The 275319-nt window shown below is 46.6% G+C and overlaps 1 protein-coding gene and 1 non-coding gene across 6 annotated transcripts; one reads left to right on the top strand and one right to left on the bottom strand.

Annotated features, from left to right (window-relative positions):
• Positions 1–67786: 67786 nt before the first annotated feature.
• PRKACB (protein kinase cAMP-activated catalytic subunit beta) lies at positions 67787–230255 on the top strand. 5 transcript variants are annotated; one of them, XM_029064081.2, is made up of 10 exons: positions 67787–67905; positions 168217–168278; positions 174598–174726; positions 186279–186377; positions 187781–187863; positions 198508–198634; positions 199804–199899; positions 204388–204510; positions 221033–221197; positions 225853–230255. In XM_029064081.2, the coding sequence occupies exons 1-10, from the start codon at positions 67860–67862 to the stop codon at positions 225976–225978; spliced, it is 1056 nt and encodes a 351-aa protein (XP_028919914.1). In that variant the 5' UTR covers positions 67787–67859; the 3' UTR covers positions 225979–230255. The 5 variants fall into 5 exon arrangements, with proteins under 5 accessions (XP_028919914.1, XP_039767820.1, XP_028919912.1 ...); XM_029064079.1 differs by lacking the exon at positions 67787–67905 and adding an exon at positions 123931–124169; XM_029064082.2 differs by lacking the exon at positions 67787–67905 and adding an exon at positions 146266–146434.
• A 4269-nt stretch (positions 230256–234524) lies between these two features.
• LOC114811409 lies at positions 234525–234662 on the bottom strand. The gene has a single exon (XR_003759113.1). It is a non-coding gene; the product is annotated as a small nucleolar RNA SNORA7 (small nucleolar RNA).
• Positions 234663–275319: the final 40657 nt, after the last annotated feature.

Below are 275319 nucleotides of genomic sequence, written 5' to 3'. Positions count from 1 at the left end.
CTCTTATTACTATTGCAATATTTGGGGTAATTAGTTCTGTGTAATCCTGACTCAGTTTCTCTCTGCCAATCTGCCTCGGCTTAGACGGCAGAGTCGCCTCGCATGTTTTCATTAGCACGGCTCATCCGCTAAGTAATTCTTACTCTCCTCTTCTTGGGGCCTCGGACCCCGTTCTCTCCACAGAGCTGTCAAGTGCAACGCAGACACGGATGAGCATGCGTATTTAGAAAAAGGAGGAGATTGTAGTAGGAATACGCAAAAACTTCCTGGATCCACCTAGAAGGTCGGCCCAGGACTGCGTCAGAGATTTTCCATTTTCACGTCTGCGTCAGAGATTTTCCATCTGTTATGGTAGTACACTCGAGGGAGTGAGAATTTCAACAATAAATTGAGTGTTTGTCATAGACTTGCGGGAAACTGATACAGATTCAAAGCAGGAAGGCCTGGCAGGTTATTCACTCTGAAATCTGGTTTCCTTTAACTGTTTCTCTCAAATTCCTCACAAGCCGAGATGATATTTTAGGAATAATAGATAATCAAATAAACATTCTCTTTGCCGATAAGAACCTAAAAACGTGTATTAATGAACAAACCGGAGGCTTGCCCTGGGTTGTAATAGTGTTATTTGGTGACTAGCTTAAGCGAGAGGATTGTCAAGATGACCGATTCAAATATCCACAGAACAGATTCATTCAATCATATTTATGGAGCGCTTACTGTGTGCAGAGCACTGTACTAAGCGCTTGGGAGAGTACAATGCAGCAATAAAGAGAGACCATTCCTGCCACAACGAGCTCACCGCCTGAGGGGGAGGCGGACATCAATACTAGTAAACGGGCATCATTATAAATAGAGAAAATTACAGATATATTCAAGAAAAGACTTCTCCAGTAAATTGTCCAGAATGGTCATTTCCTGACCTGTTGATTTCTTTTCTGAACGTTCAGCTTGGCATGTTTTGGTTTTTGACTTAATCATCACTTGGCATTTAAGTTCCGAAAAGCACTCTGAAAGGATAACGTTTCTTCAAGAAATCCAAAGACCTTTATATACTTCACATCAGTTTTTCTCACATTTCTTTAAGGGACAATATCGTACCATCATTTTACAGGTAAACAAAAACAGATGGCAAACGAGCATTTTGGAGGTCATTAAAAGTACCAGATTGGATTGGGTGAGAATATAATAATAATAATGATAATAATAATAATAATGGCATTTGTGAAGTGCTTACTATGTGCAAATCACTGTTATAAGCACTGGAGAGGATACAAGGTGATCAGGTTGTCCCACATGGGGCTCACAGTATTAATCCCCATTTTATTCATTCAATAGTATTAATAGAGCGCTACTATGTGCGGAGCACTGTACTAAGTGCTTGGAATGGACAAATCGGGCTTGGAATGTACAGATCGGGCTTGGAATGTACAGATGAGGTCACTGAGGCCCAGAGAAGTGAAGTGACTTACCCAAAGTCACACAGCTGACCAGCGACCGAGCCAGAATTTGAACCCATTACCTCTGACTCCCAAGCCCGGGTTCTTTCCACTGAGCCGGAACTTATCCTACCCTACGAAATATTTCATCGAAAGTCTTGTTTCCTGAGGCTACATTCTTATTCTCTAAATCAAGCTTTTCAATAATAATAATAATAATGATTACAATATTTGTTAAGCCCTTACTATGTACCAAGCGCTGGAGATGAGGGAACTGAGGCCCAGAGAAGTTAAGTGACTTGCCAGGGTCACCTAGCAGACCAGTGACAGAGCCCGGATTAGAACCCATGACCTTCTGCTTCCCAGGCCGCTGCTCTACCACGCTGCTTCTCAAAATAAAACCATAGCAGGTACCGAGCCGGTACGTAGTGCAGAGTACTCGATTAAGCATTTGGGAGAGCACAGTAGGATTCGTGGAAACGACCCTTGCCCTCTAGGAGCTTATAATGTAGCAGGGCAGACGTGCCCTCAAATAAATCACAGGGAGAGGAAGCAACTGAAAATAAAGATATGTACAGAAGTGCTGTGAGAATTGGGGGTGGGGTACAGAAAGCGACACGACCAGAGAGGGAAATAGGCTGGGGAGATGAGAGATTAGTCGAGGAAGGCTTCCTGGAGGAGATATCATTCTCTCTCACGAGCTTCGTGTCGTGCACTGCACACAGGAAACACTCTAGACCCCATTGCATGACCGATGTGATTTTAGAAAGGCTTTGGATTGGAGAGAGGAGTGATCTGCTAGATATTAGGAGTGCTGGAGTGCCTCGAAAGTGACTGCAGATTCTCAAGCAGAAGCCTTAGGATGATTGGTTAATATTTCACGCCAGGATGATTCGGGTTCCCACCGAGGTCTTTCTTGGACCAAGCCTACACCGGGGAAGTAATGTGGGCAATTGAGGTAATTGAGAATTCAGATTCTGTCTTGGAATTAGTACTAGCTAAAGAATTCTAATTCTGGCTTCACTGCTTGTCTGCTGCGTGACCACGGGCAAGTCTCTTAACTTTTCTGGGCCTCGGTTACCTCATCTGTAAAATGGGGGTTAGGACCGTGAGCCCTTGTGGGACGTGGACTGTCTCCAACCTGATTAGCTCATATAATAATAATGTTGGTATTTGTTAAGCGCTTACTATTTGCAGAGCACTGTTCTAAGCGCTGGGGTAGAGACAGGTAATCAAGTTGTCTCACGTGAGGCTCACAGTTAATCCCCACTTTAAGATGAGGTAACTGAGACCCAGAGAAGTGAAGTGACTTGCCCACAGTCACACAGCTGACCAGTGGCGGAGCGGGAATTCGAACCTATGACCTCTGACTCCCAAACCCGGGCTCTTTCCACTGAGCCATGCTCTACCCCAGCGCTTAGTACAGTACCTGGCACATAATAAGTAACAGATACCATTTAAAAAATAAAACAAAGCGATTGAAGCGATAGGTTTTTTATATTCCCTAGATTGACTTTCTGTCATTTCCTCAATTCACCATTTTGCTTCGCTGGCATGAAGCTTGTCTTTTAGCACTCACTTTAGTTCCACAAAGACAGCAGTACAAAAGAGAGGGGGAAAAAAAATTTTTGATTAAAGCAAAATAGTATTATTGGAAAATAATGCACCAGCCCTCAAAGCACTTACGTACATAGCTTTAAATTATATACTACGGATAACTTATTTATTCATGTTAATGTCTTTCTTCCACTCTAAACTGTAAGCTCGTTATGGGCTGGGAACGTGTCTGTTAATCCTACCGTATCGTACTCTCCCAAGTGCTTAGGACAGTGCTCTGCACATAGTAAGGACTCAGTAAATAACACTGATTGATTGAGACTGTAAACCCGTGACTAGACTGTGAGCCGTGACTAGACTGTAAGCCCGTCGATGGGCAGGGATTGTCTCTATCTTTTGCCGAACTGTACATTCCAAGCGCTTAGTACAGTGCTCCGCAAATAGTAAGCGCTCAATAAATACTATTGAATGAATGATTTAGGTAATGTCACAGAAAAATAAATAACTTGTCCAAAGGCACAGAGCGAAATCTTCACAGATCCAAACTCGAGTCCGCTTAGCAATAATTACGGTATTTGTTAAGCGCTTACTATGTGCCAGGCACTGTACATCTGTCGACTCCTCATTATACTGTCTCAAGAAACATTTCAGGTGATTCATTTGACATTCAACTGGAAGAGAGACAGGATCTAGATTTGGTAAAAATGGAAGGGCAAATTTAGTCGGGATGATCTGCACGGGGAATATATTTCCGTCTACCTGATACAATCATCCTCTGCCACAGGAGGTAGCATGGCCTAGTAGAAAAAGCACAGAACGGAAAGCAGTGTGAATTAGTGGATAAAGCCAAGGGACTTGGGTTCTATTCATTCATTCAATAGTATTTATTGAGCACTTACTATGTGCAGAGCACTGTACTAAGCGCTTGAAATGTACAATTCGGCAACAGATAGAGACAATCCCTGCCCACTGATGGGCTTACAGTCTAATCGGGGGAGACAGACGGACAAAAACAATAGCAATAAAATCCCTACTCTGCCACTTGCCTGCCGTGTGACCTTGGGGAAGTCGTTTGACTTCTCTGCGCCTCAGCTTCCTCCACTGCAAAATGGGGATGCAATATCTGTTCTCCCTCCTACTTAGATAATAATAATTAATAATAATTACGGTATTTGTTAAGCGCTTACTATGTGCCAGGCACTGTACTAAGCACTGGACCCGTGTCACTAGGTGGTGCTTATATTGCCAAAGCGCCTTACATTTATTTAGTTATTTACTCGTCACAATACTCCTACGAGGAAGGGTTCCGGTATTATTACCCCAATTTACAGCTGGGGATACTGAGGCGTGGAGAGGTGAAGTGACTAAAGTCACACAGGGAATGGGTGTCAGAGCCGGGACTCGAACCTGGGACATCGGGCTTTCGGGCCCGCGGCTCTTCCGTCACGCCACGCTGCCTCCCCAACTGTGGGCCCCGTGTGGGACGGGGACTGTATCTAGCCTGATTAACTTGTATCTACTCCAGCATTTAGAACAGTGTTTGATGCATAGTAAGCATTTACCAAAAACATTTAAAAAGAAACAAACAAAACCCAACAAATCAAAATACTCAAGTTCTAATCCCAGCTCTGCCATTGACCTGTGTGACCTTGGGAAAGTCACTCAACCACTCTGGGCCTTGGTTTCTACCTCTTCAAAATGGGGATAAGACCTGCTCTCTGGCCCTAGATTGTGCGTCTATGTGAGATAAAAACACTGGGTGACCGACTAGTCTGAGTCTAACCAAGTGCATCGCAAGTGCCTAACAAATACCGTAATTATTATTATCTTGGTAATTTCCACCCACAATGCTGCACTGTTTATCTTGGGCTAAAATTAGAGAAGTAGCCCCCAAACTGGCAAGCCCAAAAGAATAAGGAGTGTGGAAATACCAAGAGAACCAGGATTTGAAGGTCAAGAAATCAGGGTGATGGAGCAGGTCGGCATCAGGTAACATCAGGCCAGTATCGGGCCAAATCGACCAATATTGGCCTGCATCGGGCCAACGTCAGCGCAGCATCGGGCCAGCACTGGCCTAGCATGACGCTAGCCTTGGACCGGCACTGGGCTAGCAACAGGCCAGCCTCGTATCAGCACTGGGCCAGGATCGGGCTAGCTTCAGAGCAGCATCAAGCCAGCTACGGATCACCTCAGGCCAGCATTAGGCCAGCATGGAGCCAGGTAGAGATCATCATCGGGCCGGTATCGGGCCGGCGTCGGGCTGTCATCGGGCCAGTATCATCAGACCAGCCTCGGGCCGCTCCCCCGGGGACATCATGCCCTCTGCCAAGTCGATATCGCCACACGGACATCCGTACCCTCTGCTCGGCAGCCCCCGTCGACCTATAAGGATGGCCGGTTCCCACAGCGGTACGCGGTTATGGATCCACCCAGCGTAAACAAGTCCGTTAAGTGAAATGTCTGCTCCCTCTGATCTTCCTCTCTTGCAGCGAGTGACTGCGAGGATTAATAAATACCACATCGCCAGGCTGAACAGAGTGGGAAATGATTGAAATTCAGCTAGCAAGGGGAGATAAACAGAAAATCTGAAAGAGTGGCAGAGCACTCAAGGGAACTCGACGTTTTAAGAGGCCTGAAATTATCCTAACCATCGCCCATAAATCCCTGAAATGTGAATCCTTACCAATGAGTCCTATAGGTTTGCTATTTTTACACATATAAAATGCAATGATTGTACAGTTCAGTTAGTTAAAAGAAAAATAAAGGAACGCTGCATATCCAGGTGTATAAGTACAGAGTTCCCGAACCCATCTCTTTTAAATTTTTAAGACTCTATGAAAGATGTTCCTTTCAATAACATATCAGCGAATTCTGAAACGATTCCCAAATTGCTTTCTTGATGAATCTGAGTCCTCGATAAGTTGAAAAACTAGTTCCTGTGGAAAGCTTTCTCTGTATCGGGCAGACTCCTTCCCTCCAAAGCCAAATCCCCAGAGCCAAAGAAAGCAAAGACTGAGACGATCACCCAGGTAATTAACTCGGCTCACCGCTCCATTTTGCTTTTAGCTTGGAGATCTTGCGAAAGCATAATCTTCCCTGTCTTCCCGTCACTCTGAAAACTCAACCGGGACTCCGCAAGCAGAAGCAGCTCACAGAGGAATCTGGGTGGCCCTTTTGAACCCATCTGAAATCGGCCCAGACCGGCCAGAGGAGAAAGTGGACAAGGAATTCAGTTGAAGAGTGAGCTAAAGGGGCGAAAGCTTTAGGAGAAACTAAGGGTCAAGCCCTCCGTGACCTGGCGGGGCAGATGAAACCCACTTCCGGAGAAGAAAGCATTAAGCCCGTGATTGCATCACGTCAGCGCTTTGTTTTGACAAGGATGGTGGCCTTAAGAAATGATGTTGCAACCTTGAAATCTTTTTAATCCAGCGAGGCCTTTTGGTGAAGGATGTGTGGAAGGTGATCCACAATCCAGAAATCCAGGCCTCCCACACCTGAGGGGGTTTTGAGCAGGGGTAATAATGTTGGTATTTGTTAAGCGCTTAGCAGCGTGGCTCAGTGGAAAGAGCACGGGCTTTGGAGTCAAGGCTCATGAGTTCGAATCCCAGCTCTGCCACTTGTCGGCTGTGTGACTGTGGGCAAGTCACTTAACTTCTCTGGGCCTCAGTTCCCTCATCTGTAAAATGGGGATTAAGACTGTGAGCCCCACGTGGGATAACCTGATTCCCCAATGTCTACCCCAGCGCTTAGCTCGGCACATAGTAAGCGCTTAACAAATACCAACATTATTATTATTATTACTATGTGCAGGGCACTGTTCTAAGCGCTGGGGTAGATACAGGGTCATCAGGTTGTCCCACGTGAGGTTCACAGTCTTCATCCCCATTTTACAGATGAAGGAACTGAGGCACAGAGAAGTGAAGTGACTTGCCCACCGTCACACAGCTAAGTGACAGAGTGGGGATTTGAACCCATGACCTCTGCTCCCAAGCCCGGGCTCTTTCCACGGAGCCACGCTGAGTCCAGGAACTCTGTAGGGAATCTCTCCTTCACCTCCCTCTCCCATGACTTGATCCTAAGCGCTCAGTACAGTGCTCTGCACAGAGTAAGCGCTCAATAAATACGATTGAATGAATGAATCTCTCTGAGAAGGAATCAGATGGGAGGCAGGGGTCGTGCGACCCCTAGTGGTGTCGACACTGTGACCTGACTCTCCTATATCAAGCGCTTCTATATAAGTAAATTAAATTAATTTAAATTAAAAATCTTTTATTATTATTATTATCATTATTAGTATTATACACACTAAACACTTCATTCATTCATTCAATAGTATTTATTGAGCGCTTACTATGTGCAGAGCGCTGTACCAAGCGCTTGGAATGTACAATTTGGCAACAGATAATAATAGTGTTGGTATTTGTTAAGCGCAAACTATGTGCAGAGCACTGTTCTAAGCGCTGGGGTAGACACAGGGGAATCAGGTTGTCCCACGTGGGGCTCACAGTCTTAATCCCCATTTTACAGATGAGGTCACTGAGGCACAGAGAAGTGAAGCGACTTGCCCACAGTCACACAGCTGACAAGTGGCAGAGTTGGGATTCGAACTCATGACCTCTGACTCCAAAGCCCGGGCTCTTTCCACTGAGCCAGGACAATCCCTGCCCATTGACGGGCTTGCAGTTTTTGTGTCAAGCACTGTTCTAAGTGCCATCATGTTGGACATAGACTGTAAACCCTACATGGGACGGGGACTAAGTAGACGGAGAAACAGGTATTTGATTTCCATTTTACAGTTAAGGAAACTGAGGCATAGAGAGGTTAAGTGACTTGACCAAGGACATCCAGCAAGTAATTCTTGATTCTATTGATTGCTATTGTTCTTGTCTGTCCGTCTCCCCCGATTAGACTATAAGCCCATCAGATAGCAGGGACTGTCTCTATCTGTTACCGATTTTGTCCATTCCAAGTGCTTAGTACAGTGCTCTGCACATAGTAACGCTCAATAAATACTATTGAATGAATGAATGAAAGTAATTGGCAGAGCCGGAATTAGAACCAGGTCTTCTGACTCCCAAGCCGTGCCCTTCCCTCTAGGCCGTGCTGCTTCTCCCCGTCTTTCCTCATGTCTTTGCCTTAAGCAAAATGGCCTTGGAAGACCAGGTTTTGTGGAGCGTCTGGTGGATGGCGTCAGCTTTGGAAGCGTTGGCCCAGACTAACGTGATCGTATCCTGCCTTCAGACTTCCTTATTCCACTCCCCCTGAGTGCCTTAGATGGCTGGTTATGGTATTTATTAATCGTTTACCACTTCCTAGGTTCCTAAGCCAGAACCACTTCTGACCGCTAAGCCTCTGGCACGGAAGTAATGCACAACTCCCAAAGCCCGACCGTAACATTTTCTAATTCTCATAAAGGACTTTATCTTTATGATCTTCTTTTATTGGTGAGATAGATTTTAGGAAGTGAAGTCAGGTGTATACAGATCGGTTCGTTCATTCTAGACCCCCTTTTTGCACCGTTCTGGATGAAAACTGGGAATCTATCACCTCCGACGAACGAGAATCTTGCGCTACGGGGCCCTTTTCCGACGGAAGCCTAATGAGCATCGAAAGATAGAGAGACAGAAGTGAAAATAATGGCAGGAGGCAAATCGCAGGCAGAGCAGCTCAGCCCAGGCCAGCCTCTGTGGGTGTATACACAGCAATTAAGACTGTGGATAGTTCGCATTGGGCTTTTCAGTCGTAGACACGCCTACCCGGTCTGCGGCACCTTCTTCGAGTATGAAATGCGGAACGGGGTTCTGTGTTCAGTATCCTAACAGGGACGAGAGATGAGCCTCAGGCATAACCTAACCGTGAGAACCTGCAGAGGGGAGTTGATTTATGCGTACTCCGGTTTTTGGTAAATGAGTGGGCAGGCGAAGGTGCCGGACGCTGTAAAGAATGTGTGCGGTCTTTGCCCACGTTAGCCAGTTGCGTGTAGAACTAGGCCTAGAAACAGGTGTCCTGATTCCCAGAGCGACAGCAATAGCAAGGTTCTATAATACATGTATATGTGCGTGTGTATTAATAGTCGTACGTATACATATGTATACAGGACAATGTGTTTGGTGTACACTATATAAGCACACACGTATGCAATATTTTTTGTATGTGTGTGTAAGCATGCATGTATGTGCATGTATGATGTATATGTGTGGTCTATATACTGTCGCACGTGTGTGTAATAATAATATCATTATGGTATTTTTTAAGCACTTTCTATGTGCCCAGGGACTGTACTAAGCTCTGGGTAGAGACAAGCAAACTGAGGCGAACACGGTCCTTATCCCATTGGCGCTCACAGTCTCAATCCTATTTTACAGATGAGGTTCACTGAGGGCACAGAGAAGTGAAGTGACTCGCCAAGGTCACTCAGCAGATTAGAACCCATGACCTTCTGACTCCAGGCCCGTGCTCTATCCATTACGCTATGCCATACTATATATGGATATCATATATATAATATATTATATATATACACACACACACACACACACAATAATATATATGTATATATCTATACACGCACACACATGTATGTATATATGCACACATACATAAATTTGACTGTATATATATGCATGTATACACACACATATGTGCATATGTACATACACAAACATGTGTGTAAATGTATATATATCCACACATATACATCCTGGGATTCAAGACACCTGGGTTCTAAGTCTCGGTATCTCTCTCTCTCTCTCTCTCTCTCTCTCTCTCTCTCTTTCTCTCTCTCCATATATATATATATGTATATATATACATGTACATATAAACACACACACTTTGAAAAAATATTTGACCAATGGATCTTGATCATGGAGAAAATATTTCTTCTGACACGTTTTTATTTAATCCCTATTAAAAATTCCTATCTCTAGCTTCCATGACACCTAATCATATTTTCCAACTTGATATTCAGGCATTTAGAAATTGTAGATATTGCCCAGATAGGAAAGAGTAGGAAGACTAAGGAAATCAGGATTATGTAGGAATATCTATATCTCAGGGTGATAGCCATCTTTTCTGAAAGGTTCTGTTTGGGTACAGCAGGGAAGCATAGGTGCTCCTGAACTGCTAGGATTAGAGTTCTAAACTGATTAAAGGAGTTCATTCATTTCAATCGTACTTATTGAGCACTTACTGTGTGCAGGGCACTGTACTAAGCGCTTGGGAAAGTACAATTTGGCAACAGATAGAGACAATCCCTACCCAACAACGGGCTCACAGTCCTTAACGGGGAAACCTTTAGTGTGAAAAACTTCAGTTTTAGTGTGACACACTTCCTTCTAATCTCCTTGGTATTTTGGTTGTTCAATATTCAACTACGTTTTGCAGCTTGAAACCCTGTCTAAAAAATCCCAGAAAACAGGATGAGGATCGAGGGGCCCTGCTTTGTCTTGGAATTAAACAAGAATCCCTCTGGAGTTGGAGCTGTGATTCAAATTCACCGCAATCTGCCTTGTGCAGAAGGACAAAACAACTGCATTCATAATGAATGTATTCCGTGGTTTTGTGACCTTGAAGAATAGAGACTCTCTTCAAATGCAGTGCTCTAAGGACACCTAGAATGATAGTGATAATTTAGTCATCAGGTCTTTGGCCTTCAAACAGAAATGTACAGAACCATTAACGACAAATGGTTAGGTATCCTATTCTGAAGGGCTTCCAGAGAGATTAGACCGCTCTCAAAATCCCCTTCCCGTGGTTATTGCTAACTCACAGGAAGTTTTTTTTGTTATCTGATTAAATTATAATAATAATGTTGGTATTTGTTAAGCCCTTACTATGTGCAGAGCACTGTTCTAAGCTGGGGGAGATACAGTGTGATCAGGTTGTCCCTCATGAGGCTCAGTCTTCAACCCCATTTTACAGATGAGGGAACTGAGGCACCGAGAAGTGAAGTGACTTGCCCACAGTCACACAGCTGCCAAGTGGCAGAGCCGGGATTCAAACCAATGACCTCTGACTCCCAAGCCCGGGCTCTTTCCCTGAGCCACGCTGCTTCCCTAGCATAGTCGGCAGTGTTTCGAACCTGACGCGGGGAAACCCCAGTGGATTTCTAGTCCATCGCCTTAACTACTCGGGCACACTTTAATTAAAGTTATTTTCTCATTCCCGCTCATTTGTTATCTCATTTATAAAGCCAAAAGCTCCATTCAAGAAAGACACATCCTATTTCAGTTCCCCTCAAAATTTCACAACAGCAATTCATAGAGTGAAAAACTTTGGAGGGCTGACTCACAATGTTTTATCTCAATCTGATGTTTTATTGACTACTCTACGATTTTTTTTTACCTGAAGAAACGTCATTACGGTTTAGAAGATATAGAGAGAACAAAGGAAATGATATTAAACTGTAGGCAAATAGTGAATGAGAAATGAGAAAAAGGGTTACAAATATCCCTAAACAATCAAAAGGTCAATTGACTAAAAAACACTGCCAAACAGAAAACAAAAAAGAAGTATTTTTTCCTGTTTCAGTATTATTTTATTTTTATTGATAAGCAACCCCAGCAACCTAGCTGTGAAAATATCTAGCTGAAAAAAACCGAAAGTAAACTTCACAAGATGCTTATAAAATCACCTTTCATTCAGTGGTAGAGGACCGAGGGACCATTTTCTAATGAAACTTTCATTCAATATTGATTATTCATAACTACATTATTTAAAAAGACGCATTGCCAGCTAAGACGGTTGATTTTTCAATCGGTTGAATTTTGGAAAGTATTATTTCATGGAATGCCAATCTCATAAATTACACTCTTACAAATTTTTTTGGACCTCTGGGGCCAAATGAAAATGAATATTTGGTCAAGGAAACAATTAAACTAGCGGTTACTCAATAAGTACAAGTCTAGGTTTTGTTTTTGATTCAAAAAGGCACCATTTTGAGTGGACATTTCAAAGTTTTCTTAATCTATATCTTATTTATGTGACAAATTTTTTCCTCAGTATAATAATATAATGGTAAAGGAGGAGGAGGAGGAAGAGGACTTACTAAGCATTTATGTTCCAAGCATTGTTCTAGGCACTTGAGTGGATGGAGAAGCAGCGTGGCTCAGTGGAAAGAGCACGGGCTTTGGAGTCAGAGGTCATGGGTTTGAATCCCAACTCTTCCACCTTGCCAGTTGGGTGACTGTAGGCAAGTCACTTCACTTCTCTGTGCCTCAGTTACCTCATCTGTAAATGGGGATTAACTGTAGCCCCACGTGGGACAACCTGATTCCCCTGTGTCTACCCCAGCGCTTAGAACAGTGCTCTGCACATAGTAAGCTGCTTAACAAATACCAACATTCTTCTTTATTTCTTCTTTATTAAAAAAATTATGCTATGCAGGCAGCCTGCAGTACAGAATGAGAGGGAGAGGCTGGAGGCTGGGAGATGAACAAGGAGGCCCAAAACTAAAGCCTAGCCTTGATATGACTAGAGCTCAAATCCAAAGGGATTTCTGTTTGGCTAGAGAGGAAAGTGTGCATACAGAGATGTTAATAATAACTGTGATATTTGTTATCGCTTACTATGTGCCAGGCACTGTTCTAAGCACTGGATGGATGCAAGCAAATTGGGTTGGACAACCGTCCCACGTGGGGCTCACAGTCTCAATCCCCGCGTTTCAGATGAGGTAACTGAGACACAGACAAGTGAAGTGACTTGGCCAAGACCACATAATGGATAAGTGGCAGAGCAGCATTAGAACCCATGACATTCTGGCTCCCAAGTCCATGCTCTATCCATAACTACGCCATGCAGAACGAAGAGGATTTTGCAGTGAATCGAATGTGAGAATTGAAAGACAGAAGGAGTCCAGGATAAACTCTGAGGTTGCAGACTTCCAGGACAGGAATGATGGACCTATTATTGACTGAGATAGGAGAGTTCGGAGGAGAAGAGGAGATTTAGGAGGGAGCATGTGTAAATTGTTCTTAGATATTTTAAACTTATGGTGCCAGTGAGATATCCAAGTGGAGATGTCCTGGAGGCAAGAGAAGATGAGGGATTGTAAATTTGATGAAAGTTTGGGGCTATAAAGATAGTCAGGGTACCCCGACATCAAGCTTGCACCACATCACCCATCCCTGAATTACCCCCACAGAACCACTTTCTCTACTCCCGAGCTCGAGCTACAGAGGCTGTTGGTGGAAATCCAGTCACCAGGCCAAATTCTACTTCAAATCCACCTTCTCTTTGCTACAGTTCGGCCCTTTTGCCCCTGGGCAATATCTATTCTCCTCCCTCTTCGACACCCATGCAACACTTTCTGTCCCAATTATTCCTGACCTTTAACTCTCCCCTGAAGCCTCCATTAATCCCCGCTCCTCATTCTCTTTGTCCATGATAATCACACCACTTACTCGGATGATAAATTGAAAGCATCAGGCATGAGCTACTGAAAGCATCCCCCCCCCCCTCTAATTTCTGCCTTCGGGGAGGCATGTGGTCTCCTGGAAAAATCACAGGACTGGGAGTCGAAAACCCCAGGTCTGGGCCTAGTTCTCCTACTAGCCTGCTGTAGACTTTGGAAAAGTCACTCACCTCTCCTAGCCTCTGTTTCTTCATCTGTAAAGTGAGCATAATAATAGCTGCCTCTCCCTAACTCACCGGTTGTTGTGAGGATAAAGGGACATAATTTATGTGAAAGCACTTACGTTTTTAAGGACTGTACAGAGAAGTTATTGTTACTATTACTACATTCTCTCTCCGTCTTCCCAACTTTCAAGAGGAAGTCTCTTGCCTGCTCTCAAATTCTACTCTCTTTACCTGTGCCTCTGAACTCCCCCTCTAACATTCCCAAAATACCTGTACTAACCTTCCTTCTCTTTCTAACTCACATCTTCAACTGCTCATTCTCTGCTGACTTCTACCCCCTTTGCCTTCAATCGCGTTAATTTCTCCATAGTATTAAAAAGGCCGTCTCTGGATTCCCTGAACCCTTTAGCTATCAGACCATTTCCCGGCTCCCACTCTTGCCCATTTTCCCACCCAAATCTTGTCCTCCCCCTCCCCCTTTATGGTTATGATTCCCTAATTTAACTCAATTTGCCTTCACCTCTTACCCCCTTTGCAATCTCATGTATCCTCTTTCCTCCAGAACTTGTCCACAGGGACACCGTGCCAACGTCTTAAGCCATAACTAATAATAATAATTGTGGTATTTGTTAGCGCTTACTACATGCCAGACACTGTGCTGCTGGGCAGATCCAAGCAAATCAGCCTGGACACAGTCCCTGTCCCACGTGGGGCTCGCAGTCTCAATCCCCATTTTACAGATGAGGTAACTGAGGCTCAGAGAAAATGAAGTGACTTGCCCAAGGCCACACAGCCGACAAGTGGAAGAGAGGGGATTAGAACCTATGGATCTTCTGCCTCCCAGGCCCATGCTCTATTCACTATACCATGCTCCTTCCCCTAAAACTAAAACTAAAACTGCCCTCCTCCCCTTCCCTACCAAATCCATTCCTCCACCTTATTTTCCTCATCACCACTGATAACCTTTTCCTTTTCCAAAGTCCACAACGTGGGTAGATCCTTGACTCCTCTCTTTTATTCGCGTCTTTCGATAAATCCTATTAGTTTTCCTCTATATCCTCCTTTACTGCATCCAGTTGATCACCCCTCTAGACCCAGAACTTAAAACCTGGCTAAACACCTGTATTGGCCACCTCATTAGTCAACAGCTAGTTCATTTTTTTAAAGCATCATTTTTCACAGGCCTCTCTACTCCAATAATAACAATAATAATAATAATTGCAGTATTTGTTAAGCACTTACAGTGTGCCAAGCTCTGTACTAAGCTCTGGGGTGGATACAAACAAACCAGGTTGGACACAATCCCTGTCCCATACAGGGGTCAAAGTCTCAATCCCCATTTTACTGATGAGCTAAGTGAGGCCAGAGAAGAGAAGTGACTTGCCCAAAGCCATACAGCAGACAAGTGGCGAATCAGGATTAGAACCTGCACCCTTCTGATTCCCAGGCCTTTGCCTCTATTCACTATACCATGCTGCTTCTCAATCAATCAATCAGTAGTGCTTGCTGAGCATTTCTGAATGCAGAGCACTGTATTAAGTACGAGAATACGATCAAATTTAGACACGTTAACCTTTACACTGATCCTCCTCCTCAACTCTTTCATTCAGTCATTCCGTTGCCACTTATTGAGAGCTTACTGGGTGCAGAGCTCTGTACTAAACACTTGGAAACTACAATTCAGCAATAGAGAGACAATCCCTGCCCACAACGGGCTTACGGTCTAGAGGGGCAGAGATAGACCATCAAAAACGAGTGAAGAGGCAGTTATGGTTATTTGTTATGCCACTTATTATGTTCCAGGCTGGGGTAAATACAAGGTAATCTGGTTATGCCACCTGGGGTTTCACAGTCTCAATCCCATTTTAGAGATGAGGGAATTGAGGCTCAGAGAAGAGAAGTGACTTACCCAAGGTCACGCAGCATACAAGTGGCAGAAGCCGGGATTAGAACCCATGACCTTCTGACTCCCAGGCCGGGGTTTATCTGCTACGTCATGCTGCTTCTCTTATCTGAACCTGCATTTATGCCCTTCTCCTGCCTGGAAATCTCTTCTTCAAATCCTCCAGATCACAACTCTCCCTATCTTCAGAGCCCTCCTAAAATCCGACCTTCTCCAAGAAACCTTCTTCGATTTATTTTTCTTCTCCCAAGGTTGGGCCCTCCCATCTACCCTCTCAGGACACATGCTTTCACAACTATCTCATGAGCTCGGTGATTTGAGCACTTATTTATTCACTTAGCCACTCTTCTATTCTATTTTTCTTTCTGTCTCAGTGGAAAGAGCATGGGGTTGGGGGTCAGAGGTCATGGGTTCGATTCCCAGCTCTGCCACTTGTCAGCTGTGTGACTGTGGGCAAGTCACTTCACTTCTCTGTGCCTCAGTTACCTCATCTGTAAAATGGGATTAAGGCTGTGAGCCTCACGTGGGACAACCTGATTACCCTGTACCTACCCCAGCGCTTAGAACAGTGCTCTGCACATAGTAAGCGCTTAACACATACCAACATTATTATTTCACGTCTGCCATCTTCTGTTAGATCGCAAGCTTCTTGAAGGAAGGGATCATGGTTTTTACCCTTATAATAATAATGATGTTGGTATTTGTTGAGCGCTGACTATGTGCAGAGCACTGTTCTAAGCGCTGGGTAGATACAGAGTAATCAGGTTGTCCCACGTGAGGCTCACAGTCTTAATCCCCATTTTACAGATGAGGGAACTGAGGCACAGAGAAGTTAAGTGACTTGCCCACAGTCACACACCTGACAAGCGGCGGAGCCGGGATTCGAACCCATGACCTCTGACTCCAAAGCCCGTGCTCTTTCCACTGAACCACCCTGCCTTATCGTACATGACCAAGAATTTAATATTGTGCTCTGAGCACAGTAGATGCTCAATTCATTCAACGTACCTACTGAGTGTTTCCTGTGTGCAGAAAACTGTTCTAAGCACTTGAGAGAGTGCAATCCAAAAATAAACGCACACATTCCCTGCCCACGTCAAGTTTACAGTCTGTGCGGGGCCCTGACGGGGCCAGACATAGAAAAAGTATCTAAGCACTATTCTCAAACAAACAAAAAATGATGGTATTTGTTAAGCACTTATTATGTGCCAGGCACTGTACTAAGCGCCGGGGTGGATAGAAGCAAATCGAGTCGGACAGAGTCCCTGTCCCATTTGGGGCTCGCAGTCTCAATCCTCATTTTACAGATGAAATAAGTGAGGCCCAGAGAAGTAAAGTGACTTCCCCATGATCACACAGGAGACAAGTGGCCAAGCCGGGATTAGAAACCGTGACCTCCTGACTCCCAAGCCCGTGCTCTATCCACTACGCGGTGCTGCTTCTCATGCTATGATTGATTGATAGATTGATAAGGCTAGATATTTTCGGCCCAAACAAATTGTCCCCAATTTGAGTTAGTCATTCATTTCCCGTGCAATCATATCACGAACACTTGCTCTTATATATACTCAACATAGCTGGTAATGCTTCTGATAATAAGAATCCTCCGACTGCAGATAGAGAGCGAAGCGTTCTGGAAGAGATCGTCCGTGGTCTCGCTATGGGCCCGAAATGACTCGACAGCATAAGGCAAGACTATAAACTAAAACAAGACAAGACAAGACTATAAACTCTCTGAGGGCTTGGGTCGTTTCTACTTACTCTCAAGCACTTAGTACAAGTGCTCTGTAAGCATTCCAGTACTACCAAAGTTGACGAGGATGATCTTATACACGCAAGTGCCTATATGAAGCTAAAAAAGAAGTCGAACCTCCGCCTGGGAATATCTCACTAACAGCCAAACAGAAGGCTTTGGCATGAAGTACACGGGGTCGAAATACTAGGCGAACCCGTTGTGAAAACGTACACACTCCGATAGAGACGAAACTGAGATCAGAGAACTGAGGCTAAGTAGGAAACTCTTTCCTGCGGCAGCTGCCGTCTGAGAGCTACATTTCCCAGAAGCCAGAGGCCTACATTTCCCAGAATCATTTAGGAATGAAAGTCCATCTGCAAGCCAGGAAAACCTTTGTAAGTTCAGGAGAGAGAATCTCGGCCGGCTCCCTCTCTTCCTGCCTGCCGGGATACATAACTAGTCGCCTTGCTAAATGCTTGTGAGTACACGCACTCAGGACTTTGTGGATCTCGAAAGTTTGTATGTGTTGTGTATCTATCTAAGTGTAACTACACACAGATAGTGTGTGTATATATATTACTTAGTCATTCAATTGTATTATATATATATATATACATATATATTCAATCGTGTGTATGTATATATATATATATATATATATCACCATTGTAAACTGCATGACTGCAATTATTCTCTATGTGATATTTAATGAGAGCGGGTCTTTCAGGTTAGTTGGAGAGAAACCTGATGAAAATTCATGGCATCGGCAGATGTTTCCCCAGCATTCAGAACTCAGATCAGAGCCTATTGCCCAGGAAGAGAAAATGGGGAAAACTAAATCAGCTTTAACTGTCTTCACACCACTGGACATACAGACTTTGATATGTATTCATACGTAGGTATATATTTATGGTATTTGTTAAGTGCTTACTCTGTACCGGGAACTGGACTGAGCTCGGGGGTAGATACAAGTTAATCAGATTGAACACAGTCCACAGTCTTTTAATCTCCACCAGGGAACTGAGGCGCAGAGAAGCGAAGCGACTTGCCTGAAGTTACACAGCAGAAAAATGGTGGAGCTGGAATTAGGACCCACGTCCTTCTGACTTTCGGGCATGTACTCTATCCAGTAGGCCACACTGTTTCTCATACACATATAACCTCTGATATTTCCATAAATTACTACGGATACACATGAATACGTATGTTCGGGGCGTGAAGACATTTAAAGCTACTTAGTTTTCCCCATTTTCTCTTCCTGAGCAATAGGCTCTGAGTCTAAGTTCTGAATGTTGGGGAAACGTCTGCTGATGCCATGAACTTTCATCAGAGAAGCAGCGTGGCTCAGTGGAAAGAGCACCGGCTTGGAGTCAGAGGTCATGAGTTCGAATCCCGACTCTGCCACTTGTCAGCTGTGTGACTGTGGGCAAGTCACTTAATTTCTCTGTGCCTCAGTTACCTCATCTGTAAAGTGGGGATTAACTGTGAGCCTCACGTGGGACAACCTGATTCCCCTGTATCTTCCCCAGCGCTTAGAACAGTGCTCGGCACATAGTAAGCGCTTAATAAATGCCAACATTATTATTATTATTATTATTATTATCATCAGCTGTCTCTCCAACTAAACTGAAAGACCCGCTCTCGTTAATTATCACACAGAGAATAATTGCAGTCATGCAGCTTACAATGGTGGTCTGAGACATCTTAAAGTAGTCTGAATCTAATCGGTAACTACCATTTTCATTCTAAAAAGACTTCCTTAGGGCAGATCCCATTCGTAGGAAAGAAGCCAAGTATTGTGCCCTTATGCATCACCGAATTTCCTTTCAAAATGTTTGTTTTCGTGACATACAGATACAGCCTTACTGTAAATCGAAAATTCATCTTTTGTGGTGGTAATAGAATGGAGTAAAGTGAGGAAGAAGAGCAAGGGAAGGGAGGACGGTTGGATTCTGAAGCACTACCGTGGCTCCAGTTCTATATTCTGACCAGCCCAGTACTCCCACAGTCCCGGGGAAGTTCTGGAACCAGGGAATTTGGGTCTGGCCTTCACCCGAGAGGAAGAGGGCTCGAGGAGGACAGAACCAGTCACAAGCTTCAACTCTGGATTGTGCTACTGCACCTCTACGGTGAATTCAGTCGAGTGCAGTTGTCTCAGTGGGCTGCCAGAGGGGCCTATGAAATGAATGCGTGTGTTCTAAAGGTCATGGATGACAAGGAGGGCAACCATCGCTCTATTCCTTCCAGCATCCCGTGCCCACCGTTAGAGACGGAACACCCTGCTGGATGGAACGCTGGTCAATCAATCGATCAATCAGTGATATTTACTGAGTGGTTGGAAGAGTAAAATACGACAGAGTTGGTAGGCACGTTCTCTTTCCAGAGCGAGTTTATAGCATAGAGGCGGGAGAGAGATGTTAATATAAATAATTTACAAATAGTTACACAGTAGTCTGCCCCACTAATGGCTCTGATACTCACCCCAGCCCCAGTGCACTTACGTACATATCATACTTATTTTTTAAATGGCACTTATTGAGCACTTACTCTGTGCCAGGCACTGTACTAAGCGCTGGGGTAGATATAAACTAATCAGATTAAACACAGTCCATAACCCATTTGGGGCTTACACTGTTAATCCCCATTTTACAAATGAGATAACTGAGACACAGAGAAGCCAAGTGACTTGTCCAAGGATGCCCAGCAGACAAGTGATGGAGCCGGGATTAGAACCTAGGACTTTCTCTTCTACTTTCCCTATCTGTAATTGATTATAATGCTCATTATGGGTGGGGAATGTCTCTGCTAATTCTGATGTATTGTATTCCCCCAAACCCTTAGTACAGTGCTCTGCACATAGAAAGCGTTCAATAAATACGATTAATTGATCGATTGATTATACGTTTCCCCCCAGACGATAAGCACTATAATAAATTGTAATAATAAACTGTGAGCCCGTTGTTGGGCAGGGATTGTCTCTGTTGCCAAATTGCACATCCCAAACACTTAGTACAGTGTTCTGCACATAGTAAGCGCTCAATAAATACGATTGAATGAATGAATAATAATAATTGTGGTATTTGTTAAGTGCTTACTATGGGCTAGGCACTGTACTTAGCAAGGGGAGGCGGGCAGTAGGGGAAGCAAGGAAAACAAGCACAATCCCTGTCCCACATGGGGCTCACAGTCTTGATCTCCATTTTACAGATGAGGTAACTGAAGCACGGAGAAGTGAAGTGATTAGCCCAACGTCACACAGCAGACAAGTGGCCGAGCCGGGATTAGAACACTGTACCCCCGAGCACTTAGCACAGTGCTTTGTATGCAGTAAATGCTCAATAAATACTCTAAATATCACGGATAGACTGATTATCCTTCCATGATAGGATACCAACCACAGCACCGTAGCCCATCCTCTCCCTAAGCTACCTTCCTCTCTCTCCCCCTTGATTAATGGCTTCAAAAGTTGGAGAGACTGTACGATTCCAGGTCTAGAGCTGGTCCATACCCCAACCAGGCTCAACTTTGTCCTTGCTTCCATGCAGGAATCCAGTATATACCCACTGAAGGTCATAAAGTTCATGACCTACTACACGAGCAAACACTAATATTTCATCCTCCAATCTAAGAATCTTTAAAGCCCTGAAAATAGAAACTGTATCTGGTAAGTGATGATTGCCTAACATACAATATAGAACTGCAAATAACTGTGCAAAGTTAATGAAACTCAATAGATTATCCCCCTCCTATGATCGCTCCACTATTTATATAACACCAGCAGTGACACATTTCTTAATCTGACAAGTTATATCAGACTTGGACGTTAAACAACTATGTTGCATGTGGAAAGTTAATCATTCCTCAGGATCATATAAACATGCTCTCTTTGGTAGCTTTACTTCCTCTTGCTTAACAATTTCACTTTTCAAGGAATTGTCTCAAAGAAGCGTTGAATTTGCCATTTGGTCTCACCGGTTTAAAAAAAAAAATCAGAGAACAGCATGTGGGCTTCGTTTTCCCTCCCAGCAGCAGTTTATGTTCCCATTATTCTTCTACCGGAGTGCACTAAAATTAGCTGGCCAATGTCAGGGGAATTCTAGAGTTACATTTCATCCATGCAAGCACTGCTGATGAGAAGACACTAGTGTCAGAATGCTTAGTCAGTGTGCGAGGCTAACAGGTGAGAAAACACATTTGAGTTCTCAATGGCATTTGCTGGCATACAGCTTGTCTATTTGCCGATATATAGCTCATTAATCGGGGCCCTCTTTTCCCCAGTTCCCTCTCCCTTCGGAGTCGGCTGGGTCCTCGGAGCTGTACTCTTTTAACTCTCGATATTCACCCCCTCCTCAACCCCGCAGCGTTTATGTACTTATCTATAATTTATTTATATTATTGACTGTCTCCCTGCCTGGACTGTAAGCACCTGGTAGGCAGGGAACATGTCTAACACCTCTGTTGCACTGTACTCTCCCAAACGCTTATCCAGTGTCCTGCACGCAGGAAGCAATTAATTGATTGACTGATTTAATTTGAGTTTAGAACGTAGACCCAACTTCAACTCTGCTGCCTTAATTTGAGATGATTTTCTCTTTCCGTTTTGGCCCAAAGTTCAGGAGAAGCCAAGCACAAAACATAAATCACGAAGATCGCAGAACTCCCCAAACACTACGCGGATATTTCTTCTTCGTGGCTAAAGGACGTCACTCCATGTATGACCCTGAAACTATTCCGTTGCAGTTCCTTTTTGGAGCATCAGCACAAAGTGCAAGAAAATATAACTCGGTCTCTGAAAAACACAACTCCAGAAATGGCTTTGCCAAAGAGCAAGGAAGAGATCTGGTTTACTACCAGATTGCCATTGTAAATAGTGTAAATTCTTATTGTATCATTAAGGAATCTACATGAATTCAAATTTAAACCTAGAATTCAGTGACGAACAGGTGTCTCAACAGTTGATCTACTAAGACTGAGCCTGCCTGAAGGAAGTCAGCATGCTATTTATTTGCCAACTCTGTGAAACCTGTTCTGTGGGGACTGTATATAAATAGATAAACTTGTTCCACACAGATACAGGAATACCAGGAGAGCTTCAGATCCGCAGCTTAAAAATTTATGAGCCCTTCATTTTAGGTTTTTATTTCGGCGCTTTTTCCCTGGGAACTGATCAGGGTTTAGTATTACCCTGATATCAGGGTAAGAGTCAGGGTGATTTTGTGATACGCCTTCTGTCAATTGGGGGGTTTAATACAAGTCAGGAAGGGGACGCCTTTCTGAACCAGGGGAAAAGGTCTAAGCGAACCTCTCTGAATTCCAGACTTGCCTCAGAAGCTCCTCTGCCTCCACATTCAAAATGTCCAAAATATTTAGGTTTCTGAGACAGATTTGATCCTGAACATTTCAGATAACCAAGCCTTTGCTGTGATTAACGACTACAAAATTTAGGTGAAAAGCAGAATCAAGGAAAACAAATTCAACTCTTTGTAAAAGTCAGGGGTTTTTTTTTAAATTTTGTTTGTTTGCTTTAAAAAGAATCGGTTTAAAAATAATGAAGGACCCTGATTATCAACACCAGATGACTGTCTAGGGTTTAAAGGGGAGAAAGTGGAAAGGAGTAAGGAGGAAAGCTAGGAGAAGCAGAGGAGCTGGTGCAACACCAAGACTGAGTCAGTGCTGGTAGGCAAAGTCAGCCTGATTCCTGTCATCGAGATTCCCTGAATGCAATAATAATAACAATAACGGCATTTTTCAAGTGCTTACTAGGTACCAGGCAGTGTAGTAAGTTCTGGGTTGGATACAAGCAAATCAGGTCAGACAGAGTCCGTGTCCTATAAAGGGCTCCCGGTCTAATTCCCCAATTTACCGATGAGGTAACTGAGGCACAGAGAAGTTAAGTGACTTTCCTAAGGTCACGCAGCAGACAACTGGCAAAGCCAGGATTAGAACCCATGACCTTCTTCTGACTCCCAGGCCTGGGCTCTTTCCACTAGGCCACGCTGCTTCTATATCCTCTCTCTCTCTCATTGCCCTCACTCTTTTCAGGGTCAGTTCCTAGGCTGAACTCTCTAGCCCTTCCCCTTCTTCCTTCTCTGGCTCCCTGGGCCTCTGCAGGCATTTGACATTCTTCTTGGCACTGGCATTCAGAGCCAGGCCTGTTCAGGGGTTAAGGCAGGGTCTAATTACAACCGGTCCTTAATATGAACTGAAAGAGGGACCTGAGGTCCTGCAGAAATGTCATTTTCCTTTTCAAATCCAAAACGAGGGTGACCAGGCCTCCTATTCAGCCATAACACGTTTATCTGACAGCCCATCCCCTCGTGATTGAGCGTTGTTCAGTGTTTAGAAATCCAAAATATCGATTTTATTTTCACTTTTATAATTGAACTGTCAAACTCAGAGGTGCCGGGGCTACGGACCGCCAATTCCAAAGTTACCAGAACTGTATCCTGACAAGTCTGAACGCAAGTTAAATCCGGATGAAGAATCAAGGGAGGTGACAAATGATCATTTCCCACAGTGTCAAACAATCACATTCTCCTGAAACCGGCTCAGTTATCAATGAACAAACGAACTCTCACAATTAACTCAACCAATTATCTTGCTGCAGCTAAGGGGCTTCTCTTCCTGCCCACATCATAAGCACTGCTCAAAAATATAGGGTCTGCCTGCGCTCACGGAGAGATAATATTAAGTTGCACCTCATAAATGATCTAAAAACAGCTGAACAGAGATTCTGACATCATAGAGGATTTACCTTAAAAATATAAACCAGATTCTCCATCCTTCCTCATTCAACCCGTCTCGGGCTGGATTCAGACTTCAGTCTCCTAGGATTCAATTTGGACCAGGTGAACCAGGACCAGAATCTGAGCTGGTTTAGGTTCAATTCCACTTGGAAAAAGGCACTATATAGAAAGTTTGAGCATAAAATAGATTTTCGAAACCACAACGATCCATCTGACCTTCTTAAAGTATCTTTCTATCAATGCTGTGACCCTTCGTTGTCTCGTACATACAGTTTGTCGTAACTCCATGTTATTGACAGTTTTTCTTGCTCTAGGCAAATCACCTAAAGGACTCACCTGTCACAGGTTGAGACAATAAAAATACACTTGACCTATATTTGCCAATTAATGGTTGTAGTGAAAGAAGCTAGCTGCCATAACCTGCTTCAGATGGTAAGAAAAGTAAGTGGCCGGCATAAGGTGTCTTATTATCATTATTATTGTTGTTGTTGCTGTTAATAATGATAATAATTGTGATGTTTGTTAAGCACTTACTATGTGCAAGGCACAGTACTAAATGCTGAGGTGGATGCAAGCAAATCGGGTTGGACACAGTCCATGTCCCACATGGACTCACAGTCTTAATCCACATTTTACAGTAGAGGTAACAGGCCAGGGGAGGGAAGTGACTTGCTCAAGGTCAAACAGCAGGCAAGTAGCGGAGCCAGAATTAGAACCCAGATCCTTCTGAGTTAGGAGTCAGGTCATGGGTTCTAATCCCAGCTCCACCACCTGTCAGCTGTGTGACTTTGGGCGAGTCACAACTTTTCGGTGCCCCAGTTACCTCATCTGTAAAATGGGGATGAAGACTGTGAGCCTCACGTGGGACAACCTGATTACCCTGTTTCTATCCCAGCGCTTGGAACAGTACTCAGCACATAGTAAGCTCTTAACAAATACCAATATTATTATTATTATAATACAAGTTAATCAGATTGGACACAGTCTCTTCCCCACAAGGGGCTCACACTCTTATCACCACTTTACAGATGAGGTAACTGAGGCACAGAGAAGTTAAGTGACTTGCCCAAGGCTACAGAGCAGACAAGTGGCAGAGCTGGGATTAGAACCCAGGACTTTCTGACTCCCAGGCCCTTGCTCTATCCACAACACCATGTGGCTTCACTGTTCTCACAGGCTCCTTAATCCAGTGAAGAAAATCTTCATTTTCAATTACTGAAGAACCAAGAAACACGTTTACCTCCACATTTGTCATAAAAATGTCAGAAGATGACGATTCTCAAAATACACATTACTTTTCTGATGCTGAATAATCTAACCAGTCAGATTCTAGAAAATATTTTTCTTTTCTGGCAGACCTAAAAATAATTTCAAAATACTGAATAAAAATAAATAACGTATTAACATTTGAGAAGCCATTTTCTTGGGTAAAGACCAAGTCAGCAGGACTACAGGAGTTGCCTTTGAGGAAATAGAGAGTGGAGAGATAGTTGTCTTTTGTATTCAAAAAATTTGCCACTGGCAGCGAAATTCATCTAAGGGTCCATGGGTAACTGGGCCAAGGAGAGGAGACCAGCAGTCTTGGCATATTAGCGATCAGTGATTAATAATCCCAGTTTGGCCACTTGTCTGCTGTGTGACCTTGAGCAAGTCACTTCACTTCTCTGGACCGCAGTTTCCTTATCTGAAAAATGGGGTTTGAGACTGTGAGGACAGGACAGGAACTGTGTCTAACCTGATTTGCTAGTATCCACCCTACTGCTTAGTACAGTGCCCCGCACATAGTAACCGCTTGACAAATACTGTAAATATTAATTATTATTAGTGCAGTCTTTTTCCTCCTTGTTTTAACTTTTGAGAAGCAGCGTGGCTCAGTGGAAAGAGCACGGGCTTTGGAGTCAGAGTTCATGGGTTCGAATCCCGGCTCGGCCACTTGTCTGCTGTGTGACTTTGGGCAAGTCACTTAACTTCTCTGTGCCTCAGTTCCCTCATCTGTAAAATGGGGATTAAGACTGTGAGCCCCACGTGGGACAACCTGATTCCCCTGTGTCTACCCCAGCGCTTAGAACAGTGCTCGGCACATAGTAAGCGCTTAACAAATACCAACATTATTAACTTTTGACTCCTTGTCTCTTGTTTCTTACTGCTTCTTTTTTGCTCAGAGAAACTTCTTTTCTGCTCAGAAAGAGCAATTTTCAGCTGGGATGCAACACTGGCTGAAACTTTGCTGGACTCTGTTCTTACTGGTTTCCTCTGTTCTCTTTGTTTTCAGTGCTCCAGTGTTACTGGAAATATGGAATGTGTTCATCCCTTCAAATGCATTAAGAAGCCACAGATTTACTCATGATGTTTCTTTCTGTAAATGAACTTTCCATTTATTATATTTTTTTGGTGGGAATTAAGCTCTCAGACTCCTATCCACGGCATTAAATTCCAAAACACACTGCATTGATAGAGTTTCTTTAGATAACACCAAGTATCCCAGAAGGAAAAGCAGTGCAATATCAGTGTCCATGTGGGATGTACTGTGTCCGACCTGATTAGCTGGTATGTTCCCTAGAGCTTAGAACAGTGTTTAACACTTAGTAAAGGATTAACAAATATAATATTAATAATATAATAGCCATAATATTAATGCAGTTATAATGCGGACCATACAGAGCAATTTCAGCATTCCTATGCTTCTTGCCCCATAGTCTTGCTCTCTTGCCAAGAGTTGCTAGTTGTGCTGAAGTGATTTTTTTTTTACTGATCTAATGAAGAAAACGGTAAAAAAAAATATTAACCTGAAATTCCAGGAAAGATCTATTAGCAAAACTCTCCAGAGAGGAAAAACTAGATTACCAACTTTAATACCTTAGCCTTTCCCACTGTTGGGTTAGTTGTAAATAAAGAACTTGTTGTCTTTAAATAGATTTATAGCAAACTCTCTGACAACTGACATGTTTGGGCTAAATTTGATTTGAAGTCAGCATATATTTCGGATCATGAGGAGTGGTCAAGGATGCCTGGATTGTTTCTGTAAGGAAGCAAGATCAGAGTGAGCCCAGGAGTCCCCTTCTCTCCTGCAGCTCCAAAGAAAGAGTGGAAAGAGGTTAAAAATAGCCCATCCCTCACTGTGCCAGGAGCTGCTGCAGAGAGAATGGATGTCTGTATTCCATTTCTGGCCAGGACTGGAGTGGAAGGAGGTGTCCTATACCCCAAACCAGCGTCGGAGACTGCAAATATCAATGATTCAAATTTTCTGTTACCCAAAATAAAAATTTTCAGCTACCCACCTGAAAATTTAGACCATTGAGATTCATGGATGTTACGTGGGAGTTTGCTGTATTTTGTTGTACTGATTGTTTCTGAATATATATATATACACATATATATATATGTATATTATGTAACTAGGCAATCAGAAAAGTTGCATCAAATTTAAATAATCAGTGATATTTATTGAATGTTATTTTGTGCAGAACACTGGATTAAGTAGTTGGGAGAGTAGTAATAATAATAATAATAGAATTTGTTATGCCCTTGCTATGTGCCAAACATTGTTCTAAGCACTGGGATAGGTACAAGGTGATCGGGTTGTCCCATGGGAGGCTCACAGTCTTAATCCCCATTTTATGGTTGAGGTAACTGAGGCCCAGAGAAATGAAGTGACTTGCCCAAAGTCACACAGCTGACAAGGGGCAGAGCAGGGATTAGAACCCACTACCTCTGACTCCCAAGCCTGTGTTCTTGCCGCTAAACCTCGCTGCTTCTCATACCCAGTACCATTCTTGCATTTACTATTGCATGACAAAGACACAGGAAAGTACACTGGGTAAAACCAAATTTTTCCCTTTTGGGTTATTAATGATACTTATGGTATTTGTTAAGCACTTCCTATGCGCCCAGCCCTTCACTAAGCACTGGGGAGGATACAAGGTAATCAAGTCAAACACGGCCCCTGTCCTTCACAGGACTAGGAGTCTAAGTATGAGGGAGATCAGGAATTGAATATAATAATAATGTTGGTATGTGTTAAGCGCTTACTATGTGCAGAGCACTGTTCTAAGCACTGGGGTAGATACAGGGTAATGAGGTTGTCCCACGTGAGGCTCACAGTCTTCATGCCCATTTTCCAGTTGAGGTCACTGAGACCCAGAGAAGCGAAGTGACTTGCCCACAATCCTACAGCTGACAAGTGGCAGAGCTGGAATTCAAACCCGTGACCTCTGACTCCCAAGCCCGGGCTCTTTCCTCTGAGCCACGCTGCTTCCCATATGTACATAAATGCTGTGAGGCTGAGGGGGGAACAACAAAGGGAGCAAGTCAGGGTGATGCAGAAGGGAGCGGGAGAAGAGGAAAGGAGGGGCTTAGTCTGGGAAGGCCTCCTGGAGGAGATGCGCCCTCAATAAGGCTTTGAACGGGGGGAGAGATATTGTCAGATTTGAGGAGGGAAGGCGTTCCAGGCCAGAGGCAGGATGCAGGTTACGGTCGGCAGTGAGATACGTGAGATTGAGGCACAGTGAGAAAGTTGTCATTAGAATAGCAAATAATAATAATTTTGTTAATAATGTCGGTATTTGTTAAGTGCTTACTATGTGCAGAGCGCTGTTCTAAGCGCTGGGGTATACAGGGTAATCAGCTTGTCCCACGTGAGGCTCACAGTCTTAATCCCCATTTTACAGATGAGGGAACTGAGGCACAGAGAAGTGAAGTGACTTGCCCACAGTCCCAAAGCTGCCAAGTGGCAGAAGTGGAATTAGAACCCATGACCTCTGCCTCCCAAGCCTGTGCTCTGAGCAAAGTGTGCGGGCTGGGTCGTAGAAGGAAAGTAGCCAGCTGAGGTAGGAGGGAGCAAAGTGGTGGAGTGCTTTAAAGTCAATGGTGAGAAATTTTGTGTGATGCAGAGGTGGATGGGCAAGCACTGGAGTTTTTTGAGGGGTGGGGTCACATATCCTGAAAGTTTTTGAAAAAAAATGATCGGGGCAGCAGAGTGAAGAATGGACTGGAGTGGGGAAAGGAGGCTAGGAAAGGAGGCTGGTAGATCAGCAAGGAGGCTGATGCGGTAATCCGGGAGGGATAGGATAAATGACTGTATTAATATTTACTTGTGCAGAGCTCTGTACTAAACACTTGGGAGAGTACAATATAACAGCGTTGGAAAACACGTTCCCTGCCCACAATGAGCTAATAGTCTAGAGGGGAAGAGATGAAAAAAAAAATGATGAATTGAAGCAGCATGTCCTAATGGAAAGAGCAGGAGCCTGGGAATCGGAGGACCTGGTTTCTAATTCCGCCTCTTGCCGTGTGACCTTGGGGAAGTCACTTACCTTCTCTGTGTCTCAGTTCTCCTGTTCTCCCTTCTACTCTTAGACTGTGAGACCCACACAGGACAGGGAGTATATCTAAACTCATTAACTTGCATCTACCCCAGGACTTAGAAAAGTCTTTAAAAGGGAGAAGCAGCATGGTTTAGTGGCAAGAGTCCGGGCTTGGGAGGCAGAGGTCATGGGTTCAAATCCCGGCTCTGCCACTTGTCAGCTGTGTGACTTTGGGCAAGTCACTTCACTTCTCTGTGCCTCAGTTACCTCATCAATAAGATGGGGATTAAGACTGTGAGCCCCATGTGGGGCAACCTGATTTCCTTGTATCTACCCCAGTGCTTAGAACGGTGCTTGGCACATAGTAACCACTTAACAAATACCACCGTCATCAGCATCATAGTAAGTGCTTAACAAATGCCATAAAAAAGGGATTACCATTATCACTGCTAGTGATCATCATCAACAATCTTTACTAAGCACTCATTTTCAATGGTGCAAAATATTGATACTGTGGAAAATTCCACAGGAAGACGAACACAAAACCATGAATCTACAGTTCCACAGACATATAGTTGTGTAAGAGCTAGTAGCATAAAACATAATGGCACACACCCAAGAACTATAAATCTACACCAAAGAGGGAGGGAAGGGTGGCCTAGTGTGAAGAACGTGTTATGGAGGGCAGGGCTGAAAGTCTACTTCCAGATCTGCCATATTTGCCTGCTGGGTGACCTTGTTTAACTCCCTTAACCTCCCAGACGCTCAGTTTTCTCATCTATAAAATGGGGATAAGATTGAGAGCCCCATGTGGGACAGGGACTGCATCTGATCTCCTATCCTGGGATGACCCTCAAGGCTTAGCACATGGTCAGTGGTTAATAAATGCCACAGTTAGCACTGGGACAATTAGACTGGATGATGTGACCAGGATTGGGAGCTTAATCTGGAAATGTTTCATTTGAAAGGTAGCGTTTTAGAGAGCTTCAGAGGAGAAGAGTGAAGTGTATCTATGAGGCAAATCGGGCAGAGAGGAGGGAGAACTGACTGCAGACCAGAGATTAAAGTCAATCCGGACTCACCGGATTAGGGTTCTGAGTAATAAAAAAAAATAGCTGGAATAAACAGTCTTTGGTGAGTCATTTGGAAGACCCAAACTTTTCTCTCGGCTATGGGCATGCCAGATTTCACACTCTAACCTGGTGTTGGTCTTCCTCTTCCTTTGATAGCCGCTTTTCGCTTCCCAACGGCATGAGAAAGAACATTCAGCTCCTTCAGTGAGCACTAAATAGCTCTGGGTCGAGGCTAGGAGGACGGGGGTGGGCCGCCATCCTTACGAGAGGCGACGTTGTCTCCGCCACCTTAGTGAGGGCCTGCTGTCCTTTCTGGTGCTGTGCTCAGAGGCAATGGTGTACCTTGTCTCCAATCTGAAACTTCCTCTGTGGGGATGATCCAGCCAGGTGGAATAGCTGGTGTAATGTCATGAGGCGAGAGAAGTAGATGTCAGGGAAAGTGAAGGAGACTGGATATCTGGAGGCAGAGATCAACAGTTACAGCAAACCAGTTTCAAGGCAATTAGAGTTTATACTAAGGGCTGGGGCTGTAGAGGAAGGGGTGGATCTGAGAAATATGGCACAGGGAGATAAAGCAGGGCTCGGTGATGGATTGCACGTGAGCCGGGAATGAGGAGTCGGACAATTTCAAGGCTGCAAGCACGGGGAGACAAGGTCGATGTTGATACTAATAACAATGATGGGAAAGTTCAGGCTTGAAGGATTTAGCGGGAAAAACAAAGGGTTCTGTTTGACATTTATAGGAGTTAATCGAAGAGGTGAGAGTTGAAACCACGTAAACAAACGAGTTACCAAGAGAACGGCTATAAAACAATTGACTGGAGCCTGGGTTTTAAAAGACATTGGCGGTTAAAGGGGCAGAACAGGAAGAGGCTCCGGCAAAGATGATGGAAAAGGCAAAGGCAGAGAGGTGGGCAAATTAGGATAGAATTGTATTCTTGAAACTCAGGCTAGGAACTTCGGTAATAATAATAATAATAATTGTGGTATTTGTTAAGTGCTTACTATGTGCCAAGCACTGTTCTAAGCACTGGGGTAGATACAGGGTAATCAGGTTGTCCCACGTGGGGCTCAGTCTTAATCCCCCTTTTACAGATGAGGTAACTCAGGCCCAGAGAAGTGACTTGCCCAAAGTCACACAGCTGACAACTGGCGGAGCCGAGATTAGAACCCACGACCTCTGACTCCCAAGCCCGCACCCTTGCCATTAAGCCACGCTGCTTCTCTGTAGGATGGTAGCATGGAACCCAACCAAGAAATTGTCTGAGCAAGTCTTATCAGTAAACTATATAGAATAGGTAAAAGGTACTTCCTCATTCAGAATGGCTTTTCTTTTTTTAATTTCATCTTTTGGTCTGATACGGGCCTAAGATTTAACCGACGTTTAAAAACATGATAGTATAGTATAGCGTAGTACTATAGTGAAGAATTATGTGTTTTTGGAACAGACCAGCATCTTATACGATTACGAATTTCAAAAAAATGCCCGGGATTGGCTCGATCCCTTTGAAAATTCATTTCTGTATAGGTGACGCGACACCCCGCCGTATCATTTTTATTTGAATGATCGGGATTTAGGAAATTATGGGAGTGAGCTGATAGGACTCCCCCAGGCAAAAGCAATGAAATTCATTTCCCCCAGTAGAGAAAATTGTTATTTTTGTTTACTAGCACTAGGTGGTAGCAGTTGAAAAACAAATGCTTCTACTGTGGCTTTTGTTTTATTTCTCAGAAACCCTTTATTAAAAGGTGATTTATAATGCCTTATAAATGGGAAAACCCACTGACAAACCCCAGGGCCTCAATATCTACTTGTCTTTCACCAGTTTGGCAGGAAGGACCCGGGGTCCACGTAATTTCGAACTCCGAGAGGGCCGGCGTGATTGCCATAGCTGCGGTAGTGACCGCAGCTGTGATTCTTCGACTCCGAGCCGCTAGGACGCTGAACGTCCGTTCTTCTAGTACGGTGTCCTATTGCTCTTTTCTATTAGATTTTGGGTACTTATCCTTGTCTACCATCGCTGTTGTACTGTACTCTCCCAAACTCTTAGTACAGTGTTCAGCCCACTGTAAACACTTGATTGATTGATTGATTAACCTCTCTTAACGAAGCTTCTCTTTCGTATTATTTTAATAATAATGTTGGTATTTATTAAGCGCTTACTATGTGCAGAGCACTGTTCTAAGCGCTGGGGTAGGCACAGGGGAATCAGGTTGTCCCATGTGGGGCTCACAGTCTTAATCCCCATTTTACAGATGAGGTAACTGAGGCCCAGAGAAGTTAAGTGACTTGCCCACAGTCACACAGCTGATAAGTGGCAGGGCTGGGATTCAAACTCATGACCTCTGACTCCAAAGCCCGTGCTCTTTCCACTGAGCCACGCTGCTTCTCTTTTTACTATTTCACCTTTCCTTACGTGTCTGTCACCAGTGGCCTCACCCAGCTAATTCTTCGACTGTGAACTCCTTTGAGGACCAGAACTGGCCCTAATTTTCCCCCGGTTATTCTTTCCTAACGGTAGTCCACCGGTCCGCCTACAGCAGGTGTGTAATAAGTGCCATTATTACTATTGCGAAGCTCTCTCGGTGGAAAGCATTGTACCCAGTGGATGGTCAACAGATCCTATCAATCCCACTGTTTGAAATTTTGGTTCCTCTCTGACTTTTTCCTACAGAAGCGGCATGGCTTAGTGGAAAGATCACAGGCTTACGAGTCAGAGGAGGTGGGTTCTGATCCTAAGGAAGCAGTGTGGCTCAGGGGAAAGAGCCCGGGCTGAGGATCATGGGTTCCAATTCCGGCTCTGCCGCTTGTCGGCTGTGTGACTTTGGGCAAGTCACTTAATTTCTCTGTACCTCAGTTACCTCATCTGTAAAATGGGCGTTAAGACTGTGAGCCCCACGTGGGATAACCTGATCACCTTGTATCCTCCCCAGCGCTTAAAACAGTGCTTTGCACATAGTAAGCGCTTAACAAATGCCATTATTATTATTATTGTTATCCCGGCTCCACCACTCATCTGTTGTGTGGCCTTGGGTAAGCCCCTTTACCTCATCTGTAAAATGTGGATTAGGACTGTAAACCCCATGTGGGACAACCTGATTGCTGTATCTAGTCCAGCGCTTAGCACAGTGCTTGACACATAGTAAGCATTTAATAAATACCATTATTATGGTTATTATCATTATTTTAGTTTTAATATTGAAGATGTCTGAAGGTGGTGACTTTTGCCCATATTAATTCGTTGATTCATTCATCTGTATTTATTGAGCACTTACTGTGTGCAGAGCACTCTACTAAGTGCTTGGAAAGTACAATTCAGCAACAGAGAGAAGCAGCGTGGCTAGAGAAGCAGCGTGGCTCAGTGGAAAGAGCACGGGCTTGGGAGTCAGAGGTCATAAGTTCGAATCCTGGCTCTGCCACTTGTCAGCTGTGTGACCGTGGGCAAGTCACTTAACTTATCTGTGCCTCAGTTATCTCATCTGTAAAATGGGGATTAACTGTGAGCCTCACGTGGGACAACCTGATTACCCTGTATCTACCCCAGCGCTTAGAAAAGTGCTCGGCACATAGTAAGCACTTAACAAATACCGACATTATTATTATTATTAAAGAGAGACAATCCCTACCCACAACGGGCTCACAGTCTAGAAGGGGGGAGACAGACATCAAAACAAGTATACAGGCATCAATAGCATTAATATAAATAGAATTATAGATATATATACACATCAGAACAAGTAAACGGGCATTAATATAAATAAATAGAATTATGGATATGTACATATATACACAAGTGCTGTGGGATGGGGAGGAGGAGTAGAGCAAAGGGGCAGGTTGCGGCGATGGGGAGGGAAGGGGGAGTTGAAGAAAAAGGGGGCTTAGTGGGGGAAGGCCTCCTGGAGGAGGTGAGCCTTCAGTAGGGCTCTGAAGGGGGAAAGAGTGATTGTTTGGCAGATGAGAGGAGGGAGGGCAAGGGCATTCCAGGCCACAGGTAGGATGTGGGCCAGGGGTCAGCGGCGAGACGGGCGAGAACGAGGCCCAGTGAGGAGCGGAGTGTGTGGGTTGGGATGTAGAAGGAGAGAAGGGAGGTGTGGTAGGAAGGGGCAAGGGGATGGAGAGCTTTGAAGCCAATAATGAGGAGTTTTTGCTCACTATTGCTCCCACAAGGGAGTTTCTGCTCCCACATGTGCAGATGTGACTAAAAAGACCGATCAGGAACAACAGTCTTTTCGTCTTGTTCCCACACAGACATTTCTTGTTCCCACACAGACATTTCTCTTGCTGCACTGACATATTTGCATTTTGAAGACCTGGATATGGGGGTGCCTCAGACTCACATTGCTTTTGGAACAAAAAGAGCTTCTAGTCTTTGACTGCAGCCCCAGAGGTTAATCAATCAATCAATCAAGTGCTTACAGTGGGCAGAACACTGTACTAAGAGTTTGGGAGAGTACAGTACAACAGCGATGGTAGACAATTTCTCTCCCCACAGTCTAGAGGGGGAGAAAGACATTAATATAAATCAATTATGGATATAAAAATAAGGTCTGAGGGGCCAAGGGAGGGGTGAATGGGAGCCAGACTGCCCTTGCGGGACTGGGGAACAGTCTCCATATAGTCTCCCTATCCAATATTTAGTCTCCCATCGGTCAACTGTCATGCCACCCTGCCTAAGAACAAATTTCAGAGAGTCCACTCTTAGTCCTTTCATTTTAGCTATTGTCATTTGTTATACAAGCAGGGCCCAGCCTTTGAAAGATGAAGTCTGGACAGTTTTGATTTTGGGGGACTAATTTCACTCCAAGATCTTTTTTATAATTTAATGGGGTCTCTCCCTTTTAACCCTTCTCAGGCTTCTAATTACTTTCTTCAAATATTCCCAAAGTTCTTCTAATTATCCATTATGGGCTGCTTCTCCAGCAATTTACCAGGCCCTTCTTGATTTGTACATTCCAAGTGCTTAGTACAGTGCTCTGCACATAGTAAGGGCTCAATAAATACTATTGAATGAATGAATTAATTAATTTAAAGGTATTTTATGACTGATTCCCTCAGGTTTTAGAGGTTTTTCCTTTAGCTTGTTTCTAATCAATCAACTCCCTTTAAGCTTCAGTATAGGTTGGAAATTCCTTGAGAGCAGTGATCATGTCTACCAGTTACTTTGCACTCTCCCTAATGATAATAATAATGATCATGGTATTTGTAAGGCTCTTACCATGTGCCAGCACTGTTCTAAGCGCTGGACTAGATACAAGGTAATCAGGTTGTCCCAAGTGGGGCTCAGTCTTCATCCCCATTTGACAGATGAGGTAACCGTGGCACAGAGAAGTGAAACGGCTTACCCGAGATCACACGCTAGGCAAGTGGAGGAGCCAGAATTAGGACGCATATCCTCTGACTCCCAGGCTCGTGCTCTTTCCAGTAAGCCTCACTGCTTCTCCTTAGCACTTAGCACAGTGCTTTACACACAGCAGGCTCTCAGGGCTTGGTCTTTAATACTAGTATGCCAGAATTTTGTGAACAACATTTCTAAGTTAATTTTTATTTTATTTCTTTAATCGTATTTGCTAAGTCCTATGTGGCAGGTTCTGTACTATAAACTCTGGGGTAGTTACAAGCTAATCAGTTTGGACACAGTCTATGTCCCACATACAGCTCAAAGTCTTAATCCCCATTTTACAGATGGGGTAACTGAGGCAGAGAGAAGTGAAGTGATTTGACCAAGATCACACAGGAGACAAGTGTCAGAACCGGGATTGGAACCCAGGTTCTTCTGACTCCCAGGTCCGTGCTTTATCCACTAGGCAGCACTCCTTCTCCCATCATCTCCTGGCTTCTTCCTGTCCACACTCTATGCTTTTCTATTTCTTCCATATAAACCTACTCACCCAGAACAAGATGAGAGGCCTACTGAGAGCTCACCTCCTCCAAGAGGCCTTCCCAGACTGAGCATCCTCTTTTCCCTCCGCTCCTTTTCTGCCCCCCCTGCACCTCCCCTCAGATAAGCTCCCTTTCCCCCCTTTCCCTCTGCTCCTCCCCCCTCCTTTCCCCTCCCCTCAACACTATGCTCATTTGTATAGATTTGTATATATTTTTATTATCCTATTTATTTTATTACCCCATTCATTTTGTTAATGAGGTTTACATCCCCTTGATTCTATTTATTGCAATTAGGTTGTCTTGTTTTTGTCCGTCTGTCTCCCCCGATTAGACTGTGAGCCTGTCAATTGGCAGGGATTGTCTCTATCTGTTGCCGAATTGTACATTCCAAGTGATTAGTACAGTGCTCTGCACATAGTAAGTGCTCAATAAATACTATTGAATGAATGAAGATGATTCTTCTCTCACCTCCCTTAATACTTATTTTTCTCAGAAGACCTTCCCAGAGACAGATTCACTATGCTAATGGACAAGGAGAAAAGAATTAAACAGTACATATTTCCCTTTGAAAAACAAAATTAAAATTTCCACTAATCAACAAGAAAAAAAAGAGAGAAAACTCTATGTATACGCCTGCCTTTTCAGGATGAAAACTGTGTGAGATTGAGGCGTGAATCTTCTAGGCTTTTGTGGGGAATAGTACACTGCAAGTATTGAGCAAATGCTAAGAAATAGAACACTTTAAAAAATTTGATGATTGAAGTGGTTACAGAGGCTCTATGGTCCTTAGAACTAGAATAAGAAAATAATATTGGAAAATAAAGCATCGCTGGTAATCAATTAGAAATATTCCCTTCCCTCTAACATATCAATATCTGTAATTTCCTTCGGATGAGACTTGCTCAGAGTAGGCTGAACATATAATAATGTTCCGGAATACATAGCTTCTGATTTTAAAGTGATGATTTAGTGTCCAGATGATTGAGAAGAAAACATGAAGTACACGTAGACCAGAGGGACTAGGGGATTTCCAGGCTTCACTTTCAAAAGTAAATAATTTCCCTATCTCATTTAGGAACACCAACGTTTTCCCCTGAACCAGAAGCTTGAAATCTCAGCAACATCCTTCAGCCCTCATATTCTAATGGCTAAATTCTGCCACTTCTTCCCATACAACATTTCCTGAAACTATTCCTTCCTCCCCACCCAAACAGCTATATCACTGCAAGACCATTTTGTTAGCTCTGTGCTGCTGCTGCTGCTGCTGCTGCTCCTGAGGTCATGAGTTTGAATCCCAGCTCTGCCACTTGTCAGCTGTGTGACTGTGGGCAAGTCACTTAACTTCTCTGTGCTTCAGTTACCTCATCTGTAAAATGGGGATTAACTGTGAGCCTCATGTGGGAAACCTGATTACCCTGTATCTACCCCAGCACTTAGAACAGTGCTCGGCACATAGTAAGCGCTTAAAAAAACCCAACATTATCATTATTATTATTATTTGTTAAGCGCTTACTATATGCCAAGCACTATTCTAAGCACTGGAGTAGACACAAGTTAATCAGGTTGTCCCATGTGGGGCTCACAGTCTTAATCCCCATTTTACAGAGAAGGTAACTGAGGAGTGGAGAAGTTAAGTGACTTTCCTAAAGTCACACAACTGTTACGTGGCGGAACTGGGATGAGAACCCTGTGCTGGTTTCCCAGTCTCCTGCCTCTCCACCCACAATCTATACTACACAATGCTGCACATTTGAAATATTTTTTAGCACACATCACTCCTCAAAAACCTCCACTGACTCCCAATTCCCCTCACATCGGGCAAAAAACTCCTCATAATCACATTTAAAGCACTCCCTCATCTTTCCCCATGTTGCAAATTTACTCCCTTCAACCTCTGTTCTCTACTTTGCTTTTGTTATTAGAAGTTTAACTTAGAACTGTAGCTTGCTCTCAACTCTCCTGCCTTCGTCCCCTCATTCACACTCTTCCTCGAGGCCTCGAACTCCCTTTCGACAAGCCGAATCTGATTAATTTCCTATATCTTAAGTCTTATCAACCCACTGTCATTTCCATTTAAATATATATTAAATATATTAATTATTACATTAATGCAATATATATTAAAATGGAAGTGGCACTGGGTTGATCATATATTATATATATATATATATATATATATATAATGTTGGTATTTGTTAAGCGCTTACTATGTGCAGAGCACTGTTCTAAGCACTGGGGTAGCTAAGGGTAATCAGGTTGTCTCACTTGAGGCTCACAATTAATCCCCATTTTACAGATGAGGGAACTGAGGCTCAGAGAAGTTAAGTGACTTGCCCACAGTCACACAGCTGATAAGGGGCAGAGCTGGGATTAGAACCCATGACCTCTGACTCCCAAGCCCAGACTCTTTCCACTGAGCCACTGAGCCACAAATACCATATATACACATATACATGTGTGTATATATAAATCAATATACCTGTGTTTGCATACATATATATATACACATATATATGGTATTTGTTAAGCATTAAAAAAATGAAATCTAAAAGATTCAAGATAATCTGGTTAGACATAGTCCTTGCCCCATGTGGGGCTCACAGGTATTTTATCCTCATACTGCAGATGAGGAAACTGAGGCACAGAGAAGTTATCCAAGGTCACACAACAGGTGAGCAGAGTCAGGTTTAGAACCCAGGTCCTCTGACTCATTCATTCATTCAATTGTATTTATTGGGCGCTGACTGGGTGCACAGCACTCTCCTAAGCGCTTGGAAAATACAGTATGACAATAGAGACAATCCCCGCCCAAAACGGGCTCACATTGTAGGGGACAATTATGGTATCTGTTAAGCGCTTACTATGTGCCAAGCCCTGTTCTAAGCACTGGAGAAGATACAAGGTAAGCAGGTTGTCCCCTGTGGGGCTCACACCCTCGATCCCCATTTTAGAGTGAGATAACCGAGGCACAGATTTAGAGAAGTGACTTGTCCAAGGTCACACAGCAGATATGTGGCAGAGTCAGGATTAGAACCCATGACCTCTAACTCCCAAGCCCGGGCTCTTGCCCCAAGGCCATGCCAGGCCCCTGTTCTTTCCATCAGACAACACTGTTACTATTACTATTCCTATCTTGAGCACTAATGTATAAATATAATTTAATTGTACATTCAATTATTTATTCTGATTACAGATCGGCAAATATTTTTGGGCCGTCTCCCTCATAAGCTCCTTTTGGGCAGGGATTGTGTTTCTCGTATGGTTGATCTTTGCTGCTTTAATTTTAAAGTACTATTGGTCTGTTATACTTTTTCAAGCGCTTAGTACAGTATATTGCACCCAGTGGGTGCTCAAAATATATCATTACTGCTAATACCACTGCAAAATAGCCTACGTGGCCCAGTGAGAGCATTAACATATTTTCTGGCTAAAGGTCAAGCCAAACGGCGATTTCAGACAGTGGAGAATAAATAGGAACCAATAATAATAATAGGAATAATAGGAACTGGTATGGCAGTACTAATGTTGGTATTTGTTAAGAACTTATTATGTGCAGAGCACTGTTCTAAGCACTGGGGGTAGATAGAGGGTAATGAGATTGTCTCATGTGAGGCTCACAGTCTTCATCCCCATTTTACAGATGAAGGAACTGAGGCCAGAGAAGTGAAGTGACTTGCCCACAGTCACCCAGCTGACAAGTGGCAGATCCAGAAATCAAACCCACGACCTCTGACTCCCAAGCGCGGTCTCTTGCCCGTGAGCCACGTGGGGGGGAATATAGAGTGTGGGAGATGAGAAATTAATTGGGAAAGTCCTCTTTGAGGGGATGTGATTTCAGAAGGCCTTTGAAGATGGGGTTAGTGGTGGTCTGTTGAAGGCGAAGGGGTAAAGAGTTCCTAGCGGGCTTATGACTTTGGCAGCCGGAGAGGCGAGAATCAGGCACAGTGAGATTCACAAGAGAGCGGTAAAGAGGGCAAGCTAAGGTGTAGCAGGAACACAGGCTAGGCCACAACATGTCACCTCCCCAAATCCTCGGGGAGAGCGGAGGCAGCTGCTACAGAGCTCACTGAGGTAGTGGTTGATGAGGGTGAACTCTAAACTGTGAGGAGCCTGATATTCTGCTCCTCTAGCCACAGAATCCTACCCATACTTGTTTTTGTCGTCATATAATCCTAGCGCTTCATCTCTTACTACTGATCTGTTGCCAGCCTTCTCTCCTCACTGGAGAAGCGGTATGGCTCAGTGGAAAGAGCCCGGGGTTGGGAGTCAGAGGTCATGGGTTCAAATCCCCACTCTGCCACTTGGAAGCTGGGTGACCGTGGGCAAGTCAATTAACTTCTCTGTCCCTCAGTTACCTCAGCTGGAAAAGGGGGATTAAGACTGTGAGCCTCATGTGGGACCACCTGATTACCCTGTAACTCCCCCAGCGCTTAGAACAGTACACTGTTCTTAACAAGCACTTAACAAATACCAACATTATTATTATTATTCTGCTCCTCTAGCCACAGAATCCTACTGATACTTGTTTTTGTCTTCATATAATCCTAGCATTTTTGTTTCATCTCTTGCTATCGATCTGTTGCCGGCCTTCTCTCTTCAATGGAGAAGCGGCGTGGCTCAGTGGAAAGAGCCCGGGCTTTGGAGGCAGAGGTCATGGGTTCGAATCCCAGCTCTGCCGCTTGGCAGCTGGGTGACTGTGGGCAAGTCACTTCACTTCTCTGTGCCTCAGTGACCTCAGCTGGAAAATGGGGGTGAAGACTGTGAGCCTCACATGGGACAACCTGATTACCCTGTGTCTACCTCAGCGCTTAGAACAGTGCTCTGCACATAATAAGTGCTTAACAAATACCAACATTATTATTATTTTAATTTTTAGCTTCTGAACCCCTCAGGAAACGGGCACCGTCTCCAATTCCCCCATCTGTGTATCCTTTCCCAGAACCTGGCGTAGTGTTCTGCACAGAGTAGGCACTTCTATTTCCACTACTACTAGACAGTGGATCGGTTAGAAGGGAGAGGGTGAGGGAATATGGAATGCCCTAAGGTCAATGGTAAAAACTTTTCACTTAAGGCAGAGAGGACTGGGAAAACCATTTGGAAGTTTTTGAGGAGTGGAAGCTTGTGCTGAATGACGTTTTAGGAAAGTGATCTCTGCAGCAGAGTAAGGGTAGACTGGAGAGGGGAGACACTGGAGACAGGGAGGTTAGCAAGGAAGCTGATGCAGAAGTCAGGCTAGGATATTAATAATAATAATAATAATGTTGGTACTTGTTAAGTGCTTACTATGAACAGAGCACTGTTCCAAGCGCTGGGGGAGATCCAGGGTCATCAGGTGGTCCCACGTGAGGCTCACAGTCTTCATCCCCATTTTACAGATAAGGTCACTGAGGCACAGAGAAGTGAAGTGACATGCCCACAGTCACCCAGCTGCCAAGCGGCAGAGCCGGGATTTGAACCCATGACCTTTGCCTCCCAAGACTGGGCTCTTTCCACTGAGCCAAGCTGCTTCTCAAGTTACAAGTGCCTGGATCTGCGTGGTAGCTGTTTGGATAGGAGGAAGGGATGGATCCTAGAAATGTTATGAAGAAAAAACAGATTAAATTTGGTAATTGACTGAGTCTGGGAAATGGGTCACACATGGTTAGAATTTTAAAGTTGTTGGGGATGGTAATTAGAAAGGACGTCGTAGCTACCTTTTTGTTAATGGTATTTAAGTGCTTACTATGCGATGGGCACTGTACTAAGCGCTAGGGTAGATACAACATAGGTTGAACACAGTCTGTGTCCCACGTGGGCTCACAGCATTAATCCTCACTTAAAGATGAGGTAACTGAGGCACAGAGAAATTAAGTGACTTGCCCACGGTCACACAGCAGACAAGTGGTGGAGTAGGATTAGAACCCAGGTCCTCTGAGCCCCAGGGCCGTGCTCTTTTCACTAGGCCATGCTGCTTCTCTGGTACTAAAGGGTAGATATGATCCCTGCCCTTAATAATAATGATGGCATTTGTTAAGTGCATACTATGTGCCAAGCGCTGTTCTAAGCACTGGAGGGGGGGATACAAGGTAATCAGGTTGTCCCCCATTGCCAAGCGCTGTTCTAAGCGCTGGGGGCTGGGGGATACAAGGTAATCAGGTTGTCCCCTATGGGGGTCACAGCCTTAATCTGCATTTTATAAATGAGGTAACTGAGGCCCAGAGAAGATAAGTGACTTGCCCACAGTCACACAGCTGACAAGCGGTGGAGCCGGAATTAGAACCCATGACCTCTGACTCCCAAGCCCGGGCTCTTTCCACTGAGCCATGCTGCTTCTCAAGGAACTTATACTCGAGAAGGGAAGACAGACAATAAAATTGATTATGGGGAGGGAAGCAAATGACTATAGGGACATGTATATAGGCATTGTGGATAGGGGGTGTTTAGTACATAAGGGTTTAGTTAGTACAGACTCAAATGCATAGATGATGCAAGAGGGAGGGAAAGTAGGGTGGGGAGATGAAAGATTAATCAGGGAAGCCTTCCTAGAAGATAGATGATTTTAGTAGGGATCTGATGATGTGGAGAATAGTGGTCTCAGATATGAAATGGGAAGGAGTTATAATAACAATAATAATAGCAATCACAGAATTTGTTAAGTGCTTATTATATGCCAGACCTTGTACTAAGCACTGGGGTGGTGTCACCCGTCACCAGAGACAGGTTCTTTCGGAATCGGCGTGGCGAGAGAGAGAGAGAGAGGTCGGGGATGGAAAAATCTGAGTTTTGTATAGAATTTATTCCGCGGGGAGGATTGAATTTAATTAATTATTTAGATGTGACAATCGGCCTTCCCTTTTGGGGGAAATATGGTGTTAAAACTTCCCCTTTGGGAGGAATATGGTGTTAGAGCTTCCCTAACGGGAGGAATACACTAATATGATACTCGCGTGTGGGCGGACACCCGAGCCCACTTATGATTTACTCACAACGTGGTGAGGCGGCTGGCTCCCACCATGTGCTCGCCCCACCCGGGAGGAATCCACCTTTGCGTTAAATACACTTATGCATTAAACACTAATGAGTTACATACACTTATGGTTACTGGCACTTGATGAGGCGGCTAGCTCCCACCCGGTTCACGTCCCCCTGGGGAGGCACCCACTTAGACATCAAATAATGTTGGTATTTGTTAAACTCTTACTAGGTGCCGAGCACTGTTCTAAGCGCTGGGGGAGACACAGGGTCATCAGATTGTCCCACGTGGGACTCATACACTTTTAATCCCCATTTTACAGATGAGGGAACTGAGGCACAGAGATGTTAAGTGACTTGCCCACAGTCACACAGCTGACAAGTTTTTAAACGTTACATACCCATGGTGAGGCATCTGGCTTCCAACCCCACGAGCTCTCAGCAGGAGAGGACACTCACCCATCCCACGGCTCCTCATTTGCTGCAGGCAGAGCGGACTTCTCACGCTCTGGACAGAGGTGACCCACAGCCGGCTGCTGCGAGTCCCATTCCTCTGCACAGAAGGTTAGAGGTGGCAGGCATTTATCACCTGTGCCCTTAGGCCATTCCAGCTTCCGGCCTCAGTTTATCCAATCTCTGCCCTCCCCCCTCCTCCATTCCTAATTTGATTGGCACGGGGGCGAGAGGCACCTTCTGTATTCCCAGCTTGGGCTGTCAATCTGGCAGTTTGGGTCGTGGGGGCCGTGATCCATCCTCACTTCCTGAGCCAACTCCTGCTGGCTCAGGAGGTCACGAGATAGCATTTGACCTTGAGATGGTCGGTGGCCCAGTGTCACCTGGGACAGGTGGATACAAGCAAACTGGGTCAAACACAGTCCTTGACCCACGTGGGGCTCACACTCTCAATCCCCATTTTATAGATGAGGCAACTATTCTAGACTGTGAACCCGTCGTCGGGCAGGGGTTATCTCTATCTGTTGCTAAATTGTACTTTCCAAGCGCTTAGTACATGCTCCACACACAGTAAGCGCTCAATAAATACGACTGAATGAATGCAGGCACGGAGAAGTGAAGTGACTTTCCCGAGGTCACACAGCAGACAAGTGGTGGAGCCGGGATTAGAAAACACGACCTTCTGACTCCCAGGCCCGTGCTCTGTCCACTGCGCCGTGATAATAATAATAATAATGTTGGTATTTGTTAAGCGCTTACTATGTGCCGAGCACTGTTCTAAGCGCTGGGGTAGACACAGGGGAATCAGGTTGTCCCACGTGGGGCTCACAGTCTTCATCCCCATTTTACAGATGAGGAAACTGAGGCACAGAGAAGTTAAGTGACTTGCCCACAGCCACACAGCTGACAAGTGGCGGAGCGGGATTCGAACCCATGATCTCTGACTCCAAAGCCCATGCTCTTTCCACTGAGCCACGCTGCTTCTCTAAGCCGTGCTTAGGCCGTGCTAAGCGCCTAGTGTGCTCAATAAATACGATTGAATGAATGAATTTTCTAGGCTAGAGGGAGGGTAAGAGCAAGAGATTGGCATTGAGAGAGACTAGCATGAGACACGGAAAGCAGATTAACATTAGAGGAATGAAGTGCCCTCTCTGTGTGGTTGGGGGAAAGGAGAGAGGATAGGTAGTGGGGAGAAAGTTTATTGAGTGTTTTAGAGCTGATGGTGGGGATTTTCTGCTTAATGTGGAGACGGATGGACAACTGTTAGAGGTTTTTGAGGACTATAAAACAGTTTTGCAAACTCTTATGGCAATGACGAATGCTTTTTGGCTACGGAAAACGGATCCTGAAAGTAAAAGAGTGAGACTGGTGTGTGACCAAGTTTTGGGGCTTGGGGAGGGTGAAAAACAAGGGACTTCCCCATCACTGTAGGCAGCACCACCATCCTTCCTGCCTCACAAGCCCGTAACCTTGGCTATATCCTTGACCCATCCCTCTTATTCAACCCACACCTTCCATCTGTCACCAAATCCTGTCATTTCAACCTCCACGACATCTCCCAAATCCGCCTTTTCCTCCTCTTAACAACAATAATAATAATGTTGGTATTTGTTAAGCACTTACTACATGCAGAGCACTGTTCTAAGCATCTGGCTTCCAACCCCACGAGCTCTCAGCAGGAGAGGACACTCACCCATCCCACGGCTTCTCCTCAGGTTGTCCCATGTGAGGCTCACGATCTTAATCCCCATTTTCCAGATGAGGTAACTGAGGCCCAGAGACGTGAAGTGACTTGCCCACAGTCACTCAGCTGACAAGTGGCAGAGACGGGATTTGAACCCATGACCTCTGACTCCCAAGCCCGGGCTCTTTCCACTGAGCCATGCTGCTTCTCTATCTAAGCACTTATCCTATTCCGCCTTGATTACTGCATCAGCCTCTTTGCTGACCTCTGGTCTCTCCCCACTCCAGTCCATATTTCACTCTGACAACCAAATGACTTTTCTACAAAAACGTTTGGTCCATGTTTCTCCATTCCTCAGGAACTTCCGGTGGTTGCCCTGCGACAAATAGAATCTCCTCACATTAAGCTTTAAAGAACTCAGTCACCTTGCTCCCGCTAACCTTACCTCATTGATTTCCTACCAGTCCGTACACTTGGCTCTCATAATGCCAACCTACTCCCGGTATCTCACTCTTGTCTCTCGCCACCAAACCCTCGCTCACGTCCTGTCTGTGGCCTGGAATGCCCTCTCTTTTCATAGCCGACAGACGATCACTCACCCCCGGCTACGAAGACTTATTAAAAGCACAACTCCTTCAAGAGGCCTTCCCCGACTAAATCCTCGTTTCCCCTTTTCCCTCTCTCTTCTGTATTATCTCTGCCCTTGGATTTACACCCTTTACTCGCCCCCCTCTCAGGCCCACAGAACTTGGGTTCATATTCATAATTTATTCATTCATATTGATGTCTGTATCCTCCTCTAGATCGTAAATTTTGCTGTGGGAAAGGAAAGTGCCTGCCGACTCTGTTATATGGTAGTCTCCCAAGCGCTTAGTACAGTGCTCTGCTCAAAGAAAGTGCTCCATAAATACAACTGATTGAATGATTGATTAAAAGTTCCTCAGTGACGCTGATTCTGCAGACTACTGGGGGTAGTTTTGAAAAGGAGAGGTAAGGAGACTCTTTAAAAACAAAATCATACGAAAAAAACTTCCTCCATCTATCTTTCCTTATTTGCTCCCTCGCAGTTGACAGTGCTCTGCACACAGTAAGTGATCAATAAATAGGATTGAATGAATGAATTTATTATTTCCCATGTGATTTTTTTACCTCTCCCTTAACAGAGGTACAGGAAACCTACTCCAATGTGTTCCTTCAACGGGAGGGAGGGGGTAAAAAAAAGCCCTAGTTGTAATACAAAGAAAAAATGAACTGAGAACTGTAAATTCTGCAAATAATGTCCTTTAAACCAGAATGTACAACTAGCCCCCATGTTGTTCCCCCATTGGAAAGAACCCAGGAAAACTGGGTTCTAGTCCTGCCCCTGCAATAGGCAGGATGCCTGCCGGCCCGGTCCGTTACAAGTCAATATTTCCCACGGAAGCGGCACCTAGGGCGTTTTACAAGGTGAAGAGACCCAGGAGGAATCCTGAAAAAGAGCTGGCTAAAATGGTCAGTGAAAATGGCCTCAGTAACCAAGGTAACCACCCACCATTTTAGTGAAGAAAAAAAAATCTATGTGACCTTAAAAGACCACCATATTTTTCCACAGAAAGGTTGTATGTGGAAAAATAGTAATAAGGGAGACATTTAAATATTTTAAATTTTCCATTCTAATTCGACCTCAAATAATATATGCAAGTTAATTATAAAAAGCAATTGCAAGCTGAGGCTATACAGGGTTCACTCGGACAGTGTCCCGACCCGTGGCAGAGAATGGGACCTTCATTTCCTCTATTTACTTAATCTGTAAAATTCTGCAGCACACTAGTGTGGTGTAATGGGTAGAGCACAGGCCTGGGAGTTAGAAGGTCGTGTGTTCTAATCCCTGCTCTACCAACCTGTCTGCTGAGTGACCGTGGGCAAGTCACTTCACTTCTCTGGGCCTCAGTTACCTCATCTGCAAAATGGGGATTGAGACTGTGAGCCCCACATGGGACAGGGACTATGTCCAACCCGATTTGCTTGTATTCACCCCAGCGCTTAGTACAGTGCTGGCACAAAGTAAGCGCTTAGCAAATACCACAGTTATTATTGTGGATTGTGTAATGAGTACACCTGTGCGGATAGAGATCAGGTGTGCCCAGAGGGTAGGCTGTGGTCATCAAATTGCAGTCAGCAAACTCCAAACCTCATCAACTGACTTAAAACAAAAAAGACACAAAGTGGAGTATTGTTTGATTGATTCAACTGTATTTATTGAATGCTTACTGTGTGCAAAGCACTGTACTAAACACTTGGAAAGTATAATTCAGCAAAAAAAAGAGAGACAATCCCTGCCCACACTGGGCTTAGACCTATCTTCTGGGGTGAAACTTTACAAATCGAGTTACTCCACCTGGAACATCACCAGGAAGGAGACTTGACTTGAAGCCCTAAAATGAATCAAACCATCAACTGTTCATTCATTCATTCAATAGTATTTATTGAGCGCTTACTATGTGCAGAGCACTGTACTAAGCGCTTGGGATGAACAAGTCGGCAACAGATAGAGACAGTCCCTGCCGTTTGACGGGCTTCCGGTCTAATCGGGGGAGACGGACAGACGAGAACGATGGCACTAAACAGAGTCGAGGGGAAGAACATCTCGTAAAAACAATGGCAACTAAATAGAATCGAGGCGATGTACAATTCATTAACAAAATAAATAGGGTAACGAAAATATATACAGTTGAGCGGACGAGTACGGTGCTGTGGGGATGGGAAGGGAGAGGTGGAGGAGCAGAGGGAAAAAGGGAAAATGAGGCTTTAGCTGCGGAGAGGTGAAGGGGGGATGGCAGAGGGAGTAGAGGGGGAAGAGGAGCTCAGTCTGGGAACGCCTCTTGGAGGAGGTGATTTTTAAGTAGGGTTTCGAAGAGGGAAAGAGAATCAGTTTGGTGGAGGTGAGGAGGGAGGGCGTTCCGGGACCGCAGGAGGACGTGACCCGGGGGTCGACGGTGGGATAGGCGAGACCGAGGGACGGCGAGGAGGTGGGCGGCGGAGGAGCAGAGCGTGCGGGGTGGGCGGTAGAAAGAGAGAAGGGAGGAGAGTTAGGAAGGGGCGAGGTGACGGAGAGCCTCGAAGCCTAGAGTGAGGAGTTTCTGTTTGGAGCGGAGGTCGATAGGCAACCACTGGAGTTGTTTAAGAAGGGGAGTGACAGGCCCAGATCGTTTCTGCGGGAAGATGAGCCGGGCAGCGGAGTGAAGAATAGACCGGAGCGGGGCGAGAGAGGAGGAAGGGAGGTCAGAGAGAAGGCCGACACGGTAGTCTAGCCGGGATATAACGAGAGCCCGTTAACAGTAAGGTAGCCGTTTGGGTGGAGAGGAAAGGGCGGATCTTGGCGATATTGTAGAGGTGAAACCGGCAGGTCTCGGTAACGGATAGGACGCGTGGGGTGAACGAGAGGGACGAGTCAAGGATGACACCGAGATCGCGGGCCCGAGAGACGGGAAGGATGGTCGTGCCATCCACGGTGATAGAGAAGTCGGGGAGAGGACCGGGTTTGGGAGGGAAGATGAGGAGCTCAGTCTTGCTCATGTCGAGTTTTAGGTGGCGGGCCGACATCCAGGTGGAGACGTCCCGGAGGCGGGAGGAGATGCGAGCCCGAAGGGAGGGGGAGAGGACAGGGGCGGAGATGTAGATCTGCGTGTCATCTGCGTAGAGATGGTAGTCAAAGCCGTGAGAGCGAATGAGTTCACCGAGGGAGTGAGTGTAAATGGAGAACAGAAGAGGGCCAAGAACTGACCCTTGAGCAACTCCAACAGTTAAAGGATGGGAGGGGGAGGAGGCTCCAGCGAAGGAGACCGAGAATGACCGGCCAGAGAGGTGAGAGGAGAACCGGGAGAGGACGGAGTCCGTGAAGCCAAGGTGAGTTAAGGTATGGAGGAGGAGGGGATGGTCGACAGTGTCAAAGGCAGCAGAGAGGTCGAGGAGGATCAGAATGGAGTGGGAGCCATTGGATTTGGCAAGAAGAAGGTCACGGGTGACCTTAGAGAGAGCGGACTCGGTAGAGCGGAGGGGACGGAAGCCAGATCGGAGGGGGTCCGGGAGAGAATGGGAGTTGAGGAATTCTAAGCATCGATTGTAGATGACTTGTTCTAGGATTTTGGAAAGGAAGGGTAGTAGGGAGATAGGACGATAACTGGAGGGGGAAGTGGGGTCGAGAGCGGGTTTTTTTAGGATGGGGGAGACGTGGGCATGTTTGAAGGCAGAGGGGAAGGAGCCCTTGGAGATCGAGTGGTTAAAAATAGAAGTTAAGGAAGGTAGGAGGGCAGGGGCGATGGTTTTAAGAAGGTGAGAGGGAATGGGGTCCGAACTGTTCCAACACCATGAGGGGACGTCCAAGTCTTCTGCTTCTTTCTAGCTGAGCTTCTGAAAGGCTGAAATCACTCTCACCCTTTTGAACTTTGATAAGAAATCTAAATAGCCATCACTTGTTTTGTTGTCTGTCTCCCCCTGCTAGACTGTAAGCCTGTTGTTGGGTAGGGATTGTCTCTACTTGTTGCCGAATTGTACTTTCCAAGCGCTTAGTACTGTGCTCTGCACACAGTAAGTGCTCAATAAATACAATTGAATGAATGAATGAATGAATTAATGAAAAGCAGGGTGGCCTAGGGGGTAGACCACTGCCCTGGGAGTCAGAAGGATCAGAGTCAGGATCCTGACTCTGCCACTTGTCTGCTGTGTGATCTTCGGCAAGTCATGTTGCTTCTCTGTGCCTCAGTTACCCCACCTGTAAAATCGGGATTAAGACTGTGAGCCCTCTGTGGGATATGGTCTGTGTTCAACCTGAGTCCCTTGTATTTACTCCAGTGCTTAATAGAATGCCTGGCACATAGTAAGCACTTCAGAAATACCTTAAAAAATGCAGATTGTGTCAGGTCGGATAAGTAGGCTCTCTGTGAAAGTATGGGCCAGACAGGGAAGGGGAGACTGCAGGTGCAGATTGGGAAGAGGTGCAAAATTCAGTGATCACAGGGGCCTCTACCTGAGTTCTCTTTGGTATGCTTCAGAAAACACTGATGAGCAGAAATCTTGAGCTATTCCTCCTACTCGGGACCCAAAAATTTGGTGAGTTTTTTCATCTGATGCATTGGTATTGAAAACAACAGTAGAAGGTGGCATTTCATGAATTCATTTTACATTCTTGGAATTAGGGGTTCATAACCAGGGGTTTTTAAAAAGTATGTTACAAAATACAGAGGCATTTGGGGGAATGAACCCTAACACTTAAAAAAAAAATCATGAACCGTTAAAAATGCGCATTAACACTTGAAATAAAACTTTCCAGGCTTTCCCAATACTCACTTGGATCAATTCTTTTGCAAACAAATTAACAATCGATTATGTAAAGTGCTGACATATCCAATCCATTTTCTACGTGACATCTTAAAACCAGATTAAAATTCAACAAAAAGAGGTTTTTTGAGCAGTGTTCTAGCATCTTGCGTTTTCCTACCATCTTAAATTCAGTAGCTATGCTGTGTCTTAGTCTACATCAGTCTGATTGTCACTGTGGAGAATCTGTGTGCATGGAGACCATGATATACAAATAGAATAATATGGGGCAATGATTTGAATTTTGAGTGGGACTATTTCGTAAAGAACTGAGCTGTGGGTAAACATGTATTGGAAAGAAATAATGTGCTACAGATAAATGAAATGAGTGAAAATAAACTGTCAGATGTAGAATCAGTTCCTACGCAGGGTGGCACCTGGAGAGTTTCCAGCACTCTACTAGTCTCGACTATAGGAGGGAGAGTCAAGCAGAGGCCTATCCATTCCATTCCCAGCTTGGCCAGTGGCTAGCGAGTGAAAGGCAATCTGCTAGAAGTCAAAACTCACCTGTGCTGGGCAGCAACGGCAAGGGAGAGAATCGAGGGCGGAGACTCGAGTTTACTGCACGGAAGAAGGCAAGGGTAAACCGCTTCTGTGTTTTTACCAAGAAAACTCTGTGGATCCACAACCAGAACGACGGCAGACGGAGGCGGGGCGTTCTGGGAGAGATGTGACCATGACGTCGCTATGGGTTGGACACGACTCGACGGCATAAGACATCAGTTCACTTTCTAGCAGAATTAAAATGTCTGTGCAAAGCTCCGTCCTATAAGATTGCATATTTAACCCATGAAAAGGTGTTGAAGCTTTTCTTCCTATAACTCTACTACTTAGAGAACGTGTCTACCAACTCTACCATATTGTCCTCTCCCAAGCACTTAGTACAGCGTTCTCCACACAGTAAGCACTCAAAGCAGGGTGGCTTAGAGGAAAGAGCCCGGGTTTGGGAGTCAGAGGACATGGGTTCTCATCCCGACTCTGCCACTTGTCTGCTCTGTGACCTTGGGCAAATCACTGACCCTCTCTGGGCCTCATTTACCTCATCTGCAAAATGGGGATTAAAATTGTGAGCCCCACGAGGGACAACCTGATTACCTTGAATCTACCCTGGCGCTTAGAACATAGTAAGCACTTAACAAATACCATAATAATAATTATTATTATTATAATAAATAGGACTGATTAACTGCTCCCATCCCTAGTCTATTTCAATGTTTTTCTTCCCCTGTAGACTGTAAGCTGATTGTGGGCAGGAATCGTGTCTACCATCTCTGTTGTAATGACACTTTCCCAAACGCTTAATACAGTGCTGTCTACACAGTAAGAGTTCGGTACAAACCGTTGATCGATCGACTGATTTCAACCTCTCAACTGTAATTCGGTGTGCTAGCGTGACTTTCAGCATCAGACTACCGAACACTGAGGATTGTGTGAATTTAGGATGGGGCCCTCAACACGTCAGCCCAACTTTTTAATGAAATAGTAGAAGTAGTAATAGTATTTATTGCTATTTCTATTACTATTACTATTATAATTACTACTGCTAAACTCACTGTGCCTCGATCTCGTCTGCCTCGCCGCCGACCCCTGGCCCGCGTCCTGCCTCTGGCCTGTAACGCCCTCCCTCCTCAAATCCGACAGACAATTACTCTCCCCCTCTTTTCAAAGCCTTATTGAAGGCACATCTCCTCCAAGAGGCCTTTCCAGCCTAAACCTCATTTTTCCTCATCTCCCTCTCCCTTCTGCTTCCCCCTGACTTGCTCCATTTCCTCTTCTCTCCCCGCCCCCGAGCCCCATAGCACTTATGCGTATATCTGTAATTTTATTTATTTATATTGATGTCTGTCTCCCCCCTCTAAACTGTGGGCGGGGAATTTCACTGTTTAATAATGATGGTATTTGTTAAATGCTTACTACGTTCTAAGCACTGTTCTAAGCGATGGGGTACATACAAGGTAATCAAGTTGTCCCACGTGGGCTCACAGGCTTCATTCCCCTTTTACAGATGAGGTACCTCGGGCCCAGAGAAGTGAAGTGACTTGCCCAAAGTCACATAGCTGACAAGTGGCAGAGGCGGGATTAGAACCCATGACCTCTGACTCCCAAGCCCGTCCCCGTTCCACTAAGCCACGCTGTTTATTGTTGCATTGTACTTTCCCAAGTGCTTAGGACAGTGCTCTGCACAGAGTGAGCACTTAATAAATACGATGGAATGAACGAATGTATATTTATTAAGTACTGGGAAGAGCACTGTTGCGAGCACACTGGGAAATAATCCACGTGTGGGAACTAGACGAGGGGCTCCCAGTCTAAAAATAAAAATGGAGAGGAGGCACCGATGAGAGATACACGAGGAGGGAAGAAAGCAAACACTACGACAGCTAAAACCAAAACAAAACTCCGTAGGGTGCTGTGTCAAGAGGAGGAGAATTTCAAGCTCCTCGTAGCTTAGAGTCCACGATGGCAAACAATCAATCGATCATTTGGATTTTTTGAGCGCTTAATGGGTGCAGAGCACTGTCCTAAGCCCTTGGGAGAGTACGATACAGCAGAGCCGGTAGACGTGTTCCCTGACCACAAGGGAGGTAGAGTCTAGAGGAATGATCCGGGCTTCTAGAATGTTCTTTGAGAGGGAAAGGCCCAGAAGGACTCACCAGGCCAGCGTGCGCAACCGCAGCCCCAGCGAACGTCCCGGCAGCGGCCTCCCCGGTCCTCCCGGGGATCGGTGGAGGCAGCTCCGTGCCCCTAGAGGGATTGGTGGCTGTCCTCAAGAACTGGGTCTTAATCCCAGAAAAAGTGTGAAAAGACAAGGTTTTCCTGTTGACAACTGCAACGGTACACTTAGTAGCTCGGTCTTGATGATAGAGCTGGCCGCTTGAGCCAGCTGGGGGATTAAAATGTCCATGGTAGACCAGCATTAGGCTGAACCCCCAAAGACTCCCGAGTTCCACTCCCCGAGTGACTGGCTCACGCGCCAGTGGTGGCCGGGAGGGACTTCCCCCCTTCAAAGCCCTACTGAGAGCTCACCTCCTCCAGGAGGCCTTCCCAGACCTAGCCCCCCTTTTCCTCTGCTCCTAGTCCCCTCCTCATCGCCCCAACTCCCTCCCTCCCCTCTACCCCCCTCCCCACCCCACAGCACTTGTGTTTCTATGTACATATTTATTATTCTATTTATCTTATTACTGCTATGTATAGAGAAGCAGCGTGGCCCAAGAGAAGCAGCGTGGCTCAGTGGAAAGAGCACAGGCTTGGGAGTCAGAGGTCATGAGTTCGAATCCCGGCTCTGCCACTTGTCAGCTGTGTGACTGTGGGCAAGTCACTTCACTTCTCTGTACCTCAGTTCCCTCATCTGTAAAATGGGGATTGACTGTGAGCCTCACGTGGCACAACCTGATGACCCTGTATCTACCCCAGCGCTTAGAACAGTGCTCTGCACATAGTAAGCGCTTAACAAATACCAACATTATTATTATTATATAGCTATAATTCTATTCATTTAGGTTGAGGCTATTGATGCTGTCTACTTCTTTTGTTTTGTTGTCTGTCTCCCCTCTTCTAGACTCTGAGCCCGTTGTTGGGTAGGGATTGTCTCTATTTGTTGCCCAGTTGTACTCTCCAAGCACTTAGTACAGTGCTCTGCACATAATCACCACCCAATAAATAGGATTGAATGAATGAGTGAATGGATCTGTCTGGTTAGGTGGTAGGAAAGAACTGACTCCATCAACCAGCTCCCCTCTGGCGATCACCCTCTGTTCCATGCATAATTTGTCCTCACACAGGAACATTGTGCAGCAGAGCCGATCCAGGATACACACACTCTCTCTCTCTCTCTCTTCACATATATATATGTATTTATATGTGTGTGTATATACGTATGTATATGTTCACAGCACTGAGGCAACCTTACTATGTTCCTGGAAAATGTGGCTTTCCCATGAACGACTGTATTGTGGTGTATGTTGTCCCATAGATTTACAGGCAGTTGGGCAGGATCCATTCCAGTGTCCTAAAGGTAAGTCAAAGCAACACTATAAATCCCTCCCTGCCACTCCGCTCCACTTCATTATTCACCACCCTCTCACCCCCATTCCTAGGGACTCCTCAGTGTCCGTCCGTTCCCCCACCCCCGAGCCCCCAACTTAATCCCTTTCTTCCCTGTCCACCGACCCCACAGTGAAATATTCTATTCATTTTGGGAATATAGTTCATAGCAACGGCCGCTACTGCCGGGAGAGCAGCTAAACTCCGTCGGCCGGAAAAGGGGGAGGGCAGGAGTGGCTGCTGCCATGGCAACAGCTATTGTCTCCATCCTTCCCTGTCCATCCCAGGCTCCTATTCCCAGGGCTGGGCCTGGCAATGGAGGATGGGATAAAAGTGGGAATTGGGAGTCAGTGCTGCACGGGATGCGATTAAGGCCAGAAAGGACGTGCTATGTATTTAGGAGCAGCATCACGGCCTAGTGGATAGAGCACGGACCTGGGAGTCAGAAGATCATGGGTTCTCGTCCCGCTCCGCCACGTGCCTGCTGTGTGACCTTGGACAAGTCCCTTCACTTCTCTTTGCCTCTGTTACCTCATCTGGAAAATGGGGGAATGGAGACTGTGAGCCCCACGTGGGACAGGGGACGTGTCCAACCCCATCTGCTTGTACCCACCCCAGCGCTTTGTACGGTGTCTGCACGCCGTCTGCCAACATAGGATGACCCAGCTACAGTCTAGTTCCCCCCCTTCTAGCCTGACACAGGCAATTTCCGTGCATGTCTGCGCGGGTTTATCAGATAGGGCAGGGCTAGGTGGCGGCTAGGAAGAAGTAGACATCTTGTTACATCCTCGAATACAGGAGCGCTGAATAGGAAGCTCTTCGAGGACACAGATCATGCCTTCCGATTCTACCGTACTCTCCCAAGTCACGGGTTCTAATCCCGGCTCTGCCACTCGTCCGCTGTGTGAGCTCGGGCAAGCCGCTTGATTTCTCGGGGCCTCAGTTACCTCATCTGGGGATTGAGAATGAGAGCCCCACGTGGGATATGGACTCTGTCCAACCCGATTTGCTTGGATCCACCCCCCAGTGCTTAGTACAATGCCTGGCACTTGGTAAGCGCTTAATAAATACCCTTATTAGTAGTAGTAGTACAGGGCTCTGCTTTCTTGTCTGTCCGTCTCCCCCGATTAGACCGTAAGCCCGTCAAAGGACAGGGACTGTCTCTATCTGTTGCCGATTTGTACATTCCAAGCGCTTAGTACAGTGCTCTGCACATAGTAAGCGCTCAATAAATACTATTGAATGAATGAATGAATGAATGAATGAATAAGTGCTCAATTAATATTATCGATTGATTGACTGATTGATTGATGAAAAGCAAGGACTTCCTTCACAGTCCTCCTTTACGAAGCAGCATGGCTCAGTGGAAAGAGGTCGGGCTTGGGAGTCAGAGGTCATGGGTTCAAATCCCAGCTCCGCCACTTGTCAGCTGTGTGACTGCGGGCAAGTCACTTCACTTCTCTGGGCCTCAGTGACCTCATCTGGAAAATGGGGATGAAGACTGTGAGCCCCATGTGGGACAACCTGATGACCCTGTATCTACCCCAGTGCTTAGAGCAGTGCTCTGCACATAGTAAGCGCTTAACAAGTACCAACATTATTATTATTATTATTATTATTATTGTGCCAGTGGTGATGGGAAAGAATACTAACAGAAAATAACAGACTTTTCTCATTGGTATATAACTAGTGAGATGTTTGTTCAAATATTTTTAGACTTCAATTAATCTTCCTTACGCTGAAAAAAGAAAGCGAGCCAGAACGGCAGTCTTAATGAGCCATTATAAAGAGAAGTCAGCATTAAGAAGAATTTAAGGAAAGCTGTTAAACTTGAATTAATTACTCTACTTTAAGTTTCTTTTCAACTGTCATGTGAATTCCATCTTTGGCTTGGGTCCACTGCTCCGGATAGAAAGTTGCAACTAAATTGAAAATAAAAATAGGAAAAGAACACATAGAGTAAGTTTGAAAAACCGATGACTTTTTCAGCCCCTGAAGAATTTCAAATGGAAAGTGGTAGGAGATATAATGCGCCTTCCATTCCAGGACCAGCGAGGAAACACAGACCTATATTCCAGAGGAAGGTACAATCCCGATTAATCCCGGCTCCGCCACTTATCAGCTGTGTGACCTTGGGCAAGTCACTTCATTTCTCTGGGCCTCAGTTCCATCGTCTGTAAAATGGGGATTAAGTCTGTGAACCCCACATGGGACAGCCTGATTACCCTGTATCTCCCCCAGTGCTTAGAACAGTGGTTGGCACATAGTAAGCGCTTAACAAATACCAACGTTATTATTATTATTACCTTGTATCTCCCCCAGTGCTTAGAACAGTGGTTGGCACATAGTAAGCGCTTAACAAATACCAACGTTATTATTATTATTACCTTGTATCTACCCCAGTGCTTAGAACAGTGGTTGGCACATAGTAAGCGCTTAACAAATACCAACATCATTATTATTATTATTACCTTGTATCTACCCCAGTGCATAGAACAGTGCTTGGCACATAGTAAGCGCTTAACAAATACCAACATTATTATTATTATTACCTTGTATCTACCCCAGTGCTTAGAACAGTGCTTGGCACATAGTGAGCGCTTAACAAATACCAACATTATTGTTATTATTATTATTACCTTATAGCTACCCAAGTGCTTAGAACAGTGCTTGGCACATAGTAAGTGCTTAACAAATACCGTTATTATTATTATTACAATATGAGAGACTGTTCTCTGCATTCTCCTCAGCTTCCACAACCCAGAGGAAACAGCCTCCAGGAATCCCATCCCAGGGAAGACTCAGCACTACGGAGAAAGGGGTGCCACAATAAATATAATATTAATAATAACTGTGGTATTTGTTAAGTGCTTACTATGTGCCAGACACTGTACTAAGCGCTGGGGTGGATAGAAGCAAATCGGGTTGGATACAGCCCCTGTCTCATGTGGGGCTCGCAGTCTCAATCCCCATTTTACAAATGAGGTAACTGAGGCACAGAGAAGTGGTGTGACTTGCCCGAGCTCACACAGCCGACACATGGCAGAGCCAGGATTAGAACCCACATCATCTGACTCTCAAGCCCGGGCTCTTTCCACTAAGCCACGCTGCGTCTCCAAGGGATCAGATCCAGGATCAGACCCGGCATCGTTTTAGTTAATGGAAGGAAAATCCCCTTCTCTCCTCCTTCCCTTAGCTGTCCACACTGGATTAGAACCCTTGACCTTCTGACTCCCAGGCGCGTGCTCTATCCGCTACCGTGGCTCGGCGGAAAGAGCCCGGGCTTGGGAGTCAGAGGTCATGGGTTCGAATCCTAGCTCTGCCACTTTAATAATAATGTTGGTATTTGTTAAGCGCTTACTCTGTGCCGAGCACTGTTCTAAGCGCTGGGGTAGATACAGGGTAATCAGGTCGTCCCTTGTGAGGCTCACAGTTAATCCCCATTTTACAGATGAGGTCACTGAGGCACAGAGAAGTTAAGTGACTTGCCCACAGTCACACAGCTGACAAGTGGCAGAGCTGGGATTCGAACCCTTGACCTCAGACTCCCAATCCCAGGCTCTTTCCACTGAGCCACGCTGCAGCTGTGTGACTGTGGGCGTCACGTCGCTTCTCTGTGCCTCAGTTACCTCATCTGCAAAACGAGGATGAAGACTGTGAGCCTCACGTGGGACAACTTGCTGACCTTGTATTTCCCCCAGCGCTTAGAACAGTACTCTGCACATAGTAAGCTCTTAACAAATACCAACAATATTATTATTATTACTACACCATGCTGCTTCTCTGCTTCACAAGATGGCCTGCTCCCATCTACCCAACTACCAAATATGATGATGGGGATGATATTTAAGTGCTTACTATGCATCAAGCACTGTTCTAAGTGCAGGGATAGGTACAAGCTAATCAGGTTGGACACAGTTCCTGTTCATTCATTCATTCAATAGTATTTAGTGAGCGCTTACTAGGGGCAGAGCACTGTACTAAGCGCTTGGAATGTACAAATCGGCAACAGATAGAGACAGTCCCTGCCCATTAATGGATTTACAGTCTAATTCTAAAGGGGAATCCCAGTCTTAATCCCCATTTTATAGATGAGGGACCTGAGACTCAGAGAAGTTAAGTGACTTGCCCAAGGACACAGAGTAGACAAGTGGCGGAGCCAGGATCAGAACCCAGGTCTTTCTGACTCGCAGGCCCGTGCTAGGCCGTGCTGTTTGTTGTGTGCCTCCCCCGTTTAGACTGTGAGCCCATCATTGGGCAGGGATTGTCTCTATCTGTTGCCGAATTGTCCATTCCAAGCGCTTAGTACACTGCTCTGCACATAGTAAGCGCTCAATAAATACAATTGAATGAATGAATGAATGAATGAATGAATGAATGAATGAATGAATGAATGAAAGCAGCCATGGAGCACTCACTCAGCTCTTTCTGAAAGTAGTGTGAGGACCGGTGACAGAAGGGGATGAAGACTTTTTCTCTCTCTTACTTAGACTGTGATCCCCATGTGGACCGGGGACTGTATCCGACCTGATTAACATAATAATGATAATAATAATAATGTTGGTATTTGTTAAGCGCTTACTATGTGCAGAACACTGTTCTAAGCGCTGGGGTAGATACAGGGTAATCAGGTTGTCCCACGTGAGGCTCACAGTCTTCATCCCCATTTTCCAGGTGAGGTAACTGAGGCACAGAGAAGCGAAATGACTTGCCCGAAGTCACACATCTGACAAGCGGCGGAGCCGGGATTAGAACCCGTGACTCTGACTCCCAAGCCCGTGCTCTTTCCGCTGAGCCACGCTGCTTCTCATGGATCCACCCCAGCACTTAGAACAGGACTAGACACGTCGTGGAGAAGCAGCGTGTGCGGCTCAGTGGAAAGAGCAGGGGTTTGGGAGTCAGAGGTCATGGGTTCTAATCCCGGCTCCTCCACGTAGCAGCTGTGTGACTTTGGGCAAACCACTCCACTTCTCTGTGCCTCGGTTGCCTCATCTGAAAAATGGGCATTAAGACTGTGAGCCCCATTTGGGACCTCCTGACTACCTTGTATCTACCCCAGCGTTTTGAACAGTGCTTGGCACACAGTAAGCGCTTCACGAATGCCATCGTTATTATTATTATAATAAGCACTTAACAAATACCATTAAAAAACCAACAGAAAAACAATGCAGGGATTCTGGTAGAAGAGGGTAATAACAACTGCTCTTTCTCTCACCCATTAAGGTGATTCTCAATCTATCAAATTTACTGAGCGTCTACTGTGTGCAGAGCGCTGTACTAAATGCTCCAGAGAGTACAATGTAACAGAGTTGGTAGACACATTCCCTGCCCAACACAGTCTAGAGGGGAAGAGAGAGACATTAATAGCAATAAATTACGGATATTTACATAAATGCCGTGGGGCTGAGGGAGGGGTGAATAAAGAGTGCGGAGCCAACAGCTTCTCTTGTTCAATTTACGTAACTATTTTAAGTAGCCACTTAAGTAAAATTTAAATAAAATTAAGTAACTATTTCCTCCATCTTTGACTCTCCTCTGGGACCAGAGAAAGAAACTGGAAGCAACGGGAGCAGCATCGAAGAGAGAAGCATCCTGAAGCTACCTAAACGTTGACTTTTACTTTCCCAAGCGCTTAGCAGAGTGCGCTGCCCGCAGCGAACGCTCAATAGATGCGACTGAACGAATGAATGTGGACCAAAGCGGTCCATCCCACGCGCGGTACCGACCTGAAAATCTGAAGCCTCTAATGTAGAATAAACATCGATATTCATTTTCAAGGATCACACAAAAACACTCTTCATTTATGTAAATGAGACTTTGATATATTTAAGAAGCTTTGCCTTAATTCAAACGGGCAGGAAATTGTAGCCAAAACCTGTTTACTGAACTTTTACACTGCCAAAGCAGATTTGTCTTATTTGCTCCTTACTTGTCATCAATCTGCAAAATTTACTTTATTAAAATGTGAATCTATAAGGCATATGCATCTCTACGGAAATATATCTCTATTTGCTCGACCTCTGAAACTTATGATTATCCCGACTCTGCCCCTTGTCAGCTGTGTGACTGTGGGCAGGTCACTTCACTTCTCTGTGCCTCAGTTCCCTCATCTGTAAAATGGGGGTGAAGACTGTGAGCCTCGCGTGGGACAACCTCATTCCCCTGTATCTCCCCCAGCGCTTAGAACAGTGCTCTGCACATAGTAAGCGCTTAACAAATACCAACATTATTATTTATGATTCGATGTATCCTGTAAGGAAACACGGAGTCGAATAAAAGCCAGGAGTCCTTAGTTCTTAAGCTACCTCTTCCGTCGTCTTGCACTGTGACCTTGAGATTTGGATGAATCCCAGTTCTTTCCCTGACTTTCTGGCCGACCAAATGCAGACTTTCTGCCAGGAACCGGGTCCGCTTGATGGGATCCAAAAGCTCAGTCAGGTAAGGGAATTCAGGGTAGATGTCTCCCCATCCCTGGAGTTTTCCCTGCAATCGACCATCGTTCGATTCTGCTTCCTAAAATCAAGTGTCACGGCCTCATCGTCGTCATGATATTTATTAAACACTTCCTACCTGCCAAGGGCTGACCGGATAATCAGATCAAACAGAGGACGCTCACTCCTGTCCCACGGTAGCCCGGCCTGCGCACTTCGCTCTTCTAATTCCAACCCGATCACGGTACCTTGCCCTGGTCTTTCGCGGTCCATCGTATTTTTTGGGCGCTTACTGTGAGCACAGCACAATACTGAGCGCTTTCTTGCAGTCGATCCCTTGCTCACTGCCTCCCCGCTTGAAACTCCCTCCCCCTTCCCATCTGACATCTGAGGGACCACCACCCTACTCATTTTCAAGAGAAGCAGTGTGGCTCAGTGGAAAGAGCCCGGACCTGGGAGTCAGAGGTCATGGGTTCGAATCCTGACAGCTGTGTGACTCTGGGCAAGTCACTTTGCTTCTCTGTGCCTCGGTTCCCTCATCTGTAAAATGGGGGTGAAGACTGTGGGACACGTGGGACAACCTCATTACCTTGTATCTCCCCCAGCGCTTAAAACAGTGCTCTGCACATAGTAAGCACTTAACAAATACCAATATTATTATTATTAACTAAAATCATACCTCTTCCAGGAAGCCTTCTCTAATGTCTGACCTTCACACCCTCTTGTCCCTTCCTTTTGCAGCACCGATGCACTCCGATATTCAGCCGACACCCTCTCCGACGGCGCGTAACGTAAATATCTTTATACTCGGTCGCTCTGCCCTACCTGCAATATATTTTAATGTTCATCTTCCCCACTGGATTATAAACTCCATGAGGTCAGAGGTCGAATCCACCTACTCTTTTCTACCGTTCCCAAGAACTTAGTATACAGTTCTAAGAGAAGCAGCGTGGCTCAGTGGAGAGCCCAGGCTTAGGAGTCAGAGGTCACGGGTTCTAATCCTGGCTCCACCACCTGTCAGCTGTGTGACTTTAGACAAGTCACTTCACTTCTCGGTGCCTCAGTTACCTCATCTGGATAATAGGGATGAAGACTGGGAGCCTCACGTGGGACAACCTGATGACCCTGTATCTACCCCAGCCTTTAGAATAGTGCTCGGCAAAAAGTACGAGCTTAACAAATACCGACATTATTATTAGTTCTCTGAAAAGTCAGAGCGAGCAGCATGGCTCAATGGAAATAGCCCGGGCTTGGGAGTCAGAGATCATGGGTTCGAATCCCCATTCCGCCACCTGTCATCTGACTGTGGGCAAGTCACTTCACTTCTCCGTGCCTCAGTTACCTCACCTGTAAAAGGGGGATGAAGACTATGAGCCTTATGTGGGACAACCTGATTACCCTGTATCTACCTCAGTGCTTAGAACATTGCTGTGCACATAGTAAGTGCTTAACAAATACCAACATTATTATTAGTATGGGCTCAAATATCACTGATCGAGTGATCGATTAGGAACTTCCTGGCTGTTCTGTCACCCACGGCCCAAATCTTCTTACCCTTCTATCTCCTCTTTTCTCTCTTCCCCCCACCTCCCTGCTTCTTCTCTTGGCCACTGTTTCCTAACTTTCCAACTGACTAACGGTGATACCATCTCACCAGCTACTGAGATAGCAAAGGGCTGATTGTCCCATCTTCTTGTCTCCATCGCCTTACCCCCTGTTACCTCACCTCCCTTCTCTCCTTCTGCATCCCAGCCCGCACACGCCGCTCCTCTGCCGCTAACCTTCTCGCCGTGCCTCGATCTCGCCCGTCGCGCCGCCGACCCCTGGCCCACATCCTACCCCTGGCCTGGATCGCCCTCCCTCCTCAAATCCGCCAAACAATGACTCTTCCCCCCTCAAAGCCCTACTGATGATGCACCTCCTCCAAGAGGCCTTCCCAGACTAAGCCCTGGTTTTTCTCACCTCCCCCTCCCTCCTCACCCTGACTCGCTCCCTCTGTTCTTCCACCCTCTCCCCGCCCCGCAGGACTTATGGTATATATCTATAAGTCTACTTATTTATATTGATGCCTCTTTACTTGTAGTGATGTCTGTCTCACCCTCCTCTAGACTGTGAGCCTGTTGTGGGCAGGGATTTTCTCTGTCTATTGCTGTATTGTACTTTCCAAGCGATTAGTACAGCGCTCTGCACACAGTGAGCACTCAGTAAATACAATTGAAGGAATGAATCTTCTTGCCTCCCAGATGCTTTCCCTCTCACAGATCAAGAACACAGTTCCGTCCCCCTCTGATGGAAAACCGGCATCTTGTAGACCCCTGGGTGGAAGAGTCCACTAGTTATCAGCCAATTTTTTCCTCCCCTCCTCCTGCCCCCTTTTTAATAATAATAATAATAATGTTGGTATTTGTTAAGCGCTTACTATGTGCAGAGCACTGTTCTAAAAGCTGGGGTAGATACAGGGTAATCAGGTTGTCCCACATGAGGCTCCCAGTCTTCATCCTCATTTTACAGATGAGGTAACTGAGGCACAGAGAAGTTAAGGGACTTGCCCAAAGTCACACAGCTGGTAAGCGGCGGAGCCGCGATTAGAACCCATGACCTCTGACTCCCAAGCCCGGGCTCTTTCCACTGAGCCACGCTGCTTCTCGCTGCTTTTTAATGGTATCTCTTAAGTGGTTACTATGTACCAAACATTGTTCTAAGCGCTGGGGTAGGTACAAGTTAATTAAGTCAGGCGCAGTCCCTGTCCTTCATGGGGCTCAGAGTTTGATTAGGCGCAAAAACAGTTATCTCCATTTTATAGTTGAGGAAACTGAGGCACAAAGAATTTAAGTGACTTGCACAAGGTCACTCACCAAGCTGATGGAGGAAACTGAAGCACAGAGAATTTAAGTGATCTGTCCAAGGTCACTTAGCAGATTAGAACCCGGTTCCTTCTGACCCCCCAGGCCCGTACTCATTCCCCTTGGCCACGCTGCTCTTGCCGACGGTAGTGAGGTCAAAATCCACACGCATTTCCTCAGCATTTTACTGAACCCCGGTTACGGAGCACCTCAAATTTCTTTGTAAAAAAACCAAAGCGGAAACGCTCAGAAATATTCAAACGTTCGCCATTTTAGACAAAAGTTCACCATTTCTTCAGCATTTTATTGAACCATGATTCATTCATTCATTCATTCAATAGTATTTATTCATTCAATAGTATTTATTAAGCGCCTACTATGTGCAGAGCACTGTACTAAACACTTGGAATGTACAATTCAGCAACAGATAGAGACAATCCCTGCCCAATGATGGGCTCACAATCTAATCGGGGGGAGACAGACAAAAACAAGACAACATAATCACGATAAATAGAATGAAGGGAATGGAAACCTCATTAAAAAAATAAATAGGGTATTAAAAACAACAACAGTGTAATGGTATTTGTTAAACACTTACTATGTGCAAAGCACTGTTCTAAGCGCTCGGGGGATACAGGTGATCAGGCTGTCCCACGTGGGGCTCCCCATTTTACAGATGAGGGGACTGAGGCACAGGGAAGTTAAGTGACTTGCCCAAGGTCACACAGCTGACAAGTGGCGGAGCATGGTTGTGGAGAACCTCATATTTCTTTGTGTAAAGCCAAAGAGGAAACGCTCAGAAATATTCAAAGGTTCACCATTTTAGACAAACATTCGCCATTTCCTCAGCATTTTATTGAACCACAGTTACGGAGCACCTCAGATTTCTTGGTAAAAAGCCAAAGCGGAAATGCTCAGGAATATTCAAACGTTTGCCATTTTAGACAAACCTGTCCCGTTTCCTCAGCCTGTTATCGAACCACGGTTATGGAGCACCTCAAATTTCTTGGTAAAAGCCAAAGCGAAAACGCTCAGTAATATTCAAAGCTTCGCCATTTTAGACAAACGTTTGCCATTTCCTCAGCATTTTATCGAACCACAGTTACGGAGCGCCGCAAATTTCAAATATTTCAAATATTCAAAGGTTTGCCATTTTAGACAAAAGGCATCTGTGCAATTTTCCGCAATGTGTTGTCGTAGTCCTGCTAACAAAAAGCACTGCGAAGGGACGGTTCCTGTGTTCTGAATCGCTTACTCGATTCAAAAGTACGGTGCTCTGCACATAGTAAGCGCTCAATAAATACTATTGAATGAATGAATGAAAAGTACGGCAGAGTAGCATCTCCGTTTCCAAGAGTGACGGGGCTCAGTGGAAAGAGCACGGGCTTTGCAGTCAGAGGTCATGAGTTCGAATCCCAGCTCGGCCACTTGTCAGCTGGGTGACTGTGGGCAAGTCACTTCACTTCTCTGTGCCTCAGTGACCTCATCTATAAAATGGGGATGAAGACTGTGAGCCCCACGTGGGACAACCTGATTCCCCTGTGTCTACCCCAGCGCTTAGAACGGTGCTCTGCACATAGTAAGCGCTTAACAAATACCAACATTATTATCTCTCCACATAGCGCGACGACTTCCTCCCGTCGGGCCGAGAAGCCAGGAGGAGAACCGGAGGTTCTCCGGGGAAGGGAATTGCCCTGTTTATTGTCTCACTGTGCTTTCCCCAGTGCTTAGGACAGTGGTCAGCGCACAGCAGGCGCTCAGTAACTACGACAGCCCGAGAGAACGGCTCGACGTGCCGGGACGCCAGCGGGGCCGGGCGTGCGGCCTAGCCGGGGCCGCTCCGTGCCAGACGACGCGTGGGTGGGGAACCGCTCCGCTCGGGAAGACTGAAGTGCGGGGGAAGACAGTGAGGTGCAGCGAAATAAAAATCCAAACACGGAAACTCGTTTATTTTCCTTTTTATTTGCCATCGACAGGATTATGCCCCCGCCGTCGTGGGGTGCGGGCCTGGTCCCGGAGCGCCCAGAAAGGGAGGCCTCTTGGCTAAACCCCTCGATTCTATTGATTGCTCTTGTTTTTGTCCGTCCGTCTCCCCTGATTAGACAGTGAGCCCGTCACTGGGCAGGGATGGTCTCTCTCTGTTGCCGAATAGTCCATTCCAAACGCTTAGTCCAGTGGAAGCAGCGTGGCTCAGTGGAAAGAGCCCGGGCTTGGGAGTCCGAGGTCATGGATTCGAATCCCAGCTCTGCCACTTGTCAGCTGCGTGACTGTGGGCAAGTCACTTCACTTCTCTGGGCTTCAGTGACCTCATCTGGAAAATGGAGATGAAGACTGTGAGTCCCACATGGGGCAACCTGATTACCCCGTGTCTATCCCAGCGCTTAGAACAGTGCTCTGCTCATAGTAAGCGCTTAACAAATACCAACATTATTAAGGGTTCGAATCCTGGCTCTGCCACTTGTCAGCTGCGTGACTGTGGGCAAGTCACTTCACTTCTCTGGGCCTCAGTTCCCTCATCTGGAAAATGGGGATTAACTGGGAGCCTCCCGTGGGACAACCCGATGACCCTGTATCTCCCCCAGCGCTTAGAACAGTGCTCTGCACATGGTAAGCGCTTAACAAAAACCAACATTATTATCATTAGTGAGCCCTCAATCAATACTAGTGAATGAACGAATAAACCCAAACGAATCTGTCTCGACAGTGAGCTCCTCACTCATCCAATCGTATTTATTGAGCGCCTACTACACACGGGGCAACGTACTAAGCACTTGGAATGGACAATTCGTGGCAGGCGGGGCACTTGTCTGCTCTTACACCGTCCTCTCATTCATTCAATAGTATTTATTGAGCGCTTACTATGTGCAGAGCATGGTGCTAAGCACTTGGAATGGACAAATGGATAACAGAGACAGTCCCTGCCCTTTGACGGGCTTACAGTCTAGGGACTGTCTATCTGTTGCCGATTTGTCCATTCCAAGCGCTTAGCACCGTGCTCTGCACATAGTAAGCGCTCAATAAATACTATTGAGTGAGAGAGAAGCAGCATGGTTCAGTGGCAAGAGCCCGGGCTTGGGAGTCAGAGGTCACGGGTTCGAATCCCGGCTCTGCCCCTTGGCGACTGTGTGACTGTGGGCAAGGCACTTCAATTCTCTAGGCCTCAGTTCCCTCATCTGTCAAATGGGGATGAAGCGTGGGGGCCTCACGTGGGGCCTCCTGATGACCCCGGATCTCCCCCAGCGCTTAGGACAGTGCTCGGCACATAGCGCTTAACAAAACAAACTATTCTTCTTCTTATTATGAATAATCGACGGGCTTAGGCCAGTGTGGGGTGTGTGGAGCCACTGCGGGGGCCGAGGAGGTGGGCGAGAGCGCCTCCATTTTGTCCGGCCCGTCCTGAGGGGCCGGAGGGGAGGGGGGGGGGAGGGGCGCGGTTCCCCCCGCCGCTCCAAGTAGCGGTTTCTAGCTCCCCCCCGGTCCGCCCGCGTCGCGCGCCCGCCCTCGCGCCCCCTCCCGCCCCCTCGGGGAGGGGTCCGCGCGCGGGGCCTCGCGCGCCCGGGCGCGCGCGCGCGTCACTTCCGGTGTGGGCGCCCAGCGAGAGGGGGCCGCGGGGGCCCCAGTGCGGCGCAGGAGGGCGGGGCCGGGAGCGGCCCGCGGGCGCACGGACGGACCGACCCCCGGACCCGGACGGAGGAAGGGCGGCCCTTCTGCCCCCGCCAGCAGGGAGTGAGGCGGACCGCTCCGCCGAGGTCCCCTTGCCCTCCCGCCCCCCTCCCCGGGGGCCCAGGACCCCGCCCCGCGCCCCTCCCCCCGCTCGGCCGGCGGCGGCAGCAGCAGCAGCAGCAGCAGCCGCGGCCCCCGGCCCGCCGCCAAGGCCTCGGGAGCCATGGGGAACGCCGCCACCGCCAAGAAAGGAAACGAGATCGAGAGCGGTGAGTGGCCGCGGGGGGCTGTGGATGTGTGTGTGTGTGCCTCGGGCCTCGCCGCCCCCCCCGCCCCCCCCCCAGGACCGGCCGCTCCTCCCTCCCTCGGTCGGTGGGATGTTGTCCCTCCGAGCGGCCCCGGGGCCCGGGAGGAGGCCGGTGCGCTGCAGGCAGGCCCCCCGGGACCGGCCGGCCTCTCCCTGTGGCCCAGCTGTGCGTTCCCAGGGCTTCGCGGGGCGCCGCGCACGGAGTCAGCGCTCAACCGGTACCATCGAATGAGGCTCAAGGCCCAGCGCCGGGCCCCTTGCTCGCCCCGGCCTCGGATGGGCTTCCCGGACTCTCCCCAACCCCCACCCTCCCCTCCCCCCCCCCGATCCTCTCCGTCCTCCCTAGCCTCCTCCTCCTCTCCAGCCTCGAATGGGCTTCCCGGACTCTCCCCCCAACCCCCACCCTCCCCTCCTCCTCCGACCCTCCCCGTCCTCCCTAGCCTCCTCCTCCTCCTCTCCTGCCTCCAGCCTCGAATGGGCTTCCCCGACTCTCCCCCCACCCCCCACCCCATCCCCCTCCTCCTCTCCAGCTCTCCGGCCTCGGATGGGCTTCCTGGACCTCCTCCTCCTCCTCTCCAGCCCTCCGACCTCGGACGGGCTGCCCAGACTCTCCCACCCACCCCAACCCCATCCTCCTCATCCTCCTCTCCAGCCTCGAATGGGCTTCCCAGACTCTTCCCACCAACCCCAACCCTACCCTCCGCATCCTCCTCTTCAGCCCTCCGGCCTCGAATGGGCATCCCGGACTCTCCCACCAACCCCATCCTCCTCCTCATTCTCCCCTCCAGCTCTCCAGCCTCAGATGGGCTTCCCGGACTCTCCCCCCAACCTCAACCTCATCTTCCTCTCCAGCCCTCCGGCCTCGGATGGGTTTCCCAGACTCTCCCACCAACCCCGACCCCATCCTCTTCATCCTCCTCATCCTCCTCTTCAGCCCTCCAGCCTCGATTGGGCTTCCCAGACCCTCCCACCAACCCCACCCTCCTCCTCCTCCTCTCCAGCCCTCCGGCCTTGGATGGGCTTCCCAGACTCTTCCCACCAACCCCAACCTCCTCCCCATCCTCCTCATCCTCTTCATCCTCCTCTCCACCACCCCCGGAGGGCACCCCCAAGGATCCTGGCTGGAGGACCCGTCCCCGCCCCAGCCCACAGGACCTGCATCCTAAACTGTAGGGCCCAACGGGATCAAATCGGGATCAAATGGGGCTCCTTGGGAAGGAGGGGGGTGGGCCCAAGGCGGGCTCACTTCTCCTTCCCTCTCCCTGCCGAGAGGGACAGACCCTCCCAAAGGAGCAGACCACGAGTATCGAAAGTTCACACTCGAACCTCCAGAGACTGAAGAACGCCAGTAGTTTCCACCCCAGCCGACTATAAATAGCCCCCCGCCAGATCTGTCGATCAAAATTCTTGTCATACTCTTCTCGCGTGTCCACCCTGAACGCTTGGCCCAGTGCTCGGCCCACAGCGAGCGTGGAAGACCGTTATTTTCATAGGCAGAATCCCAGCTAGATTGTAAACTCCTCGAGGGTGCGGAGTTCACCTCCTCACTCTATCGAACTGGGGCGCACCCGGGCACTCGGTAACCACCTCTAAAACCCTATGCCGTTTTAAAATTCCGACTTGATTCTTTAAGCCAGATGAGCGGTTTAAAATGAACCGACCTGGGTGCGTGACCCCCTCAGTGGATCCTGAGGCCCGTCGCGTCCCGTGCGGGTCTCGCCCGACGGAACGCAGAGCCGCGGCAAATTGTTAAATGGTATTTCCGTCGACGGGTCGTGTCCGCCTCTGGTCACTTTCTGTCGTAAGCTTCACGTTGCGTTTAGGCCTTGTCTTTGGTAGAGTCAGAAGGTCCGATCTCGGGGTTTCCGTAGATTATTAAATGGAGTAACTTGAAAATCTGACCGACTTCCTTGGATTTCACCTTATTTGGCTCGAATGACCAAGGGAGATTATTCGATTTGTTTTATATACTTTGTAGAGAGATTGTTTAAAGCACTGAAAAGATGTGATGCAGAAATGGAAGAAAGTCTGAAAGCTCCTTGTGGGCAGGGATCTTGTCTACCCAACTCTATTGGATTGTACTTCCAAATGTTCAGTAACGTGCTCTGGACACAGTAAGTCGTCGGTAGATGCCACTGATGGATCGATCCTCGAGTACAGGCCTACGTTACCTGCTCCTCTTTGCACAGAGTCGCCAGCTGCAGACAAAGTAGGAAGAATTTTCCACGGACCCTCCATACCATGAGCGCTAGTTTACACAGACTACTTTAAACCTCCGGTTAATGGAAGTGACAGAACTCGTTGTGTTAATCCCTTACTCACATCAGCGTAACCGGGAATTGAGTAACACCATAGTTTTGCTGCGGCTCTCTGCCCCCCCCCCTTTTTTTGAAGGATTTAATGCAGTGTTTAGACTTCAGTCTCTGTGGTAATGTCAAGCATGACTCTAATATATATATTAATAGAATGTCAAAGGGATTCTCCCCCGGCGAGCGCTTGCTTAAGTCGTATTCATTCGGTCTGTTTTGGAAAATGAGGGAAAACCTTGAGCGCAGAGCTGAGCGTGGCAGAAATGGCAATCGTTGCATTCTAAAATGGCCAGGGAAGCTAGGGGACAGAGCGGCGGGAGGGAGGGAGTCGGGGGAGGGAATGGGTTGGGAGAGGGAATTTAGAAACGCAGACCTGAAATGGGCTCAGGAAAACTCAGGCAAGTCTCTCTTTAAATAGATAACTAAACCGATCATCTTATGCCTGGAAACACTTTCATCGACAGTCCAATTAAACCGGTTTCTGTTTTAAGCTCCTCTCTGGCGTTGAGTCTGAATTATATACCCGAGGAGTAAAGCCGGTGCCCCGAGATCTCAAGTACTGATATAACAGAAAAAATAGCCTGTGGTCTCTCCTAGGGAAAACGAAGTGCAATGTCATGTCCTTGATCTGGGTAAGCAACTTCAGCTGGAAGAGTACAGATCAAGGACATTGTTTTTTGTCCAGCTGTAGAATGATCGCGATAATTGACCCCCCATTAATATGTCAACTGCATTAATCAGAGAACTTTCCTGCCCTAATATTGCAAATCTCTCTTAGCGGTAGTACTTCTTGGGACCTTCATCGAGGGAGTACCTTTGATTCATCTAGGTGTGGCTGCTGTTTCTGTTAGGTATTTTCTGTTGCTCTCTTTGATAAATTGTGCTTTCATTCGCTTTAAAGTGGAAATGACAGGTGGAGATGATTGAGGCCGAGGGAGGCAAAAGGTTGACTGCTCGTTTGTGATCGTTATTCCGAAGACGAGACGTCCATCTAAAGTTGAGGTTATTGTTTTGAAAATGGTATAACGTATCAAGTGACGTTGATTAAATCCCACGGAAGAGTACACGGTGACTCTACCCACCCGCTCAACCTGGGGAAGGCGGACTGTGTTAGTTAACCCCTTCTGTGCCCCGCTCCGGCCCCTCGTCTACTGAATCTGGTGCGCCGTCTCCTAAGGTATTTGTTTTTGTGGTGCTGTCTGAGCGTCTGCTGTGTGCCAGGCACTCGCCTGAGCACTGGGGTAGCTACGTAATAATCAGGGTGGGCACAGTCCCCGTACCGCAAGGGACTCGGGGTCTGAGGGGAAGAACGGGTATTTAATCCCCATTTTAGAGGCGAGGAAACTTATGGCACAGAGAAATTCAGCGACTTGCTTAAATTCACACAGCGGGCAAGTGGCAGAGCTGGGATTAGAACCCAGGTCTCCAGACTCCCAGACCCGGGCTCTTTCCTGTAGACGGTGCTGCCCTGCCCACAGGTGAGCTCAAGAATAATGTCGATTAATTGAGTGACTACAGGCTCGGTGACTTTTGGCTCGGCCCGGCCTTGGTGGCTGTTTTTAGCTTCAGTGAGCTCCAGAGAGGGCCGGGTTTTGAGGTCACGTTTATGGCCTCGATTTCCTCGTTCGGGTCCAAAGGCCCATGTCTGTTCCCAAGCCCGAAGGCGACAGTAACCGCGGCCAGTGCCCGAGGCATCAGATGTTTCGTACTGCGCGTTTCCTGGGGTGCACGACTGTACGGCTATTTAAGGTGCTGCATATAGAAGTTAAAAGGAGACACGATTCTTGACCTAGAAGAGCTTATATTCAAGGTCAGATGATCCAGATATAGACTCATCTAGAATAGATCGGTGGCCAAATGCAGGAAATTAATAATATATTTTTTTTCCAAAGAGTAATAATGCTTTTGCGATGTTCCTTCGTTAATCCTTACGGGTAACGGAGGTAAGCGAAAGGTGGAGAGATGCCCTTTTTATTTAACTATTTATGATCCTTACGTAGCTCCTGGTCTCCACTGGCTCTTGTAATGACTTTTGATGCACTGACAAGGCTAGGCTGTTGAGGCCACCACTCTGCAACCGAAATTGGGCTGCTGAGCCACTGCCTACCCCTCAGGTCCTCCTACTTACCCCTCAGGGGCTCAGTGTGATTCGGAGATCACTCGGGAGGGCCAGCCCGGGGCTTCAGTCTGGCCCGCATTAGACCGTGCCAGGTCTTTTTGCTTCAGGAGATGGAAAATGGGGCCATTTGGCTGTATATGAGAACCAAGATGAGTGACTTTGGGCAAGTCACTTAACTTCTCTATGCCTTAGTTCCCTCATCTGTAAAATGGGGATTAAGACTGTGAGCCTCACATGGGACAACCTGATTGCCCTGTATCTACCCCAGCGCTTAGAACAGTGCTGTGCACATAGCGCCACAAATACCAACATTATTATTATTAGGGCTTCTTAAGGAAGAAGATGTGGGAATGAGGGACTCCACTCAGAACCCAACTGTGAGATCGTGAGGGTCCCAGTCGTGGCTGAACCAGATTCCCACCTAGAGTCACAATCAAAATCAGGGGTCGATCTGTACCACAGCATGACAGAAAGATCACAACAGAAAATGCAAAAGTTGAGGCTCGCGAGTTAATGCTTAAATCCACTGAGGTTTGAAACCATCAGGGTCAAACGAAGGATTCGATGAACGGAATGGTGTAGTGGAAGGAGCTCGGACCTGGGAGTCAGAAGACTTCTAGACTGTTGAGCCCGTGGTTGAGGAGGGATTGTCTCTCTCCGTTGCTGAATTGTACTTTCCAAGCGCTTAGGACAGTGCTCTGCACACAGTAAGTGCTCGGTAGATACGATCGAATGAATGAAAAGACCTGGGTTCTAATGCCGACTCTGCCACTCTTCCGCTGCGTGATCTTGGACGAGTCACTTCACTTCTGGGCCTCAGTGAACTCATCCACAAAATGGGGATTAAGACTGAGACCCACGTGGGACCCGGACTGTGTCCAGCCTGTTTATTTTGTACCTACCCCAGTGCTTAGTTCATTGCTTGGCTCATAGTAGGCACTTAACAAATACCATTAAAAAAATAAATAAAGTGACTTGGATACCGGATGTTTCCAACATGCAGCTGTCCGAAAGCCTTACCTGGGGGAAGAGTCAGGGCAATGGGGCTTAGTCTAAAATAACCCTCATATTAGGAGTATGATAGCCAAAGCAACTTGCCTTTCCTGGCTTTTTTTTTTTTTAAGGCATTTGGTCTCAGGAGAGCAGGCAGTAGCACACATCCCAGCCGCCAGGAAGCTCCAACTTTTTGACTTCTTCCTTGATCTCTGCCCTCTGGAGAACTTGGTCCCATCCACAGGAGGGTGGAACTTCCCCATTCTTAGCAGAGGAACCTGCGTCCTCCCAGAATAGTCCAAAAGATTCAGGGAGTTGGGGGGCTGCGGTGGGGGCCGGGCCGCGTCCTCCTGCATTCACTCATTCGGTCGTATTTATTGAGCGCTCACTGCGTGCAAAGCAGTACAGTATCCTGCAGCTTGGGTCCTCTTCCCGGGAGTTCTGATGGAACCGGGAGTCCAGACGGAACAGAGCCCCTTCTCCGTTGGCTCAGAGATTCCCCCAAATAATCAGAATTCCTTGATGAGGGGAGTGGGGATCGTCTTGTCCCGAACGGAGAACCGTCACGCCCCTCAGGGAATGTCCCACAGTCCGCTTGGTTGGGAAATGTGGCTCCTGAGGTGCCCCCGGGGAAGATTTGAGGCTACTCCTGAGGTGCACGAGAAATAGTTTTGGGCCCTTTTGTGGCAATAAATTACCATCCTGGGCAACCATTTGAGTTGAACAGCAAATCAAAAAGATGCTAGCCGTCGGTTTGTCGACGTACACTTGCAATTTTATTGTGTAGTGCTCTCAGTGTTGGTCATTAAGACATACTTGCGGAATAGGTAGGGTAGCACAGTTTGACCGTAACCCGAAATATAGATTTAAAATGTGGAAATAGTTTGAATATCGCCTAGAGGAGTAGCGTGGTCTAGTGGAAAGAGAAGGGTCCTGGGAGTCGGAGGACCCGCTTGGGTTCAATCCTGGCCCGGCCACTTTTCTGCTGTGTGACCTCGGGCAAGTCACGTCTTTGTGCCTCAGAGTCCTCATCTGTAAAATGAAATATAAGATAGCCAGCCCCGATGCGGGGCAGGGACTCTATCCAACCTGATTAGTGGGTATCTACCCCAGTGCTTAGTACAGGGCTTGATATATTGTGTGTCCTTAATAAATACCAGTTAAAATTTTAAAAAAATCATAGAAATTTGCCCCCTTGAAGCCTACTGCCTATGTATGTGGCGAGGAGCCTGAAAATGGTCCTTCAGCTGCAGTGTTCTGATGTCTTTCCATGTTTGTTGTTCTTGTATTCTCCTTTTGTTTTGTCTCTGTTGATTCAGTGTTTCATCATGTACTCATGTCAACCTCTCCAGCCCCCTCCTACTTTTAGGTTGCGAGCCCTCCACGGGGCAGAGGCCAAGTCTTACTTATCCTCTACCCCTTTGTACACTGAGTACTTGGTGCTTAGTACAGCGCTTTTGCGTACAGCAGCCACTCAATAAATGTCGAGCGAATGGCGAATGAAGGAATAACAAACAGAGAGGGACAGTGCAAGGCAGTGGAAGAAACAGAAGACCAGGGAAGAAATCGTAGTCAGGAGTAGAGGATCAGTGAAAGAAGATGGGATGAGACGGAAGAAGCGATCGGATGAGTTACTAATGGAGAGAAGGGGATGCTCACAGAGGAACAGAAAGTAGGGGGATCTGAAAGGGGTGGGGGAATGATCAGAGAAAGGAGGCAGTGCGGGCCGGAGGTAATCACAAATGACACAGAGAGTCAGGAGACCCAGCTTTGAATCCCAGCCCCACCTCTGGCCTACTTACTGTTTGATCATGGGCAAGTAACTAAATCTCCACGGAGCCTCTTCATCTGAAAAACGGGGTAAGGTAGGTTGCGACCCCTGAGTGTATTTTTCCAAAACCTGATGGCATTCGGTCTCCGAGCTCTAACCTTTCCTGACCATCAAAGATATTTATCGAGCGCTTACTGTGTGCTGAGCACCGTGCTAAGTGCTTGGGAGAATATAAAATGCCATGGAATTGGTAGACACGCTCCCTGTCCACCCGGAGCTTACAGTCTACTTATCGACTGCTCCATCAGCCGAGTCTCGTCCCTCTGTAGGCTATATTTCACTCTGATGCCTGGATCATTTTTCCAATGCGTCATTCTGCCCAAGTCTCACCTCTCCCCAGAAACGTCCAATCGGGTTTTGTTTTTGTTTTTAATGGTATTTAAGCCCGGATTACGTGCCAGGCACTTACTAAGTGCTGGAGTAGATAAAAAAAAAAATGAGGTTGGATACAGTCTGCCACAGACGGGGCTCACAGCCTTAATCCCCATTTTACAGATGAGGTAACAGAAGCCCGGAGAAGTTAAGGGACTTGCTCAAGATCGCAGAGCGGACAAGTGGTGGGACCGGGATTAGAACCTACATCCTTTGACTCGCAGACTTCTCTCTCCACATGGAGCAGAAACTCCTAACCTGTCAGCTCTCTCCTTCCCTGTTATCCGCTCACTTTTCCCACTACAAACCGTCCCTTTTTATAGAGATAACCTACTCACTGTGCCCCGTCCTTATCTGTCCCACTGCTCACACTCTTCTTTCTTCCCCCCCCGAAATCCATCAGACCCCGGATTTCCCCATCCTACTGAGAGCTCACCTCCTCCAAGAGGCCTTCCCAGACTGAGCTTCCCCTTTTCCCTCTGCTCCCTCCTCCTTTCCCCCTTCACCTCCCCTCAGCTAATCCCCCTTTCCCCCCTTTCCTCTGCTCCTCCCCCTCTCCCTTCCCCTCGGCACTGTGCTCATTTGTATAGATTTTTATTCTTCTATTTATTTTGTTAATGAGGTGTACATCCCCTCGATTCTATTTATCGTGATTGTCGTCTTGTTTTTGTCCATCTATCTCCCCCGGTTAGAGTGTAAGCCCGTCAGTGGGCAGGGATGGTCACTATCTGTTGTCGAATTGTCCATTCCAAGCGCTTAGTCCAGTGCTGTGCACGTAGTAAGCGCTCAGTCAGTACTATTGAATGAACGAATCTGCAAAACCTTCCTGTAATGAGACCTTCCCTAATTGATTTCTACTCTCTCCGGACTATATCCGGCCCCTGCCACCTCAGCATGTCTGCACCACTGAGCATTGTGAATTCACAACCTCCACCGTGTGAGCGTTCCGCATATACCCTCTGTATACCCTCCCGTACCACTTCTCCAACGCTGGTATTTGTTGAGCACCGACTGTGCATAACACTGTTTTATGTGCTTGGGAGAGGACAGCCCAACAGAGTTGGTAGACACGTTCCCTGCCCACGACGAGTTTATGGTCTTGAGGATTTTCGTCGACCCCGGCCAGGAGGATGGAGCGCGGGCCTGGGAGTCGGAGGATCTGGGTTCCGATCCCGGCTCCGCCTCTTGTTCGCTGTGTGACCTGGGGCAAGTCAGTTGACTTAGTTGTCGTCTGTAAAATGGAGATTAAAGCTGTGAGCCCCCTGTGGACACGGACTGTGCGCGACCCGATGAGCAGGGATCCGCCCCGGCGCTTAGTACACAGTGCCAGGCCCATCTTGTCCTGTCCGTATGCCGTCGAATCAGTCAGAGCTCACCTGTGCTGGGCAGCAGCGGCATGGGAGGCAATGGAGGAGTCGAGGGCGGAAATTCAAGTTTACTCTGCAGAAGGAGGCCGTGGTAAACCACTTCTGGATTTTCACCAAAAAAGGTCAATGGATCCACTACCAGAACGATCGCAGATGGAGGTGGGGCTTTCTCGGAGAGGTGTGTCCATGGTAATTGCATAATAATAATAATAATAATAATGTTGGTATTTGTTAAGCACTTACTATGTGCCGAGCACTGTTCTAAGCGCTGGGGTAGATACAGGGTAATCAAGTGGTCCCACATGAGGCTCACAGTCTTAATCTCCATTTTACAGATGAGGGAACTGAGGCACGGAGAAGTGAAGTGATTTGCCCACAGTCACACAGCTGACAAGCGGCAGAGTCGGGATTCGAACCCATGACCTATCAAACACCATTAAAAAAAATAATAATTCTCCTTTCCCGACTGCAGCGTTCTGGGGCCTCGGTCTCACTGTCTTGCACCGATCTGGCAGGAAGGTCCCGAGCGGCGGCAGGTGGCTTCCGCAGGAGTTAGTGTCACCGTGCCCCAGCCCCCTCTATCTCGCCACCGACCCCTCTCCCACATCCTCCTCCTGGCCTGGAACTCCAGACCACCACGCTTCTCATCTTCAAAACATTATTCAGCTCACACCTCATTCATTCATTCATTCAATCATATTTATGGAGCGCTTACTAGGTGCAGAGCACCGGACTAAGCTCTTGGAATGTACAATTCGGCAGCAGAGACAGTCCCTGCCCAGCAACGGGCTCACAGTCTGAACGGGGGAGACAGACAACCAAACAGAACAAGTAGTCTGGCGTCAATATCATCAACGTAAATAGAATCATAGATATGTACACATCATTAACAAAATAAATAGAGCAATAAATAATATATACAAATATGCCCAAGGGCTGCGGGAGGGGAAGGGGGAAGAGCAGAGGGAGGGAGTAACGGGGAATGGGGAGGGGAGGAGGAGCAGAGGAAAGGGAGGGCTCAGTCTGGGAAGGCCTCCTGGAGGAGGGGAGCTCTCAGTAGGGCTTTGAAGAGGGGAAGAGAGTTAGTTTGGCGGAGGTGAAGAGGGAGGGCGGTCCAGGACAGCGGGAGGACGTGGGCCAGGGGTCGACGGCGGGACGGGCGTGAATGGGGGACTGTGAGGAGGTGAGCGGCAGAGGAGCGGAGTGTGTGGGCTGGGCTGAGGAAGGAGAGAAGGGAGGTGAGGTAGGAGGGGGCAAGGTGATGGACAGCTTTGAAGCCAAGAGTGAGGAGTTTTTGTTTCGTGCGAAAGTTGATAGGCAACCACTGGAGGTTTTTGAAGAGGGGAGTGACGTGCCCAGAGCGATGTCTGTAGAAACTGGCGATTGACACCAAGACAAAACAAGAGGCCTTCTCCCAGCGAGGCCTCTCTTCCCCGGCCCGCTCTCCCGTTTGCATCCTTTGCGCACTTGGATCTGTGACCTTTGGGCACTGGATGTTCGCCCCGCCCTCAACCCCACAGCACCTAGGTGCATAGCTTTAAATTATATATTATAAATTACTAGGTCAAGCTCGTCGTGGGCAGGGAACGTGTCTGCCGAATGTTGTATTGGGCTCTCCCAAGTGCTTAGTAGAGTGCTGTGCTCATAGTAAGCGCTCAATAAATCCCATTGAGGGATTGAAGTAGAAAGTTGGGAAGGCCGTAGCTGCGGTGGTCACCCTGGCTGGGGTTGGGACCTTTTTACTCTGAGCCATGAGAAGCCCCTGTCTCTGCTCCTCTGCCATTGCCTTTTTGATTTCATTTTCATATTTATCTCGGTCCTTGATATTTCATGTTGGTTTTTGTTGTTTTGTCTTGGTGTCACTCACCAGTGCCTTGCCTCCTCTTACGCAGCATGGCGTAGCAGGCGGCAGAGAAGCGGAGCGGCGTAGTGGATAGAGCCCGGGCCTGGGAGTCAGTAGGTCATGGGTTCTGATCCTGGCTCCGCCACTTGTCTGCTGCGTGACCTTGGGCAAGCTTAGAACAGTGCTCTGCACACAGTAAGCGCTCAATAAATACGATCGAATGAATGAATGAAAGTCACTTCACTTCTTGCAGTGTCTGTCAAATGGGGATTGAGAGAGTGAGCCCCAATGTGGGGCAGGGACGGTTTACAACCGGATTTGCTTGTACCCAGCCCAGCGCTTAATACAGGACCTGGCACATAGTAAGCGCTTAACAAATTCCATAATTATTATTATTTATGCTTAGATTGTGAGATCCTTGAAGACTACGGGCTTGGGAGTCAGAGGTTGTGAGTTCTACTCCCGGCTCCGCCACTTATCAGCTGTGTGACTTCGGGCAAGTCACTTAACTTCGCTCTGCCTCAGTTAACTCATCTGTAAAATGGTGATTATGATTGTGAGCCCCATGTGGGACAACCCGATCATCTTGCATCTACCCCAGAGTTTAGAACAGTGCTTGGCACATAAAAAGTGCTCAACAATTGCCATCATTATTATTATTGTTCTGTCTAATTCATCCCCTTATAGACTTTTCCAGTGCTTAGAATAGGGATTTGCAAACAGTGCTTAATAAATATTATTACTACTCCACGTGCAGTTACTTAAGCACTCATTCATGTGCGTATCACCGTTTTCTTTTTCTTCTCTTCTGTAAAGTATTTCAGTGTCTGTCTTCCTCATTCTAAGTTCCTTGAGGGCAGGGATCATGTCTGCTGACTCTCTTGAGCAGTGCACCCAGTTGGTGCTTGAGTGCTGCTGATTGATCCACGTCAAAGCACATAGATGTTCCCTGGCACGGGTTCTAATGCCGACTCCGCCTGCTCTGTGACCTTGGGCAAGGCACTTCACTTCTCTGGGCCTCAGTGACCTCATCTGTGAAATGGGGATTAAGACTGTGAGCCCCACGTGGGACAACCTGATAACCTTGTATCCACCCCAGCGCTTAAAACAGTACTTGGCACATAGCAATTAACACATACCGTTGTTGTTATTGTTGTTATTATTTCCCACCCGTGTTCTATCCAAAATGATGAGTAAAGATACAAGTTCTAGGAAAACAATGTATAAACTTTTCTTCGGGGAAATACTTCCGTGGTGTGAGTATTCTTATATTTGTGATAGCAATGTGGGGAGACAAATGCGTAGGTGAACGTGAAGATGAATTGATAATAGTAGTGACAGTAATGGTATTTATGTGCTTACTATATGCCAGACACTGAGCTAAGTACTGGAGTAGTTACTCGGTGATCGGGTCAGACACAGTTCCCATCCCATGAGGGGCTCACAACATAAATAGGAAGGAGAGCAGATATTTAATCCCCATTTTACAGGCGAGGAGACTGTGCTACGGAGACGTGAAGTGATTTTTGCTTAACCCAGAACCCAGACGCTTTGACTCCTCGGCCTCCACTCCCTCTACTAGACCTCCCTGCTTTTAGAATGTGATCTTGAGATTTCAGCACGGCCAGGTGGAGAGAACATGGACCTGGGAATCAGAAGACCTCGGTTCTCATCCCGGCTCCACCACTTGTCTGCTGTGCCGTGTGACTTTGGACAAGTTCACTTAAACCCTCTGAGCCTCAGTTCCCTCATCTGTAAAATGGGGATTAAGACTGTGAACCCTGGGAGGGACAGGGACTGTGTCCAACCTGATTAGCTCATATCTACCTCACCACTCACCACCGTGCCTGGCACATAGTGCTTAACAAATACCTTGTTAAACAAAAAAGCACAAAATTTCCATTTTATTCATGTCTCCCAGAGCAAACACAAAATTAAAATGATGTAACGTTACCGTTCTTAGAGAAAACGATCATTTTAAGGTCAGGCCTGCATTTGAATAAATGCCATCCAGCTGTAAATTTCTAGATGACAAAGGTCAGCTTGTTCAACTCAAGGCCCAGCAGAGACGAAACTACTGTATTAACTCCCCAGGGGGATGATCCAAAAATCCTCTTGACTTTCTGACCTACATCTGTTTCCCCTTACCCTTCCATAAGAGAGTGACACGGACAGTAGACAGAGAGAACTGGACCGAGGGAAAAGAAGTTCGGGGGGAGAGGTCAGCGGGATAGGAGATGAGCCTCCAAAGGCCAAGGTCTCCACAGTTGTCCTTCTTACAGTCCTCAGTTTCTCCTTTCCCCAGGTCTTTCGCTCCCACCCTCGCTCACCACCATCACCACTGCCCCGGCCGGCCTCTCACCCCATAACACCTCTGTTCATTTCTACACGTGGTTGATTAATAAGTTATTTTCTGAATATCCGTCATCCCCTCTAGACCGTAAACTTGCTACGGACAGGGAACGTGTCCACCGACTCGGTTGTATGATACTCTCCCGAGTGCTTACTACGGTTCTCTCTGCACACAGTAAAACACTCAATAAATTCCAGTGATGGCGGTGATGATGATTTGATTGGGGGCAACTACTAGCAGAAAAAGGATCCCCAAATACATGATGTCAAAAATTTGGGTGGCCAGGGGGGAAAAACAGTTGAGCTGTAGCAGTTGAAAACTTGTGAACCTTATGTACTCTGAACCATAAGCTGAATGAGCAATCTCCTTTGAGCTATTAGTATTTATTTTTTTCCTGTCCTTGGTAAACATGTGAAAGGGTCCAGAAGTAGCAGCATTTTAACGGCTTAATTTTCAACTGGGTAATGTAAGCTCTCGGAACCGTTAACTGAGCTTCTCCGATAGGTGATGATGTAAATCCAAGCAAGTTTTTTATTCTTCTAACTAAAAATGTTGTTGATAAACTGCTTCCCTTTAGGCTTTTGTAACCACGATCATTATTTGGTTAAATTGGGGTTTGTTCTTTCTCCTGTAGCAACGCAGTCTAACCTCAAAGGGAATTGTGGCCCTAAACTTAGAGGAAATGAGACTGTTGCTTTCATAAATATTGTTCAAAATCCCCAAATATGTTCTAAGTCATTAGGAGCTCCTTGTGGGCAGGGAACGTGACTTCTAACTCTGGTGTATTCTCCCAGTGTTTAGTACTGTGTTCTGGACACGATAAGCACTCGATAAATACCATTGATTTAAAAATATAATCTATTTCCTGGATTTATTTAAAGTCTTCAAACTCTGGTGTAATTGTAGTCTTGAGTAGACTTTTATCTTGAACGGAGTTACTATTTTGTGCCCCAATGGGTAAATCCTTTCTGTCTTGCAAATAATGACGGTTCTTCTTGGTTTTGGTACTAAATGGACAGTTTTTAAAAGCTTTTACCAATGTGGGGGTTTGAGAAGTAAAATTATTTGTTTCTGTATCTTTCAGAATTGTTAGTCGTTAGGGTACAGTTGGTGTGCTTGAATGTGGTAAGGCGGAAAATAATTTTTAATATAATCTTTGCTATCAACCAGTCAAGGAGTGCTTGTGGTGGGCAGAACAGTCAACCAACCAGTGGTATTTATTGAGCTCCTACTAAATGCAGAGCACTGTACTAAGCGCTTGGGAGAGTATAACAGAGTTGGTAGACATGTTCCTTGCCCACAAGAAGTTAACAGTCTAGAGAGGGATGCAGTGCTCTGCACATAGTAAGTGCTCAATTAATACCATTGTTTTGATAATACGTTAGGGATATATAAATCAGTGCTTTGAGGCTGAGGGCAGGGTGAATATCAATAATAATAATGTTGGTATTTGTTAAGCGCTTACTATGTGCAGAGCACTGTTCTAAGCCAGAGGTAGATGCAGGGTGATCGGGTTGTCCCACGTGAAGCCCCCATTCTTCGTCCCCATTTTCCAGAGGAGGTAACTGAGGCCCAGAGAAGTGAAGTGACTTGCCCACAGTCACGCGGCTGACAAGTAGCAGAGCTGGGATTCGAACCCATGACCTCTGACTCCCAAGCCCGGGCTCTTTCCGCTGAGCCACGCTGCTTCCCTAAGAGATGAAAGGGTTCAGATCCAAATGCATAGGTGATGCGGGAAGGAGAGGGAGGAGGGAAGGTTGGAGAAGGCCTCTTGGAGGAGATGGGATCTGAAGGGGGGTGGCGACTGGAGCCTCCTTCCCCCCGGAAACCTTGTGGTGGGACACACGGAGGACAGTCTCTTCTGGTTGGGACAGCCGTGCCCATCCCCCTGAACTGCGGTCCCCAACCGGGGTACCTCCCCCCAAATCGACTTTGTAGTTTGGAAGCTCACTAAACATCTCAAAATGGAAAATATAGCCATCTTATCATCTCTAGTCCAAAAAAAGGGAATCGAAGTTCAAATGGTAGGGCTATTTTTTTCCCCTCATTTCTAAACCTTTCACCGAGGAAACTAGGCCGTCATATAAACCGTGTACATTTCTGTCAGCCTATTTTATGGAAGAAACTTAAAGTTTTGGATTGTATTTTTGTTTTGAAAATATCTTAGGCATGGTTTCCCCTTTTGAGATGCTAAATGTGAGCTTGATTTTATCCAATCGTGATGGAAGTTTGCAAAATCATGAGAAGTTGGATCTGGGAAAACATTGGAATTGTTGTTCACTAAATCCAACAATAGCAGGACCAGCATGAAGAAACACGTGCCGTTTTAAAAATTTTATGGGTAACCCCCTCTACACGCACACATTTTTAAATTTTTAATTCCCTCAAAATAAAAATTCAGCAACAAAAAATTTAGAATGACTCTGCTGAACAGCATCCACATGAACCGTTGAGGGTTTTGTTAAATTCCAAAATTGCCGGGCACATTACAGAAAGCCATTTGCAGCTCAATGAAACTCAGATCGTAGGCTACATCGAAAGAACACTGTCGTCAGGGGAATATGAAAGTTTGAATTCTAGCTGGGACTTGTGCCATCTATTCTTTTTAGGCCAAGATCAATAACTCACAACTATACCCAAAAATAACCGTAGCCTTTTCTGAGGAGTTGTTTGGCTATACTTTCGTATTCGGCCCATTAGAATTTTCTGTAATTAGAGAATTTAAAATTGTGTCCAGAAATGTTATATATAGATTTTTCAGTTTTTCCATTTTTATTGAAGAAACTTAAAGTTTTGGGTTATTGTATTTTTGTTTTTAAAATACAAGGTATTTTAAGCATGGTTTTCCCTTTTTGAGATTCATTCAGTCATTCATTCAATTGTATTTATTGAGCACTTAGAGTGTACTGAGCACTGTACTAAGCGCTTGGAATGTACAGTTCGGCAACAGAGTTTCCTAACTTAAACCCCCCCGTTAGATATAGAAATTTTTGCTTTGTGAAATTATGACTGGGCTTTTTAGCAAATTAATACTGAATTAGGCAGAGGCGGGGTTAGAAACTCTGACTCAAATCGGTATCTTTAGGAAAGCCCCATTAATCATGGCCAAAACAGATTCCCAAACACAATGATAGCCAAAGTTAAGTTTAAATCATTCAGAATCGTGATATTTGTTAGGCACTTACTATTTGCCAGGCACTGTACTGAGCCCTGGGATGGATACAAGCAATTTATATAAATTGGTAAGAATGTCAACAAACAATTCAAAGCCTAAAATATGTAGAATAATACTTGGAGCCAGTGACATTTAAAGCTGCTAATGCAAAGCTTGAATACCAAGAGCCCCTCACCAAATGCTTAACTGGTGGGCACCGTAAAACTTTTCACGGGAAAGTGGCTGGAAAAGGTGAAGGCCAAAACCCCCAAATTAGTTCATCCTAGTTTCCCTTTCACCCCAGGTGAAACATCTTGAGCTGAGAACAATGCCTCGCCATCTGGAACTTTATCTGCTGGGGTTCCAGGTTTCATTGTAGCACTTATTAAGCACCCACTGGGTACAGTGTGCTGAATTTGAAGACAAATGCAGCACACCAGAGGAAAATTAGGGCCTTTTTTTTCCCCCTCAATTCACCCAAGAACAAGGTGAGAGCTCACCTCCTCCAAGAGGCCTTCCCAGACTGAGCTTCCCCTTTTTCCTCTGCTCCCTCTCTGCTCCCCCTTCACCTCCCCTCAGCTAAGCCCCCTTTTCCCTCTGCTCCTCCCCCTCTCCCTTCTCCTCCTCCCAGCACTGTGCTCATTTGTATAGATTTTTATTACCGTATTAATTTTGTTAGTGAGGTGTACATCCCCTCGATTCTATTTATAGTGATTATGTTGTCTTGCTTTTGTCCGTCCGTCTCCCCCGGTTAGACTGTGATCCCGTTATTGGGCAGGGATGGTCTCTATCTGTTGTCGAATTGTCCATTCCAAGCGCTTAGTCCAGTGCTCTGCACATAGTAAGCGCTCAATAAATACTATTGAATGAATGAATGAATGAACAAAACTGTACTCACTGAGGGTTAGAGAGCTTCCATGATTCACAGGGAAACGACACTCCTCCCAAAATACTCCGGTAGCTTCTAGAAATTATAGGCAAAAGTATAGACAAAACCAGCCACTTCCACCCCTCGGGGTTTGTAGAGAAGCAGCACGGCCTTGTGGAAAGAGCATGGACCTGGGAGTCGGCGGACCTGGGTTCTAATCCTGCCTGCACCACTTACCTGCTCTGTGACCTCGGGCAAGTCGCTTAGCCTCTCGGTATCCCGGTTCCCTCACCTGTAAAATGGGGATTCAATACCCGATGTCTCTCCCGTTTAATAATAATAATAATAATATGGCTGTGGGGGTGGGAGGAAGGATGAATAAGGAGCAAGTCAGGGTGACGCAGGAGGGATGGAAGAAGAAGAGAGGAGGGCTTAGAGAAGGCTGCTTGGAGGAGATGTGCCTTCATTAAGGCTTTGAAGTGGGGGAGGGCAGTTATCTGTCTCATATGAGGAAGGAAGGCGTTCTAGACCAGAGGTAGGATGTGGGCGAGAGGTCGGCTGCGAGATAGACGAGACGGAGGGACGGCGAGAAGGTGAGAATTGGCGGGACGAAGCGTGTGGGCTGGGTTGTAGTAGAGTGACCAGGGTGAGGTAGGTGGGGGCAAGGTGATGAAGTGTTCTGGTGCGTATCGGTTCACGTCTTTGGTGTCTTAGCGTTTGCTTAAGAGCTTGCGACAGTACGAGACGATAGAGTCGGGAGTCTCAAGACCATAAGCTTGTTGTAGGCAGGAAAGATGCCTACTAACCGTGTTACATTATACTCGCCCAAGTCCTTAATAATAATAATAATGTTGGTATTTGTTAAGCGCTTACTATGTGCCAAGCACTGTTCTAAGCGCTGGGGTAGACATAGGGGAATCAGGTTGTCCCACGTGGGGCTCACAGTCTTCATTCCCATTTTACAGATGAGCAGTGATATAATCTGTCTCCCCCGATTAGACTGTAAGCCCATCAGTGGGCAGGGATTGTCTCTATCTATTGCCGAATTGTAATAATAATAATAATAATGTTGGTATTTGTTAAGCGCTTACTATGTGCAGAGCACTGTTCTAAGCACTGGGGTAGATACAGGGTGATCAGGTTGTCCCACATGAGGCTCACAGTTAATCCCCATTTTACAGATGAGGTCACTGAGGCACAGAGAAGTTAAGTGACTTGCCCACAGTCACACAGCCGACAAGTGGCAGAGCCGGGAGTCGAACCCATGACCTCTGACTCCGAAGCCCAGGCTCTTTTCCGCTGAGCCACGCTGCTTCTTTTACATTCCAAGCGCTTAGTACAGTGCTGTGCACATAGTAAGCGCTCAATAAATACTATTGAATGAATGAAATGGATGATGTACAAACTATAAGTGCTCAATAAATCCAATCGCTTAGACGCGATTCCTGCCCACGGTGGAGCGTACAGTCTCTTTTTAGTTTGTGAGTCCCTTGAGGGCCAAGGACCGTGTCTGATTCCCTCCTGTGAGTTTTTAGCAAGTGCTCGGTTCAAGGGTCTGAATAAACTATCCTTATTACAACAGCACTATACACTGCTTGGGAGGAAACTATATAATAAAATCTAAAGTAGAATTAAAAAGTATGTTTTAATAATTCTTAATTGAGGTAGGAGTCCTACTGTTGTGTATCAAGGTAATTTTTTACTTTCCTTCAAAAGAAATTTGATCACACAACCCATACATCTATCTGTAAATTATTGCTTTGGGGGGAGAGATGGGGGAGAGGGGTAGTTTAAGAAAAGCCTAAAAGGAAAGTTTTGGGATATTTTGAGGGTAGTTTATGAATGAAGATTGAGTTGTCAGAATATTGCAAGAAATTGTAAAGATGTGGATGACTGACTGGAAAGTTCTTTTGTTTCTATTTCAGGCCTCACGCCTGCTTGTTTTGTTTTTTTAGGTGGGAAAAGTCATGATTCCTTTTTCTCTTCTGTGTCCAGGATGCCACTTGTAATAATGTTGGTATTTGTTAAAGCGCTTACTATGGGCCGAGCCCTGTTCTAAGCGCTGGGGTGGACAGAGGGGAATCAGGTTGTCCCACGTGGGGCTCACAGTCTTAATCCCCATTTTACAGATGAGGTCACTGAGGCACCGAGAAGTTAAGTGACTTGCCCACAGTCACACAGCTGACAAGTGGCCGAGCCGGGATTCGAACCCATGACCTCTGACTCCAAAGCCCGTGCTCTTTCCACTGAGCCACGCTGCTTCTCAACTTGTGTTGACATGACCCCCTTATATGGAATAGACAACGTCAAGGATTTTCTGGCAGAATCAATCCCTAGAATGTATTGATCAGTGCCTAAATTGAGGGAGAACAAATAGGAATTCAAGGCAAGGTGAGCAAGCTATATTGAGAAGACCAGATGAATCTGAAGACAAAACACTGTACAAAGTTCATTCATTCATTCAATAGTATTTATTGAGCGCTTACTATGTGCAAAGCACTGTACTAAGCACTTGGAATGGACAGTTCGGCAACAGATAGAGACAGTCCCTGCCCATTGACGAGCTTACAGTCTAATCGGGGGAGACAGACGAAGATTAGTGGCTGGCCCGCTGAAGAGTGGGGACTGTGTCTAGTTAATTCAATCGAATTTATTAAGTGCTTACTTTGTGCAGAGGACCCGTACTAAGCGTTTAAGCTGTGTATTCTTTCCCAGTGCCTAGTGCAGTGCTTTGCACAGAGTAAACACTTAATAAATAGTACCGGTACTTCTACTAAGGCTCCCACCCTCTCCATCTATTCAGGATCCGCTACTGGCAAAGAAAATAGTAGAAGAGAATGGTTAAGTTGAATAGAAACTAGAAGACCCTATATGGGATTTGGAAACTCCCACAGATATTTGCCCCAACCGTTTGTCCTGGAGAACGTGGTTGCCACCAACAAGTGGATAGCCGATTCGTAAATTCCTCGGACTCACAAGGAACTCAAAGTGAAATAAATAGAAATAAAAGGTCATACCTGCAACACCCCCCAGCCCCGACGCAAGGACTGAAAACAGGGATGAAATACATGAAATACAGGGCTGATTAGACTGTAAGCCCGTCAGTGGGCAGGGACTGTCTCTATCTATTGCCGATTTGTGCATTCCGAGCACTTAGTACAGTGCTCTGCAAGCAGTAAGCGCTCAATAGATGCTATTGAATGAATGAATACATAACCCAGAATATTGGAGCTTTTGAAATTGCCCAGTACATTGGAATCTTGAGCATCCAGAGTGGGAAGGAGCGTTTTTGTATGCGGCAGATACCGAAAGCATTGGGTAACTCCACAGACACTGCTCACTGGGACTGAACTCCCACAGTGGAACCAGACCTGAGGAAAATCTGGTGGAACTGTGGCCGAAATGCAGGCTGATTCACGAGGTTCGAGGCGGAACACCGCCGCCGGTGAGGCGTGAAAGGGAAAGCTGTCAACTTGTTCAACTTTATTTGCAGCTTGTATACTAGTCACTGAAGCGAGAGGATAAGATTGTATCCTGTTGTATTCATTTTCTAATTTTTCCTAAAAAGACCGTACTATATTGACTTTTTTGGTATTTGTTTGGTATTTGTAAATAGCTTACTATGTACAGAGCACTGTTCTAAGCGCTGGGGTAGATACAGAGTCATCGGGTTGTCCCACGTGAGGCTCACAGTCTTAATCCCCATTTTACAGGTGAGGGACCTGAGGCACAGAGAAGTGAAGTGACTTGCCCACAGTCACAGCAGACAAGTGGCAGAGCCGGGATTCGAATCCATGACCTCTGACTCCTCTTTCCACTGAGCCACGGTGCTATTGATCCCCTCCTCTAGACTGTAAGCTCATTTTGGGCAGGGAACCTACCTGCTAATTGTTGCGTGATACTCTCCCAAGCACTTCGTATAGTGATGGCTCGATGAGTACGATTTATAATCTGCTTAGATGTTCAGATTTTATTCATACGCAAGGAAAAAATTAATGCTCCTGGAAAAATGTGGGTGGTTTTTTCTCCCAAGGTTTAAACATCAAAGTTTCTAGGAGAGGATTTGTTTGCTGAACACTTGGATGGATCCAAAGAATAATAATAATGTTGGTATATGTTAAGCGCTTACTATGTGCAGAGCACTGTTCTAAGCGCTGGGCTAGATACAGGGTCATCAGGTTGTCCCACGTGAGGCTCAGTCTTCATCCCCATTTTCCAGATGAGGTCACTGAGGCCCAGAGAAGTGAAATGACTTGCCCACAGTCACACAGCTGACAAGTGGCAGAGCCGGGATTCAAACCCATGACCTCTGCCTCCCAAGCCCGGGCTCTCTCCACTGAACCACGCTGCTTCCCCTAATATCCAAAGGGATATTCAGTGCAAGGATCATTTTGGACTATTTATCTATGAGGCTGTTAACATCCAAAATAAAAGAGACATTTCTCATTAACCGCTCCAGATAGTTGAATTTATTGTACTACTTCCTGAAACTTTAATGACCTGACAGAAGAAATACAGCTCTTGGGTGATAGAAATTTCTCTGCACCTTGGGCCTAGACCCAGGGGAGGCAACAGGGATAATAATAATAATAATTGTGGTATTTGTTAAGCACTTACTACGTGCCAAGCACTGGGGCAGATAGAAGGTAATCAGGTCTCAGAGTCTAAGTAGGAAGGAAAACAGGTCTTGAATCCCTATTTTGCAGATGAGGTAACCGATGTATAGAAAAGTTGAGACTTGCCCAAGGTCACGCAGGGGATGAGAGGTGGAGCGGGGATTAGAACCCAAGTCTTGTGACTTCCAGTCCCATGCTCTTCCCACTAGGGCTGATGGTTTCCACGGTCCCAAATGGACTAGCTCCCGAATTAACGTATTAGAGGCCGCTGCCCTAAAGCGTTCAGGATTAAGAATTAAGGATTCTGGAAGATTGGGGTCAAATTAGAAAATCACAGATACTGCAAGTGGCAAGCAGAGCAAGAAGGGACTTGTCGTAGGCGGGGATTGTGTCACTTTATTGTTATATTGTATTCTTTATTGTGTTATATTAATATTAATAACAATGTTGGTATTTGTTAAGCGCTAATCATGTGAAGCAGCGTGGCTCAGTGGAAAGAGCCCGGGCTTGGGAGTCAGAGGTCATGGGTTCGAATGCCGGCTCCGCCACTTGTCAGCTGGGTGACTGTGGGCAGGTCACTTAACTTCTCGGTGCCTCAGTGACCTCATCTGTAAAATGGGGATTAGGACTGTGAGCCTCATGTGCGACAATCTGATTACGCTGTATCTCCAGCACTTAGAATACTGAGAGCCCCCTGTAATCAGGGCCTTCTATTCAGCGCTAGGGAGAGCTTGACCGTGGGCAAGTCACTTAACTTCTCTGTGCCTCAGTGACTTCATCTGTCAAATGGGGATGAAGACTGTGAGCCTCACAAGGGACAACCTAGTTACCCTGTATCTCTCCCAGCGCTTAGAACAGTGCTCTGCACATGGTAAGCGCTTAACAAATACCAGCATTATTATTATTATGTGCAGAGCACTTCCAAGTGCTGGGTTAGACACAGGGTACTCAGGTTGTCCCACGTGGAGCTCACATTTTTTAATCCCCATTTTTACAGATGAGGGAACTGAGGCCCAGAGAAGTGAAGTGACTTGCCGAAGGTCACACAGCTGGGGTGTGGAGCCGGGGTTAGAACCCACGACCTCTGACTCCCAAGCCCGGGCTCTTTCCACTGAGCCACGCAAAGCGCTCTGCACACAGTAAATGCTCAGCTCCGATTGAATGAATGAACTCTCCATGTGCACAAGGTGGAAAGATTTGTTGATTTCTCATCCCTCTTTTCAGATCCATCTAGAGGCATCAACTCCTTGGGAGTAAATTAAAGCGATTGCTCCTTTGGCTTTTTGCGTTTACCTGCCAGCCTCTCTCTCTTCCCAGATCTCTGACAAGATGTGCGAGTTGCCATTCCAAACTAAAGTCACCGGTAACTTTAGGGGCCTTTAATGGTGAGATAGGACCGCGGACCCCAAGGAGCTTACGATCTAATGGCGAAGGAGCCCAGAAGAATTAACAGAAAGAAGAGACTGGAAAGCCAGTGCTTAAATAAGTGCATTGCAATGGAAACATTTCCCTCCAACACCAATCTCCAGCACCGTGGCTTAGTGGAAAGAGCCCCGGCTTGGGGGTCAGAGGTTGTGGGTTCTAATCCCGGCTCCGCCGCTTGTCACCTGTGTGATTTTGGGCAAGTCACTTCGCTCCTCTGGGCCTCAGTTACCTCATCTGTAAAATGGCGATGAAAACTGTGAACCCCTCGTGGGACAAACTGATTATCTTGTATCTATCCCAGTGCTTGACACATAGCGCTTAACAAATCCCAGCATTATTATTTGGAGAAGCACTGTGGCTCGGTGGAAAGGGCCTGGGTTTGGGAGTCAGAAGGTCATGGATTCTAATCCCGGCTCTGCCACTTGTCTGCTGTGTGAATTTGGGCAAGTCACTTGGTTTCTCTGTGCCTCAGTTACCAGACTGTGAGCCCGTCAAGGGGCAGGGATTGTCTCTATCTGAGGCCGAATTGTACATTCCAAGCTCTTAGTACAGTGCTCTGCACATAGTAAGTGCTCAGTAAATACTATTGAATCTGTAAAATGGGGATGAAGACTGTGAGCTCCATTTGGGACAACCTGATCATCTCGTATCTCCCCCCCCCCAGGGCTTAGAACAGTGCTTTGCACATAGTAAGTGCTTAAATACTAGCATTATTATTAATAATATTATCATCTCTCTGTCGACCCCTGGTCCGCATCCTTCCTCTGTCCTGACTGTCTCACCCGCTTTGTACATGAGACCATCACCCTCCCTTACCTTCAAAGCCCTATTATGATCACGTCGGAAGCAGCGTGGCGTAACGGATAGAGCGCGCGCCTGGGAGTCATAAGGTCCCTGGATTCTAATCCCGGGTCCCCCACTTGTCTGCTGTGTGACCTTGGGCAAGTCATTTCACTTCTCTGGGCCTCAGTTCTCTCAATTCTAAAATGGGAATTAAGACTGAGAGCCCTATGTGGGACGGGGGCTGTGTCCAACTGGATTTGCTTGTATCCACCCCGGCGCTTAGTACAGAGCCTGGCACATAGTAGGCACTTAAATGCCATAATTGCTATTATTATTATTAATCACATCACCAAGAAGACTTTCCCAACTAAACCCTCTTATCTACTCCTCTCCCTTCTGCCAACACATTTGGATCTTTAACCTTTAAACACTCGATATTCACCCCACCCTCAGCCCCACAGCACTTGTGTACATATCCATAATTTATTTTCCTGTCTCCCTACTAGACTTTAAACCTGTGGGTAGGGAATGTGTCTGTCAACTCTACTGTGTTTTATTTTGCTCTCCCAACCACTTAGTACAGTGTTCTGCACCCAGAAAATCTTCAGTAAATACCATTCACTGGTAGTGGTTAGGGCTAAAGGGCTGAGGTGGGAGTTGGGAATGTGCGATTTGGGGAAAAGGAAAATGAGTTGGGAAAGCCTTCTGGATGGTCAGTTAAACCGGGGTGTTGTGAGAGGAGCTGTTGGAAAAGAGCTGTATGAAAGAGAGCCCACGGGGTCCCGGAATGCCAGTAGTTGGAAGTTTCTACGTGATACGAAGAGGAATGGGTAGCAGCTAAAGATTTTTGAGCAGTGGAGTGACATGTGCAGAATCGCACTTTTAAAAAAAAATCATCTGTGCGTCAGAATGATCTCAGGACCGGGACTGTCGGGGCGATCAGTGAGGCGGATGACCTAAAAGTCCAGCCAGGCTGTAATGGATACCTAGGCTCAGACGGTGGATGGGGTAAAAGGGCAAGACTTGGGAAATATTGGGGATGAGAAAAGGATTTATCAACAGACCGAATATGAGATTGGCTAACTCTGTCGTATTGTACTCTCCCAAACACTTAGTACAGTAAGTGCTCAGTAAATGCCACTGATTGAGAGAGAGAGCAAGGAGTCAAGGATAATATGAATAGAGAAGAAGCGTGGCTTACTGGAAAGAGCACGGGCTTGGGAGTAGGAGGACATGGATTCTAGACCTGGCTGCTGTGTGACCTTGAGCAAGTCACTTAACTTCTCTATGCCTCAGTTACCTCATCTGACTTGAGCAAGTCACTTAACTTCTCTATACCTCACTTACCTTATCTGACCTGAGCAAGTCACTTAACTTCTCCATGCCTCAGATACCTCATCTGTAAAATGCCCCACGTGGGACAATGTGATTACCCTGTATCTACCCCAGCGCTTAGAACAGTGCTTGGCACATACGAAGCGCTTAACACATACCATAAATATTATATGAAGAATGCAGCCCTCTGGGATAAGTAGGAAAAGGTTGTCATCGTGGCCACAGCTGCGAGCATGGTTAAGATCTCTCAAACATAGCGCTGTCTTTATAGGTTCAGAATGGTTTTGGATTTTTTTTTTTAAAAGGTTTAGAGTGGTTTCGGAGCCCTTAAAGGAAATTAGGCACTTGGTACACCCTGTATTTTTACACATATTTTAATGCACAAATTGTGCATAAAGAAAATGTGCTATCAGTGTGATGTCGCATAACACTTTGGGGTTGAACCACCGTAAAATTTTCTCAGTAACAGTAATAATTGTGGCATTTAGGTGCTTTCTTCTGGCCAAGCCCTCTATTAAGCATTGGGGTAGATACAGAATAATCAGGTTGGACACAGTCTTTATCCCACATGGGTCTCACAGCCCGAGTAGGAGGGAGAACAGATATTGAATCCCCACTTTTCAGATTAGGAAACTGAGCCTCAGAGAAGTTCAGTGACTTGACCGTGGTCGAAAAGCGGGCAAGTGGTCCAGCTGGGATTAGAAGCCACCAGGTTCTCCGACTCCCAAACGTATGATCTTTCCACTAGGCCACATTGCTTCTCATTTTCTCACCTTAAGTTCCGTGAAGTACTGCTGCTAAGAAAGAAAGTTATGACTTTTTTTTTATCAGCAGTAACAGAATGAGAGAGAGCTGCCTACGCGTGGCTCAGTGGCAAGAGCCTGGGTTTGGGAGTCGGAGGTCATGGGTTTGAATCCCAGCTCTGCCACTTGTCAGCTGTGTGACTGTGGGCAAGTCACTTCACTTCTCTGGGCCTCAGTTACCCCATCTGGAAAATGGGCATGAAGACTGTGAGCCTCACGTGGGACAACCTCATTACCTTGTATCTACCCCAGTGCTTAGAAGAGTGCTCTGCACATAGTAGTGCTTAACAGATACCAACATTATTATTGTTACTGATGCCTGACCCACTTTCTCTCTGTTTAGAAATGTGAAAACCCCATTCTGATGTGTGAAAATGTGCATTAACTTCATGTCCACATCAAAATAACGTGGAGCCAGATCTTGTGATCAGAGAGAGCAAAATCAGTCCCAGTGATACTCTTCACAGGTGTGATTATTGTCAGCTCTGTGTCACTGATGACACGGAAACATTTGATGAGTTGTTTTTTTTTTTAAAATCGATGGAACAGTAATCCCAGTTTGCCATATCGGATTACCGTTGCCCAGTCATCTTCCAGTCAGTCAGTTGTATTGACTGAACGCTTACTATATGAAGAGCATGCTACTGAATGCTTAGGAGGGTACAGTAGATTTAATGCACATGGTCTCTGCCACTTGCCTGCTCTGGGACCTTGGGTGAATCCCTTCACTTCTCTGTGCCTCAGTTCCCTTACCTGTAAAATGGGGATTAAGACCGGGAGCCCCATATGGGACAGGGACTGTGTCCAACCTGATTAGCTTGTACCTACCCCGGTGCTGAAAACAGTGCTTGACACATAGTAAGCGCTTAACAAATACCATCGTCATCATCATCGTTATCATTAAATTAGCAAATTAATCAGTGAATCTTATTCACTGAGCACTTACTGTGATCAGGGCACTGTATTAAGGGCCTGGGACAGTACAGCACAACATTAATAGTCACATTCCCTGCCCACATGAACTTACTCTCTGGAGGGGGGCACAGATGTTAAATAAATTCCGGTTAAGTACATAAATGCTGAGGGGCTGGGGACGAGGGTGGCGAATAAAAGGAGCGAGTCAGGGGAACTCAGAGGGAGTGGGAAAAGAGGAGATGAAGGTGTAGTCAGGGAAGGCCTCTTGGAGGAAATGAGGGTCTTGTGTATGAATATAGGTGTTCCCCAAGTCCAGACCCTAAAAGGATTTCACAAGATATGAAAATATTCTGTGATGAAAAATGCCCCAAGGCAAATAATACCCTTTAAATCCCTTTGGCGAATAGATCTTAAATTATAACTGCAGGATGTACTGTCTCTCTGAAGCACTTCCATATCACCTAGGGTCTTGGGGACACCCCCTTCCTTTCCCCCGTTAGGGACATACCTGTAATAATAATGTTGGTATTTCGTAAGTGCTTAGTATGTGCAGAGCACTGTTCTAAGCGCTGGGGTTGATACAGGGTCATCAGGTTGTCCCTCGTGAGGCTCACAGTCTTCACCCCCATTTTGCAGATTAGGGAACTGAGGCGCAGAGAAGTGAAGTGACCTGCCCACAGTCACACAGCTGCCAAGTGGCAGAGCTGGGATTCGAACCCATGACCTCTGCCTCCCAAGCCCGGTCTCTTTCCACTGAGCCACGCTGCTTCTCTGTTGCTTTCCCCTACATAGTAATTCATTTTAATGTCTGTCTCCCCTTGTAGATTGAAAGCTTCTTTAGGGCAGAGATTGTATTAACTCAGTCAGTTGTACTCTCCTAAACACTTAGCACAATGTTCTGCACAGAATAAGTACTCAGTAAATGCTAATGATTGTTCATTAATCTTAAGATTTTTCTAGTGGTCCTAAACCAATCCAGGCTAGAGTCTATTAAGTCATTTTATTTTATATTTGGTCTTAGATCTGATGCCCTAAAAAGCAAATACTTGCATTCATTCATTCAGTAGTATTTATTGAGCGCTCACTATGTGCAGAGCACTGTACTAAGCGCTTGGAATGTACAATTCAGCAGCAGATAGAGACAGTCGCTGCCCATTGATGGGCTTACACTTTCCCAAGCACTTAATACAGTGCTCTGCACACAGTAAGTGCTCAGTAAATACCACCGATTGATAGATCGAAACACAGGTAGAAAAAGAACCCCGTGTTAATGATTTTACATCGGTTAACTTAGAGCACCCAAATCTTGGGATTCTGATGCTGTCAATCTGCGATATTTTTACGTATCTCTCTCCAGTTAGTATTTTCAAGACAGGACTGTAATATACACTTTATAATCACACACATTCTTGCTTCCAAACTGCATATTAGTGATAATAATAACGTAAGTAAATTTGGAATATAATGTAAAATAATGTAAATAAATAATGGTATTTGTTAAGCGCTTACTATGTGCCAGGCACTGTTCTAAGCGCTGGGGTAGATACAAGGGAATTAGGATGGCTCACATGGGGCGCAGAGTCTTCATCCCCATTTTATAGGTTTTACAGATGAGGTAACTGAGGCCCAGAAAAGTTAAGTGACTTGCCCGAGGTCAAACAGCTGACAGGTGGCGGAGCCGGGATTAGAACCCCCGACCAATGACTCCCAAACCCGGACTCTTTCCACTAGTCCACGCTGCACACATAATATATAGTAGCTATATACGTATATATATGTGTGTGTGTGTAGATATGTGTGTGTGTGTGTGTGTGTATATATATATATAAGCTATATTGGGGAGTAAAAGCTTTATTTGCCATTACTGAACCATATTTGACACATCATTTGTCTAGTTTAGCTGTACATATTGCACCCTTCAACTGCTTCCTTGGGTTGTCATCCCCAACATGAATAACAGCTAAATGGATACGCATAATAAGGTGGCTGAAGACATGGTGTGACCTGCCAGTTTGGGGTAATTCATTAGGAAATGTCTTCTACAAGAGGTGTTAAGAGAAAAATGAAAAGGAATAATAAAGATGTGGAAGAAGCTTGAGCAGTGGGGCAGAAGTGGGGAAGTTGAGTGCTGGAAACAGGTGCTTAGCCGGAAACAAATAAGCATAAAATCGGTGTAATCAGAGAATGTATCCGTATAAATCCAATACATTAGAATCATTTACCTAATATAAATCTTTTTGAGCTCTCTGTATAATATAAATCTTTCTGAAATCCGTAATCTGAGAAATAACCCCCGAAGCCATGCATTATTTCCTTTTTATTTGAACTCCTTTATTCTAAGGAATAACCGCCTCAGCCGTGCAAGGAAGTTCTACGGTTCACAAGCTAGGGGAAACTTGGAGAAGACATCCGTTCTGAAGAAGAACGTGCAGTCCTGGTTTAAAGATTAAAATAGCAATGCAGCAAATGGAACAGCTCCGGATTCCCAATAAAGAATATTCTTTTTTGTAGACTGTTGGGGGAACTTTTTGAAGGGAGCGTAACACCCGTGCCTATCGGCACATTCCCCGGTACGGACAACCCGTGAGTGGATATGTCCAACGAGAATTGCCGCCCGTAGGGTTTTGAACACTCCCTGCCACTACGGCACTGCTGCTTCTGAGGGATTGTCTCTCTCTGTTGCCGAATTGTGTGTTCCAAGCGCTTAGTACAGTGCTCTGCACGCAGTAAGCGCTCAATAAATACGATAGAATGAAATTACGTGCACATCTTTGGGAAAATGGACATCGTGCCAGAAGCCCATTTGTGAGGAACACATAGTCTCACAGGATGCCTGTACTTAACAGGTTCAGCTGCACGCGGACTGAAAAGGTCGAGTTGTCGGAACTTCAAATCGAGTGCGAGACCATTTAGGAGATTGACAGTGTGGTCAGTGGACAGCTGTTGAGTGGAGAGCTAATATAATAATAATCATGGCATTTGTTAAGCACTTACTATGTGCAAAGCACTGTTCTAGGGGCTAGGGCATCCAAGGTGATCAAGTTGTCCCACGGTGGGGTTCACAGTCTTAATCCCCATTTTGCAGATGAGGTAACTGAGGAACAGAGAAGTGAAGTGACTTGCCCAGAGTCACACAGCTGGCAAGTGGCGGAGCCGGGATTAGAACCCGTGTCCTCTGACTCTCAAACCCGGGCTCTTTCCGCTGAGCCACGCTGCTTCTCTGAAGCGGTAATATCGGAAACAGTAAGAACATGTAGGGAACACGTGCGTGGTTTGATCAGTGAAACTGAAAATTTTCTTCCTTCACGGATTTAACAAGCAAATTCATTTAGAATCAATAATACAGTCTTATCCCTCCGGAACATAAAAGCTGTAACTGATTCAAATCATTTTATATAATTACTTTTAAAATTGAAGTGATCTTTTACATTATCCCTTCTTTCTCATTCATTCATTCAGTGGTGTTTATTGAGCGCTTACTGTGTGTGCAGAGCACTGTACTAAGCGCTAGTTATCATTTCTCAGGTCAGTGAGTGAAGTGAAAAATATATAATTGGGAAATTGCTGAATCAGATGTGTAAAAATCGGTGCATAATAATATACCGTAGCCTAGGGGTCAAAATTAGAAGAAAATGCCAGTGAGTCAATCAGTGATATGTATTGAAAGTTCAAACGTCAGGTCTGGATATCTGTGTTTACCCTAGTGCTTATCAAAGGACTTAATAATCACTATAAGTTTTATTATCATTCACCTGATTCTTCCTGTCTTGCTAAAATAGCCATTGAGCATACAAAGCTAATTTTACAGTGAATGTAATTGGCAGCGTTTAGTTTCTGAGAATTTGAACTCACTTCCTGAATCTACCCTAATCAGATATTTTTAATAATTATGCTAGAAAGGTACCTTGAAATTGAGTGTTTAGTGGCCTTGGGACTTTGTATTATATTGAAGATGGAACTTGTCTTTCAGCTTTCCCATTCTGAAATAATAATTACTGGGGATGTTACTTCCAGTATTGATTAAAGTCCTGTATTTCCTTTAGAGCTCTTTGTTGCTATTTTTTCTAGGTCTGAACAAGAGATTGCTTGGATATTTCTAAAATGTGATTTTCTCACAATATGAAAAAATCTTTATGCCATTTTGTGACTATAAAGAACCCCGTTTCTCAGGCCTTCGTTTCATCTTCTCAATAGTTGTTGGAAATTTGGAGGATTTCAATGGATTTTCTTAATAAATACTGATTCCCGGTAGAGGCGAGCGTGTTACGATACTGGCAGACTCTTTGGGATTTTAATCCATTGGATAAGAAAAGGATTCTGAGCCAGAACCCAGTGATGTGATTTGATTTTTTCATCAGCTGGTAGTCGGTTTCCTAATAGTTGATGGTATTTCATGATCAGGCTTTTGTAGGTTTTGTACAAAAGTTCTTATAATGCATCTTAATATTCTAAAATGCTTTCATCAATCAATCAGTGGTATTTGCTGAGAACTTACTATGTGCAGAGCACTGTACTGATCACTTGGGAGAGTATAGTACAGCCAAATTAGACGACACGTTCCCTGCCCACGTCAAGCTTGCACCGTAGATGACCCCAGAATTCATTTAGATGCATGGCTGATCTCTGACTCACTAGTTCCTGAAAACGGGCAAGCTTCAGTCTTTCCTCCTGCTGAGCGAAAGCTAGCACTTTATGCACCGAGGGAGTGCAATCAACATTTAGATGTTTAGAATATCTGGAACAAACGTCATCTAATGAAGTGTGTCCAGCTTGATCATTCTGCTTCTCGTACCTCTTCTGGACAGCCACTCGCTTATCCTGGGAACGCTGTCGAACCCCGGTTTTCCCTCCACAGCTCTCTCCCGGCTCTCTTTCGCAGGGCGTTCCATCCCATCTCTTTTGCTGACTCTTGGTAGCCCTTCACTCCTTAACTTTGAATCTCCCTTTAAAGTTCTGTTCTGGGTCACTTTCTGTCTTTAAGTCCACTCTGGGAGCACCCATCCACTCCCAACCTATGTGGGGGAATCTCAAAGCTATCTTGCTAGCCCCCATCTCTCACCTTCCGTGCAATTTTGTATTTCTTCTTGCCTCCAGGACAAATCCACATGGATGTGCCATCATTACTTACACTGAATAGGTCTTAAACTGGACCCCTCGACTTCCCTACCAAACCTGCTCCTCCACATAGCTTCCTTTTATATTCTTAATATAAATTATATTCTTAATATATTCCAGTTTTATAGTTCTATTCCCCACCTCTTACCATTATCACCCCTTGCTCTTAATTCAGCTTGCTTATTTTCCTTAATTTAACCCTGAAGAAGGATTAGCTATTTTCACCGCGGATATGCTCAATGTTTATCGAGCCCAGAAGTCCATCGTGAGTATTTTTGAGCATCTGCTCTGTGCAGAGCAATGTGCTCAGGGCTTGGGACATTACGTTAGGACTAGTAGACGTGAGCCTGCCTTCAAGGAGCTTACAATCTAGCTGGAGAGACAGACACCCAAATAAACGACAGAGGAGGAAGTAATGGAACATCCAGATACTGACATAAGAGCTTTGGGAATTGGGAGTAAATAAGTGCTTAGGTAGTATGGAAGTGCCAGAGTGGCAATTGAGGAAATGTGGGGTGATGAATAATTGGGCGGAGAAGGCCTCAGCGAGGCCATGTGGTTTCAAGAAGGATTTAAAGTTTGGGAGAGAGCAATCTGTTTTCCGTGGAGCGGGATGGCGTTCCAGACAGGACAGAGAGCATGAGTAAGAGGAAAGATGAGAAGGAGCTTCGGGGAGTAGGTTAGCTTGAGAGGAATGAATGGCGTGATCTGGAGTGTAGTGGGAGAAGAGTGGATAAGTAGGAGGCAGAGAGCTTATGGAATGCCTTGGAGCTGATGATCGGAAATTACTGCTTGATGTGGAGAGAGAACAGTGGGCAACCAACCGTCGGAGGTTTTTGTAGAGTAGGGAGATGTGTGCAGAATGCCATTTTAGGAAAACGATCCAGGCAGCACAGTGAAGTGTAGACTGGAGATTAGCAAGGAGGCTAATAAATACAGTAGTCAAGTCGGGCTGTGTCGGGCCTGGTCTGCATGGTGACTGTTGAGGAGGAGAGGAAGGGGCAGATTTGGGAAATATTCCCCCCTCCTCTAAGTGGCTCCATTCTAAAATGAAAGGATTAACTTGTACTCGACTTATGTCACACATCCAAATACACGTAGGCACCTGATCCTTTTTTTTTGGTTCGTTTTGTAATTTAATGAAATTGATGGAAATAATGCGGAAAGTTAGCCTCAACACCTTTTCCTGCCAAATTGCTTGCTTCACAAAGATCCTCGTACAGCGATTATGAATAATTGCAATACCTCTCGGAACCGTTTTGTTGAGGTCACTCTGAAACATTCTCCCCTCAGTTAAAAAAATAATACCAATCCGACAGAGTTTTAGGGGTTGCGTTTTAAGCCTCTTGGGCATACTGGATAGAAAGCGATATCCAAAGAGCGCAGACGTGGCAGGTGATCACTTAGGTGTCTGCTTTACTTTCTCTCGACATATCCTGTGAGCTATCATCATCTTCAGTGGTATTTATTGAGCACTTGCTGCAGACCACTTGGGAGAGTACAGTGCAACAGAGTCGTTGGACATGTGCCCTGCCCACAAAGACCTTGCAGTCTAGAGGTGGAGACAGACATGGGTATAAATACATAATTCATAATCCATAATTCATAATATGCTATCGGTACCAGAAATGATCATTTAGTATATACTTTATTTCCTTTTGGAAGTTGCTAAGATACCCCAGGAATCATGAAAAAGGAGATCGTGAAAAGATCAGGTCGACCTTATATTTGAAAAAGTCTATTATTCAGATTGAGTGCCGTGGAGTCGTTTCCGGTTCACGGTGACTCTGTGGCTATATTTTCTCCAGAATGTCCTGTCTTCTGCCATAATCCAGAACTTTGCTACGGTTCTTCTGTTATCGTTGGTATGGTTTCTGGCCACCTAGCTGCTGGTCTGCCTCTTCCACGTTTTATCTGGACTTTTCTTAACAGTAGCATCTTCTCCAGAGAATTAGTCCTCCTGACGATGTGTCCAGAATATCCTAATCTAAATGAAGTCATTCAACCTTCCAAAGACCAAGGCTAGCCACTTAATAGTCTTTGTGGTCCATAAATGATCCTGGTGGAATAGTTTAAGGTGCTGGGTGTAGCATTCCTCATGACTGCGCAACTGTCCTCCTTTATTTCTTAGAAACAACTGTATCCATGGAATAATTGGTTTATAACAAGATATTTACTATAACTCACAAGACGCCATATTTTGATTGTTGACAGATCAACATTTGCCAACTGAAATAGACTAATTAGAAAGTGACGCTGACAGATTTTTGATCAGTGTGGGTGTGTCTGAGACGAATGAGTTTATGACTGACCTATGGCTTCCACATTGTAACCATTGGACCTTGTGGAACTGTTGCATTTATTAGTTACAGTGATTGACATTGTTTTCATTTTTCCCATTAATAATAATAATAATAATGTTGGTATTTGTTAAGCACTTACTATGTGCCGAGTACTGTTCTAAGCGCTGGGGTAGACACAGGGGAATCAGGTTGCCCCACTTGGGGCTCACAGTCTTAGTCCCCATTTTACAGATGAGGTAACTGAGGCACTGAGAACTTAAGTGACTTGCCCAAAGTCACACAGCTGACAAGTGGCAGAGCCGGGGTTCGAACCCATGACCTCTGACTCCAAAGCCCATGCTCTTTCCAGTGAGCCACGCTGCTTCCCATTATTATGTGCTTCTTGTGGGCAGGGAACACGGTCTCCCGAATCTGTTATTCTGTACTCTCCCAAGCGCTTCGTTCAACGCTCAGCACACAATAAGCACTCAAGAAGTTTTATTGATTGCGTCCCAGTCTTCCAAAGCCTCTGCTCTAAAACATTCTCCCCATGTGTGATTGCTGTAGTCTGGGCTGACCTCCTTTCTGTTGTTGTTTTTTTTTTCTCAAATTATTAGCATTGTCCAGTATTATGCCACATCACTGGAGATTTTGCTTCACGGAGGTTTTAAGGTGTTTTTCTGGTCACCTTCTTAATGATTACCCTGTTTCAGTTCACCAGAGGGCAGCTGTTTGGGTGTATACTGCTATCTGTCGTTCACCTCACATGTCGTACCTAGTCAAGGTGTGAGGAGACCAGTATTGCTTCGGTGTTGATAGGATGACTGCATTCCAGGTCCTCATTATTTTTGATCCTACCTTGGCACTTGATTAGATCTGCAAGTTAGTGCCAGGAGAAGCGTGGAGGCTTTGGTAGGTCTGGCTCTCAGAGCCCTGATGATGTTTAGGCACAACAATTGCTTTTTATATCTGCAGTTTGGTATGAATCTCGATTCCCGATTGGCGTCCCACTGTCTTTCAGTCTCTCAGAGGACGTACTGGCCTTCTTCAGGATTTGGCAAAAATAGTAATCGGGCCAGCACTGGAATGAAGTGAGCACTCACCATAGTTTGCCCAGTCAGCTCTTTTCCCTTTTTTGCCTCCAAAATGTCTTCTCCTTAAAGTGTGCTGTGCTGAGGAGTGTGTTAGATTGTCAAAGTTACCATCAAGGCAAGAGTAGTGACCACCAAAGAATAGAGCTTTTCAGATTTTCAGCCACAACATACATTCGGTTTAAAGAGTTTATTACCGAAATCCAAAATACAGCTTTTTTGCAATACTTGTACACATATGGATGGCAAGCCTCTGGTTTCACAGACCGTAGTTATGTCCCTCTACTGGCTTTGAAGCACTGCAAATGCAAGCCGTTCAACTCGAGTCATATGACAAGTAATGTAACCTGATTAAATCCTTACTTCTCAATCAGCTCCGTCTTCTATTTTTGTATTTTGGAACAGCAGGCACTGGCAGCGGTGAAAGCTAAACCCATTTCTCCAAAGGCGTCCCAGATTATGGCACAAAGCAGCTCCCCCTTACCATTAGCCTTTCATTTCTGCACATCACTAATCATGAAACTTACCATGTTCAGTCATATGGCTTTTGCAGAAGCAGGTACGGTTTAAAAAAAAAGGAGAGGAATAAAAAAACCTTGAGAAAAGTAACCTGTCCGTTGGGAGTCGAGGCCAGAATTACAGTTCCGTCGGAATGATGCATCCGCACATTTGGGGTGGAGCGGAGGGATTTTACTTCACTTTCAAAGGAACCTCTTGGTTTTACATTTGTCAGAAAGATGAAGTTGATCCACTAGGAGTTTTGACATAAAATGTAATGAGTGGTGAATACATAAAGCTTAGGATAGATATTGCAACATGCCTGTATCCCTAAAAGGTCAGAATTACTCTGTTTTGTGAGACTGAAGGTTGGTTAACCGAACAGTGATTCATTTAGAAGGGACCAATCATGCTTTCTTCTGTAGAACATTTCATAATCTTTTAAAATTAGCAGTATGTTCTATTTAAAAATGCCTTGTATTGAATTTATGATCCCAAAAGACCAGCAGTGGATTAAAGTCAAGGAATCCAAAGGAAGAGAGAATGAGAAGATACATTGTCTTCTTATAGGTGCCACCCCAAGGATTAAGGAGGCCAAGTAAGATTTCAGGGATGTCCCTTCTTAACCACAGGGGCAGGAGAAAATGAGGAAACACACTGAATCAATCAAGCAGTAGAGCGATACTATAGAGGAGTACATTTTATTTGAAATGAGAAACATAGCCATAGTAACTGCTACTGGGACTTGAACTTGGAGCCTTGAGACACCTGAAACTCTGCTCTTCTCTGTCCTTCTTTGATTCTCTTCATATTTTCCATCATTCTCATCCTTTAGGTTGTTTTCCTTTTTTTTTTTTTTGTTTTTACTTGTTTCAACTTCCCTTATGTTTATTGCCAGTCCTCTTTACCCTTTATTCTTAGTTTGAACCTGAAACCATGTCTGATTCTTACCCTTGTATTCTCTCCCAGCCTGGTTTAGTGGATAGAGCATGGGCCTGGGGGTCAGCAGGTCATGGGTTCTAATTCCGCCTCTGCCACTTGTCCGCTATATGACCTTGAGCAAGCCACTTCACTTCTCCGGGCCTCAGTTACCTCATCTGTAAAATGAGGATTAAGACTGTAAGCCCCACGTGGGACAACCTGACTACCTTGAATCGACCCCAGCGCTTAGAACAGTGGTTGACACATAATAAGCGCTTAATAAATACCATAATTATTATTTCCCAGCACATAGTCCTCAAGATTGTACGCACCTGGACGGGGATCGTGTCTGCCAACTCCTATCATCTTCTCCCAATCATTCAGTGCATTGCTCGTCCCACACCATGCACTCAGTGAAAACCGGTGATTAATTAGTACGGTGCTTTCATTCATTCAGTCGTATTTATTGAGCGCTTACTGTTGCGGCCAGTGTTTAGTAAATACTGTTACTATTATGGGATCGGGTCTCGGCTGTAATTGTGGAGGAAGGTGGTTTTAGTAATGGAATGAGGAATGGAGGAGGAAGGGGTCGAAAAGAGTAAGCAATCAGTCAGTGGTATTTATTGAGCCCTGACCGTGTGCAGAGCACGGACCTCTCGGGAGAGTACAGCGTACCAGAATTGGTAGGCACATTCCTTGCTCACAGCCAATCTAGAGGGAAAAGTTCTGCCCAAAAGAAAGATACTGTAAGTATAAGCGGAGCTTGTGACAGAGAGCCTTGAGAAGAAATCATGGTAACAGGGAAGAGTCATGGAGTCAAAGAGAGGAGTTAGGTTGTGAAGCAATGTCTCTCAGATCAGGGGCCAAGGGCCTCTTGGGTCAGGGTCCCAATTATTTGATCTGGAAGTCCGTCGACTCTGGGAGTTTTAGTAAGCTATGGAGGTGTACGTGTAAGTAAGTATTTGTTCACAATACCTGTCAATAAAATAGTTATAATACTGTGCACAGTATTCTAGTCACTTCCACAGAGACGTACATCGCATAAATATGCTAATGAACTAGTTAGGTATCTTCACGTAGAATGGGATCTGTATTTTACTTTGTGCTTCAAATAGTGCAGGGCTGGACAGAATCATTCTGTGGGCTGGATATAATCCATAGAGCCTGTGTTCTCCATCCCTGTCCTGGGTGATTGGGGGAGTTTTTTGGGGAGGTTGCGGAGACTGGAGCTTCAGGATTCTGACATCTGTTGACTGGAGTGAACCAGCCTTCACCACCTACTGGAAAACCCACTCCCACCCCCGTTCCCCCTCCCCATTTGCCTTCGTTCTGGTTTTTAAGATATTAGACAATGCCAAGTGGAACACAACAGTGGGCTTTTGTTTTTTCATATTCTTTGAGGCTGCAGGGCGATGTGGGACTTTAGGGAAGAGAGCGAGGAGAGGCAAAGAAGCCCTGAGTAGGCTCCAGGGTTGAAAACATTCAAACGCTTTACGCAGAAAGAGAATATTTGGTTTAAACAGTGTAGTATTGACTCATCTCTCTCCTTCTTCTACCCACAGATTCAGTCACAAATCCTGTCAGTTCTGTCTTCACAACTTCTCTAGAATCCACCACCCTTTCCTCTCCCTCCAAACTGCTGTTCCGCCAGTCATATACTGTCTCGATTACTACATCGGCCTCCTTGCTTACCTTCCCGCCTCTAACCTCTCCTTCTAGGATGTACTTCATTCTGCCTTCCAGATCATTTTTCTAAAAAATAGTTCTGCATTGATTTTTTCCACTCATGTACTCCCAGTCATTGCCCACCTATCTCCTCATCAAGCAGGAACTTCTCACCTTAGACTTTAAGGCGCTCAGTCGACTCTTCCCCCTCTGCCTCCCTTGAGTTATGCTTACTCCTGTCCCATTACAACCCGGCCCACACATTTAGCTCCCCTAACGCCAACCTACTCTTGGTACCTCACTCTTTTTTCTCCCGCTTTAGACCCCCGGTTCATGTCCTCTCTCTTGCCGGAAGCTCATTCCCCCCTCATGTCTCACAGACCAACCATTCTCCCCATCTTCTAAGTCCTACACAGTAAGTGCTCATTAAATATGATTGAACGAATCAACTACATCTCCTCCAGGAAGCTTTCATCCCCTAATCCATTTTCCCTCCCTCCTGCAGCCTGCCCAGCCCCACCCCCTAAGCACTTAGGTACTCTACCCACTCCCACAGAACTTACTTTAATATCCTCATATTCCTTACTTCCCCTACAAGTAATTTATTTAAGTATCTGTCCCCTTGCCAGACTGTGAGCTCCTTGAGTGGAGATTGTGTCCAATCAGTTGTATTTATTGAGCACTTACTATGTGCAGAGCACTCTACGAAGCACTTGGGAGAGGACAGTAGTACAGAATTAGCAGACGCATTAGAATTATAGGACATGTTCCCTGCCTGTAATGAGCTCACAGTCAACTTTATTGAACTGTCCCAAGCACTTAGTCGGATGCTCTGGCACCAATAAACAACATTGATTAGCTGATTAGAGGGAGGAAAAGCTGGAGACCAGTTATCAAGTTCCTGTTCCAAAAAAAAATTTGTTTGGAGAAGTAAATGGGAATTGTCATGATGATAACTCCCGGAGCTTAGTCCACCATGAACTACAACCAAGATAAGTCTAATAATGTGTCTCTTCAGGAAAAAAAAAAAAAAAGACAAGCTTAATTTACACATTAATTGCTCTTAGATGACATGCAATGAGAAAGTGTGCAGAGTTGCTTGTAATCGGGTCACACAGCATGAATTGAAATAATTAGTCTTCAAACATAAATTTTTAATTATTTTAGGTATATTCCATTTTTCGAGCATGAGATTAGTTTCTCCTGAAATAGGTGATGCAGAATGCAAAATCTTCAGATTCAGTATTAGTGGCAGGTGTTTTAAGTATGTTTGAACAGCTCAATTGTATAGATTTACTACTTTGTTCAACTGAAAATTTCCAAATAGTCCCATTGTTTTAGAACAGATTTTAAATGGAATCTCTGTTTTCTTCCATAAAATTGATTTTGTACATAATTTAAAGTAACGTCTGCCTGTCTGGCATGCCGAAGGAATGGAAGTAGTGGCTAATTAACAATCCCAGTTAAGGGTGAGGCAGGGCTAAAGAGTTGGTACTGTCTAGGGACCATTCCCTGTAGGAAGCTTTATTTAGGCCATATAATAATTGTTGGTATTTAGTAAGCGTTTCCACTGTTGTGTGTGCTGGGTTTGCTATAAGATAATCAGATCCTACATGGAACTCACAGTCTACGTAGGAGGGAGACCAGGTTTCAAATCCCCATTTTGCAGATGTAAACCCCCCTTTTCCTCAGTCCTCCCATCACCCGACTCATTCCCTTTGCTCTACCTCCCCGCCCTACAGCACTTGTGTATATATGTACATATCTGTAATTCTATTTATTTATTTCAATGCCTATTAACTTGTTTTGATGTGTATATATCTATAATTCTGTTCATATTGATGTTATGGTTGCCTGCTTACTTGTTTTGATGTCTGTCTCCCCCCTTTTAATAATAATCATAATGATGATGGCATTTGTTAAGCGCTTACTATATGCAAAGCACTGTTCTAAGCGCTGGGGGGATACAAGGTGATCAGGTTGTCCCACGGGGGCTCACAGTCTGCATCCCCATTTTACAGATGAGGTCATTGAGGCTCAGAGAAGTTAAGTGACTTGCCCAGAGTCACACAGCTGACAAGCGGCGGAGCCGGGATTAGAACCCACGATCTCTGACTCCCAAGCCTGGGCTCTTTCTACTGAGCCACTCTGCTTCTCCTCTTTAGACCGTGAGGCCAATGTAGGCAGGGATTGTCTCTCTTGCTGAATTGTATTTTCCAAGGGCTTAGTACAGTACTCTGCACACAGTAAGCGCTCAGTAAATGCGATTGAATGAATGAATATATAAAAAGGACAAGTGAGAACCAGGTAATTAGAAATACTATGGTCCCCTCAGCAGGCCATTAGCTCAATCTCTATCACATTTAAATTTAGGTATTTAGTGGGTTTGCATCATCAATCATTGAGTGGCATTTATTGAGCACTTACTGTGTGCAGAACACTGTCCTGAGACGTAGGGAGGACACAGCATAACAGAATTGATAGAAACATTTCCCCCCACACCATGAACTCAGACTAGAGAGAAATAAAAAGAGTGATTTTGTAATCATATTACAACACATTGGCTTGCCTGTGTAGACAACCTTGCCAGAATTCCCGAAGAAAATTGAAATTGATTTCCAGAAGAGCTCGAGTGTATCAACCTCTTCTCCGACTGCAAGGCTGGTTTTTCCTTCCTCAGAACTCAGCCCTGGAAACACCCTGGTGACACTGTTTGGTGACTGGGAAACTCCTCCCCTCCTTAAAATCCCCCATCACGCTTTGAAAATTGTTTTCCCATTATCCCTGGTTGCTGTGCGTCCTTCCCGACGGTTCCCCCCGCTCTCTGGCATCGCCACAACTGGGACTAGGCCAGGTGGGGAAGAAGGAAGCATAGAGAGGACTGCCTCCATCCCGCCACTTTCCCGTCCTGCCCCCCGGCCCCACCGAATTCTCCAGTCTGCATGGGGGCTGGATTGTAGTGGTCCCCGTCTGGCCACCTTTCCGATCCCATCCCCTCCCAATCCCGCTGCAGCGGGAAAAGGGCCAGGCTCACCGGGAAGCAGCGTGGCCTAGTGGATAGAGCACGGGCCCGGGAGTCAGAAGGACCTGGGCTCTAATCCTGGCTCTGCCACTCGTCTGCTGTGTGACCTTGGACCAGTCACTTCTCCTCTCTGGGCCTCCTTTACCTCATCTGGAAAATGGGGAATTAAGACGGTGAGCCCACTGTGGGACGGGGACCCGGTTACCTTGTTTCAACCCCAGCGCTTAGTTTAATGCCCGGCACAGAGTAAGCGCGTAACAAATACCACAATTAGAGTCCGGGCTTGGGAGTCAGAGCTAATGGGTTCGAATCCTGGCTCTGCCACTTGTCAGCTGGGTGACTGTGGGCAAGTCACTTAACTTCTCTATGCCTCAGTTACCCCATCTGTAAAATGGGGAATAAAACTGTGAGCCCCACGTGGGACAACCTGATCACCCTGTATCTACCCCAGCGCTTAGAACAGTGCTTTGCACATAGTAAGCGCTTATAAATGCCAACATTATTATTATTATTAATGAGTATTAATTGTTAGAAGCGTTCCCTGAGGTGGAGGTGGGAGAGGAGAGGAAGAGCCCCAGAGATGAGGGAGGTGTGCACTGAGGGGTGGGTAGGGTGGACAGGAGCGGAAGGCAATTATTTTAAAAGCTTTCATGTGGAAAAGAGAGGAGGGAAAGTTTAAAGCGGGTGGGGGACTGGGAGAAGTTGGGGGAAAGAGGAGAAGGGTGGGTTTAGTTGGTCGCGAGGAAGGGTCATTGTGACTCTTCTACTTTTGGAGAGGAAAATCTCAGATGCCCTGTTATGGAAACAGTCGGAGAGCAGAGACAAATTCTGATCATTGTAAATGGCTAATGATAGTTATCAGAGCTTCAGGGAAGTATCGGTAATATCTCGCTTTTACTGGACTCAGCCGTAAACCTTTTTTTAATTTATAAAGATTTCGGTGGAGCTGTCTTTTCTCAGGACTTGAACTTACTTTGGATTTGGTGAGAAAAACATGTGTTGAACTTTCTTGAGTCTCATGAGTCAAATTGGAACAGTAATGTAATAGTGTTTTGTTTTTTCCTAATACGAATCGAATGGCAAAAATCAGAACTAAACTGAACTGTGTCTGAAGAACTAGTGTATTCTAGGTGCTGTTAAAAGTCAACTTAGAGTTATATTGCATTTTCATAAAAATTGTTTTAAGGTGTTTTTTTTTCATTAAACTCTTATTTTGTAGATGGTATGAAATTTTTGATGTTTTCTGTTTTTAAAGATTTGTCCTAAATATGCTTTAGAGGTATTTCAAAAATTCAAGCACGTGATGCGTCGAGGGGAATAGTTTGGGGATTGAAAAGGAGAAATCGGGTAGGCATGTTGTGTAGGGGGTGGTCTGGTACTGGTTCGTTTGAGCATTTTTAGACCTCCCTTAACTAAGTCAGGCACCTCTTGCCATATTTTTGGGAGTTCAAAATATGATTAGCACTTGCCTACAGATTCAGGAGAAAAAAATGAGATGATGATGCGAGTTCATAGTTCTTTGACTCCCAATAGATAAGTCCCTGCACTAGAGCTCTTTGCTTACTCTTTAGAGACTTATCATGAAAATTAACCATTCTGTAGAAATTAGACCTTGTAATATGTTCATTCAATCGAAATTTTCTGACATGATTAACAGTTGTGTGGCACAGCTTGTGGAGAAGGTATCCTTATTTTTTAATAAGGATAAAAGGAATAAGCTAATAAATTTTACTCCTAATGATGCGATGGTATTAAGCATTTTCTATGTGCTGAGGACTGTGATAGGTACAATATACTGAACCTGATGTAATTTTTTCTGAAAAGTTACAGTGAACACAAGTAGCCATCTTTCCCATTTTTAAATTCAGGTAGCGGGTGGAGAGACTGGATCAATCAATCAATGTTAATTAAGCGCTTAATTGTGAGCAGAGCACTGTACTAACATCACTGGTGAAGCAACGTGACCTAGCGGAAAGATCCCGGACCTGGGAGTCAGAGGGCTGGGTTCTAATCCCGGCTCTGCCGAATGCTTGCAGTGGACCTCGGGCAAGTCACTTAACTTTTCTTGCCTCAGTTTCCTCAAATGTAAAGTGGGGATTCTGTCCCTATTCTCCCTCATGCTTAAACTGTGAGCCCTTTTGGGACAAGGACTGTGTCCAACCGTATTAGCATGTTCCTACCCCAGTGCTTAGACGGGTCTTTGACCGTAGTAAGTATTTAACAAATACCTTAAAAAAAAAAAAAAAAACTCAAAGAGCACTGTACTAAGTATGTGGGAGACTATAATGAAACAGAGTTGGTAGACATTTTCCCCTCCTACAGTAAAGACTGCATTAGGTCGGGGTGGTCTGTTACTGGGTTATGTGGGCATTGATCAAATGGTTTAATTCTTTTTGAGTTATTCTAAGGAGATGGATCAAAATTACATCTAATTGGGCAAAGAATGGATATTTCCATTAGAAATCAATTAAGTGAACCTTCCACTGACCACTAGTGATTAAAAGGAATTCAAGTGAGAGTGAATCGCATTGCAAATAATAAAACTCACTTCTGTAATACTGAGGTTACGTTCTTAATGAGGCCTTCATTAAGGGAAGCTCATTCTGGAATATGTGACCCTGGACTGGCATTTAATCATTCATTCAGTTGCATTTGGTGAGCGCTTACGGTGTGCAAAGCACTGTACTAAGTGCTTGGACGAGTGCAGTATAACAGACACATTCCCTGCCCACAGCAAGCATTTGCACAACTGTCATTTCTGCCCCCTTATTGTGTTCTGTCTCCAGGATCTACCCCTTCCTCTCCCTTCCAACACCCCCCAGGCATCTGGCAAATCTGGCTTCAGTCAATTAATGGTATTTATTGAGTGCCTGCTGTGTTCAGAACACTGTAAGAAACACTATAAGGGGAAGTACAATACACTGGAGTTGGTACGATCCCTGTTCTCAAGGACCTTTCATTCTAGTCGGGGCTTGACTTTTCCAAAAGCCCCTTTGCTGATCTTGCGACTCCACTCTCCTCCTTCTACAGTCCATACAGTGGCCTAGTGGGTAGAGCACGGGCCTGGGAGTCAGAAGGACCTGGATTCTAAACCCGGCTCTGCCACTTGTCTGCTGTGTGATCTTGGGCAAGTCATTTCCTTGGGCAAGTCATCTCCTCTGCCGCTCACCTCCTCACCGGCCCCCGTTCACACCTATACCCCCGTCGACCCCTGGCCCATGTCCTCTCACTGTCCTGGAACGCCCTCCCTCCTCACCTCTGCCAAACTAACTCTCTACCTCTCTTCAAAGCCCTACGGAGAGCTAACCTCCTCCAGGAGGCCTTCCCAGACTGAGCTTCCCCTTTTCCCTCTGCTCCCTCTGCTCCCTCTCTGCTCCCCCTCTGCCCTCGAAGCCCCTTTCCCCTCTGCTCCTCCCCCTCTCCCTTTTCCTTCCCTCAGCACTGTGCTCATTTGTATAGATTTTTCTTACCCTATTTATTTTGTTAATGAGGTGTACATCCCCTCGATTCTATTTATCGTGATTATGTTCTCTTGTTTTTGTCCCTCTGTCTCCCCCGATTAGACCGTGAGCCCGTCAGTGGGCAGGGATTGTCTCTATCTGTTGCCGAATTGTCCATTCCAAGCGCTTAGTCCGGTGCTCTGCACCTAGTAAGCGCTCAATAAATGCTATCGAATGCAAGAATGAATGAATTTCACTTCTTTGGGCCTCAGTTTCCTCATCTGTAAAATGGGGAATAAGACTGTGAGCCCCATGTGAGAAGGACTGTGTCCAACCTGATGAGCTGGCGTCCACCCCACCGCTTAGTACAGGGCCTGGCACATAGTAAGCACTTAACAAATACCACAATAATTCTTAATCCCCTGATCAGTTTGATAAAACATCGGTCAACCCACAGCCCATCTCTCATCCAGCAGAACTCCTAACCTTGGGCTTTAAGAGAAGCAGTCAACTCTCTCATTGTACTTATCCTCTCTCCTCCTATTACACAGAAACTGACAGCCTTCATTCCTTTCCTGTTAACGTGTTTACTGCCTGCCCTCTTCTCGTGCCTCCCACCGCCAACCCCTTGTCCACACCCTTCCTGGCTCTCCCTCCCCATTAAATCCCCGAAACCACCGATCTCCCCGTCTTCCGAGCCCTCGTGAGATCACAGCTGTTCAGAGACTATCCCCCATCAGTTCCTACTCTTCTCCAGATTATAGCCCTCATCTGCCACCTCAGCACTTCTGCACCACCTGAGCACTTTTAATAATAATAATAATAATGTTGGTATTTGTTAAGCGCTTACTATGTGCAGAGCACCATTCTAAGCACTGGGGTAGATACAGGGTAATCAGGTTGTCCCACGTGAGGCTCACAGTTAATCCCCATTTTACAGATGAGGCCCAGAGAAGTGAAGTGACTTGCCCACAGTCGCACAGCTGCCAAGTGGCAGAGCCGGGATTTGAACTCATGACCTCTGACTCCCGAGCCCGGGCTCTTTCCATTGAGCGACGCTGCTTCTCTAATTGAATTGCCAACCTCCTGTAGCCCCTTTGTCCATCAGCGAATCCCTACATGGTATTTATTGAGCATTCACTGTGTCGAGAGGACCGTACTCACCGCTTGGAAGAGAGTATGATCCAGCAGACGTGGTGGACACACTCCCTGCCCACGAGGGGCTTACAGTCTAAAGGGGAAGGCTGACATGAATGTTAATTGCGAACATGTACATAAGTGCTGTGGACCTGGGGTGGCTTGAAAAGCGAGTGCCTGAAGGGTGCTGGTCGAAGTGCATAGGCCACACAGGATCTTGTGTACCCTCCGACAATATTTACATAGACCCCCTCCCGCGCCACCTCGGCATCCCGAGGTAATCTGACGGGAGGAAACCAAAGAGCAGTAAGGCAAACCGCCACAAAAACATAGAACGTTGGAAAGGCCATAGCTGTGCCTGAAGTTGTGACTGTGGGATGCTGATCTTTGAGGAGTCTGAAACTCTGGTCCTCTACCTAGAGGACCCTTTTGTTTTTGTGTGTTTGTTTTGCAATTAAATTTGATCTCCCGTCCTCATCTTTTATGTTATTTTTGGGTTCTCCTGGTCGTATGTTTCCGAAGGCGTCAGTCATCAGTCCCTTCCCACTCTTTATTCTTAGGTCTTCCAAAGTCCCTTAAGGTCCAGGGGCTTGTCTCATTCTCACCTGTGTAGCCTTTCCCAGGACTAAGTGCAGATCTCTGCAGACAATAAGTGTTTAATAAAACTGCTGCTGAGAGTTGGAAGATATTCATTCCTAGGCTCTTTAAAAAAAAAAAAATCCTAGGATAAACAGGAAAATGTTAATGTGGTTTTTGAGCTACCCAATCTGGTCTGAGTTTGAAAAATGTCCAGTCTCCTCATTCCAGCCTCGTCTCTTTTTAGGGGATTTTTTTGCTACCCAATTGAAAGAATTGGTCAGGGGGGTTTAGAGGAGAACGAGATATTGGGAGATTGTGCAGCCTTAGCAAAGTTCAAAGCCTGAGCGTCTCTCTGCCCTTTCACACTGTGGGTACCGGTTGCCTCTCTTTAGGAATCTCCTGGTTCTGCTGGGAATGGTTTCCAGGGTCTCCGAGGGCACCTCGCTGTTGCCCGGGGGCCTTGGTAGATGGGATTTTCTGTCCCTCGATCCTGCCAGCGGTCGAAATTCTGTTCTGTTCAAGTCTGATTTCCCGAGAATGGGGCTTGGATGAGCGGTCGGTGCTCTCAGACCTACGTTATCCTTTAGCGAGCGTCAGACGTCTACAAATGACAGAGGATTTGATGCCACGGTTTTAATGAAGAACAAAGAAACTTGGTTTGTTCAGTGATTTCTCTCATCTTGCTCCACCCCTGCGGAAAGTCTTTTGTTCTGAGGAGGGTGATTTGGCCTCCATTTTGCTTCTCAAGGCTAGATAGACTTGTGAAGGAAATCTTTTTTTAATAGAGAAGTAATGTTCTCTTCCAGCAGTAGATGCCAGTAGAGGTCTTACGATTTAAAATAGAACTGTGACCAACACTTCCATAGCAACGACTTCCTCCTAGCTTAGCTATTTATAGAAACACTGCTTTCACAAATTTTAACCTTGCTTTCGGGAAGAACTTTCTAACAAACATTAGCAGCTTTGTTGAAGATAGATATAGATTCTGAATTTAACCTTTCCTGATCAATCTTTCAGTGAAATGGTTTTGCTGTATTTTAGAGAGCTCGTGTTTCTTTTCAAAGCTTAGCCAGCCAAATAAAAAATCTGCTCTGGGCCGAAGAACTGGGCGTCTCCTTACTTAAGTAACTTCACAAAATGCAGTCCGAGGCAAAACTTTCTCCATCTCGGCTTCTACTTCCTAATGTTTTGGTATTTGATGTCAGTGAACGGCAGTAAAGAGTATCAGTACTGGTTTAGTGAGTTCCAGTTTTATGAAAGTTACATGTCCAGAGCTTGGCTTCTTTTAGGCCTGGCCGTGATGCGGATCAACCTTCAAGCTGGTGGAGCCGTGCTGTGTCCTGTGACAGAATAATCAAATGGGCAGAGATCACCCAAGATGGCACAGTTTAGTAAAATTCCATTTCCGTGGCTCTTTGACGTCGAGAGCTGAAGCGCTTTTCAGATTTTTTTTGAATATGACAATCGTGAGCCTCCACGTGACTTTGAACAAATATTTTCCTCACGTGAAGAAACTGAGGTATAAAGCGGGAAAGTGATTTATTCATTCATTCAGTAGTATTTATTGAGCGCTTACTCTGTGCAGAGCTAGGAATGTAACCAGGAACACTTGTGGGGACATAGAGAACTTGACCTTATCCATTCCTGCTCCCTGTGCATAGTTCATGATGCGAATTCCAACGTTTTTAGGAGACCTTAAAACTAAACACTGCTTTGTTTTAGTAACAGGTTTCAAATGCTAGTTGATTTGGAGTAAATATACATTTTAGGCTCTAGTGACCGATTACCACAGACCAAAAACAAGTCATTCTGTAACCCACCCTATTTCCTTGCCTCTTTATAGATGAGAGGCTCAGAACAGATGTAGAGTGGGAGCACCACAAACCCTGTTACCCTACCCTGCTACTGTTTTTGTTTCTTTTTTTAAAAAATGATATTTATACAGCTCCTGGCACCCAGCAAGCACTTCAAGTGCTGGCATAGATGCAGGCTAATTGGGTTGGACACAGTCCATGGCCCATGTGGGGCTCACTGTCTTAATCCCCATTTTACAGGTGCAGTAACTGAGGCCTAGAGAAGTTAAGTGACTTGCCCAAAGTCACACAGCAGATCAGCTAGGATTAGAACCCAAGTCCTAAATGCTAGGCTAGGTAAGGCAGTTGGGTTGCCCAGTCTTCCCATTTCTGAAGTTTTTCAGTTGTTTCCTCCCCGAGTTAGATTTTTTTACGAGGCAGATGAGAGTTAGCCATTGCAAAGGAACTCCAAACCCCTGTGATCTCCAGAGTTAGAAGAGTTTACACAGTCATTCACTCCTGCCGTAATGCATATTTACAATCCGCATTTTGGTTAGAATGTTATTAGGGATCCCGTTTTGGATAGGGTTTGACCCAGAAGCAGTGTTTGTGCTCCTGCGGGCCAAATCAGACCCTGTGGAACCTACCGTATGAGTTTTCCATACCATGGAATTTTTTTGCAGGAGCCTAAAAAATGTTATGGGAGAGCCATTTGTGAAAACTGGCTCTAAAATGTAGAAATAGGTTTGAAAATCCATCTTCTCTACCCATATGAGTGCTGAAATTTTGGTTTTAACCAGTCTCGCCGAAGGCATGCATCAATTTCGGGGTGCGGCAGTTCTCGGAATTTGACAAAATCAGTTCCCGCAAACTGCACCGAAAGGTGAAACGTAAGTAGGAATCACTCTTCTCCTAGGGACCGTGCTAAAAATGATAGATTGGTTTTTGAGCCGAGGCCAGAAACGCCATTTTCCTAAAAATTACCCAGAATTGTGCACTCAGTTAATTATAGATGAGTGGTAGAGCTCCATTAATATATTTATGTTGTAAACAGCAGTTACAATGATTTCAAAAGTTCATATAAGTTAAAGTTGAGGGCAGTACGTAGCAAAGTGGGCTGGAAGGCAGAGTGGGAGGTGTAGGATGGCAGGGAGAAGATGGGCAAATGGATGGGGGCCACTGGATGTAGGGAGGGAGAAGAGGAAGCGGGCAGCAGGAGACCAGGGAGGGCTGGCTGAAGAGGGAAGGACTGCGTTCGACGACATCAACCCGTAGCGGTGTAAATTCAGAGATGTCCAGAGTGCCGTTCGTGCTAACTAACCCACTTGCGAGTCAAGGAGCGCCTGTCTATACAATCCAATACCGTACGGCGTGTGCTATAATAATAATGATGGTGTTTGTTGAGTGCTTACTTTGTGCCAGGTGCTGTACTTAGCGCCAGGCACTGTACTTAGCGCCAGACACTGTACTTAGTGCCAGGCACTGTACTTAGCGCCGGGGTGGATACGAGCAAATCGAGTTATGCACTGTCCCTGTCCCACGTGGGGCGCGCAGTCTCAATCTCCATTTTACAGATGAGGTCACTGAGGCACAGAGAAATGAAGTGACTTGCCCATGGTCACACAGCAGACCGTTATTCCTATCTACTAATGATAAGGGAAGGATGGACACTTTTTAAGCGTCCCCTTCCCTTTTTGTTGCACAAAATGTAGGTTTCTGGGTGTGTCTCTGATTGGGAGAGTGGGGTTATTTCCCACGTGGGCCTCCCGCGCGCTTTTGCTGTCCTGGCTGTGGCGACATGGAAGCTGGAAGAGGGAAAGGAAGGGAGGGTGGTGGCCTGCCCTTCCTTCCTTCCGCCCGCCCGCCCGCCCTCCCGCCCTCCCTCCCTCCCTCCCTCCCTCCCTCCCTCCCTCCCTCCCCACTTACTATGTGCCAAGCATTGGGGTAGATACAGGATTACAATAATAATAATAATGTTGGTATTTGTTAAGTGCTTACTATGTGCAGAGCACTGTTCTAAGCGCTGGGCTAGATACAGGGTCATCAGGTTGTCCCACCTGAGGCTCACAGTTAATCCCCATTTTACACATGAGTTAACTGAGGCCCAGAGAAGTGAAGTGACTTGCCCACAGTCACACAGCTGCCAAGTGGCAGAGCTGGGATTCGAGCCCATAACCTCTGCCTCCCAAGCCCGGGCTCTTCTGAGCCACCTTGCTTCTCCAGCTATCCAGTTGGACACAGTCCATGTCCCCCATGGGGCTCAGAGTCTTAATCCCCACTTTACAGATGAGGGAACTGAGGCACAGGAAGTGAAGTGACTTTCCCAAGGTCACGCCGCAGACAAGTGACGGAGAGCTGGGATTAGAACCCGGATCCTTTGGATCTGTGCTCCGTCCACTGTCCGGTATCAGTAAAAGCTGAGGGCATGTACTGTAACGAGAAAGTATTGGGAAATATGACATAGCATATTTTTAGAATCACATTTGAGTCAGGAGAACAGAGGTAGATTTTCAAATGTAGGTAAGTAACACACGAGGGCTCTGAAAGATGCCTGCGAGATGCCAAACATTCCTTCTCATGCACGGGGGTGAGGGCACAATTTCAAGACAGTGCGAATGAAAGGAGTGTGGTAAGTCTCGCACTTCTCACGGTCTTGTGTTCTTTCCCTTCAAACTTAAAAAGTCCTCAGCGCGCTCTCGGCATTTCTTTCTTCCCAGTTTGGGAATTCCTTATAACGTATTTACTCGCATAATCATCTCCAGCGCCTACTTTGCCCTCCTCCGATTTTTGAGGAGGAAGTAGAAGATTGTTTTTCGAACCACATAATTGGAAGCAGTGATGGCAGAGGCTGGTGGGGGGAGAGTGGAGGAGGAGCAGTAGGGTGAGAAGGAGAGAGCATAAGGGGCCAGAGGGAGTTAATTCCTTGAACGGCACTGTCGGCTCTCTCCCGCCCACTTTACCTCGCCGCTCTACATCCAGCCTCTACGCTTCGCTCCTCTCACACCGACCTACGCCCCGTACCTCGACTGCGTCTACCCCACCGCCGACCTTTTCCCCGTGTTCTCCCTCTGGCCCGGAATTCTCTATCCTCCATCTACGCCCACTCCCTTGGAGAACTCGCTGGTTCCCACGGCTTCAGCTGGCGTCTCCGTGCAGATGCTTCCCAAGTCTGCGTTTCTCGATTTCTCTCCATTCTCGCATTTCCTCCCGCTTTCGGGCCATCTCTACCAGAACCTTCTACAGACGCTTTAGACTTAACACGTCCAGAGCGGAACTCCTCGTCTTCTCACCCAGACCCTGTCCTCCCCTTGACGGCGCCACCTCCTCCCCGACTCCGTCCCAGTCGCGCAACCTTGCGTTCACCTTGGCGTTATTCTCGACTCACCCCGATCATTCAATCCACATATCCAGTCCGTCGACAGATCCTGTCGGTTTTCCGCCTTCGAGGCACTGCTGAAGTCCGCCCTTTCCTCGACTCCGATCCAGGCACGTGGCTCGGTGGCGAGAGCCCGGGCTTGGGAGTCAGAGGTCGTGGGTGCTCAAACGGCAGGGACTGTCTCTATCCGTTGCCGACTTGTTCATCCCAAGCGCTTAGTACAGTGCTCTGCACATAGTAAGCGCTCAATAAATACTATTGAATGAATGAATGAATGGCTCCGCCGCTTGTCAGCCGGGTGACTTCGGGCAAGTCGCTTCTCTGGGCCTCAGTGACCTCGTCTGGAAAACGGGGATGAAGACTGTGAGCCCCACGTGGGACAACCTGATGACCTCGGATCTACCCCAGTGTTTAGAACAGTGCTTGGCACATAGTAAGCGCTTAACAGATACCTTCATTATTATTACTGAGAAGCGTCGTGCCTTAGTGGCAAGAGCCCGGGCTTGGGAGTCAGAGGTCGTGGGTTCTAATTCCGGTTCCGTCACTTGTCGGCTGGGTGACTTTGGGCAAGCCACTTTGCTTCTCTGTACCTCAGTGACCTCATCTGTAAAATGGGGATGAAGACTGTGAGCCCCACATGGGCCCACCTGAGTACCTTGTGTCTACCCCAGTGCTTAAACCAGGGCTTAGTATATAGTAAGCGCTTACCAAACGCCATCATCATTATTATGTCCCACCTTGATTGCTGACTTGACTCACCTCCCTGCTTCCTGTCTCTCCGCATTCCAGTCCGTACTTCATACTGTTGCCTGGATCATTAGCTCGTCCTCTAGACTCCAAGCTCATTGTCAGCGGGGAATGTGTCTGTTGTAATCTCCCAAGCACGTCAAGTCATGTGTGACCATGGGCAGGTCACTTCTCTGTGCCTCAGTTAACCTCATCCGCTAAATGGGGAATGAGACTGCGAGCCCCACAGGGACAGGGACTGTGTCCAACTCGATTGGCTTTCTAGTGGGGAATAATAATGTTGGTAACAGAGAAGCGGCGTGGCTCAGTGGAAAGAGCCCGGGCTTTGGAGTCCGTGGTCATGGGTTCGAATCCCGGCTCTGCCGCTTGTCAGCTGGGTGACTGTGGGCAAGTCACTTCACTTCTCTGGGCCTCAGTTCCCTCATCTGGAAAATGGGGATTAACTGTGAGCCTCACGTGGGACAACCTGTTTACCCTGTATCTACCCCAGCGCTTAGAGCAGTGCTCTGCACATAGTAAACACTTAAATACCAACATTATCATTATTATTATTATTATTAAGCACTTACTACGTGCTGAGCACCGTTCTAAGCCCTGGAATAGATACAGGGTAATCAGGTTGTCCCACGTGAGGTTCGCAGTCTTAATCCCCATTTTCCAGATGAGGTCACTGAGGCACCGAGAAGTGAAGTGACTTGCTCAAAGTCACACAGCTGACAGGCGGCGGAGCCGGGATTAGAACCCATGACCTCTGACTCCTAAGCCCGCGCTCTTTCCACTGAGCCGCGCTGCTTCTCTGGGGAAGAGCAAGAGGGACTGACTGGAAGACAGCACTTGGACTAGAGACGCTGGGGTCATCCAGACATTTTAGAAAGAGTGGCAAAACCGGCCCCCAAGTATCTATAGCTACCTCAGTGCTTAGCACATCATAAATTCATAACAAGTAAGCCCCGATTAGACTGTGAACCCGTCAGTGGGCAGGGATTGTCTCTATCTGTTGCCGAATTGTCCGTTCCAAGCGCTTGGTCCAGTGCTCTGCACATAGTAAGCGCTCAATAAATACTATTGAATTAGCACGATTACTGTAGCTGTGGAGGAAGCAGAGCAACAGAGTTTTGTGAAAGCAGGAGCAGTTAGATGCTATTTATTGAGTTTTTAAGTGGAGGAGAAGAGTGCAATAGAATTGGTAGACTTGATCCCTGCCCACAAGGAGCGTAGGCTGAGGAGCCACTGGATGGCACCAGGGTAGATTGGAGACGAAGGTGCCCCGAACAGACAATTCATTTTACTCAGAAAATTTCAAATCTGTTCCTCTTAATAATAATGATGGCATTTGTTAAGCGCTTACCATGCGCAAAGCACCGTTCTAAGTGCCGGAGAGGGTACAAGGTGATCAGGTTTGTCCCACGTGGGGCTCACAGTCTTAATCCCCATTTTAATAATAATGTTGGTGTTTGTTAAGTGCTTACTATGTGCAGAGCACTGTTCTAAGCGCCGAGGTAGATACAGGGTCATCAGGTCATCCCACGTGAGGCTCACAGTTAATCCCCGTTTTACAGATGAGGTAACTGAGGCACCGAGAAGTTAAGTGACTTGCCCACAGTCGCACAGCTGACAAGTGGCAGAGCCGGGAGTCGAACTCATGACCTCTGACTCCGAAGCCCAGGCTCTTTTCCACTGAGCCACGCTGCTTCCTTTTACACATGAGGTCACTGAGGCAAAGAGAAGTGAAGTGACTTGCCCAAAGTCACACAGCTGGCAAGCGGCTGAGCTGAGATTCGAACCCACGACCTCTGACTCCCAAGCCCGGGCCCTTTCCACTGAGCCCCGCTGCTTCTCTTGAGTTGTGGTACGAAAAAGGCACATGACCAAATCAGTCCATAAGTTTTGTTGAATATAAGCAATTGAGACTGGCCCTGTCGATTTCTGGAAGACACAAGACATTTGTATTTCTATCTGCAGTTTTGTTTTATTCCTCAGACTTACCACCTCCTTTCCTCTTGCACTTAAAAGGGGGTTAAAATAATACCTGGGTGTTCTTTTGTAATGTGTCAATGTAATTTTGCCACTGTAAATGTAGAGGATATCTAGACAAAACAGTAATTCCTCAGTCATATTTATCGAGCGCTGACTGTGCGCAGAACACTCTACTAAGCGCTTGGGAAATACAGTTCAGCAACAGATACAGACAATCACTGCCCACAAAGGGCTCACAGTCTAGAACAACAATAACAACAATAATAATATTATTATTACTACTTGCTATGTTCCAAGTACCGAAGCGGCGTGGCTCAGTGGAGAGAGCACGGGTTTTGGAGTCAGAGGTCATGGGTTCTAATCCTGGCTCCGCCACCTATCAGCTGTGACTTTGGGCAAATCACTTAACTTCTCGGTGCCTCAGTTCCCTCATCTGTAAAATGGGGATGGAGACTGGGAGCCTCACGTGGGGCAACCTGATTCCCCTGTATCTACCCCAGCGCTTAGAACAGTGCTCGGCACGTAGTAAGCGCTTAACAGATACCGACGTTATTATTACTGTACCGAGCAGTGGGGTAGATAAAAGATAGACTGTTCCGTGAGAAAGCATTCTTTTCGCGTTTGCTCAAAGTTTGACTCAGTGTACTTTCATTTTCCACAGTGGTGCTGTAAATGCAGAAAACTTTTGTTATCTTTAGGAGGAGAAGACAATCATTTTTTTTTGTTTAGCCAGTTGAACTTTGTTTTTCTTTTAATGAGAGTATTATAAACTATCACGTTTTGGTTTTGCAATATTTACATTCTACTCTCCTTTTTCGGGAGATTGTTTTCGGTGAAAATTGTAGCCGTGTTTCAGTTTCCTACTCAGCTTTTCTAAGAATTAAGCTGATTTTTAGGTGACCGTTTGATGGTTCTCTAAGCGGTAGCGTACGGAGGGGTTTTTTTCCTTGTCCGGTGGAACTTCGCAGATTTTTCCCAGGCTGTTACGGATATCGAGCCTTTGGGTTTAATGAGCTCGCTGTCGGGTGTTTTTGCGTTTAAAAGCTGTAAACTCGGGATCTTTTCAAGGCAGATATGCAGGTTTTTATTAATCACCACCCTCAGTTGAGAGAGAGAAAATTTCGCTAGGAAACGCTCTGTAGTGTCCTGTTTTATATTAACAGGAAGCAGAATAGCAATAGTGGTTTGACTATCCTGCAAACAGGAAGTTTGACACACACATAACTTCTCAGCTTCTGGGTAAGAAGTGACTGGTCTCCTTCTGGAGATCTCCTTTGCAGTTATTTAAAGTAAAGAGCAAATGCCTGTGGATGGCCGCTCACAGGGAGCTGGGTAACCAATACCCGGGGACAACCTCCGCGCTTCAGAAACTGGAAGGTTTTGCTAGCCGATTTTTTCACAGACACCCGAAGGGAAGTACTGCGCACGATCAGAAAACAGCTCTGGAAAATGAAAACCTTCATTTCTCTGAACATACCGCCCTGTGGGACAGATCAAGTAAGTAGTCGAGACTAGTTTAGTTTCTGGAATGTGATATCCCGTAAAGAAACGTGCCCGCTCACAGGCATTTCGGGGCTTACTCCGCAGGTGGAAGTACTGCCGTATTTCACAATGACTCGATTTTAAGAGCGCATAATGCTCCTTCTGTTTGATCGCAGACGATTTTGCGCTGCCTTTTCCGCAGGTACGCATCTGCCTAGCCTCTCCCTTTTGCCCCGGTGCTTGTTAATTATTGTCGTCTTGGACGTGCGAATGACCGAGGTCGGGAAGTAATCCTAAATTGACCTGTTTAAAGTTGACTTTTTAAGTCACAAACTTTGAAAAGGGCGGGAATGCTGCCGTTCGATTCCAGCATCAAATGAGAGCTCCCTCTAATACTGGGAATCTTTTTGTTATCCGAATGCCTTTGCCCAGTAGCTCATTTGATGTCAGGACTCATTCCTGAAGTCCCGCTCTAATGTTCGTTTTCCGAAAATAATTCCTTCCTCTGTGACCCTCAGAACATTTAAGAACTTTGTATGATCTCTAATTTGAAAGCTATGTTTTTCTGAGACCTGCTGGTAACAATCATAAATACTGTGGGGGCACAAATATTAGTCAGTCAGCTACTGTGGCTAAAGTAGGAGGATGTCAGAAACCTGCTGCTCTGAATCTGAACTTCGATTTAATGGGGTTTTCTGATTTTACATGAAAAATGCAGAGCCTCTCCCTCTTTTAACATCTCAGTTCTTCCCCTATCACACCACATCCTTCTATTCCTTCCTCAGAGTTATTTTTAGGATTCCAATATGTTTGACCAGGACTTCCCTCATTACCTTCGGTGTGTGCCTGGGTTTTTTTCATCGTGAATAACAAGTATTTATGAAGTGCTACTTTTTTCTATTAGTATATACACTATCATTTACAGATTAAGACCGAATTTTAAAATTGTATGATGAGCATGGTACTTGTTAGGTGCTTGCTCTGTGCCAAGCACTCTTCTAAGTGCTGGGGTGGATATCAGGTTGGATTCGGTCCCCGTTCCACCCGAAATGTGCTTATCTTAGCTCTCCACACCTGAACCTCAGTTCTCTACATCATCTTTTATGTGTAGAATTTCGACAGAAATGATCCTTTTTTGTACCCTTCCTGGCAACTTTTTCAAACTTCCGTTGCACCCTTCTGGGAAGAAGCACACCAGAAATGTGTTTGGGATCGATAGGAAAGAGTTTCGTGAATCGAGTACCGAGGAATATTCACATAGTTGCCTGGCAACACATTTGTATCCTGCAGATTGACCTCGCCACGGGGCTCTCTGCTAGATTTTGAAGATTACTTTTGTTCAGAATCGGTTTGTTCGTGACTGGAGTTGGTTTTGTATCCCATGGCCAAGAGGAGCCATTGAAGACCCCACGAGTGGCAGACCCCCAGAGGAGGCCCATTTTCCTATTATGGGGAGGCTGGTGGCCAGGAACCCATTGCAGACTCTCCAAGATCAAGCATCGGTCTCCTGCCAGATTTCTCCGGAGTCTGGTCTCCAATCCTCCCACGACTCGAGAAGGCGTAGGGTATTCAAGGAACCCCGTCCTGCCCCCAGAATTGGGGACTCCGGCTGGGGAAGCCCTGTGGCTTCCCACCGCGCTGTTTTAGGACACTGCATGCTCCTTAATTTGCTTATTTGAGTGGTTGGTGACTTAGGAGAGGCCTGTCTGAACCCCACCTATTGGAAAGTTTTCTTCACGGTCACTTTGGCTGCTGGGTGGCTTTAGCTGCTTGCGTGCTCTCATTGCTTGCACAGATAATAATAATAATAGCTATGGTATCTGTTTGACGGTGTGGATCCAAGCAAATCGGATCGGTCACGGTCCCCGTCCCACGTGGGGCTCCCGGCCTCAATCCCCATTTTGCAGATGAGAGATCGGAGGCACAGAGAGGTGAAGGGACTTGCTCAGGTCACACAGCAGACAAGTGGTGGTCGGGCTTAGAACCCGTGACTTTCTGAATCCCAGGTCCCTGCTCTATCCCCACGCCGTGTCGCTTTGTAGGCACTGGCCCAGATCTGGGCCTCTCCGGCCTGCATAAGTTTGCCACCCGGCGCCGTCCGTGCCCCTTGGAGCACTCCAGAGTCTTTCGTATTGGCAAGTCCAGGGCAGGAGAAACTGGAAAACGTATCCAGGTTAAGCATGAATGATTCATTCGGAGGGCTTACGAGGGACTCCAGGAGTCCAGCCCAGACTGGTTTTCGCTTGCCTTTTTCTTTCTTTTCTTTCTTCCATTCCGGTCCTGCAGACCAGAACTGTGGCCCAGCCCAGATTTTGGAGGCCTCTCACAATGAAGATGTCAGAATGAGCACGTTGTAGAATTAACAGTGCGTAGGCGACAGTTAACGTGGACCCTAGTCCAGAACTCCAGACTGGTGGCCCTTTCCTTGGTTGGCCGGATTTCACTTTTTCCAAACCCACTAATAAGGAATTGGCCTGGTCTAGCTGATATCTCACCGATGTAAACGTAATTCGGGTACTTTTGGTATCTTGGAAAAGTAAGCGATTTTGTTATTTAAAAACGGTGGAGCAGAGTGTTTTTAAGCAAAGATTTAAAATTTTAAAGGTGAGCAGAAAGTGGTGTGACAGAAAGGTGTTAGTTTGTAAAAGTGGTGGTGTTCGCAGGTATCCGTACTGCACGTTTGCAGGATTAAGCTAAGGAGTCATCGTGGCTTTTAAAAACTGGAACCTGAAAAAGGTGTTGAATGTCCAAACAAGAAGATGAAACCGTTTGCTTCAACGGTTTCCAAGAGCGGAACGTTTCATTAAATCAGACAACTGGCCGAAGGTTCACGACGCGCAGTGGCGAGGGGCCGAGGGATTCGGGGTGGGGCCGAGAGAGCCCCGTTGCGGCTGCCGTGGCCGCCAGGGCAGGGGGTGACAAAATGGTGACTAGAGAAGGCAAGAGCGTGGCGTTGAGGCTCTAGAAGGACCCGCCGGATACGAAGCCCTCCTCTTGCTCCCTGCGACTGACCCTCTCGCCGGCCTTTTGACGGTGTTTTCTCCTCAATTATAATAATAATAATAACGGTATTTGTTAAGCGCTTACTCTGTGCCAAACACCGTTCTAAGCGCTGAGGCTCACAGTCTTCATCTCACAGGGAAGCAGCGTGGCTCAGTGAAAAGATCCGGGGCTTGGGAGTCAGAGGTCATGGGTTGGAATCCCGGCTCTGCCACTTGGCAGCTGTGTGACTGTGGGCAAGTCACTTCACTTCTCTGTGCCTCAGTGACCTCATCTGTCAAATGGGGATGAAGACTGTGAGCCCCTCTTGGGGCAACCTGATGACCCTGTATCCACCCCAGCGCTTAGAACAGTGCTCTGCACATAGTAAGCGCTTTACAAATGCCAACATTATTATTACATTATTATTATCTCCATTTTACAGAATGAGGTCACTTGCTGTGACAAGTGAAGTGGTTTGTCCAAGTCACGGAGCAGACAAATGGCAGAGCCCGGAATTAATAATAATAATGATGGTATTTGTTAAGCGCTTACTCTGTGCAGAGCACTGTTCTAAGCGCCGGGGGAGCTACAGGGTATTCAGATTGTCCCACGTGGGGCTCACATTTTTCAAATCCCCATTTTTACAGATGAGGTCACTGAGGCCCAGAGAACTGAAGTGACTTGCCCAAGGTCACACAGCAGACGAGTGGCGGAGCTGGGATCAGAACCCACGACCTCTGACTCCCAAGCCCGTGCTCTTTCCACTGAGCCGTGCTGCTTCTAGCCTGTCCAGTGAATTTTTCCGGGCCAGGTCTTTCTCTAGCCCCTAGGCAGCACGAATGTTGGTTGTGGGAATCACCCTGCTCGGAGGCAGGGGCTTCCGATAACCTGCGAGCAGCCGTACTGTGCTAATTAAACAGCACGGCTTCCTTAGAGAAGCAGCGTGGCGCTGTGGAAAGAGCCCGGGCTTGGGAGTCAGAGGTCATGGGTTCGAATCCCGACTCTGCCCCTTGTCAGCTGTGTGACTGTGGGCAAGTCACTTCACTTCTCTGGGCCTCAGTTACCTGCTCTGGAAAATGGGGATGAAGACTGTGAGCCTCACATGGGACAACCTGATTGCCCTGTATCTACCCCAGCGCTTAGAACAGTGCACCGCACATAGTAAGCGCTTAACAAATACCGACATTATAGTCATCACAGGTGAGCTGCTTTGGGGGCTGCTGACGTGGCAGTAAAAACAGACGGGGCGGGCAGGGGCAATACTTCGAATGCAGGGAGGCACAATCTTAACAATGTGGTATCATAACAGACCGCTGGGGAGATAACTGCAGCAGGGAATTCCGGAGATCCGGGATCGGGAGTAGTAGTGTCCTTGAGAAGCAGAGAGGCCTTACGTGAGGAGCACAGGCCTAGGAGTCGGAGAACCTGGGCTCTAGCTCTGGCTCTTCAACTTCCCTGCCACGTGACCTTGGGCAAGTCATTTAACTTCTCCTGGACCCCACTTGCTTCATATGGAAAATGGAGATTGTCCCCTTCTGTTAATTGTGGTATTTATTAAGCACTTACTATACGATACAGTCACCCAGCCTCCATTACCGCATCAGCCTTCTTGCTGACCACCCAGCCTCCCGTCCCTCTCCACTCCGGGCCGTACTTCACTCTGCTGCCCGGATCCGTTTTTCTACAAAAACCTCCAGGATGCGTCACCCCGCTCCTCGAAAAACTCCAGCGGTTGACCATCCGACTCTGCATCGAACGGAATCTGCTCACCGCCGGCTTTAAAGCAGTCCGCCACCTTGCGCCCTCCTACCTCACCTTGCAAAGCGGCGTGGCTCAGTGGAAAGAGCCCGGGCTTGGGAGTCAGAGGTCATGGGTTCGAATCCCTGCTCTGCCACCTGTCAGCTGTGGGACTGTGGGCGAGTCACTTCACTTCTCTGTGCCTCAGTTCCCTCATCTGGAAAATGGGGATTCAGACTGTGAGCCTCACGTGGGCCAACCTGATTACCTTGTATCTACCCCAGCGCTTAGAACGCTGCTCTGCACATAGTAAGCGCTTAACAGATACCAACATTATTATTATTATTATTACTCTCCTTCTGCGACCCAGCCCTCAAACTCCGCCTCTCTTATGACAACCTTCTCACCGTGCCTCCATCTCGCCTGTCTCACCACCGACCCCCCCGGCCCATATCCGGCCTCTGGCCCGGAACGCCCTTCCTCCTCAAATCCGACAGACAATTAGTCTCCCCTTATTGAAGGCACCTCTCTTTCAGGAGGCCTTTCCAGACTATGCCCTCCTTTCCTCCTCTCCCACTCCCTTTTGCATCATCCTGACTCGCTCCCTTGGTTCCTCCCCCCCCTTCCAGCCCCACAGCACTTAGGTACGCGCCTGTAATCTTGTTTGTATTAATGTCTCTCTTCGCCCCTCTAGACCGTAAGCTCGTTGTGGGCAGGGAATGTGTCTGTTTACTGTTGTACGGTGCTGTGCACACAGTAAGCCCTCAGTAAGTACGAATGAGTGAATAAAATGTGCCAGGAATTGTAGTAATAATGTTGTTGGCATTTGTTAAGCGCGTACTATGTGCAGAGCACTGTTCTAAGCGCTGGGGTAGATGCAGGGTCATCAGGTTGTCCCACGTGAGGCTCACAGTCTTCACCCCCATTTTACAGTTGAGGTAACCGAGGCACAGAGAAATGAAGCGACTTGCCCACAGTCCCACGGCTGCCAAGTGGCAGAGCCGGGATTCGAACCCATGACCTCTGACTCCCAAGCCCAGGCTCTTTCCGCCGAGCTAGGCTGCTTCTCAAGGTGCAGGGCGGTACCGAGCCCTGGGGTAGATCCAAGATAATCGGGTTCTCCCTCCTGCTTTGATTGTGAGCCTCACATGGGACGTGGCCTGGGTCTGACCCGATTATCTCGTACCCACCCCGGTGCTTAGTACAGTTCTTGGCACACAGCGCTTAACAAATACCACAATTATTCTTATTATCGAGCAGAGACCTGAGGGAGGATCAGGACGTCTAATCAGATTTGAACGCAGAGGCTGGAGCCACAGATGGCAGACCCATCGGTGCGACGTAGGCAAATCTTGACCTGCATATTGGGGAATGGATATGAGGACGGCGTTTTTGTCGTTTGACGGGTTTTTTTTTTTTAAGCCATACCCCAGGTTCAAGGTTAGGTTCTCACCATTAGTAACATCGTCTTTGAATTATGCAAGTACACGTGTCTGGAGGGGAAAAAGAGTGAGAAAAATATCTCCTTTACCCACAGCCTCCTTTTTTCCCTCCACGGATTCATAGGAAATATACAATTTAGGACTGTAAATTTAGGAATTTTCTGCAGAAATTCCAAGTCGGGGGAACAGCGTGAAAGCGGATCGGGAATAAGACAGTATTGAGTGAAGAGGACTCGGTTTATAAAGTAGCGAGGAAGAGCTCTCGATGTGAAGAACGGAGTTGACCCTTATCGGGTTTTCTAAAAAGGCCCGGAAGATTGACTCTTCGATACGCTCGTAGTAGGGACTGTTTGCGTACGAGGTTCCTCGGCCATTTAAGGAGAGTTGACTTGCATGACTTGTTTGACGAGGAAATGGAATGTCATGTCTGCCGATGATAAACACAGTGAATGTGCTTATTCGGAAAGTACTATTTTAAGGCGCTATTATACACAAAGGCTTCATGGAATATCTCTCACTGGTTTGTGAGCTTCCTGAGGACACGTGAGTTACAATGTAGCTCAAGTGAAAATGCAGTTCACGCGGATGAAACCCCAAATGTCTTGCTTCTCAAGTCGTTTCGTGCTGGGTACAGGATGTAGGTTAACCTCAATGAGAGGTTATGGGCTTCTCTTGTAACAATGCCTAATCGACAGAATGGTGAGGGGCAAGTGTAATAAGCGGATGCTAGTCTCATTTAAATGTTATAAACGGGGGAAAATAGCCTGCCTTAAGAACCCATCCGGTAGAAATTCAAGATATGAAGGAGCAGCTTGGCTTAGTGAAAAGAGCCTGGGCTTGGGAGTCAGAGGCCGTGGGTTCTAATCCCGGCTCCCCCACTTGTCAGCTGGGTGACTTTAGGCAAGTCACTTACCTATTTATTTTGTTAATGAAATGTACGTCGCCTTGATTCTATTTAGCCGCCATTGTTTTTACGAGATGTTCTTCCCCTCGACTCTATTTATTGCCATCGTTCTCGTCTGTCCGTCTCCCCCGATTAGACCGGAAGCCCGTCAAACGGCAGGGACCGTCTCTATCTGTTGCCGACTTGTTCATTCCAAGCGCTTAGTACAGTACTCTGCACATAGTAAGCGCTCAATAAATACTATTGAGTGAACTTACCTATTTATTGCTATTCTTGATTCTGTTTATTGCTATTGTTCTTGTCTGTCCGTCTCCCCCGATTAGACTGTAAGCCCGTCAAAGGGCAGGGACTGTCTCTTATCTGTTACCGATTTGTACATTCCAAGCGCTTAGTAGAGTGCTCTGCACATAGTAAGCGCTCAATAAATACCATTGAATGAATGAATGAACTTACCTTCTCTGTGCCTCGGTTACCTCATCTGTAAAATGGGGGTTCATTCAGTAGTACTTAGTGAGCGCTTACTATGTGCAGAGCACTCTACTAAGCGCTTGGAATGGGCTCCACGTGGGACAACCTAATAACCTTGTATTTATCCCAGCGCTTAGAACAGTGCCGGGCACATAGCGCTTAACAAATACCATTCTTATTATTTTTCTCCTGTTTTTCGTGGCCGAGGGTAAGTGGTGACACGCCGGCGTTCTGCGCCGTAAATGAGTTGGCTTTCCCTGGTGAAAATGAGTTCGCCCAAGCCTGTCCAAACCGTAAAGTGTTCCCTAAGTGAGAAGCAGCGTGGCTCAGTGGGAAGAGCTCAGGCTTGGGAGTCAGAGGTCATGGGTTCTAATCTTGGCTCCGCCACTTGTCAGCTGTGTGACTTTGGGCAAGTCACTTACCTCATCTGGAAAATGGGGATGAAGACTGGGAGCCCCACGAGGGACAATCTGATCACCTTGTATCTCCCCAGTAGAGAAGCAGCGTGGCTCAGTGGAAAGAGCACGGGCTTTGGAGTCAGGGCTCATGAGTTCGAATCCCAGCTCTGCCACTTGTCGGCTGTGTGACTGTGGGCAAGTCACTTAACTTCTCTGGGCCTCAGTTCCCTCATCTGTAAAATGGGGATTAAGACTGTGAGCCCCACGTGGGACAACCCGATTCCCCTATGTCTACCCCAGCGCTTAGAACAGTGCTCGGCACATAGTAAGCGCTTAACAAATACCAACATTATTATTATTATTATTAACAGTGCTTTGCACACAGTAAGCACTTAACAAAAACCAACATTATTATAACACATTGAAGCCAGCAGCCCTGCCGTTGATCCAGTGGAAAGAGACCCAGGGGACGTGGGTTCTAGTCCTGGATCTGCCCCAAGCCGGCTGATACTGAGCCACCTCCTCCCGAGTACTCGCTCATTACACCCCGAGCCTGAGCGGGGAATTGACCGGTGGGCACGGGAAGGAGAGGAGCTCGGGCCTGGGAGTCAGAAGGATCTGGGTTCTAACCCCGGCTCCGCCACTCGTCTGCTCCGTGACCTTGGGCAAGTCACTTCACTTCTCGAGGCCTCGGTTACCTCATCTGGAAAATGGGGATTGAGACTGTGAGCCCCACGTGGGACAGGGACCGTGTCCAACCTGAGGAGCTCGTATCTACCCCAGTTCTTGGAATAAAATGAGCGCTTAAGAAATACCATCCATCATCATCATTATTATTATCGTTCTGTGTAAGCCACCGCCGTTGGGAACCGGTTCCTCCTAGCAAGTCCTCGGTCCCGAAGTCCGAGCCCTGACCCTCATCCGTCGTCCGTGGAGGGGAGGCTCCGTCCTCATTTGATGGCAAAGGACTGGACAGGTATAACACGGGATTTACCTGGGCAGGGAACAGGTCACTCAACTCTGTTGTAGTGTTCATTCATTCAGTAGTATTTATTGAGCGCTTACTATGTGCAGAGCACTGTATTAAGCGCTTGGAATGTACAGATCGGTAACAGATAGCGACAGTCCCTGCCCTTTGACGGGCTTACAGTCTATTTGGGGGAGACAGACAAGAACAATGGCAATAATAGTGTTGGAGGTGGAGGATGTCAGAGTGCTTAGAGGGTATGAGCTCAAGAGCATAGGGGATGCAGACAGGAGGGAGATTTCTGTGGGGAGATGAGAGCTTAGTCAGGGAAGGTTTCCTGTAGGAGATACGATTTTCTTGAGGCCTTTTTTTTTAATGGTATTTACGCACTTACTGTGTGCGGAGCGCCGAGATAGATACAAACTGATCAGGTTGGACCCAGTCCATGTCCCACATGGGGCTCACGGTCTTAATCCCCATTTTACAGATGAGGGAACCGATGCACAGAGAAGTTAAGTACTTGCCCAAGTTCACACAGCAGACGAGTGGCGAAGGCAGGATTAGAACCCAGGTCCTCTGACTCCAAGGCCCGGGCTCTATCCGGTAGGCTACTCTGCTTCTCGGTGCTTGGTGTGTAGCAAGTGCTTGAGAAATATCACAATTTTAAAAATTATTTTTATCCGATTCCCTCTGCTACTGGTAATATTTATTTTTCTTAAAAAATCGTTCTGTTGACGTCTCCCTACTCTTCGAAAACCTCCAAAGGTTGCACGTCCATCTTCGCGTTAAACAAACTCCCCACAGTCAGTTGAGCTTTCTCCCTCGTACCTATCCGCATTCCTCCCCGACAACAGCCCGGCCCTCGCCGTTCACTCGACCAACACCGACCTACGTTCCGTGCCCCGATTTCACCTCACTCACCCTACGCCGTTTTGGTCCTGCCCTCTCTTCTGCCGCCCCTTCGTATCTGGCAGACCGCCATTCTCGCCAGCTTCCAAGCAGCGTGGCCTAGTGGAAGGAACACGGGCCTGAGAGAGGAGTTTGGTTCCCACTTGTCTGCTGTGTGACCATCGCAAGTCACTTCACTTCTCTGTGCCTCAGTACCCTCATCTGTAAATTGGGGATTTAAGACTGGGAGCCCCATGTAGGACGGGGACTGTGTCCAACCCAGTCACCTTGTACCTACCCCAGCGCTTAGTACTGTGGCACATAGTAAGAGCTTGACAAATACCACAAATATTATTATTATTGTGATTGAGGCAGGATTTGACTAGAGATGGGGCCAGCATAGTAGCAGTTTGGAGGGAGAGGAAGAGGCATATGAAGAAATATGAAGAGAGTCCCTACAGGATTTGGGAATTGGCTGAAGTATGGTGAGTTGAAGCAGAGAGCTGATCTGAGGATAATGCCTAATTTCCAGAATTTTGAGGCAGGGATGATAGCGGTGGTGTGTCACCCGCGATGGGGGAGGAGAGGGTTTGGATGGGAAGATGAGTTCTGGTGCCTCAGCTTCCTCATCTGTCGGATGATAATATCTGCCTCTCCTGAGGGTTTGAGATGATAAAATGACATAATTGATCTGGGTGTGCTTTGGAAAAGTAACCGCAGTATCCAACAAGGGTCATTTCCACCAGCGTGTATTTTAGATGGTCTGATTTCTGTAGCATAATATGATATTAACCTAGTTATTTTCTTAATGAGGTGTCCATCCCCTTGATTCTATTTATTGTGATTAAGTTGTCTTGTTTTTGTCCGTCTCCCCCAATTAGACTTGTGAGCCCGTCAGTGGGCAGGGATCGTCTCTATCTGTTGCCCAATTGTCCATTCCAAGCGCTTAGTACGGTGCTCTGCACGTAGTAAGCGCTCAATAAATACTGTTGAATGAATGAATGAGAAACCTATCAAATCTGTTAATAAAAATGTATTTGGATTTTTCCTTTCAGTATTCGTGGTAATTATAGGGCTTCCTTTATTTATGCCTTTGGAATTACAGTATATTTTCAGCAGCTCCAAGGGCCGGTAACGTAAATATGTTCAGAAGAAAGAGAGAGGGCCAACCCCAACCATTATAAATTCTCAAACTGAGCTGAGTGTGCTGCAGTGTCAGGGGATTCTTAACAACAGAATATTTTCAAAGCAAATTAGTTTTGGGGAACAGGCAAAGAAAATTGCCACTTTGTACTTCTATATTTAGGAATATCCAAATGCAGTTCTTCCTGTGCGCTCCTCTTTATTGCCGCTTTAAATCTTACTGCTGTGTTTTCATCGAAAATTTTCCCAACTGTTTGGGTTTTTTTACCATTTGGAGGTAGTATGATTCTGTAGTTGGGATGGGATATGAGGAATCTTGGTTCCTTTATGACTTAAATTGCTGATATAACCCGTAGGTAAAATCATTTGGGGGTTGGGTTTTTTTTGGTTCACTTTATGTTCTGGAATTAATTAAAATTTTATGAGGAAAGAAGTCCTCTAGACTGTAGGCTTATTATGAGCAAGAAACGTGTCTGCTAATTCTGTTGTACTTTCTTTCAGTCAGTCATATTTATTGAGTGCTTACTGTGTGCAGAGGACTGTACTAAGCACTGGGAAAGTACAGTTCATTTATTGAGTAGTATTTATTGAGGGCTTACTATGTGCAGAGCACTGTCCTAAGCACTTGGAATGTACAGTTCGGCAGCAGAAAGAGACAATCCCTGCCCACACTGGGCTTACAGTCTCAAGGTCCTCTCCCAAGGCCTAATACAGTGCTCTGCACACAGCAAGTGCTCAATAAATAGCATTGATAGAGTGTGACTAGAGTAGGGAACTCAAACATTTGGAAATACTCTATTCTTAGTTCAATTTTGGCGAGTCGAAGCCCGATACCTTTATCTGCTTAGAGCGTTTTTTTTTTTTTACCCTGCCTAATTGAAATTATTTATAATGATTGATGGTGGTACCATATGGGCAGTTACCTGCATTATCCCAGAAATCAGAGCTCTCGAGCATTCATTCAGTAGTATTTATTGAGCGCTTACTATGTGCAGAGTACTGTACTAAGCGCTTGTAATGGACAATTCGGCAACAGATAGAGACAACCCCTCTGAACTGAATGTTTCAAGCGAAAGAGTGTTAGGAGGGGCGGTCACAGCTCCCCATTTGTAGCGCAGCTTTTGACCTCAGTGGCTTTGAATAGCATCCTGTAAATCTCAGACTTCGTATCTGTTACGTTTTCTCCTCAGTTGGTAATATCGAGTCGAATCTTGGCTCTGGCCATTAGTCTGCCGGGAGATCTTCTAGACTGTGAGCTCGTTGTCGGGTAGGGATTGTCTCTATCTGTGGCTGAATTGTACTTTGCAAGCGCTTAATTCAGTGCCGTGCACACAGTAAGCTCTCAATAAGATTGAACGAGTGAATGGAATCTAGTATGCCCTGACTGCCGGGGTCTTTGCAGAGCTAGCAGATGGATTGTTCATTCAGTCGTGTTCATTGAGCGCATATCGTGTGCAGAACACTGTACTAAGCGCTTAGGAGAGTGCAATACAACAGACATTCACTGCCGACAGTGAGCTTACAGTCTAGTAGCCAGTGTCTAGATACCTTTCTCTCTGGATCGCTGTGACTATAAGATGATTCGAGAAGCATCGTGGCTTCGTGGAAAGAGCCCGGGCCTGGGAGTGAGCAGGACCTGGGTTCTGATCCTGGCTCTGCCACTTATCTGCTGTGTGACCTTGGGCAAGTCACTTCGCTTCTCTGTGCCTCAGTGACCTCATCTGTAAATGGGGGATTCAGACTGCGAACCCCATGTGGGACATGGACTGTGTCCAACCTAATTTGCTCGTATTCCTCCAGTGCCTAGCACATTCGTTCATTGTCGTATTTATTGAGCGCTTACTGTGTGCAGAGCACTTTACTATGCGCTTGGAGTGTACAATTCAGCAACAGTTAGAGACAGTCCCTGCCCAACAACGGGCCCACAGTCTAAAAGGGGGAGACAGACAGCAAAACAAGACAAAACATAGTAAGTCCTTAACAGATTCCATTAAAGAAAATGGTTTCTGTGTTTTTATTTTTGTCTGAGTTTGGGGTTACACAGCTAAGTGCTTCCAATTTCAGGCTCCCATTAGCATGTATATTTGTCATATTTTAAGATATTTTAGACTCTGTGTTCTAAGCTCTGGGATAGATATGAGTGAATCAGGTTGGACACAGTCCCAGTCCCACAGTCTAAGTAAGAGGGAGAACAGATATTGATTGACTCCCCATTTTACAGAGAAGGCAACTGAGGCACAGAGAAGCGATGTGCCTTCCCTCAGGTCACACAGCGGGTAAGTGGCGGAGCTGGGATTAGATCCTAGGTCCTTTGACTCCCAAGCCTGCCTTCTTCCCACCGGGCCACAAGCCGCTTGGGCCCCCTCTTCGCCCTTCCTCTTCCGTCAACAATGTTCAAATATTAACTTCTGCTAAAAAGCCCCTTCCAGCGAATGTCATTCAGTGATATTCTCTCAAAGCCAAAGCTTCTAAGATTAGCAAAGAACGACCCAGGAGAGGAGTGGACTGCAAAGAAGGAAGAGATAGTGCTCCAAGAGACGGAGTCTACCCTCAGAAATGACAGGCGATCTGATGAGGGCAGAAACCTTACACAGAGGAATCGGATAGTTTAATGGTGCTGCTCAAATCAACATTTGCTGGGAGTCACGCTCCAGTTGGGTCACCGGGTGGGTAGGAGAGCAGCGCACTGGGAAATGCATGTGAAGCGTTGGTCTTCTTGTGCGTGTGGGGGGGGGGGGGATACAGTTCTTTCATTTCTCCTAATGTCCGTCTCCCCCTCTAGAATTGACATGTCTCATGCCGTCGAGTCATCTTCGACCCATAGCGACGCCATGGACACATCTCTGTATGTGGCTTAGCGGATAGAGCACGGGCCTGGGTGTCAGAAAGGACCTCGGTGCTAATCGCGACTCCACCACAACATGTCTGTTGTGAAACCTTGGGCCAATCGTTTCGACCTCTCTGGGCTTCGGTTACCTCGTCTGTAAAATGGGAATTGAGAATGTGAGCCCCATGAGGGACAGGGACTGTGTTCAACCTGTTTAACGTTTATCTCCCCCAGCGCTTGGAACAGTGTTTGGCACATAGTAAGCACTAAACAAGTACCGTTATTATTGTTGTTATTGTTGTTAGTATTACTTGTGGGCAGGGAGTGTGTCTACCAACTCTGTTTTATTGTACTCTCCCAAGTGCTTAGTATGGGTCCTGCATACAGTAAGCACTCAATAAATAGCACTGATGATGATGGTGAGGACTAAAGTGCCCGGCAGCCGAGAGCCAAGGTTGTGTTGAATTGCCATAGACCTACGGGGAGTTTCTTGGACGTCTGCCGAAGTCCTCCCCTCCCACACCAGCCAAGTGCGTCCTGCTGGGCCCTTCCCTCTCACGGAACATTGTAAAAGCCTGGATCATTCATTCCTCTAGACTCTAACCCCCTTGTAGTCAAGGAACGCGTCTACCAACCCTGTTGTACTCTCCCAAGGGCTTAGTACAGTGCTCTGCACACAGTAGGTGCTCAATCAATCCAATTGATTGATGATTGCATCTTTCCAAAGCATCATTTTGTTCCCCTCTTCCCACTCTTGAAAAACCTCAACTGACCGTTCATCATGGCATCAAGCAGAACCTTCTCACCTTCACCTCACCTCACTGGTGGGCATTTAATCGGCACTTATCCTCTCTCCTCCCTCTGTAGCCCTTGCTCATATTCTTCGTACTGCTCAAGCCTTCCTCCTCACTATGGCCTCATTCATTCATTCGGTAGTATTTATTGAGTGCTTACTATGTGCAGCGCACTGTACTAAGTGCTTGGAATGTACAGTTCAGCAACAGAGACAATCCCTGCCCATTGACGGGCTTACAGTCTAATCGGGGGAGACAGACAAAAACAATAGCAATAAATAGAATCGAGAGGATGTACATCTCATTAAAACAATAGCAATAAATAAAATCAAGGGGATGCACATCTCGTTAACTCATTCTTGCCTCTTCTGCTGCCATCCTTCCGCACACCCACTTATTCTTACCTGGAACCACTCCCTTCGCTCTCCCCATCTTCCCAACCCTGCTGAGATCACATTTCCTCCAGGGTTCCTTCTCTTCCCCGGTTGATCTCTCCCCACAATACAGTTCCATTCTCCATCCCACCCCTCCTTCCACTTGAGGACTTTTGGGTCAGCTACCCTCTGGGATGCTTACCCTCAACTCCCTATAATTAACAAAAACTAATGGTGCTCGTTAAGCGCTTACTATGTGCCCAGCACTGTTCTGAGCGCTGGGGTAGATACAGGTTAATCAGGTTGGACATGTGGGGCTCACAGTCTTAATCCCCATTTTACAGGTGAGGTAACTGAGGCACGGAGAAGTGAAGTGACTTGTCCACTTAAGTACATATTTTTAAACCCTTGTTTTTGTCTACCTGAAGTATTTTAGAGTCTCTTTCCCTTGGTCAGTTGTACGCTCCTAGAGGGCAAGGGATCTTATGCACTAATTCCGTGGTACTCTCCCAAATGCTCAGTGTCTTCGTCTGCGCACGATAAATACTATCTATCAGTCCCTGATCGAGGGTGGCTTTTTGTCAGAAACCTTTTTCCCTTCTGGGTCACGAGTTGACCTCTGGCTTCCGGTCTATGTAGCATTTGAACAGGAGCAGAAGCTTGAGCCACTTGGATAATAATAATGATGGCATTTGAGCGCTTACTATGTGCCGAGCACTGTTCTGAGCGCTGGATGATTAACGCACATCTTATTCTTTTCTGTTGGCTTGTTTTTCTCTAAGCGGATCCTAGAGGATCGTTTCTGCTTTCAGGTGAGATTGCAGTAAGGAAGGAGATCTTTACTTTGTGTCCAAGAGGGGGAACGCTTGCCTTCTGAGGGTGCAGCTGTCAGCATTAGTAAGTAAGAGCCTTAGTAGCAATATATCTACCGAGAGCCAAGCCCTGTAGTAACCCCTGGGGAGTACAAAAGAAATCTAAGACAGCCTGCTTTCTCTTAAGGTTTCATTTCCCTATTAAGACAAAGAGGAGGATCCACCAGAAAAATAAACACAAGCCCAAAGACTTCAGAATTAACCTTGGAGAAATTTCACCCAGTTTGTCTCTCCTTTCCTCGCGTTTGATTTTCACGGCAGGGGGAGGGGGTCTGTATTTGGTGGGAAAGGGACCTGTGTGTCACGGCTTCAGGCAGATGCTGTGTTCTTTTAGCCTGATGATATTCATTCATTCAATAGTATTTATTGAGCGCTTACTATGTGCATAGCACTGTACTAAGCGCTTGGAATGTACAGTTCGGCCACAGACAGATATGGGGAGCAGTGGTAGGTGGGAAGCCTTGGTAAATGTTGGCAGACCAGTACCAGCCCAATGGATATTGATTATTGTAAGTGATTTCACTAATTCCAAGCGGTTAGTACAGTGCTCTGCACATAGTAAGCGCTCAATAAATACTATTGAATGAATAATAGATGTCAGCAGTGTAATAGAAAGTGTTTAAATGTAAGTCTGCAAATCGCTCAGATCTGTGGTCGGAAAGCATTTTAAAGGTGAATAAATAATGCGGTGTAATATGGTAGAGTCTCACGCGGCAGAGAGTTGCGCTCCTCTTATCTGTGATATTAGCATCGTCCAAAGGAACGGGATACTCGTTTCTTAGATTTTTATTTTTTTCCCCAATTTAAAAGCAGAGTTTTTTGACAAGCGTTGAAGTGCAGTCGTTGGTACCTCTGAGTGCGATCTCCTTGCAGGTACGGTGGGTGATTTTAGGAAAGGCGTGGGCCTGTGTTCCCGGAGCCGGGACCCCGACAGATTGACCTAGCGTTGTCCGCAGCCCCCGGGGATCTTAGGTTCCTGGGTAAGGTGGGCTGCCTCCAGAGCTCCTGTTATCCCAGTTGGAGATCGGAACACTGGGTGAGGCCAGGTCAATCTGGCAACTGCCAGAGGGGCTTTCTGAGCTTTTAGGAGTCCTTTCCTAGATAAAGCACTCATCCTCCTGAAGTTAACAGTCTACTCTCCAGGAGGTTGGAGCAAGTAAGCGAGCGATTGTTCCAAACCCCATCTTGGATCTCACCTGTTTCTTTTTTTTTTTTAAAAAGGTATTTAAAGCTCTGGGATAGATGCTGGACACAGTCTCTGCCCCATGTGGGACTCAGAGGCTTAATTCCCATTACAGCTGAGGTATTCATTCAGTAGTATTTATTGAGCCCTCACTATGTGCAGAGCACTGTACTAAGCGCTTGGAACATTCACTTCGAGGTAACTGAGGCGCAGTGAGGTGACTTGCCCAGGGTCACACAGCAAACAAGTGGTGGAGCCGGGATTAATAATAATAATAATGTTGGTATTTGTTAAGCGCTTACTATGTGCAGAGCACTGTTCTAAGCGCTGGGGGAGACACAGGGGAATCAGGTCGTCCCACGTGGGGCTCACAGTCTTAATCCCCATTTTACAGATGAGGGAACTGAGGCACAGAGAAGTTAAGTGACTCGCCCACAGTCACACAGCTGACAAGTGGCAGAGCTGGGATTCGAACTCATGAGCCCTGACTCCAAAGCCCGTGCTCTTTCCACTGCGCCACGCTGCTTCCTTAATGGGGATCTGTGTAGGTCGGACCGCTCCCGGTACCATAACACTTTTTTTTGTACATCTCTTTATGCTCTGCTATTCCCCTAGCTGTAATTTATTTTAGCGTATGCCTTCCCCTCTAGACTGTAACCTCCTTGTGAGCAAGGATCCTATCTATGGCCTCTATTATATGTGCTTAATACAGTCGTCTGCATAAAGTAAGCACGCAGTGTGTACCGATGAGTGACTTGGTGGTGAATTTGTCTTGTGAAATCATGTCAAGGGATGATTTACTGTTGTTTTTTTATTGTTTTTTTTAATGGTGTCTGTTACGTGCTCACTATATAATAATGTTGATATCTGTTAAGCGCTTACTACATGCAAAGCACTGTTCTAAGCTCTGGGGGGGGGGGGATACAAGGTGATCAGGTTGACCCACATGGAGCTCACAGTCTTAATCCCCATTTTACAGATGAGGTCACTGAGGCACAGAGAAGCGAAGTGACTTGCCCAAAGTCACAGAGCAGACAAGTGGCGGAGCCGGGATTAGAACCCATGACCTCTGACTCCCAATCCTGGGCTCTTTCCGAAGAGCCACGCTGCTTCTGTGTCAAACACTGTTCAGAGCCCCGAGTTAGATATGAGTTAATTCGGTCAGACAGACTGGACCTCTGTCCTCAGATGAGGGAAGACAGGTCACATGGCAAGTATTTGGCAGAGTGAGTATTAACTGTGATATTTCTTAAGTGCTCACTCTGTGCCAAGCACTGCTCTAAGCACTGGGGTAGATACAAAGTATTCAGGTTGGACACAGTCCCTGCCCCAGATAATAATAATAACTAAGGTATTTGTTAAGCGCTTACAATATGCCAGGCCCTGTACTAAGCGCCGGGTGGGTACAAGCAAACAGGGCTCACAGTCTTAATCCCCGTTTTACGGAAGAGATAACCGAGGCCCAGAGAAGTTAAGTAACTCGCCCAAGGTCACCTAGCAGACATGTGGCAGAGCCCGGCTTAGAATCCACGTTCTGTGACTCCCAAGCCCGTTGTCCTTCCACGAGGCCGTGTTGCGTCTCAGTTACTCAGTGAGCGCCTACCGAGTGGAAATAGCACTTAAAGGGTCTGGGAAAGAATAAGAGACCCCTTTCTTCTCCTAAAGGAGCCTTCTAATCCAGCGGGGGAGATAGCTAGAAAACATTATTGACAAAAGAGTGGGAGGTGTAGGAACAACAAAGATTTTTGGTGTTAGCGCAAATATGCAGGATAGAATATCAGAAAAAAGAATCGAACCTCCAAGTGACTGTGCATATATGCAGAAGGGTTGAGAATATTGCAAGTGCTGAAGGAGAAGGTTGGGTTGCTCTGACTCGGGCTGTTGGGAATTATGCCGGGAAGGCTTCCTGGAGAAGGTGAGAGTTTAGGAGGGGTTTGAAGGAGCGGAGGGATGAAGTCTGGCAGGCGGGAGAGTCGTGAGCCGAAAACAGTGAGGTGAGCTTGAGAGGAGAACAGAGGGTGAGATGGAAAAAGCTGATGGAGAGCCTTGAGGCCAGTGGTCAAGGACTTAGGGCGGGTTTGGAGAGAGATGAGTAGCCATGGTGGGGGCGGTTGAGGACTGGAAGAGAGGCGTGCTCAGCGATGTTTCATTCATTCATTCGATAATATTTATTGAGTGCTTACTATGTGCAGAGCACTGGACTAAGCGCTTGGAATGTACAATTCGGCAACAGATAGAGACCATCCCTGCCCATTGACGGGCTCACAGTGTAATCGGGGGAGACGGACAGATAAAAACAAGACGACATAATCACGATAAATAGAATCGAGGGGATGTACACCTCATTAACAAAATAAATAGGGTAATAAAAATCTATACAAATGAGCACAGTGCTGAGGGGAGGGGAAGGGAGAGGGGGAGGAGCAGAGGGAAAGGGGGCTTAGCCGAGGGGAGGTGAAGGGGGAGCAGAGGGAAAAGGGGAAGCTCAGTCTGGGCAGGCCTCTTGGAGAAGGTGAGCTCTCAGTAGGGCCTAGAAGAGGGGAGGGGGTTAGTTTGGCGGAGGTGAGGAAGGAGGGCGTTCCAGGGCATTCCACGTACGGGTGGACGTGGGCCAGGGGTCGACGGCGGAATAGGCGTGAACGGGGGACGGTGAGGAGGTGGGCGGCAGGGGAGCGGAGCGTGCGGGGTGGGCGGTGGAAAGAGAGAAGGGAGGAGAGGTAGGAGGGGGCCAGGGGATGGACAGCCTTGAAGCCCAGAGTGAGGAGTGTTTCGTGCGGAGGTCGATAGGCAACCACCGGAGGTTTTTAAGGAGGGGAGTGACGGCCCAGAGCGTTTCTGTGGGAAGATGAGCCGGGCAGAGGAGTGAAGAATAGACCGGAGCGGGGAGAGACGGGAGGAAGGGAGATCAGAGAGGAGGCTGACACGCTAATCCAGCCGGGATATTATGAGAGCAAGATGATGTTTCAGGAAGATGACCTGGGCAGCCACTGGAGTATCGGTCGAGTGAGGGGAGAGACTGGAAGCCAGGTAGGTGGCCAGCAAGTAGGCCGATGTGGTAGTCCGGGTGAGGTATTTGTTAAACGCTTACTAAGTCGACCACTGTTCTGAGCGCTGGGGAAGATATAGGATGATCAGGGCAGAGACAGCCCTCGGTCCACACTGGCCTCACGATGGAAGTAGGAGGGAGAAAGGGTATTGGATCCCCATTTTACAGATGAGGAAACTGAGGCACAGAGAAATTAAGTGACTTGTCCAGAGTCATGCAGCAGGCCCGCAGTGGGGCCGGGATTAGGACGCTGGGTCTCGGACTCCCAGGCCCGTGCTCCTTCCACTAGGTCTCGCTGATCCTCCAACCCGTGTCGTGCTCTAACTGGGATATGGATAGTGGCTTTTTGGCGGGGGAGGAAGGGGTGGATCTAGGGGGGTGTTTAATAATAATGTTGGTATTTGTTAAGCGCTTACTATGTGCAGAGCACTGTTCTAAGCGCTGGGGGAGATACAGGGTCATCAGGCTGTCCCACGTGAGGCTCACAGTTAATCCCCATTTTACAGATGAGGGAACTGAGGCACAGAGAAGTGAAGCGACTTGCCCGAAGTTACACAGCTGACAAGCGGTGGAAGCGGGATTAGAACCCGTGACCTCGGACTCCCAAGCCCATGCTCTTTTTCCATTGAGCTGCTTCTCATAGGAAGAATCACAGTCGATTGAATGTGAGAGCTGAAACATAGTGAAGAATTGAGAAGGACTCCAAGGTTGCAGGTTTCTGGGACAGGGCAGATCGTGACATTATTGACAAAGGTGGGAAAGCGAGTAGGGGAAGGTTTGGAGGGAAAATGAGAAATTTGTGGTGCCGGTAGGTCATCCAAGCAGAGATGCTTCAGGGCCATCTATCGCTGAACACTAAAAAGTGAAAGCTAGCAATAATGGATGCAAAAAGATTCATTCGCTGCAGTAGTCTTGAAGCACAGGTTCTTCCTATCAAAGAGAAAGAGCCCGGGCTTGGGAGTCGGAGGTCATGGGTTCAAATCCCGGCTCTGCCACTTGTCAGCTGTGTGACTGTGGGCAAGTCGCTTAACTCCTCTGTGCCTCAGTTACCTCATCTGTAAAATGGCGATTAAAAAAACTGTGAGCCCCACGCGGGCCGACCTGATCACCCTAATTATCTACCCCAGCACTTAGAACAGTGCTCTGCACATAGTTAGCGCCTAACAAATAACAACATTATTATTCCTCTGATATAGAAGATCTAAACTGGGTAAATGAAGTAGTGAGAAATGCATTTGTCATTGGATAATATTAGTAATAATTGTGGGATTTGTTAAACGCTTCCTATGTGCCAAGCTTTGAATTAAAACTGGGGTAGAGATAAGTTAATCAGGTTCCACTTGGGGCCCACAGTCTAAGCAGGAAAATTTCCAGGAAAAGAACTCTTTCAAGTTGTAAAATGTAAAAAAGCAGATATTTAGAGGATTTATTAGAGGGAAAACAAAACAGGGAGAACAAAATCCCCATTTTGCAGGTGAAGGAACCGAGGGCCAGAGATGTTAAGTGACTTGCCCAGGGTCACAAGGCCATCATGTGGCGGGGCTGGGATGAAAGCGCACGTCCCCCTGACTCCCAGGCCCGGGCTCTTCCCACTAAGCCACGCCGCTTCTCCATTCTCTGCCTGATTCAACTTGCCATCAAATTTGCAAATACTTGAAATAAAACAATAATTCACGAAGAATCATCGGAAAGCTATAAACGAGGCTACCTCGGGGCGAGCGCTGGAGAAACGAGGAGAATAATGAGTGGAAAAACGTTACAGTTCCTTACCGAGCTGGCATTTTATCCGCCTAAAATCACTGAAGCTTTAGGAAAGCTCCTGGTTGGTTACAAGTGAACTGATAATGCAGATCCACGTTGCCATGGGAACAACTTGCAAAGCTCGTTATAATCGAGAACATCTTTAAACATCCTGGTGTTTGAACACCCCTCCCGCCCCCCGCCATTTTGAGGTGTACATTGAAGCAAAAGATAACCGGATCACAAGTGGTTAATGAGAAAACTAGCCATCCACACCCAAAATATTCATCGATCTCGCTCTCTGTAAAGCCGGCTCCTCTTGGAGAGCCACGCTCTGCTTCCAGAGGCATCCTTAACCAGGGCGAGCCTTTTTCCATTTCTGGGTGCCGCATCTTCGCCTCACAGCGTGTCCTTCCAGGATCGGCGCCTCCACCTCTACAGATTAATCCAGCTCCCTCCGTGGTTGGATCGCTTCCCCCGAGCGAGAGAGCAAGCGAGCAATATGTTTTGGAAAGGTTGGTTTTCAACATGAATGGTGAGTGTGTGCTGTCCGTGTCACTCCTCAGTTCTGAACTTAAAGGTGTGTGTCGGCGCGAAAGGGGGAAAAAAAAATATTTTCCACCCATGGAAAATACCTGGAGGGTCAGGATTTCACGTTCCGTTTAATGTGTTCCGGAGGCTTTCGTATTTAGCCAGTGCATGTGACTTCGAGTTCTCTGTAAACCGGCAAAAGCAGGGTGATAAATATGCAACGCTAAAATCTAACTTCCTCATTTTTCTTGAATCATGGTGTTTTGAATATGCCATTCCTAAACATTCCTATAAATTACCTCTTTGTAAAGCAACGAATTAAATGGCGTACAGGTACGGCCGAGTTTTTTTTGGCCATCTTGTCCTGAAGAAAATTGACATTTTATCTCCTTTGGTTAACTTGGAAAAATCCAATAACATCGAATGAGATTGTTTATTGCTGTTGTTATTACTGTTATTTATAATCCTCACTTTAGGACTGGCTGCTTGCCAAAACTTTGCTTGCGTATTTCCATTATTTTAGCCTCGGGTAAAAAATGGGAGGGAGATCTGATAATACATGTGTTTGTTGTTGGGATTATTTGTTAATAGGATATGAAGATTAATTTTAGGGGGAATCGTCTCTAAAATATATAGCTGAAGTAATTAAAATGTCCTCTAGCCTTGGGGTAGGTTTTTTGTTTTTTTTCGGTCACTTGTCTGATGTTATTTTTAGTCTCAGGTTGTGCCGTGTAGGGTGTAATAGAATGTAGTACCTGACTATAGTTGGACTCGTACATGTAAGCCAAAAAGAGGATCTGGTGTGTATACAAAGTGAAAGCTATTGCTGACAGAATTATTCATTAGCATGATGCTGCTTAAGTAAAAGGAGCACTTTCTTAGTTTGCGGTGATTTTTCTTTTTCAATAGCAAATTTGGAGGAGGGAAGACCATAATGACTTCAGTGACTTCGTTCTCATACTGGAGACACGTGGCTTCTACCACTTCCTCTCACAAACGAAGCATTTTGCTCAGCTCAGCCTCCCCGAAATTCGAATTCAGTACCTGACAGATTGGGGGTTTTGAGACTTTAGGACACGATGAATAGTTGCTGTTGTTTTTCCCAGGCAGGCAGTTTCCGCATACTATCAGAGACACGGGGTTTTCGTCCCCTTTTGGGCTTGTGTTTTGAAAGAATTCTTTTTAAAGTGTAAACTAACTAGAAATTTCCTTCTACTCCTGTGCAGTATCCATTTTAATTAAAAAAAAAAACAACAAAGTCTCCCATTCCCCCTAATAAATATCTGCTTTTTTACATTTTACAACCTGAAAGAGTTCTTTTCCTGGAAATTATTTCCGAGTAATTAATTTTAAGAACCTTATTTAAATCACTTATGTTAATTTAAACCAACCCCCAAAGGCTGATAAAGCTAAATATCCAATTTCATTCCACAAATAAGATAATTAAAAAGGCTCTCTTTATCATCATTTATTGCAAATTGGCAGTAGAATTGCGGTGAGGTTAGACGAGTTAGTCGAACGAGATTCCAGAGAATCCTGAGCACCACACTTTTTTGCCCTCGGTACATTTATGATTTTCCTAACGATCTATTGTTAAATTTCTTCCCTTCTCAGCCCTCCCCTCCTCCCACACTCTACAGAAGGCGGGCTAGTCAGCTGTTCATTTTACTAGTTAGACCAATGAGTAGCTCCTTGGAGGATGTGGAGGTGAGATCATCTTCCGTACCATCCACAACTAAGTTTTTCAGAATCTTCATCGCTAACGTCGCCATTGATTTAGGGGGTTGGAGGGTGAAGAAGGGGCAGATCGGCAGACCTCTTTAGGACTCCTTTTCTTCCTTCCGAGCACTTGCACCATCATCTCCAGGTTTGATCTGTGCTCTGGGGGTCAGGGTTAACTTGGATCTTAAGAAATACTTTGGTATTGATAAAGTCCAGAGGGAGTTCACCATTTTTAATCTCCTCCCGCCAAAGCCTCACCCAAAATGTGGAATTAATATTTTTATTTTTAAATGGTAATATTAAGCGCTTCCTATGTGCCAGGCTCTGTACAAAGCACTAGTGTAGATACAAGCCGATCAGGTTGGACACAGTCCGCGTCCCTTATGGGACTCACAGCCTACATCCCCATTTTATGGATGAGGTATTTGGGGCGCAGTGAAGTGACTTGCCCAAAGCAGGCAAGTGGAGGAGTCAGGATTAGACCCCAGGTCCTTCTGACCCCCCCAGGCCCGTGTTCTATCCAGTAGGCCACACTGCCTCTGTGGAACACTCTCCCTCTCTCTAATGGCCTAGTAAATGCTATTTAAAAAAAAAAAAGGAACCAGTTGGAATTTTCTGTCCTTTGTTGCGCAGCCCAACAGGAGGTGAAGGTTTAGGGAAATTTCCAAATGGCGGGGGAACAGGGAAGGGGAACAACGTTGAGGCCTAATTAATTAATAAAGTTGGTATTACAGTTGAAACCTGGCAGTGATATGTCTTTTCTCATTGCCTGTAGAGGAAGTCTTCAGTTCTGTCGTTCTATTCAGATGTGTGAATGTGCATTACAAGAAGGAAATATTTCAGAATGAGCGTGTCGATCTCTTCCTAATGACTTTTGGTTTAGCGGCCAGCTAAGTACCAGATGGCTTTATTGATCACCACCTCTAAGAAAACACTCCTCTTGCGGAAACTGTTGAGTCAGTCACCGCCTCAGCCAAGGAAAATGGAAAAGCATCTAAACCCGGTGTCTTACCCGCTGAGATATGGAGCATGGAGGGGACACCCAGCTTAAGCGCTTGCAGTAGCTCTTCCTCGATATCGGAAGCATTGAGGAGATGTCACCGGATCTCAAGAAGGAAGGTGAAAAATCACACTCTGGCCATTGCCCTGGCATTTGGTTATTCTCCGTGCCGGCGAGGTCCTGGTTAGAATATTCCAACTCTACTAAGAATAAGAATATCGAGAATGTTCTACTAAGAATGTCGCCAACTGAAAGAACCCAGAGTCTTGCTGGGCTTTCAGACCCCCAGGTAGCACAGGGGACATGGTGAATCAATCAGTCACTGGTATTTTGGGCACGGGTCTGGGAGTCTAATCCTGGCTCTGTCGCTTATCAGCTCTGTGACCTTGGGCGAGTCACTTCACTTCTCTGTGCCTCAGTTACCCATCTGTAAAATGGGGATTGAGAAGGTGAGCCCCACGTGTGACAGGGACTGTGTCCAGCCTTAAGTGACTGTGGGCAAGTCACTTAACTTCTCTGTGCCTGGGTTCCCTCATCTTTAAAATGGGGATGAAGACTGTGTGCCTCACGTAGGACAACCTGATTACCCTGTATCTATCCCAGCGCTTAGAACAGTGCTCTGCACGTAGTAAGCACTTAACAAATACCGACATTATTATTATTATTATTTGTTGTTTCCACCCCAGCGCTTGATACAGTGCCTGGCGCGTAGTAAGACCCTTAACAAATACCATAATTATTACTATTACCGAGCACTTACCCTGTGCAGAACACTGTACTGAGTGCTTCGGAGAGTACAGCGTAGCGCAACAGGATAGATACGTTCTCTGCTCGCGGGGAGCTTGCATCTAGAAGGGAAGTCAGACATATAAATTACAGATAGGTACAAAGTGTGGCGGGCTGATGGGGTAAATAAAGGCTCTGAAGGTGGGGAGAGAGTTGGTCTGTCGGATATAAAGAGGGAGGGAGAGAGTTCTAGGTCAGAGGGAGGACGTGGGTGAGGGTTCAGCGGCGAGATAGGCAAGATTGAGGTACAGTGAGTAGGTCGGTATTAGAAGAGCGAAGCGTAAGGGTTGGGTTGTAGTAAGAAATTAGGAAGGTAGAAGAAGAGGCTGCAAGATAATTGAATGCTTTAAAGCCAGAAGTAAAAGATTTCTGTTGGATGCAGAGGTGGATTCATTCAACCGTATTTATCGAGCGCTTACTGTGTGCAGAGCACTGTACTGAGCCCTTGGGAGAGTACAGTACTACAGCAAACAGTCACCTTCCCTGCCCACGACGAGCTGCTGGTCTAGAGCCGGAGAGAGTGGGCAACCACTGGAAGTTCTTGAGGAGTGACGAAACTTGGACCGAATTCTTCTGTAGAAAAATGATGGAGTCAGCAAAGTATGGACTGGAGTAGGGAGAGACAGGAGGCAGGGAGGTTAGCAAGCAGTGTGGCCTGGTGGATAGAGCACGGGCCTGGGAGTCGGAAGGACATGGGTTCTAATCCAGGCTCTGCCACTTGTCTGCCGTATGACCTTGGGTAAGGCACTTAACTTCTCTGTACCTCAGTTGCCTCTGTAAAATGGGGGTTAAGACTTGTGGGACAGGGACTGCGTCCAACCTAATTACCGTGTACCTACCCCAGCACTTAGAACAGAGCCTGACCCATTGTAAGCGCTGTACAAATACCCTCATCATCATCAGATTCAGTAGACGCGGCAGGAGAGGATAAGGGCTTGGCTCAACGTGAGAGTAGTTTGGATGGAGAGCAAATGGCAGATCTTAGTGTTGTGAAGGAAGAACCCACAGGATTTGGTGATGGATATGTGGGTTCAGTGAGAGATGAGTTGAGGGTAATGCCATGGACGTGAGTTTACGAGGTAGGGAGGATAGTGGTGGTGTCCACAGGGATGGGCAAGATGTTGGGTGACAGGGTTTGGATGGGAAGATGAGGAGTTCTGTCTTGGGCCTGTTAAGTTTGAAGTGTCAGCGGGTCGTCCAAATAGAGGTGTCCCGAAGGCTGGAGGAAATACGAGACTGTTGAGGAAAGAGAACAGGGTTGGAGATATACATGTGGAAATCATCCGCATGGAGGTGGTAATGGAAGCCTTGGGAGTGAATGAGCTCTCCAAGGGAGTGGGTGTAGATGAAAAATAGATGGGGACCCAGAACTGAGCCTTGAGAAAAACTCTCAGGGGTGGCAGGTGGAGGAGGAACTCGTGAAAGAAACTGAGAATGAGCAGCTGGAGGGACAGGAGGAGAACCAGGAGAGGATGGTGTGAGGAAAGCCAAGGGTAGATGATGTTTCCGGGGACGGGGGTGATCCATTCATTCATTCATTAGTATCTATTGAGCGCTTACTATGTGCAGAGCACTGTACTAAGCACTTGGAATGTACAAATCGGCAACAGATAGAGACAGTCCCTGCCCATTGACGGGCTCACGGTCTAATCGGGGGGAGACAGACAAAAACAATAGCAATAAGGAGAATCAAGGGGATATGCATCTCATTAAAACAATAGCAGTTAAATAGAATCAAGGGGATGTCCATCTCATGAACAAAATAAATAGATCCACAGTGTCAGAGGTAGCTGAAAGGTCAAAGAGGATTAGGATGGAGTAGAGCCTCTTGGATTTACCAAGAAGGAGATGATCGGTGAGCTTTGAGAGGGCAGTTTTGGTGGAGTGAAGGGGGTGGGGAAGCCAGATTGGAAAAGGTCGAGGAGAGGAAACGGAGGCAGTGGGTGTAGTCAACTCACCCAAGGACTTTCTGAGAGGAACGGTAGGCGGGAGATGGGGGTAATAACTGGAGGTCAAGGGAGGGGTTTTTTAGGATGGGAAGACGTGATCATGTTCGAAAGCAGCGGGAGAGAAGCCACTTAAGAGTGAATGGTTGAAGATGGTGGTCAGGGAGGAAAGAAGGAAGGGGCACGTAAGCTCTTTGTGGGCATGTCTACCAATTTTTTATTCTATGTGCTCCCGAGTACAGTGTTCTGCACACAGTAAGTGCCCAATAAATAAAATTAGTTGGTTGATTGATAAAGTGTGAAGGGATGAGGTGGAAGATGCAGGCGGAGGGGCTAGATTTTGAGAGGAGTCCAGAGATCTTCTCTTAAGATACTGTCAGGGGAAGGTAAAAATCCGCCGTTCACTTCCCTCCTCCCCCAGTTTAGACAAAAGCTCCTGATAATTGGCTTGAAAACTCTCCACTGGCTTGCATATCTGCTCTTTTCTCCTGCTACTCCCCAAGTCAATCCTTTAAGTGTACTTTGGTCTTTCACCTCTCCTGCTCATACCGTTCCCCCTCCTTAAATCAGACAGCCCACTCAGAGCCCTCCCGATATCCAACTTTCTCCAGCAGACATTCCCCCATTAAATCCATGTATCCCATCTTGTAAAACCCATCATCCATCTCCAGCTCTTCAGTACTTTATACTTATCCTCAACCCTGATTGTAGGCATCTATTCAATTATTCACATAGACTACTCTGTGAATATTTTGTCTATCTTCCCTTTTGGAGTAGAAGAACCTTCTGGGCAAAGAGTCTGTGTTTTTTTAGCTTTATACTTTGCAAACACTTAGTCCAATGCATTGTCTCAGTTGGGCACTCAATAATGCTTTCACCGCTACTAAAAAAGAAAATGGAGCACAATAATTTATATTTAAGAATGCTAGCTTGGCCAGTGTAATTAAAATTCATCTTCCTCACCTGACTGGAACTCAAGGAGCAGGGTGGCCTAGTGGATCAGAAGACCTGCGTTCTAATCCCGGCTCCCCTGCTTGTTTACCTTGTGACCCTGGGCGGAGTAGCTTAACTTCTCGGTTCCTCAGTAACCTCACCCGCAAAATGGGGCTTAAGACTGTGAGCTCCAATGTAGGATAGGGACTGTGGAGCCCGGGTGGAGCCGAATGGCCAGCAGGACAGAAGTAGGGATAAGGAGATAGAGAAGCAGCGTGGCTCAGTGGAAAGAGCACGGGCTTTGGAGTGAGAGGTCATGAGTTCGAATCCCAGATCTGCCACTTGTCAGCTGTGTGACTGTGGGCAAGTCACTTCACTTCTCTGTGCCTCAGTTACCTCATCTGGAAAATGGGGATTAAGAGTGTGAGCCCCACGTGGGACAACCTGATTCCCCTGTGTCTACCCCAGCGCTTAGAACAGTGCTCTGCACATAGTAAGCGTTTAATACCAACATTATTATTATTATTATGACTGGGATGGACTTTGTGTGGGGGTGATGAAGAAAAAGAAGTTGCCGGTAAAGATTGGGGACAAAAGAAGAAGATAGGCTAGACTCATAATTATGCTGTTTATTCGACTCTTAACTACGTGTAAGAGTTGGGATCGACTTAAAGTGATCCAGACACCGTCCCTATCTCACACGAGGCCCACCGTTTAAGAAGTAGGGAGAGTAGGCATCGTGTTCCCATTTTACAGATGAGGAGACTGTGGCTCAGAGAGGTTAAGGGGCTTGCCCAGAGTCACACAGCGGGTTCGGTGCATAGTCCGGGACCGGTGCTCTCTCCGCTAGGCCCCGGAGCAACCATTTCTCACCTAGCAGATTTTAAAGTTCTGTTCTTAAGTACTTGACCAAGTCATTGTGTGTAAGAAAAGTCTGAAACCCCAATCAGTCAGGCGGTAACATTCATTGAGCGTTTACTTTGTATGGCGCGCCAAGGACCCAACTCCCAAGTTTCCCCGACTCTGTGATTCAAAAAGAAGTCACTTGGAAAAAAGGCGTGACCTCTTCCTGGGGTCGTATGAAATTTCATCGTTTTGGATTTAGCAGTTACCTCATCAGCTTCAGTATTACTTCTTTTGTCTTGTCGTGGTGCCCTATGCGTTGATCAGAGGTGGGGAAAAAACACTCTCCAATATACCTTTAAATTGGCTACATTCAGGATATTACCCCATCTCCTCCCCGGCCGTTTTCTAATATAGAAACCGGTTCATGTTTTTCTTTCATTTCCTTAGCCAGATGAGTAAGGTTCCAGGTACAAAGTTCAGAATTCAACAACGAATCATTTATGAACCCGGGGCTAGTTTTCTGTCCTGGTAGGTCATGAATCAACGCGATGCGGTCGAAAGAGCGTGGGCCTGGGAGTCAGACGACTTGCTTCTAACACCGGCCCTGCCTCTTACCTGCTGTGTGACCTTGGACAAGTCACTTAGCTTCTCTGTGCCTCAATTTCCTCATCTAATAATAATAATAATGTTGGTATTTGTTAAGCGCTTACTATGTGCCGAGCACTGTTCTAAGCGCTGGGGTAGACACAGGGGAATCAGGTGTCCCACGTGGGGCTCACAGTCTTAATCCTCATTTTACAGATGAGATCCTCATTTTACAGATGAGATCCTCATTTTAGGGATTCAAAATTCTTATCCTCCCTCCCACCTAGACTGTAAACTCTCTGTGGGAGAGGGACTTTGTCCACCCTGGTCATCCCGTATCCATCCCGGTGCTTAATACAGTGCTTAGCTTGTAGTGAGCACTTAACAACTATCATTATTCTTGTAAATGCTGGAAGCCCCACAGCGCTTATGTACATCTCCATAAATTATTTATGTTAATATCATCTCCACCTCTAGACTGTAAACTCATTGCGGGCAGGGAACGTGTCTACTAACTCTGTGGTATTGTACTCTTCCCAAGTGCTCTGCACAGTGCTGGGCACACAGAAAGTTTTGAATAAATTCGCCTGATTGATTGGAAACTGGTATGGGTTGGAGGAGTGGGTCTTCCAGCCAATTCCACAAACATTAAATGGCTACTACACATGTATAAGCAAGAGGCGTCATGGAACGGTGAGTTTTTTTGTGTATTTTTTTTAAAAAAGGGCAAAGAAATTGATTCTGACTTAGAGCATCTTCAGTTGTTTCTGCATTAAGGAAACAAAGTCACAGGTGTGGGTGGGAGGGAATAAAACCAGTGTTGTTGAAAGCATCTCAACAGCACTTAATAATAATAATGATGGTATTTGTTAAGCGCTTACTATGTGCAGAGCACTGTTCTAAGTGCTGGGGTAGACACAGGGGAATCAGGTTGTCCCACGTGGGGCTCACAGACTTCATCCCCATTTTACAGCTGAGGTAATTGAGGCACAGAGAAGTGAAGCGACTTGCCCACAGTCACAGCTGGCAAGTGGCAGAGCCGGGATTTGAACTCATGACCTCTGACTCCAAAGCCCGGGCTCTTTCCACTGAGCCACGCTGCTTCTCTATGAGCACTTTCATTCATTCAGTAGTATTTATTGAGCGCTTACTATGTGCAGAGCACTGTACTAAGCGCTTGGAATGGACAATTCGGCAACAGATAGAGACAATCCCTGCCCACTGACGGGCTTACAGTCTAATCGGGGGAGAAAGATGGACAAAAAAAACAGGAAAATCGCAATAAATAGAATCGAGGGGATGTACACCTCATTAACAAAATAAATAGGGGAATAAAAATATAGACAAAAGAGGACAGTGCTGAGGGGAAGGGAGAGGGGGAGGAGCAGAGGGACGGGGGGGGGGGGGAAAGGGGGCTTAGCTGAGGGGAGGTGAAAGGGGGGCAGAGAGGGAGCAGAGGGGAAAGGGGAAGCTCAGTCTGGGAAGGCCTCTTGGAGGAGGTGAGCACTTAATTTTACTGATCGAGTTGCTCCACACCACCCATCCAGGTTGTTTAACTGAATTGTTTGTTTTTCCACACCACTTATTGATCTGAAGGCAGGCGAGCTTAGTGAGGTCACAGGCCCTCTAAGAAGCACTGCCAGATTGGTGGACACCTAAGTGTTGAATCAGTCTCCAGCTCCTGACTGTATGACTCTGACGTGATCATCCCGTATCTACCCGGTCGTCATTACAGGGCTTGGCACGTAGTAAACGCGTAACAAATATCCCAGTCGTCGTTATTAGCCGGAGAGCACTTTTTTTTCCCAAAGGAAGAAGAGTGTCGTACAGGCCCATGGATCAACACTGAACGCTTACTGAGTGCCTCTTGAAAACGCAGCTCTGGACTAGATGCCAAGCCATATATTGATTCAGAAGCCTTAGTCATCCTAACTAGCTAGTTATGTACAAAAGCCACCCCGGACCTGAGAAGGCATGGACAGATAATATATTATTTCCAAAAAGTAACAATAAAAATTTAAACTATAGATCTGTTCCTATTGGATTTGTGAGGACAGAGGAGAAGCTTTAGCAGAGGCTTCAGAGTTAGGCAGGGATCATGTATACCAGCTCTATTGTATTCTATTGTATGGAAGCAGCGAGGCTCAGTGGAAAGAGCCCAGGCTTGGGAGTCAGAGGTCATGGGTTCAAATCCCGGCTCAGCCGCTTGTCAGCTGTGTGACTTTGGGCAAGTCACTTCACTTCTCTGTGGCTCAGCTACCTCATCTGTAAAATGGGGATTAACTGTGAGCCTCACGTGGGACGACCTGATTACCTGTATCTCCCCCAGTGCTTAGAACAGTGCTGTGCACATAGTAAGCGCTTAGCAAATACCAACATTATTCTTCTTCTTCTCCTAAGCATTTAGTTTAGTGTTCTGCTTAGGGAAGAGCTCAGTGATTCCCATTAATTGAAGACGATTGATTGTGGGAGAAAGTGTCAGAGAGTAGCAAAGGGCAATTCAATAAGATAATGAAGGGGGATGCAGTCCGTCAGTTGTATTTGTGGAGCGCTTACCGTGTGTAGAACACTGCGCTAAGGTCTTGGGAGAATACAACAAAAACCAGACACATTCCCTGCCCACAACGAGCTTGCAGTCTAGAGGGAGAGACAGGCATTAATATAGATAAGTAAATGACAGGTATGTACATAAATGCTGCTGGGCTGAGAGGAAGGATGAATAAAGGGAGCAGGTCAAGGCGACACAGAAGGGAGTGGGAGAAGAGGAAAAGAGGGCTTAGTCAGGAAAGGTTTCTTGAAATAGGAACCAAAAGTGCGAAAAGGAAGGGCAGTATCTTGCTTGGCTCTTAGTTCCTTTTGGTTTCTATTCTGCACTCCTCTGTAACAACAATTAGTAATCAGTTATCGAGCGCTTATTGTGTGTAGAGCACGCTACTGAGGTAGTTATTAAGTGGTTATGCCGTGCTAAGTAGTCATTAGTCAATTTGGACATGGTCCTGAAACCAGAGGGCTCAGAGTCTAAGGCTAGAGACACAATCTTAATGAAATATTTTTATAAATAAAATAATACTTGTAATTTTAGTGAAAACATCTTGAATTTGTATAGCACTTTTTAAAAAAAAAAACAAAACAGGTCTGCCAACTCACTTATATTGTACTCTCCCAAGCGCTTCGTACAGTGTTCTAAACACAGTAAGCGCTCAGTAAATACCATTGATTCTAAGCCATTTTCCATTAGACTCATTGTATCCTCAGAAGTTCCCTGGTTGGTAGGGAGAGAGGTTTAAAACAAAATCCCCCTTTTACAGGTAAGAAAACAAAGTTAAGTGAATTCTACAAGATCACACAGCATTTCAGTTCAGGCCTGCAGAGACCCAAACCCGTGCTCATTCCACTCATTCCTGTGCGGTCTTTTTTTTATGATATTTAAGTGCTTATTATGTGCCAGGCACTGTTCTAAACGCTGAAGTAGATAAAAAGTAATCTATGGACACAGTCCATGTCCCACAGTAATCCCCGTTTTACAGATGAGGTAACTGGGCACGGAGAATTGAGGTGACTTGCCCCAGTTCACACAGCAGAAAAGTGGCATAGCCGGGCTAGAACCCAGGTCCTCTGACTCCCGGGCCCGTGCCCTGTCCGCTGGGCCACGCTGCTTTCGTATCGGGAACCTCTGTTCAAACCCGAGTCCAGTTTAATGGCTGACCCTGAGGAGCTCTGGTTTGCATGAGAGCTGTTCTGCAACCCTGCTCGTAATCAGTGGCCACGCCAACCGGCCTCCTGACTTCTGAGCCAGTTCGAAGGCAGGAGTGACCTCAGAACATCGGGGGGGGATGTTAGTAGGAGTGTAATTGCTAATGAGGAGTATGTGGTTGTCTCATGCAGACACGAAGTCTTGCCCGCTGAAAAATTCAGTGTAGGTCAACAGTGACCTTACACACCTATACTCTGAAGATATAGTCCCTAAACCCTGTAATTGAGTAATCATCCACAGAGTTGGTAGACACGTTCCCTGCCCACAATAAGCTGACAGTCTAGAGGGGGAGATAGTAATCTTAATAAAGAAGTTACAGATATGTACATATAATAATAAGTATGGTCTTGGCTAAGTGCTTATTATAATAATAATGTTGGTATTTGTTAAGCGTTTACTATGTGCCAAGCACTGTTCTGAGCACTGGGGTAGCGTGGCTCAGTGGAAAGAGCACGGGCTTGGGAGTCAGAGGTCATGAGTTTCAATCTCGGCTCTGCCACTTGTCCGCTGTGTGACTGTGGGCAAGTCACTTCACTTCTCTGGGCCTCAGTTCCCTCATCTGTAAAATGGGGATTAACTGTGAGCCTCACGTGGGACAACCTGATTACCCTGTATCTACCCCAGCGCTTAGAACAGTGCTCGGCACATAGTAAGCGCTTAACAAATACCAACATTATTAAGGTCATCAGGTTGTCCCACATGGGGCCCACAGTCTTAATCCTCATTTTGCAGATGAGGGAATTGAGGAACAGAAAAGTGAAGTGACTTGCCCAGAGTCACACAACTCTTTCCACTAAGTCACAGCCCGGGCTCTTCCCACTAAGCCACGCTGCTTTTATGGGCCAAGGACTGTTGTAAGCGCTGGGGTAGATACAGGGTAATCAGATTGCCCCATGTGGGGCTCACAGTCTTAATCCCCATTTTGCAGATGAGGTATCTGAGGCACAGAGAAGTTTACTGAATTAGAACCTACGTCCTCTGACTCTCAAGCCTGGGCCCTTTCCACTAAGTCACCGCCGGGCAGGGATCGTGTCTGTTTATTGCTGTATTATACTCTCCGAAGGCTCTTAGTATAGTGCTCTGCACGCAGTAAGCGCTCAATAAATCGAATAATGAATGCGGCGGGGAGGGGGGAGGACAGACTGAGGGAGGGGTGGATAAAGGGTCAATTCAAGTGCAAGGGAGGGAGAAGAGTTAAGGTAGGTTAATGAGTAGTTAGATTTGGAGAGATTTCCACCTGGGCCCGGAGACTCCCAGTTAGTGGCTGCACTGGAATCCTTGTTTGCTTACTTCTTTGAATCTTTGGGGTAATAATAATAACGATAATGATGATGGTATTTAAGCGCTTACTACGTGCCAAGTGCTGGGGAGGATACAAGGTAATGAGGTTGTCCCTCATGAGGGGAAGCAGCGTGGCTCAGTGGAAAGAGCCTGGGCTTCAGAGTCAGGGGTCATGGGTTCGACTCCCGGTTCTGCCACTTATCAGCTGTGTGACTGTGGGCAAGTCACTTCACTTCTCTTTGCCTCAGTTACCTCATCTGTAAAATGGGGATTGACTGTGAGTCTCACGTGGGACAACCTGATTACCCTGTATCTACCCCAGTGCCTTAAAACAGTGCTGTGCACATAGTAAGCGCTTAACAGATACCAACATTATTATGAGGCTCACAGTCTTAATCCCCATTTGACAGATGAAGTAACTGAGGCCCAGAGCAGTGAAGTGACTTGCCCAAAGACCCAGAGCGGACAGGTGGCGGTGTCGGGATTAGAACCCGCAACCTCTGACTCCCCAGCCCGGGCCCTTGCCACTAAGCCACGCTGCCTCTCAAGAAGCAGAGCAGATCCCATTAATAATGTTATTTGTTAAGCGCTTGCTATGTGCCGAGCACTGTTCTATGCGCTGGGGTAGACATAGGGGAATCAGGTTGTCCCACGTGGGGCTCACAGTCTTAATCCCCATTTTACAGATGAGGGAACTGAGGCACAGAGAAGTTAAGTGACTTGCCCACAGTCACACAGCCGACAAGCAGCAGAGCTGGGATTCGAACTCATGAGCCCTGACTCCAAAGCCCGTGCTCTTTCCACTGAGCCATGCTGCTTCTCCACATTGCCACATTGCCATTCTGTAACGCTAAAACGAGCAGTGGAGCACAGTGCCACTCTGCGTCCTTTTCCTTTTTTTCCCCATTTTTGATTAAACACAACTTCTGATATGCCCACCGACAAAATCAGGACTGCTTTCTCGTCTGTGCTGCCCCTCAGTTTTATCTACAACTTCTGGTAGCTGTCTGTGCACAAAGCCAAATGAACAGGGTTGTTTTTTTTAAGGACGATGGTTGCTTAATTATTAATTTTCGTGACTAGATCTGAGTCATCGTAATGCTATTTATTAAGCTCTCGCTTGCTGCAGAGTTCTCTATTAAGCTGGGAGCCGGCAGAAGCCGCAAATATGCGGCTAGAACTTCCCTGACATGGAGTCTCCCGGATAGCTCGAAATAGGAGAAGTTCTTTTCGGGGGAGATGATCTTATGATTGTCGTGCCATTTGATCTCCATTGAATTATTTTTCCGCAAGCAGACTGCAAGTCGCTCAGAAACATTTGGAAGAAAGTTGATTTTCATAGTTATTTGTAAGCCCACGTGGGATTATTTACAAGTTACTAGCCCTCAAATGAAATCGTATTTTGGTAAATGTTAGGTCAGATTTGTGATTGAGCATAGTTGAGGGAAGCAGTGCTCGATGTGAGTCTTGTCGTTCTTCTCCCGTGTTCTCTATGCGAGGGGGACTTTTGATTCTTGTTTGGGGTTCGCGGCGTTCTTAAAAATGATCAGATAAAGGAGTGGATGCATTTTGGTGGTTAGATCGGTGCCTGCTACCTCAGCCAGACCCAAATGTGCGAGTCTAAGGTAGTGAAAGAAAGTCTTCCGTTTTATTTTTGGATAATGCGTCTGTTTAAATTGAGGATCTACCTTGGAGATTTTCTTTTCTATTTCTGGGCCGTCACCCGCCAAACAGCATTCAAACTTGTACCGAGCTGTGATCAAGGTAGAGGAAGGAGTGGGAAAGTCACTTCACAGCAGCAGCCTGGGACCAGAATAGATTGTTCAGTGTATATTTTTACCTAAGAGAAAGGGTCTGTGTCTCTACAGTAACGGATTTTAAATGAGTTTTTTTGGGTGGTATTTGTTAAGCGCTCGGGTAGACACGAGCTAATCAGGACCCAGTCTTTGTCCCACATGGAGGGAGGTGACCATTTTAATCCCCATTTTACAGATGAGGCAACTGAGACATAGAGAAGCAAATTTATTCATTCAATCGTATTTATTTTGACTTGCCCAAGGTCACACAGCAGTCAAGTGGCAGAGCTGGGATTAGACCCCAGATCCTGCAGACTTGCGGGCTTGTGCTTTGCGCCCGAGGCCACGCTGCTTCTCAGGAAGACAGTATTCTGTTCTCAGGAAGACAGTGATCATCAACTTAAAAGTCTGTATCCTGTGGCTTTTTAAAGGCTGGTGATGTGTGTTCTTTGTGGGGCGGGGGCTCTTGCAAGATAAAAACTTACCCTGTACCTACCCCTGCGCTTAGAACAGTGCTCTGCACATAGTAAGCGCTTAACAAATACCAACCTTATTATCATAAAAACTTAGAAAAGGCCTAACAGTATCGTATGCATGTGGGTGTTTCATAAATAGTATTTGCAGCCCGTGAGCCCGCTGTTGATCGGGGATCGTCTCTATTTGTTGCTGAATTGTACTTTCCAAGCGCCTAGTACAGCGCTCTGCACACAGTAAGTTTTCAATAAATACGATTGAGTGAATATTTATGAGGCAAAGGAAACACGCGTATTTTGTTCATTTAGGTTTCAATTAGAGTAGCCCATCTCTTTATAAGGAATTGGGTCTCTACCCCTTAAGCGTTTTGAGATTCACCCCTTCCTCATATTTGGGGACATTCCCACCTGTAATTGTAATTTATTTAAATGCCTGTCTTCCCCTCTAGACTATAAACTCCTTGTGGCCCGAGATCACATCTACCTCACTCTGTTGTATTGTGCTTAGTACAGTGCTCTACACACGATAAACTTCAAATACCACTGATTGATTGATACTCTGATCTTATTCTACTCTCCCAAGCCCAGTACGGTGCTTTGTTCAAGGTAAACACTCCATGCCAATCAATTCCTTTGATTGATCCGAGATGTATTTGCCACATTTTTCTCAGAATGTTCCGAGATTCGTCATGTTTGATTTTGACCCTCAGTGCTTAGATCAGTGCTTGGCACATAGCGTTTAACAGATACCATCACTATTATTACCATAAGGAAAACTAAGTTCACGAAATGCCGTTTTAGGGGACTGGCCCCAAATTGGTGTTTTCAGGGGATGCGGAAATGAATACAACTTCTTTTCTGTTTTTTCCCCCTCCCTTCTCCATCTCATCTATGTGGGTGAATATTCCTGCAACCCCTGGATGAACCCCTAGAGACCCTTGGTTGTGTTCATTCTATCATTACAGCCCAAAGCTACTGGCTAGTTAAATTAGGAAAAAAGAAAGATTCAAAACTCATTAATCTGGAAAATGGAACGTGACGGAAATTTGCACTTCGGGAGGAACCACGTATTTGCTTTTTGACTGGTCCTTCTTGCCCGTCTAGAGACCAGGAGGACAGAGGTGCGACACATATTGAAATGCAGGAGGAAGTTTTTTTTTTTTTATGTTCAGAACTCATTTGTGACCAAATACGGTTAGGCAGAAAAGACATTTTGTGTGTGAGGCTGCTCAAACCACTAGCACTTTAACCAGTTCCTTCACGCGGGCTCTCGGTCTGAAACTCCCAGGGCCTCATCCCTAGTGGGAGGGAGACTACGCATCCTACTTATCATCAGAGCATTCGATTAGAGAAATTAGATTAGATCCCGATTAGAGCATTCAGGATGGTTATTCCTCCAGTGGTGAGCCACAATCAGAGAAGACACCTAATGTGTCGGGAGCTTCAGTATTCATCTCTAAAAGCGGTGTGAAGATTAAAAGAGCATTAGCATAAAGAGATTAAAGATTAGAGAAGCGACTGTAGCTAGGTGGAAAGAGCCCAGGCTGGGGAGTCCTAGGTCATGGGTTCAAATCCCGCCTCCACCCCTTGTCAGCTGGGTGACTTGGAGCAAGTCACTTCACTTCTCTGTGCCTCAGTTACCCCATCTGTGAAATGGGCATTAAGACTCTGAGCCCCACGTGGGACAACCTGATCACCGTGACTCCTCCCCAGCGCTTAGAACAGTGCTTTGCAGATAGTAAGCGCTTAACAAATGCCATCATTATTATTACAGAGCATAAGCGCTTAGTACAGTGCTCTGCCCACAGTAAGAGCTCAATAAATACGATTGAAAGAATGAATTAGCAATCCTGAAAATAGAAAATCACTATTGGATGGGGGCGGTGGGTGATCACGTTTTCGCACTGTAGCTAGAACATTATAGTAGAAATCATTTTAAAATTTCCTGTGTTCTTAGAATATTCGTTATGCAATATTGAGGTCCCTCAGATCTTTACCCAGAGAGAGCAAATTAATTCAGTCTCTTAGACACCCCACTTGATCTAATATTTGTTATCACAGTATTTACTCTGTGCAGAGCACTGTGCTAAGTGCTTGGGAAAGTACAGTGGAACAGAGTTAGTAGACATGCTCCCTGCCCACAATCTTAGTCTAGAGAGTCCATTTTTTCTTATGCATTAAGTACTGTGATTAGCCCATACCAGAATATTAGTTTCATTTTCAATTAGGGTAAACTATATTCTAATCCTTTGCTATTCAATTAACAAACTGTAATTCTAAATTCCAAATCAATCTCGTAAGAGGTTAAAGAATCAGAAAATGTCCTGGAAAGTGTAATGTCATTCCGAAACAATGTTTTGGTAAGAGATTTTCCAGAACAGTAGATGAACTAAAGCCATGTGTTCCCAAATTAAATCATCCCAGTAGAGGAAATAAATACTTTCTAAAGAGGAATGCAGATCAAGTTTTGCACAGAGCAGGAAAAGTAACTCTAGGAATCCGAAAATCTAGATTGGAAACAAATCAGATGCTTGGTTTTTAAGGTGCCTCCATTTCATGTAGCGTTTCTTCAGTGGCCCTTTCTTGAGCAGAATGTGAATCTGCTAGATACTTGGTGTCCTAACAGACTTGTAGTATTGTTAACAAAGTTAGGGCCTGAAACAGATAGATTGACTGTTAAAGTCAGTGGTGGGAATGGAAATGTTTTACTGTGGAAACCCTTTTGTATCCCAATTTAATCATTCAGATACATTAAATGATTTCCATTTTACAGTCCCGTGTTCCTCTATTTTCACAATGGCCATTCATCAGCATACTGTCGGCTGGTTCTGTTTTTAGCTCCTTGCCTATAACATATGCCTTACTGCTGCCTTTTTTTGTTTTTGTTGTAGTTATTTTTAGCCTCTGTTAAGCTCCCTCAGCTTCTCCATTCTAAGTCCACATTCTTCTCCCTCAACTCAGAACTGCCCTTGCTACTGCCTGACGACTCCTCCCTCGTCAGCTTTCGAACAGACAACCCACGCAGCTTTCCACCCTTTTAAGTCTCCTTAAAACGACTTCTCCTCCCTTTGGTTTCACAACTGAGGATTTCGGATCACTTTAAAATCACAGCATCAGCCGTTAATTATTTTGGTGTTGTCCCTTATCGTTGCCGTGACACAGACACTGCAGGCGATTTGATAGAATTATATGAAAGGAGCGCATCCCCCATCCATCACTTACCATCCAAATGGGTGAAAGCGAGATGTAGAGAAAAAATAAATCCACAGAGAAAAAGCACGGCCTAGTGGAAAGAGCACAGGCCTGGGAGTCAGGGGATCTGTCTTCCCGTTCCTGGGCCTGCCACTTAACTGCTCTGTGACCTCGGGAAAGTCACTTCCCTTCTCTGCACCGCAGTTCCCTCATCTGCAAAATGGAGAGTTCAATGCCCATTGTCGCTCCTGCTTAGACTGTGAGCCCCAAGTGAGTCCTGATGTTCTCGGAGCCACCCTAACGCTTAGTGCACTGGTTGGCCCATCGTAAGCGCTTAACAAATACCAGAATTCTCCCCTCTAGACTGTAAGTTCTTTGTGGACGGGGAATTTGTCTACCAACTCTGTTATAGGGTACTCTCCCAAGCGCTCAGTACAGTGCTCCGCACACAGTAAGCACTCAATAAATACCATTGATTGATCTGTGGTCATTTAGGGGCCAAACAGATGCTCCTCTCTTCTGCTTAGTTCTCACAGCTTTCGTTGTTTTCATCTGGTGAGGAGCCATCAAGTTCCGCCGAGTCAGAGTCTCCGCTGGTCTGAATTTTCATGCCAGAGGAGGGATGGAGAAGCGAGGGAAAGCCCCAGTATTCTGTCTAGGCTGACAGACTTTGCTACCTGAACCTCATTTTCTTTCATCTTTCAAGTGGTATAAAAGCTATATGCCTCTATAAGTAAAACTCTTTTGACAAAATAGGAGTGCTATACAAATTCAAGGTGTTGTTCCTCCTCGTGTTTGGTCCCGAGGGGAGAGAAGTAGCCCCTGTGTTCAGGCTTAGCACCAGTTCTTTGTCTTTCCCATCCTTTGTTCCTCATTTCTCTCCCTCCCCTTTCTTTATTTTGATACTAATCTCTCTCCACCATCCTGTCCCAACTCTTCACCACCACCCCTTACCCCCCTTCCTTGTTTAAGCCTTCTTTCATTCATTCAGTAATATTGAGCGCTTACCGTGTGCCGAACACTGTACTAAACGCTTGGAAAGTACTATACAGCAATGGAGACAGTCCCTGACCACTCTACATTCATCTTCATTCTTAGGAACCTCCCCTGTCTTTGCAGCTTCCATTACTGTATCTAATGGGTCTTTGACCTCGTGGGTTCTCAACGTGCCACCCTATTGCTTCTCTCTGCTTCTGCCTCCCCTCATCTGAAATCACTTATAACTTCCCAGTTCCACAAAAGTGGTGATAGACAAAGGTAAATGGAAAGGAGAATGGCTAAGTTGCTTTCCTACTCTCACCTTCCGGCTGCTCGAGACAGATCTTGGAGTTGCCTTTTCAGACATGAATACAAAATAGAGATTTCTGAATTTAGGATGAATCAAAAGACCTTGTTTTAATAATAATGGTGATATTTGTTAAGCGCTTATTATATGCGAAGCACTGTTCTAAGCACTGGGGGGATACAAGGTGAACAGGTTGTCCCACGTGGGGCTCGCAGTTTTTAATCCCCATTTTACAGATGAAGTAACTGAGGCACGGAGAAGTTAAGTGACCTGCCCAAAGTCACACAGCTGTTTTCCTTCTCGACCCCTCGTAATATGCCCCCTTAATATAATTGATTTATAACTGTAGTGTAGTAGCATAAATACTATCATGGTAAACATGGTAATCATATATTTGATTTGAGGGCACTTTTAGAATTTTGTTACAACTAAGCAGCATGGCCCTGTAGAAAAAAACACAAGCCTGGGAGTCAGAGGACCTGGGTTCTAATCCCAGTTCTCTAATTTCCTGTTTGGACAAGTCACTTAACTTTTGTGCCTCAGTTTCTTTATGTAATGGGGAGTCATTACCTCCTTGCCATCTTAAATAGATTGGGAGCCCCATGTGGGGCAGGATCTGTAGCCGACCTGATTAACTCGTATCTGCCCCAGTGCTTAATAAAGCACTTGGTTCAAAATAGGCACTGAACACCACGATTATCATCATTACCTGGAAATACTGAACAGTCATTTGGGCACACCTTAAAATTAATGCTTGTTTTTTGAGATTTTATAAAAAGTCTGCATCTGTGAATCTCATTTGCAAATCCTTCATCAAGTGTCAAAGCCTTCATACAGTCTCTAAACTGCTTAAAATTTCCTCACACACACTGACTTGATTCAAAAAGATGATGCACATAAAGAATGAGTCTCTGTAATAAATTGGGCCCCAAAAAGACCATAGGTAATTCCTTCAGGGATTTCCCCCCTTCATTTACTTTGCACCCTTTATTCACCCCTCCTTCAGCCCCACATCATTTATGTAGATATCCATAATTTATTCATTTATATTAATGTCTCTTTCACTGTGGGCATATTGTTATATTGTTCTCTCCCAAGTACTTAGTACAGTGCTCTGTACACAGTAAGAGCTCACTAAATACGCTTGAGCAATCATATTGATTGATTCAGGGGAGACATTCATCACCGAAAACCCCACTGTAGCCATTAGCCCCCACCTCCTTGAATTGTTTAATAGCTACTATGCATTTTTCCTTAGTGCAGCTTTTAAAAATTCTTATAATATTTTTATATTCCAGATGTATTCAGATAACTTTGTATAAAATGAAACTGAATAACAACCAAAAAAGCACAAATGCTGTTAATGCAATGCTGCTTTATATGAAACGACTGAATTCCAAGAAAGGAAAATTTCAAAAATAGAAATTTATCATTGGAGATAGAATATCTAAAAATGGAAACTCTAAAGAAAAACCCGTATTTGCCACCCTCTCTTTAAGGAATTTGGCTGTCATTAGCCAGTCCTGTCAAAGCGAATAGTGTAGAAACGTCAAAACAGCGTCTTGAATTGCTTGGTGCACATTTTAAACGGATTAGTCATCTAGAAACGTCCTGGCTTCAATCTCAACTATTTTATGAAGCATATTCCCTCTGGCCATGGGTATCTCTGTTGTGCAGTGTTGCTGTTTTGTTTGTGTTTTGTGTCTGTGTTCACCTCAGTACTTGGACTTGCAAGTAGTCTTCAGTTAAAAATGATCTTAACCCAATTCTTTTTAGAAAAATGACACTGTACAATTATTTCCAGGGCATATACGTTTTAATGTGCATTTGCGAATTGACCATTAGTCAATTTTGGCATACTAACTTTCTTATTTCACCTCAAGGTGGCTTGCAAGCACTGTACTGTGGAATCAGTAGACTGAGAGTTGCTCAGGAGGTAAGCGAGGAATTAAATCCCGGTCTCTAAAAAGATTAGGAAAATAGCTGGAGGTATTAAAGAAATTGAAAAGACAGCCCTTTCTCCCGGTTTAGAGAAAATACATCGCCAGTCTGGTGCACCGTGGTTGTGAGTGCAGTGTGGCGGACATTTTTAACACGAAGTAGTCATTTCATTTTCAAAGAAATGAACTAAAGAGGATAAATTTGTTTTTATATGTTTTTTTTTCAGTGAAAGAATTCCTAGCCAAAGCCAAAGAAGATTTCTTAAGAAAATGGGAAAGCCCCCCTCAGGTAAGTAACCTTTTAAATATTTATTTAAAATCTATAGCATTTTGTCTGAGCTGACTCAATTCAGAAATCATTACCGGTTTAGAAATGCTAAAATATCCTCAAGTAAGGTGATTACTTAGAACAGATTAGTTCAGGTTATTTTCAAAATATTAATTCAGCCATATGAGGTATAAGGACATATATGCATATATGCACGATCCTGCTATCCTGTTGTTAATATTTAATATTCACATTAATATTTAAAGATGCACTTCTCAGATTACTTTGTTACACCTTTAGTACTCTATCCCGCTTGTCAATTTTTATGTTAAGGAAAAATTGTTTTTTTGAAGGTGGACTCAAATCAGAATGTGCCGTTTTTATTTGAATAATGTCTATTGATAGTACTCCTGCTAGTTGCAGATGAAACCCCAAATTCTACGGGATCTCCATTTCCCCTCAAAAAGTGGGGGTCCGTAGACTCTCCCCAGTATCCTTCCCTGCCAGCACAATAGACTGGGAGTCCGTTGTGGGCAGGGATTGTCTCTCTATTTCTGGATGGTACTTTTCACGCGCTTAGTACAGTGCTCTGCACACAGCAAGCGCTCAGTAAATACGACCGAATGAATCAGACTACCCTACCGTCTGCCAGCATGGTGGGCTCCAGGCTCTTAAAGCCACCGCCAGCTCGGATGCAAAGCTCGCCTTTGGGGAACCGTACCGTTTCTCTCCCGGCCCCTCGCGATGCTAAGACCGCCCAAAGAGGTGGTTTCTAGAAGGGAATGCTAAGTGTTGCTTGGCTCTATCAGCTTCTCACAGCAGCTCCCTCTGCACCACTTCTGACTTCTGTTTGGAGTTGGCTGTGCTCCATGGAGCCCTGAAATGTATTTAGCACCCTTTGAGAGGGAACAGGAGTGGATAGTTGACTCCAGGGAGCTTCACCACCACTTTGAGCACTCTGTCAATGCTCTCCCTTCCAGTTTTCTGGGACTCCTACTTGACCAAGGATACCGACTGGGGAATGCTTGAATTGGCAGCGTGACATCCCAAGCGTTTGAAATTTGGGGTGGGAGGGGGCAGAGAGAAAAGCGTTTCCTTCCCCCAAACCCGTGGTGTAACTTGGAGATGGCTGTACCTTTAAATTAGCTACCAGGTGACCACATCAAAGACGTCTCGTATTCAACGTCTCCTATTTTGGCATCCGAAATTTCTAGGCAAACACCTCCCGTCTTGGAATAGGCCTGTGAGAGTGCAGCCCCAGAGGAGTTTCGGGAACTCCCAACCGGGATCGGGTCTTCCCCTCTTGGTCTGTCGGGAGTGTGGCCGAAAGGCCCTGGTGAGCTGGACTGCTCATTGACTGCTTATCTTATTTCTCCTCCCCCTGATTCTGTCCAACTCTATCCAGTCACCCGATTCTATCCAGTCACCGCAGCTTCAACGTACCACCTACAGCGAAAGCCACCGTGACTTCCCTCCCGCCAGTGTCGTCGCCATCCCCTGGGTCGTTTGACTGGCAGTAATAAGTGAAAATGTTCATTTTAAATCCCTGGAATAGACGACAGTCCCACTGTTATCTAGAGGTCTGGTTTTGATCAAATCCAAGGTCGTGTGTCTCCTCCCTTCTTTCGGTTGGGGCTATTTGTTTCTATCTCTCCACCCACCCTCCAAAGCTGGAGGACGGAGGTGGGGTGGGGTCTCCTGCAGCTCCCTATCTGTGCTGGAAGGGGCTAATTTAAGTCACCCCCGACGCAGAGTCCCTGCCGACCTTTTTCGCAATTGCCTCGTTGTCTCTTGTGGCATTGTCTAACTAGACAAGAGACCAAAAGAAGAGAAACCTCCAAGCCTTGGTAATTGGCTACTAAACAGGAAAGTATGCTTCTACTGTAGGAACTCAAAATGGCGGACCGTCAGGCTTCTCATTGTTGGGATTTACAAATGTAATTTGGGGAATTACCTTGTTTAAGTTCATTTGGGTAAAATAGAGTATATTTTTAATCAGATTTTTTTTTACCCATCTCTTTTAAATGCTTCATATATGACATTTGCAAGACAAATTCTGTGGGGTGGGTAATATCCCTTCCTGGAATTTGCAAATGGTACAGATAGCTAATGTGGTATGTAAATGTAATGTGTGTCCGCCTATTGACACATGTGACAATGTTTTCACTCTGGGGCAGTCTCCAACCAAACCATATCACAATCTTGGTATGAGGCCAGGGTTTCTGTTTTGAAGTGAAAATGTGTTCGTTCATTTAGTTGTATTTATTGAGCGCTTTCTGTTTGCAGAGCACTGTACTAAGCGCTTGGGAGAGTAAAATGCAACAATAAACAGATTCTCTGCCAACAATGAACTGTGCAGAAAAATATAGCAATGTTTACAAGAATTAATTTTCTTGTTTGTTTTGAGGGTGGGCTCAACTTCCATTTTGATAAATTTTGTTCTGCTGATTTAACTATTTATTTTTGCCTATATAAAAAAAAATTAGGAACGGCAGTAGTAATAGCATTTAGAGCATCCGGGTAATGTGGTGCCTGAACTAGGTGCCTGGGAAATAGAGAAAAATAAAGTGACAAATTCCGTGACCACAAAGAACTTTATATATGGAAGGTGTTTTTTTTTTTTAAATTCTCTTTTGTAGATTAAAATATAGTATTCTGTACCACGTATCCTCCTTTCCTTCCTAGAGCAAAAAAACCCAAAACCCAACAAACTACAAAGGAAGCGTTCTCTTTGTAATTCAAATTACAGAGCCTAGGCTAGAGACAAAGGCTGTGAGCGTTGGTATTTATATATTTAAGAAATCTTGCTGATAAAACAGAGTATTAAATTTTAAATAACATAATCATATCATGGAGAAAGCAGTCCATGCCAAGATGTTTGGCAAGATCCATAATTAAAAATGTAGTCCTACTAATCTTTATGAAAACAATTCAAAGCATTATATAACAAGAAATATTATAGGAGGCAGAGAAGAAGCTTCAGCTTTTAGTAAACAAGGTCAAGCAAGGGCTGGCAAAAGTGAGTGGAGGGCACTAAACATGTTTCCTAGCCATTAAGGTACTGTAATACAGAGAGATCACGGCCACCCTGAGGGAGGGATGGTCTGATTTTGTTGGGGATGGAGGACGTGCAGGTTCACCGAGCCGAAACCCTTCAAATCGAAGAAGTTCCTCTCAATTTTTCATTCAGTGGGCATTTGAAAATAAAACATTTTAAAAAGACGTTGAAGAATAAACATGAACGAGTGAACATCCGTTCATTTCTCAGAACCTTTAGTGAAGAAACCGTTGAATTGGTCGCGGTCATCGATCCACAGTGCTCAACCATGAGATCGGATTGCGGGGTCGAGCGAAAGCCTAGTCATAATTGGGACTTGGAGTTTAGCTTTCCAATACAAAGTATACGGTGGGAGTAGGTCTAATATATAAAGCCTGGCTAACACTCTTTGTAGGTCTCTCCGCCTCAGTTTGCTCTTTAATCCCAACCATTTGCTTGCTGAGTTAGAAAAATGCTATTTCTTCTCAAGAAACATTTTAAAAGACATCTTTTTAAATGAATAAAACACCAGCAGCATCCTCTAGGATTGCCGGTGACGAAGGAAGCAGCTGGGCCAAAGAAAACAGGCTGCGTCTTATGCGGTGAAAAAGGAGTCGCTTCCTCGGTCTCGACGGCAAGATTCCTTGCTCCTTTAAACATGCAGAGACTCCCCAGGGATGTCTAGATTTGGCACCGCTAGTGGACGAGTCAGAGCCCGTGACAACGGAATGGCCGTGTTTTCTAGGCACGAGAGGACCCTTCCGTAATGACTCCTCCACCGGTTTCCTTTTCAAAACCATCGATCACTGGGTATTTATGGAGCGCTTACTCTGTGCAGAGAGCTGTACTGAGTGGCTCGGGGAGAGTGAAATACACCAGAGTTAGGCGTGTTCCCTGCCCACAAGGAGCTTAAAGTCTGTCTACAGGAGGTGGCGACAGATGTTATTTAAATAAATAAATTGCCGTTGTATTCATAAGTGCAGTGGGGCTGGGGAAGGGGGTGAGTATCAGAGGAATAAAGGGTACAGATACAAGTGCTTAGGTACTGCAGAAGGGATAGGGAGGAGGAGGAGACTGGATTTGAAGAAGACTTTGAAGGTGGGGAGAGTGGGCTGTCGAATATAGTTATGGTTTTTGTTAAGCGCTTACTATGTACTAAGCATTGGGGTGATACAAGCAAATCGGGTTGGAGGTAGAGGCTCTGTCCCACGTGGGGTTCACACCATCAATCCTTGTTGTACAGATGAGAAGTAAAGTGACGTGTCCAAGGTCACACAGCACACAAGCAGAAGAGCCGAGACTAGAACCCAGGTCTTTCCGACTCCCGGGCCCGTGCTCTTTTCATTAAGCCACGTGGCTTCTCATGAAGGGGTAGTTCCAGGCCAGAGGAAGTCCACGGGCGAGGGGTTGGCAGCAAAATCTGGGCAGAGCGAGTAAATTAGAGGAGCGAAGGCACTGGGTCGTAGTAGGACGTCAGTGAGGTAAAGTGGGAAGGGTCGAGCTGATCGAGGGCTTTAAAGTCACTGATAAAGAGTTTCTGTTTGATGCAGAAGTGGATGAGCGACTGCTAAAGATTCTTGAGGGGTGGGGAAGCTTGGACAGAATGGCTTTGTGGAAAAATGTTGTGGGCCGCAAAGTTTTGCCGGAAGTGGGAAGAGACAAGAGGCAGGGAGGTCAACTGGTACTTGGATTCACTTGGTAGCAATTTAGATGGAGAGGAAAGGGTTGATTTTAGCAGCGTTGTGAAACAATCTGACTACGAAGCGAAAGAAACCAGATCTTAAGAAACAAAACCGATGGAATTGGCAAAGGGAGGGGGACAAAAGACAACCTACAGACCGGCATCCACCTCTCTTCCACTGGACTTCTGGAGTCCCAAGAAGTCGATTAAAATGTATTTTGTTTGCCACATCTCTTGTTCGCCTCCTTCGTCATCCATCCCGGCGCTCGTGTGCTGGGATCATTTGGTAGGGATTTGAAATCAATATGGAGAGGATTTCTGAGTAGCCAGCACAAGGAATGAAATGGTTTCGTTAGTAATAAAACCCTACCGTTGAGCAATTGACCTTCCACCGTATCATTGTTTCCCGGAATAAATTATTCTTTCTGCGTCGTTCATTCTGTGCTGGAGAGAGAATATTTTTTCGAGATAAAGATCTCTCCGGTAAATGCTGATGTAAAAAAGAAGCCGTTATCAGGCATTTGGACAACGTAATCCTACGATAAGGCTTTCTCTTTCACATTTCACCCACTTCTGTAGCGTGGAGGTTGCGATCTTGCAATACCCCCTGTTGAATAAACATAAGTCTTGCATTTTAGTACCCACTGTGACAGCCTGTCACGTGTGCAAGAAAACAAACTGTTTTCTTCCAATACTTTGTCGCACTAAATCCAAGCAGCCTCAGATATTGCTGGAAGAATGTTCCCTAAATACTGAACAGTGCTCTAAAAAAGGCATAATGAAAACACATTTTCTGGCCTATCTTTGTGTACTTGGTTTTTCAAAACTGACGGGTGCTCCTTTTGTTTATGAAATGTTCAACCAGTTTAATATAGAGAATGTAAAATTTTTGAGATTTTTTTGTGAGCCCAAAGAACTGAAGTCAGAATAATACTTTTGTTCTTGTTCCATTACTTTTTAAAGGCTACACTGTAGCAAAACGAGGTGAAAATAGACTGAGATTTATAATCAGGAGACCTCGGATCCGATCCCCGCTCTGTTGAGCAAGTCACTTAACCTCTCTCTGCCGTAGTTTCTTCATTTGCAAATTGGAGATATGATACATGCCCGTGAATCACTTGAATGTGATCGATCTGATCATCTTATATCCTCTCTGGCATAGAGTACACGCATACTAGGTACCCTGCTATGTGTTTTTTTTCTTTTATTACAGTTTCTAATACCAGTATTCTTTCAGAAATCAGAATCATAGTACCTTTGTTTTCTTTTCAAGGGATATATGGAGTTATGAAATTAGTAGACTATGGAAATGACTTGATAGGATGCCTAATTCTGTGTGTTTTAAATGGTAATGTATGATCTTTCATGAATTTACTTGAGGTAATTTTTTTAATAGCAACTTCATTCTTTGGGGCAGTAAAGCTCTCTTCTTTGATAACTGACAAAATAAAAGAAAAATTGGGGTTAGCTTTAAAGCGTATAAAGCTGTTATTAGTTATAGTTTAGAATCTCTTGTGAAGTGCATTTAATGTTGGAACAATTCAGAAGTCAGTGTGTTGATGTTAATATTTTCGATCCTCTGGCTTTATTTGATATTTTAATTCTTCATCCACGCATCATAGAATACTGCTGGTCTAGAGGACTTTGACAGACAGAAGACTCTTGGAACTGGCTCATTTGGAAGAGTGATGTTGGTGAAACACAAATCCACAGAACAGTATTATGCGATGAAGATCCTGGATAAACAGAAGGTTGGTAAATTTTGCTCTTAATCATCAGCTCCATACAATTACATTAGCATAGAGCAAATCAGTTAGTCACTGGTATTCATTGAGCCCCTACTTTGGCCAGAGCACTGTGTAAAGCCCTTGGAAGAGCCCCATAGAGTTGGTAAAAATGATCCCTGGCCTCAAAGAGCTTGAAGCGTAGTGGGGACAGCAGACTTTAAAATATATTACAGAAAAGGGAAGCAGCTGAGTAGAAGGCCATGTATGTAATTGCAATGCGGATGGAGAGAGGGTGAGTGTCAAAATGCTTAGGGGGTGTGGACTTGTGGATAGGCAACACAGAAGAAATAGACCCAGGCATCAGCAGTACCCTTTTCTAAATAAGTTGCTTCTATAGTTCAGCATCTTATTAAGTTATCTGCTCAGGGGTCTCCGAAACGGACTGCGACAAGATCTGTTTACTGGTTTTTGTTTTAGTTTGGGAGTTTTTGTTTCATTTTTCTATTGGTGTTCGTTAAGCGTTTACTCTGTGCCAGGCACGGCACTAAAGGCTGAGGTAGATAGAGGCTAATCAGGTTGGACACAGCCCACATCCCACTTGGGGTCCACAGTATTAATCCTCATTTTAGAGATCAGGTAACTGTGGCACAGAGAAGCGACGTGACTTGCCCAAGGTCACACAGCAGACAAGAGGCCGAGCGAGAATTAGAACCCGGGCCCTGTCTGACTCCCACGCCCGTGCTCCATCCACTAGGCCATGCTGCTTTGGGTTGAAATTGCCTAATCTCAATCCAAGGAAGGAAAATAACGAGGCGGGGTTTACTGTAGCATTAGATCGGAACGTCGGTTGGCCGTATGCTCTGAGTAAGTCCCTGAGTAAGCAGTAAACTTCCCTGAGGTAGTTTTATTTTGATTTGATTGTAACATAGGGTACGCCGCGAGTATATCTGCTTAAAGACAATAACCGTGTGGCTTCAGCATTCCTTCCTTTGTCCTCATCAAGTTGAGAAAATCTCATGTACCCAAGATCAGCAGTGATCTTTATCACAAGTTCTCATTTTCCCACTTTCAGTTCCTTACAGCTTAGTTTTTAAATAGCATTCCTGCTTCCCTACCGTAGGGTAAGAGCCCTGCCTGCCTTAAACGCTGCTGTCTCTGGAATAGCATTTGAGGAAAATGAAAGATGAAAAAAAATCTATGTTACGATGCAGATTATCCACATTCACCGTTACTTATGGCCACTAAGTGTTAGTTAAGCCCGTCCCTTGTGGCACCAACTAACTACACTGTTGACCTCCTCCGCCCTTATTAGAAGGAAGGGAAGACAAATCTTCAGAGTTGTGCATGTTAGAGAATTACTTAATTTCTTTCCTCTTCTTTGGAAATTGCCAAAATGAAGTGGCGGATCTAATGTTGAGCTGCCTGTATAATTTTTCAAGGACAAAAAGGAACAGGGAAAGCTTTCGAGGTGATCCATTCCTCCCCACATAAGCATCTTTTAGTTTTTAGTCACATATAGAGTCACACTTCCTATCTTTCCTGCCTTCTCCTTGGCTTTAAAATCCTTGCAGAGAACCAGTGTGGCTTGGTGGAAAGAGCCCGGGTCTGGGAGTCGGGGAATCTGGGTTCTGATCCCGGCTCTGCCATACGTCTCCGGTGTCACCTTTGGCAAGTTACTTCAGTTCTCTGGGCCTCAGTTTTCCCATCTGTAAAATGGGAGCGACGCCCTCGGATATCTCCACCCTTGTAATAACTTCCTGAACAGGTATCCTCTGGAAAAATCGTACTTCATACTGAGAGAATAGTAATAATAATGATGGCATTTGTTAAGCGCTTACTATGTGCCAGGCACTGTATTCAGTGCTGGGGTAGGTACAGGCCAGTCAGGTTGGACACGGTCCTTGTCCCACATGGGGCTCACGATCCCAATTCCCATTTTTACAGATGAGGTAACTGAAACACAGAGAAGTGAAATGACTTGACCGGGTTTACACAGCAGGCAAGCGGCGGAGCCGGGACTAGAACCCAGACCTTGTGATTCCCAGGTCCGGGCTCTGTCCGCTGGACCATGCTTCTTCAACCAACCAGATCAAACAAGGAAAACTTTAAAAAGCAGAGTTGATGCAAAAAGCAATAGGCAACTAAAAGGTGGAGCAGAAATATAAGACAGTGAGCAAGTTTTTAAAGCATTCACCACTACAGAATTGAGTTAAAACAGTCAGGTTATGTATTCCTTTTCTAGATTAGGTGGTCCCACCTATTCAATTACTGTGATGCAAGAATATTTCCATTTCATGGCAGTCGATCAATCAGTGGTATTTATTAAACGCTTCCTGTGTGCAGAGCACTGTACTGTGCACTTGGGAGAGTACAGTAAAGTTGATAGACATGATCCTTGCCCTCAAGGAATTTACATTCTAATGAGGGAGATTTTAAATTACAGATAATGATAATAATGTTGGTATTTGTTAAGCTCTTACTATGTGCAGAGCATCGTTCTAAGCGCTGGGATAGATATAGGGTAATCACGTTGTTCCATGTGAGGCTCACAGTTAATCCCCATTTTACAGATGAGGTCACTGAGGCCCAGAGAAGTTAAGTGACTTGCCCACAGTCGCACAGATAGGGAACTCTTGTCTTATGCCGTCGAGTCATTTTCGACCCAGAGCGACGCCGTGGACGCATCCCTCCCAGAACGCCCCAATCTCCACCTGCAATCGTTCTGATAGTGTATCCGTAGAATTTTCTTGGTAAAAATTTCGGAAATGGTTTACCGTCGCCTCCTTTCGCGCAGTAAACGTGAGTCTCCGCCCTCGACTCTCTCCCGTGCCACCGCTGCCCAGCATAGGTGAATTTTGACTTGTAGCGGATGGCCGTCCGTTCGCTAGCCATCGCCCAACCTAGGAATGGAACGGACAGGCCTCTCCTTGACTCTCCCTCCCGTAGTCGAGACTGGTAGGGGACTGGAAACTCTCCAGGGGTGACCCTGAGCGGGGGGATAGGGAACTGGCAGAATATAAATTTGTACGTAAGACGCTGTGGGGTTGGGGTGAGTATCAGTGGATGTAAGGGGGATAGACCTAAGCGCTCGGGTAACTGAGAGTGAGTCAGGGTAGGCTCGGTGGCGAAACTGTGGTTCCAATAGGGCTCCGAAGATGGAGAGAGTGGTCTGTTAGATAAGGAAGGGGGAGGGATTTCCAGACCAGAAGGAAGATGTGAGCAAGGGGTTGATGGTGAGAGAGATAAGATGGAGTTACAGTGATAGGTTGGCGTGAGAGGAGCAAGATGTGCAGGCTGGGTTGTAGTAGGAGATCAGCGAGGTTAGGAAGGGGAGAGTTGATTGAAGGAGTTAAAAGGAAAAACAGAGTGGCTATGAGAAGCAGCCTGGCTCAGTGGAAAGAGCCCGGGCTTGGGAGTCGGACGTCATGGGTTCGAATCCCGGCTCTGCCACTTGGCAGCTGGGTGACTGTGGGCAAGTCACTTCACGTCTCTGGGCCTCAGTTACCTCATCTCTAAAATGGGGATGAAGACTGTGAGCCTCACGTGGGACAACCTGATTGCCCTGTATCTCCCCCAGCGCTTAGAACAGCGCTCTGCACACAGTAAGCGCTGGACAAATACCAACATTATTGAAGGGGGGCAATAGATTTCAAAGCTAGGCAATAGATTTCAAAGCTAAGCAACTTGCTTTATCGTATTCATTCAGTCGGCTTTATTGAGCGCTCACTGTGTACAGTACTGAGCGCTTGGAGAATATAATACAGCAGTTGTACTGTGTATAGCAACTGTGAACGTTATTAAGACATCTGATATAAATGATAGTCGTGAATTATCTGACTGAAACTGCATGCATAGCCTTCGAGCTCTGCATCTCTGTGGTCAGATGCAGGGCTGATATCTAAAGCAGGCTGGGTGATAGGGAAGACCAAGAGGAGGCTGGGAAGAGGCCGGCTTGAGGCGGTGAGCGAGAAGAGCCAGCTCTCAGGGCGCACTGTCGGGGGATTGACCGTTCGAATGCACTCAGATTCCCCTCCGCCTCCCAATTCAGAAATAGCACTCAGGTGAGCAAGGGTCCTGAGGGAAATAATAATAATAATGTTGGTATTTAAGCGTTTACTATGTGCAGAGCGCTGTTCTACGCGCTGGGGTAGATACAGGGTCATCAGGTTGTCCCGCGTGAGGCTCACAGTCTTATTCCCCATTTTACAGTTGAGGGAACTGAAGCCCAGAGAAGTGAAGTGACTTGCCCACAGTCACACAGCTGCCAAGTGGCAGAGCCGGAATTAGAACACAAGCCTTTTCATTCCCAGGCCTGTGCCTTGGAGCAAAGCGAGGTGAACGGGGGTCCACTTGGAGAGATGTTTCAGTTGCAGGGCTCAGGCGGACTTCCGTGTGACTCCGGTTGGGCTTGCCCGGCGACGTAATGCGTATAGAGGCGGTGTGGTCTTGTGGGTAGAGCACAGGCTGGGAAGCAGAAGGCCCGGGGTTCTAATGCCATCTCTTACTTGTCTGCTGTGTGACCTTGGGCAAGTCACTTGATTTCTCTGGGCCTCAGTTCCCTCATCTGGAAAATGGGGATGAAGACCGTGTGCCCCATCTGGGCCAGGGACTCTGTCCAACCCGATTACTTGGTATCTACCCCGTGCTTAGAATAGTGCTTGACCCAGAGTAAGCGCTTAACAGATATCATCGTCATAATGACGCCATTTGGACTGGAAGGAAGAGGTGGATTCTTCTCCCTGCCCTTGAAGGCAACCAGCCACCTTAACCTAGGCCCGATGCCGAGCCCGGTGAAGGTCGAGAAGCCCTCGGAGTGGGGATGAACTAACAGTTTGGCCCGGAACTGCGATAAGATAGTGTGAGATTTTTAAACATGGCTGTCCTCTTTTCCCCAGGACAACCTGAAATCAAATTGTGTAGTTTCCGTAAAATAGTACTCGATTTCTGTATTAATCACATGAAGTCCCAAAATAGCGTTAAGTGAGCATTCACTCTTTGTGTTCTATGAGGTGCACGATAAGAATGATGGATTATTTTGCAACTATTTTTAGTCATTCAGTAGTATTTATTGAGCGCTTACTATATGCAGAGCACTGTACTAAGCGCTTGGAATGTACAAATCGGCAACAGATAGAGACAATCCCTGCCCTATGACAGGTTTACAGTCTAATCGGGGGAGACAGACAAAAACAAGACAACTTAATCACAATAAATAGAATCGAGGGAATGTACACCTAATTTACAAAATAAATAGAGTATTAAAAATATATACAAGTGAGCACAGTGCTGAGGGGAGGGGAAGGGAGAGGGGGAGGAGCTGAGGGAAAGGGGGGAAAGGGGACTTAGCTGAGGGGAGGTGAAGGGGGCGCAGAGAGGCAGCAGAGGGAGCAGAGGGAAAAGGGGAAGCTCAATCTGGGAAGGCCTCTTGGAGGAGGTGGGCTCTCAGTAGGGCTTTGAAAAGGGGAAGAGAGTTAGTTTGGCAGAGGTGAGGAGGGAAGGCGTTCCGGGACAGCGGGAGGACGTGGCCCGGGGGTCGACGGTGGGATAGGCGAGAACGGGGGACGGTGAGGAGGTGGGCGGTGGAGGAGCGGAGCGTGCGGGGTGGGCGGTGGAAACAGAGAAGGGAGGAGAGGTAGGAGGGGGCGAGGTGATGGAGAGCCTCGAAGCCCAGAGTGAGAAGTTTTTGTTTCGTGTGAAGGTCGATAGACAACCACTGGAGGTTTTTAAGAAGGGAAGTGACAGGCCCAGAGCGTTTCTTCGGGAAGATGAGCCGGGCAGTGGAATGAAGAATAGACTGGAGTGGGGGGAGACGGGAGGAAGGGAGATCAGAGAGAAGGCCGACACGATAATCTAGCCGGGATATTATGAGAGCCCGTAACAGTAAGATAGCCGTTTGGGTGGAGACGAAAGGGCGGATCTTGGCGATATTGTAAAGGTGAGACCAGCAGACATTGGTGACGGATTGGATGTTATCATTTATTATGTACAGATTCATTCATTCAGTAGTATTGAGCGCTTACTATGTGCAGAGCACTGTACTAAGCTCTTGGAATGTACAAATCGGTAACAGATAGAGACAGTCCCTGCCCTTTGACGGGCTTACAGATTAAGCCGTTCGAGGACCAGAGACGCCATTCCACGTAGTCATACATTTGCAGATGTCTAGCTGGCACAAGATTTGTTATATAGCCTTTCCCCTGTGATGGTGATTGTCCAGGGGCACTTGAGAAATGCTTATTGATACCTTCAGGAAATTGGGTGTCCCAGCCAGCCAAGAGACTATATTTCTATGTTTGAATGGGCATGTTGCAGCCCGACAGTCCTGACTGCAATATTTCCCCTTAACGATTATCTTTGTCGTCACGTAGAGGATTATCCTAGGAACCTTCAGTGTATTCATTCATTCAATAGTATTTAGTGAGCGCTGACTCTGTGCAGAGCACTGTACTAAGCGCTTGGAATGTACCATTCGGCAACAGAGACGATCCCTGCCCAGTGACGGGCTCACAGTCTAATCGGAGGAGATTAGACTGTTCCGTTTATATTTATGTTCCGTTTTGTAGTTGAGCAGTCGCGAGTTTGTCTGGACAAACCCTCAAATTTGATATCGTCTCCCTTAAGCGAAGAAGAGCTGGAGGGGTGGCGTGGTGTTCACCATGGTGGTAATGCTATTTATTGACCACCTGCTAAGTGTAGTGCACCGAAACTAAGCGTTTGAGAGAGATTCCCCCTCTAATAATAATAATAACGTTGGTATTTGTTAAGCGCTTACTATGTGCAGAGCACTGTTCTAAGCGCTGGGGTAGATATAGGGTAATCAGGTTGTCCCACGTGGGGCTCACAGTCTTCACCCCATTTTACAGATGAGGTAACTGAGGCCCAGAGAAGTGAAGTGACCTGCCCACAATCACCCAGCTGACAAGTGGCAGATCCGGGATTCGAACCCATGACCTCTGACTCCTGAGCCCGGGCTCTTTCCACTGAGCCACGCTACTTCCCTAGACTCTAGACTGTAAGCTCGTCACGGGCAGGGAACGTGTCCGCTAATTGTCGCATTGTACTCTCGCAAGCGCTCAGGACAGTGCTCCGCACATATCTAGTGGTCCGTAATCGATCGTGCGGAAGCACAAGCCACGTTTCCTTTCTACCCGAAGCTAACACTCTAACTGCGGAAACGGACAGAAGACTATCAGAGAACCGCCTTGAGCGTGGACGTAAATAGAAGTAGAAGAGGTCTTGATCAAAATCGGTTTATAAGAGGACGAGGCGAGAAGGCAGTGTGGCTTAGTGGAAAGAGCTCGGGCCTGGAAGTCAGGAGACTTGAAGCAGCCTGGCGTAATGGATAGAGCGTGGGCCTGGGAGTCAGAAGGTCATGGGTTCTAATCCCGACTCCACCTGTCTGCTGGGTGGCCTTGGACAAGCCTTTTCACTTCTGTGCCTCAGTTACACCATCTCTAAAATGGGGATGAAAACTGCGAGCCCCATGCGGGACTGCGTCCAACCCGATTTGCTTGCATCTACCCAGTGCGTCGTACAGTGCCTGGCACATAGTAAATACTTAGCAAATATTATTATTATAATCACAGCTCAGCCACTTGCCTCCTTTGCTGCCTTGGGCAAGTCACTTAATTTCTTTGTACTTCATTCTCCTCATGTAAAATCTTCCCCTTTAGACTCGGAGGCCCTTGGGGACAAGTATTGTGTCCAAGCTGTTCCATTTGATCAACCCCAGCGGAAAATACAGTGCTTAACATGTAGTAAGCTCTTAAGGTGTACCACACTGACTACTTTATTATTATTGTTTTTTTCATAAAGGATTTAGAGTTCACCAAAATACTGATGTTGTATTCTTGAAAGCAGTCTCAATGGCAATTTTTTTCCAACTATTACGGCCAAGCGTCTTGTTAAATGGCATTAAAGAGGAGGTTTTAGTGGTGATTTGTGGGTTTTGTTGTGTTGGGAAAACTTTCCTGAAAGAACTGCTATTTAGAACATTGTTTGCTGATTGCATTGTTCCAGATTGTGCATTACCGAGACAAGCGGTTCCCTTGGATATTTAATAGTTTATTTAGCTTTTTCGTGTATAAATAATAATTTTCACAAGCCAGTGTGTATTTTAGGCGTGATTGAAAGCCTAGTTGATATCTGACTTTATCGTGTTGAACTCTTCATTTTTATGGTTGTTTTCCCCCATAGATTGTAAAATCATTGAGCGGAAGATATATATACACACACACATACATAAACATATATACACATATATACACACGCACACATATATATATATACCTATGTATATATGTGTATGTATATGTGTAAAAATATATGTGTGCATATATGTATATAATCATAACTTTCTGTGGATCTTGCCCGAGAACCTAGTACAGTGCTCTGCACAAATTAGAAATTCAATAAACAATTGCAAAGATAATGATATGCAGCATGCCAAGTTTTCAGAGTGAAAAATAATGCAACAATATTTGTTCAACTAGCTTCGAAGACTTCAGCTTGATTTACATAGACCGGTTTACTCTATTTATATGTGGTCTCCTGATTAACTATTTTCAAAGTTTACATTAGAGTAAAAAACTCGTCGGATCAAATTTTGAGTCTCGCTTACCCATCTGTTCCTTTGATTTAAAACAAAGCTCTCACGTTCAAGTGGCAAAAAAGAAGTGGAAATTTTGTCCTCAGTTGATTTATGGCACATGCAGAAATATTGTCTTTTATTCACCAAAATAAAATCCCGCTTTTTTTTTTTTTTTGCATGAATAAAACCTTCCTTGCTAATGAGTTTTCCTGGGGCGGTTTGCATTAACATTCGCATAGCTCACGTAATAACGATTGTAGAATTTGCTAGGCACTGTAACTAAGCATTTAGGTGGATACAAGCAAATTAGGTTGGGTGCAGTCCGTGAGGCACAGAGAAGTGAAGTAACTTGCCCAGGGTCACACAGTAGACCAGTGGCGGAGCCAGGATTAGAACAGAGGTCCTTTTGACTCCCACTAGGAATCTGCCCGCTAGGCCATGTGCACGTAAAGTCCACGTGGTCGGCGTTAAATATCTTACATTATAATGTTTACTGAGTCGTCTGTTGCCTTCCAAAGAAGTATTCCTTCAGACTTGCATTTTCCAAGTGCTTAGTGCAGTGCTCTGCACACAGTATTCATTCATTCATTCACTCAGTAGTATTTATTGAGTGCTTACTATCTGCAGAGCACTGTACTAGGCGCTTGGAATGTACAAATCGGTAACAGAGACAGTCCCTGCCCTCTGACGGGCTTACGGTCTAATCGGGGGAGACGGACAGACAAGAACAATAGCAACAAATAGAATCGAGGGCATGAACATCTCATTAAAACAATAGCAAATAAATAGAATCAAGACGGTGTACATCTCATTAACAACATAAATAGGGTAATGAAAATATATACGGTTGAGCGGACGAGTACAGTGCCGAGGGGAAGGGAGGAGGGAGGAGCATAGGGAAAGGGGGAGAAGAGGGTTTAGCTGCGGAGAGGTGAAGGGGGGAGTAGAGGGAGCAGAGGGAAAAGGGGAGCTCAGTCCGGGAAGGCCTCTTGGAGGAGGTGAGCTTTAAGTAGGGTTTTGAAGAGGGGAAGAGAGTTTGTTTGGCGGAGGTGAGGAGGGAGGGCGTTCCGGGACCGTGGGAGGACGTGGCCCGGGGGTCGACGGCGGGATAGGCGAGAATGGGACGGTGAGTGCTCAATAGATACGATTCAATGGAATGAATGCATTTGGCCGGATGCTGATGGTTCGGTGGTGCAAGTCATTAGAATGTGTCTGTTATATGGTACTCTCCCAGACGCTTAATACAGTGCTTTGCACCCATGTAAGTGCTGTGAATGAATGTGAATGTTTGAACAAATCTGATTGAATTCATTTTGTGTAAACACTCTGCCCGTTCCCTAATGTCTCCTGGTCAGCCTCTCTGCCGGTCCCGTGGAAAGAACAACTGCTTCGGGAATTGCTATTTCCACTGGTTCTGCCCGTAGGCGGCTAACGGGTTTGAAGCTGGAACTCACATCTTGCAGATTGTTTCCCGCCTCCCAACCCACTGAGTTGTTGTCTTCTATAATAATAATAATACCGTTGGTATTTGTTAAGCACTTACTTTGTGCAGAGCACGGGTCTAAGCGCTGGGGTAGCTACAGGGTAATCAGGTTGTCCCACATGAGGCTCACAGTCTTCATCCCCATTTGACAGATGAGGTAACTGAGGCCCAGAGAAGTGAAGGGACCTGCCCACAGCCACACAGCTGACAAGTGGCAGAGCGGGGATTCGAACCCATGACCCCTGACTCCCAAGCCCGGGCTCTTTCCACTGAGCCACACTGCCCCCTCATGACTGATAGGGTCGATAATGTGAGTGGCACTGACCAAGCAGTGTGACCTAATGGATAGAGCACGGTCCTAAGAGTCAGAAGGGCCCGGGTTCTAATGCCGGCTCCGCCACTTGTCTGCTGTGTGACCTCAGGCAAGTGACTTCGCTTCTGGGCCTCAGTTCCCTCATCTGTCAAATGGGGATTAAGACTGTGAGCCCCTTGAGGGACATCATGGACTGTGTCCAACCTGATTACCTTGTATCTACCCCAGCACTTAGAACAGTGCCTGACACATAGTTAGCATTTAACAAATACTATAAAAAAGAACGAGCCACCTGTAGGTTAATCCATTCGTAGTAGAAGTTCTTATTAATAAGTTCTCATTAATAATAATATTGGCATTTGTTAAGCTCTTACTATGTGCAGAGCACTGTTCTAAGCGCTGGGGTAGATACAGGGTAATCAGGTTGTCCCATGTGAGGCTCACAGTTCATCCCCATTTTACAGATGAGGTAACTGAGGCACAGAGAAGTTACTCCTCTGTCGTTCCTGAAAGGAGACGTCATCATTCTCCTTAGGTATTTTTACCCATCCCTACCTCTAGCATTTTTAGCGAAGTAGCATGACCTAATGGCAAGAGCCCGGGCTAGGGAGTCAGAGGTCGTGGGTTCTAATCCCACCTCCGCCACTTATCAGCTGTGTGACTTGGGGCAAACCGCTTAACTTCTCTGTGCCTCGTTTACCTCATCTGTAAAATGGGGATGAAGTCTGCGAGCCCGGCGTGGGACAACCTGATGTATCTACCCCAGCGCTTAGGAACAGTGCTTGGTACATAGTAAGTGCTTCATAAATCTGATCATCATCATTATTATTATTTTATGTGTCTCTCCCATTAGTGCCTAAGCTCTTCATGGATAAAGTATATGTCTCCTCTTTGTATTGTACTTTAGTACGGTCCATTGCACCAAATGGACACTCAGTAAATACTATTAGTACTGCCATTTCCCATCCCATGAATTTCAAATAGTAGTCAGTTTTTTGTGGTAAAGGCTTCAGCGTAAAGAATGGAATCTTTATTAGCTTTTCGCTCCCTATAAAACACTCTTGATTATCCACTGTTATCATTCCTTTCGGTATACATGTTTACCATTCTGAGGGAAGTATTTTTTCTGTGGTTCCTTTGTTTTAATGGCTTGCGTTTGTTATTATAAGATGTTTTTTTTTCCCTCGTAGGTTGTTAAGCTGAAGCAAATAGAGCATACGCTGAATGAAAAAAGAATATTGCAGGCAGTGAACTTTCCTTTCCTTGTAAGACTGGAGTATTCCTTTAAGGTAAAGTAATTATTGACTAAAAATCAATTTTTTGAGGAAGTTTCGAAGAAATGTTTTCCATGTAGGCTTTATGATTTGTTTGCGAATCCAGTAATTTAGGACAACTGTTCATTCGGTATGATTACTCTACTGGAGTATATACGTGGGCGAGGAAGAAAAGGTTTTAGAATTTTGGGTAGAGTTCGAACATCTGTCTTTCAGAGCTTATGCCGAATTGAAAATTTTCCAGTCATTCTCTGGAGCTATTGTTCAAGCTGCCTCTAATAATTCTTCACAAAACATTGTGAAACTGAATCTTTAGAGGTATAAAAAGCCATGGTGATATCCGTGGTACTATTCTAACAAAAAGTAAATCCGAAGACTCTTACACACACACGGAAGTGCACACACCCACACGCAATCATCTGCTTCCACCGAATCCCTTCCGTCCCTTATCCTGCGCTCGTCTCTTCCTAACCTCACTTCTGGCCCTTTAATTGAGAAGACCCGACTCTCTAGTTTGTTTTTCAAATATCTTTCGAAGCCGCAGGGTTACTTGCTTTAAAAAAACGAGCTCTCGCCTGTCTCGGGTGTTCCGAATGAACCCCGACTTCTCAGGAACAGGCCGAATCCTTCTAATTTAAAATGAGAGCCACAGGTAGGACAGGGACTGTGTCCAACTTGATAACTGACTTATCTTGCACCTACCCCAGTGCTTAGGTTAGTTCCTGGCACACAGTAAGCTCTTAAGTACATTAAAAAAAAAAAAAAGGCTATATGACACCTTTATCATTTTTTGCTTACCAAATAGTATTTTTCCTTTTGGTATTTCTGTATCTCAACTTTCGGGTGATGAAGAATTATTCACAATTCAATACTTTTACCTTCTAATCAAGACTATACGTTCTGAAATTTTAAGTATTTAATTTGGCATTCCCTAGCATGTGGTATGTGTTCTCTCTTTGAAATTAAGACGTGAGGAGAATCTTCTCAATGGTGAAATAAGGGTGAATTTTTGGAAGCTCCCAGCAGACAATGTTTGGGGGGCGGGGTATTCACATATTTATTCAACGGTACTTATCGAGCCCTTACTGTGTGCAGAGCACTGTACTAAGTGCCTGGAAAGTACAATTAAACAATAGAGACAATCCCTACCCAACAGCGGGCTCACAGTCTAGAAGCGGGGAGTCAGACAACAAAAGAAAACAGGTACAAGTAAACAGGCATCAATAGCCTCAATATAAATAAATAAAATTATATAAATAGAATCTAGATATCCTGCAGCCCTCTATAGTTTCCCCACTAGGCTCTTGTGTCATCACAGATGTATTCTTTCTAGTTAAAAACAAACTGACAACAGAAGCTTTCCAGAGGTAACTCGGCTACAGAATTTTTGATGTTTTTAAAAATATTTTTACTCTTAGGACAATTCTAATTTATACATGGTTATGGAATACGTACCCGGTGGAGAAATGTTTTCACATCTAAGAAGAATTGGAAGATTCAGGTAATCGCCTTATTTATAGAGTTGTTCTTTGGGTTTTTTAAGCTACTAATTTTGCGGTCTTGAAAAATCTCCCTCAAATATCCAAAATCTCATTTTGTTGAAATGAGGTCTTCCATTATGTAATAGAAGCCCCTAAATAAGTGATGCTATAGTTCGTGAATTTAGAGATGACTTTCTTCCTTTATCCTTTTCTTTAAAAATCATAACGTGGCAGTCGTAGTGAGCTTTTCCATCCACTCCCGTTTCTCCTAGTTCATTAAGGTTCCAAGTCGATCAGCTGTCAGGGAACAAAATCCATCTTGTGTTAATTTCATAATAATCAGTCCATTGATAGTGCAGAGCACTGCTCTAAGCGCTATAAATGAGATTCATTTTAATTTTCTGTTAATAGAAGGTGTGAATGTAGCTACAATTTCTAGAAGCACTAGATTTTAAGTTCCCTTGAGGGCAGGGATGGTGTTTACCCCCTCTGTTGTACTTTCTCAAGCACTTAATACCATGCTGTGCACACATGAGAAGCATGGTATTAAGTGTGCACACATGAGAAGCAGCGTGGCGCAGTGGAAAGAGCACGGGCTTTGGAGTCAGGGCTCATGAGTTCGAATCCCAGCTCTGCCACTTGTCAGCTGTGTGACTGTGGGCAAGTCACTTAACTTCTCTGTGCCTCAATTCCCTCATCTGTAAAATGGGGATTAAGACTGTGAGCCCCACGTGGGACAACCTGATTTCCCTGTGTTTACCCCAGCGCTTAGAACAGTGCTCTGCACATAGTAAGCGCTTAACAAATAACAACATTATTACAGTGAGTGCTAGATAAATCCCATTGATCGATTCAGGTGTAGAGAATTAAAGCAGTTAACGGAATTTAAGAGTAATTTTTTTTTGCAAGATAAAATGATCTGCTCTCTGCTAAGAATTTCTGCCCTGTCCAGAAATTCACAGCTACTTTAAAAGTTCAGGTGACAGAGTGTAATAAAATAGGGATGTTGCATGGTCATGTGGTTAACGATGGTAGGTACGATCTGTCCGTCAATCGGTGGTATTTATTGATCTTCTCCTGTGCGCAGAGCGCACACAGAGGTGGTAGACCCAATCCTTGTCCTTAGGGAGCTTACAGTCCAGGGGGTGAGACAGGCATTAAAAATAAATGGCAGGTAAAGGAAGCAGCCAAGTATAAAGGTACATATGTATGTGTAAGCACTGTGGCGGGGTGAGAGCCTAATAATAATAATGATGTCGGTATTTGTTAAGCGCTTACTATGTGCTCAGCACTGTTCTAAGCACTGGGGTAGATACAGGGTAATCAGATTGTCCCACGTGAGGTTCACAATCTTAATCCCCATTTTCCAGATGAGGTCACTGAGGCACAGAGAAGTGAAATGACTTGCCCACAGCCACCCAGCTGACAGGTGGCAGAGCCGGGATTCGAACCCATGACCTCAGACTCCCAAGCCCGGGATCGTTCCACTGAGCCACGCTGCTTCTGTATAAGTGCTTAGGGGATAGGACTAAGTGCCTGGAAGGCAGTAGAAAGGGAAAAGAGTGTGCGGGGATGAGAGGTTAATCAGAGCAGCCTTTCTGGAGGAGATAAGATTTTAGTGGGGCTTCGAAGATAAGTTCTTCTGTAGCCTGAAAGCTCTCTGGGGGCAAGGATCGCTTCTGACAAATCTATTGTGTTGTACTTCGCATTCAGTAAATACCGTTGATTCTTAGAGGTATGGAATTCTTATCCCATGCCTATTCACGGTGTTCAAGGGAGCCATACTTGATAACTAAAAAACATTTTTAAGCTGTGCGTCCAGTTTTCTCAGGGAGGATCTTTAAAGCACTAAGGATTTACGGTTGGCCAAATCCCTGGCCTGTGGAACTACACCCATTTCTACCACAGTGTGTGCTTCTACTCCATCTTCATTTGTTCATTCAGTAGTATTGAGCGCTTACAGTGTGCAGAGCACTGTACTAAGCGCTTGGAATGGACAATTCGGCAACAGATAGAGACAATCCCTGCCCAGTGATGGGCTCACAGTCTAATCAGCTAGAACACTGTCGGGGAGTTGGAGGAAGCATGTTTGAGTACAGGGCTCTGGAGTGTAGGTAAAAATAATTATGGTATTGGAGTGTGCGCTCAGCCTTGGGCACTAAATGTTACAACACAATTTTTCCTTACTGCGAGAGATTTGCTGGAGTACACCCTTACTGTGTGCAGAGCACTGTTCTAAGCACTTGGGAGAGGAAAACAATACAGACAGCAATACAAATAAATACAATTACAGATATGTTCATAAGTGCTGAGGGGGGGGAGAGCAAAGGGAGCCGGTCAGGGTGACGGAGATGGGAGTGGGAGATGAGGAAAAGTGGGGCGATGGGCCTTCGATAAGGCTTTGAATCTGGGGAGAATAATCGTATGTCAGATTTGAGGCGGGAGGGCGTTCCGGGCCAGAGGCGGGACCTGGGCGAGGGGTCAGTAGCGAGACAGCAAGATTGAGGCACGGCGGGAAGGTTAGCACTAGAGGAGCAAAGGGTGCAGGCTGAGTTCTAGAAGGAGAGAAACCTGGTGAGGTAGGAGGGGGCAAGGTGACAGAGTGCTTTAAAGGCAATGGTGAGGAGTTTTTGTTTGATCCGGAGATGGATGGGCAACGACCGGAGTTTTTCGAGGAGCGGGGGTGACACGTCCTGCCCGTTTTTGTAGAAAAACGATCCAGGCAGCAGACTGAAGTATGGACCGGATAGACAGGAGGCCGGGAGGTCAGCAAGGAGGCTGATGCAGTCGTCCAGGCGAGAGAGGATGAGTGACTGGATTATCGTGGTAGCGATTCGGATGGAGAGGAAAGGGTGGAACGTAGCCATGTTGTGAAGGTGGGACCGACAGGATTTAGTGATGGATTGAATATGTGGGTTGAATGAGAGAGCGGAGTCAAGGATAGCACCAAGATCACTGGCTTGGGAGACAGGAAGGATGGTGGTGCTGTCTACAGTGATGGGAAAGTCAGGGGGAGGGCAAGGCGGTAAGATAAGGAGCTCTGTTTTGGACATGTTAAGTTTTAGGCGATGGGAGGATATCCAAGCAGAGATGTTGTCAACAATCAGGTTGTCCTACATAGGGCTCACAGTCCTCATCCCCCGTTTTACAGATGAGGTAACTGAGGCCCAGAGAAGTGAAGTGACTTACCCACAGTCACACAGCTGACAAGTTGCAGGGCGGGGATTCGAACCCATGACCTCTGACTCCCAAGCCCGGGCTCTTTCCACTGAGTAGAGGCCATTGGATTTGGCAAGAAGGAGATCACTGGGGACCTTTGAGAGGGTGGTTTCTGTGGAGCGAATGGGACAGAAACCAGATCGGAGAGGGTCAAGGAGAGGATTGGAGAGAGCAGGGCTAGACAACTCTCTCGAAGAGTTTGGAGAGGAATGGTTGGAGGGAGATGGGACGATAACCGGAGGGAGCCGTGGGGCCCAGGGAGGGGTTTTTTTTAGGATAGGGGAGACATGAGTATGTTTGAAAGCGGTGGGCGAGAAGCCGTTGGAGAACACTGAAGGTGGCTGTTAGGGAGGGAAGAAAGGAGACGCGGGTGGGAGTTTTTGATAGGATGCAGAGGAATGGAGTCGGAGGTGCAGGTGGAGGGGGTGATGGGGATGGCTCCACCTAGATGGCTCCTAATCTTGCGTGAGATTAGGCAGTTTGCGAGAAATGCTGTGGCCTGGCAGTCAGCGGAAAAACGAAACCTTCACCACAATCTATATCGAGACCATTTTGCACGTAACCAAAGATCTTATGTAGAAATTCAGAGCCGAAAGCTTCATTGGATTCTATTTCCCTGGCCGTACGCTCAACAAATGGGAATGCTGCTACAGAAGAAACAGCAATGCCCTTCAGAGGCCATCAGAATGTGGCATTCAGTTCCAAATGAAGCCAGAAACTCTGCTGGGCAGGACCTGCACGGACCTCTGATCTGTTTTGCGGACTTCCCACGTGACGTGACATTGAAAGCCAGCTTTCCTCTGATCCTGCCCCCAACTTGAAGTCACTTCCCTGCCTTGTGGATGAATTCCCCTCCGGACCCCCTCCTCCCCTAAATGCACACACGCACGCCCCCTCACCCACCCTCTCCCCCGCCCACCATATCTGCATGCCCATGAGGACTTGATATTTCGCCAGCGGGGCCTGGTGTCTGGCACAAGTGGATTTTGGTGAGGGGGAGGCATTTGAGCGCACCCGGGGACTACCTGAGGAACTGTAAGGTTGAGAGATTATGCCCTCCAAGCGCCTAAGAGAAGCAACGTGCTTAGTGGTTAGAGCACGGGCCCCCTCGTCTGCTGTGTGACCTTGAGCAAGCCACGGAACTTCTCCGGGCCTCAGTTACCCCAGCTGCAAAATTCATTCATTCATTCAATAGTATTTATTGAGCGCTTACTATGTGCAGAGCACTGTACTAAGCGCTTGGAATGTACAAATCGGTAACAGAGACAGTCCCTGCCCTTTGACGGGTTTACAGACTAATCGGGGGAGACGGACAGACAAGGACAATAGCAATAAATAGAATCGAGGGGAAGAACATCTCATTAAAACAATAGCAAATAAATAGAATCAAGGTGATGTACATCTCATTAACAAAATAAAATAATGGGGATTAGGACTGTGAGCCTCATGTGGGACCGGGACTGTGCCCAACCTGATCAGCTTGTATCTACCCCAGCGCCTAGTACGGTGCCCGGCTCATAGTGACGGCTTAACAAATACCGTTTAAAAAAAAAAATGAAAGCCTTTCTATCCCCATCCACCCTGGCTCCTCCAGTCCACTCTCTCAGCTCAGTTGGTACCCTCTCTCCAGCCATTAGGATCATTTCGCTAATGCCCTGTCTATTAGCATTTGTTAATCCCTCATCTGTTGGAGCATTGACTAATAAGTGTTAAGAGTTGAGGGCTATTAACTTCTGCTAATGGACGGGACTGTTGGCTTGTTTGGTGGCCTGTAGGATCTGACCTTTCTTAGGGCTTCAGTTGGTGCAGTTTCACCTGTGTAGCTCCTTGCCCATCCCACCAGCCAATAATAATAATAATTACTATATTTTTGAAGCACTTGCTATGTGCCAAGCACTGTTCTAAGCGCTGGGGTAGATACAGCGAATCAGGTTGGACCAATCCCTGTCCCACATGGGGCTCACAGTCTCAATCCCCATTTTACAGATGAGGTAACTGAGGCACAGAGCGGTTACTTGGCTTGCTCAAGGTCACACAATCCATTTCCTTCTTGTACGTGAGCCGCAGAGCACTGCCGAATGAAATTCGGTAATCAGGCCAACCTTGCGCACTTCCGGTTCATCCTTGCCTGCTTAGCTCTGCTCTCTCCTCTCCCCCAGCAACCATTTCTCCATCTTTACTGATTTCCGTGCCCATTGTCCTCACCAGTTGTTTCAGACATTTAACTCCCTCCTCAAGCCCCCTGCCTCTCCTTCCCCTTGCCCCTAATGACCCGGCCACGTCCTTTAAAGCGGCACGACCTAGAGGAAAGAACACGGGTCTGGGAGTCGGAAGGTCATGGGTTCTAATCCCGGCTCCGCCCCTCGTCTGCTGTGTGACCTTAGGCAGATCACTTCACTTCCCTGTGCCTCAGTTATCTCATCTGTAAAATGGGGAGTAAGGCTGTGAGCCCTATGCAGGATGGAGACTGTGTCCAACCCAATTTGCGTGTATCCACCCAGCGCTTAGTACAGTGCCTGGCACATAGTAAGCACTTAACAAATGCCATTATTATTATATTCCTGTTCTCCCTCCTACTTAGAGTGTGAACCCCATGCGGGACAGGGGTTGTGTCCAACCTAATTAACTTGTATCAACTCGGGAGCTTCGAACAGTGAAGCCATCAGACGTGATCTCTCTTAAATCTCCCCTGTTCTTCTCCAGTCCCTCCCTCCCTCCTGCCTCTTCCTCAACTCTCCCTTCTTTCCCAGCAGTATCTCAAGAGGAGATCTCCCACCTCCTTTCAAAATCCAGCCCCTCTACCAGTGCCTCCGACCCCATCCCTTCACACCTTATCAAAACACTTGCCCCCATCCCTTCTTCCCTCCCTAAGAGTCATCTTCAACCATTCACTCTCCAATGGCTTCTTCTCCTTGCTTTCAAACATGCTCGGGTCTCCCCTATCATAAAAAACCCTCCCTTGACACCCCGGCTCCCTCCAGCCCTCCCTCCCTTCCAAACTCCTTGAGCCAATTGTCTACACCCAGTGTCTCAAGTTCCTCTCTTTGACCCCCTCCAATCTGACTTCCTCCCCCTTCACTCGACCGAATCTGCCCTCTCAAAGGTCATCAGCGATCTCCTTTCCAGACCCAACGGCCTCTACTCCGTCCTAATCTTCCTTGACCGCTCAGCTGCCTTTGACATGTCAACCACTCCCTTTCTCCCGGAGACGTTATCCAACCTTGGCTTCACTGACCCCGTCCTCTCCTGATTCTCCTCTCGTCTCTGGCCGCTCATTCTCCGTCTCCTTTGCTGGCTCTCCCTCCGCCTCCCACCCCCTCGCTGTGGGAGTCCCTCAAGGTTCAGTTCTGGGGCCCCTTCTATTCACCATCTACACCCACTCCCTTGGAGAACTCATTCGCTCCCATGCCCTGCAACTACCATCTCTGTGTGATCGATTCCCTAATCTCTCTCCTCCTCTGCAGCCTTGTATTTCCTCCTGCCTTTAGGACATTTCGACGTGGATGTCCCACTGATGCCTCAAACCAAACGTGTCAAAAAAAGAACTCCTCCTATTCCCACTCAAACGCTGCACCTCCCTCTCCCCTCCCCCCACCCCAGAAACCTTTTCTGGCATTGTAAACAATACCACCATCCTCCCTGCCTCTTAAGCCCTTTACCCTGGCATTAGTTTCAAAGCATCTCTTTCATTCAACCTACTCTTTCTTTTTTTTTTAATGTTATTTAAGCCCTTACTACGTGCCAGTCACTGTTAACCTCTGGGGTAGGTACAAATTAATGAGGTTAGACAAAGTCCCTGTCCCACAAGAGGCCCACAGTCTTAATCTCCATTTTATGGATGCAGTAACTGAGGTAGAGAGAAGTGAAATGACTTGTCCAAGGTCACACGACGGAAAAGCGGCAGAGCCGGGATTAGGACCCAGCCCTGTGCCCTATCCACTAGGCCATGTTGCTTCTCATATTCAATCTGTCACCACATCTTGTCAGTTATATATTCACAACATCACTAGAATCTACCCTTTCCATATGAAAGTCTGTCTCCCCCCGACCCCAGACTGTAAGCTCATTGTGAATAGGGAAAGTGTCTGTTTATTGTTGTATTGTACCCTTCAAGCACATAGTACAGTGCTCTGCACATAGAAAGCGCTCAATGAACAGGATTGAATGAATGATGGAAGGAATGCTATCGCGTCACTCATCCTATCCCGCCTCGATTGCTCTATCAGCCTCCTTGCTGACCTCCCTGCCTCTTTTCTCTCCCTACCCCAGTCCAAACTTCACTCTGCTGCCTGGATCATTCTCCACAAAACCGTTCAGTCCCTGTTTTCCCACTCCTCAAGAACCTCCAGTGCTTGCACATCCACCTCCGCATCGAACAGATACTCCTTAACGTCGTCTTCTTTAAAGCCTTCAATCACCTTGCACCCCGCCTACCTCACCTCGCTGCTCTCCTACTACAAAGCACCCCGTACACTTTGTCCCTCCAACTCCAACCTCTCCCTGTATCTCGATGTCATCTATCTCGCCGGTCGACCTCTCGCCCACGTCCTGCCTCTGGCCCGGAACGCCCTCCCTCTTCGTATCCGACAGGCGATCGTCCTCCCCACGTTCAAAGCCTTATTGAAGGCACGTCTCCTCCCAGAGGCCTTCCCCGACTGAGTCCTTCTTTCCTTTTCTCCCACTCCCTCCTGCGTCACCCTCGTACACGGATTGGCACCCTTTTGTCACCCCGACTTCAGCCCTACAGCACTTCCGTCCATATCAGGGAACCGGCACGGCTTAGTGGAAAGAGCGCAGGCCTGGGAGTCAGAGGTCGTGGGTTCTAATCCCAACTCTGCCGAAGTGACTGCTGTGTGACCTTGGACGGGTCACTTCACTGCACCTCAGTTACCGCATCTGCAAAATGGGGATCGAGACGGTGAGCCCCATGATGGGCAGGGACTGTGTCATTATGTTGTATGTACCCCAGTGCTTAGAATAGCGCTCGCCACATAGTAAGCGCTTAACGGATTCCACAATTATTATTACCTGAAATTTAGTTATATTAATGTCTGTCTTCCCCTCTAGACTGTAAGCTTGTCGTGGGCAGGGAAGGTGTCTACCAACTCTGTTATATCGTCTACCAACTCTGTTAAACTGTGCTCTTCCGAGTGCTTAGCGCAGCGCTCTTCACACAGTGGACACTCCACAAGTATGTTAGATTGATGGAGAAGTTGAGCTTCAGGGGCAGGTCTTCCGCCTACCTGCAGAAGGCAGGAGGTTAGGTCGAGGCCCCCAAATGCTGTGGATCCGAATGCCGTGGTCGTGCAGCGGAGGGGGTAGGGAGTAGTCCGAGCCTCCAGGGTGCTGTGGACCCGAGCACTGAGGATCGGAAGGGGAGAAGCAGGTGCCCGGGGAAGGCCAGAGGCCCGAGAGCCGTTTGCCACTGGCTCCTTATAGCACGAGGCCGGCGTCGGAGAGCCAGAGCCCGGGGACGATGCCGCTGCGGGGCTGAGCTCGGGACGGCGGAGCAGGGAGCGGTAACCTCCGGGGCGACCCGAGCTCCTGCCCTCCGGGGGATCCCCGTCAGCGGTGCCCCTCCGGCCGGGATCCACGTGGCCAGCGCGGCTCGGTCACGGTGGTCATCGCTGCCCTCGCAGTCGGACAGGGCTGCGCCCCGGCAGAAACTCTGCCGTGGAAATGAGTTGACCACAAGATGGCAAATGCGCGCAGCGCGGTCGTCAGTGTTACCTTGCAAAATAAGAGAAAGAGCCCAGCTCTACCTCTTGCCTGTCGGGCGACCTCGGGCAAGACATCTGCCTTCTCTGTGCTTCAGTTTTCTCCTCTGTAAAATGGGGCTGAAATCCACGTTCCCATCTTCCTCCCTCTTGCTGTGCGGCGCCCACGTGGCAGGGGGACGGCATCCCATCCGATCACCTTGGATCTACCGCCACATCTCGGCGACGTATTTTACCTTCTTGTTTGAAATCTCTGGGATGGGTTCTGGGCTTTAGAAAATAGACTTAGATATCCTATAATTCGGGAATGTTTTTGAAGAACTCCTCGTTAAGAAAAGAGTTGCTTTGTAGGACTCACCCCTTCGGCGACCCCGCAACGCGCTCTGACCCGTTGGATGTGAGTTACCAGAAGACGGTTCCTGAATTGTGTACCGTGTTCTGTCTGAAGCACCTAAGGAAGCAGTGTGGCCTCGTGGATAGAGCACGGGCCTGGTAGTCAAAAGGACCTGGGTTCTTATCCTGACTCCGCCACTGGTCTGTGTGACCTTGGACAAGTCACTTCACTTCTGGGCCTCAATTACCTCGTCTTTAAAATGGGGATTAAGACTGTGAGCCCGATGTGGAACAGGGACTGTGTCCAGCCTGATTAACTTGTATCTACCCCAGCGCTTAGAACAGTGCCTGGCACCTAGTAAGAGCTTAACAAATACCATGAAAAAAATTAAAAAATAAAGAAAACCCACATTACGGTATCTCTGACTACAGGGGAAGAGCAGGAGCAGAGGTAGGCCCGGGATAGAGGGAAGCCCTGTGATGGAAGCCCTCAGTAATAATAATAATGATGATGTTGGTATTTGTTAAGCGTTTACTATGTGCAGAGCAATGTTCTAAGCGCTGGGGTAGATACAGGGTCATCAGGTTGTCCCGCGTGAGGCTCACGGTCTTAATCCCCATTTTACAGTTGAGGGAACTGAAGCCCAGAGAAGTGAAGTGACTTGCCCACAGTCACACAGCTGCCCAGTGGCAGAGCTGGGATTCAAACCCATGACCTCTGACTCCCAAGCCCGGGCTCTTTCCACTGAGCTACGCTGCTTCTCCTTCTGCTTCTCAAGAGCCCAGGTGGCCAGTACAGAGGCATATCTTCTCCCGCAGGGCCTGGTGCACCCTGACCACCATTCACTATCCAAGTTGGTCTCTTGGCTAACTCGTCAGCAGCCAAGACAAGAGTGACCACCACAGAGATAGTAGCATTTTCAATATTGACAGACATTGTTACCCACGGATAAGGCAGAGAAGTATCGTGGCTCAGTGGAAAGTGCCTGGGCTTGCGAGTCAGAGGTCATGGGTTCAAATCCCGGCTCTGCCACTTGGCAGCTGTGTGACTCCGGGCAAGTCGCTTCATTTCTCTGTGCCTCAGTTACCTCATCTGGAAAATGGGGATTAAGACTGTGAGCCTCACGTGGGACAGCCTGATCGCCCTGTATCTCCCCCAGCGCTTAGAACAGAGCTCTGCACATAGTAAGCGCTTAACAAATACCAACATTTATTTTTATTTTTCATAAGGCTTGAATTCATTTAAAGCCGGAAAACAAAACAGCTGTCTAGAAAACAAATACTTTTTCTGTGGAATTTAAGCTAAGCCTGTGTCAACTTTTACACTCTAAAGGATAGTCCATCTGTGCCGTACAACTATTTTACAAGCCATAATCATGTTCTCCTTCTTTGCAGCGAACCTCATGCACGGTTTTACGCCGCTCAGATAGTGCTAACGTTTGAGTACCTCCACTCGCTAGACCTCATCTACAGAGATCTAAAGCCCGAAAATCTTTTAATTGACCAGCAAGGATATATCCAGGTATGGTTTGGAAAACATCAGTATGCAATGTATTGGATCAGTCTGTCTCTCCCTCTAGTCTGTACATTCCAAGCGCTTAGTACAGTGCTCTGCACATAGTAAGCGCTCAATAAATGCTATTGAATGAATGAATGAACAGGGATCGGGTCTTTGTGCTCTATTTTCTTGTTTTCTCCCGACCGCTTAGTACAGTGCTTGGCACACAGCGAGCGCTCGCTAAATACCGTCGATTGATTGACAAGGGAGAGAATTTGGTTCTGACGCCGAGACAGTAGGAGGTTTTGATTAATTGCGTTTTCTTCCACAGCCAGAGTTCCTCGCTCTGGCCGACCGGGATGTTGCTTAAATCCTACTGCTTGTTCCTCGTTTCCGTATAAAGCGCCAAGAAGCGGAAGGTGCTCCCACGCTCGACAGCCCAAGCTGTCTACCAGCCGAGTAGAGTTAGGGGCCAGAAAAGCCGGCCCCTCTCTCATTTCCTTCTACCACTGCTGGAGTTAGGGACTTCTCCAAATGATGATTCACCTTACACTCTGAACTGAGTCCATTCAGTCCAGGGAAGCGTGATCCCCTCCCTAATTTACCTGTTAGAGAAACGTGCGTACCACTCTGTCTTTCATTCATCGTGCTTTATCAAGAATAGATCAGCAGCGTGGCTTATTGGAAAGAGCCCGGGCTTGGGAGTCAGAGGACGTGGGTTCTGATCCCGGCTCCGCCACTTGTCGGCTCTGTGACCTTCGGCAAGCTGCTTAACGTCTCTGTGTCTCGGTTACCTCATCTCTAAAACGGGGAATAAGACTGTGAGCCCCACATGGGACAGCCTGATTACCTGGTATCTATCCTAGCGCTTAGAACAGTGCTTGGCACGTAGTAAGCGCCTAACAAATACCGTAATTATTATTATTAGCATCCTCCTAATGGAGGATGCATTCTGTTTTCAATCCCCCCTAGACTGTAAGCTCTTTGTGGGCAGAGAACGTGTCTGTTTATTGTTATTTTGTACTCTCCCAAAGACAGTGCTCAGCACACAGTAAGCATTAAATAAATACGATTGAATGAATGAACGAATCCCTTTCCCAGCAATAGTTTTTAGCTGTGAGTTGTTTCTGTTTCAATATAAGTATGCAAATTAAATGATATAGTCACAAGAAAATGTCTTGTTTTCATTACAGGTCACAGACTTTGGGTTTGCCAAAAGAGTAAAAGGTAGAACTTGGACGTTATGCGGCACTCCGGAATATCTAGCACCGGAAATAATTCTTAGCAAGGTATTTTTATACTGCTACTTTACAGTATTAAAATATATGGAATTAGCATCGTTTTTTTTTAAAGGGTGAAAGGGACATTATCCTGCATTTGATCATCTATCATTTATTCAAAAATGATTATTCGATACCAGTTTGAACATGAAACTCATTCTTTCTACTTCCTACCCCAGTTACTGAAGGATTATTACTCTGGTTGTCAGGGAGAGGTTAAAAATAAATCTGACATATAGATCTATGCTTAGAAATAAATGAGCAGGCAGCTCTCAATTATTCAGGCTTGATTAGAGTTACCTGAAAGCACAGAGAAATTGGCAAAGGATTGCAAAGTGAAGTACCGGTCTATGACATTTATTCAAATTTGGCTTTCAACAACAAATAAAGCCACAATTATAGTATGAACATTTAGCTAAATCATCTCCAGAACCATTTACATTAAAAAAGAGCACATTACTGTAAAATTGATGCCTCATTGAAATAGAAGGGACTCTTTGTTCCAAATTAATCAAATTACTCAAGACAATTGGAAAGAAACTCCAAATGAACTCATGAGAGTGAAAGATTGGAATTTCATCTCCACCTATCCTTTGGAGTAGGTGCTGATTATTCCAAAAAACGTTAAAAGCAGGAGGGTTATGGGGCCTAGGTAATGCGCACATAGTGAACCGCGGTACAAGAGCTAGAAATGTCAACCCTCACGGAAATGCTTAGGCGTTGTTAGGAAACGTTCTGTATACAGTCTAGTACTAAATAACCGAGAAGCCTGAAGCTGGGACACATCCTTAAATTTAGGAGCAGGGCCACCAGGAAATCCTGCATTTTGAGTCCCTTCCATATGAAAAACTCCAGACAAGTACAAGGAGTAAGAGGCCAAACAGAGGCATTGTAACTTCCTTTACTAGAACATGTACGGAAATAGTCCCCACATGCCAGAGTGAAAACCAAGCAGACCCTTCTCTTAGTCATTCCAAAGCAGACTCTTAGCACGACAGAAACGCCGATAAAGTCCCCATACTTCTAATGCCGTCCAGAAATATTATAAAGTTAATCTTTCATTAATTGATTCGGTGATTTCATTAATTCAGCCCAAGCCCGCGTTCAGGATCGGGTCCGTCAAGTAATTGCACGCAGCAGGAGGGAAGAAGGGAGGGTGAGGGAGAAGGGAAAAAGGACACAGCTAAATCCAGGAGGGATTGCGGATATCGAAACTTTCAATTTTCAGTTCGGTATTCCAGTTTCGATATTTTCCAGGATGGAAAATCATAATAATAATTCTTAATGATGGTATTTGTTAAGCGCTATGTGCTATGTGGTATTTACTAAGCGCTGGAGTAGATACAAGCAAATCGGGTCGGACACAGTCCCTGTCCCAAGTGGGGCTCACAGTCTCAATCCCCGTTGTACAGATGAAGCAACTGAGGCCCAGAGAAGTGAAGTGACTGGCCAAGGTCCCACCGCAGACAAGCGGCGGAGCCGGGATGGTGTTTCTGGCGGCGTCCGCCGTACGGACGTAGAAAGTAGGCAGTGCCCTGACACGGGTCCCCATTGGCATTGGCCAGTAGCGCCCTATGCCCCATAAATGGTCCAGATTCTGGAATCATCAGAGTCAGAGCGTCGCTCCATGCTGAGAGTCCCAAGCCTTTCGAGGTCTACAGATCCCAGAAACACTGGCGCCTTGCAGGTTAAGGTCTTGTGTTCTGTTCTCCATTCCCAGTAGTCGGCTCTGATGCCTACAGCTATATCAGGTAGTTGAATTGTCATGAGGAAGAGATGGGAAACCATTTCAGTACTTTTTTTGGTGGGGGCGGTGGGTAGCAATAGCATTTATTGAGTGTTCGGCTGGTACGACATACTGTACTAGGTGCTTGGGAAGTACAAAATAACAAAGCAGGACATTCCCTACCCACCAGGAGCTCAGGGTTCAACGGCCTATTCCTCCTGGCCCAACTTTGACAGGCTTTTGGTTCACATTCCTAGCCGAGTATTCACACGGTCTACACAGACTTTTTTATCAACAGGCAAAACGCTTATATCAGTCGCTCTTGATAGCCTATTCTTATTTCCTAAAATTCCACGAGATATTTGCAAAGTGGAAAGAAGCGGCCCGTAACCCTAACTTTTAGCGTCATTCGTTTAAATCACTGCAGACCTCTTTCTTTTCTTCTGGTTTTCACGAGGTTCTGCCGAGTGTCGGGATTTCCCCTAGTACATTTGCTGCCTCAGGGGCTATAGATTTGAGGAGTAATGTGCGTAGAAGCACCACCACGTCCCCCCTCGGCTCTAGTCTTGCATGTCAAGGAGGGAGAAGCCGGAGCCGCTCGGTCACGTGCTTCCACCCTGAGTAGGAGACTCTCTCTGAGGCAGTGGCAGAGGGGGCTAGTTCTGACGGGGTAACGGCCAGGGATCCCCAGAAGGCTCAGCAGGTTCTTTCTCCAGGTCACCGTATCAATTCAAACAGTACAGCAGTAGTCACCACTGAACTGCAGGACACGGTGCTAGGCTCTTGAGGAAGAGAGCTTAGAGCTTCGGCGCCCTGCTGTCTAAGAACTTACACACTATTGCTGTGAGCGCAAGGCGGAGAAGTCAATATAGAAAGGGACCAGATCTGGAGAAGAGAGTGGAGATATTTAAATAATAATTATGGTATTTGTTAAGCGCTTACTATGTCCCCAGCACTGTTCTAAGCTCTGGGGTAGGTACAGGGTAATCAGATTGTCCCACGTGGGTATCACATTTTTTCATCCCCATTTTTACAGATGAGGTAACTGAGGCAGAGAAGTTAAACATTTTCAGATATTGATAGTTTTGTTTGGAAGGGAGTGGAGCTCGCCCTCTGGGCTGTTAGCCCGCTGTGGGCAGGGATGGTGGCCGTTTATTGTTCCGTTGTACTCTCCCAAGTACTCGGTACACAACAAGCACCCAATAAGTACAATAAATAAATGAATGAGTGGAGGGATGCCCCTAATTCCCGTGACCTTAAAGTATCGAATTACATATGAGGGAAGGCCACTAGAGAGGCCCAATCGATAACGAAGGATGGAAACGGAGAGAGAAAATCTCATTTTTTCCTTGGACGTTACCTGAGGGCGGAGGGCAGCAGAGGAGGAGTGGATGAGGGAGGAAGGCGCTGTCTAGGTTCTGGTAAGGCAGATGACCTCAGCGCATGTGGCCGACGTTTCTCGTTGCGTCGGTTTGCCCTCCAGCAGGAGCAGGAAGTTGTTTGGAACCCTACCTGTCCTGTTTTCAGACAGTCCTCAGACTTGTGACACACTTGGTTCCTGAGGAACTGCATCTTAAAGTGAAACACTGTAAGTCAGAACCAGTTTTCCTTGAGGAACAAAGCTATAAATAGGCGATTGCTTCCTGAACCGAGGCCGACTACCCTATTTTTACCCAAATTACCCAGTTTCAGTTGAGTGCGGATGAGTAATATGGCTACATTAGTGCATTTATTTTGAGGCGGAGAGGTTCCATAAGGTAGCCAGCTTTTACAGCTTTGAAGGAAAATGGGGCATATCTACCCTCCCTGGTCACCCCGCCCTCTTTAGACTCCCCACTTCCCCGTGATTTTTAAAATGGCCCGCACTGCTAGAGCTTGTGTCATAAAGGAGGAGAACGTTGAAAAGTTGAAACCGATACGTTGTAAAGCTGAAACGGTATAAATCTGGAAAGGTTGAAAAGGCCATTGGTTGCAATTTGAAATGTTTTAAATCCATCAGTGGTTATTTGAGCGCTTACTGGGTGCAGAGCTCTGTACTAAGCACTTGGGAGAGTACAGCGTAACAGAGTCGGTAGACGTGTTCCCTGTTCACAACAAGCCTACAGTCTGAGCCGGGAACGTGTCTGCTGATTTCTCTTGTATTGTACAAGTGCTTAGAACAGTGCTCCGCACATAGTAAGCACTCAATAAATACCACTGGTTGATTGTTTCACGGTAGTTTTGAATCAAGGACTTACCCGTATTGAATATTACGAATTTTCCCTAGCAGGCTTTAAAGCTGAATCGTCGGGGAATCCGTTTGGTTTTACATTGTTCGGGAGGCTTTAGCAACATTGGAGGAAGCCTGTTTTCATAGACTCGTGTTCGTAGACTGGACCTCAGAATGATATTTAGGTCTTGCAGTGTTTCTACCCAATAGGTCTACCCCAGGGCTTAGAACAGTGCTTGATACAAAGTAAGCACTTAAATGCCATTTAAAAAAAAATGAGCACTAGTCATCAAAGACAAATGGCTCCCTGGGGAAGGAGATTCAGAGCTTCCTAGGTTGACACAGTTGAGTGCTTAAAAGCCCTTCTTGCCAGGAAGTTCATCCTCTGGACAAACTAACCCAAATTTCTTTTGCTCTAGTTGAAGGCCATCCCTTCGTCGTTCCAACCAGACGGTTGCCCAGGCTCCTCTTCATTACAAGCATAATTATTGCTTCAGTATCTGTTTTATTCTTAAGACCTGGACCTAATCATTGCTGATATTTGATATTTACTTCTGCCCAGGGCTACAACAAAGCGGTGGACTGGTGGGCATTAGGAGTGTTAATCTATGAAATGGCAGCTGGCTATCCCCCATTCTTTGCAGACCAACCAATTCAAATTTATGAAAAGATTGTTTCTGGAAAGGTGAGTAGAATGCCACGTTTCTTTAAGAGTCATTTTCTTTTGACGGATTTCTAAACCAGCAGTCGGTCGAAAAGCTCATTCCATGTTATCCAAACCGTACTATCCATAAGGTTGCTGCACTTGTTTTTGGAATTGAAATTTACAAGTATTGCTTGCAGTTTATGAAATGTAAACTCCTCTGGGTGATTGTTACAGCTTTGCAGATGGAAGAGAAGGCTTCTGGAAGGAGAAGCGGAAAGGCAGAGTGTGTAAATAAAGCAATAAGACAACCCAGTGTGGGGCTGTTGTTTTTAAGTCATTTTCATTTCTTCTCAGTCTCTGGTACTTGGGACTTAATTCAGCTCTAATATCCCTTTTGAAGGAAATAACCTTTTCATACAGGTGTGATGTATTCTCCTCCAGAGATCGAGGAATTCCCTGAAGCTCGCATTACTTCAGAAAAACCTTTACATATGAGACTTTAATTAGAACCTAGAGTTTTTTCCCCATCTTCCTGTTGTAGTTGTCTAACATCTGCACGCTTCTTTGTTATTGTGGTAATGTGATTGTTTGCTGAAATCCCAAGATACTTAACTACCAATCATTGCTTTCATTCCTTCTGATGTTCTTGGGATCTCGTGGATGCGAGGTAATCCTGAATGCTCCACAAGACATGTGAATCATTATGGTAACAGTTCTAGCCAAAGACCAAAATGGGATTGAAAGAGAGTGAAACATACAGAGCATTGAGCAGATAACTGTTTAAGTATGGCACGGTATTCTTTCGTAGTTTGATGATATGCAGAAGTGTTTCTCTTAAAATGTTAGGTGGAGATTTTCATTTACAGTGGCCAGGGATTTTCAGTAAAGGCTCTAATTTCTCTTGAATCTGTGTACATCCTGCACATTTACACTTTTCAATTTTATTTTCTCATATACTTTTCATAATCTCTTCCATTTTGCATTTATAACCTTTTCTCTTTCTAAGATTTTTTATGGGAGGGGCTCATCTTTGCAGCTTCTAATGAGTCAGTCTATTAATGGTATTTATTGAGGGCTCACCACGTGCAGAGCACTCTACAAAGTGCTTGAGAAAGAACAGTACATAAGGAGTTTAGATTGAAAATGCAAATTGTGATCTGTCTTGTCTTATTCCAACATTTAATAGTAGTAATCGTATTAAGCACTCTTACTGTGTGCAGAGCACCGGGAAAGAACACGCAGGTTGGAATAGACACACACACTATCCCTCAAAGAACTCACTATCTAGGAGAAGATCCTTTTAACAATTTCCATAATTCCCAGCTGGCACAACCTTTTGTAAGGAGGTTTATGTTGACTTCATATTTTTGAAAAAAACAAACTAGGAACTTGACGGACATTCGTCAGTTGTTATTGCCATCTGTTAGAGGCGGATCAAAGCTTTAGGTCCCGTTTTGCACTGGTGCAAACTGAAGCAGTTATTAAATGGCTTACCGAAGTTGTAGGCGTTGGAGTCGACTCCAGAGGGTATTTGAAATTAATTCCTCTGTAAGCGTATTTCTTGTCCTTTTTCACGAGGACAGCTCTAACCCTTCCGTTTCTCATGTGCCCAATTGTTTCGTTGTGTTTTCTTTCCTCAGCAGAAACTGTGTGAATGTCGGACTAAATATAGAAGAGCTAATGAAAAGAACGAAAGTGAAAGTTAAGAAAAATTAACAGATAACAGTATTTTATATAAGAATTTCAAAGGAGGATATGTGAGGAAACCAGAATGAGTAAGGGTCAAAACCAAAATGAATTAAAATGCAATTAAAATGACTAGAAAGTAGAAAATATCATTTCCAGTTTTAATAGTTCCAATGAATTTAGAAATTACCATTGAATCTGTTGTCACAGTTTTCCATTTTATTTATAGTTTCATTTATAAGTTTCAGGCCATTTACAATGGATAAAAAGGATAAAAAGCTTGGAAATGAAAATTCACGGGTATGAGTTGGTCTGTGGAACAGTCCAGCATATGTTTGAAAGAGAAAGTTCTCCTGCTAAGCCGGTGTAATTAGAGCTAAGCTTCCTTGCAAATGTTCTTTAGTTCTGCTATGGGAACTAAATTAAAACCAGCATCCTGTGGTTGCTGAGCCGATCAATTCCAGGTATCTACAGCGTAGCATTGTAGATTCAGCATCTCCTTATCAGAGTCCCATATCGGAGCAGTAGCCATGCTAAATTTAGTGCGTTTGCTTCTCCACCAATGCACCTCATGGCATCTGTTCGCGGCACTTAACGGAGGAGAGGAAGGAGGGAGCTGACAGATTGATTGGGGGCTCCGGTCCCGGACCAGTCAGTTAAGAGGCAAGGTTGGAAGGGTTCAAGGACAGCCATCCTGCAAGTATGGCAGTGTGGCCTTCGGTTCACATCCTGTTACCTCAGGGTCCTTAATCCCGGCTCCTCCGTGTCTGTCACAGAGCCCGGGTGTCCATCCTGTCTGTTGTGGCCAACCCTTCGGCCCATCACGTGGGATGCCTCTCTGACCCCGACCCTCAGAAGTATCAAAAGTTAAAAAAAAAAAAAAAGCAGGAGGGCGAGTTGCCTCACGGGTAGAAAAAACAGCATCCTACAGCTATATGTTTGAGACGGGGAGGCAAGAGTGAAGAGGAGTTCTCATAGGCAGGGAGACAGGGGGAGGCCAGGGAAATGAAAAAACGACTCTGCGATGGGTGGTTATATTGTTGACGTGAATCCGAATGGTAGAGAAGTAGGTGGTTTAGTGGGAAGAGCCTGGGAATCAATTATCCATCAATCATTGGTATTTTTGTTGAGTAATAAATGCAAGAAGCCCAAGGCTCTAGTCTCTGGAACTAGAACTTGGTTTGGGCCCGTGAGCATGTCGCTTAACCTCTATGCGCCTCAGTTTCTTCCTCTGTAAAATGGGAACAAGATCCTCGTCGTCCTTATCTCTTAGACTGTGCGCCCCATGCAGAACAAGGACTTTGCCTGATCAGATTATCTTGTATCTGCCCCAGGCCTTAGCGCAGTGTGTAGTGAGCACTGGATAAAGTCCATAACGAAAGCTACTTGCCCTACCCGAATTCAGAAATTGTACCTTGGGTCATTTGGGTTTTTCTGCAACCTCTGTGGGGGGAAATCTGTTTTGTCTTAATGGCAGGAAGAAGTTAAAAATGTCAGATACTCTTCATATAGTGTTGTGGTTCAGGTTTAGAAGCCCAGCTGTCAGAAACGTTCATGGCTCTAACTCCCTTTCTCCCTTCCCCCCATGCATATGTTGTGCTTCCATAAATAGTCCTTATGTTTTCTGCCTTATTGCCATATATGTCAAGAGTCAGTTATGGTTACCACAGCAACTCAAACTGGCTGCATTACACCATAAAAATACCAAAGTCAACGCCATATTCAGAAATGTTACGGGTAGACAAGGTGGCCAGTTTACAGTTGCCATGGGGACCGGGCTTTTTCTACCTTTTTAAAAATCTATTTCAGAGCTGGTAAAATTAGTATTATTTAATTTTTTTGCGTGCTCCAGGAGTGTACTTTGCTTGCCACCCACCAGGAAACAGAAGTTAGAATGGAATCGTATACGTGGCTGGTCGAAAAAGGAGAGTCAGAGAGGATTTCCTACATACAAGATTGCAACTAATTAGAAGAAAGGATATGTTTTGTATATATCTAGTTAAAATGGGAAGGAATTTCGTTCACTAACTCATATAAGAAAGTAAATGATTGTTATGTGCTTCAAGGGTAGCCGGATACCTAATCAGTGAAGATCTAAATGGCTGGCCTTCTGTTATGTTTTTTTTATTTCGTGGAGTTCTTGAAAATAGAGATGTTAGTAAAATTTTATTCCAGCCTTCGAAATAGTTACTCTTCTCTGCATAGGGTGAGTAAAAACTAAATTTAGCTCCATTACTTTTAGTTCCCAGGGTTCTGAGATGAGGGTGGTCTAACCGATAAAAGAAAAAAGTTATTAATATTATTATGGTTTGTGTTGAGCACTCACTACGTGTCAAGGACCGTTCTAAGTGCTGGAATAGACACAAGTTAATCAGGTCGGAGTACAGTCCCTGTCCCACCTGGGGCTCGAAGTGTAAGTAGCAGGGAGAACTGACATTGAATCCCCATTTTATAAAGGAGGAAACTGAGGCATAGAGCAGGTAAGTGTCTTGGCCAAGGTCACCCAGCGGTCAGGTGGCAGAGCCGGGTTTAAATCCTAGGTCTTTGCTCTTTCCACTAGGCCACACGGCTCCAAAAAAAGTTTATTTATAAAAAAAATTCTTCAGTCCCTGTCCTTTTTGAAGATTTTTTTATTTCTGTAATATGAAAATCGTGGTGGAGCTGTGTGTGTCTGTGAATGTGCGCGTGCATATGGAAATTGGGTAAACTACTTATGCTGAAGAAGGGAATGCAGGTTAGGGATTTTTCGAATCACAGCTCTGCCACTTGTCAGCTGTGTGACCGTGGGCAAGTCACTCAACTTCTCTGTGCCTCAGTTCCCTCATCTATAAAATGGGGATTAACTGTGAGCCTCACGTGGGACAACCTGATGACCCTGTATCTCCCCCAGCGCTTAGAACAGTGCTCTGCACACAGTAAGCGCTTAACAAATACCAACATTATTATGTGAAAAAAGCTGCACTTCTGTGTTCAAGTTCATGTGAGCTATACTCCCCGCATCATTTGAATGTAATGAGGGATACTTTCTGAGTCACACGGAATCTGCGAAAATCAAAGTACTTTACCAATAGTACTCAATCTAAAACAAGATCAGGCTTTTTGTCTTTTGGAAACAGAGCAGAAACGTTTTTGATTTGGCTGATAGTTCATGATGGATCCCAAGCAGCCTGGGATTATAGCCCAGGTTTGTGAACTTCTAATTCAGTGCTCTGTTCACTAATGCTCTTCTTGTTAAATCCAACTTTAAATGAAAATCATCATTTGGGCTCAGCTTACATCTCAAGGTACTTGAATTTGGTGATTTTGTGGGTTCATTTAGTAAACTATCTCATCCGATGCATAAAGTGGCGTATCAGTGACTGGAAAAAGTTTTCCATCTTCAAATGGGCTTTTGCCTTAATCTCACCGATAGGACTAGTCCATTACGTGGGCAGGATTATTATTGTTTCCATGTAGAGTGATGAGTAAATGAGAAAGAAATCAAGAGGAATTTCTTGTCTATGTGTCTGTGGTCATATAGTAATGTTGGTATTTGTTAAGCGCTTACTATGTGCAGAGCACCGTTCTAAGCGCTGGGGTAGCTACAGGGTGATCAGGTTGTCCCACGTGGGGCTCACAGTCTTCATCCCCATTTTACAGATGAGGGAACTGAGGCATAGAGAAGTGAAGTGACTTGCCCACAGTCACACAGGTGACAAGTGGCAGAGCAGGGATATGCAGCACCAAGACATGAATCCAATCAAATTTTCTTGAGGGGACAGCGTATCACCCCGGCCTAGTGGAAAGAGCTAGAGTCTGGAGTCGGAGGACCTGGATTCTAAGCCCGGCTCTGCCACTGTTCTGCGTTGTGACCTTGGGCAAGTCACTTTACTTCTCAGGGTCTCAATTTCCCATCTGTAAAATGGGGATTAAGAGTATGACCCCCGTGAGGGACAAGGACTGTGGCCAACCCAATTATCGTGTATCTACCCCGATACTGCTTCTAGATGGTCAGAAGCCTGCACCGAGAGAGACGGGGAGTCCAGCTCAAAAGACTGGAAGGAATTGCACCCCGCACACCCTCCCCACTCCTTCCGTTGTCATATCTGCTTTCTGATACTATTGTTCAATGTAATTTCCTGTTGCCTAATAAGAAACCAGTAAACTCCTGTCGAGCTACTCCCCCCCCCCCGCCATTTTCCTGCTTTTTTCATCTTGCAGGCATAAACACTGCCCATAGCTCTTCTGAATAATTCTGCTCCCGTGAGTGTAATAAGTGCATTTTCCTCTCAAATGCCCCCTTAGAGAATTCAGTTGCAGTTCAACTTTAGTACCACAGTTCAGCTCAGATATATACCTTGCTGTTTACCTCGGGTTGAACAGTAAGACCCATCCAAATTCATTAAGACAATCGAGAGTGTACCCAGATAATAAAGCATCTAAAAAAACCCCTGCAGGTATGCATAACAAAGCAGTGTTATGGTTTAGCAAGTTTGCCGTAGCTGAAGTAAATCTTATCAGAAATAACTTCTTTGCACCAGTAGGTCCATAGGCGTAGCACAGTTTTTTGTTTTTTTGGTTTTGCAGTTGGGTTTTGTTGTTTTTAAATGAAAGTTTTCAGACGACAGAATATATTTCTAAGTCTGTCTGAAATTCCCATTCAGACCCTATAAAGGGGATTCGTTTAGGGATGTATTCAAGGATGGTGCTTTTATATTGGATGTCAGGAGAATCGTATTATTTTAGAAGGAAATAAAATAGAAGCAGAATGTGTCTATTGTTGTATTGTACTCTCCCAAAGCGCCTAGTACAGTGCTGTGCACACAGTGAGCTAGCTTTGAAGCAGCCTGACAAATATTCTTTTTAGTTCCTCTACCGTGTTCTTTGCGATACTTCACACTAGCTTTCCTCCAGTGGCACTTAGGGCAAGTGAACCATTTCTTCTCAAGGCCATATATTTGGTTTTGTCTAATGAAATAAAATTACAAATGATGCAGTAAATGTATTTTAAATGGCTCAATAAAGCTAGTACAAACAGAGCAGTTTTAAATTCCAATTCCAACTCCATTTCTGTTCCTCCAGAAATTAATTTGCCCATATTATTCCTTAATTAAAGTCAATTCTAGCAAGTCACTGAAAGAAAATCATCATTTTGAACATGAGAAATAATGATAATGATCTTTTGGGGATCAGTGTGACCATGTAGGTAAGCACAGGAAAACGTTATGTCCTTGGAAGAGCGCCTTAATTCTTGGAGCCCATTTGAGTGCAAAGTAGTCTACTGACGAATGAATACATTTCGATTAGTCTGCAGGAGAATTAAAGCAGCATTACTCGTTTATGGGCTCTACCCTGCAGAGAATTAAAAGGAAAGAAAATTATGATTTTGTAATGCAGCAGATGAATTGGGGGGAAAAGATATGCATAGTAAGGCGCCTCAAATCTACTAGTACTAGAAATTTATGATCATCACAAGCACTCAGTAAATATGATTAATTGAATGCTTGCTATGTACTTAGCGTGTTACTAAGAACTTGGGAGAGTGTGGTTCAACAATCACACACACATTCCCCACCCACAACAAATAACCTATGAATTTCTAGCGGTGTGGCCAAGTGGAAAGAGCACAGGTCTCGGAGTCAGAAGACCTGATCTCTACCACAGACTCCACCATTTGCCTGCCACGTTACCTTGGACAAGACCCTTAATTTCTCTGTGCCTTGATTTCCTCACCTGTAAAATTGAATTAAATCCCCGTTCTCCCCCTAAGACCGTCTGGAACGGGGACTGGTATCCGAACTGATTAGTATCGACCGGTGTTATCGTCGTCATCAAATGTTTCTGTCAAACTGGGCTGCGATTCAAGCACATTTCCCAGACTAAGACAGTATTTATCCTAGCGGGTCACTTGCGCTTGTACGAGATGGTAAGCAGTGTCACGCAATTACTATCCAGGGCTTCATCCACCATCATCATCATCGGTGGTATTTATTGAGTGCTTTCCACGTGCAGAGCACTGTACTAGGCACTTGGGAGAGTTCAGCAGAGATAGCCGACACGTTGCCCGCCCGCAAGGAACTTACAGTCTGATAGGCCATCCATCCTTGCCATCCGTCCCTAACTCAACCCATCGTTGTCCCGTTATCCAAATGAGTCTCAACCCTTCTCATACCTTCTAATGCCTTATTCTTCCCCCCTTTAAAAACCCCATTAAGGTCTTGTCCATCTGGAACATCATATCTAAACCTTTCCATGTCACTTCTACCCAGACAGCTCCCTTGTGCTGAATTGCCGTGGGGAAAAACGTTTGGTTGGTTTGAACAGCAAAGCTCTCCCCTCCTCTCAAAATCTCGCCCCTTCACCTGCACCTCCAGCCCCTTATCCAGTTGCTGTACGCTTAGTCTCCTCCCTTCTTCCCTCCCTGACCACCCTCTTCAACCGCTTTACTCTCCAGTGGCTTCTTCCCCACTGCTTTCACACAGTAAGCATCCCTCCCTCTCCAAGAGGTCACCCCTAACCCACCTTCAGAACCATCCTCAATCACACCACCTCCGAGACGTCGTCCCTGACTAAGCCCTCACTTCCTGTATTTCTCCTCCCTTCTACATTGCCTTAAGCACTTGGGAGTGTACCTTTAAAGCACTCTGATACTCACTCAGCGGCATTACAGCCTAACGGATAGAGCACGGGCCTGGGCTTCAGAAGGACCTGGGTTCTAATTCCGGCCCCACCACTTGTCTGGCACGTGACCTCGGGCAAGTCACTTCACTTCTCCATGCCTCAGCTCATCTGTAAAATAGGGATTGAGACTGTGAGTACCACGTGGGACGGGGACTGTGTCCAACCTGATGGGAAGCAGCATGGCCTAGTGGCAAGAGCACTCTTGGGAGTCAGAGGACGTGGGTTCTTGCCCTGCCATTTGTCTGCTGTGTGACCTTGGGTAAGTCACTTCACTGCTCTGTGCCTCAGTTGCCTCATCTGTAAATATTAAAAAAAAAAAAACCACCCACAGCACTTAGGCGTATCCCTGTATTCTGCCATGCCCCCTATATATGGGCAGGGACGGCGTCTACCAACTCTGAGTGCTTAGTATGGCGTTCAACACACAGTACGTGCTCAGCAAATACCGTTGATTGATTGAATGGAGATCCCAAAGTCCTGATGGTAGATTTTGTGAACAGTTATGGTTTTATAGACCTCATCTGTGTTCTCTCTTTCCTGGAAAAGTCCTAATGTTTTCAGTCTACTCTCCATCCCCCCCATTGTTTTAGGACTCTTCTTTAACCCTGTAAGAATATTACTGCAGTGTGCTCACCAGAATTTCATGCTTCATTGCTGGTGCAGATACATTAAAAAGAAGAGCAGCGTGGCCTAATGGGAAGGCCACGGGCCTGGGAGTCAGAGGATCCAAGTTTTAATCCCAGCTCTGCTCCTTGCCTGCTGTGTGACCTTGAGCAAGCCACTAAATTTCTCTGGGTCTTAGTTTTCTCATCTGTAAAATGGAATTTCAGTGCCTGTTCTCTCTCCTTCTTAGACTTGAACCCCGTGTGGGATTAACTTGTATCTGTCCCGGTACGTAGAACAGTGTTCGATACATAGTAAGTGCTATAAAAATAATAACTAATAATTTAGTGGTAAAAGAATGCCTTTTTGTTTTTGCCACCCTTCTGATGGTGCCCTTGTAGGCTGCTAGAAAATCTTAACCAATGATTGAAGGAAACGGTCGATAGGATTTCTTTCATGAATCTTAACTAATTGTATAGAGCCATCATCTTTTAGTTGTAATTAGGATTTTTTTTCTTCCTAACACTTGCTCATATTGAAGCTTCTCTGTCTCTTTCCTGCCCATTCATCTTTCAAGCATCTTCAATCAGTCAGTTAATTGGTGGTATTTATTGCACGGATAATGTGTGCAGAGCACTGTCTTAAGCACTTGGAAGAGTACAGTATAACAGAGTCATTCCCTGTCCACCGTGGTCAGTCTTAATCCGTATGACACTTCACCACCTGGAAGCGATTGAGGCCTTTTGTGAAACTGGAGACTTCATTATGCATTTCCTCATCTGGATCATACGTGAAATAGTTGAGTCAGATCAGCACTGATCCATCACCCTGGACCTGGCCCAGGTCCCCACCTTTTATTTCCTGTATTTTAATCTGTTTGCTACCCAGGTCTGAGCATTCTCAATCATGAAATCATACAGCTTCTATAAAAAGGCCACAGCAGAAGGTTTTTGAAAATCTAAATATATGATATCCACCGGTTTCCCTCGATCCACAGTGACTTCTTCACAGAACTATGATACCATAATAATAATAATAATTATGGTATTCGTTAAGCACTTACTGTATGCCAAGCACTGTACTAAGCGCTGGGGTGGAAACAAGCAAATCAGCTTGGACAACAGTCCCTGTTCCACCTGGGGCTCGCAATCTCGATCCCCATTTTACAGATAAGGTAGCTGAGGCACAGAGAAGTGAAGTCCTATACGCCGTGAGCTTGTTGGAGACAGAGAATGTAACTATTTATTATTGTATTTTCCCAAGAACTCAGTGCAGTGCTCTGCACAAAGTAAGTGCTTAATAAATACGATTGAGTGAATGAAGTGACTTTCCCAAGGTCATGCAGCAGACAAGTGGCGAAGCCGGGATTAGAACCCATGACCTTCTGACTCCCAGGCGCGTGCTCTAGCCACTACGCCACGCTGCTTCTCGGAGGCACATGTTTAGAAAAACCATATTGTCAGAGATTGCATGAAGGAGGAGGAGGACAAATAAGGAAGAAGGACTTTGCTTCAGCCCCTCCTCCTTCGCTTCTCCCAGGCCCAGATTCACAAATCCCAGAATGAAATGATGTTGGTATTTGTTAAGCGCTTACTATATGCAGAGCACTGTTCTAAGCGCTGGGCTAGGTACAGGGTAATCAGGTTGTCCCACGTGAGGCTCACAGTTAATCCCCATTTTACAGAGGAGGTCACTGAGGCCCAGGGAAGTGAAGTGACTTGCCCACAGTCACACAGCTGCCAAGTGGCAGAGCTGGGATTCGAACCCATGACCTCTGACTCCCGAGTCCGGTCTCTTTCCACTGAGCCACGCCGCTTCTCCGATGCGACTGAACCCCAAGCCGGACCCTCAAGGCCCACAGATCCAGTTCGGACCGTGGTCAAGCCGGACACCGGGATCTCTCCGGCACAGCTTAGCAGGTTCAGTTCCACCCGGGAGGAGTCGAGCGAAGAAAGGAGAAGGTGGAAGAGGGAAAGGACAGAAAGCATATTTGGTGTCCCTGGTTGGCGTCCTGTCAGAAACTGACGTGCGGAAGTTGGAGTCAGAAAATAGAGGTGAACAATTTAAATCCCAGCCCAAGTAGGAACTCAGTAGGTAAATGGATGCTGAGTCTTTGGGCCCACACGGGAACCAATCCTCCTCAAACCGTGCTCTGGATCAGCGCGTCCAACAGCACTGAGGAAGCGCTGATCCAGAGAGCATGGTTTGAGGAGGATTGATGGCGGATTGATCCAACATCTTTCCCTCTATGAAAGGGGCCCTTACATGTAGCCAGAGCAGAGTGATTCATCAGACGGATTGACTCCGAACCTCTGTGATTTAGGTCTTCTTGCCCTTGAGGTCTGGATCCATACAGATTCTCTTTCACTATCTCATCTCCGACTCAATCAGTAAAAGGATGGTTGCTTTTTTGTATGGGTAGCAGTCATAACGGCGCATAGTTTGACAGACATTTGGAAGCAGGCACAAAATGTAAAATCCGCAGTTCTCACTTGGAAATCTGAGCGTCTAAGGGAGATTCTTAAACCGAGAAATGGATTCTGCTCTTATTTGTCTCTTGAAATAACTGAATTTTTTCTTCCCCGTTTCATAACAAGAATTTTGGCTTACAGTGCCGCCTGCATTTTTCCCTTTTCTTCGGTTAGTGCAGTGGTTCCCAGGCTCTTTCTGGTGGTGCACTAATAATAGTAATAATTGCGGTATCTGTTAATTGCTTACTATGTGCCGAGCACTCTATTAAGCGCTGGGACGGGTACGTGCAAATCAGGGTGGACCGAGTCCCCGTCCCACATGGGGCTCACAGTCTGAATCCCCATTTTACAGATGAGGCGACCGAGACCGAGAGAAGTGAAGTGACTTGTCCAAGGTCACAAGCAACTACGTGGGGGAGACTCCCAGGCCCGTGCTCTGTCCACTTTGCTGTGCCGCTTCACCATTATTAGGGAGTCCTCAAGTGTCTCATCTAATCCTTTGTAGGTTTTGTAAGTGTTCCTATGTGAAATTAGGCTACTGAAAACTGTTTTGATTTGAAAGGATCAGGGCAAATAGGGACTTTAAAAAGTCCATTCTTCCTCTATTTTTTTTTTTCCTGAAGACGCTCGTGGTCAAGCAGTTGATGATATTTATCGCGCACCTCCAGATCCTCAGGACTGCACTGGAGCACTTGGGAGAGTACAGCAGAAGCAAGACACAAGTTCCCCACCCTCAGGACTCCTGCAGAGAGGAGGGGATTTAAGCGAGGCTTTGATGATGGGAGAGTTGCTGCCTGGAGAATTTGGAGGGAACGTTCAAAGTCCAAGAAACAGCATGAGTGAAGGCTCAGAGGCAAGAGAGTTGTGCAAGATTCAGTTAGATGAGCTTAGGAGGAGTGAAAAGTGTAGATCTTTCCGTCCGTGTATTTATTGAATGCTTACTATGTGCTGGGCACTGTGCTGAACGCTTGGGAAAGTATATCGGATTAGAGTTATTCAGTCAGTCGTATTTATTGAGAGCGTAAAAGGATCCCTGCCCACAAGGGAAGCAGCGTGGGTTGGTGGAAAGAGCACGGGCTTGCGAGTCAAACGTCGTGGGTTCTAATCCCCGCTCTGCCACTTATCAACTGTGTGACTTCGGACAGTCACTTAACTTCTCTGGGCCTCAGTCACCTCATCTGTCAAATGGGGATTAAGACTGTGAGCCGCACGTGGAACAACCCGATTACCTTGTATCTACCCCAGTGCTTGGCACATAGTGCCTAACAAATACCGTCATTATTAAGAAGCGTAGAGTGTCCCGAACTGGATGGGGGGAGTTGATGGAGAGCCTTGAATTCCGTTGCGAGGCGTTTTAGTTTAAGACGGAGGGAGAGGGGCAGCTGTCGACGGTGTTCGAGGAAGGGAGGTGTGGGTTGAAGAAGCCCTCTGGAGAGCAGTGAGCGGTCGAGATGGGAAGGGGGTGAGGCTGGACGCAGGAAGATCACTTAGGAGGCCGACAGAGGGCTGAGATTGTGATATGACAAGAACTTGGACCACGTCGCTGGCTGTTTGGGTGGAGGGACGGGACCAAATCCAGAAAATGTTGTGGAGTCGGAACTAACGGGAGGCAGGGGATGTGTCTGCTTATCGTTCTGTCGTACTCTCCCAAGCGCTCAGCGTAGCGCTCCGCACACAGTAAGCGCTCAGTAAGTACGATTGAATGAATCGAACACGAGAACCGGAGAGACGGTGGACAGTCGAGGAGGACGCCCCAGTTGAGGACTGCCGGGAAATGCCAGCGTTATTATCGGCAGAGGTGGGAATGCGAGGCAGGGGGAAGCTTTAGAAGGAGAGTGTAGGATCCAGTGGCTGGGGGCAGGAGGAAAGGTGAGAACTCATGAAGTCACACCGGTTTCTGATGCAGAAAGTGTCAAAACTGGGGTCAGGGCGGTGCAGGGGCACGATCCCTCCAGCCCTGACCTCGGTTCTCTAGCCTTGAGGTGACTCCAATTCCGAGAATTCCGGTGGTGCTGGCACCCAGGCAAGGTGGAGGTTGGGCAGCGTTGGGTAGGGAACAAGAAGAGCTAACACCGGACACGGGGACGTGCCAACTGGAAGGAAATCCTTTACTACTTGAGAAGCAGGGTAGCCTCGTAGTAGATCCCAGGCCTGGGAGTCAGAAGGATCTGAGTTCTAATCGCGGCTCCGGCGCTTTTCTGCCGGGTGACCTTGGGTAAGTCACTTCACTTCTCTTGGCCTCAGTTCCCTCACCTGTGAGACTGTGAGGTCTCTGTGGGACAGGGACTGTGTCCAACTCAATTATCTTGTTTCTACCCCAGGGCTCAGAAAGGGACCGGCGCATAGTAAGCGCTTAAATGCCGCATGTTTATTATCGTTATCATTATTATTATTGTCATTCAGCCCATCAGTGGTATTGATGGGGTGCTTATTGTGAGTAGAACACCTTGTTACGCCCTAACTTGTGGGCAGGGAATGTGGCTACCAACTCTCTTGTGTGCCACACTTCTTATTATCGTTATTATTATTCAGGCAATCAGTGGTATTGATGGGGTGCTTATTGTGAGTAAACACCATGTTACACCCTAACTTGTGGGCAGGGAATGTGGCTACCAACTCTCTTGTGTGTATGCTCCCAAGCCCTTTGTACAGTGCTCTGCACATGGTAAGCACTCCATAACTGCTACTGATTGGATTGTTTGTCTGGGGAGAGTACCGTGTAATAGAGTCGGTAGACGCGTTCCCTGCCCCCAAGGGTCTTACAGGGTACATAGGGGAGGCAGACATTAAAATAAATTTCAGATAAGGGAGATAGTAGATTTATGTATATGTTGTGGGGCTGGGGCAAGTAGGAATAGCTGTTGGAGGAAATGCGATCACATCAGATAGCTTTCCAGGCAGCCACAAAACCTTGGTTAGCCGCGGGCAACAGCCATTAAAGACAGTGCGGTGCTCCTTCCGGGCCCAGATGCCTCAACGGGACTCTGACGGCAGTAGAAGTAACCTGGGAAAGACAGCGAAAGACGGAGAACTAGCAAGAGCGATTCTACGGGACACGGTCTGGAGGAAAGAGCACGGGTCTGGGAGTCGGGAGACTCCGATTCTGGCTGTGCCACCAGCCTGCCGCGTGACCTTGGGCAAGTCGCTTGACTCTCTGTGCCTCGGTTTTCTCGCCCTTAGACCCTGAGCCCCATGAGGAACAGGGATTGGGCTTTGACCTGATCGTCTGGCATCCACCCCAGTGCTTAGTACAGTGCTTGGCACACAGTCACAAGTGCCACAGTCTTTACAGAGAGATACTGACGAGGATTCCTTCTCTTCCCCCAACCTTCGCTGTAGGGTTCATCCTCCTCCTCTTCCCGCTGTCCAGGTTGGTGGGTTATTTTGTGGTCCGTCTGTTCCCAGCCCCTCCGTGTGGCACCTGCCGCTGCTGTTCGGGGACGAGCAGGGCTCTGGAGCTGCTATTTGTGGGGGATCCCGGGGCTGTTGCTTGAGGAGAGTGCCGCGCCGGGCTCCCGGCCTCCCAAAACCACAATCGGAGCCGACATGCCGGCACATTCTGGCTCCCTCCCTGCCGGTCCGGGAGAGGACCGCCTAACCCTCTCCTGGGCTGTGGGGTGCCCCAGAGGTAAAGTCACGTCAGACCTAGCATTCATTCGTTCGGTCATATTTAATGAGCGGTTACTATGGGCAGAGCACTGTATTAAGCTCTTGGAAAGTACAGTGCAACGATAGAGACAATCCCTGCCCACAACAGGCCTACAGTCTGCGGGGGGGGGGGGGGGGGGGGGGAGACAGACGTCAAAACAAGTAAACAGGCATCAACGTATACATATATACATCAATGTTGTGGGGAGGGAAGAGCAAAGGGAGTGAGTCGAGGTGACGCGGAAGGGAAGGGGAGCTGAGGAAAGGGGGGCTTAATCTGAGAAGGCCTCTGGTGGCAGGAATTGATCCCTGGGTGACGGGGGAGTGGGAGGAACCCCACGGTCCGGTCTCACTGCCCCCCAGAACGGGACAGCGGAACCAGCCATCAAATGCGTTTGCAGTCGAAGAAACCAGCGGCTCCGTGGACGTAGAGAATTCAGTTGGGGGAATCGAGGAATGACGGTTCTAGTCCCACAGCTGTTACTGTAACATTTTGGAGTCTTCAACCAAAAGAGTAATAATAATGATGGTATTTCTTAAGCGCTTATTGTGTGTGACTGTACTAATCGCTGGGGTAGATACGAGCAAATCGGGTTGGATAGGGTGGGACAGTCTCATATCTATGTCTCTGGGTTTTTTTCATCTGCAGAACGGGAAGCGTGTCTCTCTCTTCTCCGTTTGCCTCTCGGGGATGTATTTTTCGAGCGCTTACTATGTGTAGAGCACTTAGGAGAATACAATGCAACCTAGTCGGCAGATACGTTCCCTGACCGCAGTGAGCTAGATAGTATGTGAGCGTGTTCTTCGAGGTTGTTTTGTTTCGTTTAATCGTTGAGGGGTCAGAAGGGAAGCGGATTTTCTTGCTGGCCTGCCCCGCCCCTGAACCTTCCTTTTGCCTGGGCTTATTACTCTCCACATTGCGGGAGCAGAGGTAGTAAAAAAGAACAGGACCAGCGGATGAGGAGGATGGGAGGGGAAAGGTATTCAAATGGGAAAGACTGACATTCGTTCTGCTGTAGCAAAAAAGACGCCGTCTGCTCTAACTAAATCGAAGGAAGATTGTTTCGGTTTTTTTGCAAATGCCATTTAATAAACGTTTTGTAGTTTGAAGAGTGAAGAACATCCCTGTCTTGAGCCATTTCTAACCTTTTCTAAGCTCTCCTCTAATGGCAAGAATAGCATCTGTGTGATTCGAGTTAATAATACATGACCACCAGCTTCCAGTGAGAAGGTGTTTTTCTTTCATTTCTTTCAGCCCTTCTTTGGAGGAAAGTGCTTGATCAGAATTTGCATGCTGCTACTCTTTCATATTATGCTTTGTTTGTTTGGAATTTAAAGTTGACTTAAACCCACAAAACCCAATGCTCTTTTGAACCAGCGTAAGTCGTTAGAGATAAATGGGAGGTCTCCCCCAGAACCATCATTTCCCATTCAAAAAGAAAGGGAAAGAAACGTCATACGATGTGTTTGTAAATATGTGGGTTTCTGTGTAGGTACGGTTCCCATCCCACTTCAGTTCGGATCTGAAGGACCTGCTAAGAAACTTGCTTCAGGTAGACTTGACCAAGCGTTACGGAAATCTCAAGAATGGTGTAAATGACATAAAGAATCACAAGTGGTTTGCTACTACAGATTGGATCGCTATTTACCAGAGAAAAGTAAGTGGTTTTCTTCTTTTTAATTCAAGTAACGAAGAACGTATTTTTATTGTTCTAGCGAAGGAAGTCGAAGGGGCCATCGTGCCCCCCCAGCGGGGAAGCGGCGTGGCCTAGTGGAAGGAGCTCGGGCCGGGGAGCGGAGGACCCGGGTTCTAGCCCCGACTCCGCCACTCGCCTGCTGTGTGACCTTGGGCAGGTCACTCGAGGTCTCTGTGCCTCAGTTCCCTGTTCTGCGCATTGAGGGTTCAATCCCTGTTCTCCCTCCTACTTATACCGCGAGCCCCGTGCGGGACCGATGATCTTGTATCTACCCCAGGGCTTAGTACAGTGCTTGGCACAGAGTACCCGCTTCACAGATACCGTAGTGATTAAAGAGAGATACCAAAGAGATCCCGACGAGGATTCCTTCTATTTCCCCACCCAAAATAACCACAGTTTTTGTTACTGTTGTCTGCATTGGAACCCTGGGTTTTTAATCATACCTTTGAAATCAACTCTACAGAGCAGTAAATATAATGACGTACAGTAAATATAATGACTTGGGCCACAATGCGCTCGGCCGCGTACAGTGATACCCTAGGAGTGTGGAAGAGTTAATTCCTCCCCAAAGACCTTAATTCATGAACAGGAAGTAAATGTGGGTACCAGTGGGGTAGGGCGCTGATTTTTTGATAACAAATTTCTCCCCAGTTCCTCGGGGAGAGAGGACGTGTTCCGGATCTTGGCCCTGAACCTGAAATCTCCTAGAACCCGTCGGAGACTTGTCAGCTTGTGGGCCGAGCCCCAGAAGAAGTGTATTAGTTGTGCACTGAACCCCAACTCGGCCAGGGGATGCTGGAGCCCTTTTGCCTCCTCCGGGCCAGGTGGGGGGGACCGGCGATCTCCGGCGATTGTAGCCGAGTGGCGCGGCCTCTCCTCGCGGCCCTGCCCGAGTGCCGCTGAGCGAGCCGCAGGTCCCACCAGCCCGCAGCCACCACCAAGTCCGAGCACCTTGGGGGCTTAGCAGACAGACGCCGAGCCCGGTCCAGCCGTCCCCAGGCTGAGGCTTGTGGCTCTGGGACAATAATATTAATAATGATAACGACGTATTTAAGCGCTTGCAATGTGTCACGCACTGTTCTGAGCACTGGGGTAGAGATAAGCTAATCAGGCTGTCCCACATGGAACTCAAAGTAGAAATCCCCATTATCCAGATGAGGGAACTGAGGCACAGAGAAATCAAGTGACTTGTCCGAGATCACACAGCAGACGAGTGGCAGAGCCGGGATTGGAACCCAGGTCCTTCTGACTCCCAGGTCTGTGCTCTATCCACTCCGCCGCGCTGCTTCTCTGATGCTGGCTGGACTTAGCCACCTTTCTGGCCAAGCCCCGCCAGGCCCACTTAGGCTCACGCGGCGGTCTTATCGGGTCCCTCCCTAACTGCTCCTGCCCTACCGCGTCTCCTGTCCGGCCGGAGGTCTGCTCACGGTGGAATCAGGTGAATTGGACTGAGCTCACTGCAGCATTTCGTGCAATGCGTGGACAGACCCCATTACCCTATTTATTACCCTATTTATTTCGTTAATGAAGTGTACATCCCCTCGATTCTATTTATTGCTATTAAGTTGTCTTGTTTTTGTCCGTCTCTCTCCCCCGATTAGACTGTAAGCCCGTCACTGGGCAGGGATGGTCTCTATCTGTTGCCGAATTATACATTCCAAGCGCTTAGTCCAGTGCTCTGCACGTAGCGCTCAATAAATACTAATGAATGAATGAATAAAAAGGCAGTGTTGCTCAGAAGGAGACGTTAAAATGGCCAGCACCCATCCCAATCCATCCGGCAATCGGTGATATTTTTTAAACGCTTAAGTTAGCAGAGCCCTGTACTAGGTTCTTGGGGAGAGTTGGTGGACACGATCCCTGCCCACAAGGCGTTTACAGTCTACAGGGCAAGAAGGACGTTAAAATGGAGTGATATGGGAAATGGCAAAGTCTCAGACTATTTTCTTAAGAACGACGAGATCGAAGAAGTTTCAGAATGCTTAGCGAACTTATTAAACACTTCATAAATTCATTGTTTTTGAGCTGCTTTCTAAGCATAAGGAATCTAAAACCAGTTCGGGCATCTTATTTTTCTTTTAGAATATACCACTGAAACTGTAAAAGACCCTTTTGTGATACTGTGCTTAGTTAAAATGTGGAAAGAAATGACTTGTAACCTGAGTGAGGCTTTCTACCAAAAGAATGGAATTTGGGCTTAAAATTGAAGCAGCAGAGATTCGAGTGATATACACAGAACTATCAGCGATGAAACACTGAAATAGGCTACCGATGGAGAGAGTGGATTCTCCTTCTCCAAAGTGAATTTAAAAAAAAAAAAGCAGGCATCCGCCTGAACTGGATGGAGTCCTCCATCACTCGGTGATTCCGATTGAAGTTTTATAGAATATGGGGGTAGAAAGGAAATGCTAATAAGAGAAGCAGCGTGGCTCAGTGGAAAGAGCACGGGCTTTGGAGTCAGAGGTCATGGGTTTGAATCCCAGCTCGGCCACTTGTCAGCTGTGTGACTGCGGGCAAGTCACTTCACTTCTCGGTGCCTCAGTTACCTCATCTGTAAAGTGGGGATTAAGACTGTGAGCCCCACATGGGACTACCTGATTCCCCTCTTTCTACCCCAGCGCTTAGAACAGTGCTCGGCACATAGTAAGCGCTTAACAAATACCAACGTTATTATTATTAACAAACCCAAGTATAAAGGGATAGAGAGAGCTTCTGTAACAAAAAGTGGTGGAGGGAGCAAACCCAAACTCTAACAATAGCTTATAAAAAGTAACTGGTTGTTTTGCTACCCAAGTTGACAGTACAGTCGTTGTGGTAATCAGTAATGTATTAATTACTATCTGACAGGATGTTATTAACACATCGTGGTACTCTTTGTATTAAATGGAGACAGATGAGAAAAGATTTCACTCACTGAATTGTAATTATCTGTTCTTTTGCTTTTTAAATGCCCATTTAAGGATCATTTGTATGCACCGTGAATATGCCTTCATTGATTTTTTTTTCCTCAAAACACAACGCTTTTAATATTTTTTAGATATAGTCAGTGAAGCTATTTAGCCATATGCTGGAAGGTTTTTTTAATCCGAAATTGTCTAATTAGAAGAACTGGTAGCACAGCTTGTTCTATTTATATTCTCTTTAAAGGATACGAAAACAAAGTCGGGAAGAGCGCCTTTGAAATCGTAATGGAAAAGATAAGACTAAAATAATATACATTCAGGACAGGATATTTATACTTCTTATTAAGCATTCAGCAAATGTAGAAATGATCTGTTAGATCTGTGGTGCACAGACAATAACATCATTACCCTAACTGGTTTTACTAAGTAGTGGAAAGATGATATTCTTAGCAGTCAAGTGCCCCATTCTTTTATTATACCCATCAGGAAGATAGATTTTATTTGGCAGATCTTTTGTGGTTCTTCCTGAGACCTGCTAGCATTTTCTAGATTTAGCAAACTTTGGGTTGTCTTTTAAGAAGTGAGGGAACAGCTTTGAAACATCCCCCAAACCCGGTGGCCTGTTTGCGGGCTGGTCTTTTGTCAGATTTTGTCCAAATTTGTAGATTTTGAAGTTGTATGCTGGGGTTTTAGTAAATCTCTGAGCTTGTGCCCCCTTCAGCCCCGAGCGAACAGATCCGTGCTTGTCTGCCTTGCCGGTGTTACTGAACATCTGGGGCAGGCTTACCCTAATTAGCTCATTTGGTCAAAGAGATATCGAAATTTCAATCCAAGAAAGTCTCTCACCCCTCTGCGTCTTGGAGATGCTAAAGTGATTGTAAGGAAATTCTTAGGATTCGGAAATGAGAAAGAACACTCTGTATGTTTCTCTACATGCCCCACCAGTGCACGATTGCTTCATCTTATGTATTCAGTTCTTTTCAGCCATAGTCATTATAACCAGTGGTAACTCCAGGCTCTGATTTTTCGGATCGGTAAAAAGCAGCAACGTGATTAATCATTCAGTGGCGTCCGGTGCCTTCCCCAACGAGGGAAAGTCTTTTGCAGAGAACAGATTGCTTAGTTTTAGGAGCCGTGCGAAATCTTTCAGACCAGTAGGAGGCTCCTAAAGATGTGATTTTTTGGGTTTTTTCCCCAGATGGAATCCTCATGATTCCAGCAATTAATATACCTCCCAAAACAAGTATTTTCTTACTTTGCCACGGGTAGGATCAGACTGTCATCTAGGAGCCAGTCGTGCTATTTCTGTGTCACAGGCAGGACTATAAAAGGCAGGCACAGTCGGGAAAGACCGCTCAGAGGCAGGTGGGAAGCGGAGGCTGGGAATAGTCCCTTGGTTTTAAGTCCCCAGGGCGGGGCCAAACCGAGCCATTGATCGGGACGGTGTGAGATGGAGGACCGGTAAAGGAAACGGAGCCGGCTTCTAAATTCGGTGCTGGGGAGCGAGTTCCTAGGACGTCTTCGAACTCTGCACGAGGCCCTGCCGCCTGGCCCGTGCCCAACTCCGGTGAACGGCGAAGCCATTCATCTTAAAGCCCTACGTGAAGCACTCCACCGAGACGCCTCACCGTGGCAGATCCCGAGTCCCGTTAAGGGTGAGTACTTTTATCCCTCCGAGGCGCGACGTTAAAGCTTTCCCTTCTGTTTCTTCAGGTAGAAGCTCCGTTCATACCAAAGTGCAGAGGCCCCGGAGACACCAGCAACTTTGACGATTATGAAGAAGAAGACATCCGTGTCTCTCTAACAGAGAAATGCGCAAAAGAATTTGCCGATTTTTAGGACGCAGAGAGGACAAGGCAACATCAGGGCTTACATTGGGATCTTTATACTCTGTTGAGAGTTAAGGTGGAGCTGAGACCATCATATGTCAAAACAGTTACAGTACCTAGTTCCTTCATTCCACATGGCTGACTGAGGTCTAAATTGCCATCTTCCATGGGTGCCATTTGCACCAATCCTTATAACTAGGCACAGTCAAGCGGCACTCTCTGTGCCATAATACGGAGTACTAGATCGCTTTCCTAATTCTCTCCGGTTTGTCTTTTTCCTTTGTTTCTGTAAATTCATTCCCTCCTCCCCCGCCCCAACATCCCCCGCCCCCCTTTGCAGATGAAGAAGTTTTCTACCCAACAATGCTCCATTTTATTTTGATAATGTATTATTTGTGTGAGTGAAATGGGAGTTGTTGTGGCTAGTGTATTTTAGACTGAAGTGAAGGATGGTGTTGCTTCTAGTCTGTGCCGGCCAAATACTTCAGCCGATTTTCTGTCTGATGCTACGGTTTAACCGTTATTTTGATTTCGGTAGCTCAGACGAGAACCTGGCCGACGTTTTGGTCCGGATTCTCCAGGTAGGATTCCGCGCCCCCGGAAAACGTACGCAAAATCAACTTAAAACCACAACTTCTTCCTAGAAACCGACCCCAGTTAGGCCGAATCAGTTTGGATGATGAGAGTACCCAGACCCCCACCGTGCCTTGGTTTCCTACATTCTTGCCGTTCTGCTCCCGTTCTCCTTCCTTTGTAGTTCTCATCGGGATGTTAGCCGAGTAGTTTATGCCTAGCCTATGCAGTGGGAAGCATGTGGTCTTATTCATCGGGAACAGTTCCAAGTGGTCTGGACTGTAGACCGGATTTACTTGCATAGGTACTAGCCCGTTAGTTGGAATTAAACAGAGATAAAGGTGTCAAAACCCCCAAACTCTTCGATGAGGTTTTGGTCAGTAACATAAGAGAACACGAGTAATTAAAAAGTCAAATGTCGGAGCTCCGAAAATATTCCTCGTTTTAAACCTTTTTTAAAAAAAAAAATATATATATCTATATATATATATATAAATATAATCTACTTAGAAAGGGGCATCCATTCGAAGGAAAGTACTGTGTCCTTGCAAGGCAAAACAGACGGTTGAGCGAGTGCAGACAAGTAATACAGATGCATTGCTAGCTGAATGCGGTTTTTTTTTTTGTTGGGGTTTTTTTGCTTTTTGTTGTTTTGTTTTTTTTGTTGGGGGGGATTGTTTTTGTTTTTGGGGTTTTTTTTTTTCCATTTTTTGTTAGCAGTTATGGATAGGAGAGTTCTTGCCAAGTTGTAGGTCTGGTATACTATATTAGTAAGCCGGAGATGGAGAACTGCGGCAATCACTGTTTCTAAAATCAGTGCTCCCTTTATGGGAAAAGGAGATAAAGTTTAAAACTGGCTCACTTGTATGTGTGTGCGCGTGCGTGTGTGAGTGTGTGTATATTTTTTCTTAGTTATCTTCCTTTTTAACCCACTTTATTTCAGCGAAACAGGATGTATGGTCACGCAGATACAGCATAAGTATTTGGGCTTACTTAGATTTTATATATTCTCACCAACTGACTTAAAAGATATTGCTGCCATGTGTCAGCTTTCAGCACTTTTACACATTTATTTCAGTGTTGGTTGAAAATCCGTGGCTCTGCGCGTTTTCTTTTTCTTTTTCTTTTTTTTTTTGGCTTTTCGGCGTATCCATATTAGCTTATTTGTACACTTCGAAAATCTCCGTGATCTGTCTTAAACAGCTCACCTAAACCGTTTCAGAGAAACTCGGCTCATATTTTACGATCAGTCTACACTCAAACAGGGAGGAATCGTTTTTATTGAACCGATCTGTATCGTTCTATAGCCATTTTATTTGTGTGACTGTCAGTGCAGGTTGACAGCTGACATGACTTCCTTTTAATCTGTGTGACACTCCTTTTGTCTTTGTAGACGTTTTACAAGGCGTCCGAGATGTACTATCCAACATGCTGTATGTCTTTTGGTTGTCGAGCATTTTTTGCACAACGATGTCATTTAGGGGCTGACACTGATTTCAGTCTCTGTCCGTCCATATTTGCATATGTGCAAGAAAAAGTATAAGATACTTTGCTGTAGCAAATTTTATGTAACAAAGATATATTGTCACATTAATAAATTTTAAAAAATTATTTGTATGAAAATGTTAAAATATTTTGTATTTCATTTAGACCAAGGACATGCTGTTGTATGGCTAGCTGTATGCGATAAATTCTACAGTAACTCTGTCGTCGTTTCTGAACCTAAAATATTTTAATAAATGCTGGAGATCACCGTTCGATTCTGTTATGATTTTAGTTTCCAAGCAGTTGTCCCTTTCATTTGATAAGTGGGTCAGATAGGATTGTTCAGTGAAATTCACCCTCACCCATCTCGCTGAATCACGATAACGATGATGGTGTTCGTTAAGCGCTTACGATGTGCCAGGCACTGTACTTAGCGCCGGGATGGATACAGGCAAATCGGGTTGGACATAGTCCCTGTCCCCCACGGGGCTCCGCTCCAGAAGGGTGATGATAAATTTGGGTGTCTGAGATGAGAATGAAATAGGTTTGTGAGGGCCTCTCAACCACCCTATTTTATGTTACCGTTTAAAAGAGCAGTGGACTTTCAGATATGAAATATTCAGCTCCAACGTACCAGCAGCATTGAATTAAAAAAACAAATTGGCTAGAGGTATAATTTCTTCAGAAGTAATGGTACTTTTAGGAAATACAGTATTGAGGATTTCGCTCCCAGTTTTAGCCGAGAATATTGGGTATGACATCAAGTAAGAAGTGAGCTCCCGAATCAGAATTTAATGCGAAGTGACATTTTTCACTGCATCAGCAAATGGACCTCTCTGCCCGGTAGGGTTATTTCAATTTGACGTCGTTGAGGGACAAGACGCTTCTGAAACAGCATTTGCATTAACGTCTGCTCTTAATTTGACCTAAATGTTCCTTTCCCAGCATCGGACACTGTATATCATAAAGCAGATCGCTTCTTCTGTCACGTCGATCGTTTTCAAACTTTTATTTGGAAAGATATTAGTCTCAGATAAAAGTGTAACTCGTGATGATATGTAAGTTCCCTAATACCGTGCAATAAAAGGAGACTGCAAGAGAGTGCGGTTTTAATAACCGAGAGGAACTGCATTCAGTAAATACCTTTGGGACACGTTCCGTCCGTGCGATTCGGATATCGGACACGATGTCGGTCGATCGACGGTAGTTGTCGATCGCTTACCGTGGGCGTAGCACTGTCCTAAACACTTGGGAGAGGACGGCGCGGGAGGATCGGTGGAGATAACCCTTGCCCACAAGGAGCATGCAGTCTACTTACGTATAATAAATTGCACATCGTAGAAATCTCACCTTCGGGCGCAGAGACCTGTCACAGTAATGCCGTTTCACAAGTCGTGCCAGAGCGTAGTGGTTCCAGAGGCAGAGATAGAACTTGGAAAAGTTAGCGGAGGACTAGGGGAAGGGAGCGAATGGGTTACTTTGGTACAGTGACCTCTTAATTTCCCTTATTCGTGCTTAAGGCATCGCCCAACTGCTGGTTGGAGGACTGTAGATTGCGATGTTCAGCTCTCTGCGTATGCCAGTACAGCCGAGGAGGTTTCAACCGGGAGAGATGGAAAGAACCTCGAGGGTTCAGCTGGCCCGGTTCTTTCACCATCCAGAACAAATCTAAGCAGTCCTCACTCCGTGTGATGAGCGGGTGCCATCCAAGGCTGATGCTTCCTTCCTGGAGACAGGCATTAATGTCTTGGTGACCACTTTTCAGAAAATAATTAGAATCGCATAGCTTTCTTTTAAAAATGTCGTAGCGATCACTAACCTTGATCAAATAGGATTTTGGCATGGAGTGGATTTGTTTCTGGGTTTTTTTTTTATGTATTTTTTTTTTTAACTTTCTTGGAGAAAAAAACGTTTGCCTTTGAAGTTGTATTATAGATACGCTGTAATCATATATTTCCTAGAGAATATTTAGGCTCCTTACCTAAGTATGGTATAAGCATTGTATTATGGTACTGTGAATGGAGTTTTCTGGAATTAAATATAGATGAATTATGCTGTGTTTGGTTGTTTTTGATTTGCCTAATCTCTTTTTTTTTTAAGAAAAAAAGCAGTAATATGTTTGCTTTCATTTATTGATCGGAATACTTCAAGGTCTCTTAGCCGTTGAATCTCCCGTGTATAACGATGTGGTAGATTTTCATCCTTTGCCTATAAAGTAAATTTATATAACCACTGCAGTCCCTGCCTTTGTTTTTGATCCCGCTCCCTGCAACATAGACGTGTGAGGAGAGCAGAGGTGAGGTTAACAGAGGCGCCCGATCTCGTGCTTCTTGCAAATACAGACGGCCTGATCTGATTTCCTAGCGTGGTTCACCGCATTGGACGTTGTTTCCGGGAGTTGTGCGTTTAGTGCATCCCTGATGTTTCTTTCAGCGTGGCAGGTAAACAAGATCCTTTCTTCAGTTCTCCGGATAGCAAATTATTTTAATTTCATGGGGTTTTCCGCCCTTACTGGGAGGCCGCTCCACTGTATGGATTGTAGCCGGGATATATGCGGTTTATTGGCGGTACTTTTTCCCAAATTAAATCTTTAGGAGTCAGTGACAGACTATGATCAGATCCCATGGTGCGGTCTCAAAATCAGGGAGGGAATATGGCCATTCTTATTTTGTCTGAGACATGATTCCCTGTTCTACAGCCGTCCGTTAGTCTACCAGGGTACAAGTTAATCGAGACAGATTTGTCCTTTGGACTTAAAAAGTTACTTTCAGTGAAGGATGTGTGTGTGTATGTGTGAGAGAGAGAGAGAGAGAGAAGGCCAATACAAAATACCCAGTCCTGTCCCTACCGTACACTTCAGCCGTCTTTTGTTGTGCAGTTGTGTTTGTGGTTTAGAGCTCCTGGTTTACTTTGCCACAGTTGGCTAGTTTCTGACCTACCCATGCATTCTATAACAGGGTTATAGCTAGAAATAGACTTTCCGCCACGTCAGAATGAAAGTCTGGGGCAGCCAGTAAGATTTCCGGGTGCAGGCTGATACACGATCTGCTTTGAAGTCTATTACTCTTACCACATTAGTATACCAAAGGATGGTATGTCAGAAATCCTTCCTGGATGTCGAAGGTTCTCCATCAGTCAACATCTACCCTGGCCAGCTCTTCTCCCCAGAGGATCGGGAGAAAGGCCGGAGATATCCTTGGCCTGGTCATGGAGCAACATCCAGGCCAGAACTCATCTAGCTTCTCCTGGCGGCTCAGCGTTTTCTCTCCCCGAAAGCTCTTCTGGGGCCTGTTCTTTCCAACCGCCCCCAGCTTCCCAGGTCTGATGACTAAGTCCTTTGAGTAATTGACACACTACAATTCTTCGTTCACCTCGTGCCATCTCGAGTCCACGTATTCACGTTTCCTCCGAAGAACACCGTCGCTCCTGATTTCCATTTGGCTAAAACTGATTTCATGAATCCAATCAATGGTATTTATTGAGTGCTTACTGTGTACGGAGCACTGTACCGAGCGCTTGGGAGAGTACAATATGATAGAGTCGGTAAGACACGTTAGCTGCCCACAGGAAGCTTCCGATCTAGAGGGGAATTTTTTTCTCAACTACACGGCAAGTATGAAATAGTTTTTCTTTGTAACCGTTCAGTACGATTTAGAAAAGAGCGGAGAGATTTAGTGGGTCCTCAAATCCGCTTAGGGCAACTTGGTTTTATAGAGACATGGGCTCATGGGTAGATGCCTAGTTCATTTTATTCTTTTGCGATGCTCAGGGATGCCGAGCTGAATGTGCTAAAAGAAGATTAGACCTTTTCTGGATTTCTGTAGAAACTGTGTACCTGCGTATCAGCTCTGTACCCAGAACTGAGTCAGCGTCGATTTCATTTGAACACGGTTCAGAAGCGAAAGACCATTCCCGTTCAATGCACCGGCCCTTACTGATGGAGATCTGTCTGGAGATGTGAAAAGCTATCTGAAATTCCGTTCCCACCCTTGGAAACCGGCAGAGCACTGCAGGGCCCATTGAACTAGACATTGTGGAATTCTTATCCAATTACATACACACACATATTTGCAATTCATGAACGGTTGCCCTCGGTCCAAATTTTTTTTTTTATTATATAAAACTTCACTGCTTTGCCTATGTAGTACCTACTTTTATTTGATGAGCTGAATGTGGATTTTTTTTTTAAGGTTTGTTAGTTTCTGGACTCTAATTTTAAATTTTCACGATGACCTTGAGGCCTTTTGGACTTGAATCTGCTACACTGACTGCTTTCGGAGTTGAATTTTACCCATAGGAAACTGGACATTTTAACACTTTGGAGTTATTTCCGTGTGATTAAGCAACTGCCAAATGTGAAGTCAAATGCCCGGCATCCCGTCTCTGTAAACCCTTGTGACAACCCAACAATTTCTTTCTACTTTCAAATAGGGGCTCCGTCACCCACAGACCTCCTGCCCTAGTGGAAAAGGCACGGGCTTTTGAGAATCAGAGGCCCTGGGTTCTAGTTCCAACTCCACCGCTAGTCTGCCATGTGACCTCGGGCTAGTCGCTTAACATCTCTGTGCCTCAGTTATCTCATCTGTAAAACGGGAATTAACAAAAGGAGTCCTGTGTGGGACACGGACTGTGTCCAACCTGATCGACTTGTATCGATCCCAGCGCTTAGCACAGTGCCCGACCCGTAGTAAACACTTAACAAACACCATCACAAAAATAGTTCATTCATTCATTCCATCGTATTTATTGAGCGCTTCCTGTGTGCAGAGCGTTGTACTAAGAGCTTGAAAAATACAATTCGCAACAGATAGAGACGATCCCTACCCAGCAACGGGCTCACAATCCAGAAGGGGGGAGACAGCAAAACCAAACAAGTAGAAAGGCATCAATAGCATCAAAATAAATAGAATTATAGATATATGCACAGCATTAATAAAGTAAATAAAATAAATATGTACATATTTACACCAGTGCTGTGGGACAGAGAAGGGGATAGAGCAGAGGGAGGGAGGAAGGACGACAGGGAGCGGAGGAGGAGAAGAGGAAAAGGAGGTCTCAATCTGGGAAGGCCTCCTGGAGGAGGTGGGGTTTCAGTAGGGCTTTGAAGAGGGGAAGTGAGCTAGTTTCGCAAATATGAGGAGGGAGGGCGTTCCAGGCCAGAGGTAGGATGTGGGCCAGGGGTCGACGACGGGACAGGCGAGAACGAGGCACAGTGAGGAGGTTGGCAGAGGAGTGGAGTGTACAGAGGTGGGGAGAGAAGGGAGGTGAGGTAAGGGGGCAAGGGGATGGAGAGCTTTGAAGCCAAGAGTGAGGAGTTTTTGCTTCATGTGAAGGTTGGAGACTTTTGTGGAGAGGGGTGACATGGCCAGAGCGTTTCTGTAGCAAGATAAACCTGGCAGCGGAGTGAAGTGTAGACTGAAGTGGGGAGAGACAGGAGGCTGGGACATCAGAAAGGATGCTGATGCAGTCATCCTGTCGGGATAGGATGAGTGATCGTACTAACAAGGTAGCGGTTTGGATGGAGAGGAGGATCTTGGAGATGTTGCGAAGGTGAGACTGGCAGGTTTTGGTAACGGATAGGATGAGCCTGAGGTTTGCCGCAGGAGCAACAAGTGCCTTAAAGTTTGGGTTCGAACTCTAAAATGCTACTAATGAAAAAGGGGTGTCAGAGCAGGGTACAGACTGGTGTGATTTTCTCAAGTCCCAAGTAATAATAATAATAATGTTGGTATTTGTTAAGCGCTTACTATGTGCAGAGGTAGATATAGGGTAATCGGGTTGTCCCACGTGAGGCTCACAGTCAATCCCCATTTTACAGATGAGGGAACTGAGGCACAGAGAAGTTAAGTGACTTGCCCACAGTCACACAGCTGACAAGTGGCAGAGCCGGGAGTCGAACCCATGACCTCTGACTCCGAAGCCCAGGCTCTTTCCACTGTGCCACGCACCAGTTTAGCCACCCAACAAGATCCCTCCGACCGGTAAGTTGGCTCGGCGAAGCTGTGTTCCTCTGGAGAACAAGGTGAGGACCCCAGGAGAAAGGTAGGATGTGAGCGATTAATTACCCAGTTGTCTGAATAGGGCAAAGGAGATTTAAGACCCTGAGATTTCTTAAGGCCAGGGATGTATCCTGCTCCTTACCTTATTAAAATTACATCTCCAAGAGGCCTTCCCCACCTAAGGCCTTGTTGCCCTACTCTTCTATATCGCCCTTGCGCGTGGATCTCTACCCTTTATTCCCCCGACCCTTAACCCCGCAGCACTTAGGTACTTTTCGGTCTTCTGCCGTCGAGTCTTTTCCGATCCGTGGCGACACCACGGACACATCTCTCCCTGAGCGCCCCGCTCTCCATCTGCGCTCGTTCTGGTAGTGGATCCAGAGAGTCTTCTTGGTAAAAATCCGGAAGTGGTTTACCATCGCCTCCCTCCGCGCGGTCGACTTGAGTCTCCGCCCTCGCCGCTCTCCCGTGCCGCTGCTGCCCAGTCAGGTAAGTTTTGACTTGTAGCAGATTGCCTGCCAGTCGCTAGCCACTGCCCAAGCTAGGAATGGAATGGACAGGCCTCTGCTCGACTCTCCCTCCCGTAGTCGGGACTGGTAGGGGACTGGAAACTCTCCAGGCGCAACCCTGAGAGGGGACTTAGGACTTAACCGCAATTTATTTTAATACGCGTCTCCCCCTCTAGACTGCAAGCTCCTTTTGGACTGGGAACGTGTCTACCAAATCTGTTACATTGTACTCTCCCGAGAGGTTAGTACAGTGCTCTTGCATACAGTAGGTGCTCGAGAAAGATCGTTTCTCAAACCCATTTGGAAGTCACTGGAAATCGGGCTAGTGGGGAACTATGGGGCATGGATTGGGTGACTCTGTTTCCTCAGGCCGGAAAGGCTGCCTGATTAACGCTGCCCTCTGCCTCTTCCCTGCCCATTTAGGAAAGAAAACGTAACAGGACTTGACAATCACTTCTTGAGTAATTTCTGCACACGAGTAGAACAGTTTTGTTCTAAGGAGAGCAGTGTGGTCTAGAGGGAAGAGCAGGGAGCTGGGTGTCAGGTTCTAATCCCAGCTCTGTCATTTGTCTGTCGTGTGACCTTAGGCAAGTCGCTTCACTTCTCTGGCCCTCAGTTACCTCATCTGGAAAATCGCAATTAAGACTGTGAACCCCACTTGGACTCTGTCCAACCTGATTATCTTTAAAACAATCACCTCGTCCGCTCCTACCTCACCTCCCCGAGTTTCTACCACAACCCAGCGTGCACGCTTTGCTCCTCTAATGCCGACCTACCTGTCCCGAGCCCCGGGCCCCGAAACAAACGTACCGACCAGGAATTTCCTAGACCGGGTACTCCGTGACGAATTCAAAGTGAAAAGCCAAACCACCACCGTATATTGTGGCGAGCTTTACTTGACTCCCAGTGGAGTTGCAGGGAGGGACACGGGACGCACACCCGCGCACACTATAACGTACGTAGCCACCCTCCCGACGGTTTCACCAAGTCCGTGCCGACGGTCCCCCGTCGGAAGAGTCGGAGAAGCTCCCGGCGGCTCCAGGTCCGTGCCCACTCTGCCGGCGGAGGCGCAGAACTCTGACGCCGGCCTCCTCGGCCTCCTCCTCCCCTCGCCGTTCAAAGCGACCCCCTTTTAGCTGCCTCGGGCATCGCAGCCGTTCTCCACGGCGGTTGTTGATCGTTCCGGGCCCGTGACGGGGTAAAGCGGGGAGCGAAGGCCACTTCTCCCTCCGCCCGCGGACCGCCTTCGCGACCGTCTGTCCCGGGGCAGAGCAGCCTAGTCCCTTCATGAATTTGTTCTTCGCTGTCGTTGGCGGGATCAAAAACGGGCACTCGTGAAACGGCTCCCTGCAGGCTGGCTGCACCGCTCACCTCCATCTCATCTGAACGTCTGGAACGTCCTCCCTCTCCGTATCCGCCAGAGGATGACTCTCCCCTCCTTCGAAGTCTCATTAAAAACACATCTCCTCCAAGAGGCTTTCCCTGACTGAAAGTCCTCATTTCATTCTTTCGTTCATTCAATCGTATTTGAGCGCTTACTACCTGCAGAGCACTGGACTAAGCGCTTTGAATGTTCAATTCGGCAACAGAGACGATCCCTGCCCAACAACGGGTTCACAGTCTAAACGGGGGAGACAACAAAACAAGACAAGCAGTCTGGCGTAAATATCAAGATAAATAGAATCATAGATATACACGCAGCGTGGCTCAGCGGAAAAGAGCCTGGGCTTCGGAGTCAGAGGTCATGAGTTCGACTCCCGGCTCTGCCACTTGTCAGCTGTGTGACTGTGGGCAAGTCGCTTCACTTCTCTGGGCCTAAGTTCCCTCATCTGTAAAATGGGGATTAACTGTGAGCCTCACGTGGGACAACCTGATTACCCTGTTTCGCCCCCAGCACTTAGAACATAGTAAGCGCTTAACAAATACCAACATTATTATTAAAATAGAGTAATAAATAATGTGCACAAATACGCACAGTGATGTGGGGAGGGGAAGGGGGACGAGCAGAGGGCGGGAGAAGGGGGAATGGGGAGGGGAGGAGGAGCAGAGGGAAAGGGAGGGCTCAGTCTGGGAAGGCCTCCTGGAGGAGGTGAGCTCTCAGTAGGGTTTTGAAGAGGGGAAGAGAGGAGTTAGTCTGGCAGAGGTGAGGAGGGAGGGCGTCCCAGGACAGCGGGAGGACGGGGGCCGAGGGTCGACGGCGGGATAGGCGAGAACGGGGGACGGTGAGGAGGTGGGCGGCGGAAGAGCGGAGCGTGCGGGGTGGGCAATAGAGAGAAGGGAGGTGAGGTAGGAGAGGGCAAGGGGATGGACAGCTTTGAAATGAGGAGTTTTTGTTCTGTAGGAAGGTTGATAGGCAACCACTGGAGGTTTTTGAGGAGGGGAGTGACAGGCCCAGAGCGTTTCTGCAGGAAGATGATGCGGGCAGCGGAATGAAGCATAGACTGGAGCGGGAAAAGACAGGAGGATGGGAGATCAGAGAGGAGGCCGACACAGTAATCCAGCCGGGATATAATGAGAGCTTGTACCAGCCCGGTAGCGGTTTGGATGGAGAGGAAAGGGCGGATCTTGGCGATGTTGTGAAGGCGAGTCCGGCAGGTGTGGGTGACGGATTGCATGTGTGGGGTGATTTCCTCTTCTCCCGCTCCCTTCTGCATCACCCTCGTATTTGCATCTGCACCATTTATTCACCCTCTCCCTCAACCTCACTCAGGTACATACTAATAGGTACTCTAACAGTATTTACATTAATGTCTACCACCTCTGTTACCTCGTACTCTCCCGGGCACGTAGTACAGTGCTCTGCACGCTCAGTGCTCGATAAATAGTTGATCGTTTGATCTTGTGTGTATCCCAGCATTTAGTAAAGTGCCTAGCACATAGCAAGCATTTAATGAATATTATTAAAAGAGGGTCAGGCCGTGCTGCTTCTCCAGGGGAATTGCCTCCCCGTCCGGGCACCGAACCCCGGTCCCCTGCTTGACAGGTGGGGATAGTCCGGGGAGAAAGAAAGCGGCGCGATTTAGTGGAAAGACCGTGGGTTTGAATGTCAGAGGATGTGGATTCTAATGCCGGCTCCGCCACTTGTCCGCTGTGTGACCTTGGGCAAGCCGCGTCACTTCTCTGGGCCGCAGTTCCCTCATCTGTGAAATGGGGATTTAATAATAATAATGTTGGTATTTGTTAAGCGCTTACTATGTGCGGAGCACTGTTCTAAGCGCTGGGGTAGGTACAGGGTAATCAGGTTGCCCCACGTGGGGCTCCCAGTCTTCATCCCCATTTTACAGATGAGGTCACTGAGGCACCGAGAAGCGAAGTGACTTGCCCACAGTCCCACAGCTGACAAGTGGCAGAGCCTGGATTTGAACCCATGACCTCTGACTCCAAAGCCCGGGCTCTTTCCACTGAGCCACGCTGCTTCCTCACTCTGCGCCCCATGTGGTACATCCTGATGACTCTTTACCCCAGTACTTAGACCATTCATTCATTCATTCAATAGTATCTACTGAGCGCTTACTATGCGCAGAACGCTGTACTAAGCGCTTGGAATGGACAAATCGGTAAGAGATAGAGACGGTCCCTGCCCTTCGACGGGCTTAAGGTCTAATCGGGGGAGACGGACTGACAAGAACAACGGCAATAAATAGAATCGAGGGGAAGAACATCTCATTAAAGCAATAGCAAATGAATAGAATCAGGGTGATAGTGAGCGCCTAATGAATACCCTTATTTTTATTATCATCATTATTATTATCCCTGTGCCCTTGCAGTCCCTTCCGGCAGTCCCTTCCCACGCCCTTGCAGTCTTCTAGGCTGTAAGCTCATTGTGAGCAGGGGATGTGTCTGCTATACTGTTGTGTCGTGCTCTTCCGAGCGCATAGCGCAGTGCTCCGCGCGCGGTAAGGGCTCAATGAATGCGACTGACTGCTGGGCGACCTGAGCCAGTCCTGGGCAACCGAGACCCGGCCGCCCAAGAGGGCCCGTGAGCAGGGGGTGAGGGAGCAGGTTGCCGTTCCTCTCCGGGGCGGCGATGGCACCACCCAGGCTCTCGGGGCGAGCCTCAGAGCCTGTCCCCGGTGCCCCACCCTGGGGACCAGCCGGTCCCCCGCGGCCGCGACGCTCGACCCTCGCGCTCACCGCTTCCTCCCGCAGCCTCCCCCGCACTCAGGACCCCGGCTCTGGGCTGCTCCCAGCTGCTTACCAACAGTCAATTACATACAATAACAATAATGATAATAATACTTCCTTCAATCGTATTTATCGAGCTCTTACTGTGTGCAGAGCACAGTACCAGCCACTTGGAAAGTACCATTCGGCAACAGATAGAGACAATCCCTACCCAACAACGGGCTCACGGTCTAGAAGGGGAAGACAGACAACAAAACAATAATAATAATAATAATAATTATTGTGTTAAGCGCTTACTATGTGCCAAGCACTGTCCTAAGCGCTGGCGTAGATACAAGGTAATCGGGTTGTCCCACGTGAGGCTCACAGTCTAATCCCCATTTTACAAATAAGGTAACTGAGGCACAGAGAAGTGAAGTGGCTTGCCCAAAGTCACACAGGGGACAAGTGGCGGAGGCGGGTTTAGAACCCACGTCCTCTGACTCCCAAGCCCGGGCTCTTTCCACTGAGCCACGCTGCTTCTCGAGTAGACAGGCGTCAATACCATCAAAATAAATAAATAGAATCATAGATATATACACATCATTAATAAAATAAGCACGTACTTGTTAAGCACATACTATGTGCCAGGCACTGTTCTAAGCTCTGGGGTAATAATAATAATGTTAGTATTTGTTAAGCGCTTACTATGTACAGAGCACTGTTCTAAGCGCTGGGGGAGATACAGGGTCATCAGGTGGTCCCACGTGAGGCTCCCAGTCTTCATCCCCATTTGACAGATGAGGGAACTGAGGCCCAGAGAAGTGAAGTGACTTGCCCACAGTCCCACAGCTGACAAGTGGCAGAGCCGGGATTCGAACCCATGACCTCTAACTCCCAAGCCCGGGCTCTTTCCACTGAACCACGCTGGTTGGACACAGTCCCTGCCCCACATGGGGCTCACAGTCTTAATCCCCATTTTTTGGGCAGGGATTGTCTCTTTTTATTGATGTTTTGTACTTTCCAAGCGCTTAGTACAGTGTTCTGCACACAGTAAGTGCTCAATAAATATGATTGAATGAATGAATGAATTTAGTAAGCGCTTAACAAATACCATTATCATCTTCATTTATTGAGCGCTTAGTGTGCAGAGCACTGTACTACTACTAATAATGATGATATTTGTTAAGTGCTTACTCTGTGCCGGGCACTGTACTAAACGCTGGGGTGGTCACGAGCAAATCGCATTGGATGTAGTCCCTGTCCCACGTCGGGGCTCCCAGTCTCAATCCCCATTTTACAGATGAAGTAACTGAGGCCCAGAGAAGTGAAGCGACTTGCCCAAGGTCATACAGAGACAGAAGCAGCGTGGCTCAGGGGAAAGAGCCCGGGCTTGGGAGTCAGAGGTCATGGGTTCGTATCCCGACTCCGCCCCTTGTCAGCTGGGTGACTGTGGGCAAGTCACTTCACTTCTCTGGGCCTCAGTTCCCTCTGTAAAATGGGGATGAAGGCTGTGAGCGGGACAACCTGATGACCCTGTATCAACCCCAGCGCTTAGAACAGTGCTCTGCACATCGTAAGGGCTTAACAAATACAAATACCAACATAAGTGGCAGAGGCGGGATTAGAACCCAGGACCTCCTGACTCCGAAGCCCGGGCTCTCTCCACTAAGCCAGGCTGCTTCTCGTCTGCTTCTCACACTTCTAACTGCTTGGGGGAGTACGGAATAACAATATAACAGACACCTTCCCTGCCTACAGTGAGCTTACGATCTAAAGGGGGGAGAAAAGACTTTAATAGGAATAAATTACAGATCCGTCCGTGAGAAGCAGCATGGCCTCTCTGAGCCAATCAATCCCTCAAGCTGGATTGCAGGTTCCGCCCTTGTGTCGTTAGCCCTTCTTAATCGATGAATGCGAGCGCTCGTCGTCTCGCCTAGACCATCGATCGCTCGGTCCCGTTGAGCACTTACTGCCTGCAGAGCGCTGTGCTGAGCACTTGGGAGAGGACAGAGTCGGTGGACACATTCCCTGCCCGCAAGGAGCTTACGGGCCAGAGGGGGAGACGGACATTAATAGAAATAAATATATTAGGGCTGTGCGCATGAGAAGCAGCGTGGCCTGGTAGAAATAGCACGAGTCAGGAAATCAGCGGGATCTGGGTTCTAATCCCAGCTCTACCACCTGTTCTGCAAACTGCTTACTGCGTGCCCTTGTGCAAGTCACTTCGCTTCTCCGTGCCTCATTGCCTCGACTGTAAAATGGGGATTAAATACCCATTCTCCCTCTTCTGCACGGGGCTCACAGTCTATAGGACAGGGACCGTGCCCGACCTAGTCAGCTGTGTGACTGTGGGCAAGTCACTTCACTTCTCTGGGCCTCAGTTCCCTCATCTGGAAAATGGAGATGAAGACTGTGAGCCTCACGTGGGACAACCTCATTCCCCTGTATCTATCCCAGCGCTTAGAACAGTGCTCTGCGCATAGTAAGCGCTTAACAAATAGCATTATCATTATTATTGTTGTTACTCCAGCACTCGGAACGGTGTTGGACACCTAGTGAGGCCTTAACAAATTCCATTTTAAAAAAACGCCGTGGAGCCGAAGGAGGGGTGAATGAAAGGAGCAAATCAGGGCAAAGGGGAGTAGAAGAGGAAAGGAGGGATTAGTCAGGGAAGGCCTCTTGGAGGAGATGGGCCTTCAAAAAGGCTTCGAAAGGGGGAAAGGGGTAATTGTTTGTCAGATGTGAAGAGGGAGGGCGTTCCAGACCGGAGGCGGGACGTGGGCTAGCCGTCGGTGGCGAGACAGGTGAGATGGACTTGCAGTGAGAAGGTAAGCGCTAGAGGAGCGGAGCGGGCTGAGACTTAGTGAAGTGACTCACCCAAGGTCACGCCCACCCTTCATTCATTCAGTCGTATTTATTGAGCTCTTACTGTGTGCAGAGCACTGTACTAAGCACTTGGGAAGTACAATTGGGCAGCAGATAGAGACAATCCCCACCCAACGACGGGCTCACCGTTGGAACGGGAGAGCGATGAGATAAGATGGGAAGGAGCGAGACGATTGAGTGCTCTAAAGCCGAGGATGAGGCGTTTCTGTTGGATGTGGAGGTGGATGGGCAGCCACTGGAGGTTCCTGAGGAATGAGGAAGCATGGACCGAATGTTTTTGCAGAAAAACGACCCGGCCACCTAAACTCTCGGTAATGAGCGCCTTTATACCTTCTTTAACACTTCATCTCTCAGTCAACTGGAAAAGAGCACAGTTGAGGCTGAACTAGCAATTAGGCTTGACTATGAAGGAGTGAATCCTCATTTTCCATCAATCGATGGCATTTATTGAGCATTTACTATATCCGGAGCTCTGTACTAAGCACTTGGGAGAGTACAATAGGGAAGCAGCGTGGTTCAATGGAAAGAGCCTGGGCTTGGGAGTCAGAGGTCATGGGTTCGAATCCCGGCTCTGCCACTTGGCAGCTGTGTGCCTGTGGGCAAGTCACTTCACTTCTCTGGGCCTCAGTTACCTCATCTGGAAAATGGGGATTAACTGTGAGCCTCACGTGGGACGACCTGATTCCCCTGTGTCTACCCCAGCGCTTAGAACAGTGCTCTGAACATAATAAGCGCTTAACAAATACCAACATTATGACTATTATGATTACAATATAACAGATTTAGCAGACATGTTCCCTGCCCATAATGAGCTTAGAGAAGCAGCGTGGATAATACAGAGGCCTGGAAGTCGGAAGGACATGGGTTTCTAATCCCCATTCTGCCACTTGTCTGGTGAGCCCGTTGTTGGGTAGGGATTGTCTCTATCTGGTACCCAATTGTATGCAAGCACTTAGTACAGTGCTCTGCACACAGCGCTCAATAAATGCGATTGAATGAATGAATGAATGGTGTGCGTGACCTTGGGTAAGTCACTTCACTTCTCTAAGTCTCAGGATCTCATCTGGGGATTTAGACTGCGAACTCCATGTGGAAACATAGACCGTGTCCAGTCTGATCAGTTTGAATCTACGCCAGTGCTTAGGGCCAGTGCCTGGCACTTTGCACGAAACAAAAACTTCTCACTCTAGGCTTCAAGGCCGTCCATCCCCTTGCCCCCTCCTACATCTCCTCCCTTCTCTCTTTCCACCGCCCACCCCGCACGCTCCGCTCCTCCGCCGCCCACCTCCTCACCGTCCCCCGTTCTCGCCCGTCCCGCCGTCGACCCCCGGGCCACGTCCTCCCGCTGTCCTAGAACGCCCTCCCTCCTCACCTCTGCCAAACTGATTCTCTTCCCCTCTTCAAAGCCCTACTGAGAGCTCACCTCCTCCGGGAGGCCTTCCCAGACTGAGCTTCCCCTTTTCCCTCTGCTGCCTCTCTGCCCCCTCCCTTCACCTCCCCTCAGCTAAGCCCCCCTTTCCCCCCCTTTCCCTCTGCTCCTCCCCTTCTCCCTTCCCCTCCCCTCAGCACCGTGCTTGTCCGCTCAACTGTATGTATTTTTATTACCCTGCTTATTTTGTTAATGAGATGTATATCGCCTTGATTCTATTTATTGCTACTGTTTTAATGAGATGTTCATCCCCTCGATTCTATTTATTGCTGTTGTTTTTGTCCGTCTGTCTCCCCCGATGAGACCGTAAGCCCTTCAGTGGGCAGGGACTGTCTCTGTCTGTTGCCGATTTGTCCATTCCAATCGCTTAGTACAGTGCTCTGCACATAGTAAGCGCTCAATAAATACTACTGAATGAATGAACACGTTAAGCCTTAACAAATACCTTTTTAAAAAAAAAATCTGACTTACCTCTCCCCCAAAGAGAAACCACAACCTCCGCTTCACTTCTGTAAGCTCGTTGTGGGAGGGGAATGTGTCTGTTTATCGTTGTATTGTACTCTCCCGGCCGCTTAATACAGTGCTCTGCGCACAGTAAGCGCTCAATAAATCCAATGGAACGAGTGAATTTTTAAAGATGCAAATGCTTTTGGCCTGGTTACAGACCGTGGGGTTGGCCAACAGATGGCACATGCAGCAAGATTAGACCTGAAGGCTCGGGTTTTCCAGCCTGCCCTTTGGCCTTTGGTTTGCGTTGCTGTGTCATTCCCCTGCGTCAGTCTCTCTGACCTCCCCATTGCCTGCAGGATGAGGTAACTAGCAGGAAATAATAAATAAGAATAATAATGATAATGACGATGATGTGTCGTGAGAAGAGCAGCCAAGGGAGGACTGGAAGAGAGCTTAGAGAAAGAGGATAGTGACTCCAGCTACTAGGTTCCATTATCAGTGCAGGTTGTTTCTCCTTACGTGTAATAGTAATATTTATGGTACTAGAGAAGCGGCGCGGCTCAGTGGAAAGAGCCCGGGCTGCGGAGTCAGAGGTCATGGGTTCAAATCCAGGCTCTGCCACTTGTCAGCTGTGGGACTGTGGGTGTCACTTAGCTTCTCTGTGCCTCAGTTCCCTCATCTGTAAAATGGGGACAAAGACTGTGAGCCCCACGTGGGACAACCTGATGACCATGTATCTTCCCCAGTGCTTAGAACGGTGCTGGGCACATAGTAAGCGCTTAACAAATACCAACATTATTACTGTTATTAGTCAAGTGCTTATTATGTGCCCAGCACTGTTCTAAGCGCTGGGGTAGATACAAGGTAATTAGGTTGTCATTCATTCATTCAATAGTATTTATTGAGCGCTTACTATGTGCAGAGCACTGTACTAAGTGCTTGGAATGTACAAATCGGTACATTTGACGGGCTTACAGTCTAATCGGGCAGGCGGACAAGAACAATAGCAATAAATAGAATCGAGGGGATGAACATCTCATTAAAACAATAGCAAATCAATAGAATCAAGGTGATGTACATCTCATTAACAAAATAAATAGGGTGATGAAAATATATACAGTTGAGCGGACGAGTACGGTACTGAGGGGATGGGAAGGGAGATGGGGAAGAGCAGAGGGAAAGGGGAGAAAAGAGGGCTTAGCTGAGGAGAGGTGAAGTGGGGGTAGAGGGGGAGCAGAGGGAGAAGAGGGAAAACGGGGAGCTCAGTCTGGGAAGGTCTCTTGGAGGAGGTGAGCTTTAGGGTTTGAAGAGGGGAAGAGAATTAGATTGTCTGAGGTGAGGAGGGAGGGCGTTCCGGGACCGCGGGAGGACGTGGCCCGGGGGTCGACGGCGGGATAGACGAGAATGGGGGACGGTGAGAAGTTGGGCGGCGGAGGAGCGGAGCGTGCGGGGTGGGCGGTGGAAAGAGAGAAGGGAGAAGAGGTAGCAGGGAACAAGGTGATGGAGATCCTCAAAGCCCAGAGTGAGAGGTTTTTGTTTCGTGCGGAGGTCGACAGGCAACCACTGGAGGTTTTTAAGAAGTGGAATGACATGCCCAGAGCGTTTCTGCGGGAAGATGAGCCGGGCGGCGGAGTGAAGAATAGACTGGAGCGGGGAGAGAGAGGAGGAAGGGAGATCAGAGAGGAGGCTGACACGATAATCCAGCCGACACGATAATCCAGCCGGGATATTACGAGAGCCCGTAGCAGTAAGGTAGCCGTTTGGGTGGAGAGGAAAGGGCGGATCTTGGCGATATTGTAGAGGTGAGACCGGCAGGTCTCGGTGACGGATCGGATGCGTGGGGTGAACGAGAGAGCCCAGTCGAAGATGACACCGAGGTCGCGGGCCCGAGAGACGGGAAGGAGGGTCGTGCCGTCCACGGTGATAGGGAAGTCAGGGAGAGGACAGGGCTTGGGAGGGAAGATGAGGAGCTCAGTTTTGGTCATGTTGAGTTTTAGGTGGCGGGCAGACATCCGGGTGGAGACGTCCTGGAGGCGGGAGGAGATGCGAGCCTGAAGGGAGGGGGAGAGGACAGGGGAAGTGATGTAGATCTGTATGTCATAACATGTCCCACATGAGGCTCACAGTCTTAATCCCCATTTTACACATGAGGGAACTGAGGCCCAGAGAAGTGAAGTGACTTGCCCAAGGACACACAGCAGACACGTGGCGGAGCCGGGATTGGAACCCAGGTCCTTCCGACCCCCAGGCCCGCTTCTTCTACACGTGGCCCTGAAGTTGTAATGGTGGAGCTGTAATCTCTATAGCTGGAGAAGAACCAACGCTGTACTAAATGTTTCCTCAACATCTCCATCCCTACTCGTTTCCAGCTGTGGGTGGAAGCACAAGTACGGCCCTCGGGCCCAAGGCTTCAACTCGGTCTCCTCCTCTCTCCCTCAATTCCTCCTTTTCTTATGGTATTTGTAAACCACAGGGTAGATACAAGTTGACCAGGTTGGACACGGTCCCTGTGTCAATGGGGGATGAAGAGCCTTAACTGAGGCACAGAGAAGGGAAGTGACTTTCCCAAGGTCACACAACAGACAAGTGGAGGAGCCGGGATTGGAATCCAGATCCTCCTGACTCCCAGGCCCGTGCTCTTTCCACGGGGTCACGCCGGTCTTCTCCCTCCCAATTTTATTTTGGCGTTGAGCACACGGCAAAAATGTTCCAAGGGAAGAACCCGGACTTTCAGGCTTCCCGTCATCCGCTCTGGCCCACGTTGGACGCTCCCAAAAGGTGGAGAGGACGTGTGGAAATCCCTCGTCCCCCAGGCTTGTCCCTTCCCAATTCTGGGACTGCCCACCTCTGGATCCGGGCCGTTGCCCCAGTCTACTTCCTCCACTCCTGCTCTCACCTGAGCGATCTTGACAGAAGTGGGAAGACCACATTGACCTGTGTCAGATCAACCGGATTCGACTCCAGCGCTTAGAACGGCGCTGGACACGTAGTAAGCACTTTAAAAAGATGATCATCATAGTAATAACAATTATTAATTACAAATGGAGCTTCCCAAGTTTCAGTTCTTCTTTCGCTGGAACAACCGAGCCATTCCTCCCTTATCGACTCCCTCCCACATGACCTCGTGATTATTTCAGCTGTGGGTGGAAGCACAAGTCCGGCTCTCTTCACATCTCTACTCTGTACCCGAGGCTTCATTTCAGTCCTCTCCTCTCTCCCTCAAATCCTCCCTATTTTACGATATTTGTTAAGCCCAGGCACCGTCCTAAGCACTGGGTAGGGACAAGCTGACCAGGTTGGACACGATCCCTGCGTCCACACGGGGCTCACACTCTTCATCCCCATTTTAAATCTCCTAAGGTCCGACATCCTCCACTCCTAACTCCTAAAGACTCTATAATATTGCATCAACATTAAGATTAGGAGCCCCATGCAGGACAGGGATTGGATCAAACCTGATTAGCTCGTATCTACCTCAGGACTCAGTACAGTGCCTGGCATTTAGTAGGCGCTTAACAAATATCATTAAAAACAAAACAAAAACATGATAGGCAGTCTCCCCTTCCCTGTTTAGGGTTTTTCATTTCTGTCACATTCATCTTGCCTCTTCCAGATGTTTCCTTGGAGAAGATGTCTCAGTTCCTTGGAACTCATCCCCCTCGACTCTTGAAAATCCTCATTCTCGCTGGTTCCACATTCAACTAAAAGAAGTCAATTTTGCTGATCTCACTGTCCTTTTTGACCTCTCCTTCCTGTTTTAAAAAATATTTAAGCATTTACTATGTGCCAGCCACCGTACTAGGCGCTGGGGTAGATGCAAGCAAATCAGATTGGACACGGTCCACGTCCCACATGGGGCTTACAGTCGTAATCTCCATTTCTTAATCTCCATTTTACAGATGAGGCAACTGAGGCTCGGAGAAATTAAGTGACCCAGGGACAGCATGCAAGTGGCAGAGCCGGGTTTAGAACCCGGGTCCTTCTGACTCTCAGGCCCGTGCTCTATCCGCTAGGTCACGCCGCTTCCTCGGCTCCTCTGCCTTCCTCGCGATATCCCATATCTCCCCTAAACTGGAAAAAACAATCCCACGTACTGCTCCCTCCAAATGTTGCCCCACTTCCCCTCTCCCTTTCCCGTCTAAACACCTCAAATGGGCATATACATCCTCCGAACCGAAAGCTCCTCCTCCTCTAGACTGCAAGCTCTTTGTGGGCGGGGAACGCGTCTACCAACTTTGTGGTATTGTACTCTCCCAAGCGCTTAGTACAGTCAGCACGCAGGAAGCACTCAATAAATACCGCCGCTTGAGCACTGTATTGGGAATGCACTTTGGGAGAGTACAGCGCATCGCAGTCGGCAGACACATTCCCTGTCCACAAACGGCTTGAAGCCTTAGAACCTTTTGACCTCCCTCGTATAGATATATCTTGGTTACTTCTTGCCAGCGGGGAATGTACTGCCGTATTCTGTGCATCCCAAGTGACTGGTGCAGGTCACTGCACCAAGACAGTGCCCAATTCCCACTTCTATTTCTTCGACGGCTACTGCTAGGCTCATCCGTCATTCTCCAGGAGAGAAGCGCTTAACAAATACCAACATTCTTCTTCTTCTTCTATTATTAACTGAGCGCCTTCTAGATTGAGAGAACTAGGTGCTTGGAAGAATTCGTCAGAATCAAAAGTCACAGTCCCTGCCCTAGAATAGAATCTCAGGGAATAAACACTCAGACTGACATTGTGTACATGGAGTAGGAGCAGGGGGGAAAACATACAATCAGTCGATTCACTCATTCGATCGTATTTCTTAATAATAATGGCATTTGTTAAGCGCTTACTATGTGCAAAGCACTGTTCTAAGCGCTGGAGGGATACCAGGTCATCAGGTTGTCCCATGTGGGGCTCACAGTTTTAACAGTTTTAACCCCCATTTTGCAGATGAGGTAACTGAGGCACAGAGAAGTGAAGTGACTTGCTCGAGCGCTTATTGTGTGCAGAGCACCGTACTAAGCACTTGGAAGAGTACAATACAACAATCCAATGCAATACAACAATAAACAGACACATTCCCTGCCCACAACAAGCTTACAGTTTAGACGGGAGAAGACAGACGTCGATAGAAATAAATAAATTACAGATATTTACAGATAAATTACAGATAGAGAAGCAGCGTGGCTCAGTGGAAAGAGCACGGGCTTTGGAGTCAGAGGTCATGGGTTCGAATCCCAGCTCGGCCACTTGTCAGCTGTGTGACTTTGGGCAAGTCACTTAACTTCTCGGTGCCTCAGTTCCCTCATCTGTAAAATGGGGATTAAGACTGTGAGCCCCACGTGGGACAACCTGATTGCCCTGTGTCTACCCCAGCGCTTAGAACAGTGCTCGGCACATAGTAAGCGCTTAACAAATACCAACATTATTATTATTATTAGATATGTACCTATGTACATGCAGAGAAGAAGGCAGTGGTAAACCACTTGTGTATTTTTAGCAAGAAAACTGTATGGATCTACTACCAGAACGATTGCAGACGGAGGTGGGGCGTTCTGGGAGAGACGTGTCCATGGCGTCGCTATGGGGCGGAGACAGCAAGAGGCAAGACAAGACCTATGTAACAGTAATAATAGTAATGGTATTTTGTAAGCGCTTACTATGTGCCAAGCACTGTTCTAAGCACTGGAGTAGATACAAGGTAATCAGGTTGTCCCACTTGGGGCTCACGGTCTTAATCCCCATTTGACAGATGGGGGAACTGAGGCCCAGAGAAGTAAAGTGACTTGCCCCAAGTCACACAGCTGGCAGGTGGCATAGCTGGGATTAGAACCCATGACCTCTGACTCCCAAGCCTGTGCTCTTTCCACTGAGCCACGCCGCTTCTCGTGTAGCAGCGTGCTTCGCTGCTTCATACGTACAGATACGTCCCCAAGCGCTGTGGGGCTGGGACGGGGGAAGAACGAAGGGAGCAAGTCGGGGCGACGCAGAAGGGAGAAGAGGAATGGAGTCTGGGAAGGCCTCTTGGAGGAGATGGGCCTTCCATAAGTCGGGGAGAATAATTGTCAGATGTGAGGAGGGAGGGCGTCCCAGACCAATCAACCGGTAGTATTCACTTAGCACACACCGTGTGCTAAAAGCCCTACTAAGCACTTGGGGGAATACAGCCGAGCAAGAAACATGATTCTTGCTCTCGAGAAGTTGACCGTCTAATTGGGGGAGACTGACAGGCCCAAGTCATTCCCTAATATTTGGAAGGCGATAAAAACAACATCACTACAGCCGTTGATAGCTGACAGGTGGAAGGATACATTCAGAGAGTGTGGAAGTCAAGAACGTGCCTAAGTCTGAAGAGTGGGATTAAGATTCATTCATTCAATTGTATTTATTGAGCGCTTACTATGTGCAGAGCACCGTACTAAGAGCTTAAAGACAATCCCTGCCCAGCAACGGGTTCACAGTCTAAACGGGGGAGACAGACAACAAAATAAAACAAGTAGTCTGGCGTCAATATCATCAAGATAAAAGGAATCATAGATCTATACACATCATTAACAAAACAGAGTAATAAATAATATATACAAATATGCACAAGCGCTGCGGGGAGGGGAAGGGGGAGGAGCAGAGGGAGGGAATAAGGGGAATGGGAAGGGGAAGAGGAGCAGAGGGAAAGGGAGCGCTATTTTACTATTCTGTTACTTTAAGGGTGAACTCGATCCCAAAGCTGAATTGATGATGGTGGTATTTGTTAAGTGCTTACTATGTGCCAAGCACTGTGCTAAGTGCTAGGGCGGATACAAGTAAATCATAAATGCGAAGGGCAGCCGGTGGCCAGGCAGGGGGTAGTGAGGGAATACTTCCTGAAGGAGGTGAGTTTTCGGGAGGGCTTGGAAGATTGGGTCATCTCCGGTCAGTGGATCTGAAGGAGGAAAGAATTCCAAGTGGGAGGAAGAGTCGAAGCAAGGCCTGGGAGGCAGGAGCGTTGAGAACTGAGGCTCGGTGAGAAAGTGACCTTGGGGAGGAACAAAGAGCGCGAGCTGGGGTGAAGGAGAAGAGAGCCGATTGTAAGGTGAGAGAACCGATGGAGCCCCTTTAAGCTATAATGGGCTTAAACATTAAAGCCCGAGCGGAACCAGGATTGATTCCAGCCTGATTATCTTCTATCTACCCCGGTACTTGCCTCAGTGCTTGACACATAGTAAGTACTTAATCATTATTATCGTCATTATTATTATTGTTGTCAAGGGTTTCTGCTTAGAGCTCACCTCCTCCAAGAGGCCTTCTGGGACTGAGCTTCCCCTTTTCCCTCTGCTCCCTCTGCTGCCTCTCAAGCCCCCCTTCACCTCCCCTCAGCTAAGCCCCCTTTTCTCCCCCTTTTCCCTCTGCTCCTCCCCCTCTCCCTCCCCCTCCCCTCAGCACTGTGCTCCATCCCCTCGATTCTACCTATCGCGATTAAGTTGTCTTGTTTTTGTCCGTCTGTCTCCCTCGATTAGACTGTGAGCCCGAGACTGTCTCTATCTGTTGCCGAATTGTCCATTCCAAGCGCTTAGTACAGTGCTCTGCACATAGTAAGCACTCAATAAATACTATTGAATGAACACGTAAGAACAGGTAACAGTTGGAAATGGTTTTGAGTGTGCAGAATGGCATTTTAGGGAAACAACTGTAAAAATATAGAGAACACGTAGAGGTGAAAAGATAAACGACTGCATGGAGAAGCGGCTTGGCGTACTGGAAAGAGCGCGGGCCTGGAAGTCAGAGGGTCATGGGTTCTAATCTCTGCTCCGTCATTGGTCTGCTGTGTGACCTTGCGCAAGTCACTTCACTTTTCTGCATCTCAGTTACCTCATCCGTAAAATGGAGATCTAGACTCTGAGCCCCACGTGGGATAGGAACTGTGTCCAACCCAATTTGCTTCTATCCATCCCAGTGCTTAGTACAGTGCCTGGCATATAGTAAGCATTTAATAAGTACCATCAGGTAGATACAGGGTAATCAGGTTGTCCCACGTGAGGCTCTCGGTCTTCATCCCCATTTTACAGATGAGATAACTGAGGCACAGAGAAGAATAATTGTGGCACGTGTTAAGTGCTTCCTATGTGAAAAGCACTATACTAAGCATTGAGGTAGATGCAAGATAATCAAGTCAGGCACAGACCCCGTCCCACCCGGGGCTCACGGTCTAAAGGGGAGGAAGAACAGATATTTACTCCTCATTTTACAGTCGAGGACCTCGAGGAGTAGAGAAGCTAAGTGACTCGCTCAAGGCCCCCCAGCAGGCAAATGGTGGAGCCGGGTTATCTCCCTCGCCGGCCCGTGTTCTTTCCGTCAGGCGTGGCTCAGTGGAAAAGAACCTGGGCTTCGGAGTCAGAGGTCATGAGTTCGACTCCTGGCTCTGCCACTTGTCAGCTGTGTGACTGTGGGCAAGTCACTTCACTTCTCTGTGCCTCAGTTACCTCATCTGTAAAATGGGGATTAACTGTGAGCCCCACGTGGGACAACCTGATTCCCCAAGGCCCCCCCTGCAAAACCTTATTGAAGGCCCACCTCCTCCAAGAGGCCTTCCCTGTCTAAGCCCTCCTTTCCTCTCCTCCCACTCCCTTCTGCGTCACCCTGACTTGCTCCCTTTATTCGTCCCGCAAATTCAAAATTACGAAGATAACAGCAGAAACAGTATTCGGCAGCCATAAAAAATACTCTATGAAGAACGTTTCGTTTGAGTTGACCCATGCAGGGTATATAGATCTGTAGCTATATAAAAATGCCAAGTCTGAATTGCATAATGATTTACGTATAATTTGTCATCCTCTATCGGGCTTGGGAGTCAGAGGTCATGGGTTCGAATGCCAGCTCCGCCGCTTGTCAGCTGGGTGACTGTGGGCAAGTCACTTCACTTCTCTGGGCCTAAGTTACCTCATCCGTAAAATGGGGATGAAGACTGTGAGCCTCACGTGGGACAACCTGATGACCCTGTATCTCCTCCAGCGCTTAGAACAGTGCTCTGCACAGAGTAAGTGCTTAACAAATACCAACATTATTGTTATTATTATTATCCCTGCTTCCAGCCCACAGAACTTGCATACATATCTGTAATTCATTTCTTTATATTAATATCTGCCTCCCCCCTTTAGACTGTATGCTCGTTGTCGGGAGGGAATGTGTCCATTTTATTGTTATATTGTAATCTCCCAAGCACTTTGTACAGTTCTCTGCCCACAGTAAGCGCTCAATAAATACAACTGACTTACTGAGTGACTGGCCTAGCCCAACTGCTGGATGGAGAGAGAGCTGGATCTAAAGATCACTGGGTAACAAGTAACCCTTAGAACTTATTTATACCCTCCTTAGCACCCATGTATGCATATGAATTTGATTTATTCGACCCTCTCAAGTGGTCAATATTTGAGGGCAGCCAATGTATCAATTCTTCATTCTGCATTTCTCAAGCTTCCTACACCGCACCGAGTAAATACCGCTACTAAATATGCTGGTATCTTGTATCTGAAATCTGACTCACCAGGCCTCCTGCCCTGAAGGAGGAAAAGCCTTTCCACAGGACCCAGATCTTCACAAAGCAGACGGCTAAGTTTGGAGAGTGTCAAATCTTCCTGCGATGGTCATTTTTAATAAAAGCTTTGGTACTAAAGGACTTACTATGTGCCAAGCACTAAACTAAGCACTACAGGGGAGTACCTACATGATAATCAGGTCCCATATGGGGCTCACAGACTCAGAAGGAGGTATAACAGGTATTGAGTCTATTTTGCAGATGAGGGAACTGAGGCCCAGTGAAGTGACTTGCTCAAGGTCCCACAGAAGACAAGTGGAAGAGCCAGAATTAGAACCCAGGTCCTTCAGACTCCCTGGCCCGTGTTCTTTCCACAAGGCCACGTTCCTTCTTGAATTGTTTCATCAGGAATTGTCATTGTTCCCACCATTCAATCATTCATTCATTCAATAGTATTTATTGAGCGCTTACTATGTGCAGAGCACTGTACTAAGCACTTGGAATGAACAAGTCGGCAACAGATAGAGACGGTCCCTGCCGTTTGACGGGCTTACGGTCTAACCGGGGGAGACGGACAGACGAGAACAATGGCAATAAATAGAGTCGAGGGGAAGAACATCTCGTAAAAACAATGGCAACTAAATAGAATCGAGGCGATGTACATTTCATTAACAAAATAAACACCAAGTATCACCATGACCAGCAACCAGTTTGAAAATGCCTCACATTGAGATTGCTTAAAATGGAAAGAGAGAGAGAGAGAGAACATGTTCTCTGCTGGTGATAGCACTCCTTTCTCCCTCTCTTCCCCTGAATCCTTCTTAATAATGTTGGTGTTTGTTAAGCGCTTACTATGATGTGCAGAGCACTGTTCTAATCGCTGGGGTAGATACAGGGTAAGCAGGTTGTCCCAAGCGAGGCTCACAGTCTTAATCCCCATTTTACAGATGAGGTAACTGAGGCACAGAAAGGTTAAGTGACTTGCCCACAGTCATGCATCTGACAAGTGGCGGACCTAGGATTCGAATCCATGACCTCTGAATCCCAAGCCCGGGCTCTTTCCACTGAGCCACACTGCTTCTTCTGAAAGGTTAACTGGCAGCTGCTGTTCCATCTGGGCTACGGGTTAACCCTTGCGTGCATTATCTGACCAAAAAAAAAAGAGAAATTGGTGAAGAGTGTCATTTCCTTGCTGCCAACTTGGCATTGTTTTTTAAATCATTCAAAGATCACCTGCATTCAAGGCAGCCTCTTAAATGAGATGGATCAGACTTGCGCTGTCACTCACCTTCCACATCTGCACCCCACAAAACTCACCTCCTGTGTCGCCCCGTTCCTCCGTCATAAGGCGACCCATAAAAGGAGACCACAGAGCTTAAAGAAGGGGCAGTGGAGATTTGAAAAAATAATATCATTCGAGGCCGACACGAACCCCTGGAAGATTTCTCTCAGGTAACAGGTTCATTTCTGTGGTTGGTTTAATCATAATGTAGCACTTTCTTAGACCACAGTGCATTGCTATGTTTTTAATTCATTAGCACTTGAAATATTGTGGATTTCAAGAAGATATAGATGACTGCTGCATGTTAGCATTCTTTTTATTTCCTGAGGGCATCTGTGGAAAGTTGGAGAGTATATTACTTTATTATTTGCACGGTTACTGCTTCCGATTGAGATTGTGTTGATGTTGATGGTGTTTGCTAAGCGCTTACTGTGTACCCCTGATTGAGACTGTGAGCCCTACATGGGACAGGGACTGTATCCAACTCGATTTTCTTGAATCCACCCCAGCGCTTACAACGGTACCTGGCATATAATAATAATAATGTCGATATTTGTTAAGCGCTTACTATGTGCAGAGCACTGTTCTAAGCTCTGGGGTAGATACAGGCTAATCAGGTCGTCCCACGTGAGGCTCACAGTTAATCCCCATTTTACAGATGAGGTGACTGAGGCACAGAGAAGTTAAGTGACTTGCCCACAGTCACACAGCTGCCAAGTGGCAGAGCTGGAATTCGAGCCCATGACCGCTGACCCCCAAGCCCGGGCTCTTTCCACTGAGCCATGCTGCTTCATAGTGTAAGCGCTTAACAAAAACCGTTATTATTATTACTGGTACACGTTTTTCTGTAGAAGGGGGTTAGATGTTCATGAAGACTAGTGCAGCTTCTGGATTCTTTTGATGACAGTTGATCATTTTGTTCAGAATTGTTTTATAATAGCTGCAGGACCCAAAAGTGGGGCAGGAAAGAGTCACGGTATAATTATTAGGACAGGAAAATCAGGTATTGTGGTTACAATTCTGAAGCCAGGTTTCCTTCTGGGCTGTGTTTGTTTTTCTGCAAAGTGACATATTGTTTGATTTACTTGGGATCAGTCACTCAATCAGTTAATGGTATTTACTGAACACTTACTATAATAATGTTGGTATTTGTTAAGCGCTTACTATGTGCCAAGCACTGTTCTAAGCACTGGGGGAGATACAAGGAAATCGGGTTGTCCCCCGTGGGGCTCACAGTTTTTTTTAATCCCCATTATCCAGATGAGGTAACTGAGGCCCAGAGAAGTGAAGTGACTTGCCCACAGTCACACAGCTGACAAGTGGCAGAGCCGGGATTCGAACCCATGACCTCTGACTCTCAAGCCCAGGCTCTTTCCACTAAGCCACACTGCTTCTCGATGTGCGGAGCACTGTGCTAAGCACTTGGGACTGCAACATGTACAAAACGTTATATGACTTTGGGCAAGTCGCTTAACTTCTCTGTGCCTCAGTTACCCTATCTGTAAAATGGGGATGAAGACTGTGAGCCCCACGTGGGGCAACCTGATCACCTTGTATCCTCCCTAGCACTTAGAACAGTGCTTTGCACATACGAAGAGCTTAACAAACGCCATAATTATTATTATTATTACTATTATATGCAGCCAACAGCAGAGACAAGTGTTTTCTTTCATTCATTCATTCAGTCATATTTATTAAGTGCTTACTGTGTGCAGAGCACTGTACTAAGCACTTGGAAAAGTACAATACAACCATAACAAGTGATGATCCCTGTCCACAACAAGCTCACGGTCTAGAGGCGGGCAGACAGACATCAATACCAATAAATAAAATTACAGATATACGTATAAGTGCTATAGCATTTGTGTGAAGCAATCCTGTTTCCCCCAGTAGGTTTTAAACTCCTAGAGGGCAGAACCATGTTTTAGAGAAGGAGTGTGACCTAGTGGAGAGAACACGGGCCTGAGAGTCACAGGACTTGAGTTCTAATCCTGCCTCCTCCTGTTGTCTGCTATGTGACCTTAGGCAAGTGACTGGACTTCTCCGTGCTTCAGTGTCCTCCTCTGAAATGGGGATCAATTACTCTTTCTCCCTACTTAGACCGTGAGACCCATGTGGGACAAGGACTGTGTCCGACCTGATTATCTTGTATCTCTCCCATCAAGTGCCTGTCGTAAAGAAAATGCTTAACAAAAACACGCCATTATTAATGTTCTTCCTTTGCGGCTCCCCACAGACCCTAGTAGAATATTCTTCCGACAGGGGCAATGGTGACCGAATGATCCTGGTCTGGATTTTTAAGCTCTTTGAGGATAGGGAATGTGCCTAACTCTACTGAACTCTCCCAAGTGCTTAGTATAGTCCCCTGCACAAAAATAAGGGCTCGATAAGTACCGTTAATTGATTGACTGAATGTCAACTCTCCAGTGGCAGACCTTCCCTGGCACAGTTTTGTTAGCTCAGATCCTGTCAGGGGAGCTGGGAGACAGAACATTCTGAGGTTTACTACATTTTCAAATCTGTAATCGATCAATCAGTGTTATTTACTGAGTGCTTACTTTGAGCCGAACACTATACTAAGAGCTTGGGAAAAGACAATATAACACCGTCATAAGATTCAAACTGGGTTTCCTGGCAGAAGTGACCAGTTTCAACTGCTATACAAATCCCACCCCTTCCTCTCCCCCGATCCTCTCCCCGCTGGAAATGTCGCTGCGGTGAAACTTCCCCGTTGGCTCCGTCAGCTAAACGAGCCACCTGGATCCGGGGAGGAAGAAGATCCTTGTTGACAGGGAAAATGAACGGTCGCCGCTTTTCTTTAACACAGAAGCCCAGCAAACAGAGCAGTCACAGGAAATGCCCCAAATCCAGCGGGGACTTTCCCAGACGACACCAGTGAGTCATGATTCAGGGCTGTTTCATTAAAAAATGGTGGTTCTAATTGCGCATGGATACCTAAATAGATTACCGATTAAGCCCTCTCTCTCCCTTCTGTTACCTGGATACTGAATCTGTAATCTCTTAGTGCTGGATACTCATCCCAGCCTCAGCCCCACACTACTTATATATATATATATATATATATATCTGTAAGCCATTTATTTATATTAATGCCTGTCTCCTCCTCCTAGGCTGTAAGCTACTTATGGGTAGGGAACATGGCTACCAACTCAAGCAGTTAGTACAGTGCCCTGCATAAGGTGAACACTCGGGAAATACCACTGATGAATCGATCGATTGATCCCTGGTTTTGCCCCTGGGGGGTCGATCAAATTCAACGTTGCAAACTCACCTGAAAACGTCTCTCGATACAATATTCAGCACTCATTCATTCATTCATTCAATAGTATTTATTGAGCACTTACTATGTGCAGAGCACTGTACTAAGCGCTTGGGATGAACAGGTTGGCAACAGATAGAGACAGTCCCTGCCGTTTGATGGGCTTACAGTCTAATCGGGGGAGATGGACAGACAAGAACAATGGCAATAAATAGAGTCGAGGGGAAGAACATCTTGTAAAAACAATGGCAACTAAATAGAATCAAGGCGATGTACAATTCATTAACAAAATAAATAGGGTAATGGAAATATATACAGTTGAGCGGCACGAGTTACAGTGCTGTGGGGAGGGGAAGGGAGAGGTGGAGGAGCAGAGGGAAAGGGGGAAAAGAGGGTTTAGCTGCGGAGAGGTGAGGGGGGGTGGTAGAGGGAGTAGAGGGAGAAGGGAGCTCAGTCTGGGAAGGCCTCTTGGAGGAGGTGAGTTTTAAGTAGGGTTTGGAAGAGGGGAAGGGAATCAGTTTGGCGGAGGTGAGGAGGGACGGCGTTCCGGGACCGCGGGAGGACGTGGCCCGGGGGTCGACGGCGGGACGGGCGAGACCGAGGGACGGCGAGGAGGTGGGCGGCGGAGGAGCGGAGCGTGCGGGGTGGGCGGTAGAAAGAGAGAAGGGAGGAGAGGTAGGAAGGGGCAAGGTGACGGAGAGCCTCGAAGCCTAGAGTGAGGAGTTTTTGTTTGGAGTGGAGGTCGATAGGCAACCACTGGAGTTGTTTTAAGAAGGGGAGTGACAGGCCCAAGGTCGTTTCTGCGGGGAAGATGAAGCCGGGCAGCGGAGTGAAGAATAGACCGGAGCGGGGCGAGAGAGGAGGAAGGGAGGTCAGAGAGGAGGCCGACACAGTAGTCTAGCCGGGATATAACGAGAGGCCGTAGCAGTAAGGTAGCCGTTTGGGTGGAGAGGAAAGGGCGGATCTCGGCGATATCGTAAAGGTGAAAACGGCAGGTCTCGGTAACGGATAAGGATGCGTGGGGTGAACGAGAGAGACGAGTCAAGGATGACACCGAGATCGCGGGCCCGAGAGACGGGAAGGATGGTCGTGCCATCGACGGTGATAGAGAAGTCTGGGAGAGGACCGGGTTTGGGAGAGAAGATGAGGAGCTCAGTCTCGCTCATGTTGAGTTTTAGGTGGCGGGCCGACATCCAGATGGAGACGTCCCGGAGGCGGGAGGAGATGCGAGCCCGAAGGGAGGAGGAGAGGACAGGGGCGGAGATGTAGATCTGCGTGTCATCTGCGTAGAGATGGTAGTCAAAGCCGTGAGAGCGAATGAGTTCACCGAGGGAGTGGGTGTAAATGGAGAACAGAAGAGGGCCGAGAACTGACCCTTGAGGAACTCCAACAGTTAAAGGATGGGAGGGGGAGGAGGCTCCAGCGAAGGAGACCGAGAATGACCGGCCAGAGAGGTGAGAGGAGAACCGGGAGAGGACGGAGTCCGTGAAGCCAAGGTGAGATAAGGTATGGAGGAGGAGGGGATGGTCCGACAGTGGTCAAAGGCAGCAGAGAGGTCGAGGAGGATCAGAATGGAGTAGGAGCCATTGGATCTGGCAAGAAGGAGGTCACGGGTGACCTTAGAGAGAGCGGTCTCGGTAGAGCGGAGGGGACGGAAGCCAGATCGGAGGCGGTCTAGGAGAAAATGGGAGTTAAGGAATTCTAAGCATCGATTGTAGACGACTCGTTCTAGGATTTTGGAAGGAAGGGTAGTAGGGAGATAGGGCGATAACCGGAGGGGGGAAGTGGGGTCGAGAGCGGGTTTTTTTTAGGATGGGGGAGACGTGGGCATGTTTGAAGGCAGAGGGGAAGGAGCCCTTGGAGATTGAGTGGTTAAAAATAGAAGCTAATGAAGGTAGGAGGGCAGGGGCGATGGTTTTAAGAAGGTGAGAGGGAATGGGGTCCGAGGCGCAGGTGGAGGGGTGGCACTTGCGAGGAGGGAGGAGAATCTCCTCTGAGGATACTGCAGGGAAGGATGGGAAAGTAGGCGGAGGGGGTCGGTGGGGGGGAGGGGAGAGGCGGAGGGGTGACTTTGGGGAGCTCAGACCTGATCGTGTTGATTTTCGTGAGGAAATAGGTGGCCAGATCACTGGGGGTGAGAGATGGGGAGGGGGGGAAGGAACAGGGGGCCTAAGGAGAGAGTTAAAGGTCCGGAACAATCGGCGGGGGTGACGGGCATGGGTGTCGATGAAGGGAGGAGAGAAGCTTTGCCTGGCGGAGGAGAGGGCAGAGTTAAGGCAGGAAAGGATAAATTTGAAGTGTGTGAGGTCGGCTCGGTGCTTGGACTTTCGCCAGCAGCGCTCGGCAGCTCGAGCATAGCAGCGTAGCAGGCGGACGGAGGAGGTGATCCGGGGCTGTGGGGTTAGTGGAGCGAGAGCCAGGCGGAGGGAAAGGGGGCGAGAGAGTCGAGATGAGTAGAGAGGTGGAGTTGAGAGCGGAGACCTGATCGTCGAGAGTGGGAGCAGCAGACAGGGCGGCAAGGTGAGAAGAGATCCTTTCGGAAAGACAGATGGGATCGACGAGAGCGGAGGTCTCTGTGGGCAAGTAGCGAAGATTTGCAGGGGGAGGGAGTGTGAGAGATGAGGCAGGTGAGAAGGTTATGGTCAGAGAGAGGATTTCAGAGTCGGTGAGGAGGAGATAGTGCAGCGGTAGAGTTGATGAGATCGAGGGTGTGACCGAGTCAGTGAGTGGGCGCGGTACGGTGGAGGAGGAGGTCCGGCAGAGTCCGAGGAGGGATAGCAGGCGGGCGGCAGAGGAGTCGTCGGGTACATCCGTATGGATGTCGAAGTCTCGAGGATCAGAGTGGCCAAGAGAGAAGGAGAGGAGGAAGGTGATAAAGGGTCAAGGTGGTTGAAGAAGTCGGAGGTGGGACCGGAGGGCGGTAGATGACGCGACAAGTATCTGGAGGGGGGTGGTAGAGGCGAATGATATGGGCTTCGAAGGAGGGGAAGGAGAGGGAGGGGGGAGGAGGGATAGTGCGGAGCACTCTGACGGTGCTCACAAAACCCTGGATTAGGATTCTTGAAACCGAGGTCGTATTCTAGACTGTGAACCCGTTGTTGGGTAGGGACTGTCTCTGTTTGTTGCCGAATTGTACTGTCCCGGCGCTTAGTACGGTGCTCTGCACACGGTAAGTGCTCAATAAATACAATTGAATGAATGAATGAAATTGCTGTTTTATCTTAATTAAATGCAATTCAAAACGTAACATAATATTAAATCAATGGGGTGTTCTAATATGATTGTGAGTCTCCGCAAAACGTGGCAGACTTGTTCTGCTGACTGTAGTAGTGGTTTAATACGGATTTAGTGGTTTAGTACAGGGCTTTGCACTGATAAAAACCACTATACCATTTATTGATGGATTCAATTTTAGTGAAGCATTGATCCAATTCAGTTACATAGCGGCCTTCTTTCCTTAAAGCAGCTTGTAGCAGGCTAACTCCTTCTGGGAAACACCTCTTTGAGTCTTTTAATTCCTTGCTCCATTAGGGTATTCTTCAACGATATTTATAAATTCATATCGTTTCTTGACCACTTTGCAAAACTTAATCCCAAGATATTAGCAGCTGGCGGAAAAACCGTAACTCGTCGTGGGCAGGGAACGTGTCTACCAACTCTCGTTATATTATACTCTCCCAAGCGCTTAGTACCGTGCTCTGCACACAGGAAGCACTTAAGAAAGACGGTTGCGATGATGTAGCGAATTGTCAAAATTCGACGAGGTCCTCATGGAACAATTCCTCTGAATGAGTTGCAGTGAAGTAATTGACACCTGCATCACCCATTTCTAAATGAAATTGCTTCCCCAGCTGAAAAACTTCTTTGGTTTTCTGTTTAGGGATCACTCTGATACAAACTGTGCATGGGATTTCCTTCCAGATCCGTTCATTGTTAGTAGTCAGTCAGTTGTATTTATTGAGTGCTTACTGGGTGAGGAGCATTGTACTAAGCGCTTGGGAGAGTGCAGTTAACAATCAGCAGTGCCTGGGAGTCAGAAGGACCTGGGTTCTAATTCCGGCTCCGCCATTTGTCTGCCGTGTGACCTAGGGCAAGTCACTTCTCTGTGCCTCAGTTTCCTCATCTGTAAAAGGGGAATTAAGACTTGAGCTCCATGGGAGTCAGGGACTGGATCACAATCATCCCCTTCCTCAAAGTGGAAACTCAAAATGGTTACACTGTGCATCAAATTAAAATTCTCGGCCAGGGGTTTCCTCGAGCTATCTCCCCAACTCCTAGCTGTCTTCCTCTAGGAACGTCCCCGCTCACGCCCCCTCCTTGGTCCAAAGAAATCTCCTTTCCCTCTCACATAACTCTCCCTCCACCAAGGCAATGCACAAGCCATTCCCCTCTCTGGAATTTCCTTCCCTCTCCTTTTTGCCAAACCATCTCCCTCCCCTCCTCAGAGCTCTTCCAAAGGCCCAAGTACAGCGTGGAGTTCCTCCAATTAAGTCGTTCCCCCGTTAGGATTTCTTCATAAGCTTTTGCATATTATTCTCTTGCTATTTCTATTCTTACACGTTTAACCAATTGAATGGATCTGGCTTTGTGTTCGCCTGTCTTGTGTGTTGAGTTGTAAACTTATGAAGGACCCGATCATACCATGCTTCTCGTTCAGGAATTCTCAGGGTCGTGGACAGTGCTTGGATAGATATTGTTGATCTCGCAGCACTTATTTTCACTTATGAAAATGACAGGGATAGTGAGGGTGATTGTTGATTGTGACTATGCACCGGTAAAGATCATCTCCTGCTAACTATAGTGTGAGGGGGTTTTGTATTTTGTTTTTTTTCATGGTATTTGTTAGGCACTTACTATGTGCCAGGCACTGTACTAAGCGCTGGGATACATAAAAGCTAATCGAATGGGAACCATTCCATGTCTCACCTGGAGCTCACAGTCTTAATCCTCATCTTATAAATCAGGCAAACTGAGGCACAGTGACGTGACTTGCCCAAGGTCACAGAACTGACAAGTGGTAGAGCCAAGATTAGAACCCAGGCCCTGTGTTTTCACGACAGTTTTTCGCTATCACAATCTTCTGAGACGTTAAGACCAGGTCTTCTCCACCTTCATGAAGGACAGAATATGGGAAATTTGCTGAATTTGTAGTAAGAAAGATTTAGGCTAGGTGAAATAATAAATGCATGTATTTGAAAAGGCAGTGCTTCCTCGTGGATAGAGCATGGGCCTGGGAGTCAGAAGGATGTGGGTTCCTAAATCCCGCTCCGCCACTCGTCTGCTGTATGACCTTGGGCAAGTCACTTCACGTCTCCATGCCTCAGTTCCCCATGCTGTAAAATGGGGATTAAGACTGTGAGCCCCACCCTGATTACCTGCATCTACCCCAGTGCTTAGAACAACAGTGCCTAGATACTTAGAAAGTGCCTAACGAATACCACTGAAAACAAATAAAATTAAAAGATTTTAAACACTGAAATAGGCTCCGGAGGGAGATTGTGGAATCTCCTTCCAGGGAGAGGTTTAAGAACTAACCCCCCGCCGTAGCTCTTATTCGTTCCGTGAAAATAGAGTTTATGGTGAAAGACTGCTAAATGATGGTATAAAATATGGCTGATATCATTAAACTCTATAGTCAAATAGAGTAAATGTAATGTAAATATGTACCAATACTAAAAGTTTATGAATGTAATACTTAAATGTAGGCATACATATACATAAAAGCCGAGCTGTCCTTACATTGACTTGCTGCTCATCTGAGCCAGGCCCTTCAGCACATCTAATTAACAACCAGAACGTAGGCTCTTAGGCTGCTTTCTGCTTCAGGACACGGCCTCTACTAAAGAACTGCCTAATTGCATCCTGGCCGGGTCATATATCTCTGTTTCTATCCACCGGACAGTCCGCTACTTTGCCAATATATAGGTTTGCTTTGGGATCGCGCTACACTGTAATGTAGTTCACTGAAGGAACTTTTTTTTTAATGGTATTCGTTAAGCGTTTACCATGTGGCAAGCACTGTTCTAAGCGCTGGGGGTAGATAGAGGTAATCGGTAAGACATGGTCCCACATTTGGGGGCTCACGGTCTTAATCTCCGTTTACAGAGGAGGTAACTGAGGCACAGAAAAGTAAAATGATTTGCTCAGGGTCACACAGCCTGTGTATACACACACGAGCTACACAATGGGCCAGTGCCTGCTCAACATTACAGAATAAATAAACACTGCCCCAGCTAGAGTCAGCTTCAGGAGGCTAAAGAATAATAATAATAATATACAGAGTTGACAGGATGGACATAGTCCAACCTGATTATCTTATACTACCCAGTGCTTAATACACAGTGGCCTGAACAACTTAGTAAGCACTTAACAAATACCATTAAAAACAAATAAAACGGCAGAGTTGCATAGTGAGTTGCACAATAGTAGTTGCACATATGTATGGCACATACCTAGTTGCACATAGTAAGCGCTTAACAAATACCAACATTATTATTCATAATAGTAATAATAATAATAATTTGGTATTTGTTAAGCGCTTACTATGTGCACAGCACTGTTCTAAGCGCTGGGGTAGATACAGGGTAATCAGGTTGACACATAGTAAGCCCTTAATAAATACCATTAAAAATAAAAATAAAAATGGTAGAGCCGGCGTTAGAACTCAGGTCCTTCTGACCCCTGGGCCAGTGCTCTATCCATTAGGCCACACTGCTTCTGTGGAATTTTATGATATTCGGTACGACGGATATCCCAGATGGAGAGCCGCAGCCTTCGGACCGTGCCTCCGACAGGAAGCGCTAACCTTTTTTGCATGGAATGAAACTAATGACGGGTTTAAAGTCTTCATGGGTCCCATGGGTGTCTTAGAGTAGAAACCACAGCTGACTTAACAGTCGGCTTTAATATTTCAGAGGGTGGACGCTTCTTGTACTTTTTGTGCTATTCAGCAGGCGTAGTCTCAAAACGTTAGATCATCTTATAGGCGGCAAGAGACGGTGTCGCCCGCTGGGCCTCCTAAATGGTCTTGTTGATCCTGCCTTCTAACACCAACTAACTCCACGTGCCTTGATGCTCGTCCGTCTCGCTCGGCCGACCCCTTGCCCACCAATCTGCTCTGAACTCCCTTGTCCTTCATAGGCTGAATGATCACAACTCTCCCCAGCTTCAAAGCCCTCCGAAAATCATGTGTCCCTGAAGGGGCCTTTCCTGATTAACCCTCATTTCCCCACCGTATTTGGAATCCCCTGGGCACCTGGGTGTGTACCCCTTACGCGCTTTGATACTCCAACTCCAGTCTCATAACATTTATGTCCTTAGCCTGATACTCTGCCATATCCCCGATTCGTAATTTATTTAATGTCTGTCTCCCCCGCTAGACTGTAAGTTCCTTGTGGAAAGGGAAACCTGTCTACCAACTCGGTTGTGTTGTAGTCTACCAAAAGCTAAAGTATAGTGCTCTGCACACAATAAGGACTCAGTGAATACCGTTGATTGATCGATTGATTAATTGCGAATCTGCCTAATTGATAGTCGCATGTGGGAGCTGGAAACCCCTTCATTCTTCTTCCTCATTTTGCCACCCACCTGCCTCCCGATTACTAAGTGGGCTTTATCCAGCTTCTCTCTCTGAACCCGGGATCTCTCTGGGCTGAGGTAGCTTCCACTGGATCACAGTCAGTTTCCCCATACCACCAACAGAGATGAGCCCAATTTGATAGAGACGCTCTGAAAAGAAACCCTATTAGCCTGATTGGAGACTTTCTGCCGTTGGAGATCATTTCTAATTGATGATTCCATCTCCATTCAGGGGCCACCTTCCATTGGAGATGGTTGTGGGTGGAATTTTCTCCATTCAACCAATGCCCTCAACTTTTTGGATGGAGGTGACTGGTAGAGATAGAAGGATTGGAAAAGGGGGGGGTGTCATAAATGGAAATGCCTTCTGAAAATAAGGTGGATACTTTGGCATCCCGAATCAACCGATCAATCGTTAGTATTCACTGAACTCCTACTTTAGGCAGAGCGTGGTACTGTGCAGTTCGTCGAGTATAATAGATTAATGGATGTGATCCCGGCCTTCAAGGAGCTTACACTCTAGAGGGAGAGATAGACAATTCACAGATTAGAGATAGAGAAGCGGATACGTATCTGAGTCAGTGCTTGAAGATTTAGATACGTAAGGCTATCTGTACAGGGGTTGTGAGGGCACAAATGCATAATAGGTACCGAAGTGCTGATGTGGTACTGGGAGAGCTGTAACCTGCAAGGGAAGGTAAACGATGCTGAGAAGACTCCCTGGAGGAACTATGACATTAGAAGAGCTTCGAAGATGGGGATGGCTGGAGCCCGAGGGCTATGGAAGGGAGTGGGACTTTCGGGGAAAGGGAGAGCATGGCAAAAAGTCGGAGGTGGGAGGGACAAGAAGACACAGTAAGTAAGTGGTCCTCAGAAGAACGGAGAGGAGGCCGGAGGGTAGTCGGAGAAGATTGGAAATGTAAGAGGGAGAAAACTCGTGGAATGCCTTAAAGTCAGCGGTCAAAACCTTCTCTTTGATGTGAAGACAACCGGGTAACTTTTAAAGGCTTTTGAGGAGAGGGGAGATGGATGCAGAAAGATGTTTTAGAAAAATGATCTCTACGGACACGAACTGAGGAGAGACTGGAAGGAAGGAGGTCAGTGAGGAGGCAGATGAATTGCTCAGATGGGATACCGCGAGGGCGGTGCACTTTTCACTACGGCAAGTTATTCGGGCGAGATCCTTCAAAATGATATATCAGGAGGCGTTCTTAAACACCGTCCGGTCGATCTGACCCCCGTATCGAATTCCCAGGCCACCTGCTCTGGCAAACAGGAGGTGGAGTCGGAGAAGAGGGAGGCGGGATTTTCTGTGTAGCTGGAGAGGAAGGAACCCGGGATGACGGCATGAGCGATCAATCATATTTATTGAGCACTTATGGTGTGCAGAGCACTGTGCTAAGTGCTTGGGAGGAAGCATGGCTTCCTCTGAAAGGGGAGGCGTGTGTGGGTGAACCCGGAGCTGACCCGCGATGGCAAGGGGGATCCCAGTCTGGGCCGCCAAGGCCGGGGTCTCCCAGCCAGTCGCGGAGAGGTTGCTTCTCCTGTTCCTGCCTTCTCCACTGCTGCTCTTGGGGCTGTGGAAGGGGAGAGGAGGGAGCCAGGGACTTGCCCCTTGTCTTGTCTTGTGCTGTGGAGTCATTTCTGATCCATAGAGACCCCATGGACACATCTCTCCCAGGACGCCCCACTCTCCAAACGCAATCGTTCTAGTGCTGCCTTAAATGAAAAAGAAATCACTTGGAACTGGGGCGCCCACCGTCAGTGGGTATGACTGGCCAGGGAGTGGGAGGAGGGGGCACCCTGGCACCCCCCTCCGCCTCCTCTCTGTCCCCCGCCACAGTTCTGCATCCCCAAGAAATGGGGCAGCTACAGGAGACACCCCAGCTCCAGTGGGACAGTTGGTGCACCCAACTTCTATTCATTCAGTTGTAATTATTGAGCGCTTACTTTGTGAAGAGCGTGGTACTAAGCTCTTGGAAAGTACAAGGGAAGCAGCGTGGCTCAGTGGAAAGAGGACGGGCTCGGGAGTCAGAGGACGTGGGTTCTAATCCCAGCTCCGCCACTTGTCTGCTGTGTGGCCTTGGGCAAGTCACTTCACTTTTCTGTGCCTCAGTTCCTTCATCTGGAAAATGGGGATTAAAAGTGTGGGCCCCCATGTGGGACAACTTGATTACCCTCTATCTACAGTGCTTGGCACATAGTAAGCGCTTAACCAATACCGACATTATTATTTCAATACAGCAATAAAGATAGACAATCCCAGCCCACAGCGGGCTCATCGAGGCCTCGCTCTGCAGCCTCCCTTTTCCCTCCATGGTTCTGAACCCCAAGAAACCATAGTGACTATGGGCAGCCTCGGCTCTGGTGGGACATTTGGGGACCCCGGCTTCTACCCTTCCTGTGGCCCCCACCTCCTTCCGTCCCCCTCCGGGGCTCTGCACCCCAAGTAGTTAAGGTCACTGCAGGCAGGGAGAAGCAGCAGCCCCGACAACGGGAAGAGTGGAGCTAGAGATGGGGACGGAGACCGATTTTGATTTTTCAAAAACATTCTCTCCATCTCGTGGTCTCTCTGACCCACTATGCTCTCACCATCTCCTGGGAACAAGGGTGTTTTAATAAAGTTTCAGTGCTCTCCCACAACATCTGCCGAGACACCAGGGCACCGGATCCGAACCCCTCCCGCTGCAGAGACAATAGAGCCGGGGATGAGGAAGGGTGCACAATCCCTCCGTCTCTAGTAAAGATTTAATAAACTTCCAGGTGCCCTGGGCAGGAAGGCCCTGGCACCAAAACCCTCCCAGACATTCATTTTGATTTTTCAGAAACATTCTCTCCATCTCGAGGAAAGTACCAAGAAAAATATGCAGCTCGTGTCAGAAGGAACCAATCAGAAGAGGCGTCTCATAACTGTGCTGTCGATTAAACCCTTCAGTTGATGACGGGAGATCAGTTGCGGGGGCCAAGGATGGCTGTAATCTAATCAGATTTAGTTTAAGCAGGCGTACCCGATGACAGCCTGAATCATGGGGGTTGAAAGAGAGAGAGGAGTCAAGGATAAACCAAGGTTGGGAACTTCAGAGATGGGGAGGGTGATGGTGTTGTTTTATGCTGTCGGGTCGTCTCCGACCCATAGTGACGCCATGGATTTATTTATCTCTCCCAGAACGTCCCACTGTCGCGAGCCTTGCTCGGTTCGCGCCAGCCAGGACCTTCCCGGACCGGGGGAGCCTCAGTGACACGTAGCATAAGTCCAACCACACCTGTGATGGCCAAGGTTACTTGAGGAAAGTTTTTTACTTCGTTTTACCAGCGTGCAAAGGAGTGATACATACACACACTCACTCACTCCACTCCGCCAAGGGTCCAGTAGCGGTCTGTGTTCAAAGGAGCCCTTGCTTCTTCTTTCTGCTTCCAAGCGCTGCTCTTCTGCTTCTCCATAGTGTTTCTGGGCTGCCTCCAGGTACCCCCTGACAATTTAAAAGGAGCGCCTTTTATCTGCCTCAGGCATCGCAATTGTGGCTCTGTTTGGCAGTCATGGATTGATCCAGGCCCGCTACGGGGTAGAACAGGGAGGGAAAGGCCCGTCTGCCTCCATGCTCCACCCCCACAGGCCCCCAGTCACCTGTCTCAGGTAGAGCCCATCAGTGGCTTCGCAAAGTCTCTTCCTTGTTGTCGTTCACGGGACCACAGCAGTCACTAAAAAGGCAGAATCTCCTCCATCTACAATCGTTCTAGTAGTGGATCCATAGAGTTTTCTCGGTAAAAATTCTGGAACTGGTTGACCATCACCTCCTTCCACGCAGCCAACTTGAGTCTCCTCCCTCGACTCTCTCCCGTGCCGCCGCTGCCCGGCACGAGGGAGTTTGGATTTGTAGCAGATGGCCTTCCATTCGCTAGCCACTGCCCAAGCTAGGAATGGAGTGGACAGGCCTCTGCTTGACTCTCCCTCCCATAGTCGAGACTGGTAGGGGACTGGAAACTCTCCACGCGCGACTCTGAGATGGAAAAGTTAGGTGGAAGTTAGGAAAAGTTAGGTTGGGCCTCCCACGGCAGGCTTGGAGTTGGGAATAATGGCATAAGGTTTCCAAAGTGTTTCCCAAAGTAGCGCACTCCCGAATAACATTAAGTTAATGCTTAATGTTGCCCCATGTGGTTTCATTCATTCATTCATTCAGTTGTATTTATTGAGCGTTACTGAGTGCAGAGCACTGTACTAAGCACTTGGAAAGTACAATTCGACAACAGAGACAATCCCTACCCAACAACCAGCTCACAGTCTAGGAGGGGGGAGACAGACAACAAAACAAAACAAGTAGACAGGCATCAGTAGCATCAATATAAAGAGATAAAATTATAGACATATGTACATCATTAATGAAATAAATAAAATAATAATAATGTTGGTATTTGTTAAGCGCTTACTATGTGCAGAGCACTGTTCTAAGCGCCGGGGTAGATTCAGGGTCTTCAGGTTGTCCCACGTGAGGCTCACAGTTAATCCCCGTTTTACAGATGAGGTAACTGAGGCCCAGAGAAGTGAAGTGACTTGCCCACAGTCACACAGCTGCCAAGTGGCAGAGCCGGGATTCGAACCCATGACCTCTGACTCCCAAGCCCGGGCTCTTTCCACTGAGCCACACTGCTTCCCTGAATAATAAACACGTACATATATACCCAAGTTCTGTGGGGCGGGGAGAGGGGTAGAGCAGAGGGAGGGAGTCGGAACGATGGGGAGGGGAGGAGGAGCAGAGGAACGGGGGGGCTCGGTCTGGGAAGGCCTCCTGGAGGAGGGGAGCTCTCAGTAGGGCTTTGAAGGGGGGAAGTGTGCTAGTTTGGCGGATGTGAGGAGAGAGGGCATTCCAGGCCAGAGGGAGGAGTTCATAATGGAATTTTCTAAAGGAAAGAGTTATCTGAAATAAATATCTTGCCCATGCAGACTCACTCTTGTGATTTATCGGTTACTAAATATTAGCTCTAGAGCCACCTTTGACACAGCACCGATCCCAAGGGGCGTGTTTATTTATGACTTCTCCCTTGATAGCCGATCTTGAGTAAAGCTACCAGCAATGCCGCTGGGCCGAGGGCAACCGAGATCAAATATTCTACTTCACCTCACAACGTTTACACCTATAGAGCCCAGTGCATTTTACAAATTACTGAATAACAGCGTCAGCGGTCTGATGGAGAGCAACCGAAACCACCCTCCTTTTGGGACATACTCCCCTGAGTGGAGTGCCCAGTGTCAGCTAAATATTAACTTGGAACATTTAATCTTCTTCCCCACATCTATTCTCTCAGAGGAGCAGCATGGCTCAGTGGAGGGCTGGGGAGTCAGAGGACCTGAGTTCCGACGGCGGCTCCACCACGTTCCCGCCGACCCGGGCAAGTCACCTAACTCCTCGTGCCTCAGTTTTCTCATCTGTAAAAAGGGGGATTCAGTTCACATCTGCCAAACTAGCACACTTCCCCCCTTCAAAGCCCTACTGAGAGCTCCCCTCCTCCAGGAGGCCTTCCCAGACCGAGCCCCCCTTTTCCTCTGCTCCTCCTCCCCTCCCCATCGTTCGGACTCCCTCCCTCTGCTCTACCCCTCTCCCCCGCCCCACAGCAACTTGGGTATAATATGTACGTATTTATTATTCTATTTACCTTATTAATGATTGTATATAATCTAATAATTTTATCTCTTTATATTTGCCCTCCTATTTGGATTTTTGAGCCCTTTGTGGGAGGGGGATTGTGTCCGATTTGCTCATCCTGCACCTTCCCCAGTGTATAAAACAGTTGTTTGACGCTTAGGAGGTCTTGTCATGCCGTCGAGTCGTCTTCGACCCACAGCGACGCCCCGGACGCATCTCTCCCAGAACGCCCCGCTCTCCATCTGCAATCGTGCTGGGAGTGGAGCCATTGAGTTTCCTTGGTAAAAAAATATGGAAGTGGTTTAACACTGCCTCCTTCCGTGCAGTCAACTCGAGCCCTCGCCCTCGATTCTGTCCCGTGCCGCCGCTGCCCAAAACAGGGGAGTTTTGACTTGAGCAGCTGACCTTCCGCTGGCGACGCCACCGCCCGAGCTAGGAACGGAATGGGTCGGCCTCTGCTTGGCTCTCCCTCCCGTAATGGAGACTGGCAGAGGACTGGGAGCTCTCCACGTGTGACCCTGAGAGGGGGCTTAGGAGAACACCACGGTTATCATCATTCGTTTCAGGGAAGTAATAATAAGGTCCCTGCCCTTTCCCTTCTTGACAGCGAAGTGAGGAGACTGTGACTGACTTCTGACCAGGATTTACTGAAATTGGGCCGGTTAGTTTGAACAGTTTTCCTGAGGCAGAATTAGGTGATCACCTGGAAGTGCCGTGAAACTACCGACCAGTGGAACTCTCCTCGCTTGTCCTCCTCTGGAACTCCAGATTCAGACGAGCTGGAATCTCAGTCAGTTCAGATCCGGGCCCTTTTTTAGCTACAGAAAGAAGCAATTAGTTTACCCCACTGCCGTACGGAAAGGGAGGTTGAATCTCTTCGATTCTCAGTATCCACTGACTCCCCTGGGGAGCTCGTTCGCTCTCACGGCTTCAACTGCCCCCACGAGGGAGGTGACTTGGAAATCTCCGCCGTGTACGCGGCAAAGATGTGCCATGCTAAGGTACGAAGGACTATGAAATGATTGGTTCTTGTGAGACCTTCTTTGATCGGATTCCACCAGTCGCAAGCATTGCTCTAGGGTGTGTTTATGGATCAATTCCTCTGATCGGTTTCCCCAGCCAGGATCTTATTAGGATCCTGCACGTTGAAGTTCTGATTGGCAGGGGTGTGTTGGGATCGGGGGACAAATAGGGAAGAAAACGCTGGCAGTGGCCGTGGCCTTCACTGGGAGGGAATTTCGTATTTCATAATTTACAGTGACCTAGAATACCTGAAGAAACCAAGATCAGACTTTTGTTTTATTAATAATAATGACGATAATAATAATAATAATGATTATGGTATCTGTTAAGCGCTTCCTAGGTGCCAGGCACTGTACTAAGCACTGGGGTGGATACAAGCAAATCGAGCTGGACACAGTCCCTGTCCCACATGGGGCTCACGGTCTCAATCCCCCATTTTACAGATGAGGTGACTTGAGGCCCAGAGAGAGCCAAGTGATTTGCCCAGAGTTGATTTTGCCCAAAGTCACACAGCAAACGAGTGCAGAGTCAGAATTAGAAACGGTGATCTTCTCACTCGCGGCCCAGGCTCTATCTGTATTTGTTAAGCCACCTACTGTGTGTCAAATGCCGTTTTAAGCACTAGGGAAGATGTGGGATGATCAGGTCAGACCCAATTCCCCGTCCCACAAGGGGATCAAATCTCAATAGGAGGGCAAACGGGGTATCGAATCCCCATTGACAGATGCACAGTGCAAAGCAGGGGCCCTCCCTGGCCCAGGTGCAGTTCAAAGCTTGCTCTCATGGTCCAACCCCGCTTACTTCCCCGGTTCAGGAAAGAGCAAGACTTTGAGGACTTGGGCAAGTGCTGGTCGCATGGGGCCAGTCTTTGAGGGATCTGCCAAATAGCAGAATCGCTGCCCTTGAAGGGACAGATACTTTGTGGAACCTCTCTCAAAGGCCCTGACCTCTCTCCCTACTTCTCACAACATCTCCTGACTTGGAGGCATCTCTACATGGAAGCCCTATCCAGCAACCCCTCAACGTGTCCAAAACTCAACTCTTCGTTTTCCCTCCTAAATCTCCTACAGTCAATTTATTTGCTGAGACTGAGCACTTACTATGTGCAGAAGACTGCACTAAGTGCTTGGGAGAATACTATGCAGCAGAATGATTATAATTACGACATATTATTATATATTATATATAATAATCATATATAATTATGTTGTACATATTATATATTATACATCATATAATATTATAATAAAATTATATATGATGATATATAATATAAAATATAATGTGTCACATAATACATTATAATGTATAATGTATTATATGACATATTATATTATACATCATATAATTGTAATATAAAATTATATATGACGATATATAATATAAAATATAATATGACATATAAAACATTATAATGTATAATGTATTATATATCATGCCTTATAATATATAATTATACCTATCCATAATTATATAATGATTATATTATATGTCATTATAATAACATTATAATATAATAATATGATAATAATACTAATACTAGTTAAGTGCTTACTATGTGTCCAGCGCTGTTCATCCATTCATATTTATTGAGCGCTTACTGTGTCACAGAGAAGCGGCGTGGCTCAGTGGAAAGAGCCCGGGCTTGGGAGTCAGAGGTCATGGGTTCGAATCCCAGCTCCGCCACTTGTCAGCTGTGGGACTGTGGGCAAGTCACTTCACTTCTCTGGGCCTCAGTGACCTCATCTGGAAAACGGGGATTAAGACGGTGAGCCTCACATGGGACCACCTGATTCCCCTGTGTCTCCCCCAGCGCTTAGAACGGTGCTCTGCACAGAGTAAGCGCTTAACAAATACCAACATTATTATTATTGTATCTACCCCAGCACTTAGAATAGTGCTTGGCACATAGTAAGCACTTAATAAATGCCAACATTAGTATTATTAGTTGGTCAAAAAAGGCTATAAAAATCCATTTGGGGGGGTGTTTTTTTAAGACTCCTGGTACAAAGGTGCATTTTTATGACCAAGTGAAGCGGTGCACCTGCCTATCTAACAGGGCTATCTATCCAACAGCGCCCAGGGCAAAAAAAAAGGTTCCTTAAGGGGCACTTTGGAGCCCCTTTCCCCCCCTAAGCCTTCTTTGAACTGAGCCCCCCTCCCACACTGACCCTCCTCCCTTTCCCTCTGCTCCTCCCCCTTCCTCTTCCCCTCCCCTCAGCACTGTGCTCATTTGTATAGATTATTTATTACCCTATTTATTTTGTTAGTGAGGTGTCCATCCCCTTGATTCTTTTGATCTTGATGATGTTGTCTTGTTTTTATTTTGTTCTGTTTTGCTTTGCCGTCTCCCCCCCGTTAGACTGTGAGCCCGTCGTTGGGCAGGTCTCCATCGGTTGCCCAGTTGTCCATTCCAAGCGCTTAGTCCAGCGCTCTGCACATAGTAAGCGCTCAATAAATACTATTGAATGAATGAACAGCGTGGCTCAGTGGAAAGAGCATGGGCTTGGGGTCAGAGGTCATGAGTTCGAATCCCAGCTCTGCCACTTGTCAGCTGTGTGACTGTGGGCAGGTCACTTCACTTCTCTGGGCCTCCGTGACCTCATCTGGAAAATGGGGATGAAGACGGTGAGCCCCACGTGGTACCACCTGATTCCCCTGTGTCTACCCCAGCGCTTAGAACAGCGCTCGGCACCTAGTAAGCGCTTAACAAATACCAACATTATTAATGAACGAATGAATGATTGAACGAATGAATGAACGAACGAAGGAATGAATGAATGAAAGAACGAATGGAATGAACGAATGGATGAACGAATGGAATGAACGAATGAATGAATGAATGAACGAATGAATGATTGAACGAATGAATGAACGAACGAATTGAATGAACGAATGGATGAACGAATGGAATGAACGAATGAATGAATGAATGAATGAACGAATGAATGAATGAACGAACGAACGAACGAACGAATGAACGAATGGAATGAACGAACGGATGAACGAATGGAATGAACGGATGAACGAATGAATGAACGAAGGAAGGAATGAATGAATGAATGAATGAAGGGTCAACTTTCACTGGCTTCAGAGATGCTCCTCCGGGGCCTCTCCCAGCCGGCCCCGCCCAACGGCCCCACCCACCATCCACCCAACTGGAGCAGCGGCGTGGCTCGGTGGCGAGAGCCCGGGCTGGGGAGTCCGAGGTCGTGGGTTCGAATCCCGCCTCTGCCGCTTGTCGGCTGGGGGCCCTGGGGCCAGTCACTGCACTTCTCCGGGCCTCAGTGACCTCATCTGTCGAAGGGGGATGAAGACTGGGAGCCCCACGTGGGGCCACCCGATGACCCCGGATCTCCCCCAGCGCTCCGAAGGGCGCTCGGCACCAAGTCGGCGCTTAATAGATACCGACTTTATTATGAATCCGCCCCGCCCAACGGCCCCAACCAATCGGCACCGCCCAGACCACCCGGCCCAACGGCTCCAACCAATCGGCACCTCCCAGACAACCGGCCCAAAGGCCCCGGCCAATCGGCGCCGCCCAGACAACCGGCCCAACGGCCCCGGCCAATCGGCACCGCCCCTCCGGCCCCGCCCAACGGCCCCAGCCAATGAGCC

Source organism: Ornithorhynchus anatinus, chromosome 4 (genome assembly GCF_004115215.2).
Source record: "Ornithorhynchus anatinus isolate Pmale09 chromosome 4, mOrnAna1.pri.v4, whole genome shotgun sequence".
In the NCBI taxonomy this organism is placed as follows: domain Eukaryota; kingdom Metazoa; phylum Chordata; class Mammalia; order Monotremata; family Ornithorhynchidae; genus Ornithorhynchus; species Ornithorhynchus anatinus.
The sequence above is the reverse complement of the archived record's forward strand: the minus strand, read 5'-3'. Positions and strand labels throughout refer to the sequence as shown.

Excerpts from the sequence above, each read along its gene's own strand:
- PRKACB (XM_029064079.1), top strand. The coding sequence starts at position 123,983 with ATGGCCGCTCACAGGGAGCTGGGTAACCAATACCCGGGGACAACCTCC. Across the intron at positions 124,170-168,216 it reads CGCCCTGTGGGACAGATCAA|TGAAAGAATTCCTAGCCAAA; the intron begins GTAAGTAGTCGA and ends TTTTTTTTTCAG. Across the intron at positions 204,511-221,032 it reads AAAAGATTGTTTCTGGAAAG|GTACGGTTCCCATCCCACTT; the intron begins GTGAGTAGAATG and ends GTTTCTGTGTAG.